Genomic DNA, 208,251 nt, shown 5'->3' on the forward strand with positions numbered 1-208,251 from the left:
GGGAAGCGAGAACGCTACCACACGACCACGAGATGCGGGCCTGAGATCATTTGCAATGAATATCATATTACAGTGTTGTGAAAATTTAAAATGTCATCTATGGCACCATTTGTCAAAGCTGATTAGTGGTATCCCGATCTTCAGTAATGCCCTATAACTATTATTTGGAAGTCTTCCTCTTTATAGTGTTTTCCTGTATACAATGTTCAGAATTTGTGGTCCCTTGAAAAACGTTATATAGAGGTTTCACTGTACATTTCCCTAACAATACCTCCACTTTGTTGGGAAATTATTTTATTCTGTACATCCCTCAGAAAGATGGTCCTAATGTGAACAGTCATAGCTACACATTTCGTTCTTGTGGGCATGTGTATGCCTGTACCCATTCATGATTCTGAACATGAATACATAAAACTCTCTCTCTCTCTCTCTCTCTCTCTCTCTCTCTCTCTCTCTCTCTCTCTCTCCCCCTTGTGGGAACCAGATGAACAAAGAAATAAAATACAGTTACTTTGTGTTATTGTTTGCTATTCATAGCACACGTCAAGGTACAGTTCTGGAACTTACAAATTTCACATCAAATAAATGTTTTCAGACACATCCATATTCATACCATGTGGAGTTCTCTGCATTTCCTTTGCCTTTGCTGCCTGCTCTTTTGCTGTCATCGGGCTTGTATGGTGTTGAACTACTGTGACTTGGGCTAGGAAATTCCCTTGTATTTCCAACTTTTGTTATATCTTCAGGAGCTCCAATCACAGTAGAAATTCTGTTGTAGACTAACACCGACCTGCAAGGAATCAAATATAATATTTTATGAAGAAAAATAATATTACGAATCTCACTCAGTTGATAAAACATGTATTCCAATCAAACAGTACCTAATTACCGGAGTCTATTTACATTTTCAAGCAAAGAATATTCCAGTGAATCAGCAATAATTACACTTTCTCCTTGGTGTCTTGTGCTCCTAGTTCCAATCTGTGTTTGGTGATTGCCAACTGCATGAAGTACAGTAACATTACCTCATAAAGTTACCCCTGTGTTGTAGTCCCAAATGTGCAGTTTCCATGTAATGTTAGATCCAAAACCAATTCAATGTGCTCATTCAGGTGCAACAAGGATGATTTTCTAATTTCCAAACACAAATTATTTGTACATGTACACGTACTGCACTTGAGTAAAAAACTGGACATGTCCAGGGTGCCATTTTTAAAGGTGTGTCTTGATGGGCCATATTTTACAGCAATACAGGGTGGCAAAGCATTGCCATCAATATTGCTGCAATAGATGGCAGTTTTGTGGAATTGCTGGGAAATATTGCTGACACTGCAGACTGTTACAGGTACATTGCAGGTTGTTACAGGTAGACCCTGACATACTGCCAAGGGATTGCCAATGTTGTTCACCAAGTGTGAAGGATATTTCATATTGCAGGGCAGTATCTGTCTCTATCCCTCCTGTAAATATTTCCCTATTGTTCTCCTCTTTGTTTCCTCCTTCTCTCACTGAAAACGCTGCAGTCATATGTCTGAGTGAAAACAATACCATTTTGCTTTTGTTCACATGTCTGCATGTGTACATATAGCCACATATTCTAGTTGTTTGTTGTGTACAGCAATGGAGAAGTGGACAAACAAGACTACTATGAATTTTATAAATGTTATTAACCTATGACCAGAGCTATGGGACATTGAAATTACTGTAGCCTATACAAGGATCTCAATTTGAAAAAAGGCAACTGGCACACTGTTACTGATATCTCGAAATCACGCTTGATAAAGCATACAAAGAATTCCAAAGTCTTCAATCTTATGCCAGATGAAAAGCAAAAACATCGCACAGGAACAGTAGACATGCAGGTGGCTCTTCATCCATATGGTCTGCATTTGATGTCATGAGCTTCACACTATCTCGAGATGTACGTGAAGTAGGAACTGATAGTGCAAACAGTGGTTTGTGCTTGTAAACAAAAAGTATTGTATTCTTATTCCCAACTCCCCTTAATGAAATCTTTCAGTCCTTTTACCAAAGTAATGCGTACTTCCAGTACCATGAGGCTTATTGATGAATAGTGAAATTTAAAGAGCTACGGTACATTAAACTTCTGAGCAAATTGCCAGTAGCAATAAACTGAAGGGCGATGGCCAGTTGTGTTGTAACAGTATACACTTTCCAGTTGTGTTTTAACAGTATACACTCTCCTGTATTTGTACTGATTTTAGCAATTCTTGGACAAATTTCTTGTATGAAAAATTCAAAATTAAGTTTCAATATTCTCGTTCACTGGTTAAATTTTTAGAAGCATTCCGCTTACTTAAAAAAGAATGTATTCATGACACATGACTTCTCTTGTTCTTTCTAACTTGAATTCTGGTGTGATGTAAAAGTAGGAGAGCCGCACTGGCACTAGCTTGCATTCACCCATTTTGTGGCATTAGTGTGGCTCCTTGTAAAAACTTCTGGCCTGGAAATGTGTTGCCACAAACATTGGTGGGCAATAGTGGCCAGTCATGCTGTAGTACACGTGGTGGCAATTCACGTGGCCACAATGTTGCCAGACAACAATGTCAGTTTATACTGTCAGTAATATACAATTCTTATTGCTCATGTAAACGTACCTTAAGTTGTGCATTGCTTCCTGAAACTGAGAGAGAGAACAGTCAGGGGAATAACAGACCACATCCTGGGGTGTGTCCATCTGTTAACAGATTTGTGTGTTTCTAAAAAACAAGTCATCATTTGGTAATATAATGAGCCATATATAACGAGTGTTGAATGTGGTTGACTGTGATTTGGAGTCCACTTTTACAATAATTCTGGAGATAATAAAAGTAGGTGAAACCACAACACTGCATTACATGTTGGTAAATTCCATTTTTTGAAATATCTAAAAATGTGTTTAAACTGTGCTAGTGAATTGCCAGCAATAAGTGTTTCCCAGGCAGCATTTCTCGGATATATCACAGAAATTGGTACTTTCATGAATGATTATGAGAGTTCTGTTTAAAATCCATGCATCATTCGTGTAAAAATAATGGCACTGCTATGACTTTCCTCTTTTGTCACAGATGATTGAGATAATACTAAGCCAGTAGAAAACACCAATAGGCAGAAAATGGAAAATATGCCGTCACATGGGGTGAATAGGAACAGTTTTCAACATCAAAAGAAAAAAAATAGGTAATTTTTAAAAGAAATATGAAAATTAAAATTGTATGGGATTATAAGTCTTGTGGCTAATCCTTAAACTTATAATTGGATTTTGGACCTAGCTCATGCTCTTCAACATAAAAAAAAATAAAAACTTGGTGTTTCTATTCACCCTGCAGCAAGGGATGAATAGAAACAGCAGCATTAACCTATTATTATTTTTCTATTTATTGGTATTTAGGGCAAATAGGGACACTTCAACACTAGTTTTGGATTCAGGAGAATAAGAAACAAAATTAACCTGGTTCAAAAAAGTTCTATACAACATAAAAAATAAAAAATGTTATACCTCTAATTATTTTATTGCAACTTTAAATTGATGAACTCGATTTGTTTGTTAATGTATCAAGTCACTGACATCATGTTTAAAAATGATGTCTTTGAAACTACAAGCCAAGCCCCCAAAAGTAGCAAAGACCTTTTGAAAAACATCTTGACTAAACAGTTAAAACAAATGTGTTTAATTGGCCTTTTTCCCATCCAAAAAAACATCCACATAACCTTTGCCTTCTAAATAACAAATTTTAAATATATACAATCTAAATGATTGCTTGCTTTTTCCATATACTTTAATCACAGCATTATCTCCTAGGCTGAGAACATTTCCATCAAATTCTTGGCATTTTTTCTGAAGAAATATTGATGATTAATGTTTCTATTCACCCCACAAATTTCGAAACACACCCTACATTTTCAATTAGCCAAAAGACAAGCCAAACTAAAGAATACTTCATAGATGATCTTTCGGTTAATGGAACGGGATTCCAAAATTGCTTACCATGCATTTAAATCAAAGCAATACAGTTTAGATTCGTAATTACAAATGAAGTTCGAAGTAAGCAAATTTAGCACAGCATCCAATATTTGCAATACAATGAACAAAACACAACTGACAGTGTCATCAACTTTGAAATTTATAATTTCCTTGTTAGATTGGATCACTAACAATCTAAACAAACAAATCATTGAATGATGTTCCCATTTGTCTCCCGATATGACAGCATCGAATGTTTTTGGAAATTCCATTGCTATTCACCCCATTTTATGGAATATAGTTGTTCAAGAACTCGAGAAAGGCTTATACACTTAAATGTGGCTGATACGTCAGAAAAAATTGACTTTATGGGATGTCCAGTCATAAGTACAGGAATGACTTTACTATTAAGTTGGATTTTTATTATACATAGGCAGCAAAGATTATTTTGGGCTGTGGGAAAGTAGAAAATTATTTCACTGGCTGCTCTTTTCAGAGGAAGGAAGTGGCAACTCGTACGAGAATCAGACAGAAGACCTACTCAAACATTTTAGATAGAAAACAACAACTTGTATGTTCATAATACATTCAAAAGATGTGGCTATTATGGTTTGCAAGTCTTTCTTTTTGCCTATGTTACAAATCAGTAGAAATTGGCTCAACAGGATTCTCAACTTCTGTTGGTGAAGCAGCAAAATGGCATTGAAGTGGGTATCTCAACTATATATCAAATGAGAAGTGGGTATCTCAACTATATATCAAATGACAAACCAGACAGAATTTCATTTTCCACACACTTGAGTCATTAAAATGGAAACCAGCATATGACTGACTACAAAAGATATTAATCTCCCAAATTAAACAATGGAGTTTTGCAGGCAAGAAGAGAACTGCAGCCCATTAAGGAATGGGTCTTCAGGCAATTTTTAATTGAGATTTTAATCTGCCTTTTCATACTCCAAAAAGCCATCTGCCGAACATGTGATTAAATTGAACCTGATTGCAAATTAAGGACAAAGGAAAAGACTGAAAACTGCCAATGAACTGTGTCTGCAGAAGGCAGAGCAAGAAAAAGAGAGCCTCAGAACTGAAACTTCACAGGAAACACTTATTTTCAGTTTCTACTTGGAGAAAACAGTCCAGACAATTCAGCAAAAGTGGAATAATACTGCAGTTTATATGTGTATAATCTTGGAATGGACATCTGTGGTGGACAACACAGTAATTGTAGAATAGCTGTGGTAAAATGTTACCTTGTTAGCAAAAGGGCAAAGAGTTTCGAGCAGTGATACATGACAAGAAGTCAAATATTTCTACCAAATAACACTTATTTCACAGTTATTAAAAAAAACACACTACAATCATGAATTTTGTGGCTTGAACATTTGGTAGACAAACACAGAAGAGGGAATTGCACCTTTAATGATGAGGACTCACTTGTAGAAGAGAAATCTGTAAAATTACTTTCTTTTCCTATATGTATGGATGTGTGACTGCTGTGTACAGACGCAGGAGGAGCTGGCCACTGTTCGCGAACAGCTGAACGTGTTGATGGCCGCAGTTAGCCGTCTTCAGGCTGCTGCCTCGGAGTGTAGCGACAGTGGGGAGTCTGGTGCGTCGCATGGTACACCCCAGGTGTTACATGCTTCACCCACTGTCCCTGCTGTCGAGACATCTTCGCGGGTACCGGGCGCAGTTGGGCCACCCTCCCCCCAAGGGGAGTGGCGGGTTCAGCGGCGTTCACGGCGCACAAGGCGGAGGGTCAATGTGGAGGCTGGCCGTGTGGCATCGCCCGCTCTGCCTGTGAGTGGACATGTGGCCGCTCCTTCAGCAAGGTCCGAGCAGGCACACGGGGGGAGGGGTTTATTAGTTATTGGGAGCTCCAACGTTAGGCGGGTGATGGAGCCCCTTAGGGAAATAGCAGAAATGTCGGGGAAGAAGGCCATTGTTCACTCTCTCTGCTTGCTGGGGGGTCTCATCCGAGATGTGGAGGAGGCCCTGCCGGCGGCGATAGAGAGCACTGGGTGCACCCAACTGCAAATTGTTGCTCATGTTGGCACCAATGACTCCTGCCGTCTGGGTTTAGAGGTCATCCTCAGTTCGTACTGGCGGTTGGCGGAATTGGTGAAGGCGGAAAGCCTCACTCATGGGGTGGAATCAGAGCTAACTATTTGTAGTATCGTTCCCAGAACCGATCGCGGTCCTCTGGTTTGGAGCCGAGTGGAAGGCTTAAACCAGAGGCTCAGACGATTCTGCGGAGATCTGGGGTGCAAATTTCTCGACCTCCGCTATCGGTGGGAGAAATGTAGGGTCCCCCTGAATAGGTCAGGCGTGCACTACACGCCGGAAGTGGCTACAAGGGTAGCGGAGTACGTGTGGAGTGCACATGTGGGTGTTTTAGGTTAGAGAATTCCCTCCCTAGGCCCGACAAGACGCCTACTGAGACGCAGCAAGGTAGGAGTAGGCAAAATGCAACAGGGAATAACAATATTAACGTGCTAATAGTAAACTGCAGGAGCGTCTATAGAAAGGTCCTAGAACTGCTCTCATTAATAAACGGTCACAACGCCCATATAGTACTAGGGACAGAAAGTTGGCTGAAACCAGACGTAAACAGTAATGAAATCCTAAACTCAGATTGGAATGTATACCGCAGAGACAGGCTGGACAGTGAAGGGGGAGGCATGTTTATAGCGATAAGAAGTGCAATAGTATCGAAGGAAATTGACGGAGATCAGAAATGTGAAATAATTTGGGTGAAGGTCACGGTTAAAGCAGGTCCAGACATGGTAATTGGATGTCTCTATAGGCCCCCTGGCTCAGCAGCTGTTGTGGCTCAGCACCTGAAGGATAATTTTGATAATATTTCGAGTAGATTTCCCCAACATGTTATAGTTCTGGATGGAGATTTTAATTTGCCAGATATAGACTGGGAGACTCAAACGTTCATAACGGGTGGCAGGGACAAAGAAACCAGTGAAATTTTTTTAAGTGCTTTATCTGAAACCTACCTTGAGCAGTTAAACAGAGAACCGACTCGTGGCAATAACATATTAGACCTTCTGGTGACAAACAGACCCGAACTATTTGAAACAGTTAACGCAGAACAGGGAATCTGCGATCATAAAGCGGTTACTGCATCGATGATTTCAGCCGTAAATAGAAATATTAAAAAAGGTAGCAAGATTTTTCTGTTTAGCAAAAGTGACAAAAGGCAGATTACAGAGTACCTGACGGCTCAACACAAAAGTTTTGTCTCAAGTACAGATAGTGTTAAGGATCAGTGGACAAAGTTCAAAATCATCGTACAATACGCATTAGATGAGTATGTGCCAAGCAAGATCGTAAGTGATGGAAAAGAGCCACCGTGGTACAACAACCGTGTTAGGAAACTGCTGCGGAAGCAAAGGGCACTTCACAGCAAACATAAACATAGCCAAAGCCTTGCAGACAAACAAAAATTACACGAAGCAAAATGTAGTGTGAGGAGGGCTATGCGAGAGGCGTTCAATGAATTCGAAAATAAAGTTCTATGTACTGACTTGGCAGAAAATCCTAAGAAATTTTGATCTTATGTCAAAGCGGTAGGTGGCTCAAAACAAAATGTCCAGACACTCTGTGACCAAAATGGTACTGAAACAGAGGATGACAGACTAAAGGCCGAAATACTAAATGTATTTTTCCTAAGCTGTTTCACAGAGGAAGACTGCACTGTAGTTCCTTCTCTAGATTGTCGCACAGATGACAAAATGGTAGATATCGAAATAGACGACAGAGGGATAGAGAAACAATTAAAATCACTCAAAAGAGGAAAGGCTGCTGGGCCTGATGGGATACCAGTTCGATTTTACACAGAGTACGCGAAGGAACTTGCCCCTCTTCTTGCAGCGGTGTACCATAAGTCTCTAGAGGAGCGTAGCGTTCCAAAGGATTGGAAAAGGGCACAGGTCATCCCCGTTTTCAAGAAGGGACGTCAAACAGATGTGCAGAACTACAGACCTATATCTCTAACGTCGACCAGTTGTAGACTTTTGGAACACGTATTATGTTCGAGTATAATGACTTTTCTGGAGACTAGAAATCTGCTCTGTAGGAATCAGCATGGGTTTCGAAAAAGACGGTCGTGTGAAACCCAGCTCGTGCTATTCGTCCACGAGACTCAGAGAGCCATAGACACGGGTTCACAGGTAGATGCCGTGTTTCTTGACTTCCGCAAGGCGTTCGATACAGTTCCCCCCAGTCGTTTAATGAACAAAGTAAGAGCATATGGACTATCAGACCAATTGTGTGACTGGATTGAAGAGTTCCTAGATAACAGAACGCAGCATGTCATTCCCAATGGACAGAAGTCTTCCGAAGTAAGAGTGATTTCAGGTGTGCCGCAGGGGAGTGTCATAGGACTGTTGCTATTCACAATATACATAAATGACCTTGTGGATGACATCAGAAGTTCACTGAGGCTTTTTGCAGCTGATGCTGTGGTGTATCGAGAGGTTGTAACAATGGAAAATTGTACTGAAATGCAGGAGGATCTGCAGCGAATAGACGCATGGTGCAGGGAGTGGCAATTGAGTCTCAATGTAGACAAGTGTAATGTGCTGTGAATACATAGAAAGATAGTTCCCTTATCATTTAACTACAAAATAGCAGGTCAGCAACTGGAAGCAGTTAATTCCATAAATTATCTGGGAGTACGCATTAGGAGTGATTTAAAATGGAATGATCATATAAAGTTGATCGTCGGTAAAGCGGATGCCAGACTGAGATTCATTGGAAGAATCCTAAGGAAATGCAATCCGAAAACAAAGGAAGTAGGTTACAGTACGCCTGTTCGCCCACTGCTTGAATACTGCTCAACAGTGTGGGATCCGTACCAGATACGATTGATAGAAGAGATAGAGAAGATCCAACAGAGAGCAGCGCGCTTTGTTACAGGATCATTTAATAATCGCGAGAGCGTTACGGAGATGATAGATAAACTCCAGTGGAAGACTCTGCAGGAGAGATGCTCAGTAGCTCGGTACGGGCTTTTGTTAAAGTTTCGAGAACATACCTTCACCGAAGAGTCAAGCAGTATATTGCTCCCTCCTACGTATATCTCGTGAAGAGACCATGAGGATAAAATCAGAGAGATTAGAGCCCACACGGAAGCATACCGACAATCCTTCTTTCCATGAACAATACGAGACTGGAATAGAAGGGAGAACCTATTGAGGTACTCAGGGTACTCTCCGCCACACTATACACTATACTTGCGGAGTATGGATGTAGATGTAGATGTAGATGTATGCAAACAACTGGACAGGTATTTTCTTATCTGATGAAATCGTAAAAATTTTCTCTCTGTCTTCTTTCCTCTGCATACATAAATTGAAGTCCCTGGTCACTTCTATTTGTATGTATGGGCTGGTCACAGGAACTACAATAGGGATTTGATTCAGTTTTGACAGATAGATGGATTGACTAACAAGGAAGGTTTGTTCACATAATTCATACATATTTCATTAAAATTGGAAGAAATGCGATGAATTCAAGTCCACTGTTCCTATTAAAACAATGGCATTGCCATCTACCAGTACAGCTGCCAACAACTCCAGCCAGCAGACAAGCTTGAGCAGAATCCTTGTCATGCCTGGGGGTCTAGCACATGCCTGAATGGCGAAGGAAAGGTCATGGAATTTAATCCCAGCTAGACCAAGGATTTTTCACAGTCTTTTATCCTGAAATTCACCTCTCAATGATGTGGACATTGAAGCGAAACATGGTTCGGATTCCACATTAAACTATAGGTCACATTTTCCCAGAGCAAGATCAAAGTTGGGTTTGGTAGTCTAGCAGTAAAGTGCGAGATTGGTAACAAAAAACTGCAGGATCAAATCCCAGTCAGACCACAGATTTTAATCTCTGTTTTTTAACCTAGCAATCACCTCTTCATGATGTGGAGATTTGCCACGAACAAAACATGTTTCGGATTAAACATTAACACAGGTCACCTTTTCCCAGTTGGATGACTAACTAGATGAAGGTTTGTGTGTATAATTTATAAATATTTGGTGCTAATTGGCTGAATTGTGATGAATTATAGTTCCCTGCCATACATTTTCTGTCTGTCCTTCAAAAAGCAACTTCTAAATTATTATGGCAGGTCAAGTAACTTTTACTGAATGCTGCGCTACACTAAGTCACACACATATATGACACTATTATTCAAGATAGTCAAGTCACTAGTCAGAACATCCTAGCAACCATTCAATTCCTTGATGGCACAGCCATTCAAGAACTGATGTATGGATGTCCTTATCACTGAAAAATCTCTTTCTCCCCAGAAGTTCTCTCAGTCTTCTGGAAACATGGAAATTGCATGGTGCAAGATCTGCACTGTTGGCAGATTACCATCACCTACAATTGAGTAGCTTTAGTGAAATTGTTGACACCATTTTACTATGGCTGCACACAACATTACATTTGGTCCATACAACACCATAATTTTATAGTGAATCTGTGTACAATTTACACATTTCACCCACAAGGACAGTACTGTTCCTCTTACTTCAATTTTGGAATACATTTCCAGTTGCTGCACCATTTCACTCCCACACTATGATTCACTTGTTACCCGTACCACAGCAGAACTGGGTTTGCAGAATACCCGGAACATGTACTCTTGGTGCACAGTAGTCTTAGCATGGGACAACACGTGTAACTTACTTTCTGAAGTCCCTATGCAGCACAGAATTTTAAAATCTGATAAGCACAAATAAATGCAACAGTGATGCATAGTAAATAATAGTAAACATTGTATGCTAAAGAAGAAAATCATTACCTGGGATCCTGCTGTGGAGTGGATGGACACACATTGTCTGATGTCATGCTGTTGTTGAAAGTCACTCCCTCATCTGGTGCCTGATCCTGGTACACACATTGTTTTTCACTATCACACAGTATTTAAAACACTACATTTATGATTATAATATTAAAACATGTAGATGATTTAGCAAATATTTACTGTCACCATTAGTACCTCTAAAAAATTGTTACAATGAGGAAAGGATAAAAGTGTTTGCTGACTGTTTCCCGCATGTTTAATGTTACAGCTTGTAGCATGATATCCTGAACTGATTGTCATCCTCTACTCTACAGAGGACTCCAGGATCTCTTCACAGGTCAGGTGTGCGCAAAATATCAGAAGCAAGTACTTAAGCAGCATATGTATAATACTTGCAGAGTAATTAGTCTGTTTTACAACAATGATCAGTGTCATTTTGTAGACCACCTCATAAAGAAACTGTTGCTTCACATTTCATGCAGCAGGAAAAAAATGATGCCCCTCAAAGTTGGATAAAAACCAAAGACAATATTCATTTTGCACATGAAAACAGTTGAATCCTATATTGTACGGTCCCACAGATTGTCACATGTGTCAATGGCAATTTCACTATAGGTACAGAACTCGGACTGAACTCAGAAGTAACAGTGCTCAGTAGAAATTTATCAGAAAAGCATATCAGATACCCAGTGAGGTATTATTTCATTTTCAAAAAATTCAACAATATTTCCAATATCAATACAAATTTGGAATATAAAACATTTTACTGACAACAGTGGATTGAGACATATACTTCGTGTTTCTATCAGCTATATGCTTTTACAGTCAAAACAGAAGATCTTTTCTGTGACTATCTTAAGAATATAACATGCATATTTCCCGATCACACAATGAAAACGTTGAAAGATTTCAAGTTTCTAGCGATTTACTAAGAGAGTTATGCTTCAGCATCAGAGATAAGGATAATCCAAAATCAATCAAAAAGATTTATTGTACAGATATTTTGAAGAAATACTTCAGCCAAACATTCGGGACACAAACACTTTCATAACCAGAAAGAATAAGCATAATGAGTGTCAACAAGGGGATTAGCAATCAGAGTTCAGGTGCTGTCTATTGAGACTACCAAAGCTGGAAAACTTATAATGAAAGAAAGTAAATTCTTTTCCCAGCTAAAAAATCTGAACACATCCAGTGAAATTACCTATGTATTTAATTGCATGCATTCAGCTGCAATGGAAATTCTGAAGGGTCCCAGATGTGAAATATTGTAAATATTCAATGTGGCTTGGTAATACCATAAAAAACTGCTTACTACAAGGAGGATGGTGTATTTTAAATGAAAAGACTGCAGAAATTCAGAAATTAAATGAAACTGAAATCGTTGTGAGACAAGTTGAGCAAAAAGTCTTTCGCAATTTTAGGGCCAAGTTATACACATACTTATAGCAATCAAACAGTTGCAAGAAGTTTTCATCATGTGTGAAAAAAATCAGCAGACTTGGATCATCTTTTTAAGTCTTTGATAACCAAATGTGTATCAAAACAGAAGATAGTAAAATGAAGGCTGTTAGAACACTTCCACTGATGAAGACCATACTACTACACTTTCCTTATTGCACAAATGCAAATAGAACAGGAAATTAAGTAAGATAGTTAAGTAAATGCACTGTACCTTTACTGCCTACAAAGCAGAGCTTCAAGCCACTGTTTATTGTAGATCACTCAGCTATGTACAGGGCTATTACAAATGATTGAAGCGATTTCATAAATTCACTGTAGCTCCATTCATTGACATATGGTCATGACACACTACAGATACGTAGAAAAACTCATAAAGTTTTGGTCGGCTGAAGCCACCCCAGGTTTCTGCTGCCAGAGCGCTCAAGAGCGCAGTGAGACAAAATGGCGACAGGAGCCGAGAAAGCGTATGTCGTGCTTGAAATGCACTCACATCAGTCAGTCATAACAGTGCAACGACACTTCAGGATGAAGTTCAACAAAGATCCACCAACTGCTAACTCCATTCGGCGATGGTATGCGCAGTTTGAAGCTTCTCGATGCCTCTGTAAGGGGAAATCAACGGGTCAGCCTGCAGTGAGCGAAGAAACGGTTGACCGCGTGCGGGCAAGTTTCACGCGTAGCCCGCGGAAGTCGACGAATAAAGCAAGGAGGGAGCTAAATGTACCACAGCCGACGGTTTGGAAAATCTTGCGGAAAAGGCTAAAGCAGAAGCCATACCGTTTACAATTGCTACAAGCCCTGACACCCAATGACAAAGTCAAACGCTTTGAATTTTCGGCGCGGTTGCAACAGCTCATGGAAGAGGATGCGTTCAGTGCGAAACTTGTTTTCAGTGATGAAGCAACATTTTTTCTTAATGGTGAAGTGAACAGACACAGTGTGCGAATCTGGGCGGTAGAGAATCCTCACGCATTCATGCAGAAAATTCACAATTCACCAAAAGTTAATGTGTTTTGTGCAAACTCATGGTTTAAAGTTTACGGCCCCTTTTTCTTCTGCGAAAAAAACGTTACAGGACACGTCTATCTGGACATGCTGGAAAATTGGCTCATGCCACAACTGGAGACCGACAGCACCGACTTCACCTTTCAACTGGATGGTGCTCCACTGCACTTCCATCATGATGTTCGGCATTTCTTAAACAGGAGATTGGAAAACCGATGGATCGGTCGTGGTGGAGATCATGATCAGCAATTCATGTCATGGCCTCCACGCTCTCCCGACTTAACCCCATGCGATTTCTTTCTGTGGGGTTATGTGAAAGATTCAGTGTTTAAACCTCCTCTACCAAGAAACGTGCCAGAACTGCGAGCTCGCATCAACGATGCTTTCGAACTCATTGATGGGGACATGCTGCGCCGAGTGTGGGAGGAACTTGATTATCGGCTTGATGTCTGCCGAATCACTAAAGGGGCACATATCGAACATTTGTGAATGCCTAAAAAAACTTTTTGAGTTTTGTATGTGTGTGCAAAGCATTGTGAAAATATCTCAAATAATAAAGTTACTGTAGAGCTGTGAAATCGCTTCAATCATTTGTAATAACCCTGTATATTGTGTAACTTTAAAACGGCAAAATAACTCCCAATGAATATGACAGCTTCTTGAGATCAGTCAGTTTCCTTGTTACAGATACAGGTGAACAGATCTGTGTCATGAGTCTTTACTTCAGAAGGCTTCGGACATGGTTCCACAATGTCATTTAACTAATAAAGTATGAATATACGATAAGTGACATCAAAAGAAAAATGGTACAGGGTCTATTATTGCCATGATTGACTACTGTAAAATTCTACAAGGTCTCATTAACAACAGCTCCAGTTACCATGATCTCTTTCTAAATTCCTCTTAACCCTTCCCATGGAGAAGTATCCTCATTAAGTGACAACAGAGGTCTGATTAGTACATATCTTGTTTGCTCCATTGATTCCTCACAAATCATAGTATACAATTCCCACATCAACACCACCCATGAGACATTTCATCCCTACATTAAAAATTATTTTTCCTGTCCTCTCACATCATAAATACTTATCTCAAGTTGTTCTGTGTTGCAAATACTCAACTATGGAATAACTTGCCCCTAAACATCGGAGAAGTTTTGCTTAAATCTTGTTTCAAAAATGCCCTAATGGTTTCTTTCTTGTTGAATGCTGTCAGGTTTGCCTTTACTTGGTCGATATACATCATTATCTATAGTCTCAAATTTGTTCCCCAATGCCTCAGGGAAGTTTTAACTCTTCTCTTCTTATCCAATTTTTTCCCTCTTCATGGAAAGCTTTTCTTATTACAATTGTTATATTATAAATCAGTTAAGTATTCACATGCACTGTCATTCTTTAATTGCTACACAAAAATATTTATGTGTGCACTGAAAAATGCAAGGTACCTGATATGATGTCAGAGAGGGAGAGATCCGGCAACCTTGCTGGCCAAGGTAGTGTTTGGCAAGCATGAAGACAAGAAGTGGAAACTTTCGTCACGTGCGGGCAGGCATTGTCTTGTTGAAATGTAAGGCCAAGATGGCTTGTCATGGAGGGCAACAAAATGGGGCATACACTATCATTGAGTTACTACTGGGCTGTAAGAGTGCCGCAGATGACAACCAAAGGGGTCCTGCTATGAAAAGAAATGGCAGTGCAGACCATTTCTCCTGGTTGTCAGGCCGTATGGCAGGCAACAGTCAGTTTGGCATCGCACCACTATCCAGTACGGCTCCAGACACATCTTCGGCTTGGAACCTCATTGACTGGAGTAGAATTGTCTTCAGTGATGAGTCTCACTTCAAATTTCGTATGGGCAGGGCCCTCCAACCAGTTTGGGATTTTGATCATCTAATATGCTAACAGGGCAGAATTTGGCACAATATTCTTAAGGAGGACATCTTACAATGCTATCCGAAGCTGAATACCTGCTTGTATAAGGGGCAGAGGTGGATGAACATGTTATTGACTTGTTCAATTTGCGAATCTCTTTCTCTTGAATACATGATCCAATCTTTCTGAAATTGTCATAATTTGTTTGTCTGTACACGTACATCACTTCTACTGATTTCTATCCCATTCAGATAATTCCTTTATGGTGCATATTTTTTCCCCACTTAGAGTGTATTTCATGTGATGTAGAATCTATATGAAGGACCAACAAAAGTTAACTTAAAGCTGGGCAGGCCCTACAGAAACATGGAAACTATTGTTGTTAACAACACATGAAAATGCTGCACTAACACATGGCATCAGTAACAAATCAAGCAGTCAGTGATGACATTCAAACATGAGTATATATACCACTGTATTCCTATCTGTCAGATTCCTCATGATGAGCAGATGTGTATCCCATACCTTGCCACCTGCAATCACTACCAACTCTGAGAGGAAGGTATATGTAAAAATCTGCAGTACAGCCAGGAGTACCTGCATAGCACCCTCAAATGGAAACTTGTTTATGGCTCATTTACATCTATATCTGTATGACTACTATGCGATTCATAATTAAACGCCTGGCGGAAGGTTCACAGAATCACTTTCAGACCATTTCTCAACCATTTAATTCTTGAATAGCATGTGGGAAAAATGAACATGTAAATCTTTCCATGTGAGCCCTCATTTCTCTTTTTTTTTTTTTTTAACAGTGGTAACGTCTCCCTATGTGGGTGCTACTTGACAAAATATTTTTGCATTCACAAGACAAAGCTGCTGACTGAAATTTCATGAAAAATTTGCAGCAAACGAAGATGCCTTTGTTTTAACAATTGCCATCCTAATTTAGTTATCCTACATGTCATACTCTCACCCCATTTCATGATCATACAAACCTTGCTACCCTTCTTTTTGATGTTCTCTGTCAATGCTATCTGGTATGGATCCCATACTGCAACACAATAATACTCCAGAAGAGGACACAAGTGTAGTGTAGGCAGTCTCTTTAGTACATTTGGCGCACCTTTTAACTGCTTTGCTAACAAAATCCAGTCTATGGTTCACATTCCCTACAACACTTTCTATGTGATGGTACTAATTTAAGTTGTTTGTAATTGTAATCCTTCAGTATTTAATTTAATTGACAACCTTTAAATTTGTGATATTTAGTGCGTAAATGAAATTTAATGGATTCATTTTAGTACTCATGTGGGCAACTTCACACTTTTCATTATTTAGAGTCAACTGCCATTTTTAGCACAATACAAATATCTTGCCTAACAAAGAAACGGTCCAATCCAATGTGTTGAAACCTATCCTGAAATTTTTCACACAGGAAGAATACACTACAAGAAATGCATTGTCAAAATTTTAGCTGCTAAGGAAAAAAGCATTAAAGAATGTTAAAGTTGCTTATATTTGCCACATGAGAAACCACTTACAGCAGTGGTTTGTACAGCCCTTCCTGCCTAGAGTGCTAATTGGCAAATAACCAGATGCAGCCATGGCAACAGAACATAGCTCCGCACAGCGCAAAGCCTAAAGTGCACACACAAGAATTTCAAGCACTTAAATCATGCCAAAAATGTCTCAACTTATTAGTTATTTAGATAACTTGCTGTTCACATTGACAGCTAAACTGTTGCAGATGCAATTATTATACAAGTGACTAGCACAGGAAAGGAAATCAAGGCAGCATATAATGTTACATTACAGACGACTTCCATCAATTAAGACTTATTCATTCCCTGCAGTCGTCACAAAAATGTGAAGTCTATCAGATGACAAAAACAAACATTTTCCTTACTCCAGTCATGTGTGATACAAGAAAAATTAGAGCATTCAGGCATTACACAGTAATAATTAGTTTTGTTTAGACAGAATTGGGATGAAGTAAGAAATGGTTATCACCAATGTTCTGCATACTGCACTTTGTACCAAGTCACTTGATCAAACTCGTAAAATGTAGTGACGCAAACTGACTGCACAAATGACTGAAAATAAACAATACTGTCCACTGATAAACCTGAAATGACAAAGAGCTATTGGAAATTATATTGTCCAACAATTTTCTCAAAAATGCTTTACACTGTCAAAGAATTTATTTATCAAGAGACTCAATCAGACTATTAGTTCCAGGTGGAATCTAAGTTATATCAACAATTTTTCTGTCATCCTTGTAAGGACAGAGGTATCATTATGTCCACGTCCAGATCCAACAAAAGAAATGTCCTTTTCTGCAGCTGATAAGAAGACGTTTCAGATGTAATATTCAAATCATTCTCTCCCACTATCTGGATTTTTCTACGTTGATTGCAATATTTTTGCAGTTAAACAGATCTTTTTCTTTTTAATTCTTGGTCCTAATTTGCCTTTAGGATCTTGAAAACAGATATAAAGCTGCAGAAACAGTAATCTACTGATACGTATCACTGGCATTGTTGTATATGAGTCTGTCTCAGCATTCACTGTCTGCACAAGCGACTCAGTCTTTCTCATTAGAAATGATAAAGCGCAGTCCACATGCAGTTGTTGCATGAATCCTGAATAGTAGACTACATACAACACTTTAGGGTGTAACAAATAGCTTTGTCTTCACATCAACTACAAATTTCTCTGTGATATTACATATTAATGACATCCCTTTTATACATTTATTTGATGTGAACATCTTAATTTGCAACCTCCTTTTCCACATAACTTTCTGAATATGTTTCACCAGGTCAAAGAAGCCTGGAAACCAGTAATGTGCCCAGTCTCGTATGTCTCCCTCGGTAATGGTGCACTGACTCTCAAGAGCAACCCTAAGTCTTTTGAATAGTTTTTCTTTCACATTTTTGCAATTTCATTTTGGTGAATATTCGTACTACATGTAAATCATCTTTTCATTTATATAATTCAAGTTCAGAGTGTATGACACAAAAGTAGTTTTGCACACTGCTTAACTTTAAGCATTTTCTTGCTCCGTCATTTAACCAAAAAATTTACAACTTTTATGTCACTGTATGCTATTGCTATACATGTTTTCTTTGGGCTAGGAAGGTACTGTATATTTGTTCCGGACTTTATTTAACACAATAATCAGTGTTAGATTCACAATTCACAGAATCAACACAGGTATATCTTATTTCTTCTAATGTTTTCACAACGTCTAACAAAGTATCAACATCATTTGAATTAATGTCCAAAAAATTAATTTATACATAACATACATATGTAGGTCTTCAGGAGAATAGGTGATTTTGATTGTGGACCACGTTCTTCATATTTCACCTCTGTTAGGTCAAAAACATTAACTGGATTTCCCATTACTGTGAAACTCTGGAACCTGCACAAAGACAGCAATAATATATGACGAACCACAAAGAACATTAATTCAGTTTTATTTCCATTGTTAACATTTAGCAATACCATAAAGGCAACTGCTAAATATTATGCATATTAAATAAGTGAATAGTAGTTGTGAACAACCATGTCAGAGGATCTATCAATGGAAACTGAAATTCCCTTTACAAATTATAATTGCATTGTGCTGTGTTGCCTGTTTACCAATGTGCTGTCAACCAAAGGCATGTGCCTGCCGTGTGCACATGTTCTGTCTGTTACAGCTATGGTAGGAGTGTACGTTTCTCCAGCCACCTTGCGAACAATGAATTTGATGATTTTCAAAATTATTTTTAAAAAACTACTAGTAGTGTATCTTAGTAACTAAAACATTACAATTTTATTTCTTTCAGCATATTCTTCATGTATAAAAAATTTAAGGGCAGGTTTCAACATGTCAGATTGGACCATTTCCTAATTAATCATTTTGCAATTGGTTTTGATCTTCTGTTGACTTTACTAGACAGTAAACAATAGCATTATCTATAGACAATCTAAGAGGGCTGCCCATATTGCCTCCTAAATTATTTATATAGCTTAGGAGAACAGAGGCCCTATAACACTTCCTTGGGGAATCCTAGAAATCACTTCTGTTTCACTGGAAGATTTCCCATCAATTACTACAAACTGTGATATTTCTGATAGTAAATCATGATTCCAGTTGCATAACTACGGGGAGACACTCCATATGCACGCAATTTGATTAAAAGCTTGCTGCAATCCACAACGACATATGGGTGGCGTTCCAAAAGTTCACATCTCCCTCTCTTCTCAGCAACAGCGGCACTCTCGTGCTGAGGTCATTATAGTGTTGAACAAGCAAGAGCTCTCCCCAGTTCATGACCTCATCTGAAGGAGTAATCATCATAGTACATAACCAATGTGACAGCCAAAGTTTCAGGTGAACCTGTAGTGTTGTTAATTTTGAACACAGTACTACGAGAGAACAGTTTGTTAATTAGTGTGCATCAAGTGATACTTTGCTAGTCCATGACAGTTGTAAATTATCCAGTACTCCTGTGGCAAAGACAAGTGCCAAATTTAAGTAAATCTTTTATTTCTTTATGTAATAAAGTGAACAAATATTTAATGTGTTCAAGTGTGACGAGCCTTCTTCCAGAGCAATCAAAGTGCTCACAGTTGTAGCCAGATGAAAGTGGTTTCACTTGGTCACAACATACGGTGATGGTGATCGACATTTAACTGGCTTGTGTTTCTCACCAGCTACCTCCTGCTTTATACATCCTTTTTCTAAATTTTGTTGCTCTTCTGCTGGCCAGTTGTCTTAGAGGAGGAGGAGGAGGAGGAGGAGGAGGAGATAAGTGTTTAACGTCCCGTCGACAACGAGGTCATTAGAGACGGAGCGCAAGCTCGGGTTAGGGAAGGACAGGGAAGGAAATCGGTCCTGCCCTTGCAAAGGAACCATCCCGGCATTTGCCTGAAAGGACTTAGGGAAATCACGGAAAACCTAAATCAGGATGGCCGGAGACGGGATTGAACCATCGTCCTCCCGAATGCGAGTCCAGTGTGCTAACCACTGCGTCACCTCGCTCGGCATCAGTTGTCTTATTGTTTGTCCTACACCATTTCAAAAAGTCCGAGCTGCCACAGAAAACGTCTCTAATCGATCTTGCACAGTTTCAGGCACAGCAGATGGAATGCCTACTGCTCACTGAACTGACGTCCTTACTAAAAACTCAAAAATCACCACCATGGGTAGCTGCTCCAAAGTTTTGCCCACACCATAGCCAGGACAAAGAATGGTCGGACTACAGGGTGCAATCAGAGGCACACTTTGCCACATACAAAATAACAGGTATGGAGCGATTTTCCTGAAGTGTATTGCATCTGTCTTACTCTCTGTGGAGAAACTGTTCCTGAGAACGTCACTTACCAATATTTTGACAGTCAAATCACTGTAGCAGCTGCACAAATTGAATTTTTTCATCTGAAGCAGCAGCCTGCTCAGACAGTCAAACACCAGATAGCAGAACTCGGAGGTCGCACCCGACATTGCAATTTTAAATGTTCATGTGGAATTAACTATAGTGACATAATGTTACATAATCCTATTGTGCAGAATGTATCAGACACACACATTCATGCTGCAATTCTAAAACTATCTGACCCTGGTTTAAAAACAGTGCTGTGTGCAGTGGAATCTCACGTAATTGTGGACTCAACAGAGGTTGAGTTTTAGGCTCCATATATTTATTTTGTATGTAGTGCACGAGATACAGAGTGTCATGTGTAGAATAGTGTTGAAGTAATTATGAAAAGTGCTCAGACAAATAGTAAGAACAATAAGAATAGTAGGAGTACAAACTCTGAGTCTCATGGTACATGGAGTTTTGTAACACACTCCATGTTACAGAATTCTGTGAGAAAATCATCTTGTCAGAGTTTTTCAAGGCATGTACAGTAAAACTGTCAGTGGCATAAAGCTAGTTGCTTTCAATGTGGACGTGAGGGTCACAATCAAACTGTGTGTTTATGCGGCAGGCAGGGCAAAGGCGACAGCCACCATCGTGCTTTGCACCTTGACAACAACTGTGCTGTCAACAAATGTACAGACTACATATCATATCACTCACTCAGGCACGAGTTGAACCAAGTACTTCCACATTGTGGAACTCTTCTGCTGATATACACAGACAAACGAACAAACTTTTTGTTCATTTAAAAGTGGAACACAAGACCATTAAGTCTTAACTGGACATTGGTGCTTCTGTTTCCCTGATAGACAAAGACACTTGTGCCAAAATATGGAGTCCATCGTATAGCAGCATACTTCTATTTTGTCTGCCTACAATGGACAAGAAATTTCAGTCCTTGGTATGTGTAGTTTGCCAGAAACTTTCCAGGGAGTGATAAAGTGTATTTCTTTTCATGTACTCAATTCTAAAAATAGTGTAAACGTATTTAGGTTAGATTTATTTGATTTGTTTAATTTGTACATTCAGAATGATGTGTTACAAATCAGTCTTTCAGTGTCTCACACTAACGTTTTGGCTTGTGTAGTAACTACAAGGAACTATTTGAACTGGGTATAGGAAGGGCAAAAGACTCTGATGTGCACATCACAATGCACAACCATGATTTTTTTGCACACGACCTGCATCCATGCAATATGTGAGCAAGTTGCTCGTGAATTGCAAAGATGGCAAGACAATGGGGTTTTCAAACCCCTTTTCTGCAAGCCAATGGGCATCACTTGGTTATTCTGAAGAGCCCTTCAGGTGATTTACAGTTGTGTGCTGACTTTGAGGCAATTCTAAACCTATGCACTGTATTGGATTCTCTCTCTCTCTCTCTCTCTCTCTCTCTCTCTCTCTTCCAGATCAGGAGCAACTGATGGACAATTTGGGATAGGGCAAATACCTTTCACAGATAGATTTGCGAGAGGCATATGTACAGTTACCACTGGCTGAACAGTGTAAGCAGTACTTTGTGATAAACACTCACTCAGGTTTGTTCCAGTTTCAAAGACTACTGTTTGGAAATGCTTCAGCTCCTGCAATTTTTCAGTAGTTCCTGGAACAGTTAACAGCAAAGCCCCTTCTTGTACAAACTATTTGGACAATATTAAGGTCACAGGTCGTACACCTGCTGAAGGTTTAGCAAATTCAGACTGTGTGTTTAAAGTTCTTTCTGGTGCTGGCTTAAAGCATAATATGGAAAAGTCCTCCTTCAGCCAGGAAGAACTGAACTATGTTGGTCATGTAATAAATACACAAACTATACATTCAACTACATTGCACTTGGCTGCAATTAGAGATCTATCAGTGCACTGTAACATTAAGGATCTCCAATCAGTCATAGGGAAACTGAAAAAAAGGCATTTGCCATTATCCATGGTGTTACAAAATTACACCAGTATTTGTACAATCAGACATTCTCATTTGCTGACAGATCATCGGCATTCAACAAAGCACAAAACTTGCAACAGTGGGCTCTGATATTGTCTATTTATCAGTATGAGTTGTTGTACGGAGCCGCTGCCCAACATTCGAATGCTCACATGTTGTCTTAGTTAGCAGTCAGTTTCAATACAGCAATTGATTCATCTGATGAATCATGTTTTCAGATCGATTCTCAGAATGTTGAATGTCTTCAAAATTTTCCTCTCAACTTTCAGTGATTTGCTGCAGCCACTGCTACCAATGCAGCTCTTCGGGTTGGTTAGGAATATGTGCGCCACGGGTGGCCACACAGTTTGAAAGAAATTCTCCACCCCATACCATACTGCTATTTTTCGCACCACCACATGCTTTCTGAGTGATCAGGTGTTTTCCTATTGCAGAGAGAGCATGACGACACGTGTTGCGATTCCTCAATCCGTACAGCAGGAAGTCTTATCTTGATTGCACCAAGGTCACTGGAGCATAGTTCACACAAAATAACTTGGCCACCATCATTGTACTTGGCATGGCGTGGAAGCTCAGATTGAAAAAATGACCGCTTGTTGCAAACTTTGTGTGGAGAATCAGTCGTCTATGCCGCAATGCTTTTTACAGTGGTCACATCTGTTTGGACCGTGGCAGCACATTCATGTTGCTTTTTGCAGGTCCATTCTGGAGCACATGATGGTTGTTAGTGGTAGGTGCTTACAGTAAGTTTCCTTTTGTTGTTCCCATGACATATACAACTACTGCAAGTAAGGTATTGGCTTTGTCTTTTTTTTTTAAGGTCTTTCTGAGGTCACTGTCTCAGACAATGGTCCATAATTCACAGTAGTCACTTTCTAACAGTTTCGTGCCATCAATGGTAGTTCGTTTGAACATTCAAAAGTCATATGGAGAAATTCTGTAGCTCCCACACATGGGAGCAGTCACTCAAAAATTTTTCTGTCCTCCTACCCCTCTTTGACAAGTGACGGGAAGTCACTGGCAGAATTGTTATGTGGTAGAAGGCACGATATACCATTACATTTTCAGTGGCTGCTGCAGAAAAAATTCATTCCACAACATCGGACAAAGTTACACCTGCAGGAGGAAGTCTTTTACAAAGTCTTTGGCAAGAGGCAGCATTCGGAATGTGGAGACATTACCAAAGAACTCAGACACACCTCATAAATTGTCCACGGTTCTGCTGGGTTACTGCGGTGGCTACGATACCGGCAGCACTGCACTTACGTGTATGTCAGTGATTCTGCTGCAGAATGTTTGCCCACAGACCTAGCACATCACTGGCATCCTCATATGCAGTTGCAGCCATCGTGCCACCTCTCACTGCTGGGACCATACTGTGGTGCCCATGAAGGTGGACGCCCCCACTTATACTATCGCAGTCACCACTGCCGCTTATGTCTCCAACGCCAGCTCCCACCTAGCAGCCCAAACCGATGTCCATGAAAGATCCGGCCCTGGAAGGTCATCACGCTGCTCCAGAAGATCCACTTGCCATCCAACCGAACACAATGGATGTGGGTGTGCACCTTTCATATTGTTTTCTGGCTGATATTCCGGGACGCCAACAAGGTGCATACCGCGGTGGGGGCAGGTAGGTGCCATCAGTCAGATACCCTCACTACCTCCCCATCTGTATCCGCATTCGTAATGTGCATCTGCCCTACACGACAATAGTGCAAGGTTTGGGGGGGACAGAATGTCTTATCGTCCAGAGATTGTGGTGCCACAGCAAAGTCGGCAACACAAATTGATATCACAGACAGACATTAGCAAGGGCTTGCTGCAATCCACAACGAAATATGAGAGGCACTCAAAAACACCATGCCTCCCTCTCAGCAACAGCAGTGCCCTACCACTGAGGTCAATACACTGTCACACATGGCATCACAGTATAGGACTAACATGACAGTCAAAGTTTTAGACAAACTTGTAGCATTGTTAATGTTGAACATCGTTCTGCAAGAAACAATTTGTTAATTAGTGCATCAAGTGGTGCTTTGCTAGTCCATGACAGTTGTAAATTATTTGGGATTCCTGTGCCAATGAAGTGTGTTGAAGTTAAGTAGATCTTTTATTTATTTATGTAATACAGTGAACTAATATTTCATATGTTTTTGTGTGATGAGCCTCCTCCGAGAGCAATCAATAAACCCATAGGTGTGGCCGAACGAAAGTTGTTTCACCTGGTTACAACACAGGCTTTTGAAATAAAGCAGTTAGTACAATTTCAAACGATTTTTTATGCCTACTACCAACTTTAACCATGTATTTTCACCAACATATTGAGGGTAGATTGAAGTCACCTCCAACTATAATTGTACGAGTTGGGTACCTACTTGAAATGAGACTCAAGTTTCCTTGAACCTTTCAGCAACTATATCATCTCAGTCAGTGGGGTTAGTAAGAGGAAGCAATTATTAATTTATCCTGGTTGTCAAACATAACCTCTAACCATACTAACTCATAGCATAAACTACTTCTAAAAGCAACAAACATGCCCCAACCATCTGAATTTAATCCATTATTTAAGAAAACTGTTGCATTGTTGATAAAAACTTCAAGTAAACTTATCTCAGGCTTTAGCAAGCTCTCATTACCTGTAACATCTGCTTCAGTGTTTTTTTTTATGAGTGCTTGGAGCTCTGGTTCTTCACCAACACAGCTACGACAATTTACAACTAAAATACTAATGTTTCCTAGGTCTACCCTCATTCTGTGTTTGACCTGAATCCTTTGAGAATGTATCCCTGCTTAAACTTCTCAGAGACCTTATACCCTAAAAAACTGTCCAGCCCCCTCTACACAGCCGAACTACCCATGTAGCTCCACCACCTATGTAGCTGCCTGAAGTGTGTAGTGAACCTCCAATCTATTGTGTAGATTCTGACACCTCTCCATCCCACAGTACAAGTCAAGGAATCTGCAACCTACACAGTTGCAGAACCAGCTGAGCCCCTGATTCAGATCCTCCACACGACTCTGTATGAAAGTTCCACAAATGGTCCTCTCAACAATGCTACATATGTTGAGCTCCATCTTCAACTTGCAAGCAATACTGGCTATTTTAATATTTCCAGCTAGGAAATTTCTTCCCAATTAGCCAATATCCTACATCCCTTGTGTGGTTCATGGACATTGATTATATCTTCATGATAGACACTCAGGGCTAAGACATGCTATACTCAACAACTTTTCACCTATCCATTTTGCCTGGCCCTTAAACTCAGCATACCACTTTCCTGTACGTTGATCTCCATCTCTTGGATGATTCTACAAAACCTTCATCCTTATAAAATGTATGAACCATGTATAAACAATAACATTTTATATATAAAAAAACCTATCAATCATATGTACACTTCAATATCTGCCATCCCTCCCACACTAAGACATCTCTTTGTATAGTCTAACAAAGGATTTCAGTGACAGACATTATCCCCAAAACCTAGTCCACATACAGATCTCCCATATGCCATATCCAGACATACCGCTAATTCTCAAACCACATGGATTAGTTCCAACGAAGCATTACTTTTATTGTGTTAACCGGTTTTCAGCTTACAAGGTCACCTTCAGACATCAGTAAATGTCTGAAAATGGCCTTGTAAGCCAAAAACCGGTTAACAAAATAAAATTAATACAGTAGAATGAAAGCAAACTAGCACTTTTCATTTATTAGATAGAAATTGTCCTTACAACACATCCTTCAAACGCACAAATCGCTTGGCATTAACCTCTGGTGATGTCTCTTCAACACCTACCTCCATCCATGCATTCCCTTTCTCGCACCTCACTCTAGACTGACACATCAATCACTTAATCTGTACACAAATACGAAGTCTGTTCAAAAAATTCTGGAATTTTGTCCACAAAATTTTTCTACACTTACCTTTTACTTATTGTGCATGGCCTCCTTTGAAATGCGCTCCTACACAATTGATACACTGCTCCTAAAGCTGTCTCCACTTCTGGAAATAGTCCCTGTGCACCTCTTGCTGGTTTGAGTCATGCAACAACAGGCATGAATGTGCAGGTGCATTATTGCAATGCAAGAGCCATGAATTGTCTTCCCACATTTCACGCTGTTTCCTTCTCACATTTTCTCACAGGCATCGCAATGCATCCCAATAGTACCATCGATTAACAGTTTGCCCTGTGGCACAAATTCACGATGAACTAATCCTTCAAAGTCAAAGAAAACTATCAGCATGGCTTTGACACTTGATCTGACCTGACAAGCTTTTTCTGGTCTTGGAGAACCTCTCCCAACCCATTGTGAAGATGGAAACTTGGTCTCAACAGCATAGCCGTAGACCCACGTTTCATCATCAGTTATGATTCTCTTATGAACATCTTGATCCAAAAGCTCTTCACAGACTGTGAGGCAAAGGTATTTCTGGTATTGACTAATGAGCCATTGGACAAACTTAGCAGCAACACGATGCATTCCAAGATGCTGTGCCAGGATTTCATGACATAATACAACTCAAATGTGACATTCTTCTCCAATCTCTTGGACAATCAGTCTTCGATTGGCACACACAATTTCATTGATGTTCCTGACTTGAGCATCATCGGTAGACATCAAAGGGCATCCTGTACGAGTGTCATCTTTAACTTCCGTCAGGCCATTTTTAAACTGTGTGAATCATCCGCAATGCCGAGTATGGGTTAAGCACTCATCACTGTAGGCTTCCTGCATAATTTGGTGTGTCTCTGTAAAGGTTTTATTGAGTTTCATGCAAAAGTTAATGCAGACAAATTGCTCCTCTAACTCTGACAGCTCGAAATTTGCAAACTGTGAGACAGAACAATCTGCTCAATACAGTACTGAACAATAACTACCAGACATACAACAATGAAATTTCCGGTAGTTACACATTAAACACAGGCATGTGCAGGGAAGCCAACAGCATTTCGCTCCAACACACCATAGGCGCGAAATTATAAACGTTGCGGAATTTTCTGAACAGACTTCATACATTGCTTCATGGTCTCCCACTTCCTCTGTTTTATACTGCCACTCCCCCTTCCCTTCCATCAAACTGACACCTCCTATTCCATCAAGTAACACATGCAACAATATCTGCCAACACCCCAACAGCAGGTAAAGTTTGCAGGTATTGGATTTATATCCATTCCCTAGCTGCCCCTCTCTTCTATCTGGCCATGACCCTCCTTCCCTCCATTTCCCATCCCAGACACCTCTTTTCTCTCACAGAGAATGAAGCTGTATTAGTGTTGTTTTTTTTTTTTTTTTTTACCTGTCTGTTAGCTCTGAGAGAGCACATTGTCTAACTCATTTATGTGCCTGTATACTGTTCCTCAATGCATCAGCTATATGGAAAGTGTTTACCTTAACTTCTTCCATTGTTCATATGCTGCTTAGAGCTTTTCAGTATCGTACCATGGAGTATCAATGTAGATACATGTGAAGAACAAGTTATCATGAAACACAGTGACAGCAATGGAAAAACTTGACAACAAACATGCAGCATTATTTCATTGCTGCTACTGTGAAATGAATATACTCAACTGGAGTATGCAGAACATTCACAATGTATTCAGTTGATCCCATATTAAACTAATTTTAATGTGACACAAGGTATAGGCACATTTTGAGTCATACTTAACAATGAGTCAAAAAGTTTTCAGTAGATTATATTGGCCCCCTCAGTTAATTCTAAAGATGTAATTTCAGAATTTTGAGTCAACTGAAAACATATAGACTGAATTTCTGAACAATATCCAGTTTTCTTGAGGTTACTACCACCACATTCCTCTCTCTTAATAGCACAATATCTGTAATTTTCTTGATCTCAACAATATCCGTGCTATAACCTAATGTAAATAAGTCAAAGGAAAATTATACCCATGGATTATGAAGGTCTTACAACAAGCACATCCAATTCACAAAAGTGTCGAGGAGGATTTGTAGAACATTACATACTGAATGTCACACATTCTCCATCTGGAAAATAACATTTATCTATGTCCTATATTTGTGGGTTACAATAACATTCAAGAATGTAAAAGAAATTGTGTAACATGACTTTACACTCATTGATACATGTGCATCCAATTATAAGGTCATACACAAATCCACACAGGACAATTAATTCACGTGTGCTCCTGAAATATTCCTGCACGACTAGAGAATTCTCTGAACCACCTCCTGTACACACAAAGTCTATCCACAAACTAATTCAACCCCTTTATTCTGGCACTCCTATTAGCCACTGTGTGTTCTGGGTAGAACTGATGGTGGAATACCAGCTTCAAAATGCATCCAAGATCAACTGTCATTGATTTTTAACTTGATCAGGAGTGGCAAAAACTTAAATCCCTTTTGTCGTATTTAGTATAAGCACAATATGCAACTGTCCACTGAGCAACAATACACCATCAACTTTTGTGGGAGCTTGGTAAATTCAACCACTTAGACACTCCTAACGTATCAGCAGTTCCTTGGGAATTATTGCCTCTCAAAACTGCGATAATGCAAACTTTCAAAGAAATATTGGGAGAAGGTGGTGCAAGAACTAAATTATGGATGCCAATCAACAATCAAAAGCAAGGACAAAGTAAAGTAAGTGGAATTTTTCAATATTGATATTTATTAAATGTTCAGATTACAGATGGACAAAATATCTGTGCACAAAATCATTACTGGGCATTTGCAGTTAAGGAAAATGAGTGTTAAGGTGGTCTCCTAAGAGTTAACCAATTACCAGAAAGAGATTTGTTTCCATGTTTCTCAGTAAGTTTTGAAACAGATTCCAATTAATCCAGTGGGTTATTTTTATTTTTACAGTGTTTCCCAGTGAAGAGAATTGAATTTTTGAATATAACACAGCGTGGCACAAAATACAGTGTGGCACATATCCATCATCCAAAAGAGGCACACGTGAGTAAGCTGTGTGAACAGAAGTTTGGAATTAGCTGGATGATAGTGCCAGGGAAGATAGGAAGCAGCAGATTGAGAACAGGGGGTTACGAGAGTGAAGGATAGTTTGAAAAGATTCTCACTTGTGCAATTCAGTAAAGCCGGTGTTCATGAGAAGAATATAAATGCCCCAGCATGGTGTACACAGGGACAAGGAAAAAAAATTCCCGGATTTTTCCCGGATTTCCCGGTTAAAAATACACTTTCTCCCGAGTGACAGTATATTTTCCCTTATCAATCCTTTGAATGGTTATGGTTTTATGCACGGGGGTACAATTTCCCGACACTTTAGAAAACTAAATTCAGGGGAAAAGACACATTTTGGAAACATCTTTGATGTGCAGCAACATGTACTGCGTATTTTCGTATTATGAAAGTATACACTGGAATTTCACCAAACACCGCACTTTACTTTCCGAAGCATTGAAATCGAGATTTCGATGCGCTTTTGCAGGCCGTTCGTAGCTCATGTCACGTGATCTCGCCAGCCAATGACAGCAGATATTCAGAGCATTGACATGTGATGTAGTCAGCCAACAGCAACAGCACTGTTAAGTAGCACGAACACACAAACAGGGAAAGTTAATAGTTTAAATTAATATACATAGTGTTGCTACAAGAAAAGCAAAGTTTTCACATATAATATTGTTCTCAAGCTGCAACAGAAGCTAGGCTTTCGCATATACTGTTGATATTTTTTGCGCGTGTTACACTTTAAGATATATCACACAAATGTGCTAGTAAAATTTTTGATAATGACTTAAATGTCTCATCTTCAGGGTTCGAAATTCTTCTAAATGGTGCGTCATCAAATAGTTGATTTTTAAATAAGAGTCAAATGCTCTGTGATTTAATAAATTCATGGTACATTCTTGCACATAGTTCAACTTACGTAAAAGGATATTTACTTTGAAAGTAACGCTTTTCAAACCACTATTCGCAATATTTTCTCGCAACCTGTTAGAAATACGTTCGTTTCAGCAGTTTCCAGAAAGCGCAAATAACAGGCAACACCGTAGGAAGCCCGTATGTACGTACGTGTAAAACATTGAAAGATCATACATTATGTCATAAAAGAAACAAGACATCAGAGGATACTGCAAGAGCATCGGAATTCCGTGAATAATATTAAAATGTGCACATTTAAAGTGCATAATTAATGTGCACATTTGTATGTCCGGATTCCCAATGAAGTAGACCTCAACCTGATATTAAGCTTTTCAGTGTGGTTTTCGGGATGTAAATTTTCTTGGAGTACCAGTGCTGTATTATATCATGTTTGGTTCTTTATTATGACATAATGCCATATGTGTTAGAAAATGAAAACGTGCACTTGAAATGCAGCGAACTGTTGAAACTAGCCAGTACTCTGGAATTAAACATTTCGTTTCAAATATATTGACTGCCTCTGCGGAAAAAGTTAACAAAAGTCAAATTTCTTTAGCAAACAGACAAAAATAACTTCATTGTTCTGCAAGGCGATTAATGCTTGACTGTCAGAAAGGTGGAAATAAAATAAAATCTGAAACTAATGACATATTTTAGCCTTCCGTAATTATGTGAATGTGTTTTAATTCGCTTGATAGCTCCCAGCCATAGATATCCGTTTTGTTTTCATTTGACGTGAGAGTAAACGTAGGGAAAACAGCAAAATCACTAAAGGTAAACACTACAGCACAGACTGCTCTGCGCATCAGCCCTGGATCTACGACATTTGCAAACTGAGTAAATACTAAAAAAAATCAAATTTTCAAAAATGTTCATCTTGTAGCGCACATCTTTCTGAAAAGTTTGAAACATAAAACATATGTATTCGAGGAAATGTAAGACATATTATTTAGTCTTAAGTATGCCAAAGAGCAGTGCCATGCCTCTTCATAAATCATTTTTCTACCACACGTCCAAACTATATTCAGGTGAGTGAAAATTGAAATGTGTCCCGTGGTGCCTCTCCTGCTCCCAGTCGGCCAGTTTGACAGCCTGCCCCTCTTAAAAAAATCTCGCAATTAATAGCGGAAGGGATTATTTGTAGTCGAGCGAACAAGAACTCTTCAGAAAATCTGAACTCTTTATCACCTATTAGTTAATAACTTGCTGTTTTGTGTGACATAAAATTAAATATAGGATATATAAAACCAATACTGACAAGAGATAGGCCGTCTGGGGTGGCTGAGCAGTTCTAGGCACTACAGTCTGGAACCGCGCAACCTCTACGGTCACAGGTTCGAATCCTGCCTCGGGCATGGATGTGTGTGATGTCCTTAGGTTAGGTAGGTTTAAGTAGTTCTAAGTTCTAGGGGACTGATGACCTCAGAAGTTAAGTCCCATAGTGCTCAGAGCCATTTTTTTGACAAGAGATAAGCAAGAAATTACACATTTCTTCAAACCTTAGCTCCTTGCATTTTTTTCTCTCTAATCTTGCTACAGCTTTACATGGCGTGCTTACCTTTCTGCGAAAGAATCTATTACCTCATCAAAGTTCGTCAAACGTTTTGCTACATGAAAAATTGAAACGTCGTTATCTAATACTGAAAAAGCTGTTAATACAAATAATACCCAAGACTGATGTGGTTTCTCGATCTGATTACGTCTATTTTGTCACTGTCTGCTGGATAAAACAAAATAGGCCTTTCTAATATGGCAGCAATTTTGTAACACACCAAATAAACGAGACTGTTTTGGCACAAATGGCCATTTTTATAACACGACAGAATATAATCCACGAAGTACCAATAACAAATTCCTATTAGGCCTACTACAAGCAAAAAGCTTTATGTTAGGAAATAGTTTCACATTTCATTCAAACGCACCAGCTTCTCAAGCATGAGATCAAAAAGTAGTATTACGAAATTGTTATATAAATTTGGATCGTCTTATTCTTCCATAATTTGTGTGATGTCCCCGTTTCTTCTCCTTCCTTGTTCTAACGATCTTGTCATCACCAATTCTGTAGCTATTGCTGCCATTCTCAAAATTTGTTCGCCGATTAACTTCACTAACCCTGTCAGAATCACAGGTTTAGTTATCCTGCGATTATTTTCCGGTTAGGCATTATTACGTGTTCGAACAACGCACTTTTCCGCGTTACTTCCAGAATAGAACTTACGCGTCTGCTAACCGGGGACTGTACAACTGGTCCTTACTAGTGTAACGATCTGGCCAAAAATTTTCTGTCAAAATTTCATTTTCTTGGATACACCAAGAAGGTAATACATAATCTTTCTCACCTGTTATTCCTGTTAGTCGTTTATTTCCATTCTGGTAGTCTGAATCTATGGATTTCGCTAGTAATTATAACAATGCTCATCATTCGCAAACGCAATCAACCACATAATCAGACAATGATTGGCATTCATCCGTTCGGCATTACTCCCTCAGCTCGTATTGCCTCGCCCCCTTTTGTCTGCAGAAAGTTTATTTCTAGATGTGACGAGGATTCTCCTGACAGAGACATCACGTACACTATGCATGCATTCAAAAGTCAACTTATGATTTATTCAGAAATCAACTTAAAATGTGATCAAAATTGTTCAAAAACCATAAGGGAAGCATTTCAAAATCATATGAATTATCGATAGACAAACGTGTGCTGGATGCTAGGCACTTTGTGAAACAAGTTTTTTTTCCTCAAGAATATGAATTTGGCGCCCCCTTTTTTCGGTAGCATCTAGCTGCTTGCTGCGACCACTTGTACAGCCAACAGCCACATTCCTGTAGCCAGAAGTGGGAGGATCTAATACTCAAACGTGACTCAACTGAGCATGCACATGAGCCCGTGCGTAACTACTAAAACAAGTAAAATGTATATAGTTGCGACTTCACGCTCACTGGAGGCAATTTGTTGTTATGAAGCACTGCAGAGTCTTCCTAAAGCCTCTGACACATTTTCAATTGGCAGACGCTTGCATGAGTACTGTGTGTTGTCATTGTATATGGCACATTTCCTTTGCAATTTAAGTTATTTTTGTTTTTTCTCTCATTTATGTTTTATTGTTGAAGTATTACTCTGCAGTAGCGGGATACAGTAATATCCTTTGTTAGAGTATCAATTCTTACCGGTTAAAATTACAAAAATTTAACTGAAAATTCAAACAATGAAAAATTCCCAGAATTCTAAAAATATCCCGGCTTTTTCCCGGTTTTCTCCCAGATGAAAAAATTCCTGGGTTTTTCCTGGATCTCCCAGGTCGTATACACCCTACTCAGCTTGTGAAGGAGAAATTAAAGCTAACCACATTAGATTATAAGCAAGCTCTGCAACTCAGTGGTCTATCTAGCTTTTGGCAATAGTTTCTCACCAGATATTTATCTGAGTGGATAGTTTGTTCATGGTCATACCCATGAAATACTTATGTGGAATGGTAAGAGGGGAATGAATATACGTAATGGATGTCATGACGGGAGGTTGTCTTTGATGACATCATAAATGCTAATAATAGGATTGGAATAGATGGAGGGATATGTGTAGGACAAGTCTAGTGCTCGACTGTTCAATATGCCCTTAAGGCAAGGGGGTTGGGAGCAGGAGAATGATCAGAATGGGTATGGCGTAGGTTGTGTGTGCTGCTCAGCACATCTTCTATTTGGTGAAAAGTGATCTACTGCATCCATTTTATGACCTAAAATAGGTCGGTGATGGCCAAAGCTCATAATTTCCTGCTAAAATAGTTTATTTTCTGGGTCAATTGCACACTGTTTTCAAGACAAGTGATCTATAATTCTATAAACATAATAGCCATCCTGAATTTTCCTTTACTGATTATCAAGGTAAGTATGGTTCTAAGTCTGCTCACTAAGAGGGGAAGATTTTGAACTGTGGAAAGTTTTCACTCTTCAAGAGGTAGGTAAGAAACATAAATTCTGTCTGAATAACCTGTTTACCAGCAAAAATAGTGCATCAATAACCTATGGAAAATATTTATTCAAATTTCTTACATAGCTTTCATTTCCAGATTCCTTTACACCATTACTTTCTTCTGTGTAATACACAGCTCTCCTAGTTCCAGCTGTTCCTAAGCTCAGTGTGTTATCCGTAAAATTGTCAGCGAGTGTACCTGAAAATGTTACAAGTAAAATTAGAAGACATATATAATTGAAACATTTTGCTGAAAAATGCAATTTTGAACTCTTGTATTTCAGACTGCAGTACCCAAGTGATAGGTCTGCAAGACAGTGGCGAGTGCCACTTCATGCATATGAAGACATGGAAGAGTTACTAATTACAAAAATCTTTCTGTTCTTAGAGTCACAGATCTTGTCTGCAATTGGGAGCAGATACTGTAAATAAAAAGTTGATGGATAATGGCAACAGAATAACTAATTTTTATAGAAAAAAGTGATAAGGTATTTTGATACTACACAATTATGTTGCTCATGGCATCACAGTGAAAAATAAGAAGACAAATTACAAACTAAATACATTATTAAGAATGTGCTAAGTGGCATACCATGAAACTGACTGGTTCTAAGTGCCAATAAGGAAGTTTTTACAAATTGATTCTAACAAAGCAGAAATCAGCAACCAGACACTGTTACTAATACTGTAGTGCTGTTACACAGTTTCAGATCAACGGCTTCATCTTCAGATAAGATATTCATGTTTATATTACATGTGGCAGTGTTCACATTAGTTGCTGGCTATTTGGTTCTCAGCAACTAATGTATGTTGATGACCTTACTCTAGCCACCCAGAGCACTGATTTTGAATCAGTTGAGAACACCCTCACAGATGCCCTTAAAGAACTTTACAGATACGATAACACAAACCAACTTAAATCAAATCTCACAAATGTGTGTTTTTTATTTGAGAAACAGGGAAGCTAATTGAAATTAAAGATAGTATGGTCAGGTTTTGAACTGGAACACCATGAGACCCCAAATACCTAGGAGTGACACCTGATAGATCTCCTAGTTTCAAGAAGCACTACATGAACTGCAGCTCATAAGCTTCCACCAGGAACAATCTTCTATGGAAACTGACCAGATCAAAGTGGGGTAGTCAACCTGAAACTATACGAACCTCTGTGATGTCACAATGCTATTCTGTATGTCCTACTTGGTATAATTCAATACATGCCACACAGGTGGACATAGCTCTCAATGACACCTGCAGTATCATAACAGACTGATTTAAATCTCACACCAGACAATGGCTTTATCACCTCTCAGGAACAGCAGCAGCTCCTTTTCAAAGAGAAACAGTCGTGAATGAGGAAAGAAAGGAAGTGGAGCAAGAGAGAATGCATCCTCTGTATGGGCACAAACCACACCCACAATGGCTGAAATCAAGGAGGCGTTTCATAAGAACATCAATGGCACTTGGAACCATTGCTGCAAAAGCTAGGCTGCAACTATGGAGGGCTACAACCTACCTTCCCTCTGGCTGGAATACAGTTTCAAAAATCCTACCTCCTGGCTATGATGAGAAATGGATGACCTGGAAGTCCCGGAACAGACTGAGATCTAGAATTTGGCAAGATGGGGTTACACTGATCAAGATGATATTCAATGTAACAGTTGTTTATCAGAGGCTTCCATGCCGATTGTGTCCAGCCTCCCACACAGAAAATGTACTTCATCAAGTAGCAGAAAATGCACTGGAAGTGTCAAAGTTTTGGCAAAAGTAATATAGTCACAACTGTGTACATAATATGTAGGTTTCTGGTACAAGAATAAAATAATGTAAACAACAACAAAATATGTAATATAAACATGAACAGCTGTCTAAAGATCACCCATCAGTTTGAAACCAGTAGTAGGGCTATTTGTGTAAATAAACAGTATTATTAATGGTGAATGGTTGCTGTTTTCTTCTTTTCATGAATCAACTTGTAATCTATACACAGCTATGGACTAAAAAATGCCATGTTTTGGCAAAATAGCAGAAAGAAAGTTTTTGTTCCAAATGCAATTAATACTGATGCACTACATTTTATTTATGATTATATAAGTACAGAAATACATGTTAAGCTTTTAACTGGTAGAACTATAATCAACAAAAACCACTTCCCATATCTTTTAAATTTTTGAACTCCAGAGGGAAGCACAGCTTGGCACAAAGCCCATGCGCCATCTACTAATGTGTGTCTGAAAGACTTTGTTCATGGTTTGGCACATGAATCAAGTCAAGAGTCATGCAACAGAGTACTGAAAACACATTTTGTGAAAAAAATAGCACTCAAAATATTTTCCATTTCCACTCTACTAATGTATCTTAAAATAATGAATTAACACTTCTTAATACTACTGCAGCACTGCAGACATTCACATCTCACTCAGAACCTACTGCAAACAAGGAAGTAATACACATTAAATAAGAAGTAAGTGAGGCAGCACTATCCACTAATGTCATGCAGTTGCATCTGTATAAAAATCACAAGCAATCACTAAAACAATCTGCACCTATTATATACAAATTTCAATTGCCCTCATCACTTGAAATAAAACTGTAATGATTGCAGTTAGTGAATATAAACTGGATCTTATCATGGCAAGTGACTGACCTGTTGGAAGATGGAGATTTGTGATGACTAAATTACTATTAATGAAAAAACATCAATGGAATCCTATTCAGCAGTATGAAGAAAGTACATCAAGAATAAGTAACTATAGTGTGGAGAAAGTGCAGCGAGACAGCAGTTTACTGACACCAGCAGCTTCACATTCAAGCAGTAGAAATAAGTTTTTGAGAGGTATTAAAAGCACCTGTAGCAAGAGGTATCCCTATGCCAAACTAAACAATCTGATTATAAACTTGTATCTTTACAAGTATACTAGGAAAACTGTTCCCTAAGAAAATCATAACTTCAGTATTTGTACAAAGAAAAAGAGTCACAGATAAAGTACGTATCAATAAGTAAATATAACAATAGTATGTGATGTTGCTTTAGAAAGCTCTTTAAACAGTTAGGCATACTGACAACGCCTAACAGGAGATATACCCCTTTTTGAAGTTTTTTGCCAACAATCAATGACAGTTTGAAAACAACAGTAACATTCATAAACACAATACTACAAGGACAAATGTCCTACACTATCCATAACTAAGCCTTAGAGTGGCTCAGAAAGAAGTGAGGACACAGAGAGAGAATGAGAGAGAGAGAGAGAGAGAGAGAGAGACTGAACAAAGATAGTTAACCTCTTTGCTTCCTGCATGTCAAATACAACAAACAGAACTGGTAGCTTTTGTCTGCATACACAACCCAAGAAATGCCAAAGACAGATGCACCAATTGTTTGCTCATCTTCCTTAAGGTGCAACTAGCTACCTCAGCAGGTTTCAGTGCTCTGCATAATCAGTTACTGAATTTAGCCATTGTTTCCATAACTTCTGCAGCAGAAGAACAGTAAAATAATGTCGAGGTTCAGCAAGTGTGTGTTTCTATTCATTTAATCATGCCCTGTCTACCTTGAACCATTCCTATTTTATTGTCAACAACACAACACAAAGTAGTACTTCCTTTACATGTTCTTTGCCTTGTTTTGCCAAACAATAACACAGAAACACACTTCACCAAAGTGACATTCCGACTGCCCCACTGCCTCCGACTGCTCTCTCGACCCTTCTTGCTGCTTGTATTTATAACATTGTCAAAGAACTACTAAAAAGAGATATAGTTTATAAGTCACATGTACATCTGTTATCATAATTTGTGCAGAAAAGTTGTTAATTTGCATCGAGTGACATAATTTAACATGTTATTAAAATGACAGACAGATTTGTTGACTTGACAGAATAATTCTTTGTTACAAAAAGGTCGTTTTTTAGAAGTTTGTCAATTGACTTCTCTAATTTGCATAAATAAGTAAGTAACGTGAATTATGAAGAATTACATTGGTTTTCGTCTAAAATAGGATTGATTACGTGAATACTGAGTGAAAACGCTCCTAGTGAACAAATAGGTTTCACTGGGTGATTTTTATTTAAGGAGATCCAAAATACCTAAGTTGGCCACTATTTTTCGTACTTCATATTAATTATTTAAGATAGACTTAGTGTTTTTCATGATGACATTTGCTGTATCAGTGATCAAGTGATATAAACTTTTGTGTGGGTCAGTTATTCAGTATAATTTAATGGGTTGACTGTTTATGGAGACATGTTGTGCAATCATTGTTAACATACACAATAACTTTTCTATAATCATAAATACTCGTTAAACTGGTTGAATTTGGAAGGGATCGCATACTTCATTAAAGTAAAGCCTTTAATATGTTCCGTTACAATCTCTACTACATGGTATGTTGTTAGCTTTACTCCTAAATTATTTACATTCTGCCAGTATGTTCCATCACCATATTTATAACTGTGCTTGCACAAGGGTATGGAAAGACTAGAAACAGAAATGGTATTGTAGGCGCATGTGACCAGGTTCATCCACTTTTTGTCAATGGCATTTGTAGTATTATTTACCGATGGATAGGCCCCGATGATCCATATACACAGTACCCGTAATGTAACCAGAACTGCATGAAAGATTTGTAAAACTGTAGCAGACCTCTGTCTTCTCCCCAATATCTGTGACAGGTGTTTTAAGATGTTTAGTACAATAAGGGATCCAGTCAGTTTGAAATCAAACAGCAGGCTTGAAATCCTCAAATTATTTCATGCTCACAATGGTGATTCTCATTACCAAAACAGGTGGGATACACACACACACCACAAATAGCAGAATTCCATGCATACAATTTCCTCCATCAAGAATTTGAAGCCTATGCAGAGTGTCATCTTCTTCAGTCCCATTAACATCAGCTGGGGCATATGTGCTGCTGTTGCAGGGTTGGCTTGGGTTATTTGGGGGAAGAGACCAAACAGTTAGGTCATCAGTCTCATCGGATTAGGGAAGGAAGTCGGCCGTGCCCTTTCAGAGGAACCATCCCAGCATTTACCTGAAGCGATTTAGGGAAATCACGGAAAACCTAAATCAGGATGGCCGGACGCGGGATTGAACCGTCATCCTCCCAAATGCGATGTTGCAGGGTTGGAGAAGGGGCAAAATTATAGTGAGATTGCCCACAAATACAGAGTACTCCAATGACTCCCTTACCGCCGCATTACACTACTGAGGATGATGGCAAAAAGGATCTACTGAAACAGATCTGATGCTAGTTTTACGATGAATGAGATTTCATAACAAATCACTCTGAATCCATTTGCTACTAGCTGATATTCATTTCATGTTTTGACTTTCTTCAAACTGATACTGAACTGTCTGTCTCACAGGGAAAGTTGCCAATTCAGTTTGTGAAGAAATCTTTTTTCCGGGGAAAGGGAGGGGTGGTGAGATGTCCTCCCCTACCCCTAACTGGGTATACCCTTGCCAGGCATACATCAATTTACCTATCATTTGTGGACTGATCAGCTTCTGATTTGTCTGGTAGAACAATGATGCAGGGATTGATGGCTCAGTTGTCCTTTTCACAGTTTGCTTTCTGCTTTGGTGGTACTAAGCAAGGTTTCACTGCCTCTCGCGTAGCTTTCCCAAATTTACCACAGGTTGCATGATCATCACATGACATGGCAGTTTGTCCACATTGTTAATACTTAAAAGCATCTCATGGGATTTCATGCCAGTATGTCCCCTTTTATGACACTTAAAAACATCTCGTGGGATTTAAAATGTAAGGTCTCACTTTAACATGGGGAAATCCAGCTGTTACATATTTTGGCAGCACAGGAGAGGTAAATATGAGAATGAAAATTGTTGTTTTTTCTAGATTACCATTTCATTATTCTTGACTCTTTCATACTTCTTCCCTGTCTTTCTTCTTTAAGCCCCTTCTGCTCTATACTCAACTAAATCTCAGCAGGATACATCATATTTACTAAAATTATGGGTCCTGAGAACTTCAATGGTAGCTGGATTATCGCCAGGTAATTTAGTGTTCTGCGAGGGTATGTCAATGTTTCCACTGAAATTGCTCCATTTCGAAATTGCTTTATAGATTTAAGAGTACCTACAATATACTGAATGTCTTTCTGAATGGACAGTTCAATACCTTTTCCAAACAGCTACATCCCCTAGTCTCTAAAGAGCCTCACTTTTCTAAATTTTTCTACGACAGCTGGGATACTGCAGGCCCCAAATGTTGCTCAATTATGAATGTTTTGTCTCAGTCACTATTCACCTCATTGGCAACTATAATGATCTTGAGGCTGAGATTTCTTTTAACTGACGTTCACACTATCCTCACAGTCTGCACCCTGTGACACACAATTGTCTATTGCTGTGCTATATGATGGCCACTGAAGCACAAATAGGGTATAAAATTACAGAAGACCACTGAAACTCATTGCCCCCAAGCTGACGAACTCCACATTGATCAAGGAGAAATTTGTGGCTCGTCAAATGCACAGACATGGTAAGATTATCCTCAGAACAGACAACATAATACTGACAAAAATCACAAAGAGTTAACATGAAACAAAAATTATGCTGTAGAAAACCATATATATCATTTAAAATCAAAAGTTATTTAAAAAATTATGCTCTGCATTCTGCTGAACACACATACCATATGTAGCATCACATTATAATTAGTCACACAATGCAATACTAAATGTCTAAGAAACAGCGAGACAGTATTGTGTGTCTTTAAGCAATGAGGAATGGAGGCTGTGTGAGAAGAAGTAAGAATGAACTGAAGACTTACGAGGTGTTCTTTGAGACTGCATGTCATCTGTACTGACATCTGAATCATTACCACCTTCTGATGATTCAGGACCTACTGAGCTTCTCCCCTGACTTTCTGTCTGTTGGCTATCCTCATGCCAGGATTGGCGCGACTGTAAAAATAAAGATATTTAAAAATGAAGATATAATTAACACAGCAATATTGAGCAAAAAAATCTCACTATACTAATACACGTTCTTTACACCCCCCATCCTCTCTGCCCTCGATACCAATCATTTTCAATTCACACGTCCCAAGGCTGCATAAATTTATTGCAACTTAAGAAGTACAGGTAACACCTGAAACTATAAATTGTGACTGGTTACAGTAAACTTGTAGTTTCAATTGATATTCACAACAGTCATGATAAAGTCTAACATAAAACATTTGCATTTAAAGAATAGGTAACACCGACTGTTTCTCTATGTATTTAAAAATTTATTTTAAGCTGTAGTCTCTCTCTATCTCTATATTGCACACACACACACACACACACACACACACACACACACGCACGCACGCACGCACGCACACAAAATGCAATTCTGTGGTTGTTCAAGCCTAGAAATGCACAGTTATTTCTCATGTCTGGGGTCTGCAAGCTCTAGAAACAAATGAGGCACATAACTGGAGAGCTGTTGAGCCAAATGAGCATGCAACATAATCAGTGACCAAGAAATTATCCAACACTGGTAAATACAGCTCAAAGTAATAATAAAAGAATATTTCTTCTTTAGGGCCAGCAGCACAACATATGTCTGATAAAGACATGATTATCAGAGTAGATGCACCAAATAGCTCCTTATAATAAGTGATCTTTATTTACAATAGACTGCTTCGGCTTTATTGCCATTTTCAAGTGCCTGCAATCACAATTTTGGTGAGAGCAGGTATGGATGCCAATGTCATTCACATTAATGTAGCCAATGCCATTCACATTAACGTAGCTGTATTGTACTCATGTCTAGATTGATGTGACATCCATTTACATTGTTAGTGGACTGTTTTATAACTGTCACTGCTTTAATAAAATGGTAAGTGATGTCAAGATGTTGAAATTAAAATGTTAATCATGACATGACAGCAGTTCGATAGTTCCGCTCTTACAACGCTGTACGTTTATAAAGAGTGTGGAGATGAACAGTGATATTATTTTATTAACTTAAACTTGTTACAACTGTCTTTGGTTGTTGCATATGTTACTTCCAAGATATACATTTTGGTGTACTTAAAGTTCAATAAAGTTTTTGAGGTAGTACTTGTGTCTAAATTCTGTAGGTTCGTTTAACATTTCTTGTGGGTATTTTCTCCAGTACAGAAGATTTCAAATTCTTCAAGAATGTTCATTGCAAATCACTTTGGTATTCTGTGCAGAATCTGTAGTGCATTTTCGATCATATCAACAGTGTGCTTTTGATTTTTCAAGTGTAGAAAGAAGCTTGACTGATTACATTCATTCTCTCTAATGCATTCTTTATATCTCACATTCAAACTGTTTTCCCCAAAAACTTACCAAGGTTAGAGCAAAGTCTACAAAGAAGCCATGGATTACTCAAGGAATAGGGGTATCTTGTAAAACAAAAAGAAAACTGTATCTGTCAATCCGAAACAGTTCCGATGTTGATGCTATAGCACATTACAAGAAATACTGCAAAATATTAAAGACTGTAATACGGACATCAAAGCAAATATATTACAAGGAAAAGATAGTTAGATCAGATAACAAAATAAAGACAATATGGGATATAGTGAAGGAGGAGACCGGTAGAACCAGACATGAAGAGGGACATATAGCATTAAGAGTAAATGATACATTGGTGACAGATGTGTATAGTGTTGCAGAACTTTTTAAGAAACATTTCGTAACTGTTACTGAATAGATGGAGTTGTCAGGTTCTGTAGATGCTGGTATGGAATACCTCAGACCAGACATTTCAAGTAACTTCCATGATATGAATTTGATCCTCATTACCCCAGCAGAAATAATGTCCATCATAAAAACTTTAAAATCAAAAACATCTAGTGGGTATGATGAAATATCAACAAAGCTAATTAAAGAATGCGATTCTGAGTTAAGTAACATATTAAGCTATCTGTGTAACCAGTCGTTTATCAGTGGAATATTTCCTGAATGGTTAAAATATGCTGAAGTTAAGCCACTGTTTAAGAAGGGAGATAAAGAAATAGCATCAAATTTCCGTCCAATTTCACTTTTGCCAGCATTCTCAAAAATTTTAGAAAAAGTAATGTACAATCGGCTTTATAACCATCTTATCTCAAATAACATACTGTCAAAGTCACAGTTCGGATTTCTAAAGGGTTCTGATATTGAGAAGGCTATCTACACTTACTGTGAAAATGTGCTTAATTCATCAGATAAAAAACTACAGGCAACTGGTATATTTTGTGATCTGTCAAAGGCATTTGACTGTGTAAATCACAATATCCTTTTAAGTAAATTAGAATATTATAGTGTAACAGGAAATGCTGCAAAATGGTTTCAAATCTTATATCTCTGGCAGGAAACAAAGGGTGTTATTAGGAAAGAGACATGTATCAAGCTATCAGGCATCATCCAACTGGGAACTAATTACATGTGGGGTCCCATTTTAGGGCCCTTACTTTTTATTGTGTATATCAATGACCTTTAATCAGTATGCCAAGTTTGTTTTGTTTGCCGATGATACAAACACTGCAATAAATAGCAAATCAAGTGAAGTCTTAGAAAGATCAGCTAATAAAATATTTGTGGACATTAATCACTGGTTCCTAGCCAATTCCTTTTCACTTAACTTTGAAAAAACACACTACATGCAGTTCAGAACTCATAAGGGGTGTCCCACGAGTACACGCCTAACATATGATGACAAGCAGATAGAAGAAGTAGACAGTGTTAAATTCTTGGGATTACAGCTTGATAATAAATTCAACTGGGAAAAGCACACCACAGAACTGCTGAAGCGTCTTAACAAATCTCTATCTGCAATGCAAATTGTGTCAGACATAGGAGATATAAAAATGAAAAAGCTGGCATACTATGCTTACTTTCATTCCATAATGTCATATGGGATTATTTTTTGGGGTAATTCATCCAGTCAAGCTAAAGTTTTCCGGGCACAAAAAGGTGCAGTAAGAGTTATATGTAGTGTGAACTCAGAACATCCTGCAGAAGCCTGTTTAGGGAACTTGGGATACTAACTACTGCTTCCCAATATACTTATTCTTTAATGAAATTTGTCATTAAAAATATATCACTTTTTCAAACCAATAGCTCAATTCATGGAATCAATACTAGAAATACAAATAATCTGCACAAGGATTTAAAGTCACTTAGTCTTGTACAAAAAGGTGTGCATTATTCAGGAACACACATTTTCAATAACTTGCCAGCAGCTATAAAAAGCTTAACAACCAATGAAATTCAGTTTAAGAAAAGCCTAAAGGATTTATTGGTGGCCAACTGCTTCTACTCCATTGATGAATTTCTCAGTAGAATCAACTGATTTGTGTGTGTATACATATAAGTACAAAATAACTTCTGCACAATTTCAGTGCAGTAATGTGTTCACTGTAAATAAGTGTGTGTGTGTGTGTGTGTGTGTGTGTGTGTGTGTGTGTGTAAGTATAATCTAACTTCAGCACCATTTCAGTGTAGTAATGTGTTCACTGTAAATAAGTATTATAGTAGTTGTATTACACATTTATTACCTTATAAATAAATAAATAAATAAAACTTTTTTATTTTAAATTCAGTGCATTAGTATTTGTAAAATGATTCTTTCATATAGTGTTCATTAAAAAAATGATGATCATTCCACTTGGGACCTGTGGAATGGTACATTAGCTTATTTGTTTGAGTTGTAAATATTTGTCATGTATTGTTGTTTTTCTGACCTGTTCTACATCCTGGAGGACCTCCTCACCACAGATCAATTGGAATGAAAGTAAATCTAATCTAATCTTAAAAAGTGCATTAATTCTGTTGGAGATTCACTATGTATTATGTTCTGTTTTCGTGTTTTACATTTGTAGTATAATTTTGTGATTATGTCGGGGTAAAAATAATTGGTATAGGCTATATAACAAAGTGTGTGAAGTTCTTTTCGAATTGCTGGCTTTTCTAATGGTAGGTTATTTAACCTATTAATCACTGAATGGAAAAACGCTAGTTTATGAGCCACTGGAAGACAGGAATTGGTATTTATAATAATGCCGGAAGTGTTATTAGTTCTGTAGCTACCAAGTGTGTGGCAATTATTATCTTTGTCAATTGGGAGAGCAAAATAGTTAATGATAGTGTCTTTCTCAATTTCCACTGTGAATTTAATTTTAGGGTGCTGTTGGTTGAGTTTTCGATGGATATTTTCAATTTCTGCATGGCTACCATTGACCAACATGATGGTATCACCTATGAACCCAATAGCGTATTATGTGTATTCAATCCCTAAGAAAGAGGGATAATGCAAAGGAGCAACTGGATAAAGCTTCTAAGTGTGTCACAGTTTCCTTTTATTTTGTTTTCACATGTTTGGACATAAATAGACTGTTCTTAGTCAAAAGTATGAATAAACTGTGACAACAACTGTTAGTCAACTAGTGAGCAGAGTTCTGGGGAGGTACGACAGGCATCATTGCACTTCTTCACTCCTTCTAATGCTGAAATGTTGTCTAGAAACATTACCTACTTACTTTAAGATTATAAAATTATAATCAATGATAAATTTACAAAGTAAACAAAGAAAGACATACCCGTGGGACTTTACTGATTAAATCAGATCCTGCTTTCTTGACTCGTTTTACTAATGTTGCCCCAAAACCTTTCCTGTAACACCAACAAATTTGTTCTTTTCATTAAGCATATCTTATTTAACTCATAAAAAAGACATTTTTTGTTTGAGATCTCAGAATGATATACTAGCAGGATATGTATGATTTTCTTTGTAAGAAAATGAGTGAACAGTGTGAATTAGAAAAACAAATTCATCAGAAGAGTGATAATTATTCTTGCCTCGGCTATAATCTATCCAATATTCTGCAAAACATTCAATGGGAAAAAATGTATGAGAATTTAAACATTGTGCAGGCAATTGTTTCTGCAAAGATTTCAAAGATTTCTTTAAAACTGAACTGTGAAAGACCAACTGCATACAGAAATGTAATATTATATGTACACTATTTTTTACTGAATACATATTTTGCAGAAACAACAGCTCATACTATAATTAAATATTTATTAATTTAATTTATTAATAACACTGAATAGGTAACACTTCCTAATAATCTGCAAAAAGCAGTTACTATCTAGAAAGAGTTCTATTTTTCTAGGGCTACAAAGAAATAAATAATACAATAAAGCTCAATAGAGAATGCTTTTGGCAGTCTTTTAGGTGATTTATTAATCCCTCACAATACTTGTATGTTGAAGTTTAATAAGGTCAAGGAGAGCATAGCACTAATCTTCAGCTATACATGAAGCAGACAGGCTAAAAACCTGGCAGTATCAAAGACATGTCCAACACAATATCTTGGTAGTAGTGGTTTGTTATAGGGCTGTTTTGAAAATTTCTGCTTTACTCCAGCAGTAAAACATCCAAGATTCACAGTAATAAAAGCTTCTACAAACTATTATCTGAGAAGAATTGTAACACACAAATGCAACTGGATTCTCACATGATATTGATAATGTACATATGTGCCACTGAGAATCCAGATAAATAAGAATTATGCCATTAAATAGGATAGCCATCACAGAGAGGATAAATAATAACAGAGAGAGAGAGAGAGAGAGAGAGAGAGAGAGAGAGAGAGAGACTAATGCACATACACAGGCATGACCAATTTACACTACTGGCCATTAAAACTGTGACATCATGAACGCAGCATGCAACAACTGTCAAATTAGTATGCTTGGAGATGCAAATGATTAGCATTTCAGCTCAACTGCACAAAGCAAATAGGAGTAACGTCATCTACATTCCATACATAAGGAACAATTTTGCAACAGGCTTCTTATTCAGAAATCACATCTGAATGTTGTTTGTTTGTGAGAAGACCATGTTATGCTTCACGTAAGAAGGAGATTGTCTGGAGCAGCAGGATTGCTGACAAGTGACACTACATTAAATCATTTTGTGGCACTGCTGCTCGCTTTGGTCATGATCTCTCATCTGTCATGCAAATATGGAATTGATGGTTTCAGGAGGACCATACTAAATACCACACAGGACCTCAAAGAACCACATGACTAGTGTCCAAGAGGACAGGCAAATTGTTTGCTCGGCTCTGCATGATCGTACACCCACCTCATGTACCTAGACTCAGGAAATGGGCTTTTTTGTAGCAGGACAAGTTTCCACATGGGCAGTGAGGTGACACCTGGAGCACCATGGTGACCACTGTTGTTTTTGTCTTTGACACAGCAACAGAGAGGGCTGCAGTGAGACAGTGATACACTCAAAAACAACAACAACACTGCATGCAGGAGCAGGACTGTATCAAGATTTCAGACAAGTCCCAGTTATGCATACAGATCATGATAGACGTACACATATGTGGAAGCTCTGAAGAGAACCAGTGCTGCCAGATTGTATTCACCATTGTAATATGGGCTCAAGACATGGCATGACGGTATGGGATGCCACTGAATTCACAACAAAATCAACTCGGGCTCTCATAGCTGGTAACTTAAGACTGCAGTCATTACATTTCTAATTGGTTTAGCTTGGAGCCAGGGCCCTACTTTGAGGTCTCCGTGACATATCTTATAACAAGATGAAGCTATACTGCACATTACCTTTGCAGTTCTTACCTAACATTACACTGAGGGTGTTCAACACTCACCCCCCCCCCCCCCCCCCTTGCCATAGATTGCTGTGAGACTGCCATACCACAACTCACCAGGCACAATGACTTATCAACCCCAGCATAGAGACGAAGTAGCACGGAATGAAGTACCTATATCTGTCATCTGAGCCCATTTCAACTTGATGTCCAGCTGTGTTAGAGCTACTGTTGCTACCAGAGATAACAGCTCTGTGTACTAAATTTCACATCCTGTATACTCCCAAATCACCTACAAGTTTAAATGTGTGTTCTTCCTGCTATACAGTATACACAAAGTAAGTAAAATTTCATTATTTGCTATCCTTCCTGGTGCTGCTGTTTTAATGGCCAGCAGTGCAATTTGCTTCAGAAAGGAAACATGGTGACTCAAAGGAACTAACATTACTTTAAGACATTTTACGTAAGTAAATAAAAATAGCATGCACAAAAATTAATAAGTTATATTTGCTTGTGGTAAGAAATGTTACACACTTCTTGGAAGAACAGCTATCTAGTTTCCGGTAGTGGTCCATAATCTTTTCTTCCAGTTTTTCTTTCTGTCTGCAGAGGTTGTTGAACTTATCACTGTGGGCAGTAAATAACACTTATCTTGAGATAGAACAATAATAATTCAGAACCAGTCACCTATATCTCAATGAAGTATTATTCATAAACTACTGGAAGTGATCAATATCTCAGTTAAATATTAACTAAAGAACTGCAAGATTAACATATATCAACATTATTTCTGATATTACTTAAGGCAGATAAAATAGTTATCATCACCAGAATTTACTGAAGACTATTATCAGGTTGGCACACACATGTAGAACTTCCATCAAGTTCAATAACAGAGGGAAAGGGCAAGTGATTACACGACATTAACAAATTTACCATTGGACGCATAACAGGAGTCTTTTGGACCTAGAAATCTTCTCTTTTTCTCAATAAACTGTCTTAAAAAGTTTATTTTAGTTTGTATTCTGTGCAAACCTTGGGAATACAATTGACTTTCTTTGGGAAAAGCCTTATTTTGGTACAAATTAAATTAATGATTTTATTTTAATAATTTTCTGATCCCACAAGTGTAAGGTATGACAGAGTCTTTCCAATAGCTTATTTATCAATGACTGGAATGGTGCGTTCTGTTGGCAAGATTACTGACAACAATTAGCAAAGCAGCACTGTTATATTCTTCGCTGATATGCCAAAATTATTATGACACTTACATCCAAGTCTTATTTTGAAGGTAAATGTGTTTTTCTATGACAAAACACTTTCAGACTGCATTAGTTCAATTTCATAGCCAGAATGATCATATAAGATTCTTTTCTCCTGCTTACAGTATAAATACTAATCACCCAAAACAGATAAAAGATCGTCATCTAGAGTCAGCACAAGGATGAAATTTTGAATCAACTATTTCTGAATAGCTTGGAGATGTAGCTCTCTCTCTGATCAGCAAGCTAGCAGAATTCAGACGCTAATGGTCTGTAGTATGATAAACGTATGAATTTTGATGTGGCAAGTGAAGAAACCAGTGAAAATTAGATAATACAACTACAGAAGCGCTTATTTCCTTATTGCGCATGATGGAAGTTGGTGGAGTAAAACACCACCACCATTGAGCGAAATTTAAGAATACGATATCATGAAAATTCCACCTGCTTCATCCAGTGAGAGATAGTGGAACTCTCTCCATTTTGGATAGGATTATTTTATATCACAAAGAATGTTACAAGAGATTGGCACTGTATTAATTCAGAAGGTATGTGCATTGATAGTATCAAGGAAAAAAATTGGCATAATGTTACCTCTGAGGAAACGGGTGCATTTCTTCGATTCTTGATTATGATGATGTTGCCAGAAGCTAGTATGTGCTATCGGAGAGCTATTTCATGATAGCCTTGCCAACTCCATTTATTTGACCACATTTTCAGTTAACAGATTTGAAAATGTATGAAGGACCCTGAGATTTGAAGACAAATGGACCAGAGAGGCAAAGAGCAAGAGTAAAAACATTGCACCATTTCACTACGTTTGTGAACTTTTCATTGAAATCTGTTGTCTAAGGATGCACCCCAATGAAACTTTAACTAAGATGAACATCTTGTCACCTTCAAAAGTTCTTTGTTTTGTATATTCCCAGCAAACCACAGAAAAGTAGAATAAAAATATTTTGGGTTTTGCATATGCCAGAAAATCAGTGTTGTATCTACTACAGTAAAGACAGCGAGAGGTGCCTCAATAAATATTACAATGGATTTTTTCCTTCCCAATGTTCAGTCGAAGAACTACTGCAGGATAAGATTACAGCAGTGAAATCTTTGGTACAAAACAAACAGGAATTTCCATCATAAATGAAGACTGTCAAGTACAGAGAAGCTTTATCATCATCATCTGGTTTCAAAAACAATTTGACAATTGTAAGTGATGGGGCCTAATAGGACAAAAGTGTCATATTGCTAAGTTCTCTGCACCACAGTGCCACAGTAGATGAAGGACCTAAAAAGGAAGCTGAATATAAGCTTTATTCTACAATAAAACTAAATCCTTTGATCATTTGCAGAAGGCAGTCAAATTGATGTACTTTGTCCTATGAACAAACATAATGGATGTAGCAGCAATAGATGCCTCATGCTTATTTTCACTGCAACTACAAGGACAGATCTAATAAAAGAAGAATTTTGGTCAAGAACTAGGGCAACAAATGTGTCTTCACTTGGAGAAGAGTGTCAACAACCCATGCTTCCAAAAGAATTTTCTCCAGTATGGTGTGTTGTGAGCAAAATTTCTGGCATGGACTCGATAAAATTAAAGAGATTTTCTTTATTCAGTCTCAGGAAAATTATAACATAATTTAGATGTTTCATTTTGTATGAAGGTAAAATAAAGACCAGTATCATAATTAATACTTTCTTATTCATTCTGTGTAACCAAATTCAGCACTACCTGATAATAGTTTTATTGCTCATTTAATGAAAATTTTTTTCGGGCAGAGGTCTTAGAGACATGTCTCAAGCATTTTTCAAGTCCACCTACCCAAACATCCACAGATTTAATGGTCATATACAAGACAATGAGGGCGGGGATGTTACCTGCCTGATAATGGTGCTGAACATCAGCAAATTATCATTTACATCAGAGTAAGTTTAGAGGTAACAGTGAAAATAAACCCGCAAACATACATGAAAGGCATAAGGTAATATGTGAGCTGAGGTAAAAAAATAAAATAAAATAAAACAGCAGTAAAAATGATAGTGGTATTGGTAGCAGCAGCAACCTATTAGGAGTGTACTGGATCACTAGGAAAGAGTTTCCATATGGTTTAAGACACTGTGAGAGGCAAATGCACTAATAAGGCAGTTAGCACAACTACTGCACTATTCTCTCTGCCTTAAGGAGATCAGGAGAATAGGCAAAAGTATCAAGCAAAACAATCAGATCCATAAGTGAGGTAAGGTCATCATCAAATACAGGGCAATGAAATCAAAGGACAGTTCCCTTACAAATTTCACACACATTCCCTTTACTACATTTAATCCTACTATTTCTGAAGAAGGAACTATTGACTCTTAGATTACATGTGTCAATGTTGGAAAACACAGTTGACAACCATGTTACAATTACAAACAGACAGGAAGTCTGGCCAGCAGAGATTGGTTCAGGATGCTTGGAAAGGGGGATGGTACGTCAATGTGCGGGTTAAGATTGCTGACAGTTCGGTATGCAAGCAATATTACTTTCTACTTGATGTGTTTCCATTGGTAGTACAAGAATTGTGCACCTTAAAAGTACTGGCTAGCCTTTATGCCACTATAACTTTTTTCCTAAATATAGCTGTCAACCATACAGTAATTTTTTTTTTCTTTCTTGGTGAAAATCTATCATTCAAAATTGACATAGTTAATATAAAAATTTAAAAATAAATCTCATTTCACTTTTAAGAAATTTGTATGAACTAAAACAAACATGGACAATAACATGGCAAAAAACTGTTGTAATACCAACGTGAATATCTTTTCCTCTTGATGATAGTGTTCCTTATCTTCAAGAGAAAGCGTTAAAAGTTCATGATACTGACTAAACATATGAGAAACATTTTCCATGAGAGCACGGCGATCATCTTCCAAACTGGCATTCATTTGTTGTAACAACTGAAAAGTAAAAAATAAGAGAATTATTAATGCCACTGATAATGACAATGATCTGATGACAATACTACATTTTGTCAGTAGAGGATGCTCATTGAGCTAGCTGATAAATGTGAACAAGTATATAATCAGACAGTCTTATATGAAACTATAGTAGCAAACTGTGGAATGCTTTCACACTAGATCGCATAGAAGAAAGTGCTAACACCCTAACAACTATTATAAGGCATAATGAAGAGCAGCATATATAAAAGACATTACTGCACACACAATGATTTATTCAGCAAGTGCAAATGAAAGTCAATAAGTTATCATAATTTGATAAAGCAAACAGTACTTTAAAAAAAAAATAGGGGGGGGGGGGGGCGCTCTACTGGCAGAAAATTATATATAGTTAAAACTTGTGGCAACTTCTTGTGTAATCAATTGAAATAAAACAAATAGGTAAATTTTCTCTCTGTTTTAACTGTGTAGTGGTGAAATATATATACATTTTCAGTCACGTATATTCAGTAAATTGCCCCTCCAGAAAGAGATTTATGGCTTTCCAATCAGTTTTTGGAAGGGTATTTTTTTTTGCTGGTCACTTTGTGATTGCAAGCAAGGCAACACACAGAACACCTCATTGAAAATAAGGAAACTGCTGTTCAACAAACACAGCTTAAAGACCAGTGCCAGCCTAATTAACTGTGGGGAAAACTATTCTCCACCACCCACTCCATTTTTATCAATAAGCATCATGTCACTCACACAAACGTGTGATAATCTTCAGCCAATAGTGCACACAAATTATTTTAGTATATCATTTGGGAGGTACTGCACTCCTTAATTTGGATCCCAGACTTTGCAACCACACCATTTTAGATCAGTGAAGAATGGTCTCCTTGGTATGTGATTTGCAACAAACAGACACAGCACTGTGCCTCATAAAATGGCTGCATGGACTTGATAAAGATGGGGGGATGGGGGAGGGGGAGGGGACAGTTTGAAACTTAGGGGTGACAATATTGAAACGTAATGAGTACCACTGCCGTATTACAATGTACCAACATAACTGTCTCTGGAATAATTCTTTGTGCACAAGAGCAGTCGTTACTCCACTCTTTTAAACACAGACATAGGTTTAAGAGTTGTTTACACAGATAACATCTCATACTGGCAGCACTGATGACTACTTATTTCTTGGCTGTTACTAACATTTGGGCATTTTAAGAATAGACACTCAGTAACATAGGAAAGTGAAAATGATATGGTTAATGAAGATGTCTTTTCCAACATAACAGTCACAACCCACATACTTATTACACATTGTTCTCTATTCTTATGGACGGAACAAAATGTAACATAGAGGTCAGAAAAAATAGCTCAGTTGGTAGAGCACTTGCCCGTGAAAGGCAAAGATCCCGAGTTCGAGTCTCGGTCAGGCACACAGTTTTAATCTGCCAGGAAGTTTCATATCAGCGCACACTCCGCTGCAGAGTGAAAATCTCATTCTAGAAAAAATATAGTTTATTTTATTTTTGGGTTCATTTTCTCATCACAGTTCCCAAAATCAGTTCACATGCTGCATATGATTTGCTTGGTAGGTGATTTGCACCAAACAGAGACAGCACTGTGCCATCATACAGTGGCTTTGGTAACTCAACGATAAAATTATGCAGCTATGCTTAACAACTGATATGTTCTACTTGGGAAAAAGATATGAGTTATTGATGCCTTATTTTTACAATATGGGAGAATTCATATCACTTACCTCACACTTATGAGTCATTTTTGCTAGCTCCACTTCTAGCACAGCCAATTCACCCTGCATTTCTGTTGCCCGTAATTTAATGCTGCCACTGTCAGATCGCAAAGAACGATGCTCTTCTTGCAGATTTCTGTATTCTTGCTTCAGTTTTTCATTAGCTGTGAAAAGATTGCGGAAGTCATCCTGAAATACACAAGGGCACAAATTTGAGACATTTTAAACACGCAACATATCAATATAGAAAGTCTGCAGTTTTACCCTGAAGAGGAATTTCATTTTTATTTCATGAGAAATACTTACAACAGAAAACTTGTTTATATTCTGTGTGATGCAATTGTGTCACACCATAAACAGTCCTTTCATAAACACATAAAAACATGTTATTCTAGTTGATAGACACAGACTCACTAAGAATGTGCTATGGCATGTACTTTTCTTTCTCCAGGACAATAATAAAATGTTTGTTCATTTCATAGGAGATCAGAAATAATTATATATGAGAACACAAGTTGCATTACAAATAATGTTCAAACTTAAATTCTACAAACTATTCTTACTTGAGGTCAAAGGGGGAAAAGAAGGTTGAATCCAAACAACACACAGTAAAAGATCTGATTAAAATTCTTAAGATGATAAGCAGTTTCAGGGATTAAGAAAGTTGATGAATCCAACACTAGCATTTAATGACAACTGTTGAGCAGCATAAAATTACGACAAAAAGAATAAAAAACACAAAAATTAGTAAAAACAAAAAGAGAGAATCACCATACAAAGGACCCATCTAAGAAGAGAAAAATACTGATGGAAAAGTGAAAATTAAATTCTGTGGCTGAACAGGTAGAGGTAGGTAGCAACAAAGATATATATATATATATACAAGAAAAGGTCAACATTCAGAGTTACAGTAGAGAAATCTTGGACACTAATTGAAATCTATATTTACTTTTTCTTCTTTTAAAATCTTTGTCAAAGCCTACAAAAGGAACAGAACATCTCATGTGACTGGAAATGGGTCCAGATCATTCCATTTTTAATGGTCACAGATCAGATCTACAATGGCAAAGCGAAAAGTACTCGGGCTGGCAGTGGAAACTTCTTTCAGTTCGATGAACCCTCTGCCAGGCACTTAAATGTGATTTGCAGAGTATCCATGTACATGTAGAAAATGTACTTTTTTTTAACATAGTTGATTTTTGAGTTGAAGCACTTTGCCCAGGTTTCCATACAGCACACTATTAATACACAGTGATTCTAAATAGTTTACATAATATCCATCAATGGTTGCCGTCATTTTCATTGTACTCTAAATATATTCCAACATCAAACTTTTTAACATGTAGGAATAGGTAAAAGACAGTGGTTGCCAAACGAGCTGAATATGGTGAATAGTGCAATCTTGCATTACTGAGGGGTTTGCTTCATCTGGACTCACACAGGTCATTGCAGTTGAACAAGAGCGCTTGCTTTTAGTAAACAGCGGTGAAACAAATTTGGAAAAATCAACTGAGATTTTCAAAAATGACCTAGACATTGAGAGACTGTGCTTACACTTGAATATGTTAGCCGATATTGCTAATAAAAAGCAAATGGTCTTAAAAAACATGTGTGATATAAGAAAGCACATTACACAAGTGCCTGCAGTTGGAGAAACGTTATGTGAAGTAGTGAAGTACATTAAGCTTCTCCAAGTAGTTCCAATCATGATAGCAACAGTAGAAGAGTCATTTAGCACCCTTAGACGTCTGAAGTCATATCTTCGATCAACAATGGGACGGAAGCGATTGAACAACTTTGCTGTTCTTCGTGCCCACTGAGATGTTTAGGATTCAGTAATCCAGTCCATTTGCACCTTTCTAAAGACACTCTAGCCCTAATAATGGCATTTAGAGCAATATTAAAAATCTTTATAAAATAGAGAATTAAATACATACATAATGTTAAATTTTCAGTTTTGAAATATTAGTACTAGTTTAGCACTGTATTACTATAGTACTGTATTAGTTGTTTTCAAATACTTAAATATTTCTAGGGTGTAAGACCTAATTAAAACCCACTATTTACATAATTTTTGACTGAAAGTATTAGGCATCCTGTATTAACTTTATCAAGTGTATTACAGCATTAACTTTGAGATATTGTTTCTATTTAATGGACCCTGAGCTTTATTCAAAATAAGCTTACATTAGCTATTTCACTTATTAATCAAAGTGCTATTACTGTGCGACACCAATATTTTATGTGTTAGTCTTTTAATGATAGTTTAGGATTTATTTAAATATTGTCACAGAAGAATCCAAGTAGCACCGTGGCGTAGTGGTTATGATACTAAACTGTTGTATGAATGGTTGTGAGTTCAAAACTCACCTGGACTGTACAATTTTAATTTCTATATTCGGTTTGAGTACATTCTAGAAGTATCCACAAATGTCAAGAATCATTGTACTGGAATGTTCTGTAGCTGTATATATATACTGTATGTGTTCTGGCCGCGCTATTGTATGTGCAAGTGCTGAATAAACCTGCGTTAAATGAAGTTAGTGTTCGTCATTCATCTAATTACACCTTCGTCTACGTGACATTATTCTGGTGGAGGCACCGGGTATTGGAACTTGTGACAGTGCACATTATCAACGACACAGTGGCTTCCATGAGGCTATGACAGAGCCACTGTTTATGTGGCGAGAAACCCGAGTTCGAGCCATATTCAAAAGATCGCAATCTATCAAAGACAGAAGAAGAAGAGGACATGACAGTAACTGTGTGCCACCACATGAGACATCATTCCGGGTTCTCTGGTGACAATGACCAAGATCCAAACAAGTGGCTGAAGGTATAGGAGCGTATAGCCAAATTTAACAAATGGGATGACATGGTGTTTGGCTAACATATTCTTCTACTTGGAGGGCACTGCCAAGCAATGGTATGAGAACAACAAGGAGAAGTTCACAAGCTGGGAAGTATTCCAGGAGGAACTGCGCAAGCATTTCGGCAACACACAATAACAGAAGTGCAAGGCTGAAGATAATCTAAAGTGCAGGGCACAGGAGAAACTATAGCATCCTACATTCAAGACATCTTGGAGCTGTGTAAAATAGTGGATCCTAGAATGAAGGAGGAAGATAAGGTTGCACATCTCATGAAGGGTGTTGCTGAGGACATGTATCAAGCCCTTCTCCTGAAGGAGGTTTCAACAGCAGACGACTTCATAAAATGGTGCCAGTATATCGAGACAATGCATCCAAAAAGAATTACATGCAAGAAGTTTGAACGGATTCCATACGTTGTATCGATGTCTGTGATGGAGGAAGGAACTGATTTCAAAAGTGTTCTTCATCAGAGAGAGAGAGAGAGAGAGAGAGAGAGAGAGAGAGAGAGAGAGAGAGTTCAGAAGGCACTTGGATTGCACGGCAAGACGCTTCAAGAGGTCATAAGGGAGGAAGTGGAAAAGACATTGAACCCAATCTCTTCTCCTTCATTTCCCTTTAAAACGGTGAAAAATTCAACACCCAGGTGAAGTTACGTTCCCACAATGCCGCATGATGAACCTGTTTGGGCACCAAGGAAGACTGACGTCTGGAGGACCCAAGATAACCAACCAGAATGTTTCCACTGCGGACGACTGGGACATGTGGTGCGCTATTGTCGAGAAAGGTAGCAGATATTTGAAGACGCCTGTGCCAGAAGACAGCAGACCAATCTTAGCCTATGCCAACTCTGGGACGACGAAGATGAACAAGAAGATGTGGGTGCAGGATGACGTAGGTCACAATCGCTGCAAGCTAGCCACTGGAGAGGACACTACCCTACATGGCGATCAAGATCTCCATCACCGTTTAGAGGCTCCAGCTGATCGCCTAGCCACCGCAACCTGTAAAACTAAAGGGTGCGAGCTTCCTTGAAGGTGAGGCCGCCGAAGAGAACAATCCTTCAATCTCTACAAAAATGATAGGAAACTACGTTGATAACCTCATGGATGGCCGACCAGCCATAGCTCTTGTGGACTCTGGAACATATTCAGTCATTTCGGAGAAGTACCGACGCCAGTTGCAGAAAACGTATTTGTCAACAACACAACATCTCTGCTGAAGGTGGCTAATGGGATATATGTAAAACCTACAGGAAGATGTATCATTTGTATGTGCATAAATGGCCATACACAGCCCTTAGAATTCATTGTCAGGTAAGAGCGTAGTCATGACGTCATTCTCGGATGGGACTATTTTGAAAACTTCTCAGGCAATTATAGATTGTGGTCACTCGAAGATTATGCTAGACAAGATGACATGCTGTGGACAGGAAGATGCGCATCCGAGTGTGTGGAGAATATGTGGACGAAGTGATCATTCCTGCAGGCAGCACTAGAAAGGTAACTGTCACGTGTCATGCTGTGCATCAACCCACGGATCTTGTAGTGGAATGTAAGAGAAGGATACCACCGAAGAATAACTTGGTCATCCCAGCCTCTGTCGTCTCATTTAAGAACCAATTCGGTGAATTGTGGATAGTTAACTGTCGCCGAGAACCGCAGATCCTTCCAAGACACAAGTGCGTAGCAAAGGCTGAGCCATTAATTGAAGAACAACTGAACGTCATAGAAACCTCCGATGCTGAGTCTGTGGGGGAAATTAGTGCTACCACTATGATACAAGATCTTCTAGCTCGACTATCACCAGATCTCACTAAGGAACAACAGAAAAAGCTACTTGCCATTCTTCAAGAGTTCTCTGAATGCTTCAATCCACAGGTGAAGAGCAAATTAGACAAATTGATGGTGAAGCACCGGATTAGCAATGGAGACCATCAACCAATTAGCCAGAGAGCATACCTTGTGTCAGCAACAGAACGTTGAATAATTCACAACGAGGTAGAGAAAATGATGAAGAATGACATCATTCAGCCTTCGCAGAGCCCATGGTCATCACCAGTGGTCCTCATCAGGAAGAAGGATGGCAGTTGGTGCTTTTGTGTTGATTACAGGAACTTTAATAAGATAACTAATAAGGACGTTTACCCTCTTACACGAACTGATGATACAGATTCTCTGAAGGGGGCTAAGTTTTTCTCAACCATGAACATGTACTCGGGATACTGGCAAATCGAAGTAGATGAGGCTGATCAAGAGAAAACTGTATTCATCACCCCTGAGGGCCTGTATGACTTTAAGGTAATGCCGTTTGTTTTGTGTAATGCACCAGCAACTTTTGAATGGATAATAGATAACCTTCTAAGGCACCTGAAGTGGACAATGTGTCTTTGTTATTTAGATGACATTATAGTGTTCTCAGAGACATTTAATGAACATATAAAAAGACTGAGGGCGGTTGTTAAGTGTCTCCAACAAGGCGGACTGAAACTTAATACAAGAAAATGTCTCTTTGGAGCAAAAGAAATCAAAGTACTTGGACACCTTGTGTCAAACAAAGGTGTGTGGCCAGACCCAGAATATGTGAGATCTATAACGGAATTTCCTATTCCTAAAAGTATTAGAGATGTGAGAAGCTTCCTCAGATTATGTTCTTATTACCGTCGTTTTATCAAAGGCTTTTGTATCAAAGCCAGGCCCCTCCAAGAGTTGTTAAAAGCTGATGCTAAATTGATATGGGGTGGTGCTCAATAAGATTCTTTCAATGTGCTGTGAAAAGCTCTGACAACTGACCCTGTACTTGGTCTGTATGATGAGAGAGCACCTACAGAACTACACACAGATGCCAGTGGGTATGGGATCAGCACTGTTCTGGTGCAAATTTCGGATGGAAAAGAGAAGGTTATAGCCTATGCTTACAAAAGCCAAGAGAAACTACTCAACTACAGAAAGAGACTTCCTTGCTGTGATCTGGGCCATGTGCAAGTTTCGACAGTATCTCTATGGAAGGCCATTCACAGTTGTTACAGACCATCATTCACTTTGTTGGTTGACAGGTCTTAAGGGTTCAACAGGATAACTCGCCAGGTGGGCACTACGTGTTCAAAAGTATGACATTATCATAGTGTGCAAAAGTGGAAGAAAACACCAAGATGTCGACTGTCTCTCAAGAAACCCTGTGCAAGGCCATCAAGACTTTGATGAAGATAGTGACTGTCTCGCTGCACTCCAGGATCTCTCTGCTGAGCAGAAGAAGGACGCCAAGCCATCTCAAATTATGCTTGCCTTAAATTGGTCAGAGGATGTGAAAGGACAATTCCAGGTAGTTAATGGATTACTTTGCAAGAAAAACTTCGATCCATTTGGAAAGAGGTGGCTACCAGTGATTCCTAAAAACATGCCCTTACATCTTCTACAGAAATTCCATGCTGCATGCTGAAAACGATCGCCGAAGGCATGACACAAGACACCGCCCTGTTGTTTACCATCCTGATGACCTCGTCTGGATCTTCACTCCTGTTCAGAAGGTTGGTCTCTCTGAGAAGCTCCTCCAGTGCTACTTTGGACCTTATAAGGTTGTAAGACAGTTGTCTGGTGTTACTTATGAAGTTGAAGATTTCGACCTCAACACAAGACGACGATAGATCTGAGGTACGGACCACGTCCTTCCAATGAAGCCCTATAAGGATCCTGCAACCCATGGTAAATTCGAAGCTCCAGTGACAGGCAACAAGCGGAAAGGTGACGAAGAGCGTAGCGGCAAAAGAGGTTCTAAGAAGATCCCCACTAGGGCAACCATCAGTCATTGGGAATCGGAGTATGCAGGACCGATGACTCGTTCCTGGACTAGGAGGACGTAACACAGAGACGCTGATCATTATTTAATCTGCAGTGAAATTGGGATTGTGAGGCCGAAAGTGCAGGAGGTCAGGTCCATATGTAGGAGGATAAGAGTGGAGAAACTTCCGGATAAGGAAATCAGGCACAAGTACATAACAGCGATCTCAGAAAGGTACCAGTTAGTTGAACGTAGTCAATTACAGTCATTGGAAAAGGAATGGACAAGGTACAGGGACACAGTACTAGAAGTGGCTAAAGAATGTCTTGGAACAGTATTGTGTAAAAGTAGGATGAAGCAAACAGCCTGGTGGAATGACACAGTCAAGGCAGCCTGTAAAAGGAAAAAGAAGGCATATCAAAAATGGCTACATACTAGAACTCAGGTAGACAGAGAAAGTTATGTTGAAGAAAGAAACAAAGCCAAACAGATAATTGCAGCATCCAAGAAGAAATCTTGGGAAGACTTTGGAAACAGGTTGGATACTATGGGTCAAGCTGCTGGAAAACCATTCTGGAGCGTAATTAGCAGTCTTCGAAAGGGAGGTAAGAAGGAAATGACAAGTATTTTGGACAGGTCAGGAAAACTGCTGGTGAATCCTGTGGATGCCTTGGGCAGATGGAGGGAATATTTTGAAGAGTTGCTCAATGTAGGTGAAAATACGATCAGTAATGTTTCAGATTTCGAGGTAGAATGGGATAGGAATGATGATAGAAGTAGGATCACATTTGAGGAAGTGGAGAAAATGGTCAACAGATTTCAGTGCAATAAAGCAGCTGGGGGTGGATGAAACTAAGTCGGAACTCATCAAATACAGTGGAATGTCAGGTCTTAAATGGCTACACAGGATAACTGAAATGGCCTGGGAGTCGGGACATGTTCCATCAGACTGGACAAAAGCAGTAATCACACCAATCTTTAAACATGGAAACAGAAAAGATTGTAACAACTACAGAGGTATCTCTTTAATCAGCGTTGTGGGTAAAATATTCTCAGGTATTGTTGAAAGGAAAGTGCGAGTATTAGTTGAGGACCAATTGGATGAAAATCAGTGTGGGTTTAGGCCTCTTAGAGGTTGTCAGGGCCAGATCTTTAGCTTACGGCAAATAATGGAGAAGTGTTATGAGTGGAACAGGGAATTGTATCTATGCTTTATAGATCTAGAAAAGGCATATGACCGGGTTCCTAGGAGGAAGTTATTGTCTGTTCTACGAGATAATGGAATAGGAGGCAAATTTTTGCAAGCAATTAAAGGTCTTTACATGGATAGTCAGGCAGCAGTTAGAGTTGACGGTAAATTGAGTTCATGGTTCAGAGTAGTTTCAGGGGTAAGACAAGGTTGCAACCTGTCTCCACTGTTGTTCATATTATTTATGGATCATATGTTGAAAACAATAGACTGGCTGGGTGAGATTAAGATATGTGAACACAAATTAAGCAGTCTTGCATATGCGGATGACTTAGTTGTGATGGCAGATTCGATTGAAAGTTTGCAAAGTAATGTTTCAGAGCTAGATCAGAAATGTAAGGACTATGGTATGAAGATTAGCATCTCCAAAACGAAAGTAATGTCAGTGGGAAAGAAATATAAATGGATTGAGTGCCAAATAGGAGGAACAAAGTTAGAACAGGTGGACGGTTTCAAGTACTTAGGATGCATATTCTCACAGGATGGTAACATAGTGAAAGAACTGGAAGCGAGGTGTAGCAAAGCTAATGCAGTGAGCGCTCAGCTACGATCTACTCTCTTCTGCAAGAAGGAAGTCAGTACCAAGACTAAGTTATCTGTGCACCGCTCAATCTTTCGACCAACTTTGTTGTATGGGAGCGAAAGCTGGGTGGATTCAGGTTATCTTATCAACAAGGTTGAGGTTACGGATATGAAAGTAGCTAGGATGATTGCAGGTACTAGTAGATGAGAACAATGGCAGGAGGGTGTCCACAATGAGGAAATCAAAGAAAAACTGGGAATGAACTCTATAGATGTAGCAGTCAGGGCGAACAGGCTTAGATGGTGGGGTCATGTTACACGCATGGGAGAAGCAAGGTTACCCAAGAGACTCATGGGTTCAGCAGTAGAGGGTAGGAGGAGTCGGGGCAGACCAAGGAGAAGGTACCTGGATTCGGTTAAGAATGATTTTGAAGTAATAGGTTTAACATCAGAAGAGGCACCTGCAGTAGTCACCAGAAAGATCGCGGGAGGCGCACATCGGCACGGCGCGTCACGGACGGTAGTTGCCGCGAATAGAGTCCCGTCCACCAGAGGGCACGCGAGAATTCGGCCGCGACCTCTGCCAGCGGAACAACAACAACAACTCAGGCAGCACGGGCCGTGCCCAGTCAGTTCACATCGGGCATGCCTATGAGACAGTTCTCGGTCTACTCTGAAGTGCGACGGAAAACGTGAACCGTGTTACTACACAATTGGTGACGAGTAGGGTCGTTCTTTCGCGTGTTGCGTCGTTGTTCCGGTTTCCGTGGCATGGCGGATTTAGTGCGGGTTTTGGTTGCGCAGCAGACGGAGCTCATGGCCACCATGAAACAAGTGCTTCCGGCGTTGCTCTTCACGCCGTCTGCTCCAGCGCCGTTCCCTCCTCCCTTTCCCCCGTATGACGAGACGGCAGAGGATTGGGACGCGTATGAACATCGCCTTCGGCAGCATTTCCAGGTGTTTCATGTTGCCGATGCAGAGGTATGTCGTGCTCTTTTCTTGTCTTGGATATCTCCCTCGCTGTATCCAGTTTTGCGGCAGCTAGCGCCGTTGCAAGAACCCTCGTCCTTGTCTTTTGACGCATTGTGTCCATTATTGTCTTCATATTATCGCCGCCGCACGCATGTTGTGGCGGCTAGGCCCCATCAGTCTTACCGGGGGTGGGCCGCTACCCTGCACGGTCTTAGTCGCAAGTGTCATTTTGTCACGGAGCAGTCGCACGAGTCGTATGCCCACGTTATGGTGCGCGACGTCATTGTTCGTTCGGCCCCTGATAGGGAGGACCGGCAACGGGCCCTGCAGTTAGAAGACCCTTCCCTCGAGGAAGTCCTGTCCATTGCTCAATCGTATGAAGTCTCTCACGCTGCCAGTCAACAGTTGGAAGCGTGATGCGATGTCGCGGCGGTTCAGGGCGGCGCAGCCGCGTCCACTGCGTCCGGGGTGGACGACGTGCGAGCGGTACAATCCGGCCGTTACGGCCGCTCCCGCACGGTGCGTAAAGAGAGTTCCGGCCGCCGGCCCCTGTTACCGTCCTTTGCTTTGTGCTATATACATCACGATCGGTCGGAGTGCCCCCAGCGTTGGGCTGTTTGTCGCAAATGTAACAAAAAAGGACACATTGCTAAAGTTTGCCGCTCAGCCTCGAAAGAATCGAAGGAAGCAGTTACAGAGGACATGGACGTTGACATTCAGGAAGTTTCATTGGGCCAGGTTCCGGACACATCGGCCCACAAACTCTTTATCGAGGTGACGGTCCGGTCACGCCGATTACAACTGCAAGTAGATACGGGCGCGGCGGTTTCTTTGTTGAATGCACAAACTTACTCCGACCTTGGGTCGCCCCCGTTGGTGCCAGTTTACCGGCGTCTACGCGGTTATGGTAAACAGTTCATTCCCCTACTGGGTCAATTCACTACCGACGTGACTTACAAATCGGTCACTCGGCCTATTACTTTTATCGTTGTCAGTGATGCGAGCTCCGCTAACCTTTTTAGCTTGGATGCCTTTCAAGCTTTTGGGTTTTCTATCACTGACACCATACAGTTGGTCTCAGAAGACGTTCCCTATCAATCATTAGAATCTTTGAACTCTGACTTTCCGGATATCTTTGAGGAGGGCCTGGGGCATGTTTCAGACTTTGAAGCTCACTTAACATTGAAGGCGTCGGCTCGCCCGTGTTTTCTACGCGCGAGGCAGATCCCCTTGGCTCTCCGCCCTCAGGTAAAAGAAGAGCTAGACCGGCTGACAGCCCTAGGGGTCGTTCTTCCCATTTCTTCTAGTGAGTGGGATTCGCCCCTCGTTATTGTCAGGAAACCCTCGGGAAAATTACGTCTTTGTGGCGATTTCAAGGCCACCATTAATTCCCAATTGGTGGTGGACACCTATCCTTTGCCTCGTGCTGACGAATTGTTCTCCGCCGTAGCGGGAGGCCAATATTTTTCCAAAATCGATCTTTCGGAGGCTTATCATCAGATACCTCTTGATGAGGACTCCAAACGGCTGGCGGTTGTCAACGCCCCGTTCGGCCTTTACCAATACCAGCAGTTGGCCTTTGGAATATCCAGTGCCCCGGCGATATTCCAGCGTTATCTTGAGCACGTCACGTCGACAATCCCTCATTGTATTAATTACCTGGACGACATAATTGTCACGGGCCGCAGCACGAAGGAACACTTGCACAACCTTCACACCCTCTTTCTCAAATTCAGGTCCGTGGGCTTGCGTTGCAACCTGCGTAAGTCAAACTTCTTCCAACCGTCCATTGAATATGTGGGCTACACAATCTCTCGGCACAGCGTCCAGCCGATAGGAAGTTTGGTCCAAGGTATCATCGACCTTCCGCGGCCCGCTTCGCTGAAGGAGTTACAAGCTTTTTTAGGCAAGATTGCCTATTACCACCAGTTCATTCCCAGGGCTTCCAAGATCACCCGCCCCCTGTACTGCCTTCTGCGCAAGGGTGTTCCTTTTGATTGGTCGCCTGCATGCAAGCGAGCATTCACCTCATTGAAAGGCCTCCTCACGTCAGCGCCGTGTTTGGCTACTTTTGACCCCCATAAGCTGTTGGTCCTGGCTACAGATGCTTCGCAGTATGGGGTAGGGGCGGTCCTGGCCCATCGCAACTCAGATGGTTCCGAGCAGCCACTGGCGTTTGCGTCTAAAACTCTTAGTCCCGCACAGGCCCATTACTCCCAGGTGGAAAAAGAGGCTTTGGCCATTGTCTACGCTGTTACCAAGTTTCACCCTTTCTTGTATGGCACGAAGTTTCAGTTAATCACTGACCATAAGCCATTAATATCGTTATTTGGCCCCGCCTCTCAGATTCCGGATAGGGCGGCCCACAGACTACAGCGCTGGGCCCTGTTCCTCTCTAAGTACCATTATGACATTCATTTTCGCCCTACCGGACAGCATGCCAACGCAGATGCTCTTTGCCGTCTTCCAGTGGGCCCGGATCCTAAGTTCGATCGAGAGGAGATTATGTGTCTTCATTTGGATGTGGCGTCCCGCCAAGCGGTTGATGGCTTCCCGATCACTAGTTCTAGAGTCGCCAGGGAAACGGCAGCTGACCCGGTTCTCCGGCAAGTGGTTCGCCTCATTCAGCAGGGGTGGTCTTCCCGACCCTCTTCGTAATTATTTTGTTCTACGAGACCGCCTCTCCATCTTGGAAGGAGTTCTCCTTCTGGCTACCAATGATACAGCTCCTCGCGTGGTTGTTCCTGCAAGTATGCGAAGGGAAGTCCTCACGTTATTACATGAGGGGCACTGGGGTGTTTCCCATACTAAAACCTTGGTTCGCAGACATGTGTACTGGCCCGGTATTGACAGGGAAATTGAGCACTTGGTGGCCGCCTGTTCCCAGTGTGCGAGCCAACAGGCACCTCCCAGGTCAGCGTTCTCTTCATGGCCGCCTGCAACCCAGGCATGGGAATGTGTTCACATCGATTTTGCGGGCCCGTTTCTCAAAGGCTTTTGGCTCATTGTCATTGATGCTTATTCCCGATTTCCATATGTGGTTCGCTGCTCCTCAACCACTTCAGAGGTTGTAATTCAGGCACTAGCAAAAATCTTTTCTGTGGAAGGTCTGCCAGTCACCCTGGTCTCGGACAATGGACCTCAGTTTATGTCGCAGACCTTCCAGGATTTTTGTAGGCACTTCGGTATTCGGCATGTTTGCTCTCCCCCCTTTCATCCTCAATCGAATGGGAAAGCCGAGCGCATGGTGCGCACGTTTAAGACACAGATGAAAAAGTATGTGCATGAATTTCCTGCGGAGGAGGCGTTGACGTTTTTCCTGACGGCATACCGGACCACACCTATGGGAGAACGCAGCCCCGCAGAGCTCCTCCACGGGTGCCAACCTAGGACTCTGCTGCACCTCCTTCGGTCTGGTCCTCACCAGTCTTCGCAACACGGAGTACCCGGCTTTCCACCGGGTATGTCGGTCTGGGCACGTGGGTTTGGTCGCAATCCACGTTGGATACCGGCAGTGGTCCTGCGCCGAAATGGCCACCGGCTCTATACCTTGCAGACGGGGGACCGGGAGGTACGTCGTCACCAAAATCAGCTTCGTCCCCGTTTGGGCCCCCACCCTCCGACCACTCGGGCACAGGCTTTTCCATTGCCGGCACCTATGTTGGTTTCTGAGGGGACGCTACCACCCTTCCCCCCTGTGATTCCGCCGCACTGCGATGGCTCTCAGCCTTGGCAGCCTCCAGTCGCTCCAGCACCGGCATAGCCATCATTAGCGATGCCCCAGTGAGAGCAGGCCCCCTCGCAGGCCCGGTTTCTCAGCAGGCTGGTTCACTTGTGGTCGTCCCTTCCCCATCGTCCCCGCTACTGGGTCTTGCCCCTCCCGGGGTAGACCAGGATCCAGAGTTCGACGGCCTGTCTCCCGTTCTGTCCCGGGTTCCGGTGGTGGGACGATGGGGACCTCTTCGTGTGGGTCACTTCCAGCCGTATTTGAAGGTTCCGGCTCGAGGGTTGGCAGATCCCCTCGACTCCAGCCTTCCGATGGACATGGAGGTCGTCACTCCTGCACGACGCTCCACCTTCCGACGCAGTGGATCACGGTGGCTTCACCCCCTGAAGGAGGAGGAGTGCAGTATCCACCAGAAAGATCGCGGGAGGTGAACATCGGCACGGCGCGTCACAGACGGTAGTTGCCGCGAATAGAGTCCCGTCCACGAGAGGGCACGCGAGAATTCGGCCGCGACCTCTGCCAGCAGAACAACAACAACAACAACAACAACAACTCAGGCAGCACGGGCCGTGCCCAGTCAGTTCACATCGGGCATGCCTATGAGACAGTTCTCGGTCTACTCTGAAGTGCGACGGAAAACGTGAACTGTGTTACTACAGCACCAATGTTAGCACTGAATAGGGGATCATGGAGGAATTTTGTAAGGGGGCTATGCTCCAGACTGAACGCTGAAAGGCATAATCAGTCTTAAATAATGATGATGATGATGATGATGACCACTCTGATGAATTAATAGCTGTGACGCTGATGGTTTATTTACCACGATCAAGAGTGGTTATCCTGAAAGGAACAGCAACAAAGGAATACTTTGCACTTCACAGAATAGCACATTCAGAACTTTATATTACATTTCCATCGAGATTAATTTACTATTAGAGTGACGGATAACTCCCTATTTGTTTTGTAAAAGATGTAGTGCTGCCCTTATGAAGCTACTTAATGTGATCATTCTCCAAAATATGTCTGGATAATGTGAAAAGAAGGTTTAACAGAGGATTAAAAATGATTGAATCTACATTTCAATTGGTTCAGAAGGGTTTCAAGTTTTAAATGGTCCAATATGTTGCATCAATCCCACCAGACTGAATGATATTATCAAAGCCATTTGCGTTCTCTACAATTATGTACACAAACAAGTAACTGTAAAATACACATCATCACACCTTGAAGAAAATCGTGAAACCACTAACAATGCTGCAACAATACACACAGCTCAAAAAGTTACAATTCTGTGCTAGCAAATTATTTTGTTTCCATATGTGCGTCTCTTCCTTGGCAGTGGAGCTACTGCACTTGAATGTCCATTTCAAGGAAAGTATAGTTATTACATTCAAAAATTTGAAGTCAATCCTTTACTTTAATGTATTGTCAATTACTTTTATTTTGAAAACCCATATGTCTTTAGACAGGGTGTATATGTGGACAAGGAAAAAAAATTCCCGGGTTTCTCCCGCATTTCCCGGTTAAAAATACACTTTCTCCCAGATGAAAATACACTTTTTTCCATGTTAAGTGACAGTATACTTTTCCTCGGAATTGTAAAACTTATCAATTTATAGAGATTGCAACGCGCTTTTGTAAGCCAGTCGTAGTTCAAGTCACGTGATATCGCCAGCCGATACAGCGGATATTCAAAGCAAAGGACACGTCATATCTTCAGCCAATAGCATTATCACTGTTAAGTTGCGCGTACACACAAATAGGAAAAGTTAATGGTTTAAATTAATATACATAGTGTTGCTACAAGAAAAGCAAAGCTTTCACATATAATATTGGTATCAACGATTAATAAGCTGCAAGAGAAGCTTAACTTTCATGTATAACGTTGATCTTCTTTGTGTGTGTTACACTTTAAGATACATCACACAAATGTGCCAGTAAAATTTTTAATAACGACATAAATGTATGACCTTCTGGGCTCGAAATTTTTCTAAATGGTCATCCTCAAAGAGGTGATTTTTAAATGAAAGTCAAACGCTCTGTGATTAAAGAAATTCATCGCACATAGTTCATCTTGGGTAAAAGGAAGTTTACTTTGAAAGTAACGCTTTTCTCAATCATTCGCAATATTTTCCCGCGACCTGTTAGAAAGAGGTTCGTTTCAGCAGTTGCCAGAGAGCGCCAATTACAGGCGTCACACCCGCCAATTACAGGCGTCACACCGCTTGCACAGCTACGATGACGCAAGAAGCCTGTATGTTCGTACGTGTAAAACATTAAAAGATCTTACGTTACGTCATAAAAGAAAAAAGACATCAGACAATATTCCAAGAGCATCGGAATTTCGTGAACCATAATAACGTGCATAATTCGGTTTAAAGTGCACATTCGTATGTCCAGATTCAGTTGTAAATTTTCTTGGCATACCAGTACTGTATTATTTCATTTTTGGTTCTTTATTATGGCATAATGCCATACTTGCAAGAAGACGAAAACATGCTCTTTTCAAATGCAGAGAACAGTTGAAGCTAGCCAATAGTGTGGAATTAAGCATTTCGTTACAAATAAATTGACTGCCTCAGTGGAAAAGATTAATAAAAACCACTTTTCTTTAGCAAACAGACACAAATAACTTAATTGTTCTGCAAGGCGATTAATGCTTGACTGAAATTGCCACCCGGGGCAGATACCGCGGTTCGCTCCTAGTGAATATGGCAGCTTGCGCGCGACAGTAAAATTTTTCCGAATAGCATCTTACTTCTATTCGTATATAGCTAACAGACACACTTTAGTAGCCAGAAGCGGGAGAAGGTACTACACACACGCGACGCAACTGCGCATGCGCATGGGCCCGCACGCAACTGCTCACACGAATCTAATGTAAACAGTTGCGACGTCACGCTCATCGGAGGCAATTTGTTGTTATGAAGCATTGCATAGTCTTCCTAAAGCCTCTGACACATTTTGCTGCTGGCAGATGCTTGTATGAGCACTGTGTTTTGTTGCTGTACATGACACATTTCCTTTGCAACTTACGTTTTATTTTAGTTTTTTTCTCTCGTTCATGGTTTATTGCTGCAGTATTATTCTGCAGTAGCGGGATACAGTAATATCCTTTGTTTGAATATTATTTCTTACCAATCAAAATGACAAAAATTTAACTGAAAACTAAAAAAAAAAAAAAATCCCGGAATTCTAAAAAATTCCCGGGTATTTCCCGGTTTTCTCCCGGATGAAAAAATTCCCGGGTTTTTCCCGGATCTCCCAGTTGTCCCGGGTCATATACACCCTGTTAGATTTATACATAAATGTGATGATGGTTTTTTTTTAAAGTCATTTGTATGTGAACATAATTTTATTTAAACTTAGAAGATTTGTATCTTTTATGTCATTTGCCCAATGTTTTCACTTTTATTTGCACATGATAATGTAATTTTACAGAACACACAAAAGAATTCCGATGGTATGATTTACTACGAAGTTTTTCCACTTTTCTTACAAACTACCACTAAAAGCTAGCCTTATAATCTTAACACAAAACAAATCTTTGTTCAAGGAAACAATGATAATCCAACTGCTTGGCAATGCTGATGCCAAGTCAACTGGTCAGCAACATGTTGCAAGCAATTTACTGGTGAGTTACTTCACAGTTGTGTCACCTGACCAGCCCTATTCAATTAGACATGACATGATTCACAAGCAACCAGTTGTCAACACACACTGTCAACAAATTTCATTTGAGTTGCTTCAGATATGGAGGAAATATGAAAATGATGGGAGGTGCAATAATAAAAGAAACCATCAAAAACAAAGAGCTGCAATGTAATGGGAATTAACTGCTTGTCTGCAGACTTACTGAATGTCTGGCTGAAGCATACAAATTATGATCACGGAGACACCGTGGCAATTCAGACGCTGGGATGTTGTGAACATTCTTATCAAAAATTTTGCAACAGCCACAATAGTACAAAGATCTGAAATATGCTGGCACCCGTGTCTAAAATTAAAGTATGCTATAGGTGTCAAATGCATGCAAAGCCATATCTGCAGTGAGAGTGCTTGCAAACATTATAACCAAGAAATAAAAAGAAAGTCAATCAGAAATGACAATGGTAGATTGAAAAATAACTGACTAACTAACAATGAAATGTTTTCACAAACTGTCAGACACCTTGATTACTTCTACCTGTTATTACTAATTGTTCTCTGTAAACCAACATGTCATAACCTCCTAATCTTTCCATTGTTGAACATTGCCATTACCAATCCCCCAGTTGCAAACAAAAGACTTAGATACATCTGGCAGTGACTGGGAACAGGTTGCCTAAGGTAGTCAATCTTGCCTTAACTATTATACATGCAGACTCTCCCATATTTTATTGTATTTACTGATACTGTAATGCGGACTTCATGTCAAGCAACATTTAATGTGTGCTTTTGGTACAGGCTTAGATTTTTTTAAAAGCTCTCCCTGCTGTCAAAGTCAGGTTTTAGTCAGCTTTCAACAATGACTATTACATGGGTCATCATGTTACCCAGAAGCATTCCTCCTTTAATATCACTGTAATATTCTGATGGACTACTGTTTAGATATGGCCCACAATCTGTAACTCTCTGTACTTTCAGTAGCTGCTACTGGGGCCTTTTTGGACATCTCCATTGAGACCCTGCCACACAAATATACACAGGGAGTTTCAAAAGATTCACCCAATCTCACAAGACTGTATCTTCTACACGAACGGAGACAGAAACTCGGAGTACATTTTAACTTACACATACAGCATCAATATACTTTTTACAATTATGTTTAGGATCAAGTTTTGATTTAGTTTTCACAGACGGTAAATGTGCCCTCCATAGCAAGCATGACATCAACCCAGATGATAGTCAAACTTGTGTTCCATAGTTTTGTGGGCATGTCTGGAGTTACTCCATTCACCGCTGTTGCTCCACATCAAAGCTCACACAAAGTTAATGGAAGAGGAGGCCCGTAGATGGAGTACACAAATCCCTCACCAAAAAACATGAGACACAACGACTGCAGAGGTTAATGGTGCAATGTGAGATACACATGCCCATTATGGCCACTCCACTGGCGAGACAGTCCACTGTTAAAAAAAAATCTCTTATATGCAGATGCCAGTGCAGAGGTACTACATCCTGTGGGAAAAGAAATTTTTGGCATGTTCTCACTACTGTGAAATACACTAGATGTCCAATGTACATGATTCCTGTAAGAGTCTTCTTCACAGAAAACAACAGGCTGTAAATTTTTTCTTAAGATACAGCACAACACACATGAAGCATTAAAGAGCACATCTTGTGCTCAATTATCATATGTGACTGTGGTGTTTCCCACATTATTACACTGTGACTGTTGACCTTTCTATTTAAATTGAACATAGCCTTGTCACTGAACACTAAACATGGAAGGAAATTGTTATCTTCCATCTCCTCATCCAGAACGATTCACAAAACTCTACATGTGGTTGTATATCACTGCAATGAAGGGCTCGAATATTTGTGGTTTGAAACACAAATACCACAACACATACCAAACAGACTTTTGATGAACAATTAACTCTCGGTTGGCACAATGTGTACATTTTGGTGAACTACATGCACAAAACTTGTCAAATGTTCTCTCTGTTTTGAACAAGCACACAGGAGCAACCTGTGGATTTCCCCTTACACAAACAACTGATGCTTTAAGCCATAGGAGGTGCAGTGTCATACTCTCCATAAACATCATGTCAGTCACTTGTAACTGAATTTCACCTATTGAAACAGAGAATGTAAAATGTCTTTTGTTGCTGTTATCACCATCTCAAGTCAGAATTAAAAAGCTAGCTGCACAAGGTAGAGTTCTACCAGCCAAAGAAAGTACCTAAGTAAAATTTTAGGTTCAATTCATAAGTCAAAATCGACCCCAAGTTTCGATCTTCATTCAGGTAGAATGATGTAGTCATTTGAAAAAAATATGAACATTTTTGACACATCTCATACAATGAGTGTGCACTGTGGCCCTTCACAGACCTTGTCACAGTTCCACTAACAGCCAATTGTACAAAACATTTGGCCTTATATTACCACAAGACCTCAAATCAAACTGAATTCAGAAATTTGCATTGTATAAACGTTAATCTCTGATCATATCACCGTGAAGTAGGATCAACTTTGACTGGCAAAATTTCAACAATCGAATCTAGTTCAACTGTAATGAGTCCGTGGCCTGGTGGCATTAGAAAATAATGCTTTTGTCTTGAGCAAATGTGAGTTTAAAATGTGTAAATAATAAAGAAGTTCTTACTATCACAAAAACTGTTAAGTAGTGAGTGTAAGTTTAGATTAAAAAATTCTTGGGTGCCAACTGCATGCACATTGATGAATAAGACAAGTAGGAAGCACATCTAAATCAGTCTGTAATTATCAGGTGATGGCTCAGTGGTTGTGTACTGGAATACACTTATGTAATGTCTTGACCACACTTTAATTTTTCATCAACCTTATGCACTTCGATTTTCCATCATTTTCAAAGGTAGTGCTGACATAGCACTGCCTTTGAAAATGACAAAGTTGAAACGTGTAAGATTGGTGAAAAATAAAAGTGTGATCAAGACGAATGTAAAGTTGTTAAAAATGCATCCAGATAACTGTGTCGTCTCACAACATTTTCATGCAAATTGCAGCTGGTACTGGAATACACCAAGCACATTTAGAAGGATGAAGGTTGCAGTAGTTACTCAGAGATGAAGAAGCTTGCACAGGACAGAGTAGCATGGAGAGCTGCATCAAACCAGTCTCTGGACTGAAGACCACCACCATCATAACAACAACAAGAACAACAACAACAACTGGAATACAGTATAGAGGACGTCGGCTTCAGTGATCGCAGATTCATTTACAGATTTTATGTCTTCAATTGATTCAAACCAATTTCAGTTTTAGGAATTTCTTTTCCACTTGACACTTCTTTCACCTCTGGCAATGTTTGTGCAGAATGGTGAGTTGTTTTAGTTTAGGACTCAAGTGTAAAACTAAATCATGCAGCAGTTATAACAGATGCAGCATCTGACTTGCACAATACAATACAGTTGTTATTGCATCGAATGGGGAGCCTGAAAAGGGCAACATGATCTGATAGGAGAGGAGTCTATGAAGAAATTCCAGTACTAACAGAAAATTTAGCTAACAAGAGTAACAATGCAGTGAGGGCAGCATATACTAACAATGTATTTATATATAAACAGTTACAAAATTGGAATCAATTTACAAAGTGTCAGTTTGAAAGCCCTATTTTCTTTCCATTTATTTTAGTTCCGGTTCTTTAATTTCTCTATCTACTTTCAGTGTTACCATTCTTATTTCATGTTCCCCAAGTAACACTTTTATTTTATACACCTGCTCGAGGGAATGTAATCTTCTTTCATAAAATTGGTATTTCACATCAAGAATACTTTCAGTTATTTTCATTTTTAGGATGTGATTCTGACTCTGTAGATTACATAACAGACTCCTAGATTCTGTGTTGCACATCTGCCTGTAAATACAGGTTATTTTTAGTTAAAAATGTGTGATGTATTGCTGTCACAGGTAACTTACTCTATCATTCTTACCGAATCAACATAAACACCCTCTCCTTCATCTTCATTGTCATCAATGAGAAGAACACTATATTAATTTGAAGTTAACAGTCACCTGCTCATTTACTAATGTGAATGAACTGCAACCTTCAGTGTTAATTAAATATGAATTAGAACAAAAAATGAACAGGAATACAATGAATGATATTATAAACTATCTACTACACAGATAATTCATTTCAAAAAATTTATCTGAGCGTAGTTACCACTTCTGCTTATTAACAGACCCTCTCCAATTCTGTTTGTACTTGGAACATGCATGAGATGCTGCAGCTTTAGATTTATCATGATTACCTACATTGTTCCACAAAACTGCTTGATTCATTTAACAAAGTTACAGTAATTGCTTCCATGTTCTTTTGAAAGTGAATTAGTGCTTCGTCTACAATGAAAATAAGAATATAAAACACAAGGAACAGTCTCAATATAATTCTCTGCCTTATTTGAGAGGCTTTTCACATTTTCAGGTATTAAACAGCTAGGTCACCAGCATTGTAGAGGAACAGTACATGAGAAATAAAGAATAAGAAAATCCACTGTCTGGAATAGCTTCATGCACTTGTCCATAAGCTCAACCAAAAGTCTTTATCTACTGCACTCAAATTTTTGCATCATCAGCTATCAATTTAATAGTAACATTTCATATATTCAAGATGTTATCTTTACAGAAGATCTCAAAGAACACGGATCTATTTCAACGAAATGTTTATCAAATTTGATGTACAGAGGCATATTATATCACGAAACAATTATGAAGGTAAATAAAAACTGGAGGAAGACATGCTGATTTCTGATGAAATGGAAGTCATTTATTACAAACTATATTACACATTCAAAACAACACTGTTGTGTTTTTAGTTATGTCCAACAGATGCATACTTTACCAAAAATGTTACATATAGATATTTACTTATTGTATGATGGTGGTTAGGAGTTTGTATGAAGCCAAAAAATAATCATACTAGAACTAATAACTAATGGGAGAACTCCCACAATTACGATAAAGAATGGCTTATTCACAGCCTACAACTTTATTTCAGAATGAAACGGTCACCTTTTAAGAGATCATGTCTGGGAGTAGGAAAGCATCTATGAAGCCTTGGGAAACTACTAAAGAGGTAACAGCAGGATGAAGAAACACGCATATGAGAGATGCTAGAGCACTGAAGATAAGGTTTTACATATAAGAGTCACACATCAGTAAAAACATTCAATGCAGAATGAAAGTTTCTTTCCACACAATATAATGGATGCTAGCCAGTAAAAGGAATACAATGATATTTTTTTTATTACGTGATAACATACAGCCATGGAATGCCAACCATCCACCACAGAAAAACAGAACAGAGAATAATATCATAATGACTACTTGAAAATTGTGTCTAATCCTGAAATGGTCTCATCAAATTCTATATTTTATCACTTACCTTGAGACTCGAGTGTTCTGCTCTCAAGTTTGTGAGTGAACGTGACTCTGCCTTGAGACGATCACACTCTCTTTGTAGAGCTTGTGCATCTGACTCCCGCTGACCATACATCTCGCGCAATGAGCGTACCTCCGATCGTAGATCACGCTGTGCTCCCCTAAGTGATTCTCGTTCCATTGCCATTTTATCAAATTGTTCCGAAAGATGTTCATGCAATGTCTGCAATGTCACTTGGTCCCGTATCAGTTGTTCATGTAGCTCTTGTTGTACTCCACGTTCCTTTACCATCTATAATGCACAATTACAAGCACATTGACTTACAAACATTAGTTAATTACTACTAAAATCAATATATAATACACTAACAAACAACACAGTAAAGAAGGTGATTAATTTTGTATTAAAGGGAAGGAAGAACACAGGAGCTTTACCGACAATCATTCTTCCCAAGCATCATTTGGGAATGGAACACAGAAGGGGGAAAAAATAATGGTGCCAGAAGTACTCTCCACTGCACACAGTGAGGTGGACTCCATAGCATGGATGTAGATGTATGGGAGGGACAGCAAGATGATAAGAAGAGAAGGGAAAAGGGGAGGTAGAGGTGGATGGAAAGGAGAAAGGGGGTTGGGAATAGGAGCACACTTGTGGAATGAGAAAAGGAGAAAAGGAAACCTGAAACAGGGCAGGAGCTAGTGCATTGTGGATGAGGGAGAAGAAAGAAACAGGAGTGGGGCTTAGAAGGTGATGGAGAAGGAGGCTCATAGGGGTTCAAAGGAGTGTCAGATGTGGGAGGGGTTTGCCAAGGGGGCGGGTGATAGATTTGTAGAGGGGCAGGGTGAGGAGACGTGAGACATGGTGAGAGGATGAGGGAGATGTGGTGGGTGAGTGAGACATTGAAAGGAAGAGGCAAAGGGAAGGGGTAAAATTATATCCACCCTCCAAACTAGATTACTTTTGATTTACTGCAGGGAAGTGTGCTGTTTTGAAATTTCCTGGCAGATTAAAACTGTGCAACAGACCATGATTCAGTGTCAGGATCCAAAACCTCACCCTTCACAAACAATCCCCTTACCAAATTAGCAATACAGGTACTATTTACAAGCCATCCACACAGCTTCATTTCTGCCAATCTCTCTCTCCCACATTCTAAATTTCATAGAAGCTCTCCTGCATACCTTGTCAACCTAGCACTCCTGGAAGAAAGGGTTTCGCAAAGAAGTGGCTTAGCCGTAGTCTGTTTCCAGAATGAAACTCCGAGACCACTGCTCATGAAACAAAAGGTTCCAAGTTTGAGTCCCAGTCTGACATAACATTTTAATCTGTCCAAAAGTTTCAGTGTAAAGGTTGTCCCCTGTCATATTCTATGTGGTATTCAGTCATTGTTGACTATGGAGTTTGAAACTGGAGCATCCCTATAATGATTTATAAGTGAGCCTTAGGGCAAACTGAAGCTATGAGCAATTGCATTCTGGGGCAGTTGCTGTTCTTCCACGATCAGTTGTTTTAAAAAACTCTGAGATGGGTCTTATGATTTAGCAACAAACACTGGCAAATAAAATGTGTGTCACTTTTAGATGGAAGACGATTATCAATGAATCTACTAGTACATTCAGTGCACACTTGGTAGGGGGTAGGAGACTGTTTCTCAGATCTTCATTTCCAGAATGTCTGTAATCAGTGGCTATCACACTGTTTACTCCAGGAAAAGTTTTCACAGTGTTTCCAGTTCTGTCAGCAGATGTTTATTAAGATTTAACGCAATTCTTACACATCGTTACCCATACTGTCTTATGTGATGAAATATGGCTACAATAATTTGGTCACAATGATGTGATCACACTTGGAGAAGGTAAATGTGTAGCAACAATTACAGCAGTACGTCTACATTTTTCAACAAATCCTGAACAAGCAGCCAAAGGCAGGTTCATGAAGAATCTTGTTCCAAAACAAAATCATTCTTGATCACAAGGTGACGTGAATGGAATAATTTCTTAAGAGCCTTAAATCCAAACACTTTTACATCTGCTGTAATTCTGCTGGGCATATCAATGGTTTAATTCATAAAATTTTGCACGTCTAGTGAGGTCGCTAGGCGCAGCACAGAAGTATACATCTGTTGACACCAGGTCCCATGGGAAAACACTTGTGGCACATTTAAAGACAGCCAATTACTGCCACAACCTCACTTGTTGCAACCAGCAAACATTACAGCACACTCTTCAATATACCTATTGAAAATGACCCTGCACTATGTGATTTTCTCCTGGACGGTGACTTGGGCTTTGCTGTTATCAACCTACCATCGACACTTGGCTAGCATATGGACTTGCCTCTCTTAATCTAATGGAATATTGGCTTTGCTCACCATTCAACCGACAGTTGGGTATTCAGTGAACAAACCAATGGCATACTGGTGCACCAAGAGGACGGTTTGTAGTCGAGTGCTTCCCAGTCAAACCTAAAAACAGTGTTCTCATGCAGTAATGTGTGTATTTTACAAACTTACAGAGTATTGTGTTGGACAAGAGGTATCCACCTCCTGAAGTTTTCATTTTGTGTAATTGTAGAATTTCAGGTGCTATTATTTTCTATGATTTGTTAGCAAATAATTTATGCTTAATAAGATCTATGTTGTTGAAGAAGCAGACTTCTAAAAGCATCCCTTTGAAGCCCGTATTCTGTGAGATTTGTCTATCTTCCCATAAACAACAAAAACAGTCAGTGAATATACTTTCCATAGCCCACACATTCACTAACCTGTTCATGAGAATGCACCATGGCACACAGCTTAAAAAAGAGTAATTTGACAAAAAGAGGTGAAGGTCGTTTGTAGAAATGAGAGAATTTGCATTAGTGTTTCAAAACTTTGGACACTTATCTCTTTAATAGTTGAAAGAAGACAAAACTGCTGATATTAACAGTTAAAAAAACTCAAAGAGAAACAGCTAATACTCTTCAAAATTTTCACCTAATGAATGTTATCTTTTAAAGTTCCGTCACTTACACATATCTGAATTGTGACAATTACACCTAAATACAGTACATACCTCATCCTTTTCTGCAACTAGTTGTGAATTTGCAAGCTGCAATGCAGTGTGCTGTGCAGACAGCGAGGTAACTTGTGAACGTAGAGTTGCAAGTTCCACTTGAAGTGTTGCATTTTCTTCTTGAAGTACTGCCATTTCTTCTGGTGCACGATCACTGACACTTTCTCGTTCTCCACTACAATTATTTTTGCAGCCTTCAGTTTCTTTCAGCAAAAGTTCACGTACTGCTTCCTTAACATCACTGCTTGAGATGATTCTGCAGATAATTAATATGAATTTTGACAACTGAGGTTTGTTGTTGGTGTTACCTAAATATTCCATATTGCAGTTACTTCTTAGAGTAGTGACTCACATATCAAGTGCTGAATCAGCAGTGGTGAGACGATCAACTTCTATCCCCAATTTTTCAAGAGAAGCTCGTAACTGTTGATAGCCAAGTTTCTGCTGGACTAAATCTGCCTGCAGGGCTGACAATGTTTCTCTGTCAATAGCCGACCGACTTGCCAACTCCTGACTCTCTCTTTCTACCTCAAGTAACCTACATGATGTTGAAAATACACACACATTATTTTTGTTTTTAATATTGAGACTGGAAACTAAAAAATTTGCCTGTGTCAGTAGTAGATTAAATGACTCTATAACCCACGTTAAAAATCAGACTATGAGGCAAAACTAAGAGAAGACTTTGTTTTACATAAAGGGACACTGATGATGACAGCGTAAAATCACATTACAAATTATGTTGTAAATTTATAAGGAAATTCACCAGGGTGTCCATTTTAACTGAAGACAATGAAATATCATGAAAAGTACACATCAGATAAAAAAAAGTTATAATTCCAATTTGTTTGTCTTGGAGGGGGACATCCAATGATACCACACTTGAACCCCCCACCCCACCCTGTGTGTGGGTGGCGGGGAGCCAACTTTGAAATCTTCAAATTCTACAGCAAAATTTACATATGTCTTGTCTGAAGCATTTTCATTTTGCCACATATGGTGCTGTAATCAGAGGAATAGAAATGGGTACACTATCATAATTTACAACATGCTACTGAACCACCATTGAATATCCAATGGCATGTGTGACCCCATCTCCAGGCTGTATGGGTAGGATAGGCCAGTATTTCATAACTTCTAATTGGAAACCCCATTCGCAATGTTGTATTCCTCCAGCATATTGAACAGGGGACTACTCGACGCAACACTGTGGCTGTGGCTCGAGACAAACTCTACTCTACCTTTCCAACTACAGTAAATGTTCAAACATAGTACTGCCAACTTCAATACACTTAGTGATCTGGTTTCAAAATAACCATACACAGGACAAAAGGATATCTGCGAGAATGTCAGCACAAGCATTTCTGATGCAGTCGACCACATTCTCATGGCCTGTTGGCATTTGCTGGTACACCTTATCTTTTAAAATTCCTCATATAAAGAAATCTGGGATCTAGTGGACCAGTTAATAGGGCCATTCCTGCCAATCCGCCAACCAGTGTGAACACAGTTTAATACAGGGTGTTTCAAAAATGACCGGTATATTTGAAACGGCAATAAAAACTAAACGAGCAGCGATAGAAATACACCGTTTGTTGCAATATGCTTGGGACAACAGTACATTTTCAGGCGGACAAACTTTCGAAATTACAGTAGTTACAATTTTCAACAACAGATGGCGCTGCAAGTGATGTGAAAGATATAGAAGACAACGCAGTCTGTGGGTGCACCATTCTGTACGTCGTCTTTCTGCTGTAAGCGTGTGCTGTTCACAACGTGCAAGTGTGCTGTAGACAACATGGTTTATTCCTTAGAACAGAGGATTTTTCTGGTGTTGGAATTCCACCGCCTAGAACACAGTGTTGTTGCAACAAGACTAAGTTTTCAACGGAGGTTTAATGTAACCAAAGGACCGAAAAGCGATACAATAAAGGATCTGTTTGAAAAATTTCAACGGACTGGGAACGTGACGGATGAACGTGCTGGAAAGGTAGGGTGACCGCGTACGGCAACCACAGAGGGCAACGCGCAGCTAGTGCAGCAGGTGATCCAACAGCGGCCTCGGGTTTCCGTTCGCCGTGTTGCAGCTGCGGTCCAAATGACACCAACGTCCACGTATCGTCTCATGCGCCAGAGTTTACACCTCTATCCATACAAAATTCAAACGCGGCAACCCCTCAGCGCCGCTACCATTGCTGCATGAGAGACATTCGCTAACGATATAGTGCACAGGATTGATGACGGCGATATGCATGTGGGCAGCATTTGGTTTACTGACGAAGCTTATTTTTACCTGGACGGCTTTGTCAATAAACAGAACTGGCGCATATGGGGAACCGAAAAGCCCCATGTTGCAGTCCCATCGTCCCTGCATCCTCAAAAAGTACTGGTCTGGGCCGCCATGTCTTCCAAAGGAATCATTGGCCCATTTTTCAGATCCGAAACAATTACTGCATCACGCTATCTGGACATTCTTCGTGAATTTGTGGCGGTACAAACTGCCTTAGACGACACTGCGAACACCTCGTGGTTTATGCAAGATGGTGCCCGGCCACATTGCACGGCCGACGTCTTTAATTTCCTGAATGAATATTTCGATGATCGTGTGATTGCTTTGGGCTATCCGAAACATACAGGAGGCGGCGTGGATTGGCCTCCCTATTCGCCAGACATGAACCCCTGTGACTTCTTTCTGTGGGGACACTTGAAAGACCAGGTGTACCGCCAGAATCCAGAAACAATTGAACAGCTGAAGCAGTACATCTCATCTGCATGTGAAGCCATTCCGCCAGACACGTTGTCAAAGGTTTCGGGTAATTTCATTCAGAGACTACGCCATATTATTGCTACGCATGGTGGATATGTGGAAAATATCGTACTATAGAGTTTCCCAGACCGCAGCGCCATCTGTTGTTGAAAATTGTAACTACTGTAATTTCGAAAGTTCATCTGCCTGAAAATGTACTGTTGTCCCAAGCATATTGCAGTAAACGGTGTATTTCTATCGCTGCTCGTTTAGTTTTTATTGCCGTTTCAAATATACCGATCATTTTTGAAACACCCTGTACATCCCATGCTTCAATTATGTAATGCATTAGACAAGTGTCATGCTGAAACCACGTTGTTGAACATCCACAGCAACATCCTGCACTAGTACCACTAGCTCCTGTCCCAAAAACATTCAATATTCGCATCCAATCAACATGCCATCAACAGAAATACAGAGCAATGAAATTGTTCCCTGTGATGACATATCATACATTAACCAGCCAGCAATGTCAATGGTCACCTTGCCATAACCAGTGGGGATTGTCTACACTCCAGTAATGCATGTTATGCCAGTTAATGCTATCATGGTTTGTGAATGTAGACTCATCGGAAAATAGTACCTTGGCAAACAACATGAGGGTTGTTTGCATCTGTTGATGTACCTAATCACAAAATACCACCTGGTTATGGAATTCGGTGCTATGAAGTTCTCGATGCAGTGACACGTTGTACGGATGATACTTATGACAATGCAGTATTGTGACAATACTACTTAACACCATACCAGAATTGCAGTGTACTTGCCGGGCACTTATCCTTGGATTGTGGTGCACTGCCACTAGTACAGCTATTTCATTAGCTTCTCCTGTAACACATTTGCTTCATTTACTTTTGCCAGCCTGTATGCTGTCATCAGACATAAAGGCATTAACAACATTGTAAAAGGACGAATTAGAGTGAGCTTTCTCTGGAAAATGCTCAGCATACAAGGCAACAGCAGTCTCACCAATTCCCCTCCATTCTCCGTGTATCAGGATCATTTCAATTTTTTCTTCTGTGGTTGCAACATTTATCATCCACTTGCACATCTGTTCTCCAAATGATAGGTTGGCGTGGAGGCAATAAATGCTATGCAAGTATTGTAATGTTTAGAACCGCTATCTGTTCTACATCTGCATGATACGTGAGCTCTGGTCACAATGTACTGCCTGTTATGTCGTAGTTCGCTCAATGACAATGGTGGCATGTCGAGTAGTCTGGTGTTCGAATACAACATCATGAATGGGGTTTCCAATTACAAGTTATGAAATACTGGCCTATCCTACCCTCGCAGTTTGGAGGTGGGGTCTCACATGCCACTGAATATTCAAGGACCATCAAGTAGCATGTAGTAAATTATGATCATGTACCCATTTCTATTCCCCTGATTACAGTGCCAACTGAGGCCAAATGAATAAAAAAGGTTTCAGACAAAATGCATGTAGATTCTGTTATGGAATCGTAGCCCTCAATAAAAAACAGGGAGTCCCATTGAAGATTTCAAAGTTGCCGCGCCCTCCCCGCTACTCACACGCAGGGTGAAGGGCCGGGTCAAATGTGGTATCATTGGATATCCCTCTCCAAGACAAACAGACTGGAATTACCTCTACCACACACACACACACACACACACACACACACACACACACACACACACACACACACACACAAAGAAAGAAAAAATAAGCTAAGCTAGTGACAAATTAAAAACTTCATGGAACATATTAAAAATTAGACAGGAAATCTAAACCGAAGGAAGTAAGGAAATCCAAGATAAACTGCAAACTGTAGACAGTTTTAATAACTGAAGAAAATAATTCCTTAGTGAATAATTCCATATGAAAAGCAATAATTTTAATAAAATCTAACTATATCCTACATTTTAAAAAATTAATAAATAAAAAATTATCAATAACTTTCTCAGAAAAAAATGTTTTAATTTTATAATGAAATCAGCAATGAAATAACCAAGTGTTGTTAAACTGAGCATAGAAACACAATGAGCTCATGACAACCCATTGACTCCTCTCCACAAGATCCACAGAACATGATTTGTACAATTTAAACTTCTAAAAAAAACTGTCGAAAGTGATAATTGGTGACATGAAGAGTTTACTGGTTATGATTTTTTACATTGGAATTTTGTTTCTTTCTTCAATGTTGTAACTGAAAGAATGACAAAAGTTTCTTAAGGTACTGATGTCAGAAGGCCTCATATTTATCTGTCAAGTCTTCTTCTTACCAAATATCTGCATACTTCTAAACACAGATAGCATTTGCACCTTTGTACCCCACATACATATCTGTTGGTACAGTACGGAATATTTTACAAAGAGAATTGGTTATGATAATGTTTTGTGCAAGACGGGAGCCAAATTTGTTGAATGTTGACCAAAATCAAATGCAAAAGTAAGTTTCTCAACAATGTGTGGATTGTTTTAAAAAGAATCCAACATATTTTGTGTACTAATTTCTTACTGTGGATGAGATGTTCACTACTCCTAACCAGAAACGAAGTAGCAATAAAAAAAACATGAAGATTTCATTTGCCAAAATATTTAGAAAACACCACAACCTTTTCATGTGTTTTAAATATTTTTCTCCTTTATTGGTTTGGAAAGGGCAAGGAAATAACTGGTGAACATTATGCATGTCTTCTGAATCAACTGAAAAACAGTTATGAGCATTTCAATGAATAAAAACAACTTTCATCAGAACAATGCACCTGTCCACAGAAGTATTTTGGTAATGAGAAAACTGAGGGATCAGAAATATCACTCTTTGTAACATCCACCTTATTCAACAGATTTAGAGAACTGTGAGAACAGTGGATGGAAAAGATATGGAATCCAATGAAGAGATATTTTGCAGATCTTCCAGACACACTCTTCAAGGTCAGAATCCACACACTGGAAAATTAAATAAAGTTCACTGAAGAAATAGTGGGCTACATAAGAAAAAAGAAAAAATTGCAAAACTGAAATAATAATATTTTGACACAAAATACCCCTGTTAGGACCAATTTATTTAAAAACACACATTAATCTTCTTTTCCAATGTTTAATTAAATATTGTTACCTCATTATTTGTGATGATGCTTCTTCCAGATCTCTGGTGAGTCTCGTAACTTCTTTTCTTTGAGATTCAGCATCTGCTGCACATTGATCAAGTGCTTTGTCCTTTTCCTGCAAAGTTTCACTTCATATAGTTTCAAAATACAAATATAGTTTCAAAATATGATAAGACTGATAAATCACACAGTTCATGCAGACAAATATACATAGTTGCTTGAAATCCAGTAAATAAAAATGATTTCGAATGCATTTTTGAACACTCCACAAACAATAACTTTCCACTGTGTACATATAAAAACAGAAAATTCAAATTAATATGAGAACGAGTATGATAAAATATACACTTCACTCTGCAATGCTACAACATTTTGTCTGAATGCAAAACAACTGTTCTTGGTTAATGACATGTCTCTTACTACATTAAACTGTTATTTGTAATATTCTGGGCTCTTTAAATATATAGGAGTCAACAGTTCCAAGTAATGGGTTGAGTTTTGCAGATTACCGACTTTCGTACACAAAGTTATACTCTCGATAACAAAGTTCTTCATTATAAAAGATTTGCTCAAAAATTGACATCCTATATAAATACAGGGTGTTTCAAAAATGATCGGTATATTTGAAACGGCAATAAAAACTAAACGAGCAGCGATAGAAATACACCGTTTGTTGCAATATGCTTGGGACAACAGTACATTTTCAGGCAGATGAACTTTCGAAATTACAGTAGTTACAATTTTCAACAACAGATGGCGCTGCGGTCTGGGAAACTCTATAGTACGATATTTTCCACATATCCACCATGCGTAGCAATAATATGGCGTAGTCTCTGAATGAAATTACCCGAAACCTTTGACAACGTGTCTGGCGGAATGGCTTCACATGCAGATGAGATTTACTGCTTCAGCTGTTCAATTGTTTCTGGATTCTGGCGGTACACCTGGTCTTTCAAGTGTCCCCACAGAAAGAAGTCACAGGGGTTCATGTCTGGCGAATAGGGAGGCCAATCCACGCCGCCTCCTGTATGTTTCGGATAGCCCAAAGCAATCACACGATCATCGAAATATTCATTCAGGAAACTAAAGACGTCGGCCGTGCAATGTGGCCGGGCACCATCTTGCATAAACCACGAGGTGTTCGCAGTGTCGTCTAAGGCAGTTTGTACCGCCACAAATTCTCGAAGAATGTCCAGATAGCGTGATGCAGTAATCGTTTCGGATCTGGAAAATGGGCCAATGATTCCTTTGGAAGACATGGCGGCCCAGACCAGTACTTTTTGAGGATGCAGGGACGATGGGACTGCAACATGGGGCTTTTCGGTTCCCCATATGCGCCAGTTCTGTTTATTGACAAAGCCATCCAGGTAAAAATAAGCTTCGTCAGTAAACCAAATGCTGCCCACATGCATATCGCCGTCATCAATCCTGTGCACTATATCGTTAGCGAATGTCTCTCGTGCAGCAATGGTAGCGGCGTTGAGGGGTTGCCGCGTTTGAATTTTGTATGGATAGAGGTGTAAACTCTGGCGCATGAGACGATACGTGGACGTTGGTGTCATTTGGACCGCAGCTGCAACACGGCGAACGGAAACCCGAGGCCGCTGTTGGATCACCTGCTGCACTAGCTGCGCGTTGCCCTCTGTGGTTGCCGTACGCGGTCGCCCTACCTTTCCAGCACGTTCATCCGTCACGTTCCCAGTCCGTTGAAATTTTTCAAACAGATCCTTTATTGTATCGCTTTTCGGTCCTTTGGTTACATTAAACCTCCGTTGAAAACTTAGTCTTGTTGCAACAACACTGTGTTCTAGGCGGTGGAATTCCAACACCAGAAAAATCCTCTGTTCTAAGGAATAAACCATGTTGTCTACAGCACACTTGCACGTTGTGAACAGCACACGCTTACAGCAGAAAGACGACGTACAGAATGGTGCACCCACAGACTGCGTTGTCTTCTATATCTTTCACATCACTTGCAGCGCCATCTGTTGTTGAAAATTGTAACTACTGTAATTTCGAAAGTTTGTCCGCCTGAAAATGTACTGTTGTCCCAAGCATATTGCAACAAACGGTGTATTTCTATCGCTGCTCGTTTAGTTTTTATTGCCGTTTCAAATATACCGGTCATTTTTGAAACACCCTGTATATTACTGTACTGTATACTGCTGCTTCTTTATCTTTCACCATTACCTATTCCAAATCAAACATATGACGAACAGAAAGACTCACCTTTCAGCCCGTGTATATAAGCACACAGCTTATTTACAACCAATGCCCAATGTTATATGCAATTTGCAAACATCACACAAGGAGAGTCATGTCTCCTCATTCAAGTTTCCTCGATATAAATACACATGAAATTGGTAACCAGAAACTAGCCTCCACTGTGAGTACTTTATTATTATTCTACCAAACTGCAAGGCAGTTTTCTTAATCACTGCACTCATATCTTGGAAGATAAGTGTGAGTAGTACAATGTGGAAAAAGAAATCTAACAAAAAATATTATACTTTTTTTTTTTTTTTTTAAGTATGTGTTAGCAACTTGGGTAAAGAAATTGGTGGTCCGTTTAGTGTTTCTATTTCTGCAGGGTTCAAAGGAAAAAAAATGTGAACTGAACTGGTAGTAAAATGTCCAATAACTTTCCACTATTTTCTAACACACAACACACTAATTCTCTGAGTCACTCATCTGACAGGACCTGCCAAAAGCATAAACCCACTCTTTTCTGACATATTTAATGTAAATCTGTTTCAGGAGAATTCAATTTTGACCACATATTACACCTCACCAATCATGGAAATACCACACAAAAATAAAATAACATTTAATTGGAATACATAAAAAAACTGAAAAAACTGCATTTTTGCTCCCTTTTTCTCCATAGTAATAATTGCTAATAAAGTGCAAAACATTTGAAAACTAAAATTTTAGAGCAATTGTCAGAAATGCTGTGGAATTCATTACAGTTCCTGAGTTTAACATTCAACATACCTCCAGTAGATCTCTGAGTTTTGCAACTTCCTTTGCCCATGTCTGAGATTCTTTCTCACTTGTCTCTGCTCTTTCTGTGGCACTTTTGGCTTCTAATATGTGTTTATCACACAGTAATGCTTGCTTACTTGCATCAGCTAGTTTCTCTTCCATTGATTCTAAGAGTTTCTGTTGTCCCTCCAGACGTTCTTTACAACTTTCCAGCTGATCCAGTAATTGTTTCTTTTCAGACGACAAACTTTCTACAGCCTTCTCGAGTTCCTCAACTTTCGCACGTTCTGCCTGCATGAAAAAGAAAATAATTTAAAGGGTTATTTTATACTAAATCCACACAAAAAAATAATTTAACAAAATATGGGAATTAAAGAGCCTGTAAAAAGTATCAAACTTCTGAACATGAAATACATGAATTCAAGACTAACAACTTTTCTTTTTGGAAAGCACATTCAGACTCTACTGCTGAATAACTCATATATTATACAGCAAGTAAAACAAAATTTGGAATTTATAATAATGCCACTATAAAGAATGTTAGAGCATTTTCCAAAAGTTGTACACTGCTGGAAATGCATGAGATTGTTCCAGTGTTCTATAAAATATTTGTGCTCCCTTGTCAGCCACAAATCACACATTCATACAAAGCAGCATGCATATATGTCAGTAGGTGTGGGATCTCCTCCCCAACCCCTGCATAGATTTCAATCAAATGCATCACACAAACAACACACTTCATAAGTATCAGCACTGTCTGTTTATAACCTCCTACCTCCAATAGAAGTGGAGATATGGGCAAAAACAAGTTTGTTTTTTTCCCAGCACAACATGTAGGCTGCCCTGAATGACACGCATGTTGTGAGAGTAGTATCAGCCTGCTTTATCGACCTGTTTTGTTGAAGCTACACATGTGGATGGGCATGGCTGGGGGACGGCTGAGATAGATAGAGGAGGGGATGCATTGAGAGAGGGAGAAGGGGAGAGGATGGAAACAAATATGAGGGAGGAGGTGATGGACAGAAAAAAGGGGAGAAGGATATGGGCAGGGAGAGAGAGGGGGGGATGAGGATATGGGCAGGGAGAGAGAGGGGGGATGAGGATATGGGCAGGGAGAGAGAGGGGGGATGAGGAGATGGGCAGAGAGAGAGAGAGAGAGAGAGAGAGAGAGAGAGAGAGAGAGAGAGAGAGGGGGGGGGGGGGGGGGAGATGAGGAGATGGGCAGAGAGAGAAGGGGGGATGAGGAGATGGGCGGAGGTGTAGATAGACAAAGAGGGGAAAGGTGATCAATGGGAGAGAGGGGGAGAGCAGATGGACAGAGAGAAGAGGTAAGAGGAGATGGGCAGTGGCGGGGAGGAAGAAATGGGCAAGGGGGGGGGGGGGAGGGTTGGAAAAGATTATATGGATAAGTTGGACAGGGGGCCAGGACGATATGGACAGACAGGGGCAAGGGGCAAGGGGCAAGGGGCAAGGAGGAGATGGACAGACAGAGGGGACAAGGAGATGGTCAGAGAGAGGGGAGAAAGAGATGTTCAGAGGGCGATGAGGAGAAGGGATGGCAGAGAGATGGGAGTAGGCAATGGACAGACAGGGGGGAGGACGAGATGAACAGAGAGGTGTGAGAAAGAGATGGTCATATGGTCATACATAGCAGGAGGATGAGATAGACAGAGATAAGAGAGATGGAAAGGAGGACACAGACAGAGAGACAGTGGAGGGGGAGATGGACAGAGAGATAGGGTGGGGGTGAGGATGGACAGAGGAAGGGGACAAGCGGGAATGGATAGGACAAGGGTGGACAAAGAGAGAGGGGGAAAGCAGGAAGTGTACATGGAGAGGAGGAAGAGGAGATGGGGGGGGAGGGAGGGAGGGAGGGGGTGGGTGAGGAAGAGGAGATGGAGGGAGGGAGGGAGGGAGGGAGGGGGTGAGGCAGAGAGAGAGAGGGGGGGGCAGTGAGGAAGGGATGGGCGGAGATAGAGAGGCAGTGAGGCAGGGATGGGCGGAGATAGAGAGGCGGTGAGGCAGGGATGGGCGGAGATAGAGAGGCGGTGAGGCAGGGATGAGCAGAGATAGAGAGGGGGGGTGAGGCAGGGATGGGCAGAGATAGAGAGGGGGGTGAGGCAGGGATGGGCAGAGATAAAGAGGGGGGTGAGGCAGGGATGGGCAGAGATAAAGAGGGGGGTGAGGCAGGGACGGGCAGAGATAAAGAGGGGGGTGAGGCAGGGACGGGCAGAGAGGGGGGGTGGGGCAGAGAGTGGGGTGGGGCAGAGAGGGGGGTGGGGCAGAGAGGGGGGTGGGGCAGAGAGGGGGGGTGGGGCAGAGAGGGGGGGTGGGGCAGAGAGGGGGGGTGGGGCAGAGAGAGGGGGTGGGGCAGAGAGGGGGGGCAGAGAGGGGGGTGAGGGAGGGAGAGAGAGGGGGGGAGGGGAGAGGGAGAGGGAAGGAGGGAGGGAGGGAGGGAGGGAAGGGGGTGAGGCAGAGATGGCAGGGGGGCGTAGGGCAGGAGTAGATGGATAGGGAGAGCTGGGAAGGAGAAGGATAGGGAGAAATGGGGCAGGTGAGGGATAGAGAGAGGGGGGTAGGGACCAAACAGCGACGTCATCGGTCCCATCCGATTAGGGAAGTATGGGGAAGGAAATTGGCCATGCCCATTCACAGGAACCATCATGGCATTTAGGGAAATCACAGAAAACCTGAAACAGGATGGCCAGACACAGGTTTCAACTGCCGTCCTGTTGAATGCAAGTCCAGTGTGCTAACCAATGCACCACCTTGCTCAGTAGGAGGCGATGAAATAGAGTGGGGAGGAGTTGGACAGATAGACATGGAAGGAGGAGATGGACAGAAACACGGACGCAGGAAGAGGTGGACATAGAGAAGTGGTAGGAAGAGAAGTGTGCAATATACGTGTTGAGCATGTGCGCAAGTGAAGCCATGGAGAAAAGGGTAGTATACCAGGTGTACCGGTATGAAATGAGCGTTAAGATACAAATGTGTCGATAGGGAACATTTGTTGTGAACAAGCCTTAATTTTTTTTTATTTGGTTAGTATGACATCTGTCAAAGATATTTAGTATACATCAAGTCATGGAACAAACATCATCATATGTTTTCATCGTGTTAACAATGTTGAATTTTGTACCAGAAAGTGATGATTTGTGGAAAGCATTAATTTTTTGTTTTCATTTGAAAAAAAGTGCTGCAGAGTCGCATCGAATGCTTGTCGAGGCATATGGTGATCATGCTCTATCAGAAGCAACATGCAAAAGATGGTTTCAATGGTTCAGAAATAATGATTTTGAGGTATAAAATGAATAACGTGGAAGACCACCAAAAAAGTTTGAAGACGCCGAATTGCAAGCAATATTGGATGAAGATGATACTTTGAGTCAGAAGCAAATGGCAGCAATGCTAAATGTTGCACAACAAACAATTTCTGACCGTTTGAAAGCTATGGGAAAGATCCAAAAGTGTGGAATATGGGTGCCACATGAATTGAATGAAACACAAATGGAAAACCAAAAAACCATTTGTCAAATTTTGCATCAAAGACATGCAAGAATATCAATTTTGCATCGAATTGTTACTGGCGATGAAAACTGGATTTATTTTAAGAATCCTAAATGGGAAAAATCATGGCTTAATCCGGGACAACCATCAACATCGACTGCAAAACCAGATCGATTCAGCAAGAAGACAACGCTCTGTGTTTGGTGGGATGAGAAAGGTGTGGTGTATCATGAGCTTCTAAAACCCAGTGAAACTATGAATACTAATCGCTACAAGCAACAAATGATCAATTTGAACTATGCATTGATCGAAAAAAGACCAGAATTGGCCAGAAGACATGGAAAAGTAATTTTCTTACACGACAATGCACCTGCAAACAAAGCAAAACTGTTTCAGGATACAATCAAAACACTTGGCTGGGAGCTGCTACCCGATCCGCCATATTCACCAGACTTGGCCCCTTCCGACTACCATTTGTTTTCATCAATGGGACATGCATTGGCTGAGAAACACTTCGATTCCTACGAATAAGTCAAAAATTGGGTGTCTGATTCGTTTGCTTCAAAAGACAAACATTTATATTGGTGTGGTGTCCACAAATTGCCAGAAAGGTGGTCAAAATGTATAGGAAGCAATGGTCAGTACTTTGAATAAAATGTTTTTATTTTTCAATTCAAAATTAGTGTTTCATTTTGACAAAAAAACACTCATTTCATACCAGTACACCTGGTATATATTAGCAGCACGTATGTATGTATGTATGTCCTGGCTCTACTCCAGGGGGAGGAGAAGATGGATATGTAGAGGTGAGAGGATGAGGTCTACAGGGAGACAGGGTGACGAAGAAGAGGACAGAGAGGCAGGGCAGCAGAGGAAGAGATGTATGTAACATATGTTTTAAACACGTGTTGCAAGAATAACTACCACCTGCATAGTTCAGGAAAGCTGGTGGTGGAGGAAAGGGTCCAGATGGCCCAGGTTGTGAAGCAGCCATTGAAATCGTGCATGTTGGGCCCAGCTGCATCTTCTGCCACCAGGTGGTCAACTTTGCGGTTTGGTGGTGGCCTTTCATTCTGGTACAGCTGGTTGGTTGTCACATAGAAATAAAAAGCTGTGCAGTGACTGCAGCCAACTTGGCTGCTTTCATAGGTGGCCCTCCCTCTGATGGGGTAGGATAAGTCTGTGACGGAACTGGAGTAGGAAGTGCTGGGTGGGTGGATTGCACAGCTCTTGCACCAGGGTCTTCTGCAGGAATATGATCATTACGGCAATCACTGCACAGCTGTCCTCCAGAATGAATGATGAATGATGAATGACCACCGCCAAACTGTGGCCAAAAATAAAGCTGACCATCTGGTGGCACAACATGCATTTTGGCACAACATGCTCAATTTCAATGGGTGCTTCACACAACACAAGCCATCTGCATCCTTCCCTCCACCACCAGTTTTTCTGAACTATGCAGATGGCAGTTATCCCTCCACCACTCACCGTCCGGTGGCTTGCGGAGTATGGATGTAGATGTAGACATCCTTCACTCCTGTAACCCTCCTGGCTTCAATCTCAGTTAATCCACCGTCCCCACACCCTCTGTCCAACAGCTTCCCCTTCCTCTGTTGTATCACACCCACCCAGTTCTTGTATCCATGTCTCCTTTATCATGTGCTGTTCCCCACTGGCTCTGAAATCAGTGCCCATATGCCTAGTCCATCCACCTGCCATTCCTCCCTCCCACATTCCTAGTCAACAAACTGGCTGCCTCCTTCTGAGTCACTAGCTACTCACCACAAACCGTGTGTGTGTGTTTTGGGGGGCAGGAGGGGGGGGGGGGGGGGGGAGGGGGCAGCTTGCTCTAGCTCGAGAAACGATTTATTCCAAAAATCTAACAAGTCTTTTTTTCTTTCTCGTGAGGTCACTGTTGATCACTCAATGCTTTTCAGTGAGTGGTTTCCTTTACTCTTAAATTATTTACATTTTACCAGAAATTTACTATTAAAATTTTCAGAGTATTTATAGTTAATTGTTGTGTTAGCAGTCATCTTGGACTGCATCACCACCTGGTGTCCAGGTTGTCAAAGAGAATACATGGATGAGAAGAGAGATAGATCAGCCATGTCCTATTCAAAGGCACCACCTTGATATCAACTTAACCATACCAAATAAAGACAACAGGAAGCTTGAATGTGGATTGGGATATGGGGATTTGAAAATGTGACTCTAATCAGTTGCTATGACACCTAGACTGCATCATTTTCATAGTTTAAGCAGGTGGCCAACAGACTCTACAAAGTACAGGTATTTACCCATATTTCACTAAAGTTATTTCACATCCTTTATCCATAATTTTCTTCCTACAGTTGTTAGTTTTAAAAGTATTTAAAAATGTCACACCTATTGGCATTCAATCTATTATTCCAACATACAGGGGTTGGAACTTTAATAGTGGCAACTATTTATTTACAGCTCGTACAAAATAGATACATGTTTCAAAGTTTTACTGACCTTCAAAGTAGTCACCAGCATTGTGTACAACCCATTGCCAGTGATGTGGAAGTTGTAGGATACTCTTAGCAGTGCCAGTTGTGTGGACAGTTCAAGCGGCGCGGTCTATTGCCCGATGACTTTGTAGCAGTTCTGAAGCGCATACCGTGAAGTGTTTCCTTCGGTTTAGAAATCGAGTTGAACTCACAAGGGTGTAAGTCAGGGGAGTGCAGCAAGCACGTACAGTGCAATCTGTTACTGATTTGTTTGACTGATGGGGCTGCCAAGCGCTATACCACCTACTGCACTCCCCTTACTTAAGCCCTAGTCAGTTCAATTCGATTTCTAAACTGAAGGAAACACTTCACAGCATTCGCTTCGGAACTGCTACAAATTCGTCGGGCAACAGACTGCACCGCTAGAACTGTCAACACAACTGGAACTACTAAGAGCATCCTACGACTTCCACATCACTGGCAACGGGTTATACACAATGCTGGTGACTACTCTGAAGGTCAGTAAAACTTTGAAACATGTATCTATTTTGTACAAGCTGTAAATAAATAGTTGCTACTATTAAAGTTCCAACCCTCATATATTCTATACAAGACTGAGGACTAAACTATGATTCTACATATTTTTATCCAACCTTCCAATCCCAGTCATTTATGGGCATTATTAATCTTGATTACAGAGTTATTGCATAACTTTATTATTTATGCTGGTAGTCAACTAATACGACATTTTGGTTTTTCTCTGTCTGACTTCCATGAATGTACTTCCCTCTTTGGTGTGACTAATCAAAAGATCAAATAGTTTCAAACAGGATAGTTACAAAGACTCTGAAACATTTCAAAAAATCGTTACAGATAAATGCCCAAGAACAACATAATAAATGATACAGTACGTGAAAGATGACTCTCAAGATATATTTTACAATATTTATACATGTTATATGCGTCCATCCCACACCACATGGCACATATCTAATCAGTAGTCCAATTCTGCCCATATCCAACCCAGTATATCAGGAGTGACAGTAAGAACAGCTGCTGTGATGCTGTGTGGCATGTCTTTGAGGTTCTGCTGCAGATGCAGAACATAAATGCTATCCTTGTTATAACCACACAAGGAAAAAATCACAAGACATCAAACTGGCAACCATGGTAGCCATTAGTGCCGGGTCAGTGGCTACAATTTTTAGCAACTACAGTCAATGGCATCCCTGTCGACAATTTTTCAAACTAACTTGCTGGCACAACAAGCTTTGGCAGTTTGTCTTTCATGTCCTGCATTGTTTGTCACATTATGTTTAGCCATTAACCTACAATTTTTTTTTTAAAATTCTTCATTTAATTATACTTTCAGACAAAATTCAATGATCAACAGAGAGGCTCCTTTAACCACAAACTGCTGTTTTGCATCACAAATATAAAAAGTAGAACTTTTTTGCTCAAAGTTGTTAATTTCAGTAGCTCATTAAAGCAATTCACATACCGAAAGGTAATTATAAGGTACTGTTCCTACATAACCTGTAATAGAGCTTGAAATGAACGTAGTGTAAAATATGTAGAAAAACATTTAGATGTAAGAGGGGGCTTCAAGTCTCTAATATCCCCAATACAAACAAACTTATAGAATCTTCTTTTAATCGACACTGCCTTGACACTTCTTGAAATGAGGTGGTCAACATAATCACAAATACAGCAACAACAGCAATTAGTACAGTAAATAGTCCAACAAATGAAAATAACAGGAGAAAATTAAATTAATCATTAAAATAATAACAACAAAACATTATTTAAACATGTACCTTTTGTATGGAATCTGTTCCATCTCTTATCAGCATGTTCTGTTCCTAAAGTATAAAAATGAAATTTTTGCGCACAACAAAAATGTGATTCAATCTTGAGCACAACAATGTCATTAACACAAAGATATACATTCATAAGCATAAAAAAGGTGTGTAACAGATAAAACTCTCTACAGACATAAGCACGATAAAATTTGGACAACAATTACACAGAACACATTTATGTTTGTCACCTACACAATTGCATGTTTTCTGCAGAGACAAAATCCAAAAAATAGACCAGTCACCGATCTAAAGATATGAGCAATAGTTTTTCAGATTTTCCTCAAGATACAAAGATGGATAACTCAACTGATTTAGTGGACAGTCTATATAGTCACAAAAATGAAGGAAAATGAGATTAATACACATAAAGAAAGTTCTCCTCGCTCGAGCCCATTTTCAGTCATTGTGTCTTATAAAACATTAATACCCCATCATAATTACTAGAGTACCTACACAAGGCAAAACTTCAATCTACCATAAGACCATACACATAGACACAAACAAAACAGATGACACAAATGACAGGGAAAGGGCAGGGGCAGGGTGGAAAAGGGGTGGGGGGGGGGGGGGGTTGAGTTGAGAGGGAGAGAAGGTAGGGTTGAGGAAATGACATATCTGAACTATGAAGTAGGAAATTTACTCAGTACCATGTCTCACAGAAAACACAGTAGCACAGTACAAGAAGGAAATTGACAATGAAATACTAACAACAAATGTAGTTTCAAAACCTGAAAAGTTTGAAATGGTTCAAAGATGACATGTGGAAAGTCTGACTGAAAACAGAAGCCTAAATGGAGCGAAAGTAGGAAAAACAAGAAATAAGAGGCAAATTGTTAAAAGCAGTGGAAAAGGACAGATACAGTAACAAATGAATTCCAAAAGATAAGGAAGAGATGAAAAAGAAAAATGAATAAATATAAAGATACTGACACAAATTTTTAAGTGCTGAAGCAGGCAATAACATCACAGCTCTAGTGTTACAGAGATTGCTTAGCAACAAAACTATGTGTATTCAGAATGTAGATTCCATAGCCAGTGATCCTTAGTGGCGGGTGATAAGTCCTCATGGCCAATGCTGAAAGCTGAACGCCTTTTTTTAGCTGATCTATGACATGGGTTGTTATTCAGGTTGGTACTCTTTTGAAGAAATATATCTTACCAAGGATAAGGCATGAGTATGTGGTGGCAGAACAGTGAATCTTATAAATTAAAGTCCCCCGTCACATTCTTCAGTCTCTGTTTGAAGGCTAATCTCAGGAACTACTGTAGGGATTTTGATAGGGTTCACACAAATCGATGGATTGATTCACGAGGAAGGTTTGTCTGTATAATTTAGTACTGCTACACCAGAAAAGTCGCCCAGCTGTAGATAATTAGTGCTCCACGTGCAACACAACAGCAGGTTGCTAGTACAATTACTTTGCATCAGAAACAGTGATAGTAATATCTATCAAATCCAAATAAACAGGCTGAAGAGATGAACAGAGTCTGACTGCAACATTACAGAGCAAAACATCAATACGGTAAGGCCCCAGTTAATCGAACTCGGGTCAACCAAAACCTGGGTTGTCCGAAACACCTCCAAAAATTGCAAAACCAAAAATTAATATCGTACTGCTTGAAAATAATTTGAGGGCAACAGTGTACTGAGTGTAGCTAATGGGAAAAGGTGGGTGGCCAACCTTGAGTTGCTTTGCCAGACACTGACACGCTAGTCGAAATATGGGTACACTGACAACAATAGTGTATTCAAGTGGTTGTTTACTTCCATTGCATGTGTATTTTTGGGCTATGGTGACTAGCGGAAGTGTGCTGCGATTACTTTCACTGATAAATTAGTTGCTATCAAAGAAGTTGAAAAAGGAAGCTTACTGAAAATTGCTGCAGCTAATTACAGAGCTGGTGTTTCTATCGCTTTGGAATGGGTGAAGCCTTAATTTCTGGAGGAAGCTGTGAAAAACCGTCACAGAAAACAATGAAAACTTCCAACTTTGAAAAAGTAGGTGAGGTTCTTTATCTTTGGTTCACCCAACAATGAGAAAAGGGCCTGCCTATCAATGGCCTGACAAAATGTTAACTGAGTTGTTAGGTGAGGAGCAATACAATTCTTTCTCAAGCTCTGGGTGGTTAGACAGGTTTAAAAACAGATATGGAATTCGGCAACTCAATGTATGTGGAGAAAAGTTATCTGCAGATCCAAATGCAGTTGATGTTTTGAAAACAGAGTTTGAAGATTATAGCTGAGGCTACACTAAGAGCCACCTTCACATTGCTGATGAAATGGGTGTTAATTTTAAGATGTCACCCACAAGGTCTTTAGTTTCCTTAAAAGAAACGTTTGCTTCAGGAGGAAAAAAGAATGGAAAACAGTTCTTTTAGTATCAAACACTTCTGGCTCTCATATGTATCAGGAAGTCGAAAAACTCTGAGTGTTAAAGGATGTTCCTGGAATACACTATCACCTAGTGAGGTGGTGCAGTGGTTAGCACACTGGACTAGTATTCGGGAGGATGAAGGTTCAAACCTGTGTCTGGTCATCCTGATTTAGGTTTTTCGTGAGTTCCCTAAATCACTTCAAGCAAATGCTGGGATGGTTCCTTTGAAAGGGCATGGCCAACTTCCTCCCCCATCGTTCCTTAATCCAATGGGACCAATGACCTCACTGTTTGGTCCCCTCCTCCAGACCAACCAACCAACCAACCTACCAACCAACAGGAATACACTAACAGGTTTTTAAAAAGCCCAAAAAACATCTTGGATGTTTTGTTAACTTTTCGCTGAATGTTTTAGGGATCTACTGAAAGTTGAAAAGTTTTTAACTAAAAAAGATCTCCCTATAAAAACTAACTTACTAATTGACTGTATACCTATGCATCCTAGTGAGTTAAAAAGTGTTGATTTGTTGTGTGCATCCTTCCTTCAAATATTACCAGTCTACTTCAACCACTGGATTAGGGCATAAGAGCAACATTTAAATGGCATTACAAAGGGCTATTTTTGAGGACCATCATGCAAAACAATCACATATAAAACATGAATGAAGCACTGAAGGTAGTAAATATGAAAAATGTACTTGAGCGGTTTGGCCAAGCTTGGAATAACGTGAAAGCGTGAACTCTTCAAAGGTACTGAAGAAAACTGTATGATGTTGTTGAAGGAGACACACTGGAAAATTCTGAAGAAATGAAACAAATGGTAAAAAGAAATACTGGATGCGAAGACTTGGATATGTACAAGGTGGATGAATGGGTTGTTCAGGATGATCTGCAAGAAATCATGAAACAAGAAATAGTGGAAACAGTGTTCCTCTTTCAAAACTTTTCAAAAATACATACTGTAATATCATAAAACAAAATAATGTTGTATTTTTTATATATTCATGGCTTAACTGAAAAATCTGTTATCTGAAACAGCTCCCTTGCCCCCCTTTAGTTCAGTTAACCGGAGTTGTAGTGTACATTGGGTGGGTGGTGCCTGGAGACTGCGGTCTGGATAGGCCTCATTTCAAAATATATCTTCAGAATGTAATACCAATTGTGGAAAAGTTGGAGGATCCATCCACAGCAAGGACAGCATTGTCTGGTAAACATTCATCTTTTGAATGTCATTCTTCTGGGTTGGCTGCAAGGATCTTTTTTATGTGTATGCTTTTAACCTTTCTAAATTTCATTTACATATTTCTTCCTCCATTTTCCAAACTTTGGCATAATTTCCAAAGGCCATACTTAGAAACCTCATGGTAGGCAGTAGGACAACTACTAAAGTACTAGTCCAAAATGTGTCATGATTCATTCAGGCTTTCAAAAGTATCTAACTGTTTCTTCGTAACACACTGTTTTTATATGCAATCCCTACCCTCATAAGTATCTGCTTTTCATACCACAAAAATTCTTGCCCCTCGCCAAACTTCTCCTGAAAGTGCATACTTCACAGCTACTAAAGGCACAAATAAACTCACATGCATTCGTTAATTTCTGTTGTCTGCCTTTCAAGTTCTATTTGATGATATTCTCCACTCAATTACACATTGCAACAATTTCCTAAATGTCATGTTGAGATGTTATCCACGCTTTTAATTGAGAATTTTAATACTAACTTATTGTCTCAGACTCACATTAGTCACTTACAAATTCATCCCAACAACCTGCACTCCTTTCTGGCAATTAAAGTCGGGCTAACCTCTCCAGTCTCCCGTAGCTATCTTTCTTACCCTTCAAGAGCCACTGACAGTACCATGTCATCAACTTGTCTTGTGTGATTCTATCTGCTGAATTATCTATTCCAGGGGGTTTAGTACTGTGTCTCATGGCCCCCAGGGGTGTTGTGGTCTTGCAGTTCAGGCATCACAGTGGCTTCCAAAAAACAATAATTTGGTTTATTTGCCTTCTAAGTAAAGGAACAACATATTCACTAGTAGTGGTATCTAGCAGGCCAGTAAGTGTTGTTACTATGGCACTGTAGTAGATGGCAGATGAATCTTACTATGTGACTCATTTGTTTTTAATCAGAAACAATTAGGCGTCGAAACACCAGCAAAGAACAGCCCGATGCCTTAACGATCCAAGGACAAAAGATTAGCAGGTGAGTGTAACTTCCTGCTTTATTGGGAAACAGTAAAAGGCAGTACACCCTCTATACTAGCAGGCATTACAAGAGCAATGTCTTAAGACCTCGTAGAAAAAAAACAGATTTGAAATTTTCCAATAAGTTAATGTCAAGGAGGGATTCATAAGCTTATGATAGCATTAATGATGAGGGTTATTACAAGTAATGTTAAAAAATGAAGGATGATATTTGTAGTTTGCAAGACTTACTGGTAACAAACTGCAAAGCATCTAAGTACTCAACACCAAATATCCAGCTGTTAGGACAAAGCTGTAGATAAAACTCAAAAAGCGTTGTACAATATGTCTTAGAAAAGTATGTGCAAAGCAAGATTCTGAGAGGTGGAAAAGATCCACAGTAGTTCAGCACCATGTCAGAAATCTGCTATGAAAGCAGAGAGAGCTTCATTGCAGGTTTATATAGAAGGTGAACAAGCCAACATATGCAAAAGATGAGGATTGTGAAAATCATTCCATGAGTCTGAAAATAAAGTTTTGCCTAACAACCTGACTAAAAATCCTACAAAGTTTTGGTCTAATGGAGAGACAGTAAGCGATCAATATCATCTATTAAGTCACTAAGGGATAATACTGACACTGAAATAAAAGATGACAGAGAATAAACCAAAATACTGAATTAAATCTACCAAAATACTGAATTAAATCTTCCAAAATTGTTTCATCACAGAAAATCGTAATACGGTTCCACATTTCAACCATCACAGAAACATCAAAATAGCAGATATGGACACAAACAATCATGAAATAAAAAAATTAAGTAATTCTGCTCAAAACTGGACCACGTGTGATACTGTGAATTTCTACGGAGATAATACGAAAGAACTTTCTCCCTTCTAGTAGTGCCACATTGTAGGTCACTGGAGGAATGAAAAACACCTAGCAATTGGAAAAAAGCACAGGTTATTTCCATTTTCAAGAAGAGTCATTGGTCAGTTGTGCATAATTACAGGCCTATATCACTAATGTCAATATAATGTAAAATTATGGAAAATATTTTATGCTAACACATAACCACACTTTTCAGGAACAAAAATCTCCTCTATAAAGATAAATATGGATTTTGAAAAAAAGTGATGTTGTGAAACTCAGCTTGTTCTGTTCGCCCATGTGATCCCAAGCACCATAGACAAGGTGCTCAGGTTGATGCCATGTTCTTTGAATTCCAGAAGGCATACAATACAGTTCAGCACTGTCATTTAATAGGAAAAATACACGCTTACCAAATATCGGACCAAATTTGTGATTAGATTGAAGACTTTCTTGTAGATAGAACTTAACATGTCATTCTTAATGGAACAAATTCAACAACTGTAAAGGTAGTTTTGGGAATACAACAAGGATGTGTTATAGGGCCATTACCATTTACAATTTACATTAATAAACTAGTGTTAACATTGGAGGCTCTATGAGGCTATTTGCAGATAATGCTGTTATCTATAGAAAAATAGGAAATGCGAAATGCAGGAAGACCTGCAGAAGATTGACTACTGGTGCAGGGAATGGCAACTGACTCTGGATGTAAATAAATGTAACATATTGTAAGTAAACAAGTGAAATGATCCACTACTGTTTAATTACAGCAGTGGCAACAACTTGCCAGAAACAGTAAATGCTTTAAAATACCTAGGAGTGATCATCTGGAGTGACCTGAAGTGAAATGCAACTTGAAACAAATAGAAGGCAAAGCAGATGCCAGGATAAGGTTCATTGGAAGAATCTTAAGGAAATGTAATTCATCTATGAAAGAAGTGGCCTACAAAATACTCATTCAGACAATTCTTGAGTAATGTCTGTCAGTCTGAGACCTTTATCAAGTAGGATTAACAGGGGAGAGAGAAGGTCCAATAAATAACAGCTCATTTCATCGCAGGATCACTGTGAGAGTGTTTTATACACGTTCAACAAACTCTAGTGGCAGACTCCAGAAAAGAGGTGTTGTGCTTGACAGAGCAGTTTACTGTTAAAATTCTGAGAGAGTACTTATGGGAAGAGTCAGGCAACAATTACTTCCTCCCATATAAACCTTGGAAAATGATTGCCATGAGAAAATCAGAGAAATTACAGCTCATACAGAGCTTTCCGTGTGACATTTGTGAATGGAACAGGAAAATTGGGCAAAGATAGTAGTACCAGAAGTACCCACGGTCATTCATTATAAGTTGTCTTGCAGATTATAAATGAAGATGTCCATCTAGCAGAAGTTTTGTCCTACTTCTAAGTTTAAACAACTTTATCTAGTTATGGATTTACTATCTTCTAACCACAACTTAAATCAGAAATATCATTTTAATAGCAGCCTCATAAGCTTTCTGATATGAAACTTCTAATTGAGCCACATTTAGAAACAGTTTTACACACAATCTCAACTTGCTCTAACACCACTCTCGTAAGACATAATAGGAGTTCCAAGGATTTCCCAATATCCAGCACAGCTTCAGTATTGTTTCTCAGGTGTCCCCAAAATGTTCTCAGCTTCGAAGTTTTCACAGATAAGACACACCTAGTCCATTTCTGAATCTCGAGTCATTTTCCTCTCTTTTGACCGCCACCTCAATTATGGTTATATCCTTTTTTCAGCACTTATCAGACTCATCAAGATATGTCAGTACCCCCACAAACACAGTTAACATCTTTTGATAGTAAAGTATTCCCTTCCATCAAGTTCTGTAATCCATAGTAAACATACATTTTCATTTTCATATAGTTATTCTTTAAATAAATGCACCACCAATCTCAACACCACTTTCACATCTCAGGATTTCCCTGGCCTTCTGGTAAACAAGCAGATTTCTCATGTCATGACACAGAGCCTCAGTACTTCCCACTTGTCTTAAAAAACACGGACTGTACCTCTTGTCACACACCACTAGCCTGCTTCAAAACGCATCAACAGCTTCTGCACAGTGCTGTAATTTTCTGAAACTGTGTCTTGCAATGAAATCAACCTTTTCCAAAATTCCTCCAGATACACATAAGTTTTAAGTAATCTACTTCTCTCCATACAACCATAGTCACACTGTACTCATCTTTCAACTTGTTTCCTTGGCATATATTCATACCCCTGTCACTGTTTCTTCTGAAAAGTTTACCATAAACACTTTCCAATTACTATATGCCCCAACCCCACCAATGCTAAGCCCTAGTTTGTCATATAAACAGCACCTATGGGGAAATTCATGTCATATATAATCTGATGCATATAACTACTGTTCAACTTTCTATGCCATACGGACGTATAATGGTTTCAGTTTACACTAATTGCTCCTGTTAAGGTTTACTTTGTTTTTTTCCCTAAACCTCCTCCTTTTAGCCACCATTGTCACATTATTAATATTTGCCTCTTCTTTCATACTATTCTCTATCGTATCTGTTGTGCAACTGGATTTGTGATATCCTGTCAGAAAGGTCGCAGTTTTAGTAACTGATGGAAAGTCAACAAGTAAAACAGAAGTGATACCGGGCATTCTCCAGGAAAGTATTATACGCCATTTTCTGTTGCTCATCTATATAACAGATTTAGGAAACAATATGAGCAGGCATCTTAGACTGTTTGAAGACGATACTGTCATTTACTGCCTAGTAAAGTCATCAGAAGATTAAAACCAACATTAAAATGATTAAGTCAAGATATCTGTATGATGTGAAAAGTGGTAATTGACCCTACATAAAGAAAAGTGTGAGGCCATCACATGAGCACTAAAAGGAATCTGTTAAATTTCGGTTACACAATAAATGACACAAATCTAAACGCTATCAATTCGACTAAATACCTAGGGATTACAGTACAAATAACTTAAACTGGAAGGTGTACCACAGGTCTCTAGAAGAGCGTAGCATTCCAAAGGATTGGAAAAGGGCACAGGTCATCCCCGTTTTCAAGAAGGGATGTTGAACGGATGTGCAGAACTATAGACCTATATCTCTAATGTCGATCAGTTGTAGAATTTTGGAACACATATTATGTTCGAGTATAATGACTTTTCTGGAGACTAGAAATCTACTCTGTAGGAATCAGAATGGGTTTTGAAAAAGACGATCATGTGAAACCCAGTTCGCGTTATTCGTCCATGAGACTCAGAGGGCCATAGACATGAGTTCCCAGGTAGATGCCGTGTCTCTTGACTTCCGCAAGGCGTTCCATACAGTTCCCCACAGTCGTTTAATGAACAAAGTAAGAGCATATGGACTATCAGACCAATTGTGTGATTGGATTGAAGGGTTCCTAGATAACAGAACGCAGCATGTCATTCTCAATGGAGAGAAGTCTTCCAAAGTAAGAGTGATTTCAGGTGTGCCACAGGGGAGTGTCATGGGACCGTTGCTATTCGCGATATATATAAATGACCTAGTGGATAACATCAGAAGTTCACTGAGGCTTTTTGCGGATGATGCTGTAGTATACTGAGGGGTTGTAACAATGGAAAATTGTACTGCAACGAATTGACGCCTGGTGCAGGGAATGGCAATTGAATCTCAATGTAGACAAGTGTAATGTCCTGGAAGTACATAGAAAGAAAGATCCTTTGTCATTTAGCTACAATATAGCAGGTCAGCAACTGGAAACAGTTAATTCCATAAATTATCTGGGAGTAGGCATTAGGAGTGATTTAAAATGGAATGATCATATAAAGTTGATCGTTGATAAAGCAGATGCCAGACTGAGATTCATTGGAAGAATCCTAAGGAAATGCAATCCAAAAACAAAGGAAGTAGGTTACAGTACGCTTGTTCGCCCCCTGCTCGAATACTACTCACCAGTGTGGGATCCATACCAGATAGGGTTGATAGAAGAGATAGAGAAGATCCAACAGAGAGCAGCGCGCTTTGTTACAGGATCATTTAGTAATCGCAAAAGCGTTACAGAGCTGATAGATAAACTCCACTGGAAGACTCTGCAGGAGAGACGCTCAATAGCTCAGTACGGGCTTTTGTTGAAGTTCCGAGAACATACCTTCACCGAGGAGTCAAAAAGTATATTGCTCCCTCCTACGTATATCTCGCAAAGAGACCATGAGGATAAAATCAGAGAGATTAGAGCCCACACAGAAGCATACCAACAATCCTTCTTTCCACGAACAATACGAGACTGGAATTGAAGGGAGAACCGATAGAGGTACTCAAGGTACCCTCCGCCACACACTTTCAGGTGGCTTGCGGAGTATGGATGTAGATGTAATGTTATGGGGAAGGAGAACCAGAGACTGCATTTTATTGTCAGAACACTTAGAAGATGAAACAAATCCACTAAAGAGACTGCCTACACTACACCTGTCTGTCCTCTGCTAGACTATTATGGGCTGTATGGGATCCTTACCAGATGGGACTGCTGGAGAGCACCAAAAAAGTTCAAAGGGTAGCTCACTTTGTACTATCACGAAATAGGAGAGAGGGAGGAGAGAGAGAGAGAGAGAGAGAGAGAGAGAGAGAGAGAGAGAGGGAGGGAGAGGGAGGGAGGGGGGAGGCGGGAGAGAGGGAGAGGGGGGAGAGAGCAGGGAGGGAGAGGGGGGAGGGAGAGGGGGAGAGGGAGAGGGAGAGAGAGAGAGAGAGAGAGAGAGAGAGAGAGAGAGAGAGAGAGAATTGAAAATATGACAGTTGTGGTGACAATCTTTAAAACAACAGCAAGATCTTTTCACGAGATTTCAATCATCAACTTTCTCCCACAGATGCAAAAATATTCTGTTGCCACCACCCACCTACATACAGAGAAATGTAATTTGTAATAATATAAGAGAATCAGAACTCTCACGGAAAGATTTAAGTGTCTGGTTTTCCCGCACACTCTTGGAGGCTAAAACGGTAGAGAAACGGTGCAAAAGTGGTTCGATGAATCCCCTGCCAGGCACTTAAGTGTGAATTTCATAGTTGTCATGTAGATGTGTATCATCTAACCCATTACTGTCAGTCTGCCCAACCTAGGTCTAAGTTGCCATCTGTCCCCTCCACCACTTCAAACTACCATTTGCTGTTAGTATTTAAGCACCTTTTGCCTTCTCATCTTGTTATATTGAGTCTCCTTTGATCTAGGATGCTGGCTGAATTTTCATATTTCATGCTGGAAGAGTGATTTCTTCCAACATTATAGGTTATATAAGCTACAATTTCTACCAGTTACCTACTTTGTCATTTGGCACATAGAAGCATTATCTTCAATCCAATAAAATTACTGGAGTGTGTTTCTGACTGTAATCAGCAGTGAATTATAACCTAAAATATATTTATACTTATAAAGAGTTGTTACAGGACTATAAATACCCACCACAGGTGGGCACTACATTTTTCAGTATTTAACTGTACACAGTAACAGCAGAGATTTATTATGCAAGTACAAAAAAAGTTTTCCACATAGCTTACCTGGTATGGCAGGTAGATGAATGGAAGGCAGAAAGCAATGATTGCAACACCTATTATGTATCACCTCTGAAGCTGACAGACTAAGCTAATGGTCATTTACAGAGTATGCAGGATCTATTAAGAAAGGATGGTAAATATCTAAAAAGGTGGTAGTACAGAAAACTTATAGCAAAAAACATTTGTGTGTGTGTGTGTGTGTGTGTGTGTGTGTGTGTGTAGCTGATTTGTAAAGTTACAATAAATGCACAGGTCAAAAGATTAATGGTAATCCAGAGTCTGACTTTTGACTTAATTGTTTCATTCTTTTCTGTTACTGATGTTTTTCACAATGCTGCATATGTTTACACATGATGCACATGTTTACGCTCTCACAACAAACCTTTAATGAGTGTCAAAACAAAAGAACTTTTGCTGTACGTAAAGAATACCACGTACAATCCCTAAGAAACAAAATGAGCATCAACTATAGGACAGTTTCAAGTGTGTGGAACATTATTCTCTGATGAGACCAAAGAGAATTCTATGGGCGCTATTAACGTAAGTCCTCTACATTTACATATATACTCCATGAGCTACTGTATGGCCCATGGTGGAGGCACTTCAGTCTTATATTAATGAGTAATGTCTTTCTGTCCAACTCCACTTGAGTATGGAGCATGGGAAAACACACACTATATGTCTCGGTATGCACCCTAATCTCTCTTATTTTATTCCCATTGTGTCCTATGTGCAATATATGATGGAGGCACAAAATTATTGCAGAGTCTTCCTCAAACACCTGTACTTTAAATTTAATTGACAGGGTTTCACAACAACAGTGTCACATTTCTTCCTAACATTCACACTTAAGTTAACAGAATATCTTCAGCACATTTTTGTAAAGGCTCTCCTAGCCTGTTATAATTGTAGCACGGCATCTCTTAGTATTACCCTAAACATTTAAATGTGATGGTCTCCACAAGTTTTTTACTATTTTTTTAATCAGATATTGTCTTTGTTATGGACAGAATGTCTCTTGATTCACAAATAGGTGCAATATATTCACAAACAAACTTCCACTAACTGCTTACACGCAATACTTGTTTCATTCCTGCTGGCATCAGTGACACCCTTCAGTCACATCAGAGTTCATTGCACTGCCATTGCTGAGACGCAAGTTCATACCACCTGTCTGTGGTGTGATATGATTAATGGTCAGTCAATTGGGATTGATGTTTTACTGAATCATCTTGCAAGGATTAAGCTCACAACCTTTCAGTAAAGTGAAGTTTTACTCTTATTGGCTTCAGGAGCAAGCATAGTCTTTCATCATGATGGTGTTGCTGCATATTCTTGTCATGAAATGAAGTTTCAACGAATGATGGGAAACTTTGACAGTTGTATTTGCAGGACACTGAATTCTCTGGCTCTTATTGAGTTACATATTTACATCGCCATGGCTGAGAAAGTCTAATGAGCAAAAATTAATGCAAAATATGAGATGGCTGCTAGCATCACATTGTAGATTTGGCCACAACCAGTCACATTTGCTTTCGGTTTACATTTTTTTATACTTATAAACACACTGCACTCACATATAGCAATTAAAAACAAACTAACTAAAAAAATTGATTGGTTGTGACCACGAACATATATAGCTCAATACTGCAAGCATCAAGAAAAGAATGCCAAGATCACCCATGTGAAGAGAACTGCACTGAGAAGCACACTGCATGTTGATCAAAATTCTGAGATTCTAATTTAAAATGTTAAAATTGTTCAACTATTTTCTTGATTATTAAATCCATCAAAAAGTAGTTTTTATTCTCTCAAACTATTTTGTGAGCTTTCCATTGCACACAACTCAATTGTTACTCTAAGTCAGAAACATGTTTTATAGGACTGTTTTGCTTGAAACTACCTGTACTAACTGTACTTGCTTGAAGCCATGTACATTTGGTTGAAGCCAGGACTCATATTTTTGGTCAATAAAGGGAAATGCAAACATAGAAGCCCGTGAATTTATTATCTGTGGTGTAAAAAATAAAGTAAATGAAGAAAAAAATCAAATCATAAAATAATGCAACTTAACAAAAATAAAATGTAGCATACCTGTATCTCCCGTCCATTTTTATCTGCAGCTTGTTTTAATGAACTAATTACATCCTGCAGTTCTTTATTTTCAGCAAGTGATTCTTTAAAAAGTTTTTCCAGATCAGAAGTTTGTTGATTAAGTCTTTTACATGTCTCCTGATATTGCTCCACCTAAAGAAAGTGAAATGGCTGACTTTTAAAAATTCTGTAATTCTGACAGAACAGACCAAACCACGAGGAACGCTTACATCAGCGCAGATCAACATCATTTCAACGTTGTTCCAAATACTGATAAAGGAAGTTTACTTAGTATTTTCAAAAATGTTGACACAATATAGTTATTATTATTAGAAACTTAGTAAACCAGATATGAAACCAAATAATATCTCATTTACACATGGAATTGGCCACAATCATGAATATTTCTGCATGAAAAAAATATGTGTCCTATGGATGTTGTGAATACAGGTGGATTAAGTACAACAAATTCTTAAGTAAACATTCAGCAGTACTAAAACAGAACTGAATTTTGAGGGCTCTGGGGTACAAATAAAAGAATTTAAACAGCAAGGTCAGAGTGTAAACACTGTCAAATCAGACCACTTGGATGTTACTAGAATGAATTTTCACTCTGCAATGGAGTGTGCATTGGTCTGAAACTGTCTAGCAGATTAAAAATTAGTGCAAGACTGTGACTCAAACCTGAGACATTGGCCTTTTGCGGGCAAGTGCTCTCTACTGCCTGGATGTTATTTGTTCCACTGTTTCAATGTAGTATAGATACATACCAATAAAAATTCCATTGTTTGTTCAGTCTATACCTTTTTCTTTACCTATGCAACTGTTCAGCATTCTGCAGACAATGAGGCTTACAAGAGAAGCACTCCCTGCCAGAAAGGAGAGGACACAGTATGAAATTGGTCTGAAATGTATGCAACCAGCCCAGTATTTGGTTCAAGTAGGTTATAGAGACCACGTAATCATAAACCAGAAGGTTTTCTAGAAAAATGGTTCCACAGCGACAAGAATTGTTTAAAAGAAGTCACTGTCCAAATCTGGATGCACTGTCTTTACTGCCATGTGCTATCAGTCTATTCCAAATGAGGCACTTGTAATGTGTTAACGCATTGTGTATTGTCATCTCTCACAAAATATACGTGGTCCAGTCACATTATTGTGACCACTGTCTATTTCTGATGTCAAAGTGCAATAATCACTCACAGACAGCAGGTGGCAGCACTTGCAGTGGAGGGTATATACAGCATGTCAATTTGGGGGGGGTGGGGGGTGGGGGGGTGGGGAACAGTGCAGTCACTGTTGTAATGTGGGAACAGAGTGATTTATCTGATGTCCAAAATGGCTCACTCACTGGCTTCAGGGCCAAAGGTGGAAGCATTTCCGGAACAGCAATGTTCATGAACTGTTCGCATGCCACACCGGTTAAAGCAGACTGTGTATAGCTAAATGGTGCTATCCAAAACTGGCAGCGAAGCAACTGTTGTGCACCATGGGCCATAGATGACAGGTGTGAATGCGGACTGCAGAGATGTGTACATGTGAACAGACGTGCAACTGTTGAGCAGCTGACCACCCAGATATACCTAGGGGGTACCAACAGTGTCTCCTCAATGAGTGTTCAGCAAACTTTGCTGTGTATGGGCCTTGGCAGCAGGTGCCTGGTTCACACTCCCATGGTGGCTGTTGTTCATCGGCAACAAAGGTTGGAATTTGCACACCAGTATCGCAACTGGACATCCACCAAGTGGCAACAGGTGGCCTTTTCAGGTCACAAACACTGTCTGCACCATCAGAAACATTGTTGTTGGTGTATATGGCCCAGCAACAATCGTCGGAAGGGTCCAGGTTGGAGGAGGGAACGTTATGGTCTGGGGAATGTTTCTGTAGCATTCCCTGGGCTATCTCGTCACTCTGGAATACGCAATGGATCACCACAGGTATGCATCTATCCTTGAGGACCGTGTCTACTCTTACATGCAGTTCGTTTTTCCTTGGCACAATGGCATCTACCGGCAGCACAATGCAAAATGTCACACACCTCGCAGTGTATGGGCACGGTTTGAAGAGTAGCGGCCAGCACTGGAGACGGCATGTCTCTACATCTGTCAGTACCTTCCAGAACCTCTGACTTTTTTTCTGTACATCTGCACTGCAAAAGGTGGTTATTCACTTTTCTGATAGGTGGTCAGATTGATGTGACTGGACTGTGTAGTATACCTATACACAATTTCTGTTGGACACAGTGATGAGATCATCATGTACAATCTATTAATGCACTTCGAGAGGCTAGCTTGAAAAATTACATGTCTTTTAAAATCAGCCACAAACACTACAATAAAACTTGATAGCCAGATGGAAACAATGACTCCTTTTGAATAAAAGAGAATGGCCACATTAAGAGTTGTGTTAAATACCCAGCCGTCACAAATATAAGAGCTAGTGTTGCAGTAGATGGCTGACAGTGTGAAAATAACAAATTACTGTATTACACAAAATCTTGTAAAATATGGCAAATCTAGCAGTACACAAAGGCTCACAGAAATATCAAATGAAAACAGGATACTGAAGAAATTTACAACACAGTCATCAATACATTAAAACATAGCAAGCTGAAACTATTTCCGCTGCTATTATTTTACTCCTACCAAATAACTAATTTTTTCCCAAAAAATGGTTCAAATGGCTCTGAGTACTAAGGGACTTAACATCTGAGGTTATCAGTCCCCTAGAACTTAGAACTACTTAAACCTAACTAACCTAAGGACATCTCACACATCCATGCCCGAGGCAGGATTCAAACCTGCGACTGTAGCGGTCGCGCGGTTCCAGACTGAAGCACCTAGAACCGCTTGGCCACTGCGGCCGGCAATTTTTTCCCATATATTTCAAATGTGTCACATACGATGTGTATACTATATACATTCGAAATTGCCAAAATAATATGTATATAATTTTTCTCGTTAATTTGTTATTCAGGTAGTAGTTTTCTGTCCACCAATTATACTAATATAATTAGTTTTGTTTAAAACCATGCTAATAAAGAGTAATTGATAACTTAAATTATTACTACAGCATGCTGTTTGAACCAATCAACAGTTGAGAGAGAATTGACACCACTTATCAGAAAGTTGTCAATTCATTCTTTCTGCTAACCTGTTTCAGTTTTCCAAAAGTAATTCACTTAAAAGCTATCTGTAAGTAAAGATCAGTCACACCCAAATTTAATTTTGCCAGTTGAGCCACTGTACATCAAATGACAGGATTGGACCTATATATTTATCACCCTTATTTTTCTAAACCAGACAAAACACTTCATTTTTCAGTTAAGTCCATAATTAAGAATTTGTATAAATAAACATAATTTTAAATGTACTTGTAAATTGGCAATTCACAGAGGAGGCATAAAAATAGATCTGTAATCTGTTTTCCTTTGTTAATGAGCCATATTTTAGTTAAAGCAAGTTCTTGTTGAAACCTATACAGCATTTGCATTTTCACACTATAATTTTATAAACAGATCTGTAATTTACAAAATCACAAAATATCATTACACCAGTCTTTATATCCCACCCAAACGTAGTCAGTCACAGGCTAGCATTCACTGTGTCAACAATACGTAGTCACTTACATTGTATCTTTGCGAAACTCTTAGGTTAAAGTGTGGTTCACACTTAAACATCAACCTTGCAGTACTTCAAGGTTATTATCTGCTGCAATTACAGTGTTAATTCCTCAGTGTCCACTTCGTACATTTCTATGTGGTATTATCAGTTATCAGTAAACCTACCGAGTCCACTGACTGTGCAATTCGACAGCAACTTTATGAGGTTTATCTGTCAAGAACCATATCCAAAAGTGGCCTGTAAATATTTAGCCACAGTCAGGCTGATTTGGAGGTTGTTGTATGTGTCTGCCTGTGATTAATATACTACACAAGATCTGAAACTGGTCATCATGTTGTTATGATTGTCAATAAATGTGCAAAGTAATTAAATGCTCTGCTGAGTACATTATTTGAGAATTTATCATAAAACCAGTTTACAACAGTTCAATGAATTTCCACTTATGAGACACCATGTGCAATCCAGTGATCACAGGTTAGTACACTTACAACAATGGTTCATACTTGACAAGCAGTGGGCTCAACAACACCTAATATACACAGAGAACAATTTGTTTTGTTTATATCACAGTCCTACTGAAACTGATCTAGTATCCCAGCTGATGGTTCAGCAGAAGACAAATTCTCCCTCAACTGTTCCTGCGTATGGTCAATACCTGAAACAGTTTCCAAGAGTAGCTAATAATATCTCTCACATTCAAAATGGACTTGCATTATCCTCTAAGAACAATCTTGATCAGTAAAAGCAGCAAAATCTTCTTTAAGTACACAGTGTCCTTCGCCTCACAACATGATTAATCAAGCTAATATAAACCTCTTAGTAAAGGCAAGTGAGTTCACTGAAATGGCCTGATGCTTCAATGAGTGGTCACTTCTATCATATTCTGGTGAAGGTGATATGATGAAAGTGAGACTCTTTGAAACATTGCACCATTTCAATGAACTAATTTGGCTGAAAACCAGAGAGCTTTATATTAGTTCAACTTGATGAGAAGGAATTTTATCACAATTATCAAATTAACTGTATGCTGTTACTAACTTCATAACAGAGGAATAAACAGTAGGTGGTTAATACATGTATAAATCATGAAAGATGATATTTTGTACATAAATAAGGCCTTAATCTAATTAATGAAATGAAAAATATTTTTATAACATTTTATACAATGCAGTCAATGGCACATGTCTAATATGTTTCCCTACTGGAATACCACTGCCCACTCACAGTCTTTAAACTTTCAGTTTGTTTCTCAAAAATCATTCACACAACTTCTCAGTTTGTTATACCTTCAACTCCTTTAAACTTGCATATTGCCCAAGTTAAGCCTTTAACATCATTGTAAACAAATTGTCTATAGTGCCTGTATCTCATTGACATCCTGCTGCTTCTTCAGTGATACAGCTAAATCCAGTCATAACAGCCTTTTCAGCAATCTGTTCTCCTTTAGATGAAGCTCCCAATGGAAATACTTTCATGCCATTTGATCGCTATCAATTTCTGGCCAAGTGTAAGTTCAAGCCCATTTATTTACCCATTATACTCGCTTCTAAAATTGGATTCTTCCTTAACCAAGTTTATTTTCTGATACTTTCAAGTAATTTCTCAGATTCATTATGTTGGTCACATCCTAGTAATATTAGCATTACTTCCACTAATATAACAACCAACTTATGCAAGAATACAATGTGTACCTCTAGGCTCTACCACAGCATCTCATCCACTCCACCCATGACAACCATTAAAACACTCTCTCTCTCTCTCTCTCTCTCTCTCTCTCTCTCTCTGTCCCCACCCCCACCATATACATTCTTGCGCACACGCGCAGGTAAAAGAATGAATGAATGTGTGTGCTTATGTGTGCGTGCACATCATTTACACTTTTGAAGATATAACTTAATGAAATGAGATAAAATTTGTCAAACACCAGCATTGAAAATTGTGAATTTAAGTTCTAATAGAAGTACAATCAACTTAACTTCCAGAAAGTCACTGTCATTAATACTTTATAACGTGTGAATTAAACCTCCAATTTCTGCTGCCTCCACCCATCTTTTTGCCATATATACACTCCAAATCACAGTCAAAAAATGTAAGTTCTATGTATTGTTATACGAAATGTATTTTATTTGTATGATCCCATACGACTCATACTACCAAAACTATTAACTGACATTTCAAAGCTCTTACTAGACAGAAATAATTCTACATATGAACTGTAGAGAAATAAAATAATCTCAAGGTACTGGCATATTAAACAAATGTTTTCAATTTATTTTGCATACCTTCAATGACAGCCTCTTCTTTTCCTTTTCAATCTCCAAGATTTTTGTATTCGTTTCATGGAATGATGATTCACGTAAACTGTCTATAGTTGATAGGAGCCTCCTGTTCTCAAGCTCAAGCTTCAGAGCCCTTGCCTGAGCACTACTGCTCAGTTGTTCTGATAAACTATTGTCTGCTGAACCTTGAAATCAACCACACAGCAATGAGTACATAAAGCAACATTTCGCAATACTTAGGTTACATTAAAATTAATTTCACAATGCTATATCCAATCCAAAAATACAAAAGTATTTATGTAATACATTATGGAATGTTAGTTATGGAAAACAGTGACCTTTTCTATTATCCAAATAAGTTCTTGCATATTCCTGCACCCAAATCTTCATCCTTTTGCAAGTGAAATTACCTTTACTGATAGCAGAATAGTGGTAGATTTTTCTCTTGTTGCTAGTAGGGTTTTTCTTTGCTGCATTCGCAATGAGATGGAAGGTTCTTCCTGAAGATACTCGGGGTGGTGGCTGATGTGGGCTAGGTCAGTTCACACAAACTGAAGCTACTTGACCAACACTGACAGCTTTCTCTCACTATCAATATAGCCCAACTGTGTTAGGAGACACCACTCGGCTTATTCTGTCATTTGCTTTTGCAAATGAAAGCAAATGTGACATAGGGAGTCAATGACACACTAAACAAAATTATCAGACATACAATGGTGACAATAATGTCAGCATGCAACACATTGTATGCTGGGCAAAAACTGGCAGTCACCAAAAACAAGTGAATAACAGTACAAAGCCTGACACCATCTTGTAACTTTCATTGATTCTGCAACTACCATCAGCTACTGCACCAAGTATGTTCTTGAAGTGGGTGGATAGTATGTAGGACAAACCAGTAGAACATTTGGTACTAGATACAAAAAACATGTATGAGGATGGAAGTACAGAATGAATCACTCAACTTTTGATGAACACTACATCACCACTGACATAAAATTACAACCACACGCACAGACATAGAAATCATAAGGATAAGCAACAAAAGCTGTACTTTCAACCTACAAGAAAACTACTACATTCATAAAACCACAACAGAAAAGAAACATCACATAAATGATCAGACCATCTTGGCAAGCCCCACATTTTAAATTGATAGCATATACTGGGAGTGTGGCTCATTGGCAAAGAGTCAGACTACAGAACCAGGGGTCTCAGGTTTGATCCCTGGTCATTCCTCCGATTTTTATCTGTCATCTATCACTTCTACCACCTTTAGCAATGTTCGTTCATGTGAAAATTGCTAATTTGCATGATGGATTGGCATCTACATTAAACTGTTGGTTACCCTATAACTGTCTGCGTAAGGCAGTTCAAATATCAGAGAAAGTCAATGACATATCACGCCTAACATGATAATGCCTAGTAAAGCACCATGGTGTTCAAACCAAACTTCACGTTGACAATACCTTAAATGTTTACTTAAAAATGGGTAAGGCGTGCCACTGGACTTTACTAGGTATGGTACTCATAGTGGTGGTGTGTATCCTTGCCTTCATCCAACCTCTGAACTGACTAACCCGGCCAGTTATAGGGGGCCCTACAGTTTAAGTGGCATTCGAATCATTAAGCAATTTGGCATTTTTCACATTAACAAACAATTCTAGAGATGAAAGAAGTGATAAATGACATATAAAAGTCCTAGCAATGACCAGGGATCAAATCCCAGACCTTTATAAGCGTAATCTGGTAATTTACCACTAAGCCAACACTTTTTACTTATAGTGTAATATTAAATAGAAATATATGATCACACACCTCCCTAACTGCCTTGTTGATGGCACCTTCTGTGCCTGACAGGGAGGCTTGGCTGCTTTCAGAAAGCTTGGCCTATGCCAGCATTAACATACCTACTGGCAGGGTCACTCAAGTGGATTGAACCTAGTAGAGGAGCCAGAAAAAGTGTGCCCACACAAAAGGGTTGGTGGGGGGCTCTATAGGCTTGGGTCATCAACCCCCCCCCCCCCCCAAGGGAAGTTAACCTCGAAATGGAAGCCTGGTCCTCCATTTTGGGGGTTGAGAAAGTGATGAGATCCATAAGCAGAAATTCTCCCTGTATTACTCAAGAAAAGATTAAAGACAAGGAGAATATGGAGTTGGGTTTATAGTCTCCCGAGAGATGTGGACCTGTTATAGCTTTCACTCCCTACAATAAAAGAATATGCACTCTGTGTATCAAAGTGAAATTTCACTATGTGATCTCCATGAATCTATACATGCCAACAGCAGAATCAGATGAAGATGTGGTACACGGTTTCTATGGTCAGCTGCAGGAGGTTTGTGATAAAATACTTGGACACAATGCCAAAATAGTCCATGGAGACTATATTGCCAAACTGGGCATCAAAGATGCTCTCAGAAGTGTGTTAGGTAAGGTAAGCCTGTGAAATCGAACTAGTAATAACAGTATGAGGGCTATCCAGTTTGCTGTACCAAACAAGTTAAAGGCAGTAAAAGTATGTGTTCCTCAGGAAAAATATTTGCAAAAAGACCTGGAAAATACCAGGACCAAATTAAGCAAACTGAACAGACCATATACTGGTATTGTACAGGTGGGCATCTGATATGGAAACTGTGCACCCTTTCCGAAGAGCTAATTCTGATTCAGTTTCTTACCTAGTAGAGCAAAAATGAGGCAGAATCTTACTATGACTGATAAAACAAATAGTACCAGAGTAACGAAATGGAACATGGACAACTGAAAGCTAGATCTACTGTTCAAGAGTATCAGAACAGACTGAGAAAGGAGTTACAAACAAAAGACAGCAGAGAATGTATAGACAAAGAATGGAACTCTATTAAAATGCTAGTTTCACAACAGCACATGAAATATTGGGGGAAACAAGGAGACTTAGAACTGAAGAGTTATATGATGATGAATGTGAAGAGGCAATGGAACAGAAAAAGGAAGAAGACCAAAATGCTTACAACACAATATTTGATCAAATTAGGCATTCTATAGTCAAAAGAGAACAGAGGCATCAGGGGGTCTGCAAGAGGATAAAGAAAAGGGAAGCCGAAAGGAGAAACATAGAGGAGATGGAGGACCATCAACAAAGGAATGAAAGCAGAAAATTTTATATGAAAATTAAAGAAGGAACTCAAGAATATAAACCAAAAGTAATAGCATGCAAGGACAAAGTGGGAAATTTCCTAACAGATCAAAGATAAAAGAGAGCACACGTTAGAGGAAGTATGCAAGGTAGTGCACTGTCTAAAAAATTACAAAGCTCCAATAATTGATGTCATAACTACAGAATTGTTGAAAAATGAGGGAATTGGTCTCCATAAGTAAATTCATAACCTTATTAACTTGATGTGGAATCACGAAAGAATCCCAGAAGAGTGGACTTTAAGCTGTTTCAATCAATACGTAAGAAAGGAGGCAAGACTTGTTGCTTGAATTACCAAGGAATTATGGTGCTGAATGTAATCTATAAAATTCTATCTAGTATTATCCACAACAGGCTAGATCCAAAAGCACAACAGCTTCTGGGAGAATATCAGTGTGGCTTTCAGTCTAACAGGTCAAAAACAGATCACATATTTGTGCTGAAGCAAATACATGAAAATGCATTTGAGTATAATATTGATCTTCAATCCCCTCTACATAGATTTCAAGCAGGCCATTGATAGTCTTGACAGGGCAGAAATGCTAATTGATTTGTTACTGTTTAAAGTCCCTTCTAAGTATGCTTCATTCACCCAAGCAAATATTGGTTAGTTCCTATGCTGCAGTGCAAGTGGATGGAGAACTAAGTAATTGGTTTAGTATCAGTAACACAATCATACAGGGAATGGGTAGGGGGGGTGGTAGTGGGGATGGGGTTGGGGGCACACTGTCCACAATGTTTTTCAATCTTGAAGCCGCCATTCTCAATCTTCATATTTCTGGTTACATAGACACAAAGTAAATTCAGATCTGTGCATATGCTGATGATATAGGAATTTTTAAAAGAAAAAAAAAAAAGAGTTTCACTAGTGAGGACAATACATGATCTGAAAGATGCCACACAACCTAGAGGCCTTGCTATGAAAGGAATGAAGGCTAACTACACGAATCTCACCAGGCAGGAAAATAGTAACTTGGATAAACTGTTAGCAGCAGGCCTCAAGTTTGAAAATGTGCAGAGCTTTGGTGAGCATCTGTTATCTAGTATTAACAGGACAAATTCCAAACCAATTTAAATAAAACTGTACACTGAGTCAGACCATCTCATACAAGGAGCTGACATCGTAAGATTAACAAAAAGTACGAGAAAAATCTGGCTTGGTCATGTCCATACCATGGATACTGGAAGAACAATTAAAAAGGTTTTTGAATGGAGGTCTGCTGGAAGAAGACAGAGATGAAGGCCACAAAAGCAGAGGATAGACAATGTGGAGAAAGATATAAAATCTCCCAGAGACAGAGGATGGTGGAGAACTGAACTGGAGAGGACAGAATAAACTTGTTGGAGAGAGACCCATGCAGTGTTGTAATGTCAGGAGAAGATGAAGATGATGATGATGATAAAGAAGAAGAAGACTTATGGGATGATGTAGTAGATTTTGGTCCAAAAAAATCGATTTTTCAAAAATATAATTTTCTTGATCTACACAGTTTCATCTATGTTGCGTGTGAATTTTATCATGATAGCAGCTTTAAATTGTTAAACTGATTAACTCTGCACTAGCGGCCTCTCCTACCTTTTCTGACATTTGGGAAACTGATTGCTTCATCAGAATTTTTGTCAGTGAGAAGGCTATTTTGTTTCGATATCTTTGGCTGACATCTATATCTCTGGCTGACATCTATATCTTTGCCTGAAAACTTTCTTGCATGTCGTTTATTTATGTTTTGACAATACTAACACACATTAGTAGGTGGAAGGTTGAATTCACAAACCTTCATGTGAAAGTCAAGATTCATGTGTAATGGGTAGTGAAAGAACTGTGTTTAGGAAACAGAGGCTTCATGGAAATCAGTTTACCAACAAAAAAGAGGAAGCAGCTCGAAATGAAGAACATAAGCTCTCAGCTTCAGTTCCAAAACTTGGGACAGGAGAATTGTACAGATGCGTGAATGTTGTTGATATGGATTCTACTCAGACTTATTGATTTAGAGCTTCTCTGCCAAGCTATAAAGTTTTCATGTTCATGTGTTAGATGTAAAAATATGGAATGCATGGTTGTTGTTAAGGAAAGAAGAGTGGGAATAGTTTGCGATTTTAAATTAATTTGTAATTCATGTGGCTATCAATTTTCATTTTCCTCCTCCAAAAAAAAAAAAACTGAAATTGGTACCTATGAAAGCAATTTTAGGTTACCATATGCTCTGAGATGCCTTGGACAGGGCAGGGAAGGAGGTAATTTATTGCGTGGTTTTCTGAACATGCCTCCACCCTGTGCAAGATTTGAAAAAATAAAAAAAGAAATATCTGATGCTGTATGCGATACTGCCAAAGTTTCTATGAAGCAAGCAGTGGAGTAACCGGTGGAAATAAACAAAAAAGAAATACATCCTGGGGTAGATGTAGATGACAGTGAATCTCCAACAAATGTTACTGATCTGTGTGGGTCTGTAAATGGGACATGGATGAAAAGGGGTCACACATCCCTGTATGGAGTTACATCTGTTATTGGTATTGACTCAAGAAAAATTTTAGATGTCAAAATTATGTCTAAATACTGCCACCAGTGTGCAACAAGGAAAATGTCCAACAATGAGGGCAGTGAGAAAGTGAGGCAAGAAAAGCATGCAGTAGCATGCTCTAAAAATCATAGTGGCTAAAGTGGGGACATGGAGGCTGCTGCAGTTGTGAGGATGTTCTCGAGATCTGAGGGCCAGTACGATGTTAGATACACTCCTCTTCATTCAAAGCTGTAACAGATAAAAATCCATACAATACAACAATATAAAAGTTGGAATGTGTTGGCCACATCCAAAAGAGGCTTGGTGGAAGGCTTCATCGCTTCCGAAAGACAAGAAAGGTGAAGTACATGAGGACGGGAAACCAAAAGGCAGGCTTACTCTGAAAGAAAATGATTCTCTCCAGATATTTTCAAGGAGAGCTATCTGGAAAGACACACATAATTTAGAGGCAATGAGGCGTGCTGTGTGGGCATTTTTTTTTTCCACAAGCTACCCACTGACCAAACACAAATGCAAAATCTGTGTCCGAAGGACGATTTGTGTAAGTTCAACAACAGAAATGAGATGTATTCACATAAACACTCATTACCAGAACCTGTTATGAATGCAATGAAGCCCACATTCAGGTTTCTTGCAAACCCTGATTTATTGAGGAAGTATCTTCACAGAAAGACACAAAATGCAAATTAAAGCCTCAATAATTTAATTTAGATTAGATGTTCAAAAAGGACATTCTGTGAACTTGAAGTACTCAAAATAGGTGTCAATGACGCAGTTTTATGTTACAATAATGGAAATAATGGCAGAGCTGAAGTGCTGAAGAGAGTTGCTGTAGATCCTGGTGTGATTACAACAAAAGCATTTTACACCACCGACGAGAGCAGGGCCAAGAAAGCTAACAGATTAGTGTCTTACCTGCAGATACAGGCCAGGCAGATTCGAAGAGGAGAGAAGAGAAACCTGGAGGATGAGGAGTATCAGTACAGACGATTTTAAAATTGAGGTAAGCTTATTACATGTAGGGGTATGAGAAGAAAATCTTTGAACTTCATTTTCTCTGTTTCACATTTTTTACGTTATTAGAAGCCTTTTCTCAAAAATTATATATGTGCTAATGCTATGAAATTTTCAGGAACTGTTCGCAATGTGTTGCTGTCTCCCTGGAACTAAAAAATATGAGATCCTGCAATTACATTCTGATTTTTAGATGATTGTATGTAGAAAAAGGAAGTTAAGTTTGGATGTGCATAATTAAAAACTCTGTTAATGATACAATTTGTACCACAAATTAATAACTGTAGTTCAGTGGTCTTATAATCTTCTTAGGACACTACAACAAAAATTTTCAGAATAATTACATGATTAGAATTTGAGTTATGGCTTTTTATAAAAAAAAAACACTAAAAAAAATCAAAAATTCAAATTTCTGGCAAAATATTAATCCTGCATATTTTACTATATTTTTCCATTACAACACAGCTCCTTTGCTTTACACATGCAAAATTTTAGATTTGTACATTAATAAATATGGCTGTAATGATTTTTTAAATAAATGTTTACATTTTCAGTTACATCTCCCCTTAAAACCACTAAATTCACAATGTTGGTATCACTCACAATGCAAATGAAGAAGAAATGAACATACAAATACACTGTGTTGAATGCAAAACAGGTGAAATCACAATAAAATTTCTATGAAGACAACATGCGTAAGGTTTCACAAGAGTGAGGTACAAAGAAAACAAATGCAGCAAAAGAAAAATTAGATTCCTAAAAGCTGAAAAATCATGAAGGGAGGAAGTGCAACCACGTTTTTCTTCCAACTACAAACTCTGCTGGCAATAGGGGAAAACCCCATAGACTTCAAAACATGTAACGAGGAGTAATTAAGGTCGTAAGTAAATAGTACACCGCATGCATATGCAAAAACTGATTTTAATCTGTAAGTACCAAAATGTAGATACATATTATGTATTCTATATTTACACAACCATGACTGATGATACTTTGTAAATAAAAGTGAAATTTATCAGGTGTAATACTCTCTTAAGTTTGAGTTTGCTTAAGACAGAAATGGGGAAAAGTCAATATACTGACAGCTACTGTGGTAGATGACTATCTAAACAAACATATTTTTAAGTTTAGAGTATGTTCTGGGATCCTGCAACAGACAAATGCTAGGAATATTAGTTTGTAATTCTGGACATCTGCTATTTTATTCCTCTTATAGACAGGGGCGACCTATCCTCTTTTCCAGTGATGAGGTACTGTTTACTGCAGAACGTATTTCCAATAAACATGGGTTGCAAAGGGGCTAATTTCACAACATACACAATGTAAAATATTATTTGCTTGCGCTTTCTACATCCAATTTACTTAAAATCAGAAATTCTTGAGATTTCCTGAAGGTCATTTGCCAAGGTTTGGCAGAGGAATAAGTTGTGTGCATTTTTTACACATGTTGGGGTTTCCCTTAATATTTGTATATCAGTTTCACCACATCTCTTTTGAACCCAGGATGGATCTTTTGAAGCTTTATTTTTATACTTTTGGCTTCCTTCAAGGTTTAGTTTACTATACTTGAGACACAAGGGTTGGAACTTTAATAGTGGCAACTATTTATTTACAGCTCGTACAAAATAGATACGTGTTTCAAAGTTTTACTGACCTTCAAAGTAGTCACTAGCATTGTGTATAACCCTTTGCCAGCAATGCAGAAGTCGGAGGCTACTCTTAGCAGTGCCAGTTGTGTTGACAGTTCGAGCGGCGCGGTCTATTACCCGACGAATTTGTAGCAGTTCTGAAGCGAATGCCATGAAGTGTTTCCTTCAGTTTATAAACGGAGGTGAACTTATGAGGGCTTAAGTAAGGGACTGCAGTAGGTGGTACAGTGCTTAGCGGCCCCATCAGTCAAACAAATCAGTAACAGCTTGCACTGTACGTGCTTGAGCATTGTCCTGCAAAATGATGGCCAGGTCCTGCAGAAAGTGTCATCACTTCTGTATCCATGCTGTTCACTTTTGGAGCACAGACTACGACCAGCTTAGAGACTGAAGTGATGACACTTTCTGCAGGACCTGATCATCATTTTGCAGGACAATGCTCAAGCATACTGATTTGTTTGACTGATGGGGCTGCTAAGTGCTATACCACCTACTGCACTCCCCTGACTTAAGGCCTCATAAGTTCAACTCAGTTTCTAAACTGAAGGAAACACTTCGTGGCATTCGCTTCAGAACTGCTACAAATTCGTCGGGCAATAGACCACGTCGCTCGAACTGTCAACACAACTGGCTCTGCTAAGAGTATCCTACGACTTCCACATCGCTGGCAACGGGTTATACACAATGCTAGTGACCACTTTGAAGGTCAGTAAAACTTTGAAACACGTATCTATTTTGTACGAGCTGTAAATAAATAGTTTCCACTATTAATGTTCCAACCCTCACATATTCATACAGAATGTGATTTAGAATGTTTGGAACTTTTCCACTGCTCCCTATATCTGTCCCAATTGAACTAAATGTTCTTACACTTGATATAAAGTCATTTCTAACGAAACTGATTTTTCATTGTGCCATACTTTCACAGGGGGGGCTGGGCTGGAGAGAAAGGGGGGGGAAGGAAGGGGGGGGGCAAAGGAGAATCACTTGCTTTTGAAATCTGAGTCCAATCTGACAGTTATCAAATACTGCAGTTCTCTCCAAAAGAAACCAGATATCATTAAGCTTTACATCTAATTCTTTACCCTCACAATTATTGGTTTGTTTAGCAATCTCTACCACCTCTCTGAGCAACCTATAATGATATCTGCTTGTTGTGAGTGCCAGGGTCTAAATTTTAGGGCCTTTCAATGGAATCCAGGGTCCATGACATAATGGCCAAAACATTTTTAATATGATTACCAGTTCCAAGCCTGAAAGCTTGCACTTTACAGTTCACATTATAAAAAATTTATTTACCTGTAAATCAATTTTATAATACATTTCCCTTGCATAGCTTGTACATCTGTATTATATTATACACTCCTGGAAATTGAAATAAGAACACCGTGAATTCATTGTCCCAGGAAGGGGAAACTTTATTGACACATTCCTGGGGTCAGATACATCACATGATCACACTGACAGAACCACAGGCACATAGACACAGGCAACAGAGCATGCACAATGTCGGCACTAGTACAGTGTATATCCACCTTTCGCAGCAATGCAGGCTGCTATTCTCCCATGGAGACGATCGTAGACATGCTGGATGTAGTCCTGTGGAACGGCTTGCCATGCCATTTCCACCTGGCGCCTCAGTTGGACCAGCGTTCGTGCTGGACGTGCAGACCGCGTGAGACGACGCTTCATCCAGTCCCAAACATGCTCAATGGGGGACAGATCCGGAGATCTTGCTGGCCAGGGTAGTTGACTTACACCTTCTAGAGCACGTTGGGTGGCACGGGATACATGCGGACGTGCATTGTCCTGTTGGAACAGCAAGTTACCTTGCCGGTCTAGGAATGGTAGAACGATGGGTTCGATGACGGTTTGGATGTACCGTGCACTATTCAGTGTCCCCTCGATGATCACCAGTGGTGTACGGCCAGTGTAGGAGATTGCTCCCCACACCATGATGCCGGGTGTTGCCCCTGTGTGCCTCGGTCGTATGCAGTCCTGATTGTGGCGCTCACCTGCACGGCGCCAAACACGCATACGACCATCATTGGCACCAAGGCAGAAGCGACTCTCATCGCTGAAGACGACACGTCTCCATTCGTCCCTCCATTCACGCCTGTCGCGACACCACTGGAGGCGGGCTGCACGATGTTGGGGCGTGAGCGGAAGACGGCCTAACGGTGTGCGGGACCGTAGCCCAGCTTCATGGAGACGGTTGCGAATGGTCCTCGCCGATACCCCAGGAGCAACAGTGTCCCTAATTTGCTGGGAAGTGGTGGTGCGGTCCCCTACGGCACTGCGTAGGATCCTACGGTCTTGGCGTGCATCCGTGCGTCGCTGCAGTCCGGTCCCAGGTCGACGGGCACATGCACCTTCCGCCGACCACTGGCGACAACATCGATGTACTGTGGAGACCTCACGCCCCACGTGTTGAGCAATTCGGCGGTACGTCCACCCGGCCTCCCGCATGCCCACTATACGCCCTCGCTCTAAGTCCGTCAACTGCACATACGGTTCACGTCCACGCTGTCGCGGCATGCTACCAGTGTTAAAGACTGCGATGGAGCTCCGTATGCCACGGCAAACTGGCTGACACTGACGGCGGCGGTTCACAAATGCTGCGCAGCTAGCGCCATTCGACGGCCAACACCGCGGTTCCTGGTGTGTCCGCTGTGCCGTGCGTGTGATCATTGCTTGTACAGTCCTCTCGCAGTGTCCGGAGCAAGTATGGTGGGTCTGACACACCAGTGTCAATGTGTTCTTTTTTCCATTTCCAGGAGTGTAGATAATTTATTATACTTCATTCATAAATAATAAATATTATAAATCATTAACTACTTGCATTTGTCATTAATAAACTTTACCAAAGAATTAAAAAGCAAAGTGTCCAGCATTTAAAAAAATATATTATACAGTTTCTAGTCAGAATAACTGTTTGCAAAAATATTCAAGGATTTAGAGTTGTTTATGGTTCATCTGCAGTTGTCTTAAAGAGAAATGAAGATTTTTGGTTTTAACAGCTGATGCTAATTGCAGTGAAACAAAAAGTAGCTTGTGGAAACAAACTACGATGGTTGTGCCGGTTGTGTAGCAACGATACAGCCAATTCTGACTTTAAAATAGACCAAACACAGTCCTTGAAGGCAGAGGAACCATCCTCAGAATTTATAATTCATATTCAGAGGTACAAGTATGTGGACATTGATAGTGTTAAAAATAATAAAAGGGCTAGACCCAGACCTTCCATTACCACTCTAGATGTTTCATTTTTCTGTCAATAAAGAATAAGCTGTACAAAAGGAAGTGGCAAAAAAATTAAAATAAATGTACAGAATGTCCACTGTGTGTATCCTGTCAGTGACATGGATGTGGTAGCTGACTGCAACGGAGAAATGAAAAGGGCCATCATCAATGGACATTATCAATTCGTGTTTGCCTCAGAGTATATGAATAACTGGCAATCAAGTGGAAATGAGACAGACGGAAAAAAGTACATAAACTGTTAATTATTTTGAAATTACTCATGCACAGGCCCACATGTTGCCAAGGCTGTTTTGGGCACACTGCAGAAGTTTCACTGGTGAGCCCTTACACATTCTTCATACATTGCCGATCTCTCCGCATGTAATTTCCATATTTTTGGGGCCCTGAAGAAAGATATTCATGGCCACTGATTTGCTTGGATGGAGAGGTATGTGCCTTAGCAGAAACATGGTTCTGTAGACAACCGCAAACAGTTTTCCATGAAGGCATCAATCATCTTGTCTCACAGTGGGATAAATATAACAGTTATGGTAATTAGTTTTGAAATAATAAACTTCCTTTTTTTCGAGCTGTCTAGTTTTCATTTGACTGCATCATATAATTATTATTAGGCACCATGAGAAAGATTTTACTGCTCATTTAGGTACACTACAAAGATGATGTGAATATTTTTCATTAAAAATCTTCATTTTATGTGATATACACAACGTATCATTTACTCTTTGATTTATCACACGAGTTACATCTGCTTTACTGCAGTATAAATGTTGCAAATTATAAAAAACTGAATGTGGATAATATTTTTCACCTTGATTTGTATCTGCCAAACTGTCCGTTTCAGACCCAGCATTGCTTTCATTCAAGAAGGACTGCGTCAGGAGCTGCAGCTGTGCATTCTCTTCAAATACTTCTTGCAACTTAGCTTTTGAGGCTTCACAGTCTAGAGTTAGCTCATTAACATGTTGACGATACTTAATAATTTCAGCTTCCAACTCAAGAACCCGGTCACCACGTTTCCGAGCATGCTGCAGCTGCTCTTCCAGCATTTCACGTGTTTCCATTAACACTCTAAGGACATACATAAAAGTTAATTGTGTGCAAATGTTTTTCTATATTTTAATCAATTTCAAAAGATAGATAAGCATCTAAAATTATGAAAAGAATATGGTAAACTACTGGGAAATAAATACTCCTTTTACCTCTTTATTCTGAAATTAAAAGTCCTGAAACAACTGTGGTACTAGTCTTGTTCTGCAATTCCCAAATGATATATACACAATTCATTAGCACACGTGTAAAAATGGTATAGTGCGGATACTTTAATGTAGCAGTTTTAGGTGGAGGGGGGCAGGGGGTGTTTGAACTACAATCGCAAAAGATACCAGTAGAGGTTGGGACTTCTCTACCTAGTCTACTGCGCTGTCAACAAGCAGTTCCAGTAGCTGTCACTGGGTGCCTTGTGTGGTACTTCACGTCACTTTGTGTGGTATGTCACTCTTTTCTTTTCTTATTTAGAAATGAGAGAAGAGGCTTCTCCAGGTCCATCACAGTGCTCAAATTCTACTCCCATGATCTCAAAAAGAATTGAATTGCTGTCAATAAGTGTTAGTTCTGCTTTTGCAAAAACACAAATCATGATTGTAGACTGCCAGCCCTTTGGGAGGCTGTTCCCCCCTACCACATCTCTCTGCATGACAGTCTAAGTCATCAATTGTTTACACTCTCATTTGGCTGCCACATTAAAAGTTTCTGCACAATTACAATCATAATGACAAGAATAATTAATATTTCACCACACTTAGACTTAGCACTGTTAATTTTTCGACAACATAACGATCAATGCTGTTTATCTGAGATTTTAGTAAACATTATCAGTGGCCTTGGCTGGGCAATTCTACTTTAACTGATAGTACAAACAGCCTAACTAGGAAAAATAAAACAAATCATGAAAACAGAAGTGTCTGTTGTAAAGATTTCATGATAATGATAACAGACACATCCAACAGAATGAAATATTGTGCATACCTATTATCTTCTCTAAGTTCATCAACACGTGTTTTATAAAATTCTATATCAGTCATTTTTTCCCTATATCGTTGTACTTCTTGCTCTAGTTTGTCAACACGTTCTGCTCTCTCTCTCACTGCATCAAGCTCATCTCTATACACTTTAGCAGCTCTAGCATCTTGCACTAATTCTTGTATCTGAAACAACAATTATACTTTTTGAATAGCATGAAAAAATAGAAAACTGATAAATCTGTACCATTAACACTACATCACTTAACACAGATTAATTATAAAACAACACTGATCTTGAACAGGGTGTAATTGACCAGTCTTCATTGACAGATCAGGGAGATGACTCAGTTTCATACAAAATTTCCTTGAGATTTCCAAGTTTTTCGAAGTTGAACTTCCAAATTTCCCTGAACCAGATTTTGTTGTATGTGAGAGACAGTTTTAGTTTACTAGCTTTCATGGCCACAAATGAGATTTTTTTGGTTGCTACATGACTAATATGTGATTATTCCAAGTGAAAACAAGGTACATATGAAATAAGATGTTCTGTTGTTCCATAAATAATATTTAACCATAACACTTTGTCATAAAGTTATTGCAGTTAAATTACAAATGTATGATTATAAACTTCACTTAAACCAAGAAAAGCCATATTAGATACAAAATGTGCATTATTTTATCATACAGATGCAGGCATTTTGGACCACACACAACTGTTTCAAAATATCTGTGTGGTTTGTAGAATTAAGTAAGCAGTTCTGTAATATAACATGAATTTTCTTCTTGTTACAATACAAAATGAAGCAAAGTTAAAGCTGCCAACAACAAACTTACTGATGAATAATATTGCTTGTAGAATTATCAAAATGAAATACATCCTAGAGCTGAAATAATCAAGTAAGTACATGAAAACATGCAGCCACAATGGCAAACAAAGCCACAAGAGATAAGTTTCTCAGAACAACATAGAGGCTGTTTCTAAACCTGTTGAAGGACTTCTTATGTCTGACCAACAAAACTAATGACATTACAGAAAAAGAGCAGAAAAACCTATGGCTTAGATTGTCTGATTATATTGATGGAGAGGTTTGTGGCTAAATCATTAACTAGACACCAAAACAGTGAAAATAAAACACTACTTCATTTATAATTCCATAAACAGTGAGAGTAATTGAAGTTTTAAAGTGTGACCACGAGTTAAAATGGCAGACATGAAAGAAATCTGGTTTGAGAATGTCTTTGAAACACTAACAAACATCACATATATAGATGGTTACGTGAAAAAAGAAATGAAAGACAACATGCTTGAAGCTGTGAATCACATCACACACTCCTTTAGAGAATTACAAAACACATTAGATGTTAAGGAAATGGGAAAAAAATTCTAAACAAGGTCAGGGAGGGCAAAACAGAATTCCTGGATAAGAAAAAAGTCAGCAGCCCCACAAAACAAAGAGGTGCCATTTTCAACAGAATACAGGACGACACAGGCAGCTTCCAGTGTATGATAAACACCTGCTTGCCAACTGGCTGAAGCATGTGAAGAGTACAGCAGCTACCAACTACCTACATCTGCTGACCAGACAGCAGAAATAGAACAGAGAATACATAGCAGCCCACACCTAGTGACACCCGCTGGCTGACTGCAGAAAATACACACACACACACACACACACACACACACACACACACACAGAAAATGAAGAACAAACTATGGAGAAAGTAACATCCAGATGCAAAATGTGATGGATAATCTATCCAGGGTTGCCACAAGTTTCCCCAAGTGAAATTCCCTGATATTTCCCTGATTTTCAGACAAGTTTTAGCATTTTCCCCTGACAAATTTTGAGGTCTCAAGGGAAAGTTAAGACACAAGTTAAAAATCTGTCTTTGCAGCTACGGTACAAGAAACAATCGTGCAAATGAGGAAATATCTAAAAAAACTTGCAAGCAGAGGGCGTTCCCTGATGTCAGCAAAAATCTTAAGTACTACCATCAACATCTTTTGTAATGAAATGTTTTTAGATGGAGAAGGAAAGCTAAATGGTATATGTGTTTCATTAAGACCCCTGATGTTCTTTTATTGCAATAAAACAAAGCACATTTGGTGACAAAAAAAATGTGCATTTCCTTGGAGTTGCAAGAGCGATTTAAAATACCTTCACTGATTTGAGAAACAACCTCAGAAAAAAGTAGGCCTCTTGAAAGAAGTGCGCAACGCAGGGAAGTATTGTGTAAACCATCACTGTTGGTGACTGCCACTAAAATGTCGGTTCTACTATGTTCGTTATCGTTGGTTATTATCCACTGTCTTATATCTATTACTTTACAGGTATTGTCTGATTTTTCTTTCGAGAAATATATGAGTACATAGCGTACAAACAGCCAGCGATTGACACAATTTTCTTCTTCTTATCGTCCATACTTTCTAACATATAAACTACTTTTGAAGTGCCAAAATGTACTAGAACAAACAAAATGTCTATAAAATGCCACAGTGTACAATGTACTTGCAGTGAGACAGTCTCAATTCCTGAAATCCATCGCCCATGGCCTCTGGCCTGCTGAGGAGCACAGTAGTCCTGAGTCCATGAATAAACAATGAAAATCTGCTGCATTACATCACACACAAACAGACACTGGCCTGCATGCAGATTGGTGAGACTAGATCTGATGGGCAGGGCCTGCCATTAGTGGAAAGCGAATGGCTTCAGATTGGCATGCCCGATCCATTACAGGTACCAGCAGAAACGACCACCAGTTTTGGCCTGTCGCAGAAATCCACTCGTGTGGCCATTTAGTCATGAGCCACAGACAGCATGTTTGTGAAATGAGAGCACGTCGCTCAGTCCGTGCAACAGATAACTTGTTCAAATACTCTGAGAATCAATAATAATGAGAATAGGTAGCAACTCACCGTAAAGATGATCGCTGAGCCACAGGAGGCAAGTAGAAAAGACAATACACTCTCACAACTAAATTTTCAGCCATAGCATTTGTCAGAAAATGAGAGCACACACACATTCACACAATCACTCAGACACAACTCAGGCACACATGACTGCCATCTCCGGCCACTGCATCTACAATCTCTGAGAATCAGATCCAAACAAATCACTTCTGACACCTCCCTGCTTCTTGTTGACAGCTGCTAGGCTAGCAACAACAAGTGGTGGCAGCACTGACTGCATGCTGATGGGGTGGTAGGAAGGGGAGAAGCAGTAGGAAAGAGGGAGTAGGGAAGCAGAGCACGTACTCAGCTGCACTGAGCAAGCGACGATGCATGACACCTCAATCAACAAACCATTTCATCTATTGAGACAAAAATGAGATTTTTCCAGTGTTTTTTTTTTTTTGTGTGTGTGTGTGTGTGTGTGTGTGTGTGTGTGTGTGTTGGAAATTCCCTGATTTCCAGGACCTGTGGCAACCCTGCTATCAAACTCCATTATGAAGATGATAAAACAAGAAATAAAAAATGCGATGCAATTAGGTTCATAACCCAATCAACGGCCTGTGACAATAAATCTTGAAGACATCATCCATCCAGAATTCAATAGCACATAGAGAGAGATGAACACAATGAGGATCTTACTGAAAACCCAATGGACGAAAAGAACATGGAGGCAGAGAACTAGGAGTTTACAGGAATATGCTATCGATAAAGGTATCAAACCGGACAGACCAGCACCAAAGAAAACTACAAACCACCAGCAGAATAACCCCTCAGTTCTCAAAAGTAGGAAGAAGGGGTAAATCAAACAAGTCGAAGTCTGCAACAAAATTGTATTGGTTATTTCTAGGCCTTCTGGGCAAAAAGACACCACTGGAAGACATCATGGAACACCTAAAGGGGGAAAGCATCACAGACATAAAGGAATGTGTGCAATTAAGCACCAGAGGAAGAAAAAATGCCTCAAACTTACAGTCAGTAAATATATCAAAAACGAAGTTGAGAGAGAGAAATTACAGTCGGAAGAAGTAATCTTCTGTCTCTTTCCTTTCTGCAACTGACTATCATCAAAAATAGAATGGTGTCAACTTATGCTATGGAACAAAGAAGTCTTAAAACCCCTACTCAATATTTTACTAGACAAAACAATGCTGTGAAGTGATATTCTTATCTTCTGTGGACCGACCACCAATAACCATGAAATACAAATAGTTTCTACATTATACATGCACTGGCTAAATTTGGGACAGAAGGAAAGAAGATTGGAGTTTAACATCCACTCAACAATGAGGTCATTAGAGAGAGAGCACAAGCGCAGTTAAAATGGTGTGGATAGAAATTAGTCGTGCTCTTATCAAATGAACCATCCTGGCATCTTTCTTACACAATTTAGGGAAATCATGGAAAATCTAAATCTCGATGGCCAGACCGGGATTTGGACTGCCAGCCTCATGTGGGAAGGGATTTGGACTGCCAGCCTCATGTGGGACAGAACAATTATTATAAGGTGGAGTTATGCATTATTACAACCCAGCCCTACAGCACGCAAAGCATGCAGAGACATGAGAAAACAACATGATAGTATAGTTAAACAACCAAAAATCAAAGGACTCAATAAAATACCTCAATGCTCAGCAGATGAAATGGTGGAAACCCTCATGACAACATTGGACCAGACTGAGCTGGAAATCCTAGTCTTGCTAGGAGATCTGAACTACCAAATAGACAACCAAACAGCAAAACACGAGCCCTTACAAAGCTTGTGGAAGAGGACAACTTTACCTTCATCAATAAAGCTCAGAATGAAACTTACAACTCACACAACAGCTCTAGTACCATAGACCTTATGTTCTGTAGTGAAAATGAGATAAAGCTCCAAAGTTTAACAACCACCACGTCTTCTGCTAGAATCCTTATACGGAAATGCCTCCTGGTAACGGTTAAATTTCAGATTATGACAGTGGAGAGAGGCACACCAAATGAACAGTGAAGCACTCCAAAAAAAAATTGTTCCCAATCTACTAGTGCAGAATATAGGTGCTGAAGAAATACTAAAGACAAAATTGATGATGCACTGTGGAACCTAACTGAATCAGTGATGCAGTTAGTGTCCCCATGGTCAAAGAAGAGGAAAAGCAAATGCTGCTTTGACAGTAAATGTTACATAAGAAAACACTTGGGACTGGAAAAACTGAAAAAGACAAATGCAAACAACGAAAATCTGAGACTCAGCTATACTATATGATCAAAAGTAACCACACACAAATTGGCGGACAATAATATGGGGTGTGTCCAGCGTTCACCTTTATAATGGTTGTTCAACACTGCTGGGGACACATTCAATGAGGTTTCCGAATGTGTGTAGACAAATGGCATCCCATTCTCCCTCAAATACAAAACCAGATAAGGTAATGATGTTCGACACTGAGGCGTATAGAGTGAAGTTGACATTCTACCTCATTGCAGAGGTGTTCCATTGGTTTGGATTAGGACATTGGGCACGCCAGCCCATTTAAAGAATGTTACTGTCCACGTCACAGATGCCGCTTTATGACAGGATGCATTGTTATGCTGATAAAAAGAAACTGTCCTATCCGAACTGTTCCTCTAATGTACACAGTACACAATACAGTAAAATGTGTTAATATACTAACACATTTACTGTTTTTTTTTTTTTAAGCTCAATTAGGGGACCACAACCTAACCATGAAAAACACCCACACCATACCACCACCTCCTCCTACTTCACCACTGACACTACACATGATGACAGGTAACACACTTTGGGCATTTGTCAATTTCAGATCCTTCCATCGGATTGCCACAGGATATAGTATGATTCATCACTCCAAATCACTTGCTTCCAGTCATCCAAAGCCCAGTGGTGCCACTCTTTACATCACCTCAAGCATCATTTAGCACTGACTACAGAGGAGCTGCTCATCATTGCAGCCCATTCTTTTTAGCTTCCCATGCACAGTCATTGTGCTAGCTGGACTGCTGATAGAATTCTGGAAGTCATGAGTGATTCATTCTGCTAGCTTCATGCAACTGTTTGCAAACAACCTTTCACACTGCTCAATGGTTACTGTTCGTCAGTATTTGATGTCTCCCTGGTCCTAGTTTTGCTGTCATTGTTCCTTCATGTTTTCACTTCACAATCATATCATCATCAGTTAACTTGGGCAGCTTTACAAGGTTTGAAATGTCCCTAATGGATCTGTTACTTCAGTGACATATAATGACTAATCCACATTCAAAGTCACTGTGCTCTCTGACCGACCCATTCTGCTGTTACCTCTCTGCTAACAACCCATACTCCCTGTCTCCTTTTATACTGATAGGACTACCTCTCGTGACATCTAGTGGTCAATTCTACTTAACATAGGGGAGTCTAGATACATTTGATCACTTAGTGGTTATGCATACAAAAACAAGATATAACTTGATCCTGAAATAAAATAAACAGTAATACACTCAGACACAGAACAAGAATTACTATGGCAAGCAGGAGCAAAGCCCTACAGAGCCCTGGAACCACGGACAACAAAACATCTACATGACAGTACGAGAAAACCACTTGACAAACCTACTCCATAAGAAGAGCTCACATTATAAAATCAAAGAAAGTACCCTCTTAAATGAAAAAGAAAGAATAAGGGAAGATGAAGAATGAAAAGCAACCCCATGAAGCAAACTATGTAAGGCAGCTACCCCCAGACACTATCTCGTATGAGCTAATGAAAAAAGAAATGCTATAAACTGTGAAGCTCTGAACAACCCTACCCAACAAATATCTAGAAATCAAACAACGGAAAAACCAGGATGGAAAAACGACAATATTATGAAAAGGATAGATTGATACTCACTAAACAGTGGAGACTCCGTATGTCCCTCTTTTCAGAGATGATTGTAGGACTTGGCTGTTTGCTACAGGATGTCAAATCAAACACCTTTCAGCCATCTAATTTCCAAACTTATTTTATTTGGCTACCTGTTTTGGCAATTTACTACATTAAGAGAACCGAGTTGGAATCTTCCTACACATCAGTCAGGGCCTTACGGCGGCGCAGTACATCGCCAAAACTGGTATCCCAATGAAATAAGTTTGGAAATTAGACATCTGGAAGGTGTTTGATTTGACATCCTACATAGTGGAGATGTTGAATCACAGATAGGCACAACAAAGAGACTAACAAGTAATCTTTCGGCCAAAAATGCCTTCATCAGAGTTAGACAACACAAACACACACACACACACACACACACACACACACACACACATGACCACCATCTCTGGCTGTGGCCATCTCTGTGTGTGTGTGTGTGTGTGTGTGTGTGTGTGTGTGTGTGTTTTCTAATTCTGATGGTCTTTTTGGCCAAAAGCTTAGTTGTTTGACAGTCTTTTGGTTGTGCCCATTTGCGACTCAACATATCCACTGTTTGGTGAGTAGCAATCTATCTTTTTCATAATATTGTCATATGTCTAAAAATCAAGGACATCTCCAAAATACGGAGAGAATCAACAGTTTAATTGATTTACAAATGAAAAGAATTGCAGGAGTCATTGGATTTCTATAGAGGGATCAGCTTGGGAGAGAATAAACATCATACTTAAAAAGATCCTTGACAATATGATGACTGTGATACCTTGGGAACAGCTTGGTTTTATTCCCCAAAGATCAACTATCCAAGTCATGGGACACATTCTCCTGTTCATGAGTGAAGCCTATCTAAAGCCAAAGGCCATGCCTACACAGTCATCACTGACTTCAAATAAGCTTCCAGTGAGTTAGACAGGAGAAGAGTGGAGCAGAGTATTGGAGAAACTACACCCAGTACTAGGTGCAAAAAGCCAGACCCTCAAGTTCATAGCAAGCATCCTCCATAAAACACAGTTACAATCCTTGATGAATTAATACAGTTCCAAAGAATCCAGCAAAAGAATAAAGTACAGCAGGGAGGTCCTATAGGTCCCACTATATTCAACATACTTACCTATGACATGATCCAAATCAGAAGAAGTAAGGATGTGCTGTATGCTAATGGTATGATCCTACTATCAGAAATAAGAGTGTCCCTGCACGGAGCCATTAACAAACTGGAAGAGTGTTTCAACAAAAAATAAATAAATAAATAAATAAATAAAAATCCCTCATCATAAACAAGGACAAGACAAAAGCAATGACATTCAGGAAAGGAGTAAAGATGGCTAACAGTGACAAATTCACTTGTGAGGAACGAGAACTGTAAATATTCAAACCTAAAAGTACCTAGAAATTACACTGCAGGAGACAGGCCATACATTTTCCATGCACACTTAAGACACAGTAGTAAGACCAACAATGGCTATATTTGAGATAAAGAAGCTGAGTCTACTATCTGTAAAAACAGCCCTGAGAGTTTTCAACATAAGGGTTTAGTTCACTGCATCACGTGCCATACAACTTATATGGGGCCATCTCACATAATTAAATCTCAAGCCACTCGAGGGAGACAAGCCAGTCTACCTGAAAAGAATGCTATGCATCTCAAAATACACACAAAACGAAATGACCTACATCTTGGCAGACACAATCTTCTTCATTGAAGACCTCATTGCAGCTCATAGCACGATATCCACTCCATAAAGTACCAGACTCCTGGAAGACAGTCAGGAAAAAGCAAGACATATGCATCACAGACTCCTCAACACACCAGTGATGACAAATAATGAATGGAAGGAAGTCAACCTCCAGTTGTGCCACATGTACATGAAGATGGCAGCCCATGGACTACATCATCAAATATCCTCAAACCAAGGAATATCACAGCCCCACTGACAGATGTCATTGCACCCTATGTGGAGGACCTAGCAATGTGTATCACATCATTGAGTGCATAAGAAAAAAAAAGTAATTATCTCACTAATGATTATAACTTTAGTTAACTAATTAAAAACTTGTGTTTAACAAAATTCTAAAAAAATTATAGTGTTATTAACGAATCTGTAAGTTACAAATGCTTGCTGTCCCTGCAGATTCCATTCTTACTGTCATCCAACACCATTTGGCGAGCCACTATCGAGCAACAAACATTACAACAATTCAACGCAATTCTTTACCTTACCTTACATGACTGCACAATCGATTGTTTCCAAAGCAGATTCTCAGAGCGATTTATACCAAAATGACACTGAAAATTTCTTTTCATCTACAAATAGCACAACTCCTCCCAGAATTCCACAAATCTTACAAATTACTTCATATTTCCCTCACTTTTTCAGTAAATTGATTTTCCCTGAGGATTCCAATTTTTCAGGCTTTTGAGACATGTTGCCATCCCAGAGATAGCAGGTCATTTGAGAAAATCATGCCTTTTCATGGTAGGAAAGTGAAAACAAGTTTTTTACTACCAAAATAATATAGAAAATTCCTGGTAGATTCAAACTGTGTGCTAGATGGGGACTCGAACCTGAAAGCTTTGCCTTTCATGGCCTGACTGAGCATGACCCACCCTCAGGGCTTTATTTCTGCCAGTACCTCTTTCCTGCTTTCCAAATGGAACCTGCAAGGTATGCAAAAGCTGCAATGTTAGATGTGTTGTAGAGCCCCTTAGGGTAATAGCATCCATGGATAAAAAGAAGTCCAATATTTGCTCAGTACATATGACAAGTGAAGTGGGAGATGTGGGGAGGGGGGTGAAGCTCACATGCGGAGGCTCTGGCTGTGGCTATCAAATGTTCAGGCATTTGTAACTTGTGGCTCATATACACACCAATGACACCTGTCGCTTGGGTTCTGAGGTCATTCTCAGTTCCAACACAGGGCAGTTAGAGATTACACAAGGCCGGTAGAGATTAAGACTGCTGGCCTTGCTCACAGGATGCAAGCAGAGCTTATAATTTGCAGTATCATACCCATAATTGATGGAGGCCCTTTGCTTTGGAGCCAAGTTGTATGTCTCAACCAGAGGTATTGTCAATTCTGTAACAGTTTTGGCTGAAGATTTCTGGACCTGCATTATTGGGTGCAGAATTGTAGGATGCATGCATGCACTATACACAGGAAGCAGCTGCTTCAGTAGCAGCAAAGTACATGTGAAGTTAACACATTTTTATTTTTAGTTGTAATGTCATGTCCTCTGATGAATGCCTGTCAGTCAATACGCAGAAAATGAAGTCAGATTGCATACAAATTAAAGACACTTCATACATCAAGATTTTAACAGGAAATTGAAGAAACATTTGCAACGAATTATCTGAATTTACCGCCCTAGAGGAAATGTTTTCATTGAATTTATACTCAGAACTGAGAGCAGGATGACATCCAAAGTAGAAAGCTCTGAAATATTTCATAAGGCATGGAACACATATCACAGGTGCATGTTATACAGCACAAGAGGGGGAGTATTCACTGCAATTGACAAAATTATTATGTCCATCAAGGTCAATATTAAGTCACACAGTGCTGTTGCAACAGTTGAAGAATCGTTCAAAGAAACTCAGCACTCAGCAAACTGCGAGTACACCGATTGTGTAATATTAGCTGGTGGTGACATTAACCTACCGAGTCTAGAGTGGGACATCTACTAATTTAATACATCGGTATGAACACACAGTCCTGCATATTAGCTCTGAACATTTTTCTCTGAGAACTATCTTGAGTAACTATTTCCGCAAGCCAAAGATGATGGAAATATTTTAGATATTGAGGCCTGACATTATTGATGGTGTCAGCTTACAGGCACAGACTAGTGGCCACAAATTCAGCATAGCCACGATGGTTACTGAAGTAAATAAATCCATTGACAAGGCTAGGAGATGTTTTATGCTGGAAACAGCAGATAAGCGTTGGACATCGAAAGAAAGCAGAGACAGATGCGCGACGTGGGAGCGGCAGTTTCAAACGTGGCGCCTCCCCCTGGCACCACCTGACGTCACCGGTGCTGCCACGAGCTGCCCGGGTTGACTTACGCACGCGCGTGCCCGCCACATTGGATCGATCTGATTGGCTGCTGATGATGTCATCATGCCTATATAAGCGAGAGACCGTAACAGCCCCGGCAGTCAGTGAACTCCTGACGACGATGGCGGAGATGGCCATCGAAAGCTCAAGCATTTTATTTGAATTGATGCGGCTGGAAAACCGAGAACGTTTTATTCAGCAGATAAGCAGTTTTATGTCCCTACTTAAGAGAATGAATGGACATCATTTATTTCCAGTATGATGGATGTAGAGGAATTATGGGCAAAGTTTAAACTGAGTGTAAGCAGAAATGACCTAATGTGGCTTCATAACAAAATGAAGAAAATGCTAAGAAAACAAGAGTGTGTTGCACTCTCGGTTCAAAAAATAATTCAGAAATGTCAACAGGCAAAAGCTAGTAGAAATTCACTTACAAAAAGACTGATGCACAAAACCATGCTGAGAATCACAGAAAACTCTGGCCTATGAAAATTGCTAAGTGGGCCAAAGGCTTCATTCAGTTCAGTCCCTCATAGACGAGTCTGATGTGGTGACAGAAGACAGAAAATGGCAAGCTGAAGTTTTAAACTTTGCATTTAAACAAAGGCGGATTGTACAGACATACCACTGTTTCACCATTGCACAAACTTCTTTATGAAGGGCGTATGCATAAGCATCCCTTGCATTGAGAAATAACTGAACTCTTTCAAACATATAACTACCCGTCGTTATTTCAGCTGACATGTTCTCACTGTACGCTTTCCCAGCAGCTAGGTATTTTGTTTTCTGCTCATTGGTTTTTAGTTCTATATTCCTGTTGGCCTGTTCAAGTGCAGTGAATGTCTCTTCCATTGCCGTTCTTGCAACTATGTCGATGTCACCTGCATACGCCAGTATCTGCACAGATTTATGAAAAATCATTCCCATATTCAAGATATTTGCTTCCCTCATCACATTTTCCAAGGCAGCATTGAATAGGAGGCATGCCAGCACATCACATTGCCGTACTCCATTTTTAATTTCCAAAGTACTGGACAACATTCCTCCAGCTTTTATGCAACCTTGTGTTTCTGCCTGAATTATTCTCTCCAGGTATTGTTCCCTTGCTTACTCTGATTCTAAAGCTGTAATATTACATTTCAGTGTATTGGGCCAGGTTCCTTTCACTGCATTACATATTCTTGGCCTCACCCATGACCAAACTAGGAAGTGATCTGTGTCTGTATTTGGACCTCTTAAACTTCTTACATCCAGTAAGTCTGACTTGCACCTCCCATCAAATAGTACATGGTCAATCTGATTTATTGTATTTCCTTCTGGTGCTGTCCATGTTCCCTTATGTATTTCCTTGTGTGGGGAAAATGTTTCTAGATGTAGATAGTATCAATCTTGCCTTGTTGTCATTACTTGTGGCACATTTACTATAGATGCCGATTATTGGTCTACTGATCTGTTCTGTTCCCACCAGGGCGTTAGGTCTGTGGCCAGTATTTTTATATCATGCCCTGGGCATTCGTCATATGCTCTTCCAGAGATTTGTAGCTATGTTCTTTCTCCTCAACCTCCGATTCTTCAGTTGGTGTGTGGGCATTAACTATGGAGTAACTGAAGAATTTCCCTATTATCCTAAGTGTCGATAGCCTTGGGTTTATGAGGCTGAATCCTACTACTAAGTGCTTTAGTTGGTGATGCACCACAAATCTTGTCCCAGACTTATGGTTCCTTTTACTACAGGTACAAAATTTCTTTCTTCTTTCTTTTCTAGGATTCCACTCCCAGTCTGTCTTACTTCCTGTACTGCTATGATGCTCTTTTCAGGTTCATTATTTGGTCTAGCATCACTTTCAGGGCTCCTGGGCAGTATAGTGATCTCACATTACAAGTACCAATGAATAAAGCTGATTTACGATTTCTATTGTTTTTCTGTCTTTTCTTACTTTTCTTGTCTGCACGGTTTGGTTGCCTGTCCCCATAAACTTGTCCATGCCATCTCTGTCATCCTTTATCCATCTGGTTTTTCTTTGGCGAAACTTCGTAATAGGTGTTTTTTACAGAGGGAGCTACCAACCCTACATCCAACCTCTACCAAAGGACGGGTAATTTTTATTTGGGGTTTTCTTTCCTTTGCCTTTGGAGACCCATCTCCCAGCTGCAAAGCAGCAGTTGCTAGCTTCAGTCCACCCTGGGTATTTTATTTCCTCAGTATCCACCATATCTGGTGAACATTCCCCTGTCCGCCACCTGGGGAGGTGCCTGATGGGAGACTAGCAACTCCACATGGGAGTCTGAAAATATAGGTTGGGTGAAAGCTTATCTGACAATTATCACTGTAGACCCCTTCTTGCAAATGACTGAAAGTGTATCATGCAACTTCGATTTCAGCCAAAAGCAAAGTCAAGAATCTCATAAAAATGGAGCAAAATTGGGTTTCAAGAGTGATATAGCACACATCCAACATTCTTTTTAAGCCACCACCAATTCCAGCACTTTGGGCAGGTCCTCTGTCCAATCAAAATGGGCATAACATATTAGTTTATGATGCACTGTGTCCTGATCGGCGAACTTAGTCACCTCTTGTGACATCACAAACAATTCGTCAAGTGTGTCCCAAATGTTTTCATCCAGCTCCAAAAAAAAGTGCCTCTTGCTTACCAAACTCCTGATGAGGACTCATCAGTAGATGTAACATGGTGTCAGGATTGGTGTGTTGAATGGTGAGCCAGTAGTGGATATCCGAGTCGTATGGCTCGATCAGTGATATTCCCGCCGCCGGTATGGGTCATCTTTCTGGTGGTGTGCGCAGAGCACGCGGTGGCGCTACCTATCGGGCAGATCAGGGAGTGAGGGGTAAGCTCTAGCAAGTAGCAAGGATTTTGTTTTGGGACGCCTAACAGTAACGTTGTTTGGGAAGTCTGGCGGACAGTACAGGCGCCGTGCAAGGCAGCAGGAAGAGTACATCTAAAAGGGGCTGTTTACCCGGGTGACAGCGTTGTAGCAAATATCGCCAGCACGGAAGCAGTCACGTTACTGGGAAGCCGTTGGTGTATTTCGCTTCATGCATGTCTCCTTGCACGGGGATCTGCGGCGGCTGGCTTCGTCAAACAAGCAAGAGGGTAATGGCCTTGCTTGTGCTGTAAATTGTGGCCGGAATTGACTACTGGGTTCAGTGCTGCTGACTTCAGTTTCTTGGCCATTAGTTACTGCTCCTACTGAGTCTGTCCTCAAATGTGTTTACTTCAACTTGCTTAGTACACAAGGTTCTAGTGAGAGCTGTATGTGATGTAATGGTTAACATTTACTAGGGCCTGGAGTGCTGATACATTCCATTTGTAGATTGCTACTGTCAGTGTTAACGGCCACTGAAAACAGTTTGGCTGGTCCTTGTCTAAGTGCCACCTGGTTATTGTATTTATATCACACAACGGAGTTAAGCTGACCAAATGCTAGAGATATACATGGATAAAATTTTCCCTGGATACATTTGCTGCAAATTGCAATAACATTACTGTTACATTTCTATCTGAAGTGATAGTGTGTCTGAGAGAGACACATGTCAAACTCTAAATGGGTAGTTACATAAATTCTTACAAGTTACTGAGAGGCCAATTGTTATTGTGTGTTTAAATAGTTTGAAACTGATTCTACTAATGAAAGTAGAAGAATTACTTCAATGACAGTATGTGGATATGGTAATTAATTCCAATTTAATCACAAATTTAAATGTGGCTATTTGCTGTAAGTCACCTCGTGTTTTGCGTTGGGAGGGGTCTTGATATACTGTTAGCCTGCACACTAGTTACTTGCATTTGATTTCATTTTATTGGGACTTCTGCTGTTTGTCTTGGTAGTGGGTGTGGGGTCCTGGGTTGCGTCCTACTTGTGCTGTTGTGTATTTTCTGCCCCCTTTTGCCTGCGCATCCCGGCTGGCCGTGTATCTAGTTTGCTCGCAGCTTAATGTATAACTGGCCTAACGTGCATAAGTTAATAGATTTGTACTGCTTAGCTGAGGTTCACTAATAGATTGATTAATTCTACAGGTGATGTGGTGTAATGAATTATTGGATTCTGGGATTTTTCGTGCCTATTTGTGACCGTTGCTGCTCCCGTTTCGGGGTCCATGCCGAGCCTGTATTGGAAACAGCTGAGTTGGCGGGCATCTGCTTCCAGATTTAGTTTGTTCAATCCCACGAGGTTGCTTGGTCACATGAAATTTTATATTTTACATCCTACATTGTAGGGTGCCTGCCATTTAAGTAACATGGTTGTGTACCATGGTATCTGATTTGTTGTTGCCTGTACTCTGAATTACTTTGGTAATACCAATCACTGCAGTAACGAAAGACTACATTTCCTCGTTAAATTTTAGTGGATAGTTCTTCAGGTTGATCATAGTTTTTGAGTAAATAATTTTTAACTCATTTCACTAAATGTGTAATAGGCCATAAGTGCCGTGGTTTATGAATGTTTAAATTTTGAAGTAACTTGCTCTCACCTAAATGGTAATTTTAAAAATGTGTTAATGGTTTTATTTGTTATTTATCTTGTTTAAATGTGCCAAATAAATGTTCAGTGCAACTGTCCATGGTGATTGCCTGATGTGTCACTCGGTCCAGTCCGACCACCCCACAGCCTGTTGTGCTGAGCTTGTGTCGTCGTGCAAAAGTTGAATTCCATCCTGTGCAGACACATCAATATCGTTAATGGTAATTGTTCTAAAACAGCACTGACCACTGTGATTACTGGGCAGTCTTATCTGGTAGGTTCTCTCAGGGATCAAAAAGTGAAACTGGTGACTTGTGGTCTGTAACCAGCTGGAATATATACACAAAAAAACACACAAAATTCAAGCTTTCGCAACAAACTGTTGCCTCATCAGGAAAGAGGGAAGGAGAGGGAAAGACGAAAGGATGTGGGTTTTAAGGGAGAGGGTAAGGAGTCATTCCAATCCCGGGAGCGGAAAGACTTACCTTAGGGTGAAAAAAGGACAGGTATACACTTGCACACACACACATATCCATCCACACATATACAGACACATGCAGACATATTTAAAGACAAAGAGTTTGGGCAGAGATGTCAGTCGAGGCGGAAGTGCAGAGGCAAAGATGTTGTTGAATGACAGGTGAGGTATGAGTGGCGGCAACTTGAAATTAGCGGAGATTGAGGCCTGGTGGGTAACGGGAAGAGAGGATATATTGAAGAGCAAGTTCCCATCTCCAGAGTTCGGATAGGTTGGTGTTAGTGGGAAGTATCCAGATAACCCGGACGGTGTAACACTGTGCCAAGATGTGCTGGCCGTGCACCAAGGCATGTTTAGCCACAGGGTGATCCTCATTACCAACAAACACTGTCTGCCTGTGCCCATTCATGCGAATGGACAGTTTGTTGCTGGTCATTCCCACATAGAATGCGTCACAGTGTAGGCAGGTCAGTTGGTAAACCACGTGGGTGCTTTCACACGTGGCTCTGCCTTTGATTGTGTACACCTTCCGGGTTACAGGACTGGAGTAGGTGGTGGTGGGAGGGTGCATGGGACAGGTTTTACATCAGGGGCAGTTACAAGGGTAGGAGCCAGAGGGTAGGGAAGGTGGTTTGGGGATTTCATAGGGATGAACTAACAGGTTACGAAGGTTAGGTGGACGGCGGAAAGACACTCTTGGTGGAGTGGGGAGGATTTCATGAAGGATGGATCTCATTTCAGGGCAGGATTTGAGGAAGTCGTATCCCTGCTGGAGAGCCACATTCAGAGTCTGGTCCAGTCCCGGAAAGTATCCTGTCACAAGTGGGGCACTTTTGTGGTTCTTCTGTGGGAGGTTCTGGGTTTGAGGGGATGAGGAAGTGGCTCTGGTTATTTGCTTCTGTACCAGGTCGGGAGGGTAGTTGCGGGATGCGAAAGCTGTTGTCAGGTTGTTTGTGTAATGGTTCAGGGATTCCGGACTGGAGCAGATTCGTTTGCCACGAAGACCTAGGCTGTAGGGAAGGGACCGTTTGATGTGGAATGGGTGGCAGCTGTCATAATGGAGGTACTGTTGCTTGTTGGTGGGTTTGATGTGGACGGACGTGTGAAGCTGGCCATTGGACAGATGGAGGTCAACGTCGAGGAAAGTGGCGTGGGATTTGGAGTAAGACCACGTGAATCTGATGGAACCAAAGGAGTTGAGGTTGGAGAGGAAATTTTGGAGTTCTTCTTCACTGTGAGTCCAGATCATGAAGATGTCATCAATAAATCTGTACCAAACTTTGGGTTGGCAGACCTGGGTAACCAAGAAGGCTTCCTCTAAGCGACCCATGAATAGGTTGGCGTACGAGGGGGCCATCCTGGTACCCATGGCTGTTCCCTTTAATTGTTGGTATGTCTGGCCTTCAAAAGTGAAGAAGTTGTGGGTCAGGATGAAGCTGGCTAAGGTAATGAGGAAAGAGGTTTTAGGTAGGGTGGCAGGTGATCGGCGTGAAAGGAAGTGCTCCATCGCAGCGAGGCCCTGGACGTGCGGAATATTTGTGTATAAGGAAGTGGCATCAATGGTTACAAGGATGGTTTCCGGGGGTAACAGATTGGGTAAGGATTCCAGGCGTTCGAGAAAGTGGTTGGTGTCTTTGATGAAGGATGGGAGACTGCATGTAATGGGTTCAACCCATCGCAGCGAGGCCCTGGACGTGCGGAATATTTGTGTATAAGGAAGTGGCATCAATGGTTACAAGGATGGTTTCCGGGGGTAACAGATTGGGTAAGGATTCCAGGCGTTCGAGAAAGTGGTTGGTGTCTTTGATGAAGGATGGGAGACTGCATGTAATGGGTTCAACCCATCGCAGCGAGGCCCTGGACGTGCGGAATATTTGTGTATAAGGAAGTGGCATCAATGGTTACAAGGATGGTTTCCGGGGGTAACAGATTGGGTAAGGATTCCAGGCGTTCGAGGAAGTGGTTGGTGCCTTTGATGAAGGATGGGAGACTGCATGTAATGGGTTGAACCCATAATAGCCATAACTGTTTTCCATGTGGCTATAATTCGTCTGTGCCAATGTTAGTGTTTTAGACACATACACAATCAGTTCTTCTGTGCCAGTGGAAACTTGTGTTATGGTACAGCGCCTATCCTGAATTTTGTGTGTTTGTTTGTGTTAGTTTGTGTGTCTATCAACCTGCCAGCGCTTCGTTTGGTAAGTCACATCATCTTTGTTTTTAGATATATTTTTCCCACGTGGAATGTTTCCCTAACAAAGATGATGTGACTTACCAAATGAAAGTGCTGGCAGGTTGACAGACACACAAACAAACACAAACATACACACAAAATTCAAGCTTTCGCAACAAACTGTTGCCTCATCAGGAAAGAGGGAAGGAGAGGGAAAGACGAAAGGATGTGGGTTTTAAGGGAGAGGGTAAGGAGTCATTCCAATCCCGGGAGCGGAAAAACTTACCTTAGGGGGAAAAAAGGACGGGTATACACTCGCACACACACACATATCCATCCACACATATACAGACACAAGCAGACATATTTAAAGACTGTCTGCTTGTGTCTGTATATGTGTGGATGGATATGTGTGTGTGTGCGAGTGTATACCCGTCCTTTTTTCCCCCTAAGGTAAGTCTTTCCGCTCCCGGGATTGGAATGACTCCTTACCCTCTCCCTTAAAACCCACATCCTTTCGTCTTTCCCTCTCCTTCCCTCTTTCCTGATGAGGCAACAGTTTGTTGCGAAAGCTTGAATTTTGTGTGTATGTTTGTGTTTGTTTGTGTGTCTGTCGACCTGCCAGCACTTTCATTTGGTAAGTCACATCATCTTTGTTTTTCGATATATTTTTCCTACGTGGAATGTTTCCCTCTATTATATATATCATATCTTCAATAATACCCATAACTGTTTTCTATGTGGCTATAATTCGTCTGTGCCAATGTTAGTGTTTTAGACACATACACAATCAGTTCTTCTGTGCCAGTGGAAACTTGTGTTATGGTACAGCGCCTATCCTGAATTTTTATGCATGTCACCATCACTGAGCATTTTCCTGGCGTGATTATGACCAGATAGAGAGCAGACTTCCAAAACTGTTTTACCTTCAATAATGCTGCCTGACAACTGGGAGACCAGCGAAACTCGACTCCCTTTTTTTTTTTTTTTAGGCGACTTAGATTTATGATATTTACACAATGTTCAGTATAAATTCGCTATAGCAATTTATCTTACCTAAAAACAACTGGTTCACTTATGACAATGGCTGAAACTCAAGACTAGTGGCCACTACATGCAGTTGCATCTTGAAATGAGTGAACAAAAAACTACGTAAGTCATCACACAGGAAGTGCCGGGTTCTATGAGTGGTAATAATTTGTAAACTAGCTTGTAAATGTGACTTCTACAAGACAATAATAAAGCTGACTGAACATAAGTAACACAGTTGTTACTAAGCATGTACAACAGCAGAAACTGTTGGAGACACAAGCCTCACATTTCCTTCAAATTAAATACTAGAAATGTAGGTGGTGACAACACTGGTGCAAATACCAGTGACGTTAATGCTGCTCATGGAACATTGCCCAGACTGCCATGCAGTTCAGAAAGTTGCCCTGCTGTCTTTGTAGTTTCATAAACTAGATCTGAATTTACTTTTAGTCCTGTTTCTGTCATAGTTTTGCTGCTGCTACAGTTCGATAAACTTGGTGTCCATAATGAACTAGAACACGCAAGAGTATGAATTGCTTATCACTACTTTTGTGTCATAGCCTGACACAAGCTAGATAGATCACTGCTGTGAACAACATAACTTGTGGAAACCAAGATTTACACTGAGATGATGACTGAGAACACGGAAGAGAGAGGACATTACAACTGAAAGTACCATGAGCTAAGACCACTTCCAATGAAACTGCCACAAGTTTTCTTAAACAACAATGTGCTCAATCAGAGTTCCAAATCAAAGACCAAGTCCATAAAGTGAGATAATTGTTGTATTTTACAGTTGGCATGCAAAGGCTTCAGTAACACAGTCAGAATTGCTGATCCAGTTGCAAGGCTGGATATTTATTTCCTGTAGTGGAACAGTTTCCATCCCATGTAATGCAAGTGCCGAAATCACTGGAGTTGGCACTGTCAAAAAAGTAACTCTAAAGATATAATATTGTCACTCTCCTAGTCATCTCCAAATTGTTGAAGTGACCCCTCCCCTCCAATTAGCCTATTGGTGTGACTGTGCCAGGAGTGAAACCAGGACCAGCAATATGTAGGTTCTAAAGAGGTGGCGTCCCAGCCAACAGCTTGGTGACAAGGATAAGAAGTGTGGCAGGACATTAATCACTCACTATGTTCTATTCTGACACTTATCAGGAACAAGAATATGTTTTTATTTCTTTATTGCTAGCTGCTTGCCACTTACTTAAAAAATAACCCCCCCCCCTCTCTCTCCACACACACACACACACACACACACACACACACACACACACACACACACACACACCAAGCTCACTGAGAATTTTCCCTGCAATATTTTGTTATCTGTGTAGTGTAGGCAAAACGTACCTCAAGCTTTAACTTTGATACAAGAACCTTGTTATACTCTAGCTCTTCTTTTGCCTCTGCCAAAGCCTCAGTTTTTTCTTCCCTAAAAGAGAGACACAAAAAAGCTGATTTAAAAAAATATTCTGTACAATGCCCTAATTTAGTAAATTCCTGGAAAACAAAAAGTTACACAAGAAGTTCACACATTTTACTATGTGTACACATTCAATGTTGAACAGAAAATTAAGGAGGAGTTTTAGAGTAAATGCCAAAACTAATCAGGAGCACTAATTAGATTAGATTAGATTTACTTTCATTCCAATTGATCCGTAGTGAGGAGGTCCTCCAGGATGTGGAACATGTCAGAAAAACAACAATACATGACAAATATTTACAACTAAAACAAATAAGCTAATGTACCATTCCACAGGTCCCAAGTGGAATGATCGTCATTTTTTAATGAACACTAAGAGTCATTTTACAAATACTAATACACTGAATTTAAAATAAAAAAGTTTTTTATTTATTTATAAGGTAATACAACTACTGTAATACTTATTTACAATGAACACATTACTGCACTGAAATGGTGCAGAAGTTAGATTATACTAACACACACACACAAATTTTCAATGAACACATTACTGCACTGAAATTGTGCAGAAGTTATGTTGTACTTATATACAAATCAGTTGGTTTTACTAAGAAATTCATCAATGGAGTAGAAGGAGTTGGCCACCAATAAATCCTTTAGGCTTCTCTTAAACTGAATTTCATTGGTTGTTAAGCTTTTTATGGCTGCTGGCAAGTTATTGAAAATGTGTGTTCCTGAATAATGCACACCTTTTTGTACAAGACTAAGTGACTTTAAATCCTTGTGAAGATTATTCTTATTTCTAGTATTGATTCCATGAATTGAGCTGTTGGTTTGAAAAAGTGATATATTTTTAATGACAAATTTCATTAAGGAATAAATATATTGGGAAGCACTAGTTAGTATCCCTAGTTCCCTAAACAGGCTTCTGCAGGATGTTCTTGAGTTCACACCACATATAACTCTCACTGCACGTTTTTGTGCCCGGAAAACTTTAGCTTGGCTTGATGAATTACCCCAAAAAATAATCCCATATGACATTATGGAATGAAAGTAAGCATAGTATGCCAGCTTTTTCATTTTTATATCCCCTATGTCTGACAAAATTCGCATTGCAAACAGAGATTTGTTAAGACGCTTCAGCAGTTCTGTGGTGTGCTCCTCCCAGTTGAATTTATTATCAAGCTGTAATCCCAAGAATTTAACACTGTCCACTTCTTCTATCTTCTTGTCATCGTATGTTAGACATATACTCTTGGGACACCCCTTACAAGTTCTGAACTGCATGTAGTGTGTTTTTTCAAAGTTTAGTGACAAAGAATTGGCTAGGAACCAGTGATTAATGTCCACAAATATTTTATTGGCTGATCTTTCTAAGACTACATTTGACTTGCTATTTATTGCAATGTTTGTATCATTGGCAAACAAAACAAACTTGGCATCTGGTAATGTTACTGATGAAAGGTCATTGATATACACAAGAAAAAGTAAGGGCCCCAAAATGGAACCTTGTGGGACCCCACATGTAATTAGTTCCCAGTTGGATGAGGCCTGATAGCTTGATACATGTCTCTTTCCTAATAACACCCTTTGTTTCCTGCCAGAGATATAAGATTTGAACCATTTTGCAGCATTTCCTGTTATACTATAATATTCTAGTTTACTTAAAAGGATATTGTGATTTACACAGTCAAATGCCTTTGACAGGTCAGAAAATATACCAGTTGCCTGCAATTTTTTGTCTAATGAATTAAGCACATTTTCACTGTAAGTGTAGATAGCCTTCTCAATATCAGAACCTTTTAGAAATCCAAACTGTGACTTTGACAGTATGTTATTTGAGATAAGATGGTTATAAAGACGACTGTACATTACTTTTTCGAAAATTTTTGAGAATGCTGGCAACAGTGAAATTGGACGGAAATTTGATGCTATTTCTTTATCTCTCTTCTTAAACAGTGGCTTAACTTCAGCATATTTCAGCCATTCAGGAAATATTCCACTAATAAACGACTGGTTACACAGATAGCTTAATATGTTACTTAGCTCAGAATCACATTCTTTAATTAACTTTGTTGATATTTCATCATACCCACTAGATGTTTTTGATTTTAAAGATTTTATGATGGACATTATTTCTGTTGGGGTAGTGAGGGTTAAATTCATACTAAGGAAGTTACTTGAAATGTCTGGTCTAAGGTAATCCATAGCAGCATCTACCGAACCTGACAACCCCATCTTTTCAGTAACAGTTATAAAATGTTTGTTAAAAAGTTCTGCAACACTATACACATCTGTCACCAATGTATCATTTACTCTTAATGCTATTTGTTCCTCTTCATGTCTGGTTCTACAGGGCCAATAAGATCCTGTGTCAATATAAAACTGAAATACAATTATTCTCAATGTTTCCATTGAAATACAGACAAATAATGTGGTAAATGTGATACACAATCAAAAATGTACTACAAAAGCACCTTAAAACAAACTGCAAGAAAATTAAATGTCACAGTTCGGTGCAACAACTGAAATATCATAGTTTCATGCAGTTAACTTCCTTACTTGTTTCCCAGTATGCAAAACACAAGCAGGACTTGCAAATATATGATAACTATGTCTTTATTGAATAGATGAGAAGTGTAAATGTCACCATTCATTTTACAACATCTTCTGACTAGGTTTCTACACTGGACACACACAACATAACCTAAATGTGGGTGCACAGTTTGAATGGTGTGCGTTATTTTACATGACTTTATACAAGATTTGAACATATGAATTTTATTTTCAGAAAATCAAGCAAAATAACTCTACAAAATGAAAATTACATACTTTCAGTCAGAAAACAATGTTGTAGTCTACATGAAAGATCAAGAAGAGGAGTGAGCAACAGGTAAAAAGTTCCCACACTTTGAAAAAAATAAACCTTGGTTTTATAATGTACTAGCTTTTTACCTGTGGCTTGCCCGCATACACTTATGTTACATATGTTGCACACATCTCTTCCTGCCCCTCACTCTGTCCATCTCCTCCCCGTAACTCCTCTTCCCCCCTCTCTCTATCCCTCTCCTCTTTCTCTATCCATCTCCTCCTTCCAATCTCTCTGTCCACTTCCTCCTCCACCTATCTCAGTCTACTTTCTGCTCCCCCTCTCTGTCCACCTCATCCTCCCTCCTCACTGTCCCTCTCCATATCCAACCTCTACCTGTCTACCTCCTTCTCCCACCTCTCTGTCCATCCACCTCTTTCCTTCCCCTCTCACTATCTATATCATCTCCCCCTCCCACCCCCCTACTCAACCATGCCTGTTCATTCACATGCCCCCTGAAACACATTCCGATGTTACCTGCACGATATTCCTGCAATACAGGGCAGCCTAAATATCAAGGGCTATCAACTCCTTTTCAACCCGATCCCCACCCCGATGAGAGCTAGGTGGCTATTATCCCCACCGTGCTTATTTCCAAATAATAAGTGTTACATGTGCAACGTGTAACATTTGATAGAAATCAATTCAGTGGTTTAGGAGGAGATTTGAAACACACATACATGCATTCTGGTTTATGTACTAGCCTTTTCATGCATATTTGCCCAGATACAAGTCAACACATATATTGAACTCACCTCCTCCTCCCCATCTCTGTGTCCACCTCTTCCACCCTCTGTCTGTCTCTCCATCTCATCCTGCCACCTCTATCTGCCTATATCCTCCTCCCTCTCTCTTTGTCCATTTCTTCCACCCCCTCTCTCTCTCTGACCATTTCCTTCATGCCCTCTCTTTGACCATATCTTCATTCCCTTCCCTCTGACCATATCCTCATGCCCCTCTTCCTTTTCCACCTGCCCACTACCACTCTAAATCTTCCCTCTACCTCACACATCTCCTCCTCCTCCCCTCTCGCTGACCATTTCCTTCTCCCCCTCACTCTGTCCATCCACTCCTCTTTCCATCTCAACCTGTCCCCAGTTATTGTCATTCTCATAGGCATATGTAGCCCCTACAATACAGTTCATGCAAGATACACTACACGTCAGGAGCTAAAAAAATCATTTATTTGCCCCTGACATACAGGCCACCATGAAAATCAAGTCAAGAAAGCAAGCCGATACTACAACAATGTAACACACCTGTTATGCAGGGCAGCCTACATGTTGGGCACTGGAAAACCGCTTTTTGTCCCTGACATGTGAGCTGTTCTGTAAAGCACGTTATTTGGCTGGCCAATATTGTTCCTCACACAAAATGCCTGCCGTGCAGGGCACTATATGCCAGAGGCTGGAAAAAACACATTTTTACTCTATCTCTGTGGAACTATGAGGTTATAAACCCACGTGCTGATCATCTTGAGGTCTGCTGTTCACTGTGCTTTATATACACTGAAGGGCCAAAGAAACTGGTATAGGTATGCATATTCAAATACAGATATATGTAAACAGGCAGAATACAACACTTCAGTCGGCAACGCCTATATACAACAAAAAGTGTCTGGCACAGTTGTTAGATCGGTTACCACTGCTACAATGGCAGATTATCAAGATTCAAGTGAGTTTGAACGTGGTGTTATAGTTGGCGCATGAGCGATGGGACACAGCATATCCGAGATAGTGATGAAGTGGGGAACTTCCCATATGACGATTTCACGAGTGTACAGTGAACATCAGGAATCCGGTAAAACATCAAATCTTCAACATCGCTGCAGCTGGAAAAATATCCTACAAGAACGGGATCAACAATGGCTGAGGAGAATCGTTCAACATGACACAAGTGCAACCCTTCCGTAAGTCACTGCTGATTTCAATGCTGGGCCATCAACAAGTGTCAGCGTGTGAACCATTCAAAGGAACATCATTGATATGGGCTTTTGGGGCCAAAGGCCCACTTGTGCACTCTTGATGACTGCATGACACAAAGCTTTATGCCTCACCTGGGCCCAACACCAATACTGGACTGTTGATGACTGAAAACATGTTGCCCGGTTGGACGAGTCTTGTTTCAAACTGTATCAAGTGGATGGATGTGTATGGGTATGGAGACAACCTCATGAATCCATGAACCCTGCATGTCAGCAGGGGCCAGTTCAAGCATGTGGAGGCACTGTAATGGCGTAGAGCATGCCCAATTGAAGTGATATGGGACCCCTGATACGTCTAAATTCAACTCTGAACAGGTGACATGTATGTAAGCATCCTGTCTGATCACCTGCATCCATTCATGTCCATTGTGCATTCCGACAGACTTAGGCAATTCCAGCAGGACACTGTGTCACCCCACACATCCAGAATTGCTACATAGTGGCTCCAGAACACTCTTCCAAGTTTAAACATTTCCGCTGCCCACCAAACTCCCCAGACATGTATGTTACTGAGCATATCTGGGATGCCTTACAACATGCTGTTCAGAATAGACCTGTGACCCCTCAATTTTCCTTCGAATTTATGGACAGCCCTGCAGGATTCATGGTGTCAATTCCCGCCAGCACTACTTCAGACATGCCACATCGTGTTGCGGCACTTCTGGGTGTCCACAGGGGGCCTATGCAATATTAGGCATGTGTATCAGTTTCTTTGGCTATTCAATGTATATAACAGATATGATATACGATTACAGTAAACCAATTACTTTTATACATCAGATTATTGATGTGATGTGTTTTGAGGACTTATCTCATCATCCTCAGGTGGAGACTTCGTGTTACATTCAAGTGAAGAAAGAAAGAGTTATTAGGGCAACTGAAGCTGGGGTCGTCAAAGACAGAGCAGAGGACCAGATAGGACAAGGATGGGGAAAGAAATCAAGTGTCTCCTTTTCAACAAAACCACCTTGCCTTAATCAATATAGGGTAATGATGGAAATTCTAAATCTAAATGTCCAGATGGGGATTTGAACCCACTCTTTTCCTTAATGTAAACCCAATGTGCTGAACACTGTGTCACTTTGCTTAGTTTTTCAGGGACCAACTTCTTTAAACTGGAGTATCTAATCGCTATAAGTGTGGCTTGGTATCTCTGTGCAAAGTGCCAGACTACAAATACAAATGTACTGAGTTCGATCCTCAGATACTTCTGGGACTTTTTTATGTCACTTACCACCTATTACATTTACGTTAATGTTCATTAAGTGAAAAATGCTGAGTGTTCAGACCAAACTTTGGGCTGTCGACAGCTGAACTTAATTACTGTAAACACAATTAAAAGCAACTGCCTGATTAGACGAGCCAAAAAAAAAAATGCATACATGCAAACTTTTACATTCTTACATACTTTTCCTAAAATATAATGAAAATAGTTCATTAATATTTTCCACTCAGAACAACCCATGTGTTACAGAAGGGTGAATAAAATACACTGTCATGACAGAACTGTATTAGATCATCTGAAAAATACCCTTACTCAGAATTAAATGAAGGAAGGAAGATTAGGGATTAGCATTCTAGGCCAATAAAAGCAACAGAGAAAAAGCTCAGACTGGGCAAGTACTGGAAATGAACTCCGCCAAGTATCATTCAAACAGGTCACCAAGGCATTCACCTTATGCAGTTTATGGAAGCTACAGGAAACACATCTAGATGGTCGAAAAGGGATTTGACTCTGTCCTGCTGAATTCAATTCTAGTGTCTTAACACTGAGCCACCACTGTGAACTATAGCAGTTAAAATTCTAGAAATGTCAATTAGATACATGCAGTTAGCAGTAGTACTGAACAAGATTTTGTGATTGTTTTAAAAATTGAACATTGTGGTAGACAAAGGGGAAGAGAGTGGTTATACATTGAGATTTCAGAAGAGTAAATGGTATCAGTGTGATTACATCTCAAAAATCTTTAAGCAACATATATCTGGAAATCAAAGTCATACTTATACATGACATATATCTCAGTAATGAGGATCAGGCCCATAGAAGAGCAAAATATTAGAGACATTCAGAAGCCAAAGAATGTTCTGTCATACAATTTTTAACAATACTGCCAAAAAAATGCATAAAATGTGTATGTGTATGTACTTTCTTCATCACCACCTAACCACCTTGAACAATGAGGCATTTGTTACACCTCAACACAAATTTAGGTAGCCTTACCCAATATCATGTGGCTGGGTACTGTTGAAATGGTCTAAAACTGCATCTGGAGGTCCTTGACACTCACACAAGGCTTTTATTTGTACCACATTCTTTTATCTTTGGAATTAAGTGAATAATCCATGATGACAGAGGACGATCATAAAGATGAGTATCAAATGTCTCCATGTGGACTACATTAAGCAACAATGACACTGTTTGTCTAGTGGAATATAAAAATGCATTCTTGTGGTTCTCTCTAAAATCCGTACAAAAACTGTTTTCTGTTTACTTCTGACCAGCTAAGACACCAAACAGTATCATAGTTGGCATCAGTGTCTACAGTTGTGATAGCATGAAAGAGTACAGCTCATGGACAGTCCCAGAACAGATATACCAAAAGATTTGGGATGGGAGAAATTTCTTTGAATTTCTGTAGTCAACTCACAGGATGTCTCTATAGAGATATTCAATTCTTTTCTGAAACACTGTGTCAACTTCCTGTTTCACCAACTGAACAATTTAGTCATCAATGTATTCCCATGAAATTTTGAAATTCAGCCCAAGTCAATAACTAGCACAAAAATTGTTTGAAAGATAAATGTTTCCAATACTGAGGCACAATTTGAGTTATGTATGAAATTTATAGTGAAATGCATAACACAAACACTTCATCACACACCAACCCAAAATCTCCTGTATCTGTCAATAAAGTAAAATTAGTCATCAATGTATTCCCATGAAATTTTGAAATTCAGCCCAAGTCAATAACTAGCACAAAAATTGTTTGAAAGATAAATGTTTCCAATACTGAGGCACAATTTGAGTTATGTATGAAATTTATAGTGAAATGCATAACACAAACACTTCATCACACACCAACCCAAAATCTCCTGTATCTGTCAATAAAGTAAAATTATGGAAGATTCCAAAATGTTCATTCAGTACCATGGAAGGAAGCATTTACTCAGTAGGGAGTGTCAACGATCAGACAATGGTTTCACTCTAAAGCATGCAAGTCAATATAGTATATAATATGAAAGATAAACACTAATACTATTTATGTATGGAAACATTCAGACTAGAAAATAAAAGCTTAACTGTCAGCAATACAGGCTTACAATTCTTGACGTTGTTTCCGAAGTCTAGACTTCCAATCTGCTAGCTCAACTGCCAAGTGGTGTGTTTCACCACCGCAAAGCTGTTGTGACAATTTTGGAGTTGTTTCACCTGGCTGGGAGGCTTCAGGTCTACACACTGCTGCAACACAACCCTGTGAATGCAAAAGTATAAGTACTTTAATGAAAACTGTTATGATACACTTCATAAAGAGTAAATGTACGCAATGAAAATATATTGTTAAGTCAGAAGTTTTGGCTCTATTTACCCACACATTAATGAAAGAAAAATAACTAGCAGGAAAATTCAGAAGGAAACAACATTATGATAGAGTGAGTTAAGCTGCTGTAACAATCTTAGCATCTACGAGTCACACCAAAAATGTTTAGACAATATACCTCCAAAAATTGCCTCTAATCTGAAAATATGTCAATGTAAGAATATGATTAAAACACACTGTAATCTCTTCATTTAATTTCCCTTGAGTGATTTGCATGTCAGTAGAATTCTCAAAGGGAGAGATTACTAGTCTATCAAAAATCATTAGAGTATTTGATTTGTAACATTACAGATTTTTATGACTGAATCTTAAAACGAAGACTAAGCAAAGTGGTGCAATCATTATCACTCTGACTTACATTCCCAGTCTGGTCATGTTCATTTAGGTTCCCTTGATTATCCCAGTTCAATTAAGTTCAATGTCCGGATTGTTCCTTTGGGGGAAAAACTGTAGATTTCCATCCACTTCCTAGTCCAATTCGGGCTTGTATTCCATTCACAATCTCATCATCGATGGGACATTAAGTCTTAGTCTTTCTTTCTTTCTTTCTTTCTTTCTTTCTTCCTACCTTCCTTCCTTAACAGGATGGTCACATTTACCTTGGAAGCCTTAACAACAAGACTAGGTGCTTGGTATTTGGCTTGGATGTATAGGATTGCCACTATTTTTTGGGCACTACTGTGGAAGTAGCAGCTCTGGAACAACTGTGCTCAAAGCCACGGGCAGCCGGCGGGTGCTGAGGCAGTGATCAGCAAATTTCATCAACAGTCCTGTTTACGTAGCACAAAGTGAGCTAGGCCGTCCCTCGCAATACTGGGAACATAGCAGAAGTGCAGTGCATCTGTAGGATGAGGCTACATTGTTGAGTCTCGGAAGGACTGATTCATATGTGTTTGAAAGCACTGCATCAGCATAACAAACATGCCATTAACCAATATAAAAACTCTTTGATTTTAGCAGAGGTATGAGCAGTCTGGCAGCACCCACCACAAAGCAAGGGCCACACCAGTCACCACCAGGTTATGGTCAAACAAGTAGCTTATGCCAATCTGGGTCACCACTTCTATCAGACCAGCCCCCAATATTTATTCCACCACCTCGGGACTTCCCAGATAAGCTGTTTCCAGGCTCTCTTCAGCAACAGCTGAACTTCTGCCTTGGAGGGCAATGGTTCATTCCTGCTGCAGTGTGGCCACCTGTACACCAACTTCATGCTCCAGTGTCCGCCATCATCGCCTGCTGGAGTGAGCTCTTGTTCTGGGTCCTGACAGTCTCGAGAATTCTAGCAATCGTACATGCCGCCAGCACTTGTCACATGACACCATGCCGTGCAAGCTGGGGCTGCTGAGCAGATGAACATCTCAGCATCGCTGAGCATGGACATCACAGCCAGCCACACTGCTGGCAGCCAGCTTCCACAGCTATCAGCATGGACTCCACACCACATGTGAGGCAGCATGTCAGAGCATCATAGCACCATAAATGTTGTAGCAAAAACTGAATAAAAGTGTTTTAGCCTCCAGCTACTTTCTTCCTATCCACCGGCAGCAAGCAGTGTTTGTAGGCTTCAATGTGCTCTGTATACATGGTGTTGAAATCTCAGCCAGCTCGTCATATGTAGAATATGGAGCATTCCTGGCATCTTATTTTGTATGTTCTAGAGTCTCAATATGGGTCACAATTGCACTTTATGTTATGTATCAGTTTTTGTTGTTGTTTATTAGATGTAGAGAATCCAGTTTTTACTTTGTGGTTTTTGAAGGTATTTACAATCTTTTGTGATATATTAAAAATGTAAGGGATGCTAGATATACATTTGTTTTCATCTTTACCCTCTGTGGTGGGATTTGTGTCTGGGTCTTTCTTTACTTTGCCTAGTACTGGGTCAACCGTGGAAGCATTACAGTCATTTGCAACTGCAATCAGTTTCACTGTGTTTACTTCCTGTTGTATGTTTCCTTGGTTGAAAGGATGCTTCAACAATATACTTACATCAGAATAGTAATACACAGAAATAAGTACCACTTTATACATATGTAAGCTAATAATGATCCAAATACCCTCTGTTGAAAGTATGTATTGTCTGTGGGTGCCTTATAGTGTTATCGCTGCTGACAATGTGTAAAAACATTTCTGTGGCAGTCTGTTTGTGTACTTTTGCTGTTTTAATTGTGTACTGTGCACAAAAAATTGTGTGTAATGTTTGATATGAGTGAGTTTCTGCAAAAGTGGACCATGAGAAAACTGTAAGTAGAAGTTCTTTCCCAATTTTATCACTAACTCTATATAAAGATCAATCATTAATTAATTTTTTTTATATTACAGTAAAGACAACACAACAATGCAGCACTTCACACAAAACATCACGGATAAATGGCACAGAACAAAGAAAAACACCCTTGGAAATGAGAATCTTTTCCTGAAATGAGTTGTGCAAAATATAAATAAAAACAAAATCACAACAGGTAGCAGAAAAGTTATTCCATAAAAGAACCAGTTGTTTTTACAGTTCCAGGGTTTTTACCATCAACATTCAATGGATCGAGTGAAACTACTTGATTATGGAAAAAGGCCAATAAGAAAATAAATAAAACACAGAAGATTTACAATAGTATATATATATATATACAAACAGAGGATATACATCAGGAGAAAAAAAACTGGCATTCTATGGATCGTAGAGTGGTTTGTTAGATCCCTTAATCGCACAAGTAGGTTAGAAAATTTATAAAGGGGAATAGGTAGGCTGAAGTGAGAATTAGTGAAATTTAGTGGCAGGAGGAACAGGACTACTGGACAGGAGAATACAGTGTTATAAATACAAAATCATATAGGGGTAATGTAGGAGTAGGTTTAATAATGAATAAAAAAACAGAAATGTGGATAAGCTACCCTGAACAGCATAGTGAATGCATTACTGTAGCCAAGCTAAGACACGAAGCCAACATCAAAGACAGTAGTACATGTTTCTTTGCAAACTATCAACGCAGATGAAGAGATTGAAGAAATGTATGATGAGAAAAAAAAAAAATCCGATAGTTTAGGTAGAGTAAAATTTAATTGTAGTGGGGGACTGGTATTCAATAGTAAGACACGGAAGAGAAAGAAAAATAGTACGTGAATACGGACTGGGTAAAGGAATGAAAGAGGAAGTCGCACAGAACATAATTTAATCATTGATAAAACTTGGTTTAAGCATCATGAAAGAATTTTGTATATATGGAAAAGGCTTGGAGACCCCAGGTTGTTTCAGACTGATTATACACTGAAGCGCCAAAGAAACTGGTACAGGCATGTGTATTCAAACACAGATATATGTAAACGCGGAGCTGCAGTCGGTAACACCTATATAAGACAACAAGTGTCTGGCACAGTTGTTAGATCGGTTACTGCTGCTACAATGGCAGGATATCAAGACTTAAGTGAGTTTGAACGTAGTGTTATAGTCGGCACATGAGCAATGGGACACAGCATCTCTGAGGTAGCAATGAAGTGGGGATTTTCCAGTATGACCATTTCACGAGTGTACCGTGAATATCAGGCATCTGGTAAAACATCAAATCTCCAACACTGCTGCAGCCAGAAAATGATCCTGCAAGAACGGGACCAATAATGACTGAAAAGAATTGTTCAATTTGACAGAAGTGCAATCCTTACGCAAATTGCTGCAGATTTCAATGCTGGGCCATCAACAAGTGTCAGCATGCGAACCATTCAACAAAACATGATCAATATGGGCTTTCGGCACCAAAGGCCCAATTGTGTACCCTTGATGACTGCAAAACACAAAGCTTTATGCCTCATCTGGGCCCACCAACACTGACATTGGACTGTTGAAGACTGGAAACATGTTGCCTGGTCAGACAAGTCTTGTTTGAAATTGTATCGAGTGGATGGACATGTACAGGTATGATGACAACCTCATGACCCCATGGACCTGCATGTCAGCAGGGGACTGTTCAAGCTGGTGGAGGTTCTGTAATGGTGTGGAGCACGTGCAGTTGGAGTAATATGGGACCCCTGATACATCTAGATATGATTCTGGAAGGTGACACATAAGTAAGGATCCTGTCTGATCACCTGCATCCATTCATGTCCATTCCAACAGACTTGGCAAACCCCAGCAGGACAATGTGACACTCCACATGTTCAAAACTGCTAGAGTGGCTCCAGGAACACTCTTCTGAGTTTAAACACTTCTGCTGGCCACCAAACTCCCCAGACATGACATTATTGAGCATGTCTGAGGTGCCGTGCAACATGCTGTTCAGAGGGAATCTCCATCCCCTTGTACTCTTATGGACAGCCCTGCAGGATTCATGGTGTCAATTCCCTCCAGTACTACTTCAGACATTAGTCAAATCCATGCCACATCGTGTTGCAGCACTTCTGCATGTTTGCAGGGGCCCTAACAATATTAGGCAGGTGTATAAGTTTCTTTGGCTCTTCATTTTATAATGATAGGAAAGAGATTTTGGAACCAGATTTTAAATTGTAAGACATTTTCAGGGGCAGATGTGGACTTTGACCACAATGTATTGGTTATGAACTGTACATAAAAGCTGAAGAAATTGCAAAAAGGTAGGAAATTAAGGAATGGGACCTGGATAAGTTGAAAGAACCAGAGGTTGTTGTAAGTTTCAGAGAGAGCATTAGGCAACAGTTGACTAGAACAGGGGAAAGAAAGACAGTAGAAGATGAACTGGTAGGTTTCAAAGGTGGAATAGTGAAAGCAGCAGAGATCAAATAGATAGACAGACCAGTCATAGTAGATATCCTTGGATAACACAGGAGATACTGAATTTAATTGATGAAAGGAGAAAATTTAAAAATGCAGCAAATGACGTAGGTGAAAGGGAATATAAACATCTAAAAATGAGCTTGACAGGAAGTGCAACATGGCTAAGCAGGAATGGCTAGAGGACAAATGTGTGGATTTAGAAGCATATTTCACTAGAGAAAAGATACATACCACCTACACAAATATTAAAGACGCCTTTGGAGAAAAGAGAAGCAGCTGTATGAATATAAAGAGCTCAGATGGGAAACCAGTCCTAACCAAAGAAAGGAAAGATGAAAGGTGGAAGATCTATACAAGGGAGATGAACTTGAAAGCAATATTATAGAAAGGAAGAGGACACTGATGAGGATGAGATGCGAGATACGATACTGCAAGAAGAATTTGACAAAGCACGTAAGTCAATACAAGACCCCTGGGGTAGCTGACGTTCCATCAGAACTACTCATAGCCTTGGAAGAGCCAACCACGACAAAATTATTCCATCTGATGTGCAAGATGTATGAGACACGTGAAATGTCCCCAGACTTCAGGAAAACTGTAACAACTGCAATTTAAAAAATAATAATAATAAAAACAGGTGTGACAAGTCTGAAAATTATCAGTTTAATTAAACATGGTTGCAAAATATTAACCCAAAGAATGGAAAAAATGGTAGGAGCTGATCTTGTGGAAGATCAGTTTGTATTTCAGAGAAATGTAGGAACATGCAAGGTAATACTGACCCTAAAACTTACCTCAGAAAATAGGTTAAGGAAAGGCAAACCTATGTTTATAGTATTTGTAGACTTACAGAAAGCTTTTGACAATGTTGACTGGAAGTTCTGAAGATAGCAAGGGTAAAATACAGGGAGTGAAAGGCTATTTACAACTTGTACAAAAACCAGATGGCAGTTATAAGAGTTGAGGGGCATGAAGAGGAAGCAGTGGTTGAGAAGGGAATTATACAGGGTTGCAGCCTATCCCCGATGTTATTCAATCTGTACATTGAGCAAGCAGCAAAGGAAACCAAAGAAAAATTTTGAGTAGAAATCAAAGTTCATGGAGAAGAATCAAAAACTAAGGTTTGCTAATGACATTGCAATCCTCTCAGAGGCAGCAAAGGACTTGGAACAGCAGTTGAACGAAATGGACAGTGTCTTGCAAAAGCAACACATGGATAATGGAATGTTGTCAAATTAGATCAGGTAATACTGAGGGAATTTGATTAGGAAATGAGGCACTTTAAGTAGAAGACGAGTTTTATTTGGAGACAAAGAGGATAGAGACGCACAGGATAGAGTAGCATGGAGATCTGCATCAAACTAGTCTTTGGACTGAAGATCACAACAACAACATATACAAACAATAGGTTGTTCATGCAGTAAAACATCAGCATCAGGCATGATGTTTTAATTTACGAATTCTTTACTAACAATTCTATTCGCAACACAGTTCGCAGACAGTACCCACATATACTACCTAATTCACGTGCACAATTATACTATTGTACAACACATAGTTCAGGTGATATGTTGTCATAAACATTGAAATGTATGAAAAACTTGCTTTTTGCTTAAAATGGAGCGCAAATTATCCAAACTATATTCGTCCAGTGTTCCATAATGAGAGCACCTGGTGACTTCCAACAAACTTTACACATAATTACAAACATTTTCTAAACTTCTGCTCACTTACATGCTTAATGTCAAATATTTAATACATTAACTCATTTGTAAAGTAATCTACATCTACATGATTATTCTGCAATTAACTTAAGTGCCTGGCAGAGGATTCATTGAAACATTTTCATTCTACTTCTCTACCATTCCACTCTCGAATGGTGCATGGGAAAAAGGAACACCTAAAACTTTCCGTTCGAGCTCTGATTTCTCTTACTTTATTATGATGATCATTTCTCCCTATGTAGGTGGGTGTCAACAAAATATTTTCGCATTCGGAAGAGAAAGTTGGTGACTGAAATTTCATAAAGAGATCTCGCCACAAAGAAAACCACCTCTGTTTCAGTGACTGCCACCACAACTCGCATATCATATCAGTGACACTCTCACCCCTATTGCCCGACTGCGCGATAACACGAAATGAGCTGCCCTTCTTTGCACTTTTTCGATGTCCTCTGTCAATCCTATCTGGTAAGGATCCCACACTGCGCAGCAGTATTCCAGCAGAAGGCGGACAAGTGTAATGTAGGCTGTCTCTTTAGTGGGCTTGTCGCATCTCCTCAGTGTTCTGCCAATAAAGTGCAGTCTTTGTTTGGCCTTCTCCACAATATTATCTATGTGGTCTTTTCAATTTAAGTTCCCCATAATTGTAATTCCTAGGTATTTAGTCGAATTGACAGCCCTTAGATTTGTGTGATTTATCGTATACCCAAAATTTATTGGATTTCTTTTAGTACCCATGTGGATGACATCGCACTTTTCTTTGTTTAGTGCCGATTGCCACTTTTCGCACCATACAGAAATTCTCTCTAGATCATTTTGTAATTGGAATTGATCGTCCGATGATTTTACTAGACGGTACATTACAGTGTCATCTGCAAACAATCTATGGGGGCTGCTCAGATTATCACCTAAATCATTTATGTAAATCAGGAACAGCAAACGGCCTATGACACTACCTTGCGGAACACCAGATATCAGTTCTGTTCTACTCAATGGTTTACCATCTATCACTACAAACTATAACCTCTCTGAGAGGAAATCACGAATCCAGTCACACAACTGAGACGATAATCCATGTTGTTGTTGTTGTGGTCTTCAGTCCTGAGACTGGTTTGATGCAGCTCTCCATGCTACTCTATCCTGTGCAAGCTTCTTCATCTCCCAGTACCTACTGCAACCTACATCCTTCTGAATCTGCTTAGTGTATTCATCTCTTGGTCTCCCTCTACGATTTTTACCCTCCACGCTGCCCTCCAATACTAAATTGGTGATCCCTTGATGCCTCAGAACATGTCCTACCAACCGATCCCTTCTTCTAGTCAAGTTGTGCCACAAACTTCTCTTCTCCCCAATCCTATTCAATACTTCCTCATTAGTTATGTGATCTACCCACCTAATCTTCAGCATTCCTCTGTAGCACCACATTTCGAAAGCACGATAATCCATATGCACGCAATTTGATTAATAGTCGCTTGTGAGGAACAGTATTAAAAGCCTTCTGGAAACCTAAGAATACAGAATCGATCTGAGACCCCTTGTCGATAGCACTCATTACTTCATGGGAATTTTCTGAATCCATGTTCGTTATGTATCAGTAAGTCATTTTCTTCAAGGTGATTCATAATGCTCGAGTACAGTATATGCTCCAAAATCCTACTGCAAATTGAGGTCAGTAATATGGGTCTGTAACGCAATGGGTTACTCCTATTTCCTTTCTTGAATATTGGTGTGACCTGTGCTACTTTCCAGTCTTTAGGAACAGATCTTTCGTCAAGTGAGCAGTTGTATATGATTGCTAAGAAAGGTGCTATTGTGTCTGTTTACTCTGAAAGGAACTTGTTTGGTATACCATCTGGACCGGAAGACTTGCCTTTCTTAAGTGATTTGAGTTGTTTCGCAACACCTAAGATATCTACTTTTATGTCACTCATGCTAACAGCTGTTCTGGTTTCAAATTCTGGAATATTTACTTCATCTTCGTTCATGAAGGAATTACAGAAAACGGTATTTAGTAACTCCGCTTTAGTGGCACCATCATCGGTAACATTTCCATCACTATCGCGCAGTGACGGTATTGACTGTTTTTTGCCGCTGGTGTACTTTACATATGACCAGAATCTCTTTGGGTTTTCTATCATATTTTGAGACAATGTTTCATTGTGGAAACTATTAAAAGCATCTCGTATTGACGTCCACACTAAATTTCAAGCTTCCGTGAAACTTAGCCGGTCTTGGGGAGTTTGCGTTCTTCTCAATTTGGCATGCTTTTTTCATTGCTTCTGCAACAGTGTTCTGGCATGTTTTGTGTACCAATATCTCTTGTGTATTCTGAGTTGACAGCACATTTTCAGCTTATTCTTTTTATGGACTTGTCCTAGCACTTTGTAGCAATGCTGGGTGCGAATAAGTAATGATAATTCACAACAGAAGTGAAAAATGGGAAAAGTCTTATAAATGTCTATAAAAGTAGACACCTGATGTCAAATTTCCTAATCAAAATCTCTTGGTTGCTATCTTCAACCAAAAATTACTTCAATCAAACATACGTCTGACATTGAAAAAAAGAAGTAATAAAAATCTCTTACATGTTCTGTGCTCTGTAGTTCTTATATGTTTGAAGGGTGTTATTTTTAATAAATTTTGAACTAAGGCTGCTGTGTATAACAATTTTATATTGCCAAGCCAATAACAGGCTAAAAACCATCACTTCCAGCTGCCAATAGTGAGCATTAGTTCAGTACCAGTCCAGTACTCAATCACCAATAGCCAAAAGATGGTGGTGGTAGTGGTGGTAAGAGTTAACCTAATACCAGATCAACAACAAAATAAACTGTTAACTACAGCAACCTTAGTATATACTTTATTAAATATGTCATTCCTCTGATGATAATAGCTGTAGTAATGTTATCAACAGAAACAATACATAAAAAAATACATTGTGATGAAAGAAATATGAATTTTACAGAAAGAAAGTAAGTAAGTAAGAAAGAAAGAATACGGAGAACAAAAATATGGACAAGAAAGAGAACGTACGTGCTTAATCTGGCCCACAACAAAACAAAATAACATCAAATTACCTTCCATTGGGAAAGTGAAATGCACTCCGCAACAATGATATAACTGTTAAAATGATAAAGTGCAGCAAACAGTAGTCGTTTCCATTCTAGCTTTATTAGAGCAGATCCAGATTTCAGCTAGTTGCTAGCTGAAAACTGGCTCTCCTAAACATTTTGAAAATTAATAAATTCTGTAAGCACCTACCACTACAAAAATGATGAGAACTCTTAACTTCAGCATAATTTTCTCCAATCTGAGCACATCCTATTTTCTAACATTTGCATTAAATTAAAACAATATTATCCATAGAAATGAAGTTAAATAACTGTTTACAGGGATCACAGTGTGAAACAACTCTTATAAGAAGCTATATGTGTGCAAGTTCCCCCCACTGCTGTGGTTATTTACATCCAACCCATCCCACATTTTTCTGCAGTAGACAACATTTTTAATGCATTCAGAAAAATATTCCATGGAATTACTGACTGTCATCCAGGTTTTAATACACTTTTGTTTTCCTGATCAGCACTGCACTACTAAACATGACAAAAACCCCAACTTCCATTGCTCACCTGCAAGTACTCATCACGTTCCTTTGCTAGCCTTTTTAAATGGACTAGCATTAGATCAGTAGGAAAAACTTCACTTGTAGCATCTTGTATTAAAACAATTTGTGGATTTTCTGTAACCTAGAGACAAAAAATTTTAATGTAGAAGTAATAAATATTAATTCTATTAAATATTATCAACAACAAAACAATATGAATAATAATGTTATTTCTACTGTTTACTTCCTAAAACTTAAATGTCTGAAGTTCTAATATGAGGGTGGATGGCATAAAGTGAAGAGGGGCAACTACAAGGAGACGAGTGAGAGGGTGAGACTTCCCATCAGCAAAAGGAGGCACCCGGGATGTCAAACGGGGTGAAGTTGTATAGGTGGTTATAATCAAACTTATGCTACTTAAGAGGGCCCTCATACAAAACAAGTGAGCGTAGGACAATAAAACTTTGTGGAAACATTTGTAAGGACATTCGGAAGAGACATAATGAAGAAACCACTGAAAGAAACATTTTAATTTCCATATGAGAGAGTAACATGTTTAGGCTCAAGGTTTCAAATGTTGCTCAGTGTAATGATCATCTGCATCCATGACAGCCTGGAGCTGCACTAGAGATACCATTTCGCAATTGTTCAAAGCACTATTCAAACAGTGGACCACAGAATGTTCAGCTGTCATGACACTGCTCATGCACTGCCTGAAGATGGCACATTGTGCCCAGCACTCTCAGCCACAGCAACAGTAACTTCTTCAACAAGCTGTGATGCAATTGGCCATCGGCCTCTCCCAGGAGCAATTCCCAAATTGTCAGTTAATTGGAACTTCTGGATCATGTTCTTCAACCCTGGTGTGGAAAGACGACTTCTCCATATCCCTTTAATACATCAATATTCACGAAGAGCAGTAACACTATTGTTGCTGTTTTGATAAAAAAGCTTTACGAGTAAAGCCCCGCTCACCTTGTCAAGACATGTTGACTGCAGTGATAATGCACACTGATGCTTTTGTTTCAACGCCGCGTCACAGTACCAGTACCGGGGTCTAATGGCAGTCATGATGGTAGCACTACTAACAGTGCAAATCCTGCAGTTCACAGTCTAAACATCATTTCTATAAGTTGGGTACCCATAAAGTAAATAGATTTCTGTCTACATTGGTTCAAGTAGTGAAACCACAATGAACACTAATAGGCAGTACCAGCCATTGCAGCCTATTTCTGTAAAGCATACTAACAATCAATTAGAGCTAGTTCTATTCTACTCAAATTTTTAATTACAGAAATTATTTGTAGATTGGTTCTTTTTTCAAATCAAGATATTATGTATATTACTACATATGTAGCTACTTTGAAGGGAAAAAATCATTGCTCTTCCTCTTACACTAATTGAGAACCATTTCAACAAAACTCAACAAATATCATTCACAGAATAATACACGAAAAGGAATTTTTAGTTGTACTTCATACCACTGATTAAAAAATTTTCAAAAATGTAATATTTGTCATTCATGTACATATGGATTGATGAAGGAATAATTGAAGTTCATCACTAAGCTCCTTTGTTGTTGTTGTTGTTGTTGAAGTTGTGGTCTTGATGCAGCTCTCAATGCTACCCTATCCTGTGCAAGACTCTTCATCTCAGAGTACCTACTGCAACCTACATACTTCTGAATCTGCTTGGTGTATTCATCTCTTGGTCTCCCTCTACGATTTTTACCCTCCACACTTCCCTCCAATACTACATTGGTGATCCCTTGATGCCTCAGAACGTGTCCTACCAACTGATCCCTGCTTTTAGTCAGGTTGTGCCACAAAGTCCTCTTCTCCCAAATTCTATTTTGTACCTCCTCATTAGTTACATGATCTACCCACCAAATCTTCAGCATTCTTCTGTAGCACCACATTTTGAAAGCTTCTATTCTCTCCCTGTCTAAACTATTTATCGTCCATGTTTCACTTCCATACATGGCTACTCTCTACACTAATACTTTCAGAAAAGACTTCCTAACACTGAAATATAAAAAAGGCATATTACTATATACATAACTAGGTCTAGACTGGGTCTTAGCATCTATTCCACAATGCCAGCTATCTTAACACTTAAATCTATACTTGATGTTAAAAAATTTCTCTTTTTCAGAAATGCTTTCCATGCCATTGCAAGCCAACATTTTATATCCTCTCTACTTTGATCATCATCAGTTATTTTACTACCCAAATAGCAAAACTCATCTACTACTTTAAGTGCCTCATTTCCTAACCTAATTCCCTCAGCATCACCTGATTTAATTTGACTACATTCCATTATTCTCTTTTTGCTTTTGTTGATGTTCATCTTATATCCTCCTTTCAAGACACTGTCCGTTCCATTCAACTGCTCTTCCAGGTCCTTTGCTGTCTCTGACAGAATTAAAAGTTTTTATTTCTTCTCCATGGATTTTAATTCCTACTCCAAATTTTTCTTTTGTTTCCTTTACTGGTTGCTCAATATACAGATTAAATAACATCAGAGATAGGCTACAAACCTGCCTTACTCCCTTCTCAACCACTGCTTCACTTTCATGGCCCTCAACTCTTATAACTGCAGTCTGGTTTCTGTACAAATTGTAAATAGCCTTTTGCTCCCTGTATTTTACCCCTGCCACCTTCATAATTTGAAAGAGAGTATTCCAGTCAACATTGTCAAAAGTTTTCTCTAAGTCTACAAATGCCAGAAACGTAGGTAAGCCTTTCCTTAATCTATCTTCTAAGGTAAGTCGTAGGGTCAGTATTGCCTCACATGTTCCAACGTCTCTACAGAATCCAAACTGATCTTCCCCGAGGTCAGTTTCTACCAGTTTTTCCATTCGTCTATAAAGAATTCATGTTAGTATTTTGCATCCTTGACTTATTAAACTGATAGTTCAGTAATTTTCACACCTGTCAACACTTTCCTTCTTTGGGATTGGAATTATTATATTCTTCTTGAAGTCTGAGGGTATTTCACCTGTTTCATACATCTTGCTCACCAGATGATAAGAGTTTTGTCATGTCTGGCTCTACCATGGCTATCAGTAGTTCCAATAGTTCTAATGGAATGTTGTATACCCCGACGGCTTTTTTTGATTTATGTCTTTCAGTGCTCTGTCAAATTCTTCACGCAGTATCATATCTCCCATTTCATCTTCATCTATGTCCTCTTCTATTTCCATAATATTTCCCTCAAGTACATCGGCCTTGTATAGACCCTCTATATACTCCTTCCACCTTCCTGCTTTCCCTTCTTTGCTTAGGACTGGTTTTCCATCTGAGCTCTTGATATTCATACAGGTCTTTCTCTTTTCTGCAAAGGTCTCTTTAATTTTCCTATAGGCAGTATCTATCTTACCCCTAGTGATATCTCTCTCCTTTATCGAGAAAAAAAGGTAGAAATTACAATTTTTTATGAATGCAAAATATTCATGTGTTAATCCCTGTTTCTTCTTTAGCACTACAAATACTTTCACATTTTTATTTGTATCTTTGTCTCATGGGCCCCTACCACTATGGCACAGCACGTCCCCAGGTTGCGGATAGGGGACACGGCCTTCAGATATGAAGGGTAGCTGCGAATACAAAAAATAAGCAGTTGCGGACAGCCGGTGGGGAGCACGCGATGGCGTGATGAACCATCCCTGTTTCTTCTTCTTCTACTACCAAATCTATTCATCAAGAACCAGCAACATTAATGGGCACAGGTCTCTTTGAAGTAAAATATTCCGGAGGTAAACTAGGTTCCCATTCGGATCTCTGGGCGGAACCTACTTCGAAGAGATTCAGACCAAAAGGAACTTTCAGGTTGGGAACTTGGAACGTTAAAAGTTTGAACAGGCCAGGAACATTCCAGACATCATTAGACGAATTAGATAGATACGATGTAGACATTACAGCTATTCAAGAAATTCGGTGGCAGGGGGAGGGTAGCATAAAGAGGGGTAACTATACATTTTTCTATGGATCTTCGGAAGCTCACAGTTTCGGAACAGGTTTCGCAGTACAGGGAAAAGTGCTTCACGCAATCAGAGATATAAGGTTCATTAGTGACCGACTATCAGTTATAGTGTTATCCGGCAGGTGGAATAGACTAGTAGTAATTAATGTACACGCACCAACTGAGGACACTGAAGAGGTTGTTAAAGACGGCTTTTATGAAGAACTAGATCAACTATGGGATGAGTTCTCCTCATATGATACAAAATTAATCATAGGTGATTTTAATGCAAAGATAGGGAAGGAGGAAGCATTCCGGCCTACAATTGGGAAAGAAACTTTGCATAACATTTCGAATGATAATGGCACAAGGGTGGTTAATTTTGCTGTTTCAAAATACATGATTGTTCAGAGCACATATTTCAAAAGGAAGGACATTCATAAAGCAACCTGGGTCTCTCCGAATGGACACACCCGAAACCAAATTGATCATGTTCTTGTAGATCGGAGATGGCACACTAGTATAGAAAATGTTAGGACTTTCAGGGGAGCAGACTGCGATTCTGATCATTTTCTTGTAGTTGCCAAAGTTCACCAACGGCTATCTAAAGCAACATCAAGGTGTCACAGTGCAGAATGTGTTAGGTTCGACACTGACAAGCTAAATGATGAAAGCTTTAGAAGAAGGTACATGATAGAAATTTCAAATAGGTTTGATGCTCTCAGGACACATGAAGATCAAGACGAGGATGTAAATAAACAGTGGATCACTGTGAGGAATAATATCAAAGAGGCAGCGAAGGTCCAAATAGGTACAATTAAGAAGAACAGGAGGAAACCGTGGTTTGATGAGGAATGCAAGAAATTGGTAGAGGAAAGAAGAAAAGTGCGATTTGATTGAGATAGAACGGGAAACAGAAAACGAGAGGAGTTCTTGAACTTGAGAAGGGAAGTTGGTCGTAGGCTACGAGCAAAGAAGAGGGATTATGTGAACAATCAAATTACAAAAATGGAAACAAACAGTAAAACAAAAAACATTAGGGAACTTCACCTAGACATAAATGGGTATAGGAAGAGCTTCAAGGCTAGGACAAACGCACTTCGAGGGGATGCTGGGGGAATACTGACAGACCCCAGCGCTATATTAAGTAAATGGAGGGCGTATTTTGAGCACCTATTAAATGTACACCAGGAAGCAGGAAATGAGCAGGCGTACGAAATACATACAGCAGAACCCCAGATACCTGAGCCAACGTTAAAGGAAGTAAGAGATGCAATCAACAAATTGAAAAACCATAAAGCACCAGGATCAGATTGCATAACTGCAGAATTAGTTAAAAATGGGGGACACAAATTGGTGGAAGTAGTTCACAAAGTGATAACTAAAGTATGGAACTCAGAGATGATACCTGAAGAGTGGCAGGAGTCGATTCTGATCCCAATTTTTAAGAAAGGTGACAAAATGGATTGTAGTAATTATAGAGGGATATCGCTATTACCAGTATGTTCCAAAATTTTCTCGAATATTCTGCTAAGCAGGCTTACACCATATGCAGATGAAATTTTGGGGGATTACCAAGCCGGCTTTTGGAGGAACAGACCAACTATAGACCAAATATTCACCCTGCGTCAAATTTTGGAAAAGAAATGGGAATACAATAAACCAGTTCATAATCGTTTCATAGATTTTACAAAAGCATATGATTCAGTATTGCAGTCAAAATTGTACAGAATTCTTTTGGAACTTGGAATACCAAAGAAGTATGTTAGACTTATAGAAGCGAGTTTGAAAAACACAAAAGGTAGAGTACGCGTGGGGAAATTGGAGTCAGAAGAATTTGTAATAAAGAACGGTCTTAAGCAGGGAGATGCCCTGTCTCCGCTACTTTTTAATTTAGTCCTAGAATATATTGTACGAATGGCAGCAGATAATTCAGAGGGTGTGGAGTTAAATGGAAATATTAAGATATTAGGGTATGCAGATGATCTAATCATCATTAGCGATAGGAAAGAATCTGTAACAGCAAATGTGAATGCGTTAATCAAGGCTAGTGAAGATGTAGGTCTAAGGATAAGTGAAGACAAAACTAAATACCTGGTTATTACTAGAATGCCAACAGCAGTAGATCAGGAAATGTTAAGAGTTGGAGACATGCAGTTTGAAAAAGTGAACACATTTAAGTATCTAGGCGTGGACATCACTTCGAGAAATGAGATTGAATCCGAACTGAAGAAGAGATTAAGGGCGGGAAATGCGTGCTACTTCTCACTGAATAGATTACTTTCATCGCGGATATTGTCTAGGAATTTAAAGATTAGAATATACAAAACTATTATTCTACCAGTTATGCTGTATGGGTGTGAGACTTGGTCTCTCACTGTGCAAAATGAAAAGCCGTTTCGAGTATTTGAAAACAAAATTTTGCGGAAAATTTTCAGAGCAAAAAGGGATGACATTAGCAGAGAGTGGCAAAAACTGCATAACAAAGAGGTTCACGAACTCTATTCAAGCCCTGACATAATCATTATTATTAAATCACGTAGGCTGCGATGGGCGGGTGACGTAGCTTGAATGGCTGAGGGCAGGGCAGTGCGCAGAGTACTGGTAGGGCACCTGGAAGGAAAACGTCCTGTGGGGAGACCGAGGCATAGATGGGAGGACAATGTGAAGGCTGATTTGAGGAGCCTAGGTATTGAAGGTAAATGGAAGGAAATAGCCCAAGACAGGGACAGATGGCGAAAATATGTTGCTGCGGTAATGGACTCTCGAGTCCGGTATGACCAGTGAGTAAGTAAGTATTTGTATCTTTCCAAAGGAGTGAGTGAATTTTAAAATTTATTTTTGAGTTACAGATGTTGGAACATGAACATAATTCAACCTTCTGCCAAACTGGTGATAACTGCCAATATTTGACAATCAATTGTGGCTAAATGGCTGAACCAATTTTAACTCTTCAGTAGGTCACTGTATGTGAAATTTTATGCTCTTTCTTTCAGGTGTTTGGAAATTTTCTGTAGGATGTATCATTTTAAGTTATAAGCAAAAATCTTAAAAGTCCATAAATTTCATGGTTTTTCAGCCCTCCAAAGTTTAGCATAAGCAAGAAATTGTGAAAAACTCATTTAACTTTTATTTGAAATGCCTTACATCAATTAAAATTATCTTCATATGGTGCATATTTATTCACCAGCAAAAGTCTAATTTGCCTACATTACTCACAGTAAGAAATTTTCTGTTCGGCTTTTGTTTTATTCATATGCAGGCTCTCTCGAAACGAATAAGATCACTGAAACACAAACATCCTGATTTGCATGATGTTCCGATATGGTTACAGTCTATATTTAGATCTTCCTTATGTTCCGATATGGTTACAGTCTATATTTAGATCTTCCTTTGAGAGTGCACTCATGCACTTCTCATGCTTTTGAATTTGACAACTCCTGCTTATCTTGCACTTTTCATCTGCTGTACTGTTTCAGAATATTCAGAACTTTCTAACATCTTAAAAATGATGTTCCAACAAGAGCATACCACAACAGCTACCAATCTGGTAGTAAAATCGTGAATAAATATGAAAGAGAATTAAGGGAGACAATATGCATTGTTGTCCGAAAAAAGCTTAGCAAACAGTTGATTCACATTGTAGGATGATGTTGAATTGTCTGACAATAACCATAAGTGAGTTATAAGGCCATTAAATTTAACTTTTAAATTTTATGTTCTAAGTTTGAAGCATGCAGTATAAAAGGACGATAAGTTGAGTTCTGTGGAATCTTGAAAAATGGACGTCACGTTTTGTGAAAATTTTCTACATTCAAGCGACTTTTTCAACAGCAAATATTTAGTATTGTCATATTTTCTTTTAGCTATTATGTCAAGTGCATATTAAAGTACCAGAATCCATTAAAGAACACACTTTGATAAAAAATGGCGTTTGTTGAGTTTTGTTAAAACGACCCTCAATTGGATGCTGATTTTGTCCCCTACTATACACTAAGCATTTAATGTAACTTGACTCTACTATATTAAAAAAAAAACTGTTTAAAATGAACCTTAGTGTTGACTGTAATTTACACCTTGAATCCAAATATTCTAATAAATTGTAGGTATAGCTAATAAGGTACATTTTTACTTTATTTTTGTATATTTGAGGATTTCCAATTTCCTTACTGATGTTAATGACTTTTGCATCAGATTATAAAACTCCATGCTGAACCCTAGACAGTGATGAAAAGTATGTATGGAAATTATTTTTATTTCTAGTATTGTGGCTCTGACTTTCACAGTTCATCCTACATTCACTCTTATTATTAACCATAAATATTACGAGGGGGTGTAAGAAGGTCCCTGAAGAGATTTCTGCAAGAAATCAAGTTATCAGTTTCAGACAATATTTGGAGTGCATACTTATGTAAAGATAAATGACTGCTAATTAATTAGCAGACTGACACCACTGAATACCTGTTTAATGCAATCAACTATTCCATGCTGTAAGGTCACATCCATGGCTCTGATACGTTCTATAAATGTTTCCTTGTTAGGGCACTGAACTGCACATCCCAAAAGAAGTAGTAATAGAAGCTTCATCTGGTCCAGACCCTCTTTGCTGTTTGGCTTTTGGCCAAGCTGTATACAGTCTGGCAACACCAAGACAATTTGACCAAGCTCCTCCTGTGAAAATGGCAGTAATATATATTTAAAAAAAAAATTGAAATGAAAAGTCATGCACCTAACACCACCCAACAAAATATGTTTAAAGGGACTATTAAAAATCATGTTTGTGGACAGTGGACACATTTTTATCTTTGATACTGAGTTTCCACTGCTTTATAGATAATAAAGTCACTGATCCACTACTTTTTAGATCCTATATTTCTGGCCAGAGTTATCCCTCCAGTTTCAATAGCAATATCCTACCCAACAACACGGGGAAATCCTGAAGCTCTATCTGCTCCATTCCTCTTTCATTAGGTGATAGTTGACGTGTGAAAGGCGATATTGTATTCCATAAGTCATTCATGTAAAATAACATCACCTGACATACCATGTGGCACATTGTGAAGTGAAAATTGGTTTCCTGTCACAATCGATAACAGGTTACAAGGGTAAAAAATTTAATTCTGTGTGGCAGTTAGATGCTGTAAGCCACAGCTCTGCAACAACCAGAGCTTGCCATCAAATTTGCAACTCCTTGTAGGTGGCATGCAACAACAAATGTCAAATTAGATTACATGCCACATCAGGTGAATTTGGGGACCATGACAATGCGAGGTCCATCTCTGTAGCTCAGTTGTCACCATATCCGAATGCTATGCACAGCACCCAAGTTCAATTCCCAATACCGCCAGGAATTTTTCCTTGGTAGGAGATCTGGAACGAGGTGCACTCAGCCTCGTGATGTCAACTAAGAGGCTACCTGAGTGAGAAGTAGCAGCTCCAAGGTCTGGGGAACAAACAACGGCCAGGAGAGCAGTGTGCTGACCCAAAGCCCCTACATCCTGCATCTGAATGAAATAATTGGCAGAGCATGACCCAACAGCAGCTTGGTTCCAAACAGCCCGTCAGGGCCAATACACAGAGGTTCAGCTTTGCAATATCAACATGAGTACACCACACAGCATGATTTTGACCTTGGGATAGGGACAGTTATCCTGCTGGAAGATGCCATCAGCATCGGGGAAAATATGAAGCACGAGTAGTTGTAGGTCATCCATAGCGATGTTCATGTGAAACTTGCATGGTTGCAGGTCATCTACAGCAATGTCATGATACCTTTGATTACTACCCTAGGTCCCATGGAAGCCCAGATGAATGTTTCCCACAGTGTAATACAACCCACACCGCCCTCTGTGCATGACACAGTGCACGTTTCCAACAGCCATTTGCCTGGGGGTGGTGCATCCAGACATGGCCACTGAACTAGTGTAACAAGAAGCACGATTCATCCAACCAGACGACACATTTCTATTGATCCACAGTCCAATCTTGATGATACCTTGCCCTCTACAATCATAATTTGCAGTCCAGTCTTGATGATACCATGCCTACTATAATTTTAATTTACAATCTATTGATTCAATATGGGAACCAGATGTTCAACAATGTGTGCTGAACAGTGTACTCTGAAACACTTGTGCTTGCACCATATTTGTACTCTGTCATCAGATATGTTACAAATCATTGCCTATCTTGCTTACTGAGTCGGCAAGTCACCGAACTCCATGTTCTGTGAGAAGGTGATACCTACTCATGGTTTCATCAGCTTTCAATCACTTTCCACAAATGTTCACAATAGCAGCCTACTAGCTTTACCATCTACAAGGTGCTCATTCCCAGTCATAAAAATCCGCCCTTTGTCAAATTCACTTATGTCAATGGACTTCCCATCTACAGCCTGTGTCACTGCTAGAATGATTGTCCATTCATCTCTGCACTGCTTATACACTGAGGTGACAAAAGTCATGGGACAGTGATATGCGCAGACACTGACGGTGACAAGATTGCGTACACAACGTACAAAAGGACAGTGCATTGGCAGATCTGTCATTTGTACTACGGTGATTCAAGTGAAAAGGTTTCTGACGTGATTATGGCTGCACAAAGGGAATGAACAGACTTTAAACACGGAATAATAGTTTGGAGCTAGATGTGTGGGACATTGCATTTCAGAAATTGTTAGAGAATCAATATTCTGAGATCCAAAGTATCAAGAGCATGCAGAGAATACCAAATTTTAGGCATTACCTCTCACCACGGGCAATGCAGGGGCCGGGCAGCCTTCACTTACCGATCGGGAGCAGCGGCATTTACATAGCACTGTCAGTGCTAACAGACAAGCAACACAGTGTGAAATAACCACAGAAATCAATGTGCGACATATGATGAAGTTACCCATTGGTAGTGTGGCGAAATTTGGCATTAATGGGCTATGGCAGCATATGATCGACACGAGTGCCTCTGCTAACAGCATGATATCTCCTGCAGCACCTCTTCTGGGCTCATGAGCATATTGGATGAACCCTAGATGACTGGAAAATTGTGGCCTGGTCAGACGGATCCCGATTTCAGTTGATAAGAGCTGATGGTAGGGTTCAAGTGTGGTGCAGGCCCCACACAGTCATAGATCAAAATTGTCAACAAGGCACAGTGCAAGCTGGCGGTGGCTCCATAATGGTGTGGGCTGTATTTACATGGAATGGATGCGGTCCTCTGGTCCAACTGAACCGATCATTGCTGTAAATAATTCTGTTCGGCTACTTGGAGACTATTTACAGACATTCACGGGCTTAATTTTTGTCGATGATAATGTGCCATGTAACTGGGCAACAATTGTTATGTATGGTGTGAAGAACATTCTGGACAATTCGAGCGAATGATTTGGTCATCGTGATCGCCCGACATGAAACCCATCGAACATTTATGGGACATAATCGAGAGGTCAGTTCAGGCATAAAATCCTGTACTGGCAACACTTTCACAGTGATGGATGGCTATAGAGGCAGCACCACTCAATATCTCTACAGGGCGCTTCCAGTGACTTGTTGAGTCTATGTCATGTCCAATTTCTGCACTATGCTGGACAAAAGTAGGTATCCCATGACTTTTGTCACCTCAGTGTAAGCTATCCTCACCACAGCGTGTTCCTGCAACATCAGCAAGAGGCATTCAGATTTGCACTGGGCACTAGTCCTAATATTTTGGTTTATCAGTGTATGAAACATTTAAACATAAAGAATAAAGAGAAAGGAAGCAATGAAACTAAGCATTAAAAAGCTGGTTTATCAGTGTATGAAACATTTGAACATAAAGAATAAAGAGAAAGGAAGCAATGAAACTAAGCATTAAAAAGCTGGTTTATCAGTGTATGAAGCATTTATGCGTAAACAATAAAGAGAAAGGAAGTAATGAAATCAAGCATTAAAAAAGCAACATTATAAAATTATGTTTGTCACTTTTTGACTAAACAGTGAATGTAAATTTAAGTGACATAGGTGCAAATAGGTACAGTGAAGCAGGGGACAGTTAGCAGTAGTAGATTCAGATAGAATGTTCAGTTAGTGAAAATCTAATCCGGGTGAGTTAATGGAGTAACTATGCAATGGACAGAGTGGACCCACCTACCAAGTATACACAGGATGTAATGAGGGAGCACCCAGATGGCTCGAATATAAGATTTCAAAATGAATGTTGTGGTGTACAGTGCATCCAGTAACTGGATGATCTACTTTTGCATTGCACACTATTTGACAATAACCAAGTACCAGCCATATCAGCCTAGAACATGGAACAAATGTATCTGTGTAATTGACTAATTACACTTTAATAGACCCATCAGATGTGAATATGTAAAAGATACCATCAATCTGCTACAATGTCTGACAGAAACACTGTCAGTGGCCTTGCTTAAGATCTGCGGCAAGGTGCCATGTGAGGCAGCTACCAGGGCAGTTAAAAGGCTGGCCATAGCCTGTTTTAAGCCACTTCCTCTTTATCTATAACAGTTCTGATGTCAGTGTTCCTTTCATAACAAACTGTGTAATTCTTTGGACTGTGTTTCTTTGTTGTTCAATAAAAATATTTAGCAGCCAAGATTGCATAAATATTTCTTTATTTAACATAACCGGTTTTGATAAACTTTGCTGTCATCTTCAGGTCTTAAAAAAGTCTTTTTGTTATGAAGTGTGTTCATTTTGCGTTGGAGCTCATGCCAAGTTGTCATGTGGATGAAAATAAGCATACTATAAAAGGTCTGTCACATCGAAAATATTTAAAAATATAAAGCACCTCGTGCAAATGGCCATGCCCACAAATATATCATTCATAGATGCTTGTTACATTACAAAAACACAGCACACAGTAGTACATCTGTTTACATAAGAGGGACATATTTTATGTAAACTGTGCACACTAGTTCCTGCAAAATACTTTCTATTTGTAAAATTTTCAATATTTCAGTTGTTACAGCCCATCTCAACAATATTCACATGAAAAATGCAGATGCATTACCTAGATTGTCTATGGGACCTGATCCAGTATTTGATAGGTGAGAAACTGTATGCTCCCAAATATATTATCATGTCATCCAAACCTCAGAAGAATTCCTGCAACATATCTCATGATGTAACGACGACTATAAGGCAAGATCCACTTCTCCACAAAGCACAACATTTATACACAACAAGGTTGACCAGTAATGCTATTGACAGCATGACATCCTTGGCTTTCTCAATATTTTGCAAAACACCCCCAAACGCAAGCTAAAAAAGACATTTTCACATTTGAAAATGAAATATGTAGGCTTGTTATTGCAACTGCTTTGCAACACTGCATTTGTGTCCCCAAATATTATCCACATGGCTGGAGTCAACAAAATCTACAGAACATTTGATTTTGCTGGATCTCTTTTGGAAGCCATATGACTCACTGTAATAGATTCACACCGCCATTTCTCATGTGTCAAGGTACAGCTTACCATCAGTCAACACTATGATGAATTCACTAAACATCTCTCCCATCGAAGGAACACCCCATACCCTTCTAACTGAGAATGAACCAAAATTTACAGCAGCTGTCTTTATGTGTTTTTAAAATTTAACTGTGTAAACAGTTGTGTGAGATCACTTGTAAAGAAGCTTGAAATAATTTTCGAGCAACACTCATGGCCATTGCCTGGATGAGCCGCTTCACTGCTGCCCTCACCGTACACTCCTCATTCTGCTGTTTCTGCCAACAGACTAAGGGGATAACACCACACTGTCCTAAGTTGACATTCAAGTGAGGACATACAAATTTAGGGCCACACTAGAATAGATCAGAAGAGTTGTCATGGCTAGTCACAGTTATCACCTAGTGATGGTTGCAACATCCCAGGGCCAACTGGGCCAACACCAGAATCAGTTGTGTTCCTATCATCTGGACCAGATGCCACCAGCTCTCCCAATCAGCCAGTATACTTCAGCCTCCCTTCAGGCGATGGTCCACATCATAAGACAGTCAACCAGCAGCTGACAACAAACTAACTACTCCACACAGTGGCACCAGGTCTGAAACATCAAATTTGAGGAACCCTTCCTCACATCAACCGGAACATTTTCAGCTCCAAGACAAAGGGAACTAGTAGCTCATCCAGAGGCTGATAGAGAAAATATATCATCAATCTGTGTAATTGTACAATGTCTGTCAGGGACACTGTTGCAGTGTACAACATGAGCCAGCCAAGCAAGCTGATAAAAGGCCAGACGCCACTTCAGTGTTTACATATACCAGTGTCCTACAGTGATGTCAGGGCATTTTTTATAACAAACTGTTCAATATCTTGGACAATATCTGTTTTGCTATTAGGACTGTATCCACTATCACTGGACTCTTGCTTCAATTTGTTTTGTGATAGGTTTTTTTTTCTCACCCTTGCCTACATTCAAAACAGACATTTCTCCTGCCTACTTCCTTACAGACCTTTCTACATTGGCAACTTCATGCCACTTTCTATTTTTCAACTACCTGCTGCTCAGTTGTTAACTGAATACAGGAATATTTCACTTAAATAAAATTAACTATTGCTAATGAATAACTCTGAATAGCATTTAACTATTGTTTTCAATTTTGTATAGCATTCACTTTTTTTCATGCTTAAATGAAATATGATGTATTTCAAATAAAAGTTAAATTAATCTATATCTCAATAAAAGAGGTAATATGATGGAGATACTACACAGCATTTAATAGAAATTAAATATTTTGTTACCTCATAGAGTGTCTTGATGTTCCTAATGATAATATCCAAGTTTCTAATTCTCTGCACGGCACTGCCCACACTAGGCACAACACCATGATGTACAGGTTCAGGGTCACTGCAAAAATGCATAAATAAAAATTAATTACCAAAAATCACAGTTTTTCATAAATCAAAGAAAATTATCAAAACCAAAATACAAAATTGTTAAGGCTTTCGTGGCCACTTTTTGTCAAACTGCCTATTGGCTTCTGTCTCGGGTTCTTCGGCCGACATTCATCTAATGATTTTTCTGACATTTTGCCACCACGAGTGGCTGACATTGTCAAAGCTTCACTCTCCATTGCCGGTGGTGAACTGGAGCCGAGCTCGCGGGTGCAGACTATATGTACCTAGCACGCCAACGTCCGAGGGCTTCTTCGCGGTCATTTCCGGTGCAGTTCTCCTCTTGCTACCTGCAACGGTCGTTCGCTGCAGTACAGGAAGCCAGGATCCGTTTACCTTAAGGCTTTCCTCTTTCTTGTTCAAACTGTTCGCGTGTTTTTGTATTTCTACAGTGTCTTAGATCGGTGAAGGAGAAAAGAGACCTACTTGCAATGTTGGGAATATACCGTATACCATGCACATGCGGAAAAGTTTATGTCGGAATGACTGGACGATCCATTAACACCAGGATCAATGAGCATAAGCGACATCGAAGGTTGGGGCAGGTGGAGAAATCGGCCGTGGCAGAGCACGCTCTGAATGAGACCGATCACATAATAAAATTTGCCGACACGGAAGTTCTGGCTGTAGAGAAGCACTATCACACGCGCTTGTTCTGAGAAGCTGTAGAAATACAAAAACACGTGAACAGTTTGAACAAGAAAGAGGAAAGCCTTAAGGTAAACGGATCCTGGCTTCCCGTACTGCAGCAAATGACCGTCACAGGTAGCAAGAGGAGAAACGCACCGGAAATGACCACGGGGAAGCCCTCAGACGTTGGCGCGCCAGGTACATATAGTCTGCGCCCGCGATCTCAGCTCCAGTTCACCACCGGCAATGGAGGGTGAAGCTTTGACAATGCCAGCCACTCATGCTGGCGAAACATCAGAAAAATCATTAGATGAACGTCAGCCGAAGAACCCAAGACAGAAGCCAATAGGCAAAACCAAAATACTGATAAACATTTTATGCCGCATAGATAAAACTGAGCCAAAGTATGTAACACATTATGTTTTATAAATACAGTACGAGAAGACAATGACAGAAAATAAAATTACATTTTAACCTCTTGCATGTTTTTAACACTTTCGAGACAAAACCTGAACATAAGTCAGGTCACTATAAGGTGTTCAAAAGAGTACTGCATGGGCCAGAATTTTCTCGATATGCAAGCCACCTATCGCTCGAAAACTACAATCATTTCATAAGAGAACAATGTAAAGATATCTAGCTACCTGTCCCTTGACAAATGCTGCCTTCTGCTGTCAATTTCTACCATCATTTCAAAAGAAACATTAGTGAACATCTGCTATCGTTTATGGCTGAGTCAATATGTGATCACACTGACATAATTTTGTGTGTGTTCACATTAGGTTTCACAGTTTGCTGTAATTCTACTATAATAAATCAAGAAATTGCTCATTAACTCACCACATACTTTTTTTCTGGAAGGATAATTATACATTCTATCAACATTATTTTATAATTTGCAATGTATCAAAGAAATAAAGTAAATACGAAAAATAAATCTTGAAGCTTGGTCCTTTTTTTAATATGTTATTCTTGGAGATATATCAACTGCATGTATGTCAGTAATGCTTTATTATTGGTATAAATTGTCAGTTTTCTGTGCCTGACATTCTTCTTAGTAGCTAGTCTTCCGACACATCCATTTTCTGTAGCACAAGTAATATCAATATGGAGTATAATTCCCCAACCTGCAATACAGTATATGCTGTGAGCTCCATAGGAAGTGGATGCCATTCCTCTTACAAAACTGTTGTCAGCACATAAAAGGTCTCCGAAGAAAGACTACAAGATGGAATGAGCCTCATGAGAGTATCTTTGATGCACTCGTTGGGACTTAAGTCAACAGAGAAATCTTTTTAATCCATGTATGCTGTTCAAGGTATTTGTTTACAACAGAATCCAATGTAGTTGGGCAAAATCATATTGTCCACCTCCTTAGCTGAGTGGTCAAGTACATCTGACCACCATGCAGTGGGCCTGCATTTGATTCCGGCAGGATCAGAGATTTTCTCCACTCAGGCACAGAGAGTTGTGTTGTCATCACCATCATTTCATCATCATCAACATGCAAGTCACCCAACGTGGCGTCACCTGAAAAGACTTGCAACTCGGCAGCTGAACTACCCCAGGTGGGGTCTCCCGGCCACCAATGCCAAACAATCATTTCATTTCTTTTTTCACTATCATATTGTAGGATGAAATCACCAAGGATGTCTTGTGGGTAGACATATGCAGTTTCAGTTCCACACAGAAAGACACAAAGTGGGTATGCCCCTAAAGAAATACCATCATGCACATAGACACTGCCTCATTCAAAGGCATCCACTTCAGTGCAGTTTGATGGATGGTAACCAGTTCCAGCTTTATGCCACCAGATGGTGTCAAGTACAGATGTGCACGAATTTCATTCTAAAATTAATTACAGTGATGCAGTCAAAAAGGTAACCTGTATAAAGCGGAAAGGTGAATTCTAAAACTGTCTTGAACATTTGATGCTCTGCAGCTTGTAGAAATTGTAAATATGTCATATTAATAATCTACTGTTTCATGTTCAGTTTCAGGCAGTATCTTACACACGAGAGAACAGCACCTTTCATCCTGTCTAGGAATAATAAGAATGTCTTGCACATTTCATTCTCTGCAGCTTGTAGAAATTGCAAATATCTCATATTAATAATTAACTGTTTGACGTAAGCTGCTCATTGGCAGTAGTATATTTTATCAGGCTAAGATACCACTAATGATGGGCAAATTCCTGAAATATCTCTTCTACTGTAAGCTCTTTGCTATGACACATGACATACAGAACACAGTAAACAAATGAGGACATACTTTGTTATTGTCTATGAATACAGCACACAGTAAACATCTGTTACTGTTGTTAGCATACACCACATCCACAGTTCTTGATAAGTGCAGCACATACATTAGTTCTAATGGAACCAGTTTGTATTGAGGTAAGTTTGTGAAGTGCTTTTATACTGTAGTTTTATTTTGGCACTTACCAGCGTAATGGAAGCATATTACTGTGCATGAGGTACTTGAAATCTATGGTGTATGTAAGCCCCATTAATTATGTACAAGCACTACAGGAATGTGTCATCAGTGTCTGGCAGGACATCTGTGACCAACCTGGAGATTTTTAGAGTGTGTGTGATTCTCTGACGCATTTGACAGGAGTATGCCTTACTATGAATAGAAGTCATATTGAGCACCTCCTTTAGCGATTGCTCACAAGTGCAGATCATATTTAATAGCACACATATTACATTAGAAGCTCTGCTGTTTCATAGCAGCAGAATAACATGTTTTCATTTGTTTACTGCATTCTGTAGGTCATTCAACACAGAAAAGAGGCAGCAGTAAAAGGGATGTGTTTCACAGTAGAGAAGATGAACAAGTGCTTGTGGCTCTTAAGGTACGGATTTTAGCACCCATGTTTATTGGGCATTTCCGTCTTGTTTTGGTCTATACTACCACCTTTCAAAATATGTATTTTTTTTTAACACCCTGAATATTGCAAGCAAATCTTCACATAAATTCTCCATACAGAACTTTCACAAAATGAAACAAAGTGATTGAAAAATCAAAAGGTATGTAATTTTTGGATAAAATCAATAGTTTAGGTAAGAAAACCAAAAGCGCATGAAATGTTATAAAAAGTGAGACATGTTATGCTTCCTCCAAGGCTTCCTCTGTTATCCTTAATCTTAAAAATAATGAAGTTAGTGATATGCAATGGATTGCAAAAATCTTCAGACAACACTTCCAAAGTGTCACTGAGGAGATAGGCTGTAAGTCAGAACTACATGAAGCTCTAAAAATGTCTGGTGCAATAATGTTATCTCCTATGAACAAAGCAAAACACAAGAATCCCACTGTCTCATTAAAAAAAATAAGCATTCATGTGGCACTGACAACATCTCTAGTAAGCTACAGAAACACTGTTCTAGAGAAATGCATAGAATACTGAGCTTTATCCTTAACTCAACAAAGTACCTGGGCAGATTTCCAAAGATTATTAAATATGCCACTGTAAAACCTATTCTAAAAAAAGGGGGGATGCCTCAAATATGAAGTATTACAAACCATTTTCACTTCTTATGGTATTTTCAAAAATATTTCAAAAACTGATGCATGTGAAGATTGTCAAACACTTACATTTGGGGGGAAATACCTTAAGAGTCCCTACACAAAACAGTTCATCAGTGGGTATATTCCATGATTCAACAAGCCTTTGACTGTGTGGATCATCAACTACTATCACATGTAGCCTAGAAGTATGGCATCAGGAGCCAATCATGTAACCCGTTGAAATTATTTCTCACTGGAAGCTGTGGATTTCAAACTGAGAGTAGTTGTTGTTTCAGATTGGGGTGTTCTTCATCATGGAGTCCCATAATGTTCTGTCCTGGAGCGTTTATAGTTTCTGATTTATGCTTATGACCTGCCTGCCACTGGAAATGGTGGCAAGTGCAAATGCATCATGTATTAAGACAGTCACAGCCACCAACAGCATTTTATGAAACATTTTAACTGGTTTACTGTTAACTCCCTTTCTGCTAACCCAAGCAAGAAAAGTTTTATGCAGTTTTGAAAAAGCCATCCGTAATTTTTCCCGAGGGCATGCAGCTTTACTGTATGGTTAAATGATGATGGCGTCCTCTTGGGTAAAATATTCCGGAGGTAAAATAGTCTCCCATTCGGATCTCCGGGCGGGGACTACTCAAGAGGGCGTCGTTATCAGGAGAAAGAAAACTGGTGTTCTGCAGATCGGAGCATGGAATGTCAGGTCCCTTAATCGGGCAGGTAGGTTAGAAAACTTAAAAAGGGAAATGGATAGGTTAAAGTTAGATATAGTGGGAATTAGTGAAGTTCGGTGGCAGGAGGAACAAGACTTTTGGTCAGGTGAATACAGGGTTATAAATACAAAATCAAATAGGGGTAATGCAGGAGTAGGTTTAATAATGAATTAAAAAAATAGGAGTGCGGGTAAGCTACTACAAACAGCATAGTGAACGCATTATTGTGGCCAAGATAGACACGAAGCCCACACATACTACAATAGTACAAGTTTATATGCCAACTAGCTCTGCAGATGATGAAGAAATTGATGAAATGTATGATGAGATAAAAGAAACTATTCAGGTAGTGAAGGGAGACGAAAATGTAATAGTAATGGGTGACTGGAATTCGAGAGTAGGAAAAGGGAGAGAAGGAAAGAGATAGTAGGTGAATATGGATTGGGGAAAAGAAATTGAAGAGGAAGCCGTCTGGTAGAATTTTGCACAGAGCATAACTTAATCATAGCTAACACTTGGTTCAAGAATCATAAAAGAAGGTTGTACACATGGAAGAATCCTGGAAATACTAGAAGGTATCAGATAGATTATATAATGGTAAGACAGAGATTTAGGAACCAGGTATTAAATTGTAAGACATTTCCCGGGGCAGATGTGGACTCTGACCACAATCTATTGGTTATGAACTGTAGATTAAAACTGAAGAAACTGCAAAAAGGTGGGAATTTAAAGAGATGGGATCTGGACAAACTGATTAAACCAGAGGTTGTACAGAGTTTCAGGGAGAGCACAAGGGAACAATTGTCACAAATGGGGCAAAAAATACAGTAGAAGAAGAATGGGTAGCTCTGAGGGATGAAGTAGTGAAGGCAGCAGAGGATCAAGTAGGTAAAAAGATGAGGGCTAGTAGAAATCCTTGGGTAACAGAAGAAATATTGAATTTAATTGATGAAAGGAGAAAATATAAAAATGCAGTAAATGAAGCAGGCAAAAAGGAATACAAACGTCTCAAAAATGAGATCGACAGGAAGAGCAAAATGGCTAAGCAGGGATGGCTAGAGGACAAATGTAAGGATGTAGAGGTTTATCTCACTAGGGGTAAGATAGATACTGCCTACAGGAAAATTAAAGAGACCTTTGGAGAAAAGAGAACCACTTGTATGAATATCAAGAGCTCAGATGGAAACCCAGTTCTAAGCAAAGAAGGGACGGCAGAAAGGTGGAAGGAGTATATAGAGGGTTTATACAAGGGCGATGTACTTGAGGACAATATTCTGGAAATGGAAGAGAATGTAGATGAAGACGAAATGGGAGATACAATACTGCGTGAAGAGTCTGACAGAGCACTGAAAGACCTGAGTCGAAACAAGGCCCCGGGAGTAGACAACATTCCATTAGAACTACTGACGGCCTCGGGAGAGCCTGTCCTGACAAAACTCTACCATCTGGTGAGCAAGATGTATGAGACAGGCGAAATACCCTCAGACTTCAAGAAGAATATAATAATTCCAATCCCAAAGAAAGCAGGTGTTGACAGACGTGAAAATTACCGAACAATCAGTTTAATAAGCCACAGCTGCAAAATACTAGCATGAATTCTTTACAGACGAATGGAAAAACTGGTAGAAGCCAACCTCGGGGAAGATCAGTTTGGATTCTGTAGAAATATTGGAACACGTGAGGCAATACCGACCTTACGACTTATCTTAGAAGAAAGATTACGGAAAGGCAAACCAATGTTTCTAGCATTTGTAAACTTAGAGAAAACTTTTGACAATGTTGACTGGAATACTCTCTTTCAAATTCTAAAGGTGGCAGGAGTAAAATACAGGAAGCAAAAGGCTATTTACAATTTGTACAGAAACCAGATGGTAGTTATAACAGTCGAGGGGCATGAAAGGGAAGCAGCGGTTGGGAAGAGAGTGAGACAGGGTTGTAGCCTCTCCCCGATGTTATTCAATCTGTATATTGAGCAAGCAGTAAAGGAAACCAAAGAAAAATTCGGAGTAGGTATTAAAATCCATGGAGAAGAAATAAAAACTTTGAGGTTCGCGCGATGACATTGTAATTCTGTCAGAGACAGCAAAGGACTTGGAAGAGCAGTTGAACGGAATGGACAGTGTCTTGAAAGGAGGATATAAGATGAACATCGACAAAAGCAAAACGAGGATAATGGAATGTAATCGAATTAAGTAGGGTGATGCTGAGGGAATTAGATTAGGAAATGAGACACTTAAAAGTAGTAAAGGAGTTTTGCTATTTGGGGAGCAAAATAACTGATGATGGTTGAAGTAGAGAGGATATAAAATGTAGACTGGCAATGGCAAGAAAAGCATTTCTGAAGAAAAGAAATTTGTTAACATCGAGTATAAAGTTAGGTGTCAGGAAGTCGTTTCTGAAAGTATTTGTATAGAGTGTAGCCATGTATGGAAGTGAAACATGGACGATAAATAGTTTGGACAAGAAGAGAATAGAAGCTTTCGAAATGTGGTGCTACAGAAGAATGCTAAAGATTAGATGGGTAGATCACATAACTAATGAGGAGGTATTGAATAGAATTGGGGAGAAGAGGAGTTTGTGGCACAACTTGACAAGAAGAAGGGACCGGTTGGTAGGACATGTTCTGAGGCATCAGGGGATCACAAATTTAGCATTGGAGGGCAGTGTGGAGGGTAAAAATCGTAGAGGGAGACCAATAGATGAATACACTAAGCAGATTCAGAAGGATATGGGTTGCAGTAAGTACTGGGAGATGAAGAAACTTGCACAGGATAGAGTAGCATGGAGAGCTGTTTCAAACCAGTCTCAGAACTGAAGACCACAACAACAACAACAACAACAACATCAGGAGCAGGCTGATGCTGCTGCTGACTGAAATGAAATCTCATATGAGTGCAGTGCGTGTTGCTACAATTGGGAGCTGGGGACATATTAGACATGGCCTACATGAGAATAGGAGAGGGAAAGATATATATATATATATATATATATATATATATATATATATATATATATATATTGGTCTTTAAATATGTCTGCTTGTGTCTGTATATGTGTGGATGGATATGTGTGTGTGTGCGAGTGTATACCCGTCCTTTTTTCCCCCTAAGGTAAATCTTTCTGCTCCCGGGATTGGAATAACTCCTTACCCTCTCCCTTAAAACCCACATCCTTTCGTCTTTCCCTCTCCTTCCCTCTTTCCTGACGAAGCAACCGTTGGTTGCGAAAGCTAGAATTTTGTGTGTATGTTTGTGTTTGTTTGTGTGTCTATCGACCTGCCAGCACTTTCGTTTGGTAAGTCACATCATCTTTGTTTTTATAGACACACACACACACACACACACACACACACACACACAGGCACCCTGTTTTGAAAGAAGTGAAGAATAAAAGGAGAGCCCCACAAAATGCTTCATAAGCACAAAAAATAAGGTCAGTTTATTTCATCAAAATATTAGAGGACTGAATAGTAAAAGTAGAAGAGTTTATTGTCTGTTTGGAAAATTCAGAGAGTTCTGAAAAGATATACATCTTGTGCCTGTCTGAGCACCACATAATCACAGGGTTAAATAAGTTACCTAAAAAAGATTATACTATTACAGATTACTCAAGCAGAAATTGTTATAACTTCAAGTTGAACAAATATATTTCAAGGAAGACGCAATACATGAAAGTCACAGATCAAGTAAACAGAGTAAGACGTGTGTTCACTTTAACAGTCAAATCATAACTGAGTCCGAGTCTAGCAGCCACCGGCTGGCTGGCCGCTCAGGTGGCGCTGCTGCTGCATGGCTGGCAGACAGTGCCGCATGTAGAGGACGAGCGTAACTGTGTGGTGGCACTTTGAAAGATTGGCGAGTCACAACAGAAATAACACAGGAAAAGGAGGAGTTGTTGCATATATTAAGACAGAACACAAGTTCAAAAACATTGCGATCTGCACATAGAAGTGTGCGCTTGCGAATTAATGCTGAAAAATACTTCACTTTTAATTATAACTGTATATAAATCCCCATTGGGAAATTTTGAACTTTTTATGAGGAATTTGGATTCCTTATGGTGCTATCTGTCAGACAGCAGCAAGCAGTTAATACTCTGTGGTGACTTCAACATAGATTTTCTAAAGGATTCTGGTACAGAAAATGAACTGGAAACCTTATTTGGATCCTACAATTTGGTCTCAGTAGTTATCTTTACAATATGGGTGGATAAAGACGAAGTTCAAAGTAAGAAAATAACTGTTTACTCAGTAATAAATGCTCTCTCTGGTCATGATGCATAGTTAGTTATGAAAATAACATAATGCCTTACAGTATGGATACTTCTCAGTGGAAATCAGTTAGAATAATTAATGTTCCAGGACAAATGTTTTTAAGAATAGTTTACAGGAGACAATTTGGGATGTAATTTATCTACTCCATGATAAATTTACATCATTATTTGCAAACAGCTTTCCGCATAAGCTAATCAGAAAGGACACTAAACAGCCAGGTAAAAAACCATCGATTACAAGAGATATTAAGGTACCATGTGAAAGGAAACAGGAAATGTATCTTCTGGTAAGAACCTGCAGTAGTTTCACACTACAAAAAATCTCACAATTGCTAAGAAAGGTTATTAAAAAAATCAAATAACATGCACATAATGTCAGAAATCAGTACTTCCAACAACAGACTTAAATCAATATGGAATGTAGTGCAGCAAGAGACAAGACAACCAGCCACAGAACAACACAACAGCACTATTGAACTGAATGGAAGGGCTACAAATGATGAGTCACACGTAGCAAATGCATTAAACAATCATTTCTTAAACATAGTAAAAAGCTTAGGGACAAACAGTCCAAGAGCGAAATCACAGCATTATGTTGAAAATGTTAAGTCTCATAAAATTCAATCACATGAATATATCACCAACTTCTCCTTCTGAAATTAAGAAAATTATACATTCTCTCAAAAATAAAAGCTCATCCAGTTTCGATGGTGTTTCCAATACAGTATGAAAAATTTGTTCCCATGTGAAACTCCCAGTCTTATTTGAAGTATGTACTACATCACTAACTCAAGGCATCTTTTCAGAGAGGCTGAAATATGCCACTACAAAACCCCTCTTTAAGAAAGTTGATAAGAGAGATGTCAATAATCACTGACCTGTTTCACTGCTGACATTGTTCTCCAAAATTTTTTAGATAGTGATGTATTCTACAATAGTATCCCACCTTAGCAATAATAGTATCCCTAGCAAATCACAATTTGGGTTTCAGAAGGGTTGCTCTACTGAGAATGCAGCTTACTTGTTCACCCATCAGATTTTACAAGCATTAAATAATAAAACAGCACCAGTTCGTATTTTCTGTGACGTCACTAAGGCACTTGACTGTGTGAATCACAGTACTTTTCTAGATAAAGTAACATTTTACGGGATTGACTGTATAGGCAACCAATGGATAATGTCATATCCAACCAAAAGAATGCAGAAAGTTGTACTTAGTAATTCAAGCAATATAGTCCAGGGACATAATTCTGATGGGGAGAAATCACATATGAGGTTCCCCAAGGTTCAATCTTCGGTCCATTACTGTTACTCATATATGTAAACAATCTTCCGTCTAGTATAAAACAAGCACAATAAGTTCTTGTTGCAGATGACACTAGTATTGTTATCGATCCAAGCAAAAGAAATGGTAAACAAAGTTATTAAAGGTATCATTGATTGGTTCTCTGCAAATAGTCTCACCGTCAATTTTAAAAAGATCTAACATATTCAGTTTTGCATGTCTAGAAGTACTACACCAATGATAAGTGTAACATATGGTGAGGAAATATTAAATACGGTGGAAACTTCAAAGGTCTTAGGGATCCACATTGAAGAAAATTTAAACTGGAAAAACTACATTTTAGAACTCCTAAAACAATTTAGTTCACCCACATCTGTGCTCAGAATCATTGCAAATCTTGGGGAGAGACCAATCAGTAAGCTGATATATTTTGCATATTTCCATTCAATAATGTCGTAAGGTATAATGTTCTGGGATAACTCATCTTTAAGAGAGAGAGAGACTTCATTGCACAAAAATGTGCTGTAAGAATAATATGTGGTGCTCACCCAAGATCATCTCGTAGACATCTGTTTAAGGAGTTGGGCATTCTGACTACTGCTTCACAGTGTATTTATTCCCTCGTGAAGTTTGTGTAAATAATCCACTACAGTTCAAGAGAAACAATGAGGTACATAATTACAATACCAGAAGGAAAAATGACATTCATTACTCCCCATTAAGGTTGTCTTTAGCACAAAAAGGGGTGCACAATGCTGCAACAAAAATTTTTAATCATTTACCCAGTGATATAATAAGTCTGAGAGATAGGAAAGTAAAATTTGATAACAAACTGTGAAACTTTCTATTTGACAACTCCGTAGAAGAATTTATATTATTGTAATGTGTAAAAGGTGGTGGACAGAAATTACTAACTCACATCTGTATGTATTTTTCCTCCTTTTAATAAAAAAAAAATAGAAATGTTCAGAATGTAACCATATGTACAAAATAATTTGCAATGTGAATCTATAACGACTTGTTCCACATTATTATGATCTATTGTTGAAAATCCACGGAACATGTTACTAATTAACTAACTAGCCACAAAAACCCACAAGACATTTGGTAAAAGTGCACTTACAGTGTCGGCAGCTACTGTGTTGAAATAATGTTGGTATAGTTCATGTGTTGAAAGATGGGAAGTTAATGCAACAAACTGTGCATCAGTTGCCAGCAGCCATTAGCCAATCAGAATGCTTGTTCACAATTTGCTATGGTTCATACATAAAGTTCACTAGTATTTTGTTCTATTAGGTTAGATTCAACCACAAAATCAGAATTTTCACCAAAATTGGAAATAAGACATACAAGTAGGTTACTGCAATCATGAACGTATATCTTGGTCTATGCTACAATCAACCTATTATGGCAGTCATACACTGAAGAGCCAAAGAAACTGATATACCTGCCTAATATCATGTAGGGCCCCCGCGAGCACGCAGAAGTGGCACAACACAACATGGCATGACCTTGACTAATGTCTGAAGTACTGCTCAAGGGAATTGACACCATTGATCCTGCAGGGCTGTTCAAACACCTGTAAGAGTACAAGGAGGTGCAGTACTCTTCTGAACAGCACATTACAAGGCATCCTAGATATACTTCATGTCTGGGGAGTTTGGTGGGTAGTGGAAGTGTTTAAACTCAGAAGAGTATTCCTGCAGCCACTCTGTAGCAATTCTGGGCATGAAGGATGTTGCATTGTCCTGATGGAATTGCCCAAGTGCACTGGAATTCATAATGGGCGTGAATGGATGCAAGTGATCAGACAGGATGCTTACACACGTGTCACCTGTCAGAGTTGTATCTAACCACATCAGGGGTCCCATATCACTCCAACTGCACATGCCCCACACCATTACAGAACTTCCACCAGCTTGAACAGTCTCCCCGCTGACATGCAGGGTCCTTGGATTCATGAGGTTGTCTCCATACCCGTACATGTCCATCCACTAGGTACAATTTGGAATGAGACTTGTCTGACCAGGCAACATGTTTCCAGTCCAATGTCAGTGTTGACGGGCCCAGGCGAGGCATAAAGCTTTGTGTTGTGCAGTCATCAAGGGAATACGAGTGGGCCTTCGGCTCCAAAAGCCCATTTCGATGATGTTCCATTGGATGGTCTGCACGCAGACATTTATTGAAGGCAAGATTTGATATTTCATCCAATTCCTGATATTCATGGTACACTTGTGAAATGGTTGTATGGAAACTCCCCACTCCATCGCTAGCTTGGAGATGCTGTGTCCCATCGTTCATGCGCCGATTATAACACCACGGTCAAACCCACTTAAATCTTGATAACCTGCCATTGTAGCAGCCGCAACCAATCTAACAACTGCATCAGACACTTGTTGCCTTATATAGGCTCTGCAATGTTACGCCCAAATATTTAATCGACGTGACTGTCTCAAGCGCTACACTACTAATGGAGTATTCAAACATTACAGGATTCTTTTTCCTATTCATCTGCATTAATTTACATTTATCTATATTTAGAGATAGCTGCCATTTTTTACACCAATCACAAATCCTGTCCCTGTCATCTTGTATCCTCCTACAGTCACTCAACGATGACACCTTCCCGTAAACCACAGCATCATCAGCAAACAGCCGCACATTGCTATCCACCCTTCCAAAAGATCATTTATGTAGATAGAAAACAACAGCGGACCTACCACACCTCCCTGGGGCACTCCAGATGATACCCTCACCTACGACGAACACTCACCATCAAGGACAACGTACTGGGTTCTATTACTTAAGAAGTCTTCGAGCCACTCCCATACTTGGGAACAAATCCCATATGCTCGTACCTTAGTTAGGAGTCTGCAGTGGGGCACCGAGTCAAACACTTTCCGGAAGTCAAGGAATATGGAATCCATCTGATACCCTTCATCCATGGTTCGCAAGATATCATGCGAAAAAAGGGCGAGTTGCGTTTCGCAGGAGCGATGCTTTCTAAAGCCGTGCTGATGCATGGACAGTAACTTCTCTGTCTCAAGGAAATTCATTATATTCGAACTGAGAATATGTTCAGGAATCCTGCAACAAACCGATGTTAAGGATATTGGTCTGTAATTTTGAAGATCCGTCCTTCTACCCTTCTTATATACAGGCGTCACCTGCACTTTTTCCATTCGCTCGGGACTTTACGTTGGGCAAGAGATTCGCGATAAATGCGAGCTAAGTAAGGAGCCAATGCAGTAGAGTATTCTCTGTAAAACCGAATTGGAATCCCATCAGGACCTGGTGATTTATTTATTTTCAACCCATTCAGCTGCTTCACAACCCCAGGGATGTCTATCACTATGTCCTCCATACAACAGCAAGATCATCGGTCCCATTGGATTGGGGAAGGATGGGGAGAGAAGTCAGCCATGCCCTTTCAAAGGAACGATCCCGGTATTTGTCTGAAGTGATTTAGGGAAATCACGGAAAACATAAATCTGGATGGCCGAATGTGGGTTTGAACCGTCATCCTCCAGAATGCGAGTCCAGTGTGCTAACCATTGTGCCACATCGCTCAGTCATTTTAGTGGTATGGCAACTGTATGCTAACAACTTCTGCTGACTTTTCTGAGGGAATATTTGTGGCAGAATTAACATTTGTCTGTTTCAGTTCTTGTATCAACATCTGTCTGGTCCACAATTTCTGTGCCAGTGGCAAACTGCACATTTGTTCAAAATTGATAAAAGTTTTTGGAAGAGGTCTTACAATACGGTTTTGTTACAGCACCTACTGAAGGATTTTTGCATTGTCATGCTGTGTGTTTTACATTTACTTCCACCTATTTGAAGTCTATTTCATTTCACAAAGTTGTCAGTGGATATCACATTGTCTGAATCAAAGAATGCTCAGTGCCTGGAATTTATCATCTGGTTTAACTGTGGCCCACCAAAATCATTATCCACCACTGTAACTGATAATAAAACAGATGTACAATTATGAGACAGACATACAGCCACAGTCAGACTCATGTGCTGTGCACAGTGATGTTTGTCCAATATTCTACAAAACAAAAAAACTGCAGAAAGTAAGAAGTGTGGAAAAATTAACAGTTTACACTTTCTTTGCTGAAAGTAGAGACATTGACACAGCTTCATCTGGAGAAGGTAGAGCAATAACAAAAAAGTCCAAGACAGGAGTGCAAAGACAGGCTTGCACAATATGTATTTTTTCTCTTTTTAATCTGTCAATAAGTTTCACTATTCACAAATGTTGTGATCAGGAATTATTAATAATTACTGAAAATATGTGCAATTAGTTATTGTTACTTCACTTTCCTACTTATTAATGACAAGTAATGAACATTATTCAGTTAATAAACAACTCAGAAGACATCAGTGCAGTGGCACACTGAATGATTTACAACCACTAAACTAAATTACGATCTTTACCTCCAACAGCAATGGCCCCTAATTGTAGCCATACAATGAATCAGGGTGTACATTATGAATAGAACCACAACAGACATTTATACTTTGCGTCTACTGAAGATACCAGTAGGCTGATAAGTTTCATGTAGTGAATGGAAGGATTTTTGTAGTAGGCAACGAGAGGTGAAGAAAAAGGTAATGTATTGTTAGCATAAAAATTGAAAACTTTTGTTGTTTGTGTTATTAAGACTCAGTTTATTACTCTTCAGCATTTTGTAAAATATACAGAGCATCATGTGGATGTAGGTTAATTGAGACATGAAAGATTAGTTTAAATTTTCATCACCAGAGTAAGTGAGTGACAGTTCTACAACACACTGGTGAGTGTCTTTAATGTATTTACATTACCAAATTGCGGTTAGATTAAGACACGAGTAATTCTTAAAGTCACTGATAAAGAATGTGCCTGCAGACTATTCTTTCATGAACTGAACCCAGCCATCATTATATCCCTGGGCAATCCCATCACACATTATGAAGAGCGCTGCCAACAATGCTCCACAAAGCATATAAGTAAGTTTTATTCTTAATTACCCCCAATGACGCTCTTTTCACAAAGAAATTAACACATTTTTAGCAATTCTGGCTGCTGACAAAAAGGTGAACTGCAAAGAATTTTTTGTGGTTTCCTAACATACTTTGAAGTAATATCAATAAAATTATTTGAACTACTAGCAATTTACATGTCTGAAAATGTGTGGAATACAATAAGATACAAAATCATAATAAAGAAAGATAATGAAGAAAATAACAACAAAAAACAGGTGTGGCATTAGTGCCATTTCAAGAACTAACAAGACACTGCAGAGTTGGTCAATGAAAAATTCTCCAAAGTTCATCCTCTATATACAAAAATGAGACATACTTACATTTGTAGAAGTACTTCATATAGCACAACACCATCAACCAGTTCTTCATAATTGGGAACTCGTCCTTCATTTTCAAGACATGAGTAAAACTGTAAACAAAATAAGTTGATTACCTAACAAAATGGCTAAAAATAGCATTATTCTGAAATGTTGATTTATTATCTATCCAAAAATATGTCTCCCCTTTATTTCTAAACACAAGAAATATGTACATTTTGATACTAATCATCTTATTCAATGAAAAACACAGTACAAGTTCTGTAGTGGACCCTCTTGGATTTTTCATATTTTATATGACATGCATCAAAATACTCATTGGAGACTTCTTAATTATCTAAGGTCAGTTTCCTGAATTTATCTTGCAGTTTTAGTTTCGATTATGAAAAGTGCATAAAATATGGCACTAACATTAACATGCTGCACTACAGATCAGTCTGTTAGCAAAACCTTTATTTTGCAACAGTTGCTGTGAGCTGTCAAGCTGCAGTACTTAAGATTACAGTTACCAACATGCCACATGTGACACTGTAACTTATTTATGTGGATTCATTCCCAACATAATTATGGAATATGTCCGGTTTTGTATGTGCAGAGTAAAAATATTCGATAATCGCAATATGTGACATCTTGCGTATTCCTGAAAATGACTTAGCCTATGGTCAAAACACACAATTTGAATAAAGAACGTTTACACCCAGTTTACTGTAATGTATTCACCTATTCTGACAATCTCCTGACACATGATCAGGGTAGTGAGTATTATATTCAAATGTTTTATGTTATATTTTCTGACTTTTTCCACATCCACGAGAATCATCTCATTTTTGGGTCTATGGAACAAAAACTGAATCTAATCTAAGTATCTACAGGATGTGGATCCTCACAAAGAAAATTGGGTCGACAGAAACGTCCGATCCCACGCATCGGCTTTGACCCGTGACGTAAGGGTGTTGTCGTGTGTGACGTCATCATGGCGCGGAGTTTGGCTTGTGAGTGAGTGTGGCGTGTTTGTAGATGTCGTCGTGTTGTGGTTTGTTGTGCTCTCTGGTGGTATGTTCAGGGTTTTCGTTTGTGTGGTGTAATGAGCTCAGTTTGCTTTTGCTCATTATCCAGAACTGTTCGAGTGTCGGCTGTGTTGGTAGTGGAATTCGTTTCAGTGAGTTAACGATTTTGTGTGAAGGTTAATTTAGTGTTGTTCGCTGTACATCGTGTGGTAATTTTAGTCAAATTAATTGGTTGTTGTTTTTCTTCAGGAATGGATATGACGGATAAAATGAAGTGCGCAGGTAAAGGGAAGTGTCCGATCCCAAAGTGTGGCTGTGAATGTTGATATTGGTATTGGGAGATGTTTTTGAGCTATATCGGCCAAGGGAAGTGTTTGATCCTAATTTATGTGATCGGGAGCTGCTGTTGAGCTATATAGGTCAAGGGAAGTGTCCGATTACAGATGATATTGTGTTTAGTAGTATTTGGGGAGTTTTGTGATTTAGGTTTTTTTTCGTCGTTTTGTGTGGTTTTGTATGGGGGAGGGTGCCTAAATTTGTTTATATTTAGTTTTCCCCCACATAAAAACACCCCATTTCCCGCGCTTGTCCCGTTAGTGTCATTAGGTTTTTTGTGGAAAGTGTGTGTGTTTGTTTTTCGATGTATTTTCGTCCTCATAATGTGTACGTACCGACTTTATATGCACCATATTGGAATCGTGGTTTCTGGTCGTTTCCGCCATATTTCTGACGTCATGGGTCAAAGCAGGCGGACGGGATCGGACGCTTCCGTATTTCCAGAAAATTAATGGCCTTTATTTTGCATTCACATTCGATGGCATCCCCAATTCACTACCAAATCACCACCTTGCAACCTAGCTAGTTTATCGGCATAATCAAATTTTCAAGCACACTCTAGCCAAAAATTCTTCAGTCTGAGTCAGACATGAATGTTATTCCACAGGCATGGATTATTATATCACAAATTACTCAGTTACAAAAAGAAACATGCTGGGTTTTAGAGGAATGTTCGACACCAGTTGTTGGCTTTGACCAGCGACATAGGAAATGTGTGACAAATTCCATAAACATTATGGGTACTGTAATGTGATGTTATTGGCAATCTTTTGAAACAGAGTAAACTATAGATCAGTCTGTGAGCACGGCCAGGTTTTTTAGTATCACATTTGTTTGATTCCCCAGACAACTAAACAGTAACCTTACAACCTACCCTAGACCTCACGCAAAGCTACAGATCACTCTTTGGCTTCACCAACTCCCAATCAAACTATTACCTTCCAACATAACCTATACCTCAAGCTACACAACAGATTAACCTGTCACCACAATCAGTCTTTCTTTGTGTTGGCTTCAGCAGCTAACAACAATACTGTGAATATATTCACGTTAAAGTTACACGACAGTAGCCATTAACATCACTTTGCAGCACTGGCCAAAGCTGGCTACTCCTGTCAAACATTCCTCTTGACCCCATGTTGTATGCTACAGCATGTCACCCAGTTACCAAAAAGCTTTGGTAACATTTTAACACACATTCTGTGTTTGATTACAGCAAAAAGGAGAACATCTAATTCTGTGGAGTGACACCTGGCTCATTCCATGTCAATTCAACCAATTTGAGAAAATGTTCCAGCTGATAGTCTCAGATTTTGGCTGAAATTTAGCACACCAATGCTACCAAGTGTGGAACACTCATGTACAAAAGTTTAAGTTCCCCTGCCAATTAGTTCCAGAATTATGGCTTGTGAGAGAAGGTGGCATGACCCGGAAATTGCAACCCGCGTATGGCAATCTATATTCAGACCCAACTTCAGGTCTTAAAACTTTGAAACTATTCTGCAGAATCCAGTGAAATTTTTACAACCCAGTAACATCCACTTAGAGAACACACTCTATGAATCAAAACACCAACAACATATTTCTGAGGGAAAATAAAAAATTCCAAAATGTGATTTAAAAAATGTAATATGTTAAAAGGTACATATTGTAGGTGCCCTCTATGCCAAATATTATTCACTCAAAAAGGGTATACATTTTTTTGCAGTAAGCTTAATGTGGCCTAAACACACACAGAATTCATCTTGTCCATATTAATCACACAAACTGAGTTACATGCACACGAAAATACAAAAATTTGAAAAATTACCTGAAAAACATGGATTTTCTAAGTGTGGTAGCACAAAAGGGACAAGTGATATCCAAACCAAATTTCACACACTGCACAAGTAGACCATAATATAATATGTGGCAAAATTTCAACTTGTTATTGCAAGGCATTTGTGTACAATAAATGTTGACAGAGATGTATTTGGTTACGTTTCTTTTAACACAATTTAGCAAGTAATAGTGATGATGCAGACAGCTTATTTCAGATAAAGCTGCAGCAATTGTTGGGAACCATTAGGCAACAGAAAGTTAAACAATGGTAGTTTTCAGGGACAGAATGAGTCATTGTTAGGCAGGAACAACAAAGGAAACAAGCAACAATTACAGGTTACTCATGTTTTTAAGATTCTAGGTCAGACTGGTCATTACTGTTGTGGAAAGTCAGTATGGAGGCAGAAGTGTACTAGTGGTGCTTCTGTTCAAACAAGTTGCAGTATTGGTAGAGCACAAGCATCTGAATGTCATAAAACAACATATGGAACAAAATGTGGCATTCGCTTTGTACTGTATGATCTTGATGAATCGGACCAAGATTTGTTGCTATGGAGATCCGGAATACACCCTGTGGGCACAAGAAGTACAGTTCCAGGAAACTTTAGTGTTTGTTATCATCATATGAAAGTGTTTCTGGATAAGTATTCTTTCCTACAAAGAAGTTTTTTTGATCCATTTTGGATTCATAAGAAGACAGTGAAGTGTAGCCTCAGAGAAATTGATATAAAATCAGTATTGAATGTGAATCAGTGTATGGGACTTAACATGAAACCAGGACAAAAGTTATGTTCCAGGTGTGTTACACTGCTAAAAAATGAATAATATTCCGATAATTTAGATGACAGTGACGAAGAGTATCAGCCACCTACAACCACAGCGGATGAGCAATTAAATACTACAGTGACTGCTCTTGGTATGTCTCCCATGAAGACACACAAAGTTGGGAAAAGAGACAGGCCCAGCTATGGTAGAAGAAAACTACAAGAAGCTCAAATGGAATTAAAACACAAAATAGCTGACACACTAATGGTGGAAGATGAAGAACTATCTGCTCCAAAGGAACAGAAGTCATGCCAGAAATGCTCTGATTTGGACGAAATTGTGCATGATATGAAAGAAAAATGTGCCATATCCACACGCCAGAAAAAAGTAGTTATTCTTACCCTTGCACCTTCCAGCTGGTTTATTGACTACACTGCAAAGGAATTCAGTGTTTCTACATATACGGTAAAGTAAGCTAGGAAAATAAAAGCAACACAAGGAGTGCTTCCACAACTTCAGCAGGCTCAGGGTAAGCAATTGAGTTCAAAAATAAAGGTGCTAGTGTCGGAGTTTTATGAAAATAGTGACTACAGCCAAATAATGCCTGGGGGGGGGGGGGGGCAAAAAAAAAAAAAAAAAAAAGAAGAAGAAGAAGAAGAAGAAGAAGAGAGAGAGAGAGAGAGAGAGAGAGAGAGAGAGAGAGAGAGAGAGAGAGAGGACTATGTAATGGTGAAAATGGGAAATGTACGTGTACAGATGCGAAAAAGATTGTTGCTGTGCAACATGTCAGAACTATATGTAGAATTCAAGGAAAAGTATCCCAATACCATCTTCGGCCAAAATGGGTTGTGCCAGTAAGTGCAAGGGGCACACACAATGTTTGTGTATGTGAGACCATCAAAATGCTAAGCTGATGTTTGTTGCTATAACGGATTCTGGTCTGGATTACAAAGGTGCAATGAAGCTGCTAGTGTGTGACATCAGTTCCTACCAGTGCATGATAAACAGGTGTGAAAAGTGTCCTGGTAAGGCAAATCATGCAGAACACATGAATAACAAACTGTATGGTGCACTCCTTACGGATGACGAACTTGTTTCTTATAAACAATGGACACACATGGATCACACAAGTCTTGAAACAAAGCAAAGTACAGTGGAAGATTTTGTTGAAATGTGTTGTCAAAAATTGGACAAACTGACCACACACAGCTTCACAGCAACAGCACAATCGGCTTATGTCCAGTTTTGGAAGGATAATTTGCAACAAGATGAAATTATAGTAATACTAGACTTTTCTCAAAATTATGCATTTATAGTTCAAGATGCCATCCAAGGATATGTTGGGACAACAGTCAGGCAACTCTCCAGCCATTTGTGATTTACTATAGAGGTGAATCAGGTGATGTGTCTGTCATGAATCTGTGCGTTTTTAGTGACTGTTTAATTCATGATGCCATTGCAGTTCATGTTCACATTCGCACTGTCATGGCATATGTGCAAAACAAGCTGCCTCACATACATTTTGCAAAATACTTCAGTGATGGGGCAGCTATTCAGTACAAAAACTGTAAAAATCTCAAAAAGGTATGCATGTATTACCATGATTTTCAGATTCACGCAGAATGGAATTTTTTCGCAACAAGTCATGGCAAAAATGTGTGTGATGGTATTGGTGCTACCATTAAGCGTATGGCATCACGAACTAGTCTGCAGCACCCTACAGAAGGTCACATTCTAACACCTCTTCAATTATTTACCTGGGTACAGAAAAATATCTCTGGCATACAATCATTCTATGTTTCGAAAGCTGATGTGAAATCAGTCGAAGAGTTGCTAAAAAGCAGACTAGAACACGTTAAAACTGTTGCAGGCACAAGGAGCCATGATCACTTCTCTCCAGCGGACTCTGACAATGTGCAGATGAGCAGACTGTCCGGTTATAACTATAGGTTCATGCACAACATGAGTCTTCACAGTGTGTCTGACTCAGGATTCAGAAGCAAAAGCACCAACATATAACCAGGTTGCAATATTATTGCTGTTTATGATGACAAATGGTACTTAGGATGTGTTGCAGAGTGCTGTGAAGCAGAAGCTGATGTATTTGTGAACTTCATGGCACCAGCAGGATCAGCAAGATCTTTTCATTGGCCACGTTTGGCAGACAGGTGTTGGATTCCTTTTGAACATATTCTTATGACAGTTCCAGTTACTACCACAGTGTCAGGAAGACAGTACAATTTGCCACTCAATGTACAGAGTACAGTAGCTAAAGTGTGGGAGAACTTCTGTTCGAAGCACAATCTACTGGTTTTTAACAGTTAAGGTGCAGTAAACATTAATGATAGGTTGTGTTAATTTGTCTACAGGGTGTTACAAGAAGGTACGGCCAAACTTTAAGGAAACATTACTCACACACAAAGAAAGAAAATATGTTATGTGGACATGTGTCCGGAAACGCTTACTTTCCATGTTAGAGCTCATTTTATTACTTCACTTCAAATCACATTAATCATGGAATGGAAACACACAGCAACAGAACGTACCAGCGTGACTCCAAACACTTTGTTACAGGAAATGTTCAAAATGTCCTCTGTTAGTGAGGATACATGCATCCACCCTCCGTCGCACGGAATCCCTGATGTGCTGATGCAGCCCTGGAGAATGGCGTATTGTATCACAGCCGTCCACAATGTGAGCGCGAAGAGTCTCTACATTTGGTACCGGGGTTGCATAGACAAGAGCTTTCAAATGACCCCCATAAATGAAAGTCAAGAGGGTTGAGGTCAGGAGAGCGTGGAGGCCATGGAATTGGTCCGCCTCTACCAACCCATTGGTCACCGAATCTGTTGTTGAGAAGCGTACAAACACTTCGACTGAAATGTGCAGGAGCTCCATCGTGCATGAACCACATGTTGTGTCGTACTTGTTCTAGCAGCACAGGTGGGGTATCCCGTATGAAATCATGATAACGTGCTCCATTGAGTGTAGGTGGAAGAACATACCGACGAAACTAAAATGAGCTCTAACACGGAAATTAAGCATTTCCGGACACATGTCCACATAACATCTTTTCTTTATTTGTGCGTGAGGAATGTTTCCTGAAAGTTTGGCCGAACCTTTTTGTAACACCCTGTATATGTTGTTGCTTAGTGATTAAACAGTTGTAGGAGAGGATAAGAAGACGCAGAACAGTTTACGATATGTTTTTTACAAAATTGTGTTGTGGAACAATGGCCACATAACCAAATACATCTGTCAACTTCCATTGTACACAGATGTCTTGTAATAACATGCTGAAATTTTGACATATATATCATTATAGTCTACTTATGCAGTGTGTGAAATTTGGCTTGGATACCACTTGTCCCTTTTGTGCTACCACACTTAGAAAATCCATGTTTTTTAGGTAATTTTTTAATTTTTGTATTTTCCTGTGCATGTAACTCAGTTTTTGTGACTGATATGGGCATGATGAGTTCTGTGTGTGTTTAGGCCACATTAAGCTTACCACAAAAAAATGTATACCATTTTTGAGTGAATTATATTTGGCATAGAGGGCACCTATAATATGTACCTTTTAACGTATTACATTTTTTAATCACATTTTGCAATTTTTTATTTTCCCTCAGAAATATGTTGTTAGTGTTTTGATTCATGGAGTGTGTTCTCTAAATGGATGTTACTGGGTTGTAAAAATTTCACTGGACAGTGTGGACTAGTCCCAAAGTTATTAAGACCTGAAGTTGGGTCTGAAGATAGATTGCCCGAAGCGGGCTGCAATTTCTGCATCATGCCACCTTCTTTCACAAGTCATAATTCTGGAACTAATTCACAGGGGAAACTAATACTTTGTACACGAGTGTTCCACACACGGTAGAATTAGTGTACTGAATTTCAGTCAAATCTGAGACTATGAGCTGGAGCCCCTGGCTGAACTGACATGGAATGACCATTTTGCCAGGTACAGTGGTATTGCAGTTTGCCACATCTGCAGCAGTGCAGACTTGAGTGTTATTCTTAGTCTCACATACTCAGTTCTATGAATTTGACTTGCACTTTGATACACCACCTCCAAGTCTGCTCCAACTCTTCAACACAAAATGACATCTGTCATCTTGTGCTAGCTGTATCTACATGCTGAAGCTGATACCCAACACTGCAAACTTTTTGAGAAAAACAGCTCACAAATTTTTTGTCATTGCCCCAAGCACTGCTCTCTGCAGAAATATTTTTCTCAATGGACAATGCAGGTGCTCTGCAAAGAATCAAGAAAAGTTGGACAAACAGCAGTTACTAAATTGCAAAATTTTCCTGGTCCCTAGGCTCCCTCGTTGGTAGAAGTCTGAAGACTTTGGGCAGCAGGGGATTTGTGCCTGGCCACTAGCAAGATCACAGATTTAATAATATCAATTTTGATGTAAATATAATCATCCAAGTACTCTGTGATGATTTAAGTTGCAAATGACAAGACACAGAGTTTCAGATACACAGCCAAATTCCTGTCAGAAAAGTTCCTAGCATAAGCTTTGTGAGTTTACCTTATTGACTGTCACTAACACATGTACAGAAAAGATTAAATGGGCCAATAAATAAGTAACAATGATAAGACATATTAACCATACTATAAGAAGCATAAACTAACCCACTTCACTAGCGGTGCCGACATGAATTCCTCCAGCTCTACTGATGTAGCCATGGCGGGGAATTTTATTCATGTGCTGTTTCTCCTACACGTGAGAACTATGAAGAATCAGTCTTGATAGCAGTAGTCTTGATAACATTATGTTACAAGACTCAGCACACTGCAAATTTACGTATTCTCACAAAACAAAAGAAATTGCATTAGATCTTCTCGGGCTAAACGCCCGTAAGCATTTCCAGTCTCAACTCAATAACACACTACTGGGTTACTCGTATCACATGTTCATCGGGAAGAAAATTACATTGTTCTCAATTCCTACATTGTATTACAATAGTCCAACTTGACAGCTTTATTACTGTAGCACCCTCATTGTTAGTTCTTTCGTAAAGCCGTCTAAACAGTTGTTCCTACTGCTTCAAAACACACATACACTACACCTACTACTGCCATAATACAAATGCATTTCCTATCCATATGAACAACTGACAACTGAAAACATCAACAACAACAGTTTCCGCAGTTGACAACAAACCACTTTTCCGGTATTATCGATGTGTAGCAATCGATGATTATATCGGACATTTAATAATAATAATAATAAAGTACAGATTCTACATCCACATAAGAATAAACGACACGTTTTGTAGAGCTGGACGTGTGCATTACCATTTAGCAAACACAGATTACATGAAAGATTTAAAAAAATTAATATATCGTATTTCGGTTGCCTGTAGATAAAATACGTAACTCCCACAACAAAGCAAGAACAACGTGCATAATTATAAAAAGAAAGACTGGGAAATGAATGGATTGTGTGGCTAATATATAAATATTATGACAGCATGGTATAAAATAATAGTGTTCTTAAGACCTTCAACAATCATTGTTTGACATGAAAGAGAAAACAGGGTGCAAAGGTTTCGTGAAAGAGGCTATAGACCCTTCATAGAAACCTCGATCCATCAGAATCACTCATCTGTGTATTACTGATTTCACAGTTTCTTAAGTCAAACTGACAAAGAAATCATAAACAAAAATCCAGAGGGTAAAATTTAATAACTAAATGACATCACTCAAACACTCCTATGAGATTCTATGTGCACTGTAGCAGGGTGTCATATAATCAAGTAAGATCGAGTTTGACAAGAAATATTCAGGGCTAGGAACAAGCGAGGGAGGTAACACAATTGTTAGTACCTTAGACTCATATTCAGGAAGCCGACTGTTCAAATCCCCGGCCAGCCACCCAGGATTAAGTTCTCCACTATTTCTCTAAATTGCTCCTGGGGATAAGCTGGGATGGATCATTTGTGAAGGGTGCAGGCAATTTCCTTCTTCATTCTTCCCTACTCCGAGCTTCTTGCTCTGTCTCTGAGTGATTTCACTGTCGATGGGTCGTTAAATTTTCCTTCATTGCTCCAGGTCTCGTGATGGTTTTGTAGGTTTCCACATTAGTATTATATGAATACATCTCAGTCCAGTACCTGCCTTCTCTACAACAGTTCAATAGCTCTTTCTATTCTTTGTAGTCGCTTTGGACATGTACTCCTTTTTTTTTTTTTTTTTTGCAATGTATAGCCAGTTTCTCTTGTCACAGTAAGTTCTAC

The 208,251-nt window shown here is 39.5% G+C and overlaps 1 protein-coding gene across 3 annotated transcripts; it reads right to left on the bottom strand.

Moving 5' to 3' along the window:
• Nucleotides 1-507: 507 nt before the first annotated feature.
• Nucleotides 508-207,172, bottom strand: LOC126248998 (protein Daple). 3 transcript variants are annotated; one of them, XM_049950576.1, is made up of 24 exons: nucleotides 206,645-207,172; nucleotides 198,074-198,162; nucleotides 182,142-182,247; nucleotides 175,859-176,068; nucleotides 167,460-167,576; nucleotides 157,091-157,242; nucleotides 148,844-148,925; nucleotides 128,431-128,609; nucleotides 127,214-127,473; nucleotides 114,787-114,968; nucleotides 108,882-109,034; nucleotides 87,978-88,259; nucleotides 84,992-85,098; nucleotides 79,458-79,643; nucleotides 79,106-79,361; nucleotides 76,056-76,343; nucleotides 53,878-54,057; nucleotides 51,982-52,127; nucleotides 48,463-48,555; nucleotides 45,898-45,970; nucleotides 41,128-41,260; nucleotides 34,412-34,530; nucleotides 10,791-10,876; nucleotides 508-790 (listed from the first exon to the last, which is right to left on the bottom strand). In XM_049950576.1, exons 1-24 carry the CDS (start codon nucleotides 206,696-206,698, stop codon nucleotides 592-594), a joined length of 3,732 nt encoding a protein of 1,243 aa, XP_049806533.1. In that variant the 5' UTR covers nucleotides 206,699-207,172; the 3' UTR covers nucleotides 508-591. The 3 variants fall into 3 exon arrangements, 2 of the variants coding, with proteins under 2 accessions (XP_049806533.1, XP_049806534.1); XM_049950577.1 differs by lacking the exon at nucleotides 108,882-109,034; XR_007545582.1 differs by lacking the exons at nucleotides 508-790; nucleotides 10,791-10,876; nucleotides 34,412-34,530; nucleotides 41,128-41,260 and having other exon boundaries at nucleotides 45,927-45,970; nucleotides 51,978-52,127.
• Nucleotides 207,173-208,251: the final 1,079 nt, after the last annotated feature.

This window comes from Schistocerca nitens, chromosome 3 (genome assembly GCF_023898315.1).
Source record: "Schistocerca nitens isolate TAMUIC-IGC-003100 chromosome 3, iqSchNite1.1, whole genome shotgun sequence".
NCBI classification, from domain to species: domain Eukaryota; kingdom Metazoa; phylum Arthropoda; class Insecta; order Orthoptera; family Acrididae; genus Schistocerca; species Schistocerca nitens.

Bases quoted from the DNA above. Each gene is read 5' to 3' on its own strand.
- LOC126248998 (XM_049950576.1), bottom strand. From the start codon at position 206,698: ATGGCTACATCAGTAGAGCTGGAGGAATTCATGTCGGCACCGCTAGTG. The intron at 127,474-128,430 runs GTATGCACAATA...GTATGTCCTTAG, and splicing joins GAACTTAGAGAAGATAATAG to AGTGTTAATGGAAACACGTG. The intron at 41,261-45,897 runs GTATGTCTTTCT...TTATTTTTACAG, and splicing joins TAATCAGTAAAGTCCCACGG to TCGCGCCAATCCTGGCATGA.